The 247,450-nt window shown below is 65.4% G+C and overlaps 25 protein-coding genes across 50 annotated transcripts; 19 read left to right on the top strand and 6 right to left on the bottom strand.

Moving 5' to 3' along the window:
* Positions 1-3,414: 3,414 nt before the first annotated feature.
* Positions 3,415-6,328, top strand: LOC308183926 (dynactin subunit 2-like; the record flags this gene model as incomplete). Its single annotated transcript, XM_080570507.1, has 10 exons — positions 3,415-3,432; positions 3,848-3,904; positions 4,399-4,497; positions 4,580-4,759; positions 4,838-4,876; positions 5,176-5,253; positions 5,428-5,499; positions 5,614-5,716; positions 5,821-5,912; positions 5,999-6,328. The coding sequence occupies 10 exons, from the start codon at positions 3,415-3,417 to the stop codon at positions 6,083-6,085; spliced, it is 825 nt and encodes a 274-aa protein (XP_080426633.1). The 3' UTR covers positions 6,086-6,328.
* Positions 6,329-27,781: 21,453 nt separating this feature from the next.
* Positions 27,782-32,702, top strand: LOC308183951 (dynactin subunit 2-like; the record flags this gene model as incomplete). Its single annotated transcript, XM_080570559.1, has 12 exons — positions 27,782-27,841; positions 29,826-29,882; positions 30,375-30,473; positions 30,556-30,716; positions 30,830-30,977; positions 31,062-31,127; positions 31,206-31,244; positions 31,543-31,620; positions 31,798-31,869; positions 31,984-32,086; positions 32,191-32,282; positions 32,369-32,702. 12 exons carry the CDS (start codon positions 27,782-27,784, stop codon positions 32,453-32,455), a joined length of 1,062 nt encoding a protein of 353 aa, XP_080426685.1. The 3' UTR covers positions 32,456-32,702.
* A 26,413-nt stretch (positions 32,703-59,115) lies between these two features.
* LOC308183960 (dynactin subunit 2-like) lies at positions 59,116-61,316 on the top strand (the record flags this gene model as incomplete). Its single annotated transcript, XM_080570572.1, has 9 exons — positions 59,116-59,259; positions 59,342-59,502; positions 59,616-59,763; positions 59,848-59,913; positions 59,992-60,030; positions 60,330-60,407; positions 60,454-60,706; positions 60,811-60,902; positions 60,989-61,316. Coding segments are annotated over 9 exons (1,068 nt in total), but the record flags the coding sequence as incomplete, so codon positions are not given.
* A 9,149-nt stretch (positions 61,317-70,465) lies between these two features.
* Positions 70,466-74,048, top strand: LOC308184030 (tubulin alpha-1A chain). The gene is made up of 4 exons (XM_080570699.1): positions 70,466-70,657; positions 71,854-72,076; positions 72,159-72,307; positions 72,891-74,048. Exons 1-4 carry the CDS (start codon positions 70,655-70,657, stop codon positions 73,869-73,871), a joined length of 1,356 nt encoding a protein of 451 aa, XP_080426825.1. The 5' UTR covers positions 70,466-70,654; the 3' UTR covers positions 73,872-74,048.
* Positions 74,049-76,429: 2,381 nt separating this feature from the next.
* LOC308184031 (tubulin alpha-1B chain) lies at positions 76,430-80,629 on the top strand. Its single transcript, XM_080570700.1, has 4 exons — positions 76,430-76,636; positions 78,209-78,431; positions 78,516-78,664; positions 79,447-80,629. Exons 1-4 carry the CDS (start codon positions 76,634-76,636, stop codon positions 80,425-80,427), a joined length of 1,356 nt encoding a protein of 451 aa, XP_080426826.1. The 5' UTR covers positions 76,430-76,633; the 3' UTR covers positions 80,428-80,629.
* A 776-nt stretch (positions 80,630-81,405) lies between these two features.
* On the top strand, positions 81,406-87,365 carry LMBR1L (limb development membrane protein 1 like). 3 transcript variants are annotated; one of them, XM_080570709.1, is made up of 17 exons: positions 81,406-81,707; positions 83,504-83,588; positions 83,851-83,887; positions 84,054-84,193; positions 84,282-84,385; positions 84,460-84,586; positions 84,708-84,786; positions 84,890-84,954; positions 85,081-85,156; positions 85,276-85,359; positions 85,465-85,564; positions 85,664-85,741; positions 85,835-85,908; positions 85,995-86,085; positions 86,302-86,368; positions 86,457-86,618; positions 86,702-87,365. In XM_080570709.1, the coding sequence occupies exons 1-17, from the start codon at positions 81,636-81,638 to the stop codon at positions 86,758-86,760; spliced, it is 1,500 nt and encodes a 499-aa protein (XP_080426835.1). In that variant the 5' UTR covers positions 81,406-81,635; the 3' UTR covers positions 86,761-87,365. The 3 variants fall into 3 exon arrangements, with proteins under 3 accessions (XP_080426835.1, XP_080426837.1, XP_080426836.1); XM_080570710.1 differs by having other exon boundaries at positions 81,408-81,707; positions 84,708-84,776; positions 85,488-85,564; positions 86,702-87,358; XM_080570711.1 differs by lacking the exon at positions 86,702-87,365 and having other exon boundaries at positions 85,488-85,564; positions 86,457-86,611.
* Positions 87,366-88,826: 1,461 nt separating this feature from the next.
* Positions 88,827-93,457, top strand: DHH (desert hedgehog signaling molecule). Its single transcript, XM_080570712.1, has 3 exons — positions 88,827-89,581; positions 91,050-91,313; positions 91,953-93,457. The coding sequence occupies exons 1-3, from the start codon at positions 89,272-89,274 to the stop codon at positions 92,618-92,620; spliced, it is 1,242 nt and encodes a 413-aa protein (XP_080426838.1). The 5' UTR covers positions 88,827-89,271; the 3' UTR covers positions 92,621-93,457.
* A 1,613-nt stretch (positions 93,458-95,070) lies between these two features.
* KMT2D (lysine methyltransferase 2D) lies at positions 95,071-122,398 on the top strand. Of its 4 annotated transcripts, none has more exons than XM_080570701.1 (55): positions 95,071-95,205; positions 97,078-97,160; positions 97,294-97,420; positions 97,520-97,749; positions 97,891-97,997; positions 98,120-98,282; positions 98,425-98,590; positions 98,684-98,798; positions 98,882-99,048; positions 99,192-100,108; positions 100,278-100,412; positions 100,499-101,325; positions 101,547-101,660; positions 102,083-102,193; positions 102,275-102,379; positions 102,578-102,759; positions 102,841-103,005; positions 103,321-103,430; positions 103,536-103,580; positions 103,671-103,886; positions 103,965-104,108; positions 104,198-104,314; positions 104,500-104,624; positions 104,768-104,957; positions 105,214-105,288; positions 105,560-105,664; positions 105,781-106,005; positions 106,268-106,352; positions 106,470-106,714; positions 106,868-106,941; positions 107,027-107,077; positions 107,233-108,945; positions 109,203-109,376; positions 109,460-109,608; positions 109,814-111,870; positions 112,033-112,156; positions 112,247-112,334; positions 112,525-112,591; positions 112,711-112,943; positions 113,033-115,990; positions 116,079-116,222; positions 116,301-116,465; positions 116,559-116,715; positions 116,807-116,888; positions 116,988-117,163; positions 117,586-117,734; positions 117,837-117,972; positions 118,075-118,214; positions 118,571-119,741; positions 119,892-120,028; positions 120,184-120,314; positions 120,423-120,708; positions 120,804-120,877; positions 120,991-121,099; positions 121,200-122,398. In XM_080570701.1, the coding sequence occupies exons 2-55, from the start codon at positions 97,112-97,114 to the stop codon at positions 121,290-121,292; spliced, it is 16,200 nt and encodes a 5,399-aa protein (XP_080426827.1). In that variant the 5' UTR covers positions 95,071-95,205; positions 97,078-97,111; the 3' UTR covers positions 121,293-122,398. The 4 variants fall into 4 exon arrangements, with proteins under 4 accessions (XP_080426827.1, XP_080426829.1, XP_080426830.1 ...); XM_080570703.1 differs by having other exon boundaries at positions 105,781-105,963; XM_080570702.1 differs by lacking the exon at positions 95,071-95,205 and adding an exon at positions 95,346-95,715.
* A 919-nt stretch (positions 122,399-123,317) lies between these two features.
* On the top strand, positions 123,318-127,117 carry PRKAG1 (protein kinase AMP-activated non-catalytic subunit gamma 1). Of its 3 annotated transcripts, none has more exons than XR_013942559.1 (12): positions 123,330-123,426; positions 123,642-123,702; positions 124,429-124,532; positions 124,682-124,763; positions 124,849-124,907; positions 125,012-125,057; positions 125,177-125,231; positions 125,317-125,443; positions 125,695-125,978; positions 126,100-126,137; positions 126,241-126,387; positions 126,484-127,117. XR_013942559.1 is itself a non-coding variant. In XM_080570715.1 (12 exons), exons 1-12 carry the CDS (start codon positions 123,421-123,423, stop codon positions 126,586-126,588), a joined length of 996 nt encoding a protein of 331 aa, XP_080426841.1. In that variant the 5' UTR covers positions 123,330-123,420; the 3' UTR covers positions 126,589-127,117. The 3 variants fall into 3 exon arrangements, 2 of the variants coding, with proteins under 2 accessions (XP_080426842.1, XP_080426841.1); XM_080570715.1 differs by having other exon boundaries at positions 125,813-125,978; XM_080570716.1 differs by lacking the exon at positions 123,642-123,702 and having other exon boundaries at positions 123,318-123,426; positions 125,813-125,978.
* A 138-nt stretch (positions 127,118-127,255) lies between these two features.
* DDN (dendrin) lies at positions 127,256-129,350 on the top strand. 2 transcript variants are annotated; one of them, XM_080570713.1, is made up of 3 exons: positions 127,256-127,559; positions 128,110-128,184; positions 128,279-129,350. In XM_080570713.1, exons 1-3 carry the CDS (start codon positions 127,459-127,461, stop codon positions 129,339-129,341), a joined length of 1,239 nt encoding a protein of 412 aa, XP_080426839.1. In that variant the 5' UTR covers positions 127,256-127,458; the 3' UTR covers positions 129,342-129,350. The 2 variants fall into 2 exon arrangements, with proteins under 2 accessions (XP_080426839.1, XP_080426840.1); XM_080570714.1 differs by having other exon boundaries at positions 127,256-128,184.
* A 4,421-nt stretch (positions 129,351-133,771) lies between these two features.
* On the bottom strand, positions 133,772-136,940 carry WNT1 (Wnt family member 1). 4 transcript variants are annotated; one of them, XM_080570708.1, is made up of 4 exons: positions 136,685-136,940; positions 136,121-136,374; positions 135,675-135,940; positions 134,491-135,416 (listed from the first exon to the last, which is right to left on the bottom strand). In XM_080570708.1, the coding sequence occupies exons 1-4, from the start codon at positions 136,783-136,785 to the stop codon at positions 134,928-134,930; spliced, it is 1,110 nt and encodes a 369-aa protein (XP_080426834.1). In that variant the 5' UTR covers positions 136,786-136,940; the 3' UTR covers positions 134,491-134,927. The 4 variants fall into 4 exon arrangements, with proteins under 4 accessions (XP_080426832.1, XP_080426831.1, XP_080426833.1 ...); XM_080570706.1 differs by having other exon boundaries at positions 133,772-135,940; XM_080570707.1 differs by having other exon boundaries at positions 133,792-135,416; positions 135,675-136,374.
* Positions 136,941-140,201: 3,261 nt separating this feature from the next.
* On the top strand, positions 140,202-143,596 carry ARF3 (ARF GTPase 3). Its single transcript, XM_080570526.1, has 5 exons — positions 140,202-140,319; positions 141,373-141,555; positions 141,697-141,807; positions 141,925-142,049; positions 142,514-143,596. Exons 2-5 carry the CDS (start codon positions 141,408-141,410, stop codon positions 142,673-142,675), a joined length of 546 nt encoding a protein of 181 aa, XP_080426652.1. The 5' UTR covers positions 140,202-140,319; positions 141,373-141,407; the 3' UTR covers positions 142,676-143,596.
* A 1,612-nt stretch (positions 143,597-145,208) lies between these two features.
* On the top strand, positions 145,209-147,071 carry FKBP11 (FKBP prolyl isomerase 11). 3 transcript variants are annotated; one of them, XM_080570720.1, is made up of 6 exons: positions 145,209-145,393; positions 145,824-145,889; positions 146,357-146,444; positions 146,518-146,551; positions 146,677-146,747; positions 146,833-147,071. In XM_080570720.1, exons 1-6 carry the CDS (start codon positions 145,280-145,282, stop codon positions 147,048-147,050), a joined length of 591 nt encoding a protein of 196 aa, XP_080426846.1. In that variant the 5' UTR covers positions 145,209-145,279; the 3' UTR covers positions 147,051-147,071. The 3 variants fall into 3 exon arrangements, with proteins under 3 accessions (XP_080426846.1, XP_080426847.1, XP_080426848.1); XM_080570721.1 differs by lacking the exon at positions 145,824-145,889; XM_080570722.1 differs by lacking the exons at positions 145,209-145,393; positions 145,824-145,889 and adding an exon at positions 145,983-146,006.
* A 47-nt stretch (positions 147,072-147,118) lies between these two features.
* Positions 147,119-149,370, bottom strand: DRC2 (dynein regulatory complex subunit 2). Of its 2 annotated transcripts, XM_080570718.1 has the most exons (8): positions 149,236-149,370; positions 148,988-149,157; positions 148,690-148,828; positions 148,365-148,562; positions 148,069-148,287; positions 147,809-147,961; positions 147,628-147,678; positions 147,119-147,457 (listed from the first exon to the last, which is right to left on the bottom strand). In XM_080570718.1, the coding sequence occupies exons 2-8, from the start codon at positions 149,146-149,148 to the stop codon at positions 147,299-147,301; spliced, it is 1,080 nt and encodes a 359-aa protein (XP_080426844.1). In that variant the 5' UTR covers positions 149,149-149,157; positions 149,236-149,370; the 3' UTR covers positions 147,119-147,298. The 2 variants fall into 2 exon arrangements, with proteins under 2 accessions (XP_080426844.1, XP_080426843.1); XM_080570717.1 differs by having other exon boundaries at positions 147,222-147,678.
* An 882-nt stretch (positions 149,371-150,252) lies between these two features.
* RND1 (Rho family GTPase 1) lies at positions 150,253-153,035 on the top strand. The gene is made up of 5 exons (XM_080570719.1): positions 150,253-150,434; positions 150,554-150,641; positions 151,799-151,908; positions 152,044-152,178; positions 152,262-153,035. The coding sequence occupies exons 1-5, from the start codon at positions 150,315-150,317 to the stop codon at positions 152,505-152,507; spliced, it is 699 nt and encodes a 232-aa protein (XP_080426845.1). The 5' UTR covers positions 150,253-150,314; the 3' UTR covers positions 152,508-153,035.
* A 2,919-nt stretch (positions 153,036-155,954) lies between these two features.
* On the top strand, positions 155,955-161,637 carry DDX23 (DEAD-box helicase 23). 3 transcript variants are annotated; one of them, XM_080570726.1, is made up of 17 exons: positions 155,955-156,140; positions 156,708-156,919; positions 157,043-157,141; positions 157,299-157,395; positions 157,503-157,568; positions 157,698-157,836; positions 157,949-158,082; positions 158,170-158,282; positions 158,378-158,521; positions 158,674-158,899; positions 159,053-159,198; positions 159,306-159,483; positions 159,598-159,840; positions 160,015-160,166; positions 160,319-160,427; positions 160,745-160,919; positions 161,023-161,637. In XM_080570726.1, exons 2-17 carry the CDS (start codon positions 156,708-156,710, stop codon positions 161,244-161,246), a joined length of 2,457 nt encoding a protein of 818 aa, XP_080426852.1. In that variant the 5' UTR covers positions 155,955-156,140; the 3' UTR covers positions 161,247-161,637. The 3 variants fall into 3 exon arrangements, with proteins under 3 accessions (XP_080426852.1, XP_080426851.1, XP_080426853.1); XM_080570725.1 differs by lacking the exon at positions 155,955-156,140 and adding an exon at positions 156,270-156,427; XM_080570727.1 differs by lacking the exon at positions 155,955-156,140 and adding an exon at positions 156,270-156,427 and having other exon boundaries at positions 157,952-158,082.
* A 221-nt stretch (positions 161,638-161,858) lies between these two features.
* Positions 161,859-168,815, bottom strand: CACNB3 (calcium voltage-gated channel auxiliary subunit beta 3). Its single transcript, XM_080570732.1, is given in 16 exon segments — positions 161,859-163,219; positions 163,323-163,472; positions 163,578-163,673; positions 163,773-163,924; positions 164,025-164,134; positions 164,225-164,283; positions 164,468-164,548; positions 164,932-164,951; positions 165,039-165,103; positions 165,195-165,310; positions 165,398-165,520; positions 165,604-165,726; positions 168,325-168,417; positions 168,593-168,696; positions 168,699-168,755; positions 168,758-168,815. Coding segments are annotated over 16 exon segments (1,716 nt in total). The 5' UTR covers positions 168,801-168,815; the 3' UTR covers positions 161,859-162,895.
* A 1,108-nt stretch (positions 168,816-169,923) lies between these two features.
* ADCY6 (adenylate cyclase 6) lies at positions 169,924-181,667 on the top strand. 2 transcript variants are annotated; one of them, XM_080570723.1, is made up of 22 exons: positions 169,924-169,945; positions 171,818-172,661; positions 174,007-174,156; positions 174,273-174,394; positions 174,499-174,610; positions 174,700-174,827; positions 175,329-175,487; positions 175,590-175,731; positions 175,807-175,935; positions 176,400-176,425; positions 176,528-176,675; positions 176,950-177,047; positions 177,134-177,221; positions 177,299-177,415; positions 177,510-177,668; positions 178,467-178,642; positions 178,725-178,754; positions 179,259-179,388; positions 179,484-179,747; positions 180,053-180,257; positions 180,664-180,788; positions 180,875-181,667. In XM_080570723.1, exons 2-22 carry the CDS (start codon positions 171,819-171,821, stop codon positions 181,001-181,003), a joined length of 3,480 nt encoding a protein of 1,159 aa, XP_080426849.1. In that variant the 5' UTR covers positions 169,924-169,945; position 171,818; the 3' UTR covers positions 181,004-181,667. The 2 variants fall into 2 exon arrangements, with proteins under 2 accessions (XP_080426849.1, XP_080426850.1); XM_080570724.1 differs by lacking the exon at positions 169,924-169,945 and adding an exon at positions 170,889-171,035 and having other exon boundaries at positions 180,875-181,666.
* A 163-nt stretch (positions 181,668-181,830) lies between these two features.
* Positions 181,831-192,471, top strand: CCNT1 (cyclin T1). Of its 2 annotated transcripts, XM_080570728.1 has the most exons (9): positions 181,848-182,086; positions 183,098-183,179; positions 183,480-183,608; positions 184,489-184,549; positions 185,856-185,918; positions 186,218-186,263; positions 189,142-189,305; positions 189,649-189,719; positions 190,083-192,471. In XM_080570728.1, the coding sequence occupies exons 1-9, from the start codon at positions 181,911-181,913 to the stop codon at positions 191,490-191,492; spliced, it is 2,202 nt and encodes a 733-aa protein (XP_080426854.1). In that variant the 5' UTR covers positions 181,848-181,910; the 3' UTR covers positions 191,493-192,471. The 2 variants fall into 2 exon arrangements, 1 of the variants encoding a protein (XP_080426854.1); XR_013942560.1 differs by lacking the exon at positions 189,142-189,305 and having other exon boundaries at positions 181,831-182,086.
* Positions 192,472-193,050: 579 nt separating this feature from the next.
* On the top strand, positions 193,051-204,502 carry KANSL2 (KAT8 regulatory NSL complex subunit 2). 4 transcript variants are annotated; one of them, XR_013942561.1, is made up of 11 exons: positions 193,051-193,126; positions 194,156-194,414; positions 195,330-195,508; positions 196,061-196,175; positions 196,591-196,758; positions 197,864-198,026; positions 198,740-198,836; positions 201,140-201,393; positions 201,476-202,705; positions 203,021-203,245; positions 204,021-204,502. XR_013942561.1 is itself a non-coding variant. In XM_080570729.1 (10 exons), exons 2-10 carry the CDS (start codon positions 194,164-194,166, stop codon positions 204,120-204,122), a joined length of 1,554 nt encoding a protein of 517 aa, XP_080426855.1. In that variant the 5' UTR covers positions 193,052-193,126; positions 194,156-194,163; the 3' UTR covers positions 204,123-204,502. The 4 variants fall into 4 exon arrangements, 3 of the variants coding, with proteins under 3 accessions (XP_080426857.1, XP_080426855.1, XP_080426856.1); XM_080570729.1 differs by lacking the exon at positions 201,476-202,705 and having other exon boundaries at positions 193,052-193,126; XM_080570730.1 differs by lacking the exons at positions 193,051-193,126; positions 201,476-202,705 and having other exon boundaries at positions 194,037-194,414.
* A 351-nt stretch (positions 204,503-204,853) lies between these two features.
* On the top strand, positions 204,854-213,040 carry NCKAP5L (NCK associated protein 5 like). The gene is given in 13 exon segments (XM_080570733.1): positions 204,854-205,004; positions 207,661-207,898; positions 208,202-208,270; positions 208,385-208,423; positions 208,513-208,632; positions 208,742-208,855; positions 209,274-211,132; positions 211,536-211,698; positions 211,794-211,872; positions 211,970-212,205; positions 212,207-212,264; positions 212,437-212,570; positions 212,686-213,040. Coding segments are annotated over 12 exon segments (3,210 nt in total). The 5' UTR covers positions 204,854-205,004; positions 207,661-207,796; the 3' UTR covers positions 212,923-213,040.
* A 429-nt stretch (positions 213,041-213,469) lies between these two features.
* On the bottom strand, positions 213,470-217,535 carry TMBIM6 (transmembrane BAX inhibitor motif containing 6). Of its 3 annotated transcripts, none has more exons than XM_080570736.1 (10): positions 217,428-217,535; positions 215,816-215,918; positions 215,599-215,707; positions 215,372-215,492; positions 215,146-215,194; positions 214,965-215,062; positions 214,796-214,875; positions 214,545-214,645; positions 214,374-214,446; positions 213,470-214,241 (listed from the first exon to the last, which is right to left on the bottom strand). In XM_080570736.1, the coding sequence occupies exons 1-10, from the start codon at positions 217,495-217,497 to the stop codon at positions 214,218-214,220; spliced, it is 828 nt and encodes a 275-aa protein (XP_080426862.1). In that variant the 5' UTR covers positions 217,498-217,535; the 3' UTR covers positions 213,470-214,217. The 3 variants fall into 3 exon arrangements, with proteins under 3 accessions (XP_080426862.1, XP_080426864.1, XP_080426863.1); XM_080570738.1 differs by lacking the exon at positions 217,428-217,535 and adding an exon at positions 217,183-217,375; XM_080570737.1 differs by lacking the exon at positions 217,428-217,535 and adding an exon at positions 215,991-216,249.
* A 464-nt stretch (positions 217,536-217,999) lies between these two features.
* On the top strand, positions 218,000-231,244 carry FMNL3 (formin like 3). 2 transcript variants are annotated; one of them, XM_080570734.1, is made up of 28 exons: positions 218,000-218,278; positions 221,162-221,245; positions 221,327-221,407; positions 221,497-221,573; positions 222,666-222,749; positions 222,974-223,126; positions 223,916-224,024; positions 224,103-224,179; positions 224,258-224,351; positions 224,555-224,629; positions 224,744-224,854; positions 224,937-225,086; positions 225,205-225,306; positions 225,414-225,660; positions 225,775-225,843; positions 226,265-226,389; positions 226,485-226,687; positions 226,812-227,046; positions 227,137-227,205; positions 227,335-227,415; positions 227,504-227,633; positions 227,720-227,880; positions 228,757-228,858; positions 228,949-229,038; positions 229,132-229,243; positions 229,371-229,469; positions 230,576-230,610; positions 230,697-231,244. In XM_080570734.1, the coding sequence occupies exons 1-26, from the start codon at positions 218,111-218,113 to the stop codon at positions 229,460-229,462; spliced, it is 3,081 nt and encodes a 1,026-aa protein (XP_080426860.1). In that variant the 5' UTR covers positions 218,000-218,110; the 3' UTR covers positions 229,463-229,469; positions 230,576-230,610; positions 230,697-231,244. The 2 variants fall into 2 exon arrangements, with proteins under 2 accessions (XP_080426860.1, XP_080426861.1); XM_080570735.1 differs by lacking the exon at positions 222,974-223,126 and having other exon boundaries at positions 218,001-218,278.
* A 1,785-nt stretch (positions 231,245-233,029) lies between these two features.
* Positions 233,030-235,684, bottom strand: ATG101 (autophagy related 101). Of its 2 annotated transcripts, none has more exons than XM_080570740.1 (3): positions 235,542-235,684; positions 234,656-234,925; positions 233,030-233,737 (listed from the first exon to the last, which is right to left on the bottom strand). In XM_080570740.1, exons 2-3 carry the CDS (start codon positions 234,905-234,907, stop codon positions 233,333-233,335), a joined length of 657 nt encoding a protein of 218 aa, XP_080426866.1. In that variant the 5' UTR covers positions 234,908-234,925; positions 235,542-235,684; the 3' UTR covers positions 233,030-233,332. The 2 variants fall into 2 exon arrangements, with proteins under 2 accessions (XP_080426866.1, XP_080426865.1); XM_080570739.1 differs by having other exon boundaries at positions 234,656-234,922; positions 235,542-235,672.
* A 2,459-nt stretch (positions 235,685-238,143) lies between these two features.
* On the bottom strand, positions 238,144-243,569 carry NR4A1 (nuclear receptor subfamily 4 group A member 1). Its single transcript, XM_080570762.1, has 7 exons — positions 243,375-243,569; positions 240,081-240,847; positions 239,671-239,800; positions 239,427-239,578; positions 239,131-239,333; positions 238,867-239,045; positions 238,144-238,780 (listed from the first exon to the last, which is right to left on the bottom strand). The coding sequence occupies exons 2-7, from the start codon at positions 240,843-240,845 to the stop codon at positions 238,530-238,532; spliced, it is 1,680 nt and encodes a 559-aa protein (XP_080426888.1). The 5' UTR covers positions 240,846-240,847; positions 243,375-243,569; the 3' UTR covers positions 238,144-238,529.
* Between the last annotated feature and the right edge of the window lie 3,881 nt (positions 243,570-247,450).

The following is a 247,450-nucleotide window of genomic DNA, read 5'->3' on the forward strand; positions in this document are numbered from 1 at the left end:
AGGTTGTCTTCCTTAGAATCAGACTTTTCAGCATTATAAATGTTAACTAAATTAGTACCCCTACAATCACCAATATAATTATTGTCTCCAGTAAGGACTTAACCCAATTACTAATATTCCATCCACTAAAAATGTTATCCAACCAGCTTGTTGTCATATCTTTCTCTTCCTGCTCTGCATCTTGTTCCACTCAAGCCAGTTGTTCTATGACATGTTCTACATCAATAGTCACATTTGAAATGTGGATGCAGCAATGATCAAGATGATCTTTTAGAAATCCGCATACTCCATGTTCCTTTAATAACAGTGTATCTAATGCCAATCGATTTTGTAGCACCATTTTAGTTGTAGCTTGTAGTTGGATATTAAGGTCTCTAAAGCCTTCTTTCGTGGCTCTCGCGAGCCTACTCACTTGTCCTGTAAGTTTATAAATCATTTCCCTATTTCGATAAGTAGCTACCTGTGCAAATAGAGATTCTAACGCCCAACTGAATTTTACTCCACCCGAGGGTTCATGCCATATATCTTCATCTGCCCCTTCTTCTAAACTTCTTTTTGCCCTACTAATTTGTAGGGTTTCCAACTTTCCCTTAAAAGGAGACTTTTTCCATATTGGACACAGTGTGGGGAGGGAGTCCTAGAGTTATTGCTTTTACTTCCCCATCTATCGGCAGGTGTGTAGTCCAAGTTCCATCACTGGCTGCCCATACAAATTGTCCTGGACTTATGAATGGCTCTATAGCTACAATCCACTGCGACTTGACTAGCCTGGCTATTTCTTTCCGAATTGTACTTAATTCCTCGGCAAGCACATCCTGTCCTAAGAGCTATCAATACCGGAAGTAAGTGCTCGATATCTTCATTATTACTGTCGCAAGTATATTTCTTCTCACAAGTCCACCAAGCTACCTTTGTTGACTCTTGTCTACCACTACTATCAACCCGGCTTACTGTATAAAACTGATCAGTTCCATTCTGCTTTCCCTGCCATTTGATACACCATGATGTATTCCCTCCATACTGGAATTTCTGCAATAAACTTACTGTCCAATCACTATCCCACTCTTTCATTCCTTTTGGCTCATTTTTCTCTTGACATTCCCAAACAATCTTTTCTCTAGGCCCTTCTACTATACGTAGTTCATCGTAATGATACCGTCCCACATTCTTAAATCTGCGTATCGTTACGAATTGGTAGTTCTTTTCACATTCAGACCTTGATGTTGGGGGGGCTCAGTTTCCTATAGTATTGTGTAACATTTATCCTCTCTAAAACTTTCACTTCTTTACATTGAATTGTTTCATTTCCTTTTACTTGGGGCAGTGGGGAGGTTATTATACCCCACTCAAGCGGGCCCCCTGTTGCTTTTGGAATGGGCATACAAGCAGTAATTCTATCAGTTCCTTTCACTGTGGCAAAATCTTTAATCAATCCTACCAGTAAATTCTCTGATGGTTGCCTGTGTGGGATCTGTACCACTTGTGTCCGTGGTGCCTGGCCCTCTCTTTTTCTTCTAGATCCTTTTCGGTGGGCTACCAATATTCCTTTATCCAATTTCGGATATACCAATATTTCTCTTATCCCGTAATCTATTTTCATGTGTTACCATGCACCGGTAGTTTCCTTTGTTGACTTTAGTAACACTAAACAGGGTTAGGGTGGTAGCTCCTCTCAGTTGTTGGCCCAATTGTAGGGTTTTACTTACGTACGCCTTCCCTTTCCACCCAGCCTTCAATCCTGTATTGTCCTCGGTTGTGTTTACGTATATTTCCTGGCTCTGTCCGGAGTCATTTATTTTTTCCCAGACCACCTGTAGAGAGCTAATTGTTATTGGTTTATCGTTGTGCATTCCACATTCCAAAGTAACATTTTCTCCTTTGAATATTTCCTCTTTCTTATAGTTTTCTGGTATTTCTAGGAACTCAATTACAAGGTATTTACACAAAACAATTACTGTTATCGTTACTGCTCTTAAGAACCCCGACATTGTATGGTTATACGCGCCTCATCTGTAGTTTTGTATCATCTCCGATTGCTCGCACTGACCAAAATTCGGGAACCTTTTTCACCCGAGTATAATGAATCCAAGCACCCACCCCTTCGACCTTTGCAGCTGTAAAAGTAGTCAATAATACTTGATAAGGTCCGGCCCACCGTTCTCTCAGGGGTTCTTCATTCCAGTTTTTAATGTACACTCGGTCACCTGGCTGAATGTCGTGGACAGGATTTTCCAGTGACAACGGTCGGTTCCACACCAGAACACTTTGAAGTTGAGCTGAAGTTTTGCCAAGAGACAATACATAATTATAAACATCCTGGCTCCCTGTTATATGCATATTAGGATTTGGTTCTGGGGATTGATAAGGCTTTCCATACGTAATCTCGTATGAGCTTACTGACATTCCACTCCTTGGCTTTATCCTTATTCTCAGTAAAGCTATAGGCAAAGCTTGTGGCCATTGTACTTTGGCTTCCTGGCAGATTTTACTGATCTGTCCCTTTAGAGTCTGGTTCATCCTTTCTACCTGTCCACTAGATTGGGGTCTCCATGCAGTATGTAAATTCCAAGAAATTCCTAAGAGCCGGCTTACGTCTTTAACCACAGATGCAACAAAGTGGGGTCCCCTATCCGAGGATATTCCTAATGGTACCCCAAATCTCAGAATGATTTCCCGCAGTAACCATTTTGCTGTCTCTTTAGCTTGATTGGTGCGACAGGGAAGGGCTTCTGGCCATCCGGAAAAGGTGTCAACCCCTACTAACAAATACCTATATCCCCTGGTCCTAGGTAACTCTACAAAAATCAGCTTGCCAGTAATCTCCTGGTTCTATTCCTACTCTAACTCTTCCCATCTCAGCATGTTTTCTTGCTACTGCATTATTTTTCAGACAAATCTCACACTTTGACATTACTGATTTTGCCATTGTTAACATATGTGTCGAGACAATGCTACGTTTTAAAAATGTTACCATTGCCTCTGCACCCCAGTGACAGTCATTATGTCTTGTCTGAAGTATTTCTCGCATCACCAAGGGGGGTATTACTACCTGGCCCGTAGCGGTTACATACCATCCATCAGAGTTCTTTCGGGCCTTTAGGAGATTTGCTAATTTCTCATCCTCTGGCGAATATCTTGGTTTCTTGGGAAGATTAAGACGAGTGGGGCCTACCTTGAGTGGTACCAAAGCCATTACATTCCACACCTCCCGAGCAATTTGTCAAGCTGCTCGATCTGCCAGCCGATTCCCTTCTGATATTTTCGAGGTTCCTCCTTGATGGGCTTTACAGTGCATAATAGCCACTTGTTTTGGTTTTGTACCGCGTTTATCAAATTTAACACCTCCTCTTGATATCTTATATTGGCCCCTTGTGAGGACAACAGCCCTCTTTCTTTCCATAATGCTCCATGAACATGGTCTACTCCAAAAGCGTACTTTGAATCTGTCCAAATATTTACCATCTTTCCTTTACTCAGTTCCAGTGCTCGAGTTAGGGCTATCAGTTCCGCTCGCTGTGCTGATGTTTCAGGTGGTAAAGGTTTTGCTTCGATTACTGTCTTCAGGGTTGTTACTGCATACCCTGCATATCGTGTTCCATTCTCCACAAAACTACTACTGTTAGCTTTCATGAAGACACATAATCCACAAAGTGATTATATGAAGGTGCTTTATTAGGCGCCGGAAGTTAGGGGCATGCCTGCCCAAATCTAACTTCGTCTGATTTGTTCTCTTAGTTCTCTTTTATCTCCTAAGATACTACATATGCATTAGGTTTCACAACTCATCTATGCATATTCATTTCCTAGCTCCACCTAGCCTCGCTTCATATGCTAATTATCTTATCAGTCCTTCTGCGCTTGCCTACTACTCTCTGGTGGTCGTCTGGGTGGTCGTCGGGATGAAGTAAGATGTCTTCATCAGAGTTTTAACCTTTTTAACCTTTCCTTCTCACGCATGCTCTCTGAGCCCTCGGTCTCAGTCCAAACCGCAAGGTTGGTTTGATCCAGTTCCCAGGGTCCAAGAAGCCCCAGTTATCTAGATGTCTTGCAAATGGAGCATTCTTTTAATCCTCCTTACTCCTCCTCATGAATCGGTGCATTCTCTCACGCTACCCTTGCACATATATTTTGTATCTTCCAAGCGCAGCCCCGGAACAGTACATCGCAAATGTAACATATTAAGCAATATTGTATTATTTCATCTTCTATTACTAACAGAGGGACTCAGCTACTTGGTTTTTCTGGTCAATTCCTTTCCTTGCACAGGCACGGGTACCGCCGAGGGGAGTTGGGTCCCGGTGTCCCAGCACTGCCAGATCCCTGCTGCCGTGGGCAGGCCCCGAGTCCCCGTGACACCCCTCTCCTTTCCCTCTCCCCTCCCCTTTCATCTCTCTGCAGCACGGTGAGGGCGTTGGTGCCAAAGAGACTCCTCAGCAGCGGTACCAGCGGCTGCAGCACGAGGTGCAGGAGCTGGTCCGGGAGGTGGAGCAGATCCAGGTGAGCACCACCCCTGCCGTTTGGCACCTGCGGGCAGATCGTCCCCGGGGGCTGACACTGCTGCCTGTCCCCCCCTGCACAGAGCGCGGTGAAGGAGTCGGCGGCCGAGGAGGAGCTGACGCCCATGGCCTTGGCCAGGCAGGTGGAGGGCCTGAAGCAGCAGCTGGTCTCCAGCCCTCGTTTCCCTCGTTTCCAGATTGCGGAGCTGGAGAAGCGGCTGGCACAGCTGGAGGCGATGGTGCGGTACGAGCCTGACAGCCAGGTAAGGAGCCAGGAGCTCCAGCCCTGCCACTCCCCTGCCCTCCATCCTGCCCCACTGATGTGATTTTCCTCCCCACAGAACCCGCTGTTGGTCGGGCTGAAGGGGACCAGCCTCGTGGTGAGTCCTAGAATCCTAGAATAGCCTGAGTTGGAAGGGACCCATGAAGACCCTTGGGTCGAACTCCTGGCTCCACACTAAGAATTAAACCATAAATCTGAGAGCATTGTCCAAATGCTTCTCAAACACCAGCAGGATTGAGGCCATGACCCCCTGCTTGGGGAGCCTGCTCCGCTGCTCGACCACCCTCTCAGCGAAGATTTTCTGTCCTAATACCCAGCCTGAACTTCCCCTGGTGCAGCTTTAAGCCGTTCCCTCATGCCCAGGCACCCCCTACACACCCTGTTCTCCTTCCCCAGGAGACCGTGCAGATCCTCCAAGCCAAAGTGAACATCCTGGACGTGGCTGTGCTGGACCAAGTGGAGGCCCGGCTGCAGGTGAGGGGAGACGGAGGGAGGTGGGGATGAGTCCCGCAGCCCCCAGCCAGCACTGGGCCCGCTGGCCCCACCAGAGGATGGCATGGGGCCATGGGAGGGCACCCGCAGAGGCTATGAAATTGGGGTGGACCCTGCTGGATTTGGGGTGTCACATCTGCTTCCCCCCCTCCGCAGAGCGTCCTGGCGAAGGTGAACGAAATCGCCAAGCACAAGGCCGTTGTGCAAGACGCTGACACCCAGAGCAAGGTAAGAGCAGCAGGGAGGGCCCCCCAAAGCAACCACAGCATGGGGGGCTTATGCGGAATCGCCCTGCAGACTGTTCTTATGCCCTCCTTTCTTGCTTTCCGCCCCTTGCCCCAGATCCACCAGGTCTATGAGATGATGCAGCGCTGGGACCCCGTGGCCAGCAGCCTGCCCGATGTAGTGCAGCGACTGCTGACCCTCAGGGACCTGCACGAGCAAGGTGAGGGGCAAGGAATGGGGATGCTGGGGACAGTGGCGTGGCGTGACAAGGGAGATACTGGGGTCTGGGGGCCCTCCAGTGCTGAGTTTTCACCTCCTTCCCAGCCACACAGTTTGGGCAGGTCCTTGTGCACCTGGACACCACGCAGCAGGAGATAGCTGGTGCTCTCAAGGACAACACCGTGCTGCTGGCAGAGGTGAGTCTCAGCAGCATGTGCTGGGGTGGGAGGGGTCCCCATCCTGTCCGCCCTGCTCAATCCCTTCCCCACTGACCGCCCTGCAGGTCCAGAAGACGATGAAGGAAAACCTGGCCATTGTAGAGGACAACTTTGCTGACATAGAAGCCCGCATCAAGCGGCTGCAAAAGTGAGAGCACCCTGGAGCACCTCCCTGAGCATCTGCATTCCCCCCACCCCCCGACATTGTGATCCCCTGGGAATCACTCCCTCTGCCTGCAAGTAGCAGTCCCTGTTTGTGTATAGCTGGCCGTGCTCCCCTGCGCAGAACGGGGCTGTGGAGGGGCCCTTCCCAGCCCCCCATTAGCACCCAGGGGTGGGTCACTGCTCCCCCAACCTGGATTTACCCCAATAAATGTCCTGGTTCAAAGCGTGTCCGTGCTGGCCTCTCCTTCGGGCTGCGGGACACGAGCAGGGCCCAGCTGGGCTGTTTGAAATGCAGCTTCTACTGCGCATGCAAGCCCTCCAAGCACCCCCAGCGTAGCTCCAGCTACACTTTTCTTACGCTTTTTTTTAGTTTAAAACCATTAGCCCTTGTCCTACCAGTGAAGAAATATTTCTCCTCAACACCTGCAGTACGTCGAAGACATCGTCGTGTGGGGCAACACAGGAGAGGATGCTTTTGAGAAAGGGGAGAAAATAATACAGCTTTGGACGGCTGCTTTCGTCCTGTTAAACAGAGTAAGGTGAAAGGATGGGCGCTGGAAATGCATTTTTTTAGGCATAAATTGGCAAGATGGATGTCATCAGGTCCCCATGGATGCGATCCATGGGGATCCAAGAAGCTGTGGACTTGCCAGCTAGCAAATGCTAACGGCTGTATAATGCCTGCATGGGTTAACAACCCTTCACCTCCCTCCTCTGCGCCCCTTGAGCTGAGGCTGTCGGGGTGTGTCCGGGCGGGGACATACCATATAAGGTCATATGGCGTCATCCCTCCTTTATGACGTCATCCCTCCTTTATGACGTCATCACCCGGACACTATATAAGGCCGCGCTCGCCCAGGCCGGGCCAGTGGCAGAGGCGACCTCTGCTGCTGCGCGGTGCTGGGAGCCGGTGTCTGCTGAGGGCTCAGAGGCTGCTGTCCCTCAGAGGCCCAGGCCGCGCGATCGCTGGTGGCTATTGCTGGCAGCGTTTGGCGAAACCGTCGATTTCGCATTCCTTAAGCCATGATCCGGGGTGGCGTGGGCCAGGGGCCTGTGGCGCGTGGTCGCCCCTTGCCCCGTCGGGGCCCAGCGCGACCCCCCAGCAGGCCTGTGCAGCAGGAGGAGCACAGGCAGGAGCTGGAGGCGCTGCGGGCCCAGCTGGAGGCGCTGCGGGCCCAGCTGGAGGCAGTGCGGGCCCAGCTGGAGGCCAAGCGTCTCCGCTCCCAGGAGCTGCAGCGCCGCTTTGCTGATGAAGCCCGTGAGATGAAGAAGAGGGCAGAGGAGCAGCGGCAGCTCCTGGCCAAGCAGCTACGCTCCAAATGCGAGCAGGAGCGGGCGCGGGAGCTGCAGCGGCTGTGGGAGCAGCTCCAGAAGCAGCAGGCAGCGGAGATCCGTCAGCTGCTGTGTGAGGGGAACACCAAGTGGTGCCAGGCTCAGCAGCTGCTCCAGCAGCAGTGGGACGAGGCCGTCCGCCAGGTGCGGGACCTGCAGCGGCAGCTGTTCAAGGTGCCCGTGAACCGTGGCCGGAGCGGCGGCAGCGAGGCCCGCGGCAAGCAGCAGGACGTCAACAGGCAGCTCTGCTGGCGGGCAGATAGCAAGCAGGCCGCCCAAATCCTGGACCTCCAGGAGAAGCTGCAGCTGCGGAGGAAACTCCCCTCTCAGTACATCCCGGAGAAGGCTGAGGGGGGGGCGCCTGCCTCCCACAACGGGGACAGGGCCGCGGCCCAGCACCGCCTGCAGAGTCTCCTGGGCACAGGAGCCACCAGGCCCGGCTCTTCGAAGAGCTCCGGTGCATCTGGTGCTGGTGGTGGAGAAGGGCAGCGGACAACCTGCTCGAGCTCAGAAGACGCTCACCTGCGGGGTGAAGGGCAGAGCAGCAGGAAATCTGTCAGAGACATTGGGGTTCAGGTCCCAGAGCAGCAAGAGGCCTGTCCACCTGGCAGCGGAGACAGCCCGTTCCTGGAGCAGCAGAAAGCGCAGCTGCAGAATGCCCTGAAGGACCTGGCCAGGCAATGGATGGTCCTTCAAGAGGAGACCTGCTTCCTGAAGAACGAGAGCTCCCTGGTGGAAGCGAGGGAGAAGGCGGGGAGGCTCAAGCAGGAGCTTGGTATGCTGGGCCTCCTTACCAAGAATCTGACAGAAAAAACCAGGAAGCTGAAAGAGCTTGCTGCAAAGTCTGGAAAGACTGCTGCAAAGACGGAGCAGGTCGACCAGCAGCAGAGAGGGCAATTGGAAACCGAGGCTGGGAAAAAACTTCAGCTGCAAAAGAAACTGGATCAGGAACGTTCAAGGCTGAAGAACAGGTACGAGGAGCTGAAAGTGTGTCTGACAGAGATGAGAAATGAAAAAGCCAGACGCGCGCAGGAAACTTCTCAGCTCCGCAGGCAGAAGGAGAGGATAGAGGAGATTCAATCTGAAAACGCTGCTCTGAAGCAGAAACTCGTGCAAGCGACAGAGCAGCGAAATGCTGCCGTTGGAGCAGCCAAACGTCTTCAAACGCTCCTGAAGGATCTCGACTGCAAATTGAAAGCCATGAGTCAACCGGCAGAAAGGACGCAACAACAGCAGCAGGACCACGAGGAAACAAAGCTAATGCTGCAGAAAAAAGAAGAGGAAGTTAAGCATTGGCAGAGGGCTTGGGCAGAGCTCAGAAGGACACGTGAGGAAGAGCTGCAAGCCTCTCGAGTGCAGCTGAGAGAATCAGAGCAGCAGTATCAGCACCAATGTCAACAATGTGAGCTGCTCTCTCAGCAACTTGAGCAAGAGAAAAGAAAAAAATCCAGCCCTATCGTCTCAGAACTACCCCAGGCAAGGACACCTCCCACAGCACAGGCCTATGCAGAGCAGTCCCATGACCTCTGCAGCCATGAAGACAGCTCTGATGCTTCTGAGAAGGCAGCCAAAATCCTGGGATTCTACACAAGCAGCTCGGCATCTGATGCCACACGCGACGGTCCTGGGTGCTGCACTGTTTCAGATGAGGGCTCTGTAGGTGGGAACGGAGAGTCAGGAGCAGAGCATGTGTCCTTGGTCCCGCAGTCCCTGGGACAAGAATCACCAAAACTTCAAAGACTTGTAGCTCAACAGGGCCACCATCCTGTTGAGGGTCCTAATGAGCGCCCCGAAGCAGAGCTTCCTCATGCTCGGGGAGAATACGTTCACGTCTCTGGAGACGTGGACGAGCATGGCGGGTCTGTGAGGGCGCGGAAGCCTGTCAGAAGACGACTTTTCTCCCCTACTTCGACAGAAGTTTCAGACAGCAGCCAGGTGACAAGTTCAGAGCTATGTTATCCCCTGCAAGACAGTGATATCGAAATAAGTTCTTGCAGCAGAAGGGGAAGGAAGAAACAGAGACAGAATAAATCTTTTTGACCAAGGAATTTGTGTCTGTGTGGTGGTTTTACTTGGGTGGGCGGTCGAGTTCCACCTCAGCCGCTCTCTCACTCCCCCTCCTCAAAGAGAAAGGGGGAGAAAATACGACACAAAGGGCTCAAGGGTTGAGATAAGGAGGGGGAGATCGCTCAAAAATTATCGTGACAGGTAAAACAGACTCAGAGTGGGGAGAGAGTAAGATTTATTGCCTATTGCTAACAAGGTAGGGAAGTGAGAAACAAAGGAAAGAAACCAAAAACACCTTCCCCCCACCCCCCACACTAACATGAAACTGGGCCTCCATACACGTCGTGGTTGGTGGGGAGACGGACATTTCCCTAACGAGAGCTCCCCCCTTCTCCCTCCCCTTCCATGGCTTTTATTGCTGAGCGTTACGTGGTCATATGGACTATCCCTTTGGTCTTTTGGGGTCAGCTGCCCCGGCGATGCCCCCTCCGCACCTCTTGCCCATGGTGGTGGGCAAGCCACTGGATTTGGGGCTGGGGGGTGGCAGAGGGAGGGCGCTGTGGGAGTCCTGGTGCTGTGCCAGCGCCGCTCAGCAGTAGACAAAACACATCGGTGCAATAGCAAGTCAGTTGTAGCCTAGCTACAAGTACAGAGCACAGCGCTGTATGGGCTGCTGCGGGGAAGGCTGAGGCCATCCCAGGCAGAGGCAGCCCACCAAACCCACCGTGGTGGGGACGGGATGACCAGGCAGGGTCTAGAGGGGTGGCTGGATCCCAACCGAAACAGTCGCCCGGGGGCTGGGAAGGATGGGGAAGGTGCTGGGTGGTGCGGTGGGAGCTCCTACGCTCACCCACCTCGGAGGAGCTCGGAGGGACGGTGGCGTCGGGGGGAGTCCTGCCGGGCCCCTCGCAGGGACCCCCCGCCCAAAGACCCCGGCCACGCAAGTCCACGAGCAGGGAGGTGAAGGTGGAGGGGTTCAGAGGGGGTCACCCACGGCCTCGCACCCCGGGACGGCGGCAACCCACGGGTGCAGCCTTTGCGTGCCCGGAGCACCGGGGCAGAGCCGGCGGCACAGCAGCTCCGGAGCCAGCCCCGGCGCTGGTTCCTGGAGTGGGAACCGAGCTTCAAAGGGCTCGGGGCAGCCGCATCGGTCCGCCCCCACCCATGCCAGCTGCCCACGGGTGTCCCGGGCTCCTCGCATGACCGCAGCACGGCCGGGCTCGGCACCGGGCTTGGCACCAGGCTCGGCACCGGGCTGCCGCCGGCTTTGCCCGGGCAGAGCAGGGCGGAACGCGGGGGCTGCCCCCACGCATGACTCCCGGCCCCCTGTGGGGGCAGCTCCCAGCGCCGGGGAAGAGGGGCCCCGCACCCCACGGGGGGTGCTCTCCGGGTGGGCTCCCCCCTACCTGGGGACCCCAGGGAGCGCGGTCTCGGGGGATGGGGGGCGGACCCAGGCCCCACGCGTGACCACCGCCCCCGGGGGACGGGAGCCCTACGGATGGGGACAGCCCACGGGGACCGGACCCATGCGGGGGTCGCTGCCTCAGCCCCCCCTGCAGCGGGGGCGCCTCCCACGGCCCCTGCACCCACGCGGGACCCCGGCCCCCCTCGAGCCCCAGCCCCACGTGCTACGGGGAGCCCCCGTACCTGGATTTACCCCAGGAAATGTCCTGGTTCAAAGCGTGTCCGTGCTGGCCTCTCCTGCGGGAGGTGGCCGGTAGCGGGGCAGGCGCGCTCTGCCGCGGAGCGGGGGATCGAGGCGGGCAGGGCTTTTCTGCGGCGTCGAGGCCACCCGAAGCAGCTGAGGGAGCCGCTGGGACCCGGCAGCCATCGCGAGGGAGGCTGACGAGGCGTCGGCGGAGCCAGCAGCGTCCCCTCCCCGGCCTCCCTCACGACGGGGAGGGAGCGGGGCGAGGCGCGGCCGTTGGCGCGGGCAGGTTGCGCTTGGGCAGGGCAGAACGTTCCGCCGCGCTCCCGGGAACAGCTCAGCTACCGGCCGCCTACCTACGGGTAAACCGCCACAGTCATCACGAGGCGGAGAGCTCTTTTCAGACGCTCTGCGGCCGCCCAGACTGAGCGCCCGCTCGAACACGCGGCGCTTCAGGCCTCCGGGTGCCCGCAGGGCCTGGGCCTGTTGCCGCCCTCCGAGGGCGGCGGAGACGCCGTGAGCATGAGGTGCGGGGGCCATGGGAGGCACCCCCGCTGTGGGGGGGGGCTGAGGCAGCTGCTCCAGCAGCAGCGGGACGAGGCCGCCCGCCAGGCGTGGGACCTGCAGCGGCAGCTGCTCAAGGTGCCGGCGAACCTCGGTGCTGGTGAGTGTGAGGTCCAGCCCAGCGCCTCTCCTTGTGGGCTCTCCTTACCCCTTGGCTGAGGAAGCTGCCATCAGCACACCCCAGGACCCTCCTGGATCACTGATGTCTGGCGGTGTTATCCCTCCAGCAGACAGATGGGGGTTGAAGTCCCCTGGGAGGACCGGGCCCTGCAAACATGACGTTTCTCCTACCTATCTGTAGAGGTGTTAGCGTTCATGAAGACACATAATCCACAAAGTGATTATATGAAGGTGCTTTATTAGGCGCCGGAAGTTAGGGGCATGCCCGCCCAAATCTAACTTCGTCTGATTTGTTCTCTCAGTTCTCCTTTATCTCCTAAGATATTACATATTCTATACATATATACATATATACATATCACTTGCCGAGGCGATGGGCTCCGGGGCAGATGCGTTCTGCAGGAGAGCGGGGGATCGGGACAGGCAGGGCTTTTTTTCCGACATCGAGGCCGCTCGAGGGAGCCGCCAGGACCCGGCAGCCTCCGCGAGGGAGGCTGACGAGGCGTAGGCGGAGCCAGCAGCGCCCCCTCCCCGGCCGTTCAAAAGCAGCCCCTAGGGAGCGCGAGCGACCAGGAACGCAGCGACCAAGGCGGGCAAACAGGGCGGGGCACGTCAGAAGGGTGGGCGCGGCAGTTTGCGCGGCAGTGCGCGCAGGCAGGGCGAGCAGGGAGGGCGGACAGGGCAGAGTTTCCCCCCGCCCATAAGAACAACACCTTTAACGGCTGTCGACTGCTAGCTGGGCTGCGATGGTCTTCACCAGGCAGAGCGCTCTCTCTAGAGAGTCTGTGGCCACCCAGACTGACCGCCTGCTCAACAATGCGGCAGTTCAGGTCTCTGGGTGCAGGGACTGTCTGAGCCTGTTGCTGCCATCTGAGGGAGGCAGAGGCACCGTGTGTGTGAGGTGCGAGCAGGTGGATGACCTGGTCCGCCTGGTGGCAGAACTCAAAGAGGAGGTGGAGAGGTTGAGGGCTATTAGGGAGCGTGAGCGGGAGATAGACTGGTGGAGCGACTCCCTGCAGGGCCTGAAGGAGAGGTAGCAGGGTGAGACACCCCAAATAGGGATGGACCCCCTGCCCTGTTGCTGTCGGGCAGAGGGAGGGGACCTAGAAGTTGAGGAGGGATGGAGACAGGTCCCTGCTCGACCTCTCAGGCAACGCCCCCCCCTACCGGCCCCACCTTCCCAGGTGCCCTTACGTAACAGATTTGAGGCCCTGGAGCTTGAGAGACCGGTGGGTGAGGACGAGGTAGAAAGTCTACCCAGGAGGATGCCTAGGGTGAGGAAGCCGACTCCACGCCTCAAGACTGCCTCCACCAAGAAAGACAGAAGGGTGATCGTAGTAGGCGACTCCCTTCTCAGGGGAACAGAGGGCCCTATTTGTCGACCTGACCCTACCCGTAGGGAAGTCTGCTGCCTCCCTGGGGCCAGGGTCAGGGATGTTGCCAGGAAGCTTCCCAACCTGGTTTGCCCCTCTGACTACTACCCTCTTTTGATAGTCCAGGCTGGCAGTGATGATATTGATGAGAGAAGCCTGAAGGCTATCAAACGGGACTTTAGGGGACTGGGATGGTTAGTGGATGGAGCGGGAGTACAGGTGGTGTTTTCGTCTATCCCTGCAGTAGCAGGGAGGGGTACCGAGAGGACACGGAAAGCCCACCTGATTAACACGTGGCTCAGAGGCTGGTGCCAACACAGAAATGTTGGGTTTTTTGACCATGGGGCGCTTTACTCGGCACCCGGCCTGATGGCCGCAGACGGGTCCCTATCTCTAAGGGGAAAACGGATCCTAGCCCAGGAGCCGGCAGGGCTTGTTGAGAGGGCTTTAAACTGGGAAAGAAGGGGGATGGGGCTGAAAGAAGGCTTGTTGGAGCTGTGCCAGGGGGAACAATGGCAAAGCCGGGGAAGAAGGCAATGGCCCGACTGAAGTGCATCTACACTAATGCACACAGCATGGGTAACAAACAGGAGGAGCTGGAAGCCATCGTGCAGCGGGAAGGCTATGACTTGGTTGCCATCACGGAAACGTGGTGGGACCACTCTCATGACTGGAGTGCTGCAATGTCTGGCTATAGGCTCTTCAGAAGGGACAGGCAGCACAGAAGGGGTGGTGGTGTGGCTCTCTATATTAGAGAGTGTTTTGACGTTGAGGAACTCGAGGCTGGGAATGATAAGGTTGAGTCCCTATGGGTTAGGATCAGAGGGAAGGCCAACAAGGCAAGCATCCTGGTGGGGTTCTGTTATAGACCACCGAACCAGGATGAGGAGACTGATGAGGAGTTCTACAGGCAGCTGGCAGAAAACGCAAAATCGTCAGCGCTTGTTCTCGTGGGGGACTTCAACTTGCCAGACATATCCTGGAAGCACAACACAGCCCAGAGAAAGCAGTCTAGGAGGTTTCTGGAGAGCGTGGAAGATAGCTTCCTGACGCAGCTGGTTAGAGAGCCTACCAGGGGAGGTGCCCCACTAGACCTTCTGTTCACAAACAGTGACGGACTGGTGGGAGATGTGGTGGTCGAGAGCTGTCTTGGGCAGAGTGACCACGAAATGGTTCAGTTCTCTATTCTTGGCGAAGTCAGGAAGGGGACCAGTAAAACCGCTGTCTTGGACGTCCGGAGGGCTGACTTTGAGCTGTTCGGGACACTGGTTGGCAGAGTCCCTTGGGAGGAGGCTCTGAAGGGCAAAGGAGTCCAGGAAGGCTGGGCACTCCTCAAGAAGGAAATCTTAATGGCTCAGGAGCGGTCTGTCCCCCCGTGCCCAAAGACGAGCCGACACGGAACTAGACCGGCCTGGCTGAGCAGAGAGTTCTGGCTCGAGCTTAGGAGAAAAAGGAGGGTTTATAATCTTTGGAAAAGAGGGCGGGCTACTCAAGAGGACTATAAGGATGTTGCGAGGCTGTGCAGGGACAAAATTAGAAAGGCCAAAGCTCATCTGGAGCTCAATCTGGCTACTGCCGTTAAAGATAACAAAAAACGTTTTTACAAATACATCAACACAAAAAGGAGGACTAAGGAGAATCTCCATCCTTTACTGGATGCGGGGGGAAACTTAGTTACAAAAGATGAGGAAAAGGCTGAGGTGCTCAATGCTTTCTTTGCCTCAGTCTTTAGCGGCAAGACCGGTTGTTCTCTGGATACCTGGTACCATGAGCTGGTGGAAGGGGATGGGGAGCAGGATGTAGCCCTCGCTATCCATGAGGAAATGGTTGGCGACCTGCTACAACACTTGGATGTACACAAGTCGATGGGGCCGGATGGGATCCACCCGAGGGTACTGAGCGAACTGGCGGAGGAGCTGTCCAAGCCGCTTTCCATTATTTGTCGGCAGTCCTGGCTATCAGGGGAGGTCCCAGTCGACTGGCGGCTAGCAAACGTGACGCCCATCTACAAGAAGGGCCGGAGGGTAGACCCGGGGAACTATAGGCCTGTTAGCTTGACCTCAGTGCCAGGGAAGCTCATGGAGCAGATTATCTTGAGTGTCATCACGCGGCACTTGCAGGGCAACCAGGCGATCAGGCCCAGTCAGCATGGGTTTATGAAAGGTAGGTCCTGCCTGACGAACCTGATCTCCTTCTATGACCAAGTGACGCGCTTGGTGGATGAGGGGAAGGCTGTGGATGTGATCTACCTTGACTTCAGTAAGGCTTTTGACACCGTCTCCCACAACATTCTCCTCAAGAAACTGGCTGCTCGTGGCTTGGACTGGCGTACGCTTTGTTGGGTTAAAAACTGGCTGGATGGCCGGGCCCAAAGAGTTGTGGTGAATGGAGCCAAATCCAGTTGGAGGCCGGTTACTAGTGGAGTCCCCCAGGGCTCAGTGCTGGGGCCGGTCCTCTTTAATATCTTTATCGATGACCTGGATGAGGGGATTGAGTGCACCCTCAGTAAGTTTGCAGATGACACCAAGTTAGGTGCGTGTGTCGATCTGCTCGAGGGAAGGAAGGCTCTGCAGGAGGATCTGGATAGGCTGGACCGATGGGCTGAGGTCAACTGCATGAAGTTCAACAAGGCCAAGTGCCGGCTCCTGCATCTGGGGCGTAACAACCCCAAGCAGCGCTACAGGCTGGGAGATGAGTGGTTGGAAAGCTGCCTGGCGGAGAGGGACCAGGGAGTACTGGTTGATAGGCAGCTGAATATGAGCCAGCAGTGTGCTCAGGTGGCCAAGAAGGCCAACAGCATCCTGGCTTGCATAAGAAGCAGTGTGGCCAGCAGGTCTAAGGAGGTGATTGTCCCCCTGTACTCGGCTCTGGTGAGGCCGCACCTCGAGTACTGTGTTCAGTTTTGGGCCCCTCGTTACAAGAAGGACACGGAGGTGCTCGAGAGAGTCCAGAGAAGGGCGACGAAGCTGGTGAGGGGTCTGGAGAACAAGTCTTACGAGGAGCGGCTGAGGGAGCTGGGGTTGTTTAGCCTGGAGAAGAGGAGGCTCAGGGGAGACCTCATCGCTCTCTATAGGTACCTTAAAGGAGGCTGTAGAGAGGTGGGGGTTGGTCTATTCTCCCACGTGCCTGGTGACAGGACGAGGGGCAATGGGCTAAAGTTGCGCCAGGGGAGGTTTAGGTTGGATGTTAGGAAGAACTTCTTTACTGAAAGGGTTGTTAGGCATTGGAATGGACTGCCCATTCCAATGGAGGTGGTTGAGTCACCATCCCTGGAGGTCTTTAAAAGACGTTTAGATGTAGCCCTTAGTGAGATGGTTTAGTGGAGGACTTGTTAGTGTTAGGGCTGAGGTTGGACTAGATGATCTTGGAGGTCTCTTCCAACCTAGACGATTCTGTGATATGCATTAGGTTTCACAACTCATCTATGCATATTCATTTCCTAGCTCCGCCTAGCCTCGCTTCGTATGCTAATTATCTTATCAGTCCTTCTGCGCTTGCGTATCACTCTCTGGTGGTCGTCCGGGTGGTCGTCAGGATGAGGTAAGATGTCTTCATCAGAGTTGAACTTTTTAACCTTTCCTTCTCACGCATGCTCTCTGAGCCCTCGGTCTCAGTCCAAACCGCAAGGTTGGTTTGATCCAGTTCCCAGGGTCCAAGAAGCCCCAGTTATCTAGATGTCTTGCAAATGGAGCATTCTTTTAATCCTCCTTACTCCTCCTCATGAATCGGTGCATTCTCTCACGCTACCCTTGCACATATATTTTGTATCTTCCAAGCGCAGCCCCGGAACAGTACATCGCAAATGTAACATATTAAGCAATATTGTATTATTTCATCTTCTATTACTAACATTTCCCCCCTTTGAAAGTATTTCACTCCTTTCGAGGAGGGCAAATGCTTTCACTAACTAACTAAAATGTTTTACACTCAGTGCTCACCAATAACATATTCAAGGAAAATTACAACATTACGCATCAAGAAAATTACAAAGATTAGGATTGTCACAACATTTCATAAGTCCACCACTTCTGCTTTATGTTACATTCGCTCTTCTGGTTGGGTTCACTTGATCTGGAACCGATTTTGTCTATTCGGTTTTCATTCCATTTCGCCTCCTGGGTTCCTCAGATTCTTTCTCTGAAATCCGAAGTCGTTATATGCCGGTGGAGGGTATTGCGGATGTGGTTCCATATGCCGAGCAATGGTTTGCATCACTGTCCAATTCCAGGTTGTCTTCCTTAGAATCAGACTTTTCAGCATTATAAATGTTAACTAAATTAGTACCCCTACAATCACCAATATAATTATCGTCTCCAGTAAGGACTTAACCCAATTACTAATATTCCATCCACTAAAAATGTTATCCAACCAGCTTGTTGTCATATCTTTCTCTTCCTGCTCTGCATCTTGTTCCACTCAAGCCAGTTGTTCTATGACATGTTCTACATCAATAGTCACATTTGAAATGTGGATGCAGCAATGATCAAGATGATCTTTTAGAAATCCGCATACTCCATGTTCCTTTAATAACAGTGTATCTAATGCCAATCGATTTTGTAGCACCATTTTAGTTGTAGCTTGTAGTTGGATATTAAGGTCTCTAAAGCCTTCTTTCGTGGCTCTCGCGAGCCTACTCACTTGTCCTGTAAGTTTATAAATCATTTCCCTATTTCGATAAGTAGCTACCTGTGCAAATAGAGATTCTAACGCCCAACTGAATTTTACTCCACCCGAGGGTTCATGCCATATATCTTCATCTGCCCCTTCTTCTAAACTTCTTTTTGCCCTACTAATTTGTAGGGTTTCCAACTTTCCCTTAAAAGGAGACTTTTTCCATATTGGACACAGTGTGGGGAGGGAGTCCTAGAGTTATTGCTTTTACTTCCCCATCTATCGGCAGGTGTGTAGTCCAAGTTCCATCACTGGCTGTTTGTACTTTGTACTTTGGCTTCCTGGCAGATTTTACTGATCTGTCCCTTTAGAGTCTGGTTCATCCTTTCTACCTGTCCACTAGATTGGGGTCTCCATGCAGTATGTAAATTCCAAGAAATTCCTAAGAGCCGGCTTACGTCTTTAACCACAGATGCAACAAAGTGGGGTCCCCTATCCGAGGATATTCCTAATGGTACCCCAAATCTCAGAATGATTTCCCGCAGTAACCATTTTGCTGTCTCTTTAGCTTGATTGGTGCGACAGGGAAGGGCTTCTGGCCATCCGGAAAAGGTGTCAACCCCTACTAACAAATACCTATATCCCCTGGTCCTAGGTAACTCTACAAAAATCAGCTTGCCAGTAATCTCCTGGTTCTATTCCTACTCTAACTCTTCCCATCTCAGCATGTTTTCTTGCTACTGGATTATTTTTCAGACAAATCTCACACTTTGACGTTACTGATGTTGCCATTGTTAACATATGTGTCGAGACAATGCTACGTTTTAAAAATGTTACCATTGCCTCTGCACCCCAGTGACAGTCATTATGTCTTGTCTGAAGTATTTCTCGCATCACCAAGAGGGGTGTTACTACCTGGCCCGTAGCGGTTACATACCATCCATCAGAGTTCTTTCGGGCCTTTAGGAGATTTGCTAATTTCTCATCCTCTGGCGAATATCTTGGTTCCTTGGGAAGATTAAGACGAGTGGGGCCTACCTTGAGTGGTACCAAAGCCATTACATTCCACACCTCCCGAGCAATTTGTCGAGCTGCTCGATCTGCCAGCCGATTCCCTTCTGATATTTTCGAGGTTCCTCCTTGATGGGCTTTACAGTGCATAATAGCCACTTGTTTTGGTTTTTGTACCGCGTTTATCAAATTTAACACCTCCTCTTGATATCTTATATTGGCCCCTTGTGAGGACAACAGCCCTCTTTCTTTCCATAATGCTCCATGAACATGGTCTACTCCAAAAGCGTACTTTGAATCTGTCCAAATATTTACCATCTTTCCTTTACTCAGTTCCAGTGCTCGAGTTAGGGCTATCAGTTCCGCTCGCTGTGCTGATGTTTCAGGTGGTAAAGGTTTTGCTTCGATTACTGTCTTCAGGGTTGTTACTGCATACCCTGCATATCGTGTTCCATTCTCCACAAAACTACTACCATCAGTAAAAAGTTCCCAGTCATACCTTTCAAGGGGTACACCCTTCAAATCCTCGTGGCTGGCATGGGTATGCTCGATTATTTCCACACATTTGTGTTCCAACGGTCCTTCTTCTGGAACAGTTCCTAGAAATACTGCTGGATTTAACAGGTTAGTTGTTTTCAAGGTTACGTCATCTTGTTCAGTTAGTATTGCCTGATATTTCATCATTCGGCTGGGTGATAACCAGTGGCCCCCCTTTTGTTCTAAAACAGTTGTTACCATATGTGGTACAAAAACTTCAATACGTTTTCCCAAGGTAAGTTTCCTTGCTTCCTGGATTAAGAGAACTGTTGCCGCTACTGCCCGCAAACATGAGGGCCATCCTGCACTTACAGCATCCAGTTGCTTAGAAATGTATCCCACAGGTCTTTTCCAGCTTCCCAGTCGCTGGGTTAGTACCCCTAGTGCTAGTCGTTGTCTTTCATGTACAAATAACTGGAAATCTTTTGATAAATCTGGTAGGCCCAAAGCTGGTGACTTCATTAGGGCGTCTTTAAGTTTCTTGAAAGCTTCTTTCTGTATTTTTCCCCAAATAAAATCCTGTGCCTTCTGAGCTTCATAAAGGGGCTTAGCTATGAGTCCATAATCCATTATCCATAATCTGCACCAGCCAGCCATTCCTAAGAAGGCCCTTAGCTCATGGAGATTTTGAGGTTCCGGGATGGTGCATATAGCTTTTATCCTATTGACACCCAGACTTCTTTGTCCCTGGGAAATCTCACACCCCAAATATGTTACAGTTGAGCAAACTATTTGTGCTTTTTTCCTTTGAAACCTTATAACCACCCGTTCCTAACTGATTTAAAATTTCGATGGTTGTTTGGGTGCAGAGCGACTCATTCTCTGTGGCAATCAAACTATCATCTACATATTGTAACAACAAATACTGACTTCTGGGTACCTGTATTTGTCCTTGCGTTGTCCAGATTTCCAGGTCCTTGGCCAGCTGGCTTCCAAAGAGGGTCGGGCTATTCTTGAAGCCTTGTGGGAGTCTTGTCCAAGTTAATTGTGTCTTTCGTCCACTCTGAGGATTTTCCCATTCGAAGGCAAATAATTTTCTACTATCTTTATCAAGAGGTATGCAAAAGAAGGCGTCCTTTAAATCTATCACAGTAAACCATTTATATTTCTCTCTCACAGATGTTAACAATGTGTAAGGATTAGCCACTACCGGCTGAATGTCCTTTGTTATTTCATTTATTGCTCTAAGATCTTGTACCAATCTATATTTGCCATTCCGCTTCTTTACTGGAAAAGTTGGAGTATTGTATTCCGATTTACATTCTTCCAAAATCTGATAGTTGAGAAATTTGTCAATAATTTTCACTATCCCCTGCCTAGCTTCTATCTTAAGTGGATATTGTTTGATTCAAACAGGTTTGGCTCTTTCCTTTAATTCCACCTTTACCAGTTGTGCCAGTTTCGACTTCCCTGGTACGTCTGTTTCCCGTACTGTTGCTCTAACTGCATTTTCTACTTCTCTTGGAATATTAACAAAGGGTTTATCTTTGGTCATTAGGATTTGGCCTACTTTGGACTCAGGTACCTTCATTATTAATTCTCCATCCTCAAAGGTTATTGTTGCATCTAATTTAGCTAATAGATCTCGTCCCAAGAGTGGAATCGGGCATTCTGGTACATACAAAAATTCATGGGTTAGTTCCTTACCCCCAAAACGCAAATCAAGGGGTTGTAAGAATGGCCGTTCCTCCTCCTTCCCTGTGGCTCCAATTATTGTAGTTGTCTTAGTTCCTAATCGTGCTTTTAAACTATTTAACACTGAATATGTTGCTCCTATTACATTTACAGACTAATTAACACAGAGAAAGAAGCTCCTGTAACCAACAACAACAAAAAAATTCAAGCTTCTCTCTTCGTTTCCTAGCTTTATTTCAACTAGTGGACCTGCTAGGGTAGATGCCCCAGGTCCCCATCATTTCTGACTGTTGTAAGTTTATCCTGCAGCCTAAGACAAATTCTTTCTGATATCAGGGGCTGATTGCCCTAGAAAGAGGCTAGCCAATTGCCTCTGTTTGTTTTCTGAAGCCAGGTCCAAATTTTCTGTCTTTTTTTTTTTTTTTTTCCCCCATTGCATTTCAAAGTTGGTCCAGAAATTCAAAAATTCTTCTTTTTCTTTTTTTTTTTCTTTTGGTTTTCTTTTGGACCTTCTTGGAACAGATTCTCAATTCCCAATTTAACCAGATTTTGGTATTTACATAATTTCCAGGGTGGTAAGGGTCTCGGGGCGGGGGGGGGGGGGGGGGGGGGCGTGTCGGTCAGGGGAATGCAATGGTTGAAAGTTCCCTGAGCGGTCCCATTGGCAATCTGAGCTCACACACGAACTCAGGTTGTTTTAAGAGTTAGCTGCTTTTCTGTTTCCATGACAACTCTCTGGGACCCATCATGGTCCCTCTGCCCCAGAGGGCTCACACCCGTGATTTTGAGATCTCAGCCTCGGGTTGAGGCGGAACTATTAACGTTCCTACGTCCTCTTCCCCTGCTCATTCAACTTCAAACAGCTCTGTTAGATACTACATGCCACACAACCTTTAACACCTTCAACAACCCTTTTAACACTTCCTTTATCTTCCTCTAGCCTGTACTTTTCTAATGCCAACACCAAAGGCTCAGTCAGGGGCCAACTTAATTCCATACCTTTTCCCTCCAAGATGCTGAAACAACATATCAGTATACAACATTTCATCCTATTTTCCTTCTCTCCTCAAGAACAACATTAATTGCAAGACACTGTTACAGTCGATTGATCCATAAAGTGGCCATTTAGTTTGATCCATAAAGTGGCCATTTAGTTTATATAGTGGCCACAATTGATTGCAATACTTAGTGGAAGTCCTCTTGCTTTCCGCACCCCCCCCCACTCCCCGTTCGGACAATATCCTTGCAGTGTGCCAATGTACACCCAAGGAGGCTTTCTTTAAAATGTCTTTGTTTTGGATATTACCCATTTCCTTGATTTCCCATTCCCTTTTATTTATTTATATTAATTACTGTCCCTTGTTTCAATTTCCATGCAAAACTTTTTATTGCAGGTTTTTACTATCTTTTCCTAATCTTTGTGGGAATAGAAATGTTGTTTTTGCAGTGTTACGTTGTTTAGAAGGAAGGAATGTGGTATTGAGATATGCTTACAGTGATAAGAAAGCTCAGCAGGTGACCTCGTAAAATGCAGACAACCAGCCTCCTTAGAGCAATCAGGTGAAAATCACTGTGTTAAGTCAAGCCAGATAAGGGGAGAAAACATTACCATCTCCAAAACAGGCCGGCAACTGAAGGCCAGGCATTGTCTGTGAAGCATCAGATAGATTGTGAACCTGGATTACCCACTCCAGTGGGGAAACAGGGGAGGGTCCTGTCATCAAAAAGTATATAAACTGGGTTTTGGAACTAGTAGGTGCGCTCTCCTGCTTGTGGGGTGCCCGCCATTGCAATCGCGAATAAATTACTACTTCACTGAGATCCTCGCCTGAGCCTAAGTTATTGGCTACGGAGTGTTTCTCACAATTTGGGGGCTCGTCCAGGATCCAGTCACCTACTGGGGAGCCCCACCGCCGCAGCAGCAGGAAGGCATGCCCCGCTGATTTCAGCCGTCCTGTGCATCGACGGTGGCGGTTCTGCGGAGAGCTGACAGAGGGCCCGAGGCTGATGAAAGAGGCAGGATCCGTGAAGGAGTGGGGAAAGGAAGAAGGTAGGCACTCCGGGTTTTAAGAATTGATCCGGTAACTCTGTGCACAGACCAAGGTAAGAAATATTAAGTATTGCCTCGGGGGTCGGGTGAGACTCTGTGTGATGTGTGATTGAGACGTACTTTTGTACGAAGCGAGTGTGGAGTCCTGATCCGCGGTTCCGTAGCTCCGCGAGGGGCGAGGCCAGAGACGGACGAAGCGTGAGATAAGGGAGAGAAAGGAAGAGTCTCGGGAAATGCGGTGTATGGTAAGCCCTTGCACAGGGAAGTGCTTGGCAATACACCAGGGAAATTTGGTGTGCGGTAAGCCTCGCACGGGGGAGTGCTTGGCAGTACACCAGGGAAATTTGGTGTGCGGTAATCCTTGCACGGGGAAGTGCTCGGAAGTACACCAGGGAATCTGGTAAACTCATAGGTGTGCGGTAGCCCTTGCACAGGGAAGTGCTTGGCAGTACACCCCCATTTTCCTGAATAGGAAAAATGGGAAATATGAGTTCCAGGGGACAGGGAGATATCCCTGGGGGAGTGCCTACCGAAAGTTCTTCCTGAAGAATTGTAAGAAATTGGAAAAATAATCTCAAAATTGGAGGAGATGGTAATAAATAAATAAATAAATAAATATGGTTAAATATTGTGTATTAGTCTGGACAAAAGAACCAATTAAGGAAACAGCAGTATTTTGGCCAAAATACGGGCCTGATGAAAATTCAGGCTTGAAATTTATGTGTAAACAATAAGATTCCTTTTTTTTTGGAGGAGGAGCCAAGTTATGCTCCCTATAATCCTAATATTGCACCGGTGGCAGCAGCAGTCGCTCCAGGAAAGGAGACAGGGACTGCAGTTAACACTGTCCCTAGAGAAGAGCGTACTCTAGGCTCTGGCAAGAATTAAAACAAGGTAGAAGAGGTACTGAGAATTTTGCCTTCCCTGATACTAACAGTACTAACACTAACTGTGTATCCTCTTAAGTGAACTTCCCCCCCTCCTTACCAGCAGAGAGGTTAGGAGTTTCCTAGGACCTAACTTATACTCTTGGGGAGGGGCAATTATGTATATAAATATGTTGTTTACAGGGAAAGAAATGGGAATGGGAACGATCAGGAGGAGAGCTGCTATACAAAAATGGGAAGGAACTCATCCTCCAGGACCAGGGGTAATACTGGCAGGGCAGAAATAACCACTTGCTGATCCTGGCTGGAAGAATAATAGTGTGCAACACAGAAATCATATGAGAGACTTGGGGTCAGAATGAGAAAGTACTTGGGGATGAATCCTGAGGACCCGGTATCCCAAGGGCTCTTGAAAGTTCATTTTGTGATTGAAGCCTGGCAAGATGCACAGAAAATGCTCCAGAAGGTGGGGGGGATGTAGTGAACAGTCACTGGGGGGCCCTCCTGCGGGAGGCCCTGAAGGTATGTGTCAGGAGGGGAGATGAGAAGGAAAAGCAGAGAGTGAAACTAATGGTATTGACAGTGTAGCAGGTAGTCAGGCAGAGGGTTGGAGAAAGAGGAAGAAAATCTTCAGGGGGAGTCAGTCAGGGCCAGGATGGAAAGGAGAGGAAGAGAGATGAAGGAATGGCAGGCAAGGAAAGCTACCCGTGTTGCGGCCTGAATCTTAGCAGGGACAGGCTTTGATGGGATGTTTTAAGTGTGGGCAGGCTGGCCACTTCAGGTAGGAATATCCGGAGTGGAAGAAGGAGGAGAGAAGGAAAATGGGATGAGGGAGAAAGGTATGGAATTAAGTTGGCCAATGACTGAGACTTTGGTGAAAGTACAGGCTGAAGAAAGATAAGAAGAAGTGTTAAAAAGGGTTATTGAAGGTGTTAAAGGTGTGGTATGTAATGTTTGACAGAGCTGTTCTTTGAATGAGTTGGGAAAGTTGAATGAGCAGGGAAAGAGGATGTAGGCATTATCTAAGTAACAGTCTAGAAGTTTTGGTATATTTGCTGTGGTGTTTGGTCAGTTTCCCAAGTATTGAGAAGGGGGGGGGGGGGACGGGGGGGGGCAGCCTGCTCCACCAGGGGCCTCTCCACAGGCCACAGGGGGCTTCGGCTCCGGCGCCTGGAGCGCCTCCACCCCCTCCGTCTGTGCTGACTTTGGTGTCTGCGGGGAGGTTTCTCGCTCCTCGCTCTCCCAGCTGCTGTTGAGCAGCAGGTTTTTGTTTGTTCGTTTGTTTGTTTTCGTGGATGTGCTCTCACAGAGGCACGGACTGTGTTGCTCATGGCTTGGCTCTGGGCAGCGGTGGGCCCCTCTGGGGCCGGATGAAATTGTCCCTTATCTGCTACGGGGAGGTTTCTGGATTCTCCACGTGGGGGGCTGCCACTGCAGCCCCCCCCAAACCTTGCCATCAAACCCAATACACTTGGGCAGCTAGGTCATTACTGGTCTGTAAAGTATCAGGGATTAAATTAACTAATGAAACCCTAAAAAGTGATGGGGGTAGAAGGGGCTGGGATAACAGTGCCACCTTTGGGGGGTACCAAGCTGAGACTAGGGGATAAAATGATCTCTGGGCAATTATTGTATGCACCCAAGGCAGGGACTAACTCGTTGGGAAGGGATTTGGTGATGAAACTGGGCATTCAAATAGTAAATTGTTAGACTGGAATAACAGTGTTATTAATGGAGTGCTCTCAGGCCCTGAGAGCAAAGATATCTTCACCTCTGACTGGAAAGACTCTGAAGTGGGGGCGGAAGCAACAATACATATGGACAGTTTTACCTCAGGGGCTTACAGGGCCACCGATTTATTCGGGCAAAGTTCTAGAACAGATTTTGGAGCAACTCCAACCTCCCAAGGAGGAATTACTGTTACAAAATGTGGATGATCGTTTATTGTCAGGACAGGAGAAAACAGTTGTGAAGGGAGCTGCTAACAAGCTATTCAACTTTCTGGGAAAGCAGGGCTTGGGAGTATTGAAAAATAAATTACTATACGTAGAAAGAGAAGTCAGGTATTTAAAGCATCTAATGTCTGAGGGAAAACGGAGAATAAATCCAGAGAGGATTCAGGGAATTGTTGAAAAATAAGAAGGAACTAAAACGTTTTAAGAGAGATTTCTTTAAGGAATCAGGAGCCACGAAGTCTGAGGGAAAATGGATACTCCCTGATGGGAGAGAAATGCTGAATAAAGCACCAATGAGGCAAATATGATGTTTTACATCAAGAGAGTCATTGGGAGATGCAAGCAATGTGTGATGTTGTGCTAAGAAAGTATGTCTGTGTAGGAATATACACTTTAGTGAAGCAAATATGCAGAGGATGTACCATATGTCAAAAGGCAAATGAAAAGGTCATTTGTAACTCACCTAGAGGGGGACGGGAGCCAGGGATTCGACCTTTCCAAAGTAGACAGGTAGACTTTACTGAGTTACCTACAGCAGGGAGATTTAAGTACTTGTTTGTCCTAATTGACCACGTGACTGGATGTGTGTAAGCTTTCCCCTCCGTATCTGCCACTGCAAACATGGTGGCTAAGGTATCACTGGAGCAAATAGTCCCTAGATATGGGATAGCTGAAAACATTGATTCAGATCAAGGAACTAATTTCACTTCACCAGTACTGCAAGGGTCAATGCGGGCCTTAGAGAGTGGGATTTTCACACCCCCTGGCACCCCTCCTCTTCTGGGAAGGTAAAGCGAATGAACCAGACATTAAAGAAGCAATTAACTAAGTTAGTGTTAGAAACCCAATTTCCTTGGGTAAAATGCTTACCTTTAGCACTCCTACAGGTTCAAACAGCACCAAGAAATGATATAGGAATTTCACCGTATGAGATGCTGTTCAGATTACCCTATCTGGGCAGAAGGGATGAGATACCACAATTCGAAACAAGAAAGTTTTCTTAAGAACTGTATTCTGGGGTTGTCCTCTTCTTTGTCATCTCTCAGGACCCGTGGGAAATTGGGTCCTGATTCAGACCTGGAAAGGATCAACTCTGGCCTGAATGGGAAGGACACTTCCAAGTACTACTAACCACTGAAACAGCCATAGGAACTGCAGAAAAAGGTTGGACTCACTATACTCGAGTGAAGGCATCCGTCGACCCTAGTACCTGGGAAGCTGTTCCTACAGAAGACTTGTTGGAAGCTGAAATCGAAGAGACAAATCTCATAGCGGACTCTGAGCGGGATAAGAGCTTGCAATTGTAAACTAACCTTTTATTTTCAGAGGTAACTAATGAGTGTGACTTGTGATTGACAGAAAGGACAGACCTATAGTGAATTGAAGTGTTCCCAAGGGGGGGTTGTTATAGTAGTAGTGTATATCTTATTCTTTGTATTGGTAATTATTTAGAAACCTAAGGTTTAAAAATAATGACAGGGAAAAATCAATTATTAATTTTGTTTTTAGTGATTGTAGGCCTCAGAGAAAGCCTTGGTCAATTGGCAACTTGGAAAAGGCATGATCAGATAATAGTAAGATGGGATACCCCGTAGAAATATGGGTGAATGTGACAGAGGGTTATGTACCACAATCTGTCATGTTTGATGCTTGTGAGGTGTTAGCTTGTGGAGATTTAAATGCCCAATGACAACTGAGCAGAGAGAACAAATAACTGGGAGAGGCCCAACAGCCAGATTGAGAATAGCTGTATGGAAACAATCCTCTATTGCCATCTGAGAAAGGGAGAAACTCAAGGAGAAAACAGGAGAGAAAACAGGAGGCCCTCTTTGAAATGCGGCAGTTCAAACATTTGAGTGAAACAGGGTATGGGGATGTGAATGCCTGGATAGAATGGGTCAAATATACTGTCCAGAGTCTCAACCATAGCAATTGCTATGCTTGTGCCTCGGGATGACCGATTGCCCAGATCGTGCCCTGCCCATTGAGGTGGACCAAGGATTCCCAGGGAATGTGATGTATGATTGCATTGTACCAAGAAAAGACTGCCTGGGGAAATGAGGCCTGTAAGTCTCTCTCTTTGCTATTCCCTTCCTTGCATGATAGCAATATCAGGGCTCCCCCTGTATTCTCCACAGCTATAGGTAACCATACAGCTTGCCTCTCACGGCAGGGTGTGAGTGCTACCTGGCATCTGGGAGAATTTGCCTTGTGCACGAGGACCTTGAATGCTACCGAGGACTTGATGGGAAACTATTCAAGACTCGAGATCCCCAGGGCAGATCTCTGGTGGTACTGTGGAGGGAAGATCTTACGGTCCATCCTACCATCTAACTGGGGAGGCACTTGTGCACTTGTTCAATTAGCTATACCCTTCACCCTGGCATTTGAAAGAGAAACATCACAAATACCCAGAAGAAGTAAAAGAAGCTTAGGAGTATCATTTGATGATAGAGTATACATAGATTCTATAGGGGTGCCTAGAGGAGTTCCTGATGAACATAAAGCCAGGAATCAAATTGCTGCAGGGTTTGAGTCACTGTTCTGGTGGGTAACAATTAATAAAAATGCGGATTGGATTAATTATATCTATTATAATCAGCAGAGATTCATAAACTATACAAGAGATGCGATAAGAGGAATCGCTGAACAACTAGATGCCACCAGCAAAATGGCTTGGGAAAACAGAATAGCATTAGATATGATTCTTGCGGAGAAAGGTGGTGTGTGCGTAATGCTGGGCAACCGTTGTTGTACTTTTATCCCTAACAATACTGCCCCGGATGGCACAGTAACTAGAGCATTGCAAGGGCTTACCACCCTTGCCAATGAATTGGCAGAAAACTCAGGAGCAGACACTTCCATCACAGGATGGTTGGAATCTTGGTTTGGTAAGTGGAAAGGGATGGTAGTGTCCATATTTACATCCTTGATTGTAGTAGCAGGAGTTTTGACAGCCATTGGTTGTTGCATTATCCCCTGTGTAAGGGGACTTGTCCAGCGGTTAATTGAAACTGCACTTTTGAAACAAATGACCATGGATCCACCACCCTACTCAGATAAGATGATGATATTAGAGGAAATGGAAAGCAAAGAAAGTGAAGAAGAGGAAGATATCTACCAACTTACACCTTAGAGAAAAATTTTGCAAAAATCAACAAATTATAAAAAGAGAAAAGGGGGGAATTGTGGGAATAGAAATGTTGTTTTTGCAGTGTTACGTTGTTTAGAAGGAAGGAATGTGGTATTGAGATATGCTTACAGCGATAAGAAAGCTCAGCAGGTGACCTCGTAAAATGCAGACAACCAGCCTCCTTAGAGCAATCAGGTGAAAATCACTGTGTTAAGTCAAGCCAGATAAGGGGAGAAAACATTACCATCTCCAAAACAGGCCGGCAACTGAAGGCCAGGCATTGTCTGTGAAGCATCAGATAGATTGTGAACCTGGATTACCCACTCCAGTGGGGAAACAGGGGAGGGTCCTGTCATCAAAAAGTATATAAACTGGGTTTTGGAACTAGTAGGTGCGCTCTCCTGCTTGTGGGGCGTCCGCCATTGCAATCGCGAATAAATTACTACTTCACTGAGATCCTCGCCTGAGCCTAAGTTATTGGCTACGGAGTGTTTCTCACAATTGGTACGTTGTGAGCAGCGGGGGTCGGTCGCGGCCGATGGCTCCCCGAGAAACTCCTCGGTGCCGGCTGGAGCGTGATCAGTTCGTGAGCCACCTCAGCAGTGCCCACGTGGTCCCATCTGGGTCGCCAAAATGTTAGCGCTCATGAAGACACATAATCCACAAAGTGATTATATGAAGGTGCTTTATTAGGCGCCGGAAGTTAGGGGCATGCCTGCCCAAATCTAACTTCGTCTGATTTGTTCTCTTGGTTCTCTTTTATCTCCTAAGATATTACATATGCATTAGGTTTCACAACTCATCTATGCATATTCATTTCCTAGCTCCGCCTAGCCTCGCTTCATATGCTAATCATCTTATCAGTCCTTCTGCGCTTGCCTACTACTCTCTGGTGGTCGTCCGGGTGGTCGTCGGGATGAGGTAAGATGTCTTCATCAGAGTTGAACTTTTTAACCTTTCCTTCTCACGCATGCTCTCTGAGCCCTCGGTCTCAGTCCAAACCGCAAGGTTGGTTTGATCCAGTTCCCAGGGTCCAAGAAGCCCCAGTTATCTAGATGTCTTGCAAATGGAGCATTCTTTTAATCCTCCTTACTCCTCCTCATGAAACGGTGCATTCTCTCACGCTACCCTTGCACATATATTTTGTATCTTCCAAGCGCAGCCCCGGAACAGTACATCGCAAATGTAACATATTAAGCAATATTGTATTATTTCATCTTCTATTACTAACAGAGGGACTCAGCTACTTGGTTTTTCTGGTCGATTCCTTTCCTTGCACAGGCACGGGTACCGCCGAGGGGAGTTGGGTCCCGGTGTCCCAGCACTGCCAGATCCCTGGTGCCGTGGGCAGGCCCCGAGCCCTCGTGACACCCCTCTCCTTTCCCTCTCCCCTCAACTTTCATCTCTCTGCAGCACGGTGAGGGCGTTGGTGCCAAAGAGACTCCTCAGCAGCGGTACCAGCGGCTGCAGCACGAGGTGCAGGAGCTGGTCCGGGAGGTGGAGCAGATCCAGGTGAGCACCACCCCTGCCGTTTGGCACCTGCGGGCAGATCGTCCCCGGGGGCTGACACTGCTGCCTGTCCCCCCCTGCACAGAGCGCGGTGAAGGAGTCGGCGGCCGAGGAGGAGCTGACGCCCATGGCCTTGGCCAGGCAGGTGGAGGGCCTGAAGCAGCAGCTGGTCTCCAGCCACCTGGAGAAGCTGCTGGGCCCTGCCGCAGCCATCGACTTCGCAGACCCCGAAGGCGCGCTGGCCAAGTGAGTGTGGGCTCGTGGCCGCAGCTTGGGAAGCGGGGGGCAGCAGGGGGAGGATGCCAGCATCCCCGCGAGGCGGTACCAGGGCAGCGTGCCCACCTTTTCCCCTCGCCCAGGCGCCTGTTGCAGCAGCTGCAGGTGGCGAAGTGCAAGAAGGCAGTGGCAGGGAAGAGCCCCGCCAAGGCGCCAGCCCCCACCGGGGACACGCTCACTTTTGAGCTGTACTGGAGGCCAGAGCAGGATCAGTTCTCCCAGGCTGCCAAGTTGAGCGTGCAGAGGGGGAGTCACAGCGTTTGACCCCAAAATGGGCTGTCCTGCCCTCTCAGCCCTCGCTTCCCTCGTTTCCAGATTGCGGAGCTGGAGAAGCGGCTGGCACAGCTGGAGGCGATGGTGCGGTACGAGCCTGACAGCCAGGTAAGGAGCCAGGAGCTCCAGCCCTGCCACTCCCCTGCCCTCCATCATGCCCCACTGATGTGATTTTCCTCCCCACAGAACCCGCTGTTGGTCGGGCTGAAGGGGACCAGCCTCGTGGTGAGTCCTAGAATCCTAGAATAGCCTGAGTTGGAAGGGACCCATGAAGACCCTTGGGTCGAACTCCTGGCTCCACACTAAGAATTAAACCATAAATCTGAGAGCGTTGTCCAAATGCTTCTCGAACACCAGCAGGATTGAGGCCATGACCCCCTGCTTGGGAGCCTGCTCCGCTGCTCGACCACCCTCTCAGCGAAGATTTTCTGTCCTAATACCCAGCCTGAACTTCCCCTGGTGCAGCTTTAAGCCGTTCCCTCATGCCCAGGCACCCCCTACACACCCTGTTCTCCTTCCCCAGGAGACCGTGCAGATCCTCCAAGCCAAAGTGAACATCCTGGACGTGGCTGTGCTGGACCAAGTGGAGGCCCGGCTGCAGGTGAGGGCCTGAGGCGGAGGGAGGTGGGGATGAGTCCCGCAGCCCCCAGCCAGCACTGGGCCCGCTGGCCCCACCAGAGGATGGCATGGGGCCATGGGAGGGCACCTGCAGAGGCTATGAAATTGGGGTGGACCCTGCTGGATTTGGGGTGTCACATCTGCTTCCCCCCCTCCGCAGAGCGTCCTGGCGAAGGTGAACGAAATCGCCAAGCACAAGGCCGTTGTGCAAGACGCTGACACCCAGAGCAAGGTAAGAGCAGCAGGGAGGGTCCCCCAAAGCAACCACAGCATGGGGGGCTTATACGGAATCGCCCTGCAGACTGTGCTTACGCCCTCCTTTCTTGCTTTCCGCCCCTTGCCCCAGATCCACCAGGTCTATGAGATGATGCAGCGCTGGGACCCCGTGGCCAGCAGCCTGCCCGATGTAGTGCAGCGACTGCTGACCCTCAGGGACCTGCACGAGCAAGGTGAGGGGCAAGGAATGGGGATGCTGGGGACAGTGGCGTGGCGTGACAAGGGAGATACTGGGGTCTGGGGGCCCTCCAGTGCTGAGTTTTCACCTCCTTCCCAGCCACACAGTTTGGGCAGGTCCTTGTGCACCTGGACACCACGCAGCAGGAGATAGCTGGTGCTCTCAAGGACAACACCGTGCTGCTGGCAGAGGTGAGTCTCAGCAGCATGTGCTGGGGTGGGAGGGGTCCCCATCCTGTCCGCCCTGCTCAATCCCTTCCCCACTGACCCCCCTGCAGGTCCAGAAGACGATGAAGGAAAACCTGGCCATTGTAGAGGACAACTTTGCTGACATAGAAGCCCGCATCAAGCGGCTGCAAAAGTGAGAGCACCCTGGAGCACCTCCCTGAGCATCTGCATTTCCCCCCCCCCCCCCCCCCCCCCCGACATTGTGATCCCCTGGGAATCACTCCCTCTGCCTGCAAGTAGCAGTCCCTGTTTGTGTATAGCTGGCCGTGCTCCCCTGCGCAGAACGGGGCTGTGGAGGGGCCCTTCCCAGCCCCCCATTAGCACCCAGGGGTGGGTCACTGCTCCCCCAACCTGGATTTACCCCAATAAATGTCCTGGTTCAAAGCGCGTCCGTGCTGGCCTCTCCTTCGGGCTGCGGGACACGAGCAGGGCCCAGCTGGGCTCTTTGAAATGCAGCTTCTACTGCGCATGCAAGCCCTCCAAGCACGCCCAGCGTAGCTCCAGCTACACTTTTCTTACGCTTTTTTTTAGTTTAAAACCATTAGCCCTTGTCCTACCAGTGAAGAAATATTTCTCCTCAACACCTGCAGTACGTCGAAGACATCGTCGTGTGGGGCAACACAGGAGAGGATGCTTTTGAGAAAGGGGAGAAAATAATACAGCTTTGGACGGCTGCTTTCGTCCTGTTAAACAGAGTAAGGTGAAAGGATGGGCGCTGGAAATGCATTTTTTTAGGCATAAATTGGCAAGATGGATGTCATCAGGTCCCCATGGATGCGATCCATGGGGATCCAAGAAGCTGTGGACTTGCCAGCTAGCAAATGCTAACGGCTGTATAATGCCTGCATGGGTTAACAACCCTTCACCTCCCTCCTCTGCGCCCCTTGAGCTGAGGCTGTCGGGGTGTGTCCGGGCGGGGACATACCATATAAGGTCATATGGCGTCATCCCTCCTTTATGACGTCATCCCTCCTTTATGACGTCATCACCCGGACACTATATAAGGCCGCGCTCGCCCAGGCCGGGCCAGTGGCAGAGGCGACCTCTGCTGCTGCGCGGTGCTGGGAGCCGGTGTCTGCTGAGGGCTCAGAGGCTGCTGTCCCTCAGAGGCCCAGGCCGCGCGATCGCTGGTGGCTATTGCTGGCAGCGTTTGGCGAAACCGTCGATTTCGCATTCCTTAAGCCATGATCCGGGGTGGCGTGGGCCAGGGGCCTGTGGCGCGTGGTCGCCCCTTGCCCCGTCGGGGCCCAGCGCGACCCCCCAGCAGGCCTGTGCAGCAGGAGGAGCACAGGCAGGAGCTGGAGGCGCTGCGGGCCCAGCTGGAGGCGCTGCGGGCCCAGCTGGAGGCAGTGCGGGCCCAGCTGGAGGCCAAGCGTCTCCGCTCCCAGGAGCTGCAGCGCCGCTTTGCTGATGAAGCCCGTGAGATGAAGAAGAGGGCAGAGGAGCAGCGGCAGCTCCTGGCCAAGCAGCTACGCTCCAAATGCGAGCAGGAGCGGGCGCGGGAGCTGCAGCGGCTGTGGGAGCAGATCCAGGAGCAGCAGGCAGCGGAGATCCGTCAGCTGCTGTGTGAGGAGAACACCAAGTGGTGCCAGGCTCAGCAGCTGCTCCAGCAGCAGTGGGACGAGGCCGTCCGCCAGGTGCGGGACCTGCAGCGGCATCTGTTCAAGGTGCCCGTGAACCGTGGCCGGAGCGGCGGCAGCGAGGCCCGCGGCAAGCAGCAGGACGTCAACAGGCAGCTCTGCTGGCGGGCAGATAGCAAGCAGGCCGCCCAAATCCTGGACCTCCAGGAGAAGCTGCAGCTGCGGAGGAAACTCCCCTCTCAGTACATCCCGGAGAAGGCTGAGGGGGGGGCGCCTGCCTCCCACAACGGGGACAGGGCCGCGGCCCAGCACCGCCTGCAGAGTCTCCTGGGCACAGGAGCCACCAGGCCCGGCTCTTCGAAGAGCTCCGGTGCATCTGGTGCTGGTGGTGGAGAAGGGCAGCGGACAACCTGCTCGAGCTCAGAAGACGCTCACCTGCGGGGTGAAGGGCAGAGCAGCAGGAAATCTGTCAGAGACATTGGGGTTCAGGTCCCAGAGCAGCAAGAGGCCTGTCCACCTGGCAGCGGAGACAGCCCGTTCCTGGAGCAGCAGAAAGCGCAGCTGCAGAATGCCCTGAAGGACCTGGCCAGGCAATGGATGGTCCTTCAAGAGGAGACCTGCTTCCTGAAGAACGAGAGCTCCCTGGTGGAAGCGAGGGAGAAGGCGGGGAGGCTCAAGCAGGAGCTTGGTATGCTGGGCCTCCTTACCAAGAATCTGACAGAAAAAAACAGGAAGCTGAAAGAGCTTGCTGCAAAGTCTGGAAAGACTGCTGCAAAGACGGAGCAGGTCGACCAGCAGCAGAGAGGGCAATTGGAAACCGAGGCTGGGAAAAAACTTCAGCTGCAAAAGAAACTGGATCAGGAACGTTCAAGGCTGAAGAACAGGTACGAGGAGCTGAAAGTGTGTCTGACAGAGATGAGAAATGAAAAAGCCAGACGCGCGCAGGAAACTTCTCAGCTCCGCAGGCAGAAGGAGAGGATAGAGGAGATTCAATCTGAAAACGCTGCTCTGAAGCAGAAACTCGTGCAAGCGACAGAGCAGCGAAATGCTGCCGTTGGAGCAGCCAAACGTCTTCAAACGCTCCTGAAGGATCTCGATTGCAAATTGAAAGCCATGAATCAACCGGCAGAAAGGACGCAACAACAGCAGCAGGACCACGAGGAAACAAAGCTAATGCTGCAGAAAAAAGAAGAGGAAGTTAAGCATTGGCAGAGGGCTTGGGCAGAGCTCAGAAGGACACGTGAGGAAGAGCTGCAAGCCTCTCGAGTGCAGCTGAGAGAATCAGAGCAGCAGTATCAGCACCAATGTCAACAATGGGAGCTGCTCTCTCAGCAACTTGAGCAAGAGAAAAGAAAAAAATCCAGCCCTATCGTCTCAGAACTACCCCAGGCAATGACACCTCCCACAGCACAGGCCTATGCAGAGCAGTCCCATGACCTCTGCAGCCATGAAGACAGCTCTGATGCTTCTGAGAAGGCAGCCAAAGTCCTGGGATTCTACACAAGCAGCTCGGCATCTGATGCCACACGCGACGGTCCTGGGTGCTGCACTGTTTCAGATGAGGGCTCTGTAGGTGGGAACGGAGAGTCAGGAGCAGAGCATGTGTCCTTCGTCCCGCAGTCCCTGGGACAAGAATCACCAAAACTTCAAAGACTTGTAGCTCAACAGGGCCACCATCCTGTTGAGGGTCCTAATGAGCGCCCCGAAGCAGAGCTTCCTCATGCTCGGGGAGAATACGTTCACGTCTCTGGAGACGTGGACGAGCATGGCGGGTCTGTGAGGGAGCGGAAGCCTGTCAGAAGACGACTTTTCTCCCCTACTTCGACAGAAGTTTCAGACAGCAGCCAGGTGACAAGTTCAGAGCTATGTTATCCCCTGCAAGACAGTGATATCGAAATAAGTTCTTGCAGCAGAAGGGGAAGGAAGAAACAGAGACAGAATAAATCTTTTTGACCAAGGAATTTGTGTCTGTGTGGTGGTTTTACTTGGGTGGGCGGTCGAGTTCCACCTCAGCCGCTCTCTCACTCCCCCTCCTCAAAGAGAAAGGGGGAGAAAATACGACACAAAGGGCTCAAGGGTTGAGATAAGGAGGGGGAGATCGCTCAAAAATTATCGTGACGGGTAAAACAGACTCAGAGTGGGGAGAGAGTAAGATTTATTGCCTATTGCTAACAAGGTAGGGAAGTGAGAAACAAAGGAAAGAAACCAAAAACACCTTCCCCCCACCCCCCACACTAACATGAAACTGGGCCTCCATACACGTCGTGGTTGGTGGGGAGACGGACATTTCCCTAACGAGAGCTCCCCCCTTCTCCCTCCCCTTCCATGGCTTTTATTGCTGAGCGTTACGTGGTCATATGGACTATCCCTTTGGTCTTTTGGGGTCAGCCGCCCCGGCGATGCCCCCTCCGCACCTCTTGCCCATGGTGGTGGGCAAGCCACTGGATTTGGGGCTGGGGGATGGCAGAGGGAGGGCGCTGTGGGAGTCCTGGTGCTGTGCCAGCGCCGCTCAGCAGTAGACAAAACACATCGGTGCAATAGCAAGTCAGTTGTAGCCTAGCTACAAGTACAGAGCACAGCGCTGTATGGGCTGCTGCGGGGAAGGCTGAGGCCATCCCAGGCAGAGGCAGCCCACCAAACCCACCGTGGTGGGGACGGGATGACCAGGCAGGGTCTAGAGGGGTGGCTGGATCCCAACCGAAACAGTCGCCCGGGGGCTGGGAAGGATGGGGAAGGTGCTGGGTGGTGCGGTGGGAGCTCCTACGCTCACCCACCTCGGAGGAGCTCGGAGGGACGGTGGCGTCGGGGGGAGTCCTGCCGGGCCCCTCGCAGGGACCACCCGCCCAAAGACCCCGGCCACGCAAGTCCACGAGCAGGGAGGTGAAGGTGGAGGGGTTCAGAGGGGGTCACCCACGGCCTCGCACCCCGGGACATACCATATAAGGTCATATGGCGTCATCCCTCCTTTATGACGTCATCCCTCCTTTATGACGCCATCACCCGGACACTATATAAGGCCGCGCTCGCCCAGGCCGGGCCAGTGGCAGAGGCGACCTCTGCTGCTGCGCGGTGCTGGGAGCCGGTGTCTGCTGAGGGCTCAGAGGCTGCTGTCCCTCAGAGGCCCAGGCCGCGCGATCGCTGGTGGCTATTGCTGGCAGCGTTTGGCGAAACCGTCGATTTCGCATTCCTTAAGCCATGATCCGGGGTGGCGTGGGCCAGGGGCCTGTGGCGCGTGGTCGCCCCTTGCCCCGTCGGGGCCCAGCGCGACCCCCCAGCAGGCCTGTGCAGCAGGAGGAGCACAGGCAGGAGCTGGAGGCGCTGCGGGCCCAGCTGGAGGCGCTGCGGGCCCAGCTGGAGGCAGTGCGGGCCCAGCTGGAGGCCAAGCGTCTCCGCTCCCAGGAGCTGCAGCGCCGCTTTGCTGATGAAGCCCGTGAGATGAAGAAGAGGGCAGAGGAGCAGCGGCAGCTCCTGGCCAAGCAGCTACGCTCCAAATGCGAGCAGGAGCGGGCGCGGGAGCTGCAGCGGCTGTGGGAGCAGCTCCAGAAGCAGCAGGCAGCGGAGATCCGTCAGCTGCTGTGTGAGGGGAACACCAAGTGGTGCCAGGCTCAGCAGCTGCTCCAGCAGCAGTGGGACGAGGCCGTCCGCCAGGTGCGGGACCTGCAGCGGCAGCTGTTCAAGGTGCCCGTGAACCGTGGCCGGAGCGGCGGCAGCGAGGCCCGCGGCAAGCAGCAGGACGTCAACAGGCAGCTCTGCTGGCGGGCAGATAGCAAGCAGGCCGCCCAAATCCTGGACCTCCAGGAGAAGCTGCAGCTGCGGAGGAAACTCCCCTCTCAGTACATCCCGGAGAAGGCTGAGGGGGGGGCGCCTGCCTCCCACAACGGGGACAGGGCCGCGGCCCAGCACCGCCTGCAGAGTCTCCTGGGCACAGGAGCCACCAGGCCCGGCTCTTCGAAGAGCTCCGGTGCATCTGGTGCTGGTGGTGGAGAAGGGCAGCGGACAACCTGCTCGAGCTCAGAAGACGCTCACCTGCGGGGTGAAGGGCAGAGCAGCAGGAAATCTGTCAGAGACATTGGGGTTCAGGTCCCAGAGCAGCAAGAGGCCTGTCCACCTGGCAGCGGAGACAGCCCGTTCCTGGAGCAGCAGAAAGCGCAGCTGCAGAATGCCCTGAAGGACCTGGCCAGGCAATGGATGGTCCTTCAAGAGGAGACCTGCTTCCTGAAGAACGAGAGCTCCCTGGTGGAAGCGAGGGAGAAGGCGGGGAGGCTCAAGCAGGAGCTTGGTATGCTGGGCCTCCTTACCAAGAATCTGACAGAAAAAACCAGGAAGCTGAAAGAGCTTGCTGCAAAGTCTGGAAAGACTGCTGCAAAGACGGAGCAGGTCGACCAGCAGCAGAGAGGGCAATTGGAAACCGAGGCTGGGAAAAAACTTCAGCTGCAAAAGAAACTGGATCAGGAACGTTCAAGGCTGAAGAACAGGTACGAGGAGCTGAAAGTGTGTCTGACAGAGATGAGAAATGAAAAAGCCAGACGCGCGCAGGAAACTTCTCAGCTCCGCAGGCAGAAGGAGAGGATAGAGGAGATTCAATCTGAAAACGCTGCTCTGAAGCAGAAACTCGTGCAAGCGACAGAGCAGCGAAATGCTGCCGTTGGAGCAGCCAAACGTCTTCAAACGCTCCTGAAGGATCTCGATTGCAAATTGAAAGCCATGAGTCAACCGGCAGAAAGAACGCAACAACAGCAGCAGGACCACGAGGAAACAAAGCTAATGCTGCAGAAAAAAGAAGAGGAAGTTAAGCATTGGCAGAGGGCTTGGGCAGAGCTCAGAAGGACACGTGAGGAAGAGCTGCAAGCCTCTCGAGTGCAGCTGAGAGAATCAGAGCAGCAGTATCAGCACCAATGTCAACAATGTGAGCTGCTCTCTCAGCAACTTGAGCAAGAGAAAAGAAAAAAATCCAGCCCTATCGTCTCAGAACTACCCCAGGCAATGACACCTCCCACAGCACAGGCCTATGCAGAGCAGTCCCATGACCTCTGCAGCCATGAAGACAGCTCTGATGCTTCTGAGAAGGCAGCCAAAATCCTGGGATTCTACACAAGCAGCTCGGCATCTGATGCCACACGCGACGGTCCTGGGTGCTGCACTGTTTCAGATGAGGGCTCTGTAGGTGGGAACGGAGAGTCAGGAGCAGAGCATGTGTCCTTCGTCCCGCAGTCCCTGGGACAAGAATCACCAAAACTTCAAAGACTTGTAGCTCAACAGGGCCACCATCCTGTTGAGGGTCCTAATGAGCGCCCCGAAGCAGAGCTTCCTCATGCTCGGGGAGAATACGTTCACGTCTCTGGAGACGTGGACGAGCATGGCGGGTCTGTGAGGGAGCGGAAGCCTGTCAGAAGACGACTTTTCTCCCCTACTTCGACAGAAGTTTCAGACAGCAGCCAGGTGACAAGTTCAGAGCTATGTTATCCCCTGCAAGACAGTGATATCGAAATAAGTTCTTGCAGCAGAAGGGGAAGGAAGAAACAGAGACAGAATAAATCTTTTTGACCAAGGAATTTGTGTCTGTGTGGTGGTTTTACTTGGGTGGGCGGTCGAGTTCCACCTCAGCCGCTCTCTCACTCCCCCTCCTCAAAGAGAAAGGGGGAGAAAATACGACACAAAGGGCTCAAGGGTTGAGATAAGGAGGGGGAGATCGCTCAAAAATTATCGTGACGGGTAAAACAGACTCAGAGTGGGGAGAGAGTAAGATTTATTGCCTATTGCTAACAAGGTAGGGAAGTGAGAAACAAAGGAAAGAAACCAAAAACACCTTCCCCCCACCCCCCACACTAACATGAAACTGGGCCTCCATACACGTCGTGGTTGGTGGGGAGACGGACATTTCCCTAACGAGAGCTCCCCCCTTCTCCCTCCCCTTCCATGGCTTTTATTGCTGAGCGTTACGTGGTCATATGGACTATCCCTTTGGTCTTTTGGGGTCAGCCGCCCCGGCGATGCCCCCTCCGCACCTCTTGCCCATGGTGGTGGGCAAGCCACTGGATTTGGGGCTGGGGGGTGGCAGAGGGAGGGCGCTGCGGGAGTCCTGGTGCTGTGCCAGCGCCGCTCAGCAGTAGACAAAACACATCGGTGCAATAGCAAGTCAGTTGTAGCCTAGCTACAAGTACAGAGCACAGCGCTGTATGGGCTGCTGTGGGGAAGGCTGAGGCCATCCCAGGCAGAGGCAGCCCACCAAACCCACCGTGGTGGGGACGGGATGACCAGGCAGGGTCTAGAGGGGTGGCTGGATCCCAACCGAAACAGTCGCCCGGGGGCTGGGAAGGATGGGGAAGGTGCTGGGTGGTGCGGTGGGAGCTCCTACGCTCACCCACCTCGGAGGAGCTCGGAGGGACGGTGGCGTCGGGGGGAGTCCTGCCGGGCCCCTCGCAGGGACCACCCGCCCAAAGACCCCGGCCACGCAAGTCCACGAGCAGGGAGGTGAAGGTGGAGGGGTTCAGAGGGGGTCACCCACGGCCTCGCACCCCGGGACGGCGGCAACCCACGGGTGCAGCCTTTGCGTGCCCGGAGCACCGGGGCAGAGCCGGCGGCACAGCAGCTCCGGAGCCAGCCCCGGCGCCGGTTCCTGGAGTGGGAACCGAGCTTCAAAGGGCTTGGGGGAGCCGCATCGGTCCGCCCCCACCCATGCCAGCTGCCCACGGGTGTCCCGGGCTCCTCGCATGACCGCAGCACGGCCGGGCTCGGCACCGGGCTCGGCACCAGGCTCGGCACCGGGCTGCCGCCGGCTTTGCCCGGTGCAGAGCAGGGCGGAACGCGGGGGCTGCCCCCACGCATGACTCCCGGCCCCCTGTGGGGGCAGCTCCCAGCGCCGGGGAAGAGGGGCCCCGCACCCCACGGGGGGTGCTCTCCGGGTGGGCTCCCCCCTACCTGGGGACCCCAGGGAGCGCGGTCTCGGGGGATGGGGGGCGGGCCCAGGCCCCACGCGTGACCACCGCCCCCCGTGGGACGGGAGCCCTACGGATGGGGACAGCCCACGGGGACCGGACCCATGCGGGGGTCGCTGCCTCAGCCCCCCCTGCAGCGGGGGCGCCTCCCACGGCCCCTGCACCCACGCGGGACCCCGGCCCCCCTCGAGCCCCAGCCCCACGCGCTACGGGGAGCCCCCGTACCTGGATTTACCCCAGGAAATGTCCTGGTTCAAAGCGTGTCCGTGCTGGCCTCTCCTGCGGGAGGTGGCCGGTAGCGGGGCAGGCGCGCTCTGCCGCGGAGCGGGGGATCGAGGCGGGCAGGGCTTTTCTGCGGCGTCGAGGCCACCCGAAGCAGCCGAGGGAGCCGCTGGGACCCGGCAGCCATCGCGAGGGAGGCTGACGAGGCGTCGGCGGAGCCGGCAGCGTCCCCTCCCGGGCCTCCCTCGCGACGGGGAGGGAGCGGGGCGAGGCGCGGCCGTTGGCGCGGGCAGGTTGCGCTCGGGCAGGGCAGAGCGTTCCGCCGCGCTCCCGGGAACAGCTCAGCTACCGGCCGCCTACCTACGGGTAAACCGCCACAGTCATCACGAGGCGGAGAGCTCTTTTCAGACGCTCTGCGGCCGCCCAGACTGAGCGCCCGCTCGAACACGTGGCGCTTCAGGCCTCCGGGTGCCCGCAGGGCCTGGGCCTGTTGCCGCCCTCCGAGGGCGGCGGAGACGCCGTGAGCGTGAGGTGCGGGGGCCATGGGAGGCACCCCCGCTGTGGGGGGGGGCTGAGGCAGCTGCTCTAGCAGCAGCGGGACGAGGCCGCCCGCCAGGCGTGGGACCTGCAGCGGCAGCTGCTCAAGGTGCCGGCGAACCTCGGTGCTGGTGAGTGTGAGGTCCAGCCCAGCCCAGATGGGGGTTGAAGTCCCCTGAGAGGACCGGGCCCTGCAAACGTGATGTTTCTCCTACCTATCTGTAGAGGTGTTAGCGTTCATGAAGACACATAATCCACAAAGTGATTATATGAAGGTGCTTTATTAGGCGCCGGAAGTTAGGGGCATGCCTGCCCAAATCTAAATTCGTCTGATTTGTTCTCTCAGTTCTCCTTTATCTCCTAAGATATTACATATTCTATACATATATACATATATACATATCACTTGCCGAGGCGATGGGCTCCGGGGCAGATGCGTTCTGCAGGAGAGCGGGGGATCGGGACAGGCAGGGCTTTTTTTCCGACATCGAGGCCGCTCGAGGGAGCCGCCAGGACCCGGCAGCCTCCGCGAGGGAGGCTGACGAGGCGTAGGCGGAGCCAGCAGCGCCCCCTCCCCGGCCGTTCAAAAGCAGCCCCTAGGGAGCGCGAGCGACCAGGAACGCAGCGACCAAGGCGGGCAAACAGGGCGGGGCACGTCAGAAGGGTGGGCGCGGCAGTTTGCGCGGCAGTGCGCGCAGGCAGGGCGAGCAGGGAGGGCGGACAGGGCAGAGTTTCCCCCCGCCCATAAGAACAACACCTTTAACGGCTGTCGACTGCTAGCTGGGCTGCGATGGTCTTCACCAGGCAGAGCGCTCTCTCTAGAGAGTCTGTGGCCACCCAGACTGACCACCTGCTCAACAATGCGGCAGTTCAGGTCTCTGGGTGCAGGGACTGCCTGAGCCTGTTGCTGCCATCTGAGGGAGGCAGAGGCACCGTGTGTGTGAGGTGCGAGCAGGTGGATGACCTGGTCCGCCTGGTGGCAGAACTCAAAGAGGAGGTGGAGAGGTTGAGGGCTATTAGGGAGCGGGAGCGGGAGATAGACTGGTGGAGCGACTCCCTGCAGGGCCTGAAGGAGAGGTAGCAGGGTGAGACACCCCAAATAGGGATGGACCCCCTGCCCTGTTGCTGTCGGGCAGAGGGAGGGGACCTAGAAGTTGAGGAGGGATGGAGACAGGTCCCTGCTCGACCTCTCAGGCAACGCCCCCCCCTACCGGCCCCACCTTCCCAGGTGCCCTTACGTAACAGATTTGAGGCCCTGGAGCTTGAGAGACCGGTGGGTGAGGACGAGGTAGAAAGTCTACCCAGGAGGATGCCTAGGGCGAGGAAGCCGACTCCACGCCTCAAGACTGCCTCCACCAAGAAAGACAGAAGGGTGATCGTAGTAGGCGACTCCCTTCTCAGGGGAACAGAGGGCCCTATTTGTCGACCTGACCCTACCCGTAGGGAAGTCTGCTGCCTCCCTGGGGCCAGGGTCAGGGATGTTGCCAGGAAGCTTCCCAACCTGGTTCGCCCCTCTGACTGCTACCCTCTTTTGACAGTCCAGGCTGGCAGTGATGATATTGATGAGAGAAGCCTGAAGGCTATCAAACGGGACTTTAGGGGACTGGGATGGTTAGTGGATGGAGCGGGAGTACAGGTGGTGTTTTCGTCTATCCCTGCAGTAGCAGGGAGGGGTACCGAGAGGACACGGAAAGCCCACCTGATTAACACGTGGCTCAGAGGCTGGTGCCAACACAGAAATGTTGGGTTTTTTGACCATGGGGCGCTTTACTCGGCACCCGGCCTGATGGCCGCAGACGGGTCCCTATCTCTAAGGGGAAAACGGATCCTAGCCCAGGAGCCGGCAGGGCTCGTTGAGAGGGCTTTAAACTAGGAAAGAAGGGGGATGGGGCTGAAAGAAGGCTTGTTGGAGCTGTGCCGGGGGGAACAATGGCAAAGCCGGGGAAGAAGGCAATGGCCCGACTGAAGTGCATCTACACTAATGCACACAGCATGGGTAACAAACAGGAGGAGCTGGAAGCCATCGTGCAGCGGGAAGGCTATGACTTGGTTGCCATCACGGAAACGTGGTGGGACCACTCTCGTGACTGGAGTGCTGCAATGTCTGGCTATAGGCTCTTCAGAAGGGACAGGCAGCACAGAAGGGGTGGTGGTGTGGCTCTCTATATTAGAGAGTGTTTTGACGTTGAGGAACTCGAGGCTGGGAATGATAAGGTTGAGTCCCTATGGGTTAGGATCAGAGGGAAGGCCAACAAGGCAAGCATCCTGGTGGGGGTCTGTTATAGACCACCGAACCAGGATGAGGAGACCGATGAGGAGTTCTACAGGCAGCTGGCAGAAGCCACAAAATCGTCAGCGCTTGTTCTCGTGGGGGACTTCAACTTGCCAGACATATCCTGGAAGCACAACACAGCCCAGAGAAAGCAGTCTAGGAGGTTTCTGGAGAGCGTGGAAGATAGCTTCCTGACGCAGCTGGTTAGAGAGCCTACCAGGGGAGGTGCCCCGCTAGACCTTCTGTTCACAAACAGTGACGGACTGGTGGGAGATGTGGTGGTCGAGAGCTGTCTTGGGCAGAGTGACCACGAAATGGTTCAGTTCTCTATTCTTGGCGAAGTCAGGAAGGGGACCAGTAAAACCGCTGTCTTGGACGTCCGGAGGGCTGACTTTGAGCTGTTCGGGACACTGGTTGGCAGAGTCCCTTGGGAGGAGGCTCTGAAGGGCAAAGGAGTCCAGGAAGGCTGGGCACTCCTCAAGAAGGAAATCTTAATGGCTCAGGAGCGGTCTGTCCCCCCGTGCCCAAAGACGAGCCGACACGGAACTAGACCGGCCTGGCTGAGCAGAGAGTTCTGGCTCGAGCTTAGGAGAAAAAGGAGGGTTTATAATCTTTGGAAAAGAGGGCGGGCTACTCAAGAGGACTATAAGGATGTTGCGAGGCTGTGCAGGGACAAAATTAGAAAGGCCAAAGCTCATCTGGAGCTCAATCTGGCTACTGCCGTTAAAGATAACAAAAAACGTTTTTACAAATACATCAACACAAAAAGGAGGACTAAGGAGAATCTCCATCCTTTACTGGATGCGGGGGGAAACTTAGTTACAAAAGATGAGGAAAAGGCTGAGGTGCTCAATGCTTTCTTTGCCTCAGTCTTTAGCGGCAAGACCGGTTGTTCTCTGGATACCTGGTACCATGAGCTGGTGGAAGGGGATGGGGAGCAGGATGTAGCCCTCGCTATCCATGAGGAAATGGTTGGCGACCTGCTACAACACTTGGATGTATGCAAGTCAATGGGGCCGGATGGGATCCACCCGAGGGTACTGAGCGAACTGGCGGAGGAGCTGGCCAAGCCGCTTTCCATTATTTATTGGCAGTCCTGGCTATCAGGGGAGGTCCCAGTCGACTGGCGGCTAGCAAACGTGACGCCCATCTACAAGAAGGGCCGGAGGGTAGACCCGGGGAACTATAGGCCTGTTAGCTTGACCTCAGTGCCAGGGAAGCTCATGGAGCAGATTATCTTGAGTGTCATCACGTGGCACTTGCAGGGCAACCAGGCGATCAGGCCCAGTCAGCATGGGTTTATGAAAGGTAGGTCCTGCCTGACGAACCTGATCTCCTTCTATGACCAAGTGACGCGCTTGGTGGATGAGGGGAAGGCTGTGGATGTGATCTACCTTGACTTCAGTAAGGCTTTTGACACCGTCTCCCACAACATTCTCCTCAAGAAACTGGCTGCTCGTGGCTTGGACTGGCGTACGCTTTGTTGGGTTAAAAACTGGCTGGATGGCCAGGCCCAAAGAGTTGTGGTGAATGGAGCCAAATCCAGTTGGAGGCCGGTTACTAGTGGAGTCCCCCAGGGCTCAGTGCTGGGGCCGGTCCTCTTTAATATCTTTATCGATGACTGGATGAGGGGATCGAGTGCACCCTCAGTAAGTTTGCAGATGACACCAGGTTAGGTGCGTGTGTCGATCTGCTCGAGGGAAGGAAGGCTCTGCAGGAGGATCTGGATAGGCTGGACCGATGGGCTGAGGTCAACTGCATGAAGTTCAACAAGGCCAAGTGCCGGCTCCTGCATCTGGGGCGTAACAACCCCAAGCAGCGCTACAGGCTGGGAGATGAGTGGTTGGAAAGCTGCCTGGCGGAGAGGGACCAGGGAGTACTGGTTGATAGACAGCTGAATATGAGCCAGCAGTGTGCTCAGGTGGCCAAGAAGGCCAACAGCATCCTGGCTTGCATAAGAAGCAGTGTGGCCAGCAGGTCTAAGGAGGTGATTGTCCCCCTGTACTCGGCTCTGGTGAGGCCGCACCTCGAGTACTGTGTTCAGTTTTGGGCCCCTCGTTACAAGAAGGACACGGAGGTGCTCGAGAGAGTCCAGAGAAGGGCGACGAAGCTGGTGAGGGGTCTGGAGAACAAGTCTTACGAGGAGCGGCTGAGGGAGCTGGGGTGGTTTAGCCTGGAGAAGAGGAGGCTCAGGGGAGACCTCATCGCTCTCTATAGGTACCTTAAAGGAGGCTGTAGAGAGGTGGGGGTTGGTCTATTCTCCCACGTGCCTGGTGACAGGACGAGGGGCAATGGGCTAAAGTTGCGCCAGGGGAGGTTTAGGTTGGATGTTAGGAAGAACTTCTTTACTGAAAGGAATGGACTGCCCATTCCAATGGAGGTGGTTGAGTCACCATCCCTGGAGGTCTTTAAAAGACGTTTAGATGTAGCCCTTAGTGAGATGGTTTAGTGGAGGACTTGTTAGTGTTAGGGCTGAGGTTGGACTAGATGATCTTGGAGGTCTCTTCCAACCTAGACGATTCTGTGATATGCATTAGGTTTCACAACTCATCTATGCATATTCATTTCCTAGCTCCGCCTAGCCTCGCTTCATATGCTAATTATCTTATCAGTCCTTCTGCGCTTGCGTATCACTCTCTGGTGGTCGTCCGGGTGGTCGTCGGGATGAGGTAAGATGTCTTCATCAGAGTTGAACTTTTTAACCTTTCCTTCTCACGCACGCTCTCTGAGCCCTTGGTCTCAGTCCAAATCGCAAGGTTGGTTTGATCCAGTTCCCAGGGTCCAAGAAGCCCCAGTTATCTAGATGTCTTGCAAATGGAGCATTCTTTTAATCCTCCTTACTCCTCCTCATGAATGGGTGCATTCTCTCATGCTACCCTTGCACATATATTTTGTATCTTCCAAGCGAAGCCCCGGAACAGTACATCGCAAATGTAACATATTAAGCAATATTGTATTATTTCATCTTCTATTACTAACATTTCCCCCCTTTGAAAGTATTTCACTCCTTTCGAGGAGGGCAAATGCTTTCACTAACTAACTGTTTTACACTCAGTGCTCACCAATAACATATTCAAGGAAAATTACAACATTACGCATCAAGAAAATTACAAAGATTAGGATTGTCACAACATTTCATAAGTCCACCACTTCTGCTTTATGTTACATTCGCTCTTCTGGTTGGGTTCACTTGATCTGGAACCGATTTTGTCTATTCGGTTTTCATTCCATTTCGCCTCCTGGGTTCCTCAGATTCTTTCTCTGAAATCCGAAGTCGTTATATGCCGGTGGAGGGTATTGCGGATGTGGTTCCATATGCCGAGCAATGGTTTGCATCACTGTCCAATTCCAGGTTGTCTTCCTTAGGATCAGACTTTTCAGCATTATAAATGTTAACTAAATTAGTACCCCTACAATCACCAATATAATTATCGTCTCCAGTAAGGACTTAACCCAATTACTAATATTCCATCCACTAAAAATGTTATCCAACCAGCTTGTTGTCATATCTTTCTCTTCCTGCTCTGCATCTTGTTCCACTCAAGCCAGTTGTTCTATGACATGTTCTACATCAATAGTCACATTTGAAATGTGGATGCAGCAATGATCAAGATGATCTTTTAGAAATCCGCATACTCCATGTTCCTTTAATAACAGTGTATCTAATGCCAATTGATTTTGTAGCACCATTTTAGTTGTAGCTTGTAGTTGGATATTAAGGTCTCTAAAGCCTTCTTTCGTGGCTCTCGCGAGCCTACTCACTTGTCCTGTAAGTTTATAAATCATTTCCCTATTTCGATAAGTAGCTACCTGTGCAAATAGAGATTCTAACGCCCAACTGAATTTTACTCCACCCGAGGGTTCATGCCATATATCTTCATCTGCCCCTTCTTCTAAACTTCTTTTTGCCCTACTAATTTGTAGGGTTTCCAACTTTCCCTTAAAAGGAGACTTTTTCCATATTGGACACAGTGTGGGGAGGGAGTCCTAGAGTTATTGCTTTTACTTCCCCATCTATCGGCAGGTGTGTAGTCCAAGTTCCATCACTGGCTGCCCGTACAAATTGTCCTGGACTTATGTATGGCACTATAGCTACAATCCACTGCGACTTGACTAGCCTGGTTATTTCTTTCCGAATTGTACTTAATTCCTCGGCAAGCACATCCTGTCCTAAGAGCTATCAATACCGCAAGTAAGTGCTCGATATCTTCATTACTACTGTCGCAAGTATATTTCTTCTCACAAGTCCACCAAGCTACCTTTGTTGACTCTTGTCTACCACTACTATCAACCCGGCTTACTGTATAAAACTGATCAGTTCCATTCTGCTTTCCCTGCCATTTAATACACCATGATGTATTCCCTCCATACTGGAATTTCTGCAATAAACTTACTGTCCAATCACTATCCCACTCTTTCATTCCTTTTGGCTCATTTTTCTCTTGACATTCCCAAACAATCTTTTCTCTAGGCCCTTCTACTATACGTAGTTCATCGTAATGATACCGTCCCACATTCTTAAATCTGCGTATCGTTACGAATTGGTAGTTCTTTTCACATTCAGACCTTGATGTTGGGGGGGCTCAGTTTCCTATAGTATTGTGTAACATTTATCCTCTCTAAAACTTTCACTTCTTTACATTGAATTGTTTCATTTCCTTTTACTTGGGGCAGTGGGGAGGTTATTATACCCCACTCAAGCGGGCCCCCTGTTGCTTTTGGAATGGGCATACAAGCAGTAATTCTATCAGTTCCTTTCACTGTGGCAAAATCTTTAATCAATCCTACCAGTAAATTCTCTGATGGTTGCCTGTGTGGGATCTGTACCACTTGTGTCCGTGGTGCCTGGCCCTCTCTTTTTCTTCTAGATCCTTTTCGGTGGGCTACCAATATTCCTTTATCCAATTTCGGATATACCAATATTTCTCTTATCCCGTAATCTATTTTCATGTGTTACCATGCACCGGTAGTTTCCTTTGTTGACTTTAGTAACACTAAACAGGGTTAGGGTGGTAGCTCCTCTCAGTTGTTGGCCCAATTGTAGGGTTTTACTTACGTACGCCTTCCCTTTCCACCCAGCCTTCAATCCTGTATTGTCCTCGGTTGTGTCTACGTATATTTCCTGGCTCTGTCCGGAGTCATTTATTTTTTCCCAGACCACCTGTAGAGAGCTAATTGTTATTGGTTTATCGTCGTGCATTCCACATTCCAAAGTAACATTTTCTCCTTTGAATATTTCCTCTTTCTTATAGTTTTCTGGTATTTCTAGGAACTCAATTACAAGGTATTTACACAAAACAATTACTGTTATCGTTACTGCTCTTAAGAACCCCGACATTGTATGGTTATACGCGCCTCATCTGTAGTTTTGTATCATCTCCGATTGCTCGCACTGACCAAAATTCGGGAACCTTTTTCACCCGAGTATAATGAATCCAAGCACCCACCCCTTCGACCTTTGCAGCTGTAAAAGTAGTCAATAATACTTGATAAGGTCCGGCCCACCATTCTCTCAGGGGTTCTTCATTCCAGTTTTTAATGTACACTCGGTCACCTGGCTGAATGTCGTGGACAGGATTTTCCAGTGACAACGGTCGGTTCCACACCAGAACACTTTGAAGTTGAGCTGAAGTTTTGCCAAGAGACAATACATAATTATAAACATCCTGGCTCCCTGTTATATGCATATTAGGATTTGATTCTGGGGATTGATAAGGCTTTTCATACGTAATCTCGTATGAGCTTACTGACATTCCACTCCTTGTCTTTATCCTTATTCTCAGTAAAGTTATAGGCAAAGCTTGTGGCCATTGTACTTTGGCTTCCTGGCAGATTTTACTGATCTGTCCCTTTAGAGTCTGGTTCATCCTTTCTACCTGTCCACTAGATTGGGGTCTCCATGCAGTATGTAAATTCCAAGAAATTCCTAAGAGCCGGCTTACGTCTTTAACCACAGATGCAACAAAGTGGGGTCCCCTATCCGAGGATATTCCTAATGGTACCCCAAATCTCAGAATGATTTCCCGCAGTAACCATTTTGCTGTCTCTTTAGCTTGATTGGTGCGACAGGGAAGGGCTTCTGGCCATCCGGAAAAGGTGTCAACCCCTACTAACAAATACCTATATCCCCTGGTCCTAGGTAATTCTACAAAAATCAGCTTGCCAGTAATCTCCTGGTTCTATTCCTACTCTAACTCTTCCCATCTCAGCATGTTTTCTTGCTACTGCATTATTTTTCAGACAAATCTCACACTTTGACGTTACTGATGTTGCCATTGTTAACATATGTGTCGAGACAATGCTACGTTTTAAAAATGTTACCATTGCCTCTGCACCCCAGTGACAGTCATTATGTCTTGTCTGAAGTATTTCTCGCATCACCAAGGGGGGTGTTACTACCTGGCCCGTAGCGGTTACATACCATCCATCAGAGTTCTTTCGGGCCTTTAGGAGATTTGCTAATTTCTCATCCTCTGGCGAATATCTTGGTTTCTTGGGGAGATTAAGACGAGTGGGGCCTACCTTGAGTGGTACCAAAGCCATTACATTCCACACCTCCCGAGCAATTTGTCGAGCTGCTCGATCTGCCAGCCGATTCCCTTCTGATATTTTCGAGGTTCCTCCTTGATGGGCTTTACAGTGCATAATAGCCACTTGTTTTGGTTTTTGTACCGCGTTTATCAAATTTAACACCTCCTCTTGATATCTTATATTGGCCCCTTGTGAGGACAACAGCCCTCTTTCTTTCCATAATGCTCCATGAACCTGGTCTACTCCAAAAGCGTACTTTGAATCTGTCCAAATATTTACCATCTTTCCTTTACTCAGTTCCAGTGCTCGAGTTAGGGCTATCAGTTCCGCTCGCTGTGCTGATGTTTCAGGTGGTAAAGGTTTTGCTTCGATTACTGTCTTCAGGGTTGTTACTGCATACCCTGCATATCGTGTTCCATTCTCCACAAAACTACTACCATCAGTAAAAAGTTCCCAGTCATACCTTTCAAGGGGTACACCCTTCAAATCCTCGCGGCTGGCATGGGTATGCTCGATTATTTCCACACATATGTGTTCCAACGGTCCTTCTTCTGGAACAGTTCCTAGAAATACTGCTGGATTTAACAGGTTAGTTGTTTTCAAGGTTACGTCACCTTGTTCAGTTAGTATTGCCTGATATTTCATCATTCGGCTGGGTGATAACCAGTGGCCCCCCTTTTGTTCTAAAACAGTTGTTACCATATGTGGTACAAAAACTTCAATACGTTTTCCCAAGGTAAGTTTCCTTGCTTCCTGGATTAAGAGAACTGTTGCCGCTACTGCCCGCAAACATGAGGGCCATCCTGCACTTACAGCATCCAGTTGCTTAGAAATGTATCCCACAGGTCTTTTCCAGCTTCCCAGTCGCTGGGTTAGTACCCCTAGTGCTAGTCGTTGTCTTTCATGTACAAATAACTGGAAATCTTTTGATAAATCTGGTAGGCCCAAAGCTGGTGACTTCATTAGGGCGTCTTTAAGTTTCTTGAAAGCTTCTTTCTGTATTTTTCCCCAAATAAAATCCTGTGCCTTCTGAGCTTCATAAAGGGGCTTAGCTATGAGTCCATAATCCATTATCCATAATCTGCACCAGCCAGCCATTCCTAAGAAGGCCCTTAGCTCATGGAGATTTTGAGGTTCCGGGATGGTGCATATAGCTTTTATCCTATTGACACCCAGACTTCTTTGTCCCTGGGAAATCTCACACCCCAAATATGTTACAGTTGAGCAAACTATTTGTGCTTTTTTCCTTTGAAACCTTATAACCACCCGTTCCTAACTGATTTAAAATTTCGATGGTTGTTTGGGTGCAGAGCGACTCATTCTCTGTGGCAATCAAACTATCATCTACATATTGTAACAACAAATACTGACTTCTGGGTACCTGTATTTGTCCTTGCGTTGTCCAGATTTCCAGGTCCTTGGCCAGCTGGCTTCCAAAGAGGGTCGGGCTATTCTTGAAGCCTTGTGGGAGTCTTGTCCAAGTTAATTGTGTCTTTCGTCCACTCTGAGGATTTTCCCATTCGAAGGCAAATAATTTTCTACTATCTTTATCAAGAGGTATGCAAAAGAAGGCGTCCTTTAAATCTATCACAGTAAACCATTTATATTTCTCTCTCACAGATGTTAACAATGTGTAAGGATTAGCCACTACCGGGTGAATGTCCTTTGTTATTTCATTTATTGCTCTAAGATCTTGTACCAATCTATATTTGCCATTCCGCTTCTTTACTGGAAAAATTGGAGTATTGTATTCCGATTTACATTCTTCCAGAATCTGATAGTTGAGAAATTTGTCAATAATTTTCACTATCCCCTGCCTAGCTTCTATCTTAAGTGGATATTGTTTGATTCAAACAGGTTTGGCTCTTTCCTTTAATTCCACCTTTACCAGTTGTGCCAGTTTCGACTTCCCTGGTACGTCTGTTTCCCGTACTGTTGCTCTAACTGCATTTTCTACTTCTCTTGGAATATTAACAAAGGGTTTATCTTTGGTCATTAGGATTTGGCCTACTTTGGACTCAGGTACCTTCATTATTAATTCTCCATCCTCAAAGGTTATTGTTGCATCTAATTTAGCTGATAGATCTCGTCCCAAGAGTGGAATCGGGCATTCTGGTACATACAAAAATTCATGGGTTAGTTCCTTACCCCCAAAACGCAAATCAAGGGGTTGTAAGAATGGCCGTTCCTCCTCCTTCCCTGTGGCTCCAGTTATTGTAGTTGTCTTAGTTCCTAATCGTCCTTTTAAACTATTTAACACTGAATATGTTGCTCCTATTACATTTACAGACTAATTAACACAGAGAAAGAAGCTCCTGTAACCAACAACAACAAAAAAATTCAAGCTTCTCTCTTCGTTTCCTAGCTTTATTTCAACTAGTGGACCTGCTAGGGTAGATGCCCCAGGTCCCCGTCATTTCTGACTGTTGTAAGTTTATCCTGCAGCCTAAGACAAATTCCTTCTGATATCAGGGGCTGATTGCCCTAGAAAGAGGCTAGCCAATTGCCTCTGTTTGTTTTCTGAAGCCAGGTCCAAATTTTCTGTCTTTTTTTTTTTTTTTTTTTTTCCCATTGCATTTCAAAGTTGGTCCAGAAATTCAAAAATTCCATAGGGTTTTCTTTTGGACCTTCTTGGAACAGATTCTCAATTCCCAATTTAACCAGATTTTGGTATTTACATAATTTCCAGGGTGGTAAGGGTCTCGGGGCGGGGGGGGGGGGGGGTGTCGATCAGGGGAATGCAATGGTTGAAAGTTCCCTGAGCGGTCCCATTGGCAATCTGAGCTCACACAGGAACTCAGGTTGTTTTAAGAGTTAGCTGCTTTTCTGTTTCCATGACAACTCTCTGGGACCCATCATGGTCCCTCTGCCCCAGAGGGCTCACACCCGTGATTTTGAGATCTCAGCCTCGGGTTGAGGCGGAACTATTAACGTTCCTACGTCCTCTTCCCCTGCTCATTCAACTTCAAACAGCTCTGTTAGATACTACATGCCACACAACCTTTAACACCTTCAACAACCCTTTTAACACTTCCTTTATCTTCCTCTAGCCTGTACTTTTCTAATGCCAACACCAAAGGCTCAGTCAGGGGCCAACTTAATTCCATACCTTTTCCCTCCAAGATGCTGAAACAACATATCAGTATGCAACATTTCATCCTATTTTCCTTCTCTCCTCAAGAACAACATTAATTGCAAGACACTGTTACAGTCGATTGATCCATAAAGTGGCCATTTAGTTTGATCCATAAAGTGGCCATTTAGTTTATATAGTGGCCACAATTGATTGCAATACTTAGTGGAAGTCCTCTTGCTTTCCGCACCCCCCCCACTCCCCGTTCGGACAATATCCTTGCAGTGTGCCAATGTACACCCAAGGAGGCTTTCTTTAAAATGTCTTTGTTTTGGATATTACCCATTTCCTTGATTTCCCATTCCCTTTTATTTATTTATATTAATTACTGTCCCTTGTTTCAATTTCCATGCAAAACTTTTCATTGCAGGTTTTTACTATCTTTTCCTAATCTTTGTGGGAATAGAAATGTTGTTTTTGCAGTGTTACGTTGTTTAGAAGGAAGGAATGTGGTATTGAGATGTGCTTACAGCGATAAGAAAGCTCAGCAGGTGACCTCGTAAAATGCAGACAACCAGCCTCCTTAGAGCAATCAGGTGAAAATCACTGTGTTAAGTCAAGCCAGATAAGGGGAGAAAACATTACCATCTCCAAAACAGGCCGGCAACTGAAGGCCAGGCATTGTCTGTGAAGCATCAGATAGATTGTGAACCTGGATTACCCACTCCAGTGGGGAAACAGGGGAGGGCCCTGTCATCAAAAAGTATATAAACTGTGTTTTGGAACTAGTAGGTGCGCTCTCCTGCTTGTGGGGCGCCCGCCATTGCAATCGCGAATAAATTACTACTTCACTGAGATCCTCGCCTGAGCCTAAGTTATTGGCTACGGAGTGTTTCTCACAATTTGGGGCTCGTCCGGGAGCCAGTCACCTACCGGGGAGCCCCACCGCCGCAGCAGCAGGAAGGCATGCCCCGCTGATTTCAGCGGTCCTGTGCATCGACGGTGGCGGTTCTGCGGAGAGCTGACAGAGGGCCCGAGACTGATTAAAGAGGCAGGATCTGTGAAGGAGTGGGGAAAAGGAAGAAGGTAGGCACTCCGGGTTTTAAGAATTGATCCGGTAACTCTGTGCAGAGACCAAGGTAAGAAATATTAAGCATTGCCTCGGGGGTCGGGTGAGACTCTGTGTGATGTGTGATTGAGACGTACTTTTGTACGAAGCGAGTGTGGGGTCCTGATCCGCGGTTCCGTAGCTCCGCGAGGGGCGCGGCCAGAGACGGACGAAGCGTGAGATAAGGGAGAGAAAGGAAGAGTCTCGGGAAATTTGGTGTATGGTAAGCCCTTGCACAGGGAAGTGCTTGGCAATACACCAGGGAAATTTGGTGTGCGGTAAGCCTCGCACAGGGAAGTGCTTGGCAGTACACCAGGGAAATTTGGTGTACAGTAATCCTTGCACGGGGAAGTGCTTGGCAGTACACCCCCATTTTCCTGAATAGGAAAAATGGGAAATATGAGTTCCAGGGGACAGGGAGATATCCCTGGGGGAGTGCCTACCGAAAGTTCTTCCTGAAGAATTGTAAGAAATTGGAAAAATAATCTCAAAATTGGAGGAGATGGTAATAAATAAATAAATAAATAAATATGGTTAAATATTGTGTATTAGTCTGGACAAAAGAACCAATTAAGGAAACAGCAGTATTTTGGCCAAAATACGGGCCTGATGAAAATTCAGGCTTGAAATTTATGTGTAAACAATAAGATTCCCTTTTTTTTGGAGGAGGAGCCAAGTTATGCTCCCTATAATCCTAATATTGCACCGGTGGCAGCAGCAGTCGCTCCAGGAAAGGAGACAGGGACTGCAATTAACACTGTCCCTAGAGAAGAGCGTACTCTAGGCTCTGGCAAGAATTAAAACAAGGTAGAAGAGGTACTGAGAATTTTGCCTTCCCTGATACTAACAGTACTAACACTAACTGTGTATCCTCTTAAGTGAACTTCCCCCCCTCCTTACCAGCAGAGAGGTTAGGAGTTTCCTAGGACCTAACTTATACTCTTGGGGAGGGGAAATTATGTATATAAATATGTTGTTTACAGGGAAAGAAATGGGAATGGGAACGATCAGGAGGAGAGCTGCTATACAAAAATGGGAAAGGACTCATCCTCCAGGACCAGGGGTAATACCGGCAGGGCAGAAATAACCACTTGCCGATCCTGGCTGGAAGAATAATAGTGTGCAACACAGAAATCATATGAGAGACTTGGGGTCAGAATGAGAAAGTACTTGGGGATGAATCCTGAGGACCCGGTATCCCAAGGGCTCTTGAAAGTTCATTTTGTGATTGAAGCCTGGCAAGATGCACAGAAAATGCTCCAGAAGGTGGGGGGGATGTAGTGAACAGTCACTGGGGGGCCCTCCTGCGGGAGGCCCTGAAGGTATGTGTCAGGAGGGGAGATGAGAAGGAAAAGCAGAGAGTGAAACTAATGGTATTGACAGTGTAGCAGGTAGTCAGGCAGAGGGTTGGAGAAAGAGGAAGAAAATCTTCAGGGGGAGTCAGTCAGGGCCAGGATGGAAAGGAGAGGAAGAGAGATGAAGGAATGGCAGGCAAGGAAAGCTACCCGTGTTGCGGCCTGAATCTTAGCAGGGACAGGCTTTGATGGGATGTTTTAAGTGTGGGCAGGCTGGCCACTTCAGGTAGGAATATCCGGAGTGGAAGAAGGAGGAGAGAAGGAAAATGGGATGAGGGAGAAAGGTATGGAATTAAGTTGGCCAATGACTGAGACTTTGGTGAAAGTACAGGCTGGAGAAAGACAAGAAGAAGTGTTAAAAAGGGTTATTGAAGGTGTTAAAGGTGTGGTATGTAATGTTTGACAGAGCTGTTCTTTGAATGAGTTGGGAAAGTTGAATGAGCAGGGAAAGAGGATGTAGGCATTATCTAAGTAACAGTCTAGAAGTTTTGGTATATTTGCTGTGGTGTTTGGTCAGTTTCCCAAGTATTGAGAAGGGGGGGGACGGGGGACGGGGGGGGCAGCCTGCTCCACCAGGGGCCTCTCCACAGGCCACAGGGGGCTTCGGCTCCGGCGCCTGGAGCGCCTCCACCCCCTCCTTCTGTGCTGACTTTGGTGTCTGCGGGGAGGTTTCTCACTCCTCGCTCTCCCAGCTGCTGTTGAGCAGCAGGTTTTTGTTTGTTCGTTTGTTTGTTTTCGTGGATGTGCTCTCACAGAGGCACGGACTGTGTTGCTCATGGCTTGGCTCTGGGCAGCGGTGGGCCCCTCTGGGGCCGGATGAAGTTGTCCCTTATCTGCTACGGGGAGGTTTCTGGATTCTCCACGTGGGGGGCTGCCACTGCAGCCCCCCCCAAACCTTGCCATCAAACCCAATACACTTGGGCAGCTAGGTCATTGCTGGCCTGTAAAGTATCAGGGTTTAAATTAACTAATGAAACCCTAAAAAGTGATGGGGGTAGAAGGGGCTGGGATAACAGTGCCACCTTTGGGGGGTACCAAGCTGAGACTAGGGGATAAAATGATCACTGGGCAATTATTGTATGTACCCAAGGCAGGGACTAACTCGTTGGGAAGGGATTTGGTGATGAAACTGGGCATTCAAATAGTAAATTGTTAGACTGGAATAACAGTGGTATTAATGGAGTGCTCTCAGGCCCTGAGAGCAAAGATATATTCACCTCTGACTGGAAAGACTCTGAAGTGGGGGCGGAAGCAACAATACATATGGACAGTTTTACCTCAGGGGCTTACAGGGCCACCGATTTATTCGGGCAAAGTTCTAGAACAGATTTTGGAGCAACTCCAACCTCCCAAGGAGGAATTACTGTTACAAAATGTGGATGATCGTTTATTGTCAGGACAGGAGAAAACAGTTGTGAAGGGAGCTGCTAACAAGCTATTCAACTTTCTGGGAAAGCAGGGCTTGGGAGTATTGAAAAATAAATTACTATACGTAGAAAGAGAAGTCAGGTATTTAAAGCATCTAATGTCTGAGGGAAAACGGAGAATAAATCCAGAGAGGATTCAGGGAATTGTTGAAAAATAAGAAGGAACTAAAATGTTTTAAGAGAGATTTCTTTAAGGAATCAGGAGCCACGAAGTCTGAGGGAAAATGGATACTCCCTGATGGGAGAGAAATGCTGAATAAAGCACCAATGAGGCAAATATGATGTTTTACATCAAGAGAGTCATTGGGAGATGCAAGCAATGTGTGATGTTGTGCTAAGAAAGTATGTCTGTGTAGGAATATACACTTTAGTGAAGCAAATATGCAGAGGATGTACCATATGTCAAAAGGCAAATGAAAAGGTCATTTGTAACTCACCTAGAGGGGGACGGGAGCCAGGGATTCGACCTTTCCAAAGTAGACAGGTAGACTTTACTGAGTTACCTACAGCAGGGAGATTTAAGTACTTGTTTGTCCTAATTGACCACGTGACTGGATGGGTGTAAGCTTTCCCCTCCGTATCTGCCACTGCAAACATGGTGGCTAAGGTATCACTGGAGCAAATAGTCCCTAGATATGGGATAGCTGAAAACATTGATTCAGATCAAGGAACTAATTTCACTTCACAAGTACTGCAAGGGTCAATGCGGGCCTTAGAGAGTGGGATTTTCACACCCCCTGGCACCCCTCCTCTTCTGGGAAGGTAAAGCGAATGAACCAGACATTAAAGAAGCAATTAACTAAGTTAGTGTTAGAAACCCAATTTCCTTGGGTAAAATGCTTACCTTTAGCACTCCTACAGGTTCAAACAGCACCAAGAAATGATATAGGAATTTCACTGTATGAGATGCTGTTTGGATTACCCTATCTGGGCAGAAAGGATGAGATACCACAATTCGAAACGAGAAAGTTTTCTTAAGAACTGTATTCTGGGGTTGTCCTCTTCTTTGTCATCTCTCAGGACCCATGGGAAATTGGGTCCTGATTCAGACCTGGAAAGGATCAACTCTGGCCTGAATGTTAGACCTGAATCTAACTTCGTCTTAGACCTGAATCTAACTTCGTCTGATTTGTTCTCTTAGTTCTCTTTTATCTCCTAAGATATTACATATGCATTAGGTTTCACAACTCGTCTATGCATATTCATTTCCTAGCTCCGCCTAGCCTTGCTTCATATGCTAATCATCTTATCAGTCCTTCTGCGCTTGCCTACTACTCTCTGGTGGTCGTCCGGGTGGTCGTCGGGATGAGGTAAGATGTCTTCATCAGAGTTGAACTTTTTAACCTTTCCTTCTCACGCATGCTCTCTGAGCCCTCGGTCTCAGTCCAAACCGCAAGGTTGGTTTGATCCAGTTCCCAGGGTCCAAGAAGCCCCAGTTATCTAGATGTCTTGCAAATGGAGCATTCTTTTAATCCTCCTTACTCCTCCTCATGAATCGGTGCATTCTCTCATGCTACCCTTGCACATATATTTTGTATCTTCCAAGCGCAGCCCCGGAACAGTACATCGCAAATGTAACATATTAAGCAATATTGTATTATTTCATCTTCTATTACTAACAGAGGGACTCAGCTACTTGGTTTTTCTGGTCGATTCCTTTCCTTGCACAGGCACGGGTACCGCCCAGGGGAGTTGGGTCCCGGTGTCCCAGCACTGCCAGATCCCTGGTGCCGTGGGCAGGCCCCGAGCCCCCGTGACACCCCTCTCCTTTCCCTCTCCCCTCCCCTTTCATCTCTCTGCAGCACGGTGAGGGCGTTGGTGCCAAAGAGACTCCTCAGCAGCGGTACCAGCGGCTGCAGCACGAGGTGCAGGAGCTGGTCCGGGAGGTGGAGCAGATCCAGGTGAGCACCACCCCTGCCGTTTGGCACCTGCGGGCAGATCGTCCCCGGGGGCTGACACTGCTGCCTGTCCCCCCCTGCACAGAGCGCGGTGAAGGAGTCGGCGGCCGAGGAGGAGCTGACGCCCATGGCCTTGGCCAGGCAGGTGGAGGGCCTGAAGCAGCAGCTGGTCTCCAGCCACCTGGAGAAGCTGCTGGGCCCTGCCGCAGCCATCGACTTCGCAGACCCCGAAGGCGCGCTGGCCAAGTGAGTGTGGGCTCGTGGCCGCAGCTTGGGAAGCGGGGGGCAGCAGGGGGAGGATGCCAGCATCCCCGCGAGGCGGTACCAGGGCAGCGTGCCCACCTTTTCCCCTCGCCCAGGCGCCTGTTGCAGCAGCTGCAGGTGGCGAAGTGCAAGAAGGCAGCGGCAGGGAAGAGCCCCGCCAAGGCGCCAGCCCCCACCGGAGACACGCTCACCTTTGAGCTGTACTGGAGGCCAGAGCAGGACCAGTTCTCCCAGGCTGCCAAGGTGAGCGTGAGGAGGGGGAGTCACAGTGTTTGACCCCAAAATGGGCTGTCCTGCCCTCTCAGCTCTCGTTTCCCTCGTTTCCAGATTGCGGAGCTGGAGAAGCGGCTGGCACAGCTGGAGGCGATGGTGCGGTACGAGCCTGACAGCCAGGTAAGGAGCCAGGAGCTCCAGCCCTGCCGCTCCCCTGCCCTCCATCCTGCCCCACTGATGTGATTTTCCTCCCCACAGAACCCGCTGTTGGTCGGGCTGAAGGGGACCAGCCTCGTGGTGAGTCCTAGAATCCTAGAATAGCCTGAGTTGGAAGGGACCCATGAAGACCCTTGGGTCGAACTCCTGGCTCCACACTAAGAATTAAACCATAAATCTGAGAGCGTTGTCCAAATGCTTCTCAAACACCAGCAGGCTTGAGGCCATGACCCCCTGCTTGGGGAGCCTGCTCCAGTGCTCGACCACCCTCTCAGTGAAGATTTTCTGTCCTAATACCCAGCCTGAACTTCCCCTGGTGCAGCTTTAAGCCGTTCCCTCATGCCCAGGCACCCCATACACACCCTGTTCTCTTTCCCCAGGAGACCGTGCAGATCCTCCAAGCCAAAGTGAACACCCTGGATGTGGCTGTGCTGGACCAAGTGGAGGCCCGGCTGCAGGTGAGGGGAGATGGAGGGAGGTGGGGATGAGTCCCGCAGCCCCCAGCCAGCACTGGGCCCGCTGGCCCCACCAGAGGATGGCATGGGGCCATGGGAGGGCACCCGCAGAGGCTATGAAATTGGGGTGGACCCTGCTGGATTTGGGGTGTCACATCCCCTTACGCCCTCCTTTCTTGCTTTCCGCCCCTTGCCCCAGATCCACCAGGTCTATGAGATGATGCAGCGCTGGGACCCCGTGGCCAGCAGCCTGCCCGATGTAGTGCAGCGACTGCTGACCCTCAGGGACCCGCACGAGCAAGGTGAGGGGCAAGGAATGGGGATGCTGGGGACAGTGGCGTGGCGTGACAAGGGAGATACTGGGGTCTGGGGGCCCTCCAGTGCTGAGTTTTCACCTCCTTCCCAGCCACACAGTTTGGGCAGGTCCTTGTGCACCTGGACACCACGCAGCAGGAGATAGCTGGTGCTCTCAAGGACAACACCGTGCTGCTGGCAGAGGTGAGTCTCAGCAGCATGTGCTGGGGTGGGAGGGGTCCCCATCCTGTCCGCCCTGCTCAATCCCTTCCCCACTGACCCCCCTGCAGGTCCAGAAGACGATGAAGGAAAACCTGGCCATTGTAGAGGACAACTTTGCTGACATAGAAGCCCGCATCAAGCGGCTGCAAAAGTGAGAGCACCCTGGAGCACCTCCCTGAGCATCTGCATTCCCCCCCCCCCCCCCGACATTGTGATCCCCTGGGAATCACTCCCTCTGCCTGCAAGTAGCAGTCCCTGTTTGTGTATAGCTGGCCGTGCTCCCCTGCGCAGAACGGGGCTGTGGAGGGGCCCTTCCCAGCCCCCCATTAGCACCCAGGGGTGGGTCACTGCTCCCCCAACCTGGATTTACCCCAATAAATGTCCTGGTTCAAAGCGTGTCCGTGCTGGCCTCTCCTTCGGGCTGCGGGACACGAGCAGGGCCCAGCTGGGCTGTTTGAAATGCAGCTTCTACTGCGCATGCAAGCCCTCCAAGCACCCCCAGCGTAGCTCCAGCTACACTTTTCTTACGCTTTTTTTTAGTTTAAAACCATTAGCCCTTGTCCTACCAGTGAAGAAATATTTCTCCTCAACACCTGCAGTACGTTGAAGACATCGTCGTGTGGGGCAACACAGGAGAGGATGCTTTTGAGAAAGGGGAGAAAATAATACAGCTTTGGACGGCTGCTTTCGTCCTGTTAAACAGAGTAAGGTGAAAGGATGGGCGCTGGAAATGCATTTTTTTAGGCATAAATTGGCAAGATGGATGTCATCAGGTCCCCATGGATGCGATCCATGGGGATCCAAGAAGCTGTGGACTTGCCAGCTAGCAAATGCTAACGGCTGTATAATGCCTGCATGGGTTAACAACCCTTCACCTCCCTCCTCTGCGCCCCTTGAGCTGAGGCTGTCGGGGTGTGTCCGGGCGGGGACATACCATATAAGGTCATATGGCGTCATCCCTCCTTTATGACGTCATCCCTCCTTTATGACGTCATCACCCGGACACTATATAAGGCCGCGCTCGCCCAGGCCGGGCCAGTGGCAGAGGCGACCTCTGCTGCTGCGCGGTGCTGGGAGCCGGTGTCTGCTGAGGGCTCAGAGGCTGCTGTCCCTCAGAGGCCCAGGCCGCGCGATCGCTGGTGGCTATTGCTGGCAGCGTTTGGCGAAACCGTCGATTTCGCATTCCTTAAGCCATGATCCGGGGTGGCGTGGGCCAGGGGCCTGTGGCGCGTGGTCGCCCCTTGCCCCGTCGGGGCCCAGCGCGACCCCCCAGCAGGCCTGTGCAGCAGGAGGAGCACAGGCAGGAGCTGGAGGCGCTGCGGGCCCAGCTGGAGGCGCTGCGGGCCCAGCTGGAGGCAGTGCGGGCCCAGCTGGAGGCCAAGCGTCTCCGCTCCCAGGAGCTGCAGCGCCGCTTTGCTGATGAAGCCCGTGAGATGAAGAAGAGGGCAGAGGAGCAGCGGCAGCTCCTGGCCAAGCAGCTACGCTCCAAATGCGAGCAGGAGCGGGCGCGGGAGCTGCAGCGGCTGTGGGAGCAGATCCAGGAGCAGCAGGCAGCGGAGATCCGTCAGCTGCTGTGTGAGGGGAACACCAAGTGGTGCCAGGCTCAGCAGCTGCTCCAGCAGCAGTGGGACGAGGCCGTCCGCCAGGTGCGGGACCTGCAGCGGCAGCTGTTCAAGGTGCCCGTGAACCGTGGCCGGAGCGGCGGCAGCGAGGCCCGCGGCAAGCAGCAGGACGTCAACAGGCAGCTCTGCTGGCGGGCAGATAGCAAGCAGGCCGCCCAAATCCTGGACCTCCAGGAGAAGCTGCAGCTGCGGAGGAAACTCCCCTCTCAGTACATCCCGGAGAAGGCTGAGGGGGGGGGCGCCTGCCTCCCACAACGGGGACAGGGCCGCGGCCCAGCACCGCCTGCAGAGTCTCCTGGGCACAGGAGCCACCAGGCCCGGCTCTTCGAAGAGCTCCGGTGCATCTGGTGCTGGTGGTGGAGAAGGGCAGCGGACAACCTGCTCGAGCTCAGAAGACGCTCACCTGCGGGGTGAAGGGCAGAGCAGCAGGAAATCTGTCAGAGACATTGGGGTTCAGGTCCCAGAGCAGCAAGAGGCCTGTCCACCTGGCAGCGGAGACAGCCCGTTCCTGGAGCAGCAGAAAGCGCAGCTGCAGAATGCCCTGAAGGACCTGGCCAGGCAATGGATGGTCCTTCAAGAGGAGACCTGCTTCCTGAAGAACGAGAGCTCCCTGGTGGAAGCGAGGGAGAAGGCGGGGAGGCTCAAGCAGGAGCTTGGTATGCTGGGCCTCCTTACCAAGAATCTGACAGAAAAAACCAGGAAGCTGAAAGAGCTTGCTGCAAAGTCTGGAAAGACTGCTGCAAAGACGGAGCAGGTCGACCAGCAGCAGAGAGGGCAATTGGAAACCGAGGCTGGGAAAAAACTTCAGCTGCAAAAGAAACTGGATCAGGAACGTTCAAGGCTGAAGAACAGGTACGAGGAGCTGAAAGTGTGTCTGACAGAGATGAGAAATGAAAAAGCCAGACGCGCGCAGGAAACTTCTCAGCTCCGCAGGCAGAAGGAGAGGATAGAGGAGATTCAATCTGAAAACGCTGCTCTGAAGCAGAAACTCGTGCAAGCGACAGAGCAGCGAAATGCTGCCGTTGGAGCAGCCAAACGTCTTCAAACGCTCCTGAAGGATCTCGATTGCAAATTGAAAGCCATGAGTCAACCGGCAGAAAGGACGCAACAACAGCAGCAGGACCACGAGGAAACAAAGCTAATGCTGCAGAAAAAAGAAGAGGAAGTTAAGCATTGGCAGAGGGCTTGGGCAGAGCTCAGAAGGACACGTGAGGAAGAGCTGCAAGCCTCTCGAGTGCAGCTGAGAGAATCAGAGCAGCAGTATCAGCACCAATGTCAACAATGGGAGCTGCTCTCTCAGCAACTTGAGCAAGAGAAAAGAAAAAAATCCAGCCCTATCGTCTCAGAACTACCCCAGGCAATGACACCTCCCACAGCACAGGCCTATGCAGAGCAGTCCCATGACCTCTGCAGCCATGAAGACAGCTCTGATGCTTCTGAGAAGGCAGCCAAAATCCTGGGATTCTACACAAGCAGCTCGGCATCTGATGCCACACGCGACGGTCCTGGGTGCTGCACTGTTTCAGATGAGGGCTCTGTAGGTGGGAACGGAGAGTCAGGAGCAGAGCATGTGTCCTTCGTCCCGCAGTCCCTGGGACAAGAATCACCAAAACTTCAAAGACTTGTAGCTCAACAGGGCCACCATCCTGTTGAGGGTCCTAATGAGCGCCCCGAAGCAGAGCTTCCTCATGCTCGGGGAGAATACGTTCACGTCTCTGGAGACGTGGACGAGCATGGCGGGTCTGTGAGGGAGCGGAAGCCTGTCAGAAGACGACTTTTCTCCTCTACTTCGACAGAAGTTTCAGACAGCAGCCAGGTGACAAGTTCAGAGCTGTTATCCCCTGCAAGACAGTGATATCGAAATAAGTTCTTGCAGCAGAAGGGGAAGGAAGAAACAGAGACAGAATAAATCTTTTTGACCAAGGAATTTGTGTCTGTGTGGTGGTTTTACTTGGGTGGGCGGTCGAGTTCCACCTCAGCCGCTCTCTCACTCCCCCTCCTCAAAGAGAAAGGGGGAGAAAATACGACACAAAGGGCTCAAGGGTTGAGATAAGGAGGGGGAGATCGCTCAAAAATTATCGTGACGGGTAAAACAGACTCAGAGTGGGGAGAGAGTAAGATTTATTGCCTATTGCTAACAAGGTAGGGAAGTGAGAAACAAAGGAAAGAAACCAAAAACACCTTCCCCCCACCCCCCACACTAACATGAAACTGGGCCTCCATACACGTCGTGGTTGGTGGGGAGACGGACATTTCCCTAAGGAGAGCTCCCCCCTTCTCCCTCCCCTTCCATGGCTTTTATTGCTGAGCGTTACGTGGTCATATGGACTATCCCTTTGGTCTTTTGGGGTCAGCCGCCCCGGCGATGCCCCCTCCGCACCTCTTGCCCATGGTGGTGGGCAAGCCACTGGATTTGGGGCTGGGGGGTGGCAGAGGGAGGGTGCTGTGCCAGCGCCGCTCAGCAGTAGACAAAACACATCGGTGCAATAGCAAGTCAGTTGTAGCCTAGCTACAAGTACAGAGCACAGCGCTGTATGGGCTGCTGTGGGGAAGGCTGAGGCCATCCCAGGCAGAGGCAGCCCACCAAACCCACCGTGGTGGGGACGGGATGACCAGGCAGGGTCTAGAGGGGTGGCTGGATCCCAACCGAAACAGTCGCCCGGGGGCTGGGAAGGATGGGGAAGGTGCTGGGTGGTGCGGTGGGAGCTCCTACGCTCACCCACCTCGGAGGAGCTCGGAGGGACGGTGGCGTCGGGGGGAGTCCTGCCGGGCCCCTCGCAGGGACCACCCGCCCAAAGACCCCGGCCACGCAAGTCCACGAGCAGGGAGGTGAAGGTGGAGGGGTTCAGAGGGGGTCACCCACGGCCTCGCACCCCGGGACGGCGGCAACCCACGGGTGCAGCCTTTGCGTGCCCGGAGCACCGGGGCAGAGCCGGCGGCACAGCAGCTCCGGAGCCAGCCCCGGCGCCGGTTCCTGGAGTGGGAACCGAGCTTCAAAGGGCTCGGGGCAGCCGCATCGGTCCGCCCCCACCCATGCCAGCTGCCCACGGGTGTCCCGGGCTCCTCGCATGACCGCAGCACGGCCGGGCTCGGCACCGGGCTCGGCACCAGGCTCGGCACCGGGCTGCCGCCGGCTTTGCCCGGGCAGAGCAGGGCGGAACGCGGGGGCTGCCCCCACGCATGACTCCCGGCCCCCTGTGGGGGCAGCTCCCAGCGCCGGGGAAGAGGGGCCCCGCACCCCACGGGGGGTGCTCTCCGGGTGGGCTCCCCCCTACCTGGGGACCCCAGGGAGCGCGGTCTCGGGGGATGGGGGGCGGACCCAGGCCCCACGCGTGACCACCGCCCCCCGTGGGACGGGAGCCCTACGGATGGGGACAGCCCACGGGGACCGGACCCGTGCGGGGGTCGCTGCCTCAGCCCCCCCTGCAGCGGGGGCGCCTCCCACGGCCCCTGCACCCACGCGGGACCCCGGCCCCCCTCGAGCCCCAGCCCCACGCGCTACGGGGAGCCCCCGTACCTGGATTTACCCCAGGAAATGTCCTGGTTCAAAGCGTGTCCGTGCTGGCCTCTCCTGCGGGAGGTGGCCGGTAGCGGGGCAGGCGCGCTCTGCCGCGGAGCGGGGGATCGAGGCGGGCAGGGCTTTTCTGCGGCGTCGAGGCCACCCGAAGCAGCCGAGGGAGCCGCTGGGACCCGGCAGCCATCGCGAGGGAGGCTGACGAGGCGTCGGCGGAGCCGGCAGCGTCCCCTCCCGGGCCTCCCTCGCGACGGGGAGGGAGCGGGGCGAGGCGCGGCCGTTGGCGCGGGCAGGTTGCGCTCGGGCAGGGCAGAGCGTTCCGCCGCGCTCCCGGGAACAGCTCAGCTACCGGCCGCCTACCTACGGGTAAACCGCCACAGTCATCACGAGGCGGAGAGCTCTTTTCAGACGCTCTGCGGCTGCCCAGACTGAGCGCCCGCTCGAACACGCGGCGCTTCAGGCCTCCGGGTGCCCGCAGGGCCTGGGCCTGTTGCCGCCCTCCGAGGGCGGCGGAGACGCCGTGTGCGTGAGGTGCGGGGGCCATGGGAGGCGCCCCCGCTGTGGGGGGGGGCTGAGGCAGCTGCTCCAGCAGCAGCGGGACGAGGCCGCCCGCCAGGCGTGGGACCTGCAGCGGCAGCTGCTCAAGGTGCCGGCGAACCTCGGCCGGAGCGGCGGCAGCGAGGCCCGCGGCGAGCGTCGGGGGGGGCGGGGCACGGCAGGCCCCGCTCCGCGCCCCCCCCGCTGCCTGCTGGAAAGTCGGGGGGGGGGGGGTGCGTGGGCGGTGACGTCATCGGGTAGAATTGGGGGGAGGGACCCGGAGGGGACCCCCGGTAGCGGGCGGGCGGCTCCGGGGCGCCCCCAGCCCCGGCCTCCGCCGCAGCGGCCCCGCGGCCCGGGGATGGGCCGGGGGCTGTCGGCTCCGCCGCCCCGCCCCTGCGGGAAGCCCCTCGGGGCCCCGCCGCGCCGCCTCCCGGCCGCCGCCGCCGCCTTTTTTTCCGCTGCCAGCCCCTCGCGGGGCCGTTCCCGTGGGGCGGGGGGGGGGGACCCGACGTTTCCACCCCCCGCGCCCAGCCCCGCAGCATCCCGGCGTCTGGCCCTGAGTGCGGGGTCAAGTTCCCAGGGGCCGGGGATGCTGCAGCCCCCCCCGTCCCCCCCCCCGGGCTGGGTTTTGCAGGGGGGTCACGGCCTCGTGTCACCTCCCCCCGGAGAAGGGCCCCCTGCCCCATGCAGAGGGGATTCGGGATGTCCCCCCCCGCCCCGGGGAGGGTCATGAGAGCTGCGAGACCCTGCCAGGCCCCCACCCCCCCCAAGAACCCCTGTGTCACCCCCACCCCAAGGCTGTGCCCGGCCCCCCCCCCGCGCAGCACCATGCACCTGGTGCCCCCTGCCCTCCCCGGTGTCCCCCCCACACACATCCTTGGTGCTGTCTCCCGCATGGGGCCGGAGCACCCAGTGCCCCCCATGATGCCCACCCCTCGACACCAGCACCACCGGAGCCCCCTGAGATGGGAACCCCCATGGGGATGTGCCTGCTGCGGCATCACCACCCTGGCCCTCCCAGCTCCCCCCCCAGCTCCCCCCCAGCAGCCGCCTCCCCACGCCTTTATCCCAGGCTTTGCCGCAATGCGGTGCTGCGGCTCCAGCCCCCTCCCCACGCCCACCAGACACAGCCCCCGCTGCAGCCCCGCAGCCCCCCCTGTCTCCCGCCCCCCCCCCCGAGCTCTGCCCCCATGCCCCTTTCCTCCTCCCCCCCCCCCCCAGGGTCCTTTCTGTTGTGGCTCCCTTGGGGGCTTTGTAGTGGCAGCAGTGCTGGCGGGGGGGCACGGAGCACCTTGGTTGTGGGGACACACTGTGCCCCCCCCATGGGGATGAGGTCCCCAGCAGCTCCGGAGGGGACGAGGCCCCCCACACCCAGCCCTTTGAAGGGGGACACTGGGTGGGGGGCAGCCTGGGTGCTCCCACCTCCGCCATGCCCCCGCCACCCCAGGGCCGCATCCTGCACCCAGGCGGGGAGCAGCCGTCTCAGCGAACCCGTCACATCGATGCTCAGGGGACAGACAGACGGACAGACAGAGCCGGCGGGGGCTGGCGGCACGGGGGGGGGCACACAGAGCTGGAAACCTCGGCCGGCCCCGAGCCAGCGCTGGAGCGCTGCACTGAGGGGAGCTGGGCTGGGCACTGAGGGGGGGCTGGCTCATGGGACCCCCATGGGGACCCCCAGATGTGGAGGGGGGGCAAATTCGGGCGGGCTGGGGGCTCCGGGGGGGTCTCATGGCCTCTGTGCTCGGTCATGCCTGGGCTGCAAACACGGCGGGGGCCCAGCAACCGTCACCAGGAGCTGCCGCGCTGCTACCAACAGTCAACAGAGCACAGGCGGCCAGGGGGAAAGCTGGGAGCTGGGGGGGGGCTGGGAGCTGGGGGGGGCCTGAGAGCTGGGGGGGGCCCTGAGAGCTGGGGGGGGGGGCTGGGAACTGAGGGGGCAGCAGGCAGTGGGGCCAGCCCCCTCCTTACCCCTCAATCAGTGCACACTGGGGCTGGGTGTTGGGTCCAGGGCTGGTGGCTCCCCCATGCCATGGGGGGGGATAATGGAATGGCTTGCCCCCCCCACACACACGCAACAAGGGGAGGGGGGAAGCAGTGGGGGGGCCAGGGATGGCTTCACCCCCCCCTGCAGCACAGCACTGGGGGATTTGGGGCCCCAGCCCTGCCAGCCCCCCCCCCCCCCAGCCCCGCAAGGTGATGGATGTTGGGGGGGGGGGGTCCCGAGGGGGGTCCCAGCCCGTGTCCTAGCCACCGGTCTCCGAGCAACCCCGCCACCAGGGCCAGTTGCCTAGCGGCAGTGACAAGTGGCCTCCCATACCTAATGATGGGAAGGGTCTGGGAAGGGGACATCCCCCCCCCCCCGGCACCCGGAGCCCCTCGCCCTTCACCCTGCATCGCCTGGGGGGGCCGAGCCACCCAGCGTCCCGCTGAAGCCCCCCCCGCCCACGGCTTGGAGGCACAGAAGGGCAGCCTCCCCCCCCAGCCTGGAGCTGCTGTGGGGCTCCAGCCACGTTTCCCATCGGGGGGGGGGGGCAGGACCCCCCCATGGAGCACCAAACACCCATGCACAGCCCGGGGGGAACCTAATCGGGGGGAGCACAGCCTGGCCGGGGCTGCAGCAGCCTTTGTTCCGGTGGGCGATGCCCAAATTGCGGCTCCTCTTTGTCTGCAGCCTCATATTCTGGGGGGGGGAGGGGGTGAGCCCCAGCCCCTCCCTGCTCCTTGCCCTTGTTTAGCAGCACCCCAAAAACACGGGGGGGGAGGGGGCAGAGCATGAGGGTGGCGGGGACGTGGGAACAGGGACCTGGAGCTGCCCCAAAATCCACATAATGTGGGAAATGCAGAGAAAAAAATGTGATTTTTCAGCGCGGGGGGGGGGGGGGGCGATGCTGGCAGCTCCACCTGCAGCAGCTGGGGCCAGCCCTGGGGGACGACCCCCGGCACCCCCCGTACCCCACCCCGGCCACTGCAGGGACCGCTGGGGCTGGGGAGGGGGGGCAGTGGCACGGCGGGGGGGGGCTGCAGCAGACGGCGGGGGGGGCTCAGGGCGGCGAGCGGCCGATGTCCCCGCTGTGCCCCCGCCACCAGCTGCCGCACAGCGGCTGCCACTTGGTGCCGGGGCCATTCCCGGGGGGGGGGGGGGGTTGGAAGCAGAGTCTGGGAACGGCCCCAGGACCCCCCCCCCCGGTGGGCCCCCGGGGGGTGGCACACAAATAGGCGGCTGGAAGGGAGCGGGGCCGGGCACGGGGCCATGGCGGCACCGGGGGCCAAGACGTGGCTGGGAACCAGGGCACCGGGGCACGGCCAGGCACGGGGACAGGGATGTGACTGGGGATGGGGACAGGGACACGGCCGGGATGGGGACAGGGATGTGACTGGGGATGGGGACAGGGACACGGCCGGGATGGGGACAGGGACACGGCCAGGCACGGGGACAGGGATGTGACTGGGGATGGGGACAGGGACACGGCCGGGATGGGGACAGGGATGTGGCTGGGGATGGGGACAGGGACACCCCAGGGCTGAGGACAGAGACGTAGCCGGGGCTGGGGCCAGCACCATAGCTGGGCACCAGGGCCCGGGGGCAGCCGGCTGGTGACACCGGACCGGGCACCGGGGACAAGACCGGGGACATGGCCGGGATCAGGGCACGGCAGAGAATGCCCCCCCCCCTCGGGGCAGGGCCGGGCGCACGACCGGGGCACGGCGGGACGGGACCGGGACAGGGCCGGGGGGCAGCGGCGCGACGAGCCGTGCTGTGCCCCCCTCGTCCCCCCCTTGTCCCCCTCCCGTCCCCGCACCCGCCGCAGCCCTCGGCCCCCCCCGCCCCGCCCGGCTTTGTCTGCGGCTCGGGGGGGGGGGGGGGGGCATTACCTCATCCCCGCGCCGCCAATGGCCGCCGCCGCCACCGCCCCCCCCGGCCCGCCCCGGCGCCCCTCCGGTCCCCCCGCCCCGGCCCTATAAAGCCCCGCGCCCAGCCACCGGCGCCGCCGCGCCTCTTACATCGACCGCCTCAGCGTCGTGCTGTGAGAAAGCCCCGGAGCCGAGCAGCCGCCATGGTGAGCGCGGGGGGGGGCACCGGGCCGGAGCGTGGGGGGGGGGGGGCACCGGGGCCAGGATCGGGATCGGCCCGGGCCGTGCGAGCCCCCGCCGGGGATCCCCGCGCCGCCGTCGCCGCCTTTGTTCCCGGTCCCCCCCCCCCCCCGCGGCCGGCGGAGCTGCCGAGCCCGTAATGAGCTCGCCGCGGCAGGATGAGGCCCCCCCCCGGTGCTGAGCCCGTTCAGGGCGCGGTCGCCGTTAACCGGGAGCAGGATCGGGGCCCTTTGTCCGGTGCTGAGCCCCCCATGGGTGTGGCTCCCGTTAAACGGGGTGGGATGGGACCCCCCTGGCTCCCGTTAAACGGGGCAGGGTGAGGCCCCCCCCCCGGTGCTGAGCCCGCACCGGGCGTGGCTGCGGTTAAATGAGGCAGGATGGGATCCCCGGGTCCCGTTAAAGGGAGCAGGAGGGGGCTCCCGGTGCTGAGCCCCCCATGGGTGTGGCTCCTGGCGAATCCTCCACAACAGGACCCCCCCGTCTGGTGCTGAGCCTGCAATGGGTGTGGCCCCAGTCCAACAGGGCAGGATGGGGCCTTCGGTGCTGAGCCCCCACTGGGTGTAGCTCCTCTTAAATTGGGCCCCTGGGTGCTGGGCATTGGGGGCAGGATGGGGTCCCCTGTCCTGCGCTGGGCGTGGCCCTGGCTCAGTGAGGACCCCACCGGGCAGGATAAGCCCCTGGTGCTGAGCCCTCAGCCCACACTGGCTGTTGCTGTGTCCCTACGGGGTGGGTAGGGCAGGATGTGACCCTTGGGGCTCCCATCTCCCACTGGGTGTGGTCACGGCCCCAGAGGGCAGGATGGTGCTGAGCCCCCGGCACACAACAGGCACTGTCACGGTGGCTCAACAGGCTCAGTCTGCGGGCAGAGCAGGATGGGCCCCCCCTGGTGCTGAGCACTGGGTGTGGCCCTGGTGCAGGGCCCCCTGCAGCCCCCAGAACAATAGGATGGGCCTGGGCAGGATCTGTCCCCTAGCATGGGCTGGCCCCATCCTGCCCTGGCCAGCTCAGCACCAGCCCCTCCTGGGGGCAGCATCTGGGGGGGGAACCTGGGCTGGGGCTGCAGCTGGGGGGGGGGGGGGGTGGATTGGACATGAGCAGGGTGGGGTGGGGGGGCCTTGGCCAAGCCACGGGGGGTGACGCAGTGCCACGAATGTCCCCGCAGCGCGAGTGCATCTCCATCCACGTGGGCCAAGCGGGCGTGCAGATCGGCAATGCCTGCTGGGAGCTGTACTGCCTGGAGCACGGCATCCAGCCCGACGGGCAGATGCCCAGCGACAAGACCATCGGCGGGGGGGACGACTCCTTCAACACCTTCTTCAGCGAGACGGGGGCCGGCAAGCACGTGCCCCGGGCCGTCTTCGTGGACCTGGAGCCCACGGTGATCGGTGAGCGCGGGGAGCCGGGATGGGGGGCGGTGGGTGCCGAGGGGGTGCCCGGTGCTAACGGGGTGCTCGGGCTGTCCCGCAGACGAGGTGCGCACGGGGACGTACCGGCAGCTCTTCCACCCCGAGCAGCTGATCACGGGCAAGGAGGATGCGGCCAACAACTATGCGCGGGGGCACTACACCATCGGCAAGGAGATCATCGACCTGGTGCTCGACCGCATCCGCAAGCTGGTAGGGCCAGTGGGGGCTGCGCGGGGGGCTCCAGTGGGTGGTGAGATGAGGACGGAGGCTCCGGTTCTCGGTCTCGCCCTTCCGGCTGGACTAGCCAGGCTGGGTTTAGACTTAATATATTAATTAATGGTAATCCTGCTCTGCAGCAGCCGCCATTGGCTGGCGGCGGGACGTGGCGCGGCTGGGGCGTTGGAGCTGCTCCACAGCGCCGCGTCCCCAGGCGCCCGGCGGTGCTGAGCTGTGCAATTCCTTCTTTGTTCTTCCTCGGCTCTGGCTGCGGCCGGATCCAGCTGTGCTCAGTGGTGTTGGGAGCCCCAGGGGCTGTGTGGGGGCGGCAGCAGAGCCATGGGCTGAGCCCCCCCCCCCCCCCCCCCAGCCCTGCCTCTGGGGACAGAGGGGCTTCCCTGGGGGGATTCACGCTCAGAGCATTTCCAACAGCAGGAGTCACCCCATCCTGGTGGCTTCTGCTCTGCTGCTGGAAATCCCCCAAATGTCATCGTGCGAGGACATGAGAGGAAGGAGCGAGCTCTGCTGCTGCTGCCCAGCTTAATCATGGCCCCGCAACCCCTGTCTCTCCCTCCAGGCTGACCAGTGCACGGGGCTGCAGGGCTTCCTGGTCTTCCACAGCTTCGGGGGCGGCACCGGCTCTGGCTTCACCTCCCTGCTCATGGAGCGCCTCTCGGTCGACTACGGCAAGAAGTCCAAGCTGGAGTTCTCCATCTACCCGGCCCCGCAGGTCTCCACGGCCGTGGTGGAGCCCTACAACTCCATCCTCACCACCCACACCACGCTGGAGCACTCCGACTGCGCCTTCATGGTGGACAACGAGGCCATCTACGACATCTGCCGCAGGAACCTGGACATCGAGAGGCCCACCTACACCAACCTCAACAGGTTGATAGGCCAGATCGTGTCCTCCATCACTGCCTCCCTGCGGTTCGACGGGGCCCTGAATGTTGACCTGACCGAGTTCCAGACCAACCTGGTGCCGTACCCGCGCATCCACTTCCCCCTGGCCACCTATGCCCCCGTCATCTCGGCCGAGAAGGCTTACCACGAGCAGCTCTCGGTGGCCGAGATCACCAACGCCTGCTTCGAGCCGGCCAACCAGATGGTGAAGTGCGACCCGCGGCACGGCAAGTACATGGCGTGCTGCCTGCTGTACCGCGGGGACGTGGTGCCCAAGGATGTCAACGCCGCCATTGCCACCATCAAGACCAAGCGCACCATCCAGTTTGTGGACTGGTGCCCGACTGGTTTCAAGGTGGGCATCAACTACCAGCCTCCCACGGTGGTGCCCGGGGGGGACCTGGCCAAGGTGCAGCGCGCCGTCTGCATGCTGAGCAACACCACGGCCATCGCCGAGGCCTGGGCCCGCCTGGACCACAAGTTCGACCTGATGTACGCCAAGCGTGCCTTTGTGCACTGGTACGTGGGCGAGGGCATGGAGGAGGGGGAGTTCTCGGAGGCCAGGGAGGACATGGCCGCCCTGGAGAAGGATTACGAGGAGGTGGGGGTGGACTCGGTGGAAGGGGAGGGAGAGGAGGAAGGGGAGGAGTATTAAACCTTCACAACGGTGCTGCTCATACAGGGAACAAAAGTAGTGGAAGACCCCCCGGCGGGTCTGTAGCAGTGGGTGCGCCGCTGTCTGTGCTGTTAAATGGTCTGTGAAATGGAGAAGTCTGTTACGGACCCACCCGTCCTCTCCCGTGGGTCTGAATAAAAAGCATTCCCTGTCCTAGGGTCTGTGTCTGGTGTCTTTCCTCCGTGCCGCGGTGCACCGCTGTCACCCCTGTGCCGGGGCTGCCCCAAACCCCCTGCCCATGGGGGTGCTCCTGGGGGCAGGCTGAGCCCAGCACCCTGCAGCCCCGGCTCCCCCCTTTTGGGGCTCAGCCCCAGGAGGCAGCTCCGTGCCCTCCCCGCTGCTCCCCAACCTCCCCCACCATGAGACGGGGAAGGGAGACGTGCCCAAGCTGGAGATAAAGCCGGGTCACGGCGCAAAGCAGGCGCTGCGGGGGCGAGCGGAGCAGAACAAGGCGCTCATTCAGCGCTTCCCAGCAGCACGCGGCTGCTTCCAGGCGGGCAGAGCACAGCGTGCCCGGCTTGGGGGGGTGAACACCACGGCCCTGAGCATCCCCCTCCTTTCCCCTGCTTTTATGGCCGAGCAGGAGCTGGTGGGGGATGGGATATTATGGGATATCCCCCTGGGCTGTGGCATCAGCACCCAGCTGTGTCCCCTTTTGCTGGGTCTGGTGGGGACGGAGCTCGTCCTCCCTGCGGTGCTGTGCTCTCGGGGTGAGAGCAGCGTTGGTGCAGCACCCACAGTCCCCCCCCAAACCCATAGGCTGGGGAGGGGGCAGTGGCAGCGCCCTGACTCAAAGCCCCCCGAAGGGCTGCTCCCTGCTGCGTGTCCCACAGCAATACAAGGCGGGTAAAGAGAAGGGGGGGCTCTCCTCACAGAAATATCTGTGCCCCCCCAAGCCCTGCTTCCTGAGCCATGGCTGAAAATCGCTCCCGGGGGGGGGAGCACTGAAGAATTTTCTCCTTTTGCTCCCGTGCGGCCTCTGTTTACTTCTCCTTGCATTAAACCGCTCCAAGCCCGGAGTTTGTCTTTATTCTTTTTTTTTTTACATCGGATTTTCTACCCCCCCCCGCGCCCTTTGAGAGCAGCCTGGCGGAGCTGAGCTGCCCGGGGGGGTCGAGCCCCTCCTCCCCCGGGGCTGTGTGAGCAGCAGCGGAGTCCTTGAGGGCAAAAATCCCCCGCGCAGCATCCGAGGGGCCGCTGCGGAGCAAAGGGACGTGGTGCCCCCCCCCCCCCCCCGCCTGCTGCTGGGCTGCGGTGTGCCCCCCCTTTCATGTGTCCCCGCCCCCCTTCATGTCCCTCTGCAGTGTGGCCGGGGCTGGCGGCAGCAGCCTGCTGGGGGGGGGGCACTACTGGGGGCTCCCTGCCACCCCCCGAGGCTGGCAGAAGCCCGTGGGTGCCCTGGGGGGGGGACGACACGGGTGGGGGGGGCACCAGGGCTGAGCTGTTTTGCTCCCCGAGGGGCTCAGTGCTCCCCCCCCCGCCCCCCCGTGTCCCAAATTCCCTCCGTTGGGGTGAGGCGCTGCGGGGGGGGGGGGGGGGGCATGCAGCTGCAGCCCCCGGCCCTGCGTGGGCGTGTTCCCCCCGCCCCCCCATTACCCCCCGGACCCCCACCACCACCACCCACCCTGCCCCCCCCCCGCCCCCCCCCGCCCCCCCCATGCTCCTGCCTCCCAGCAGGGGGAAATAGCGAAGGGGAAGCTGAAGGCGATGCGAAACTCGAGGGGGGGGGGGGAAGGGCGTGCCGCAGTGCCGAGGGGGGGCACCCCAGCCCCTGGACCCCCCCCCGTGCTCCCCCCTCCCCAAATCCGCCATTTCCCACCCCCGCCTGCCGGCGGCCATGCGGCAGCGCCACGTCAGCGCTGCAATGCGGCCTCTCCGGTGCTCGGGGGGGGGGGGGCAACGGAGACGGGGGGGGTACATAGGTGGGGGGGGGGCGGTGGAGCACCGACCCGTTGAGCTCCGGCTTAGCGCGAACAAATAGCGCCGGGGATTAGGGGGGGGCCGGGGGGAGGGCTGGCAGCTTCCATGCTGGGGGAGGGGAGTGCGGGGGGGGTAAAAGGTTTTGGCTGGGGATATGCGGGGGGGGGGCAGGCGCAGAGGGCAGGTCCCATGGGGGGGGGGGCGCTGGGGGCGGCGGGGAGGGAGGGCGGAGGTACAGATGGGGCCGGGGGCCCCCTGGGGGGCGGGGGGGGCAGGCAGGGGAAGCCGATTAAAGGCTCTGGGGCTGTTGGGGGGGGGGAGCAGGCAGCACGTGCCGCGGGCACCCCCCCGCCCCCCCCCCCAGCACTGTCGCAGTTTTCCTCTGCAGCAAAACCGCACCGGGGCGGGCGGGGACTGGCGGGGGGGGGGACGGCAACGGCCACGGTACCCCCCCCACCACACAGCGGGCAAGGACAGAGCTGGGGGGGGGGGCTTCCAGGGGCTCTGCAGCCCCTCACCCCGGCCCCCCCCCCCCTCCATAAGCCCCCCTCGGGGGCTGCACCCCCACGGCTGGGGGGGGGGGGGGGGGGGGCAAAGCGTCCGCCCTGGAGCGGGGGGGGGGGGGAAGGTGGAGCGCGCCACGCGGCGCAGCCAATCAGCGCTGCGGTTGGCTCGGATGGACGGGTTCGCCGGCCAATAGGGGGGCGTTGCGCGGGCGAGGCCCACCCCCGGGTGCTGTATAAGAGGGCGGCCTTGGGGGGGCCGCAGCCCGGTACTTGCGTCGACTCCTTGGTGGTCGGGACGAGTAACAGCCTGCAGCCATGGTACGGGGGGGGGGGGGCACACAGGGCTGGGGGGGGTCGGGAGTGGGGGGAACGCGGGGCTGGGGCTGGGGGAGGAGGGCGGGGGCTGGGGCTGGGGGACGCGGGTTGGGGGGGCTCTGGGTAAAGTAGGAGATGGGGGGGGCAGCGGAGGGACACAGCAGGGGTTGGGGGAAAGGGGAGCCGCCCTCGGGGTGGGGGAGAAGGGGGGGTAATGTAGGAGGTGGGGGGGAAGGGGAAGGGCTGGGGGGGCAGGGGAAGGGCTGGGGGAGGCAGAGCAGGGTCTGGGGGGGAGCAGAGGAAGGTCTGGGGGGGTAGGAGAAGGGCTGGGGGAGGCAGAGCAGGGACTGGGGGGGCATAAGTGGGACCTGGGAGGGCAGAGGAGGGGTTGGGGTCTCGATCAGGGGTCGGGGGGGGGGGGGGGGGGGCAGAACAGGGGGTGGGGGTGCTGCCCGTGCCTGGAGGACCCCTCTGGGAGCAGCACGCGGTGCCAGCCCCCCCTTACCTCCCTCCAATCGCCGGGTGGGGGCGGGGCGCCGGCTCCTTTTTGGCGCCCAGCCCCGACCGTTACCGTTCCCGCGCGCGGGAAGGCGCGGGTGCACTCCTCCCCCCCCCCCAGCACCCATTCCTTTGGGGGGCCCATCCCCCCCAAATCCCATGCTGAGCCCCCCAGCACCGCTAAGGGGGCCCCACATTCTCCCCTTTGTCCCAGTTTGCTCCTTACACCCAGTCGAGTCCAAGCCGAATGAGCCCCCGTGGGGCTAATCCTGCCCAGGGGCTGCTGGGGGGGGTCTCCTGTGGTCTCCCCACCACTAAAACCTGGGCTTAGCTCCCCCAGGGCGGGCGCCATCTGCCCTGCCGGGGTGGGAGGAATGTGCTGGAACAGGTGGTGCCGCACTGGGTGCGGCTGGGAATGTGCTGGAGCAGGGTGGGGGGGGGCAAGGGGGGAGGACTGGGATAGCTGGACCCCCCCCCCCAGCTGGGTGCTGGCGGCATCTGCTCTCCACGGTGGTTTTGGGCCATGCGGTGGCTCGGTGTGTTGTCCCCACCGCCCGCAGCGCCGCGGTCACATCCGTGCTGCTGCGCTGCCTGCTTCCTCCTCGTCGTCATCCTCCTCCTCGCCCGGCCTCGCCCTTCCTGCACCGCGAGGCTGCGAAATGGCCTCCCCGGCCTGCCGGGTGCAAGGTCACGCATGGCTCAGAAGCAGGATGGAGCCCGATGCCGGGCAGCACAGGGACTTGAGGGGTCCTGGGGTGCTGTGCTGGGGCTCGGCTGGGAAATGGTGGCTCTGGTCTGTCCCCAAGCACAAGTGTGTGCCCCCCCCCAGCTCGCCACCCTGCTGGTTTGGGGCTTGGCCACACACAGCTCAGCCAGAGGGCTGAGATGGCGACGAGCCTTCTATGCCCTTTGGAGCTCGGGCACAAAATGGTTGCCCCGTGGTGACGCTCTCCTGCCCCAGCCCGTGCCGGGTGGCACCGCCACGCTGCTGGTCCCAGCCCAGACAGGATTTGTGCCCCCTGCCTGCGCTGCTGGGGCTGCGCTGGTGACCGCTCTGTCCCCGCTCCGTCCCTGCAGCGCGAGTGCATCTCCATCCACGTGGGCCAAGCGGGCGTGCAGATCGGCAATGCCTGCTGGGAGCTGTACTGCCTGGAGCACGGCATCCAGCCCGACGGGCAGATGCCCAGCGACAAGACCATCGGCGGGGGGGACGACTCCTTCAACACCTTCTTCAGCGAGACGGGGGCCGGCAAGCATGTGCCCCGGGCCGTCTTCGTGGACCTGGAGCCCACGGTGATCGGTGAGCGCGGGGAGCCGGGGTGGGGGGCGGTGGGTGCCGAGGGGGGTGCCCGGTGCTAACAGGGTGCGTGGTGCTGTCCCGCAGACGAGGTGCGCACGGGGACGTACCGGCAGCTCTTCCACCCCGAGCAGCTGATCACGGGCAAGGAGGATGCGGCCAACAACTACGCGCGGGGGCACTACACCATCGGCAAGGAGATCATCGACCTGGTGCTCGACCGCATCCGCAAGCTGGTGGGTACAAAGCCTCGGGGGTGCCTGCACCGCCGCAGCCTTTGGGGAAGGGGTGAGCCCCTACGGGCACCCGGGGGAGAGCGAGGAGCTGGGCTGTGCCCCGGGGTCCTGGTGCATTTAACCCCTCCTGGGTTCTCCCAGCACCAGCTGATGGCTCGTGGTAGTGCCGGTGCTTGTGCGGTCCTGAGTCCTCTGTGCTCAGGTGCTGCAGATGTGCTGCTGCTGCCAGCCCTGGACTTGGCCCTGGGGGTGGCCGTGGCAGGGAGTGCAACGGCCGCCTTCTGCCCTTGGGGAACTTCACTTTCGTTCTTGGTTGGGTCGTGCGAGGCTTCCCCTTGACACGGACTCTGATCCTACTTTACTGACCGCTCGCCAGCAGTCGGAGCTGAGGGTTTAACTTCCATGGGGGCAGCTCGTGCCTGCCCTCTGTACACGGAGAGCGATGGTGATGTTGGCTGCTGCAAGGCTCCTGCCCAGGCAGCGCCTCCAGGGAATTCTGGCCCCAGGCACCTCAATGTGCTCTGTAAAGCACAGCCCCAGGCAGGCGTGCAAGTTGTGCTGGGCACGGGGCTGGCTCCTGTGTGTCCCCAGGGTCCTTTGCCCAGGCAGACCCTGCCAGCACATGCAACCCCTGCTTGTGTTCCTGATCCGAGATGCCTCAAAGGCTTGAGATAGCAGGGCTGAACACTTCCCTTCCTGGACAAATCAGGAGCAGCTTGAAGTCAGAAAAACTGATACTTATGTCTCGCCTTCTCTTCTTTTTCTCTCCCCCCCCCCCCCAGGCTGACCAGTGCACGGGGCTGCAGGGCTTCCTGGTCTTCCACAGCTTCGGGGGCGGCACCGGCTCCGGCTTCACCTCCCTGCTCATGGAGCGCCTCTCGGTCGACTACGGCAAGAAGTCCAAGCTGGAGTTCTCCATCTACCCGGCCCCGCAGGTCTCCACGGCCGTGGTGGAGCCCTACAACTCCATCCTCACCACCCACACCACGCTGGAGCACTCCGACTGCGCCTTCATGGTGGACAACGAGGCCATCTACGACATCTGCCGCAGGAACCTGGACATCGAGAGGCCCACCTACACCAACCTCAACCGCCTCATCAGCCAGATCGTGTCTTCCATCACTGCCTCCCTGCGGTTCGACGGGGCCCTGAATGTTGACCTGACCGAGTTCCAGACCAACCTGGTGCCGTACCCGCGCATCCACTTCCCCCTGGCCACCTACGCCCCCGTCATCTCGGCCGAGAAGGCTTACCACGAGCAGCTGTCGGTGGCTGAGATCACCAACGCCTGCTTCGAGCCGGCCAACCAGATGGTGAAGTGCGACCCGCGGCACGGCAAGTACATGGCGTGCTGCCTGCTGTACCGCGGGGACGTGGTGCCCAAGGATGTCAACGCCGCCATCGCCACCATCAAGACCAAGCGCAGCATCCAGTTCGTAGACTGGTGCCCGACTGGTTTCAAGGTGGGCATCAACTACCAGCCTCCCACGGTGGTGCCCGGGGGGGACCTGGCCAAGGTGCAGCGCGCCGTCTGCATGCTGAGCAACACCACGGCCATCGCCGAGGCCTGGGCCCGCCTGGACCACAAGTTCGACCTGATGTACGCCAAGCGTGCCTTTGTGCACTGGTACGTGGGCGAGGGCATGGAGGAGGGGGAGTTCTCGGAGGCCAGGGAGGACATGGCCGCCCTGGAGAAGGATTACGAGGAGGTGGGGGTGGACTCGGTGGAAGGGGAGGGAGAGGAGGAAGGGGAGGAATACTAAAGGCTGGGTTCCTTCTGTCGCTGTAGCATGTCCACAAAGTGTCAGCTTCAAACACTTCAGCTTTCTTGTGTACCAGGTGTGGGTCTGGGCACCGGCCCTGGCTAGAAGGATGCGCTGCTCTGGCTAGGCGCTCACTCCAATGTGATCCTGTCTGTTTTCCATGTGTCTGCACCATGTCTGTGAATAAAAGGCTTTAAGAAAAGCTGCCTCTGTGTTGGATACAAGTGCTCTGGTTCAGGCCCTGTGGCTGGCCGGCCCCAGCCCCGTGGGAACACGCTGTCCCCATTGTCCTTGCCCAATGAGACGGCTGCGGGGGGGGGGGGGTGCTCCTGCTGGAGCTGGCTCTGACTTCCCCTGCCGGGGGGGGGGGGGGGGGGGGGCGCGTTTCCCCCTCCCTTGGGTTTAGAGGGTGAGGGGCGCTGGTTCTGCTGCTCGGGGGGCCTTGGGGGAGCTGCTGGGGGCCAAACCCCTACTGGGGGTGGGTGGAGGGGGGGCTGTTCCCTCGCACGGGGGCCTCCCAGCAGATCCTGTGCTTCCCCCTGTCCTCGCCGGGGTTTGGATATGGGCGGATTAACCCGCGGATTAGCCCAGGAGAGCTGGCCGGGGGATCAGCCCCGGCCCCCGCGGTAATCCCGGCTTCCTGCTTTCGGGGGGAGGGGGGAGTCCGGCGGGGCCGTGGGAGCGGCGGCTGGGAACGTGGCGGCGCCTCCAGCCAATGGGGGCCGCCCGCGCAGCCCTTGGCCAATGAGCGGCGCCTCATTCAAAGCCGGCAGCCAATAGGGGATGCGGGGGGCGGGGCCGGGCGGGGGGGCGGGGCCTCGTCTCGCCTCCTGGTGCTGCGGGCGGCCCCGCACGGCTCGGCCCGGCCCGGCCCTGCGCTGTGTCCGGATCCGGCTCGGCTCGGCTCGGCTCGGCTCTGCGCTTTGGCCTGCCCCGGCTCGGCTCGGCCCGGCCCGGCCCGGCCCTGCCCTGTGGCCGGATCCGGCCCGGCCCGGCTCGGCCCGGCTCGGCTCGGCTCGGCTCGGCTCGGCTCTGCGCTTTGGCCTGCCCCGGCTCGGCTCGGCTCGGCTCGGCTCGGCTCTGCGCTGTGGCCTGGCTCGGCTCGGCCCGGCCCTGCGCTGTGTCCGGATCCGGCCCGGCTCTGCCCTGCGCTTTGTCCTGCCCCGGCTCGGCTCGGCTCGGCTCGGCTCGGCCATGCTGGCCGCCCCATGGCCCCTGTGGAGCACGACGCCCTGGCCGTGCGGGAGCAGCTTTTCCACGAACGGGTCCGCGAATGCATCGTGAGTGCGGGGCGCGGGCGGCGGGGAGGGGGCGTCCTGCGGGGCCGGGGTCCCGCTGGGGGGGGGGGGAGGGGGGCGCTGGGACCCTGCATCCCCCCCCGGGGGCAGCTCCGGAGCCCGGCCGCCGCCGGGGCTGTGCCCCACGCCCGGTCCTTATCGGTGCCACAGCCGCGCCGTGCAGCCGTGCGCCCCGCAGATAGCCCGGCCCGGCTCGGCTCGGCCCGGGGAGCGCGGGGAGCCTGTCCCAGGCAGAGCGGGGCCCCTCGGCCCGGCAGGAGCCGCCCCCTGCCTCTGAGCACAGCCAGGGCCCGCTACGGTCTCCCCTCCCAAAGGGGGGGGGGGGGGTCCATGGGGTGCAAGGGGGCCAGGATGTGGTCCCTGGTCCTGGCCTTCCCCTGTAGCTCTGGGGTCCTGCAGTGCCCCAGCACCTCCCATGCCCCTGGGGAGCCCCCAGCCATGGGGGAGGGCTGTGGGGGCCCAGTGCTGGGCTGGCGGAGCAGCATCAGAGTTGTGCCAGACTCGGGCCAGGTGCCCCTGTCCCTGCCCCAGGGTGCTCAGCACCAATGAGAGCGGACAGGGGCCCTGCAGAGCTCCCCAGGTCTGGGGGCACCGTGGAGGGGAGCAGCTGGGGCTGCTGCTCTGGTCCTGGCTCTGCCGGCTGCAGCACCCCCTGCCACGGGTCAGGGATGTGGGGGCACCCACGTGTCCTGGCCCTGGCATCTCCCAAGGGTCCCTGGGATGCTGCGTGCGGGGTGGCCAGAGCCGAGCATTACTGCTCCGGAGCTCCCCAGGCCTCCACCCCGCTGAGCTGCCTCTGCCCCGGGAACTCCTGGCTCAGCACAGCCAGCGTGGAGCTCGCTCGACCTTTCAGACTTTCCGAGCCACGTTGTGGAGCTCTGCCTCACTCCTGCCCTGTGGTTGCGTCAGCGCTGCTGGGGAGCCCTCGCCCTACGCTGGGATGGAGCAGGGACACCGCTCCCCTACCCGGCCTGTCCCGGGCCTCCTTGTGGGGCCTCCTCGCGAGGCCCCTTTCTTGCACGCTTTCTGGGTGCAGGTGTTTGGGGTCCCTTGGCCAAGCAGAGCTTTCCACTTTGGGATGCAGCCCATGGGCAGAAGGAGGCTCACAGCTTGTGGCGCTTCCCTGGATGAAAGCAGAGGCTGGAGACCACCCGCGGGGGGCTCCAGGGGCTCCCTGCCACCCCACTGGGCATCCCCCCACCCCTGGGACTCCCAGCCAAGCCTCTGGCAGGAGGGAGGTGCCGCTCCACTCCGCCCGTGCCAAGGCGGTAGATTCGGGCGACCTTTCCCTGTTTCGCCGCGTACCCGCAGGGATGAAAGGTCGCTGTGTTCCTCGAACATCGCCTGCTCTGGCTGGGCCTCGGCGTGCTGGCGGGGGCGGGAGGGATGGACAGACCCTGCAGCTGGCCTTGGTGCCTGGCCCAAAGCTGCTCCCACAGCCCCGCTGGGTGCTGGTGCCAGCAGGATGAGGGCTGCGGGGCTGGGGGTCCCAGCTGCCCGCAACTCTGCTGGTGCGGGCTGCCCCAGAGTTGTTGCCTGTGTTTGCCCCCCGCTCCCAACCCCTGTGGGACCTCCTGGCAGCTCGCGAGCACCCAGTGGGTGAACCCTGGGTGCAGCCCCTGTGTGTGGGTAGGGCCGAGCACACGTGTGGGGTGAGTGAACAGGGCCAGGACTGGAAAAACAAATAGGGTGGAGCTGACAGGTCCCGGTGGCAGAGCCCAGGGTGGGAGCGCTGCCCTCTGGGTCCACCAGCGCTGCCCACGCTGCTCTGCCCACAGATCTGCGCCCTGCTCTTTGCCAGCCTCTACATCCTCTGCCACTTCATCATAACCCACTTCAAGAAGCAGACGGACTTCGCGGCAGGTAGGGGCGGGGGGCAGCCAAACCGAGCCTCCCCCGAGATGCTCCTCCGCTGCTTTCTGCCTCCCTCAGCAGCCCCAGTCCCACCACAGCCCACATTCCTGGGGCATCCTTCTCTGTGGGGCATCTCCCGGGGCTGCCACAGGAGGGGAGCAGAGCCCCAGCTCCCTCGGGAGCGCTGCCAGGCTTTGCAGCTCCGTTTGGGGGGGGGGGCGGGCGGGGGGGGAAAAGCAGGGAGCCATCCTGGTGGTTTGTTCCTCCGCAGTTCACGATGACGAGGACGCTGCTGTCAACAGGATTGCGTAAGTTCCTCCCCTGTCCTGCTCCTGCTCAGCCACTTCCCTCTCCCTGCCCGGCTGGGACACGGCGTTCCCCAGCTCCATGGGGGCCAGTGACCCCCCTGGGGGGTTTGTGGCCGGGCTGTGACATCCACGCAGGGGCTGGAATCAACACTCCTCCCTCCCGCAGGCTGGGGATGTGCACCTTCACCCTGGCCGTGGCGCTGGGTGCCGTGCTCCTTCTCCCCTTCTCCATCATCAGCAACGAGGTGCTGCTCTCCTTCCCCCACAACTACTACATCCAGTGGCTGAACGGGTCCCTCATCCACGGTGGGTGCGCGTGGGGTGGCCCCGGGGTGCCCAGGGCTGCAGGTTGGGGCTGCCCCACCGGGAGCTCACCCTATTCTGTCCCTCCCAGGCCTCTGGAACTTGGTCTTCCTCTTCTCCAACATGTCCCTTGTCTTCCTCATGCCCTTTGCATACTTCTTCACCGAGTCGGAGGGCTTTGCGGGGTCCAAGAAGGTACGTGGCCCCATGGGGCCTGTCCCCAACCCTGTGTCCCTCTCCCTGGCTTGCTGCTGATCCCGTTCCCTCAGGGCATCATGGCCAGGGTGTACGAGACGTCGGTGGTGCTGCTGCTGCTGACGCTGCTGGTGCTGGGCATGGTCTGGGTGGCCTCTGCCATCGTCGGCAACAACGCGGCCAGTCGCCAGTCCCTCTACGGTGGGTGCTGCCAGGGCTCAGGGTTCTGGGCTGGTGGGGCAGGATGGGGCCCCTGGTGCTGAAAGGGGCAGGAGGAGGGCTGCCCTGGGGGCCTGCTGCATCCTGCCCCCTGTCTCCGCAGACCTCTGGGAGTACTACCTGCCCTACCTCTACTCCTGCATCTCGCTCTTTGGCGTGCTGCTCCTGCTGCGTAAGTCAGGGTACTGTGGGGACGCTCCCTGGCATGGTGGGGCAGCTCAGGACCCTTCTGGTGGCCCAGGGAGGAGTAGGGTGCTGGGGCTCACCCTCTCCTCCTACCCGCAGTGTGCACCCCCTTTGGCCTCTCCACCATGTTCACCGTCACGGGGAAGCTGCTGGTGAAACCCCGGGTAAGGTGCCCCCCCCGTGAGGCCCTGCCTAGGGTCTTGGTGTCCCCGAGCCGCGAGGCTGCCTGGGCCCCTAGCTCCCGGGGTGCCACCCGTGTCCCCTGCTCACGGCTCCTGGCCCGTCCCCAGCTCCTGGAAGACCTGGACGAGCAGCTGAGCTGCACGAGGTTCGAGGAAGCCGCCGTGTCCCGCAGGATCACGTCCGGTGGGTGCCCAGCGCAGGCGCTGGCTGGGGAGGTGCCTTGGGGTGCCCAGGGGACCCCAATCCCTCAGCACGTGGGGAGCCCTCGGCCCCCGCGAGCCCCTCGGTGTCTCCCCCTGCAGGCAAAGCTTCCTGCTGGCTGAACCTGAACGTGGGGCTGCTGCGGGAGCAGCTCCTCGCCATCCAGAGCAAAAGGCGGAAGCTGGGTAAGGAGCTGGGGCGACCGGAGCTGGGCACTGGGAGCACTGGGAGCACTGGTTCTCTGGGAGCCTGCACCCTGTGGTGAGAGGGACGGGGGTGCCGTGGGGCAGGGGCCGTAACGTCCTCCCCGCAGAGCTGCGGCACCGAGCGTCGCCCTGGCAGAGGAACCTGGGCTACCCCCTGGCCATGCTGGGCCTCCTGGCGCTGACAGTAAGTGTCCCTGGCCGGGTCCCCATCTTGTCCCTGTCCCCCTGCGTGTCGCAGGGCCCCACAGACGCCCTGACTCCCTCCTCCTCCTCCTCTTCCCAGGGGATCTCGGTGCTCATCGTCTGCTTCCACGTCCTGGAACTGTTGCTGGACGATGCCGCGATGCCACGGGGTATCCAGGTACCTGGGGGGGGGGGGGGGGGGGGAGGACAGGGGACAGCGAGGAGCCCCATCTGCCGGGCTCGTTCCCACAAAGTGCCTCCTGCCCCGCAGGATGCGCCCCTGGGCCAGGTCTCCTTCTCCATCTTCGGCACCTTTGGAGCTGCCCTGCAGGTCATCCTCATCTTGTATCCTTCACACGGGCACCGGTGGCTGTCCCCTGCGCTGTCCCCTGCGCTGTCCCCTCTGTCCTCTCCTTAACGCCCCCTCGCAGCTACCTGATGCTCTCCTCCGTCGTGGGCTTCTACAGCTCCCCCCTCTTCACCCGGCTGCTCCCCGAGAGGCAGGACACCCCCCTCACCAAGGTGAGAGCCGCCCCCCCAGGCTGGGGGTCCCCCAGGTGATGCGTGGCTGTGCCCGTGTCCTTGTGCGCTGTGCGGCATCCCCACACGAGGGCACCGCGCGTCCCGCCGGCTCCCCCTGCCTCCAGCACAGCCCCGGCTGCTGCGGGGCCCCGGGAGCAGGCTCAGGACCGTGGGGCTGTGCCGTGGCTCCTTCAAATGCTCCTTCTTCCCCCGCAGATCATCGGGAACTGCGTGTCCTTGCTGGTGCTCAGCTCTGCCCTGCCCGTCTTCTCCAGGACGCTGGGTGAGCTGCGGTGGGGCTGGGGCTGGGGCAGCCCCCCGGGGCCGGCGTGCCCTGACCCCCCCCCCCCCCCCCCCCCCACCTCGTGCAGGGATCACCCGCTTTGACCTCCTGGGGGATTTTGGCCGCTTCAACTGGCTGGGGAACTTCTACATCGTCTTCCTCTACAACATGGGCTTTGCGGCGCTCACCACGCTGTGCCTGGTGAAGAAGGTGACCTGGGCCGTGCAGGAGGAGCTGCTCCGCGCCTTTGGTGAGGACGGGGACACTGGGGACACGGGACAAGGCGCTGGGGCCGTCCCCTGCCTGCCTCTCACCCTCTCCCTCTGCACCCAGGTCTGCACAAGCTGCCGCTGCCCGTGCCGCGCTCCCGGCCCCTGGGCGAGCGCTGCTAGGGCTGGGGGCACGAGGCTGTCCCCTCCCCACCCCGAGGACGGCTGCAGCGCTGGTCCCGATGCCGCCGGGTGCGTCAGGGATGCTGGAGCCCCCCAGGAGGAGCTGAGCCTCCAGGAGGGGGCCTGGCTGGGCCCCCCCCCCCCAGTCCTATCTCAGCCTGTTGCGCTACTGAGCCTTGGCCTTGAGCCGTGCCCCCGTCAGGGGACTGCAGCTCCCGGGGCTGTGCTGGCTGCAGCCCCCCCACTCCTTTACATACCTCGTGGGGCCGGGCCCTTTGCCCCCCCCCAGTGCTGCTCTCTTGGAGTTTGTGTGGTTTTCAATGTCTCCCCCCTCCCCAGGCATCCCGCTAACACTTAACGGCGGGGCCCCGTGCTCCTCTGCCCCCCCGTCACCCCGCACCCCATCCCCCTGTTGCTCTGGGGGCTGCCAGGGGGCGCTGGTTGACCCCCCCCCCCCCAAGAAGGAGCAGGGCTGGGGCAGGGCCCCCCCAGGAGCTGTGTGATGAGTTGGTCAGGTCTCTGTTACCAGTTATTTGTTCGGAGCAATAAACAAACTCTGTTTTTTTTTTAATATATAGAAAATTTTCAAGCTGCATGATTTGGTTCCACCTTAGGGCAGGGCTTGGGGGGGGGCTTGGGCAGGGATTAGAGTTCCTATGGGGGGGGCTCTGCTCCTGCCTTCTCCCTGGGGGCCGTAATTAACCCTCTTCCTGGCCGTGGCTAACGAGCCCGCTCCAGGAAGGGCCGAAGGTGAGGGCTGCTCCTGGCCCCAGTTCCTGGTGCTGATAGCCCCAGTCTGAAATGGGGGGGGGGGGGGGCAGCACCAGGGGGCTTTGGGGTGTGGGAAGGGGGGGGGCTGAGCTGCTCTGAGCCCATCTGCCCCCACCACAGGGGCCTGGGGGGGCTCCGGCCCCTCTGTGGCCCAGGGAGGGGGGGCTCACGGAAGCTGCCCAGGAACAGGCCCCCCACCCATCCTGCCCGGGCTGGGGCTGCGCCAGGCTGCCCCCCCCTCCCCGTGCATAGGGGGGCCATCGCCCCCCCCATCCCCACCCCGAGCCAGGGCTGAGCAGGAAGCGCAGGAAACCGGGTTTATATAGAAGGAAATGAGGCCATCGGTGCCCGCGATTTCCCTGCGCCCTGCTCCCATCCCGGTCACCCTGGGCTGGCACGGGGGCTGCAGGGGGGGCTGCGGGGGGGCTGGCGGCCGGGCCCCCCCCCTCCGCTCCCAGCCTGCCGCTGCCTCCTGCCCTCGCCGGGCTCCTTGGCACCCTCGGGTGCCTCCTCGTCGTGGCTGGGGGTGCTCTTGGGGAGGGGGGCACGGGCGGCTCCTTGGGGTGCCGGGAGGGGGGGGGACACCCGGGGCTCGGAGGGGCCGTCCTGGGCAGCGCGGCCCCGGCGGGGGCGGCCCCGGGGGATGTGGCCGCCGCTGCCGCCGCTCCCGGGGGCCGGGCTCCGAGGCGGGGCCGGAGGGACCCGGCGGCGCTGCCCAGTGCCGGAGCCGAGCGGGTGCAGGTGGGGGGCACCCGGCCGGGGCCGCCCGACACGGCCCGGGGCGGCTGCGGGCAGCCCGGTACCGGGGGCAGCGCCAGGAGCGGGTACCGGTACCGGGGGCGGCAGCAAACGGGGGAGAAGTGGGGAGAGCCAGGAATTGGGGCACGGTACCGGCGGCTCGGCCAGGGGGTGGAGGAGCTGCCGGTACCGGCGGGGCAGCCGTAGGATAACGGGCGGCTCCGGTGCCAGGGGGCAGCGGCGGGAGAAACGGTCCCGGGAGCGGGGCGCGGTGCCGGGGAAGGGGGGGACCCGGGTCCCGGAGGGCACTGACAGGCGAGGGGAGCGGGGCCGGCACCGGACGCGCGGCGGCGAGATAAGGAAAAAGGGGAAAGGGGGGGGGGGGGTCCCGGTACCGGAGCGCGGGTGCCGGAGAAGTGAGGGGGGCCGGTACCGGAACGCAGGACCCAGACGAGGTGGGGGGGGGCCGGAATCGGGGCACGGTGCCAGGAGCGGGGAGAGGTCCCGGTGCCGGGGCGGTGCCAAGAGCGGGGCGGCCGGGGCCGGGGACCGAGCCAGTGCCAGGAGCGCGGTGCCTGGGGGCCGGTTCCCGGTTCCCGGTGCCCGTCCCGGGGCCGCAGCGGTAGGAGGAGGGGGGCTTTCCCCGGCGAGGACCCCCCCCGGGAGCAGGGTGCAGCGCCAGGAGAGGGGGTGCCGGGTCCGTGGGCGCGGGTGGGAAACGCGCCGGTGCCCGGGCGCTCCGAGTGGGTGGTGGCGGCCCCCGGGGGGGGGTGCGTGGGGGGGGGGGGTGTCACTGGTCCCGGGTGGCCGCGGGTCCCGGAGCGGCGACGGGCCCGTGGGTGTGAGAAGGAAACGCCGCCGACCCGCCCCTGGCACCGGGAGCCGCTAAAAGCCCCGGGGCCGCCGCGCCGGTGCCATGCCCGCCCCGGCCGCCCGTGCCCCCCGGTGACTGAAGCGGGGGGCCGCGGAGGCAGCGGGGCCCGGCGGAGCTCGGCGGCCGGGATGCCCCGGTGCAGCCGCTTCGCCCTCGGCCTCCTCGGCCTCGCCGCTTTCCTGCTGGCCTCTCCGGTGCTGGGCTGCGGCCCGGGCCGGGGCCCGGTGGGCCGGCGGCGGTTCGGGCGGCGGCAGCTCTCGCCGCTGCTCTACAAGCAGTTCGTGCCCAACGTGCCCGAGCAGACGCTGGGGGCGAGCGGGAAGGCGGAGGGCAAAGTGCTGCGGGGCTCGGAGCGCTTCAGGGAGCTGGTGCCCAACTACAACCCCGACATCATCTTCAAGGACGAGGAGAACACGGGGGCGGACCGGCTCATGACCGAGGGTGGGGGCTGCGCCCGGGATCCTCCGGCCGCGCTCCCGGGGGCGCGGGGGTGGCTGGGAGGGGGGCGGGAGGGAGCGCCCCGACCGGTCCCCGGTGGCCCCGACCGTCCCCCGGCGGCTCCGACCCTCCCGGGGCGCGGGGTCCCCTCCCCGGCTTCTCCCGGAGCTTCCCCCCGGGCCCCGGTACCGGTGGCACCGGGTGGGACGCTGAGGACCCCGCGGCGGGGATTAACGGGGAGGGGGCGTCGGGGGGCGGCCGGGGGGATCCCGGGGCTGCCGCTCCCGGCTCGCGGGGCCGCCCTTGCCCGGCCCCGGGGCGGGCCAACGGGGAGGGGGCGGCCCCGGTAGACGTCTCCCGGGGGTCCGGGGCTGCGGCTCGTCCCGCCGGGATGCTCGCCGTTGCCATGGCGAAGGGCGGCTCCGCGGTCGCCATGGCGACGGGGGATGCTGCGAGTGGTCCAGGCAGCGCCGCGGCTCCCTCGGACCGGGGGCGGCGGGGGCGGCGGGGCCGGGGCGGGCGGAGCCCGGCGGGGCCGCGGGCACGGAGCCGGCCCGGGGGTGCGGGCGGCTGAAAGGGGCCTTTGTGGCCGTGCCGGCATTCCCGGGGCCTGAGGTCAGAGCCGGGCTGGAAGGCGCCTATTGTCGCCGGGCCGGGCCGGGCCGGGCCGGGCGCATTCCTGCCCCCCCGCCGCATGCCGGGCCCCCCCCCCGGGCCGGGCAGCCCCGGGACCGGGGCCCCGCACTCCCGCCCCCCGCGGTCCCACCGCTCCCGGGAGCGGCTTTGTTGCACGGGGAACCGGGGGGGCACCGGGGCACGGAGGGACGCCGCGACCTCGCCGGCTGCTGGGGCGGACGGGAGCGGGCTCCGGCCCCTGCGCCCCTCATCGGCACCCGCCCGAGCCCCCCCCGCTGCCCCCCTCGGCTCGTGGGACCCCCCCCCCCCCGCTGTGCCCCTGCAGAGCCCTGTTCTCTGCAGCGTGGGAGCTGCACGCATCCTGCCCTGCTCTGGCAGGCGCTGAGCCCCCCCACGGTGCCGCTATGGGATGTGAGGCTGGTTCTGGTCGGCTGCACCCCCCCCCGGCTCTGCCCCGTGCCCACCCCCGGTCGGGTTAATTAATCACAGCCATGGCCAAGGGGAAGGTGACACCCGGCACCGTCCCGTGCCCTTTCCGCCCGACTGCCCGGGCTCCACCGCAGGACCCCGGGGCACGTTAACCTTCAACCTGCACCATTTCGGGGGGGGGGGAGGGGAACAGCTGTGGCCCCTCTGCAGGCTGGGGGGGGGGGGCTCTATCTGCCCCCCCAGCCAGCAGCCCCTTCGGGATGGCCCCTTCCAAACCCCCACAGCCCCCCAGTGTCCGTCTGTCTGTCTGCGCACAGGACGCCCCAGGTAGGGGCTGCGGGTGCCACGGCGGGGGCTGGTGCTGACCCCGGTGCTCGTTCCCCCCCCCCCCCCCCCCAAATCCAGCGCTGCAAAGAGCGGGTGAACTCGTTAGCCATCGCGGTGATGAACATGTGGCCGGGGGTGAAGCTGCGGGTGACGGAGGGCTGGGACGAGGACGGGCACCACCTCCCCGACTCGCTGCACTACGAGGGCCGGGCGCTGGACATCACCACCTCCGACCGCGACCGCCACAAGTACGGCATGCTGGCGCGCCTGGCCGTGGAGGCCGGCTTCGACTGGGTCTACTACGAGTCCAAGGCGCACATCCACGTCTCTGTCAAAGCAGGTACGGCGCAGCGGGGCTGGCGGGGGGCTGCCTTCCCCGTGAGCACCCCGGTCTGTGGCCCCCCAACACCCTCTGCTCCCCCTCTTCCATCCCAGAGCGGCATGGGGTGTAGCCCCTGGCCTGTCTCAGCTCCCCGCAGCCACCAGCTTGGCAAAAATCATATTCAGCCCCGTCCCCCCCCCCCCCCAAAGTGGCACAGATGGAGCCGTCCCCAGGGCTCGCCTCCCGTGCGGGCACAGAGCATGGCGGGGGGGGTTTAAGACACTTTGGATGTGGCCCCCCCGGTCCTGCGGCCGCTCCGGCCAGCAGCCCTGGTCCAGGCCAGAAGTGACAATCGACAGAAAGTGAAAGTGGCCGTAAATGTCACCGTCCGCAGCGGCAGGGCCAGGCGGAACAAAGGGCATCAGTGCGGGCCGGACAAAGGGGCCCTGCAGCGCCCGCTCAGCCCGGGCCAGGGATCCTGCTCACAGGAACCATGAGGGGCAGGGGGGGGCTTCGGAAAATGTCCGCTTTGTTTTGGGGGGTGGGGGGGGGTGGTTCGGGTCCGGTTGGAGCGGCTCTGCTCGGGGCCCTTTCCCCTCCACCGCTCCCCCCCAGGTGGCCGCGGGGACCCACCGGTGGCGTTCTCCACCTGCCCAGATAACTCCCTGGCCGTGCGCACCGGCGGCTGCTTCCCGGGCCACGCGACGGTGACGCTGAAGAGCGGCGAGCGCCGGGGCTTGGCCGACCTCCGCCGGGGCGACTGGGTGCTGGGCGCGGAGCCCGGCGGGCGCCTGGTGCCCACCGAGGTGCTGCTCTTCCTCCACCGCGACCTGGGCCAACGCGCCTCCTTCGTGGCCATCGAGACGGCCAGCCCGGCGCGCCGGCTGCTCCTCACCCCGTCCCACCTCGTCTTCGCCGCCCGCGGGACCACCAACGGCTCGGCCGCCTTCCTGCCCGTCTTCGCCCGCCGCCTGCGGCCGGGGGACGCGGTGCTGGCCCAGGGGGCTGGCGGGCAGGGGCTGCGCCCCGCGCGTGTGCTGAGGGTCTCGCGGGAGGAAGGCGTGGGGGTCTTCGCCCCCCTCACCTCCCACGGGACCCTGCTGGTCAACGGGGTGCTGGCATCCTGCTACGCCGTCCTGGAGAGCCACCGCTGGGCCCACCGCGCCTTCGCCCCCCTCCGCCTCTTCCACGGGCTCCTCTCGCTGCTGCCCGCCCGTGCCGAGGGGGGCAACGGGACGGCACCGGAGGCGGGCGTGCACTGGTACTCGCACCTGCTCTACCGCCTGGCCTGGGGGGTGCTGGGCCACGAGGCTGCGCAGGCGTAGGGCCCCCCCCCCCCCCCAGCCTGCAGGGCTCACGCCTCACGCCGGAGCACCGGGACCAGCGCCAGACCCCTCGCCCATGGGTGCCAAGGAGGAGGTGTGGGGGCACCCCCGGCCCCGCGGGGAGGTTGGGTGCCCCTCGGCTGGGCGCTGCTTGGGGTGAAGGGGGGGGGACATGTTGCGGGGAGCAGGGCTCAGCCCCCTCCTGTGTCCTGGGAGCCACCCCGCAGTGCTGCTTGGGGGGGGGGTCGGGTGGTCCCCGCAGCCCAGCCCCCCCCACCCGTGTGCTCCCCCCGTATTTATTGCTTTATTAACCGCTGTGCCTGGGGACTGCGGCACTGCCCGTCGAGCTGAGCGGTGTCCCCGTCACCTGCGGTGTCCCCATCACCCACGGTGTCCCCATCACCCCTGGTGCGCCCATCACCTGCGGTGTCCCCCGTCACCCACCATGTCCCCATCGCCCCTGGTGTCCCCGTCACCTATGGCGTCCCCCTCACCCGCAGTGTCCCCATCACCCGTGGTGTGCCCATCACCCGCAGTGTGCTCATCACCCGCAGCGTCCCCGTCCCCTGCGGTGTCCCCGTCCCCGCACCGCTCGGGGCTGCAGGGAAGGGAGGGGGCCCAGCTCTAACCCGCGCTAACCGCTAACCCGCCCTGCTTGAGAGTTTTATTTTTCTATTTATAAAGGTAATATAAACGTCCTCCGGCCAGCCCCCCCCCCCCCCCACCCCAGTCGGGGCAGGGGGGGCGAGCGTGCTTTTAACCACTTCTGTCCAAAAAAAAAAAAAAAAAGAATAATACTATTTAATTGTTTTCGTAAATAAAGAGAAATCTATGGCCCTTGCGGAGCTGTGCCTTGAGGGGGGGGGGGGGGGGCTGGGGGGGTCCCCGGGGCCGGGCAGGGCCGGGGGAGGGGGGGGGGCGAGAGGTGGGCGCCCTCCCGCGTGTCCCCCGCAGGTGTGCGCCAACCACGTGGCCGAGCCGCTCTCGGCCTTTTCATGAATGGAGCCGCTGCCGCCAAGGCGCCTGCGCGCGCGCCGCGCCCCGCCCACCCGCCGCCCGCCGGCCAATGGGAGCGCCGAGCGGGCGGTGTTGTGGTCACGCGGCGCGGGAGCGTAGTGGCGGCGGCCACGCCCCCTCCCCCCGGCGCGGCGGGCCGTTTATTGCGCTGTGTGCCGCGCCCGCCCGCGCCGCTTTTCCCTCCCCACGCGTGGCGTGGCGGGGGTCGTGCCCCCGGCCCGGTACCGCCGGGTGCTCCTCGGGGGCTGCCGCGCCGTGGGTCGGGCCGGAGGGGGAGGGGAGTGGGGGGAGCGTGGGGCTCGGCCCAGGGCTCCCACGCGTGGCGCGGCGTGGGGTTGCCCCCCCGAGAGTGGTTACCGGCGGCGTGGGGCCCCGCTCAGCCCTCCCCCCCCCCTCCCGGACCGTGTCCCCCCGCAGGGGTGCTGTGGGTGCAGCGTCCCTTTCTCGGGGGGGGGGGGAGGGATCCTTCTCCCACCCCCACGCGTGGGGGCGGTGGCGGGGACCCCCCCCAGGCCGAACCTCGCGGGTCGTGGAGGGGAAGTTAGCGGAGCGCCACGAGCCCACGGGGGAGGGGGGGGGGGCGCACGGGGCGGGGGGGCTGCCCAGCCTGGGGATCGCCCCTACCTGGGGACACGCGTGACAAGGATGGACGCGGCCCTGCGCATCGGCACCCACGGCGGAGCCCCCCCCGGATGGCGGGGCTGGGGGGGGGGGGCTGCACCCTGGGGTCCCTGCAGGTCGCTGGGGGGGGGGGGGGGGGCAGCACCCTGGGGGGCCGGGGCTGGGGGAGGGTCCCCGAGGTTGGGGTGAGCGGGGGTGGGCTGGGGGCCGCGCTCCCTGCCCGGCTAATTGCCGCTGATTGCCCAATTAGAGCCGGGGGAGGGCAGGAACCGGGGTACGGGGAGGGCGCCCCACGAGCGGGGCCGGGACGAGACCGGCTGCACACCGCCGTGGGGGTACGGGGGGGGGGGGGGGGGTCTCTCTCCGGTGCCGCGCTGGTCCCACGGCCACGCGTGACCCGTGACGGAGCCTGCCCCGCGCACCCACCCGCGGCGGCCCCCGGGAGAACCGGGAGCGGGGCCGGGAACGGAACCGGGAGCTGAACCGGGACCCCCCGGTACCGCCCTGCCCCCCCTCCAGGTACTGGAGCCCCCCCCCCCCCCCCCGCCCACGTGCGCGCCTCGCGCCCGCTCCGGCACCGCGGGGGTTAACGCGCGCGGAGGGATCCCTCCCGGCAGCAGCGTGCACTGCGGCCCGCGCCGGCCCTCCCCCGTGCCGCAGCGCCGCGCCCTCCGCGCTCCGTCTCCCTCCGCCCGAGCCCCCGCCGACAAAGTAGTGCGGGCGCGGCGGCGGCGGCGCCCCCCCCCCCCCGGCCTTTTCCTTCTCCGTTCCCCCCCCCCCTCCTCCCCTCCCTCCCCGGCCGCGGCCCCGACGAGCGGAGCTGCGGCGGCCCCGGTGCGGCGGGCGGGCGAGCGGCGGGACCTACTTTCCTCTGGAAATGGCCGCACCGGGGAGCGCCTCCCGCCCCCGCTGCCCGGGCCCCGGCGGCGGCGTAGGGGCGGCCGCGGGTAAGGAGCGGCGGGGGCGGCACCGGGGACGGCCCCCCCCACACCCCGTTCACCCCCCCTCCCTCCTCCTCCTCCCCCCCTTCCCCTCCCGGCGGGGCCCCGCGTTTTCCGCTCCCGTTTTCCGCTTTCCCCCTTTCCCCCCCCGGAAGGAAAAAGTCTCCGCCGCTCGCACCGGGCCCCCCCCCCCCCGCCGCTCCGTTACCGGCCCGGGGCCTCGCCTCCGCCTCACCGAGCCGGGAGCCTCCGGGCTCGTCGGGCACCGGACGGGCGGCGGAGGGGCCTTCCCCGGTGGCGGGGCCCCGGGAGCGAGGCCCCCGGGGCTCCCCTTTGTGTCCGGGGCGGCCCCGCCGGTGGGGGGGGGGGCCGGGGGCCGCCGCCGCCGCTCCCCCCCAACCCCCTCGCCCCCCCCCTCCCCGGTCCCCGGGGCAGGCCCCCGGTGATGCCCGGGGCTCGAAGCGCCGCCGGTTCGCGGGGGGAGGGCCGCCGCCGAGCCGCCGCCTGAGCGCGCAGGTACGGCCCGGGGTAGGCCGCGGCGGGGCCCGGGGCCTGGCGCCACCGGGGCGGCCTGGGCCGGCTTCAGGCTGGGCCCCGGTGGCACCGGGGGAGGTGGTGGTGGTGGTAGTGGGGGGGGGGCACCGGGAGGGGGAAGGGGGGTGAACGGGGGGGGGGGGGGCGCAACGCGCTGCCCCCCCCCCCCCCACCGGACCGGATCCGTGGCCCCGGTGCACGCCGGGGCCCTTCCGGGGAGCGCGCGGCCCCCCCACACACACCGGGGGTACCGGGAACCGGGATTTGGGGACGGGGGGGGTGCGGGGCCAACCCCCCCCCCCGCCGCCGCTAGCACCCGGTGGAGCCCCCCCCCAAAAAAAAAACCGGGCCCTCGGTGCGCAGCCGCGGTGGGGCCCGACCGGGAAGGGGGGGGGGGGGGGGGGCGGTTCTCCGGTTCCCCGGTGGGGAGCCGCGGGGGGGGGTCGGTGCCCCCCCGTTATGGAGCTGGGGGGGTCGGTTCCCGACCGTGCCCCCCCCCGGTGCCCGGGGGTCGTGCTCCCGGTGCGCGGCTGGGTGCGAGCGGAGCCCCCGGGGGGGTCCCGGGGGGGGGTTGGGGGGCACGTGGGAAATCCTCCCCCCGGGGGGGGGGGGGGGGGGGGCACGGCCCTGGCCCCCCCCCCGCCCCACCGCGTGTCTCGTCCTCGTGGTCCTGGGGGGGCTCAGCCGGATCGGTGCCCCCCCCCCCCCGGGGAAACTGAGGCACGGGGTGGGTGGTTGGGGGGGGGGGGGGGTCCGGTCTTGGCGTCCTCCCGTTACCGCTGTGCCCCCCCCGCCCTGTCCCCATGTCCCCCCCCCCCCCCCTTGGTTTTAACGTGGGCACCGGGGGGGCTTTGCCTGGTGGAGCCGATGGGTCTGTGGGGGGGGGCTTGGGGGGGTTCCCTGGGGGGTTCTGCTGCCCCCTGCACCCCGGGGGGGGGGCGACGTGGGGGTTGCCCCCCCCCCCCCGGATTTAATTGGGATCCACGTGGCCTCGGCGGAGGGGAATGCGCTGCCCCAGATACCCGGGGCTGCCCCACTCGCCCCCCCCCCCCCGACCTGGGCATCACTGCGGCATGTCCCGGAGGGGGGGGGGACACCTGGGGGGGCTCACGGTGATGGGGGGGGAGCGGGCTGTGGGGTGCAGGGTCTTAGAGACCCCCCCCGGGGAAGGGGAACCTGGTTATGGGGAGCAACGCTCGGTGCTGGGCCGAGCCCCTTTGCACGTGCTTTGGGGCGGGGGGGGGGTGGGTTGCTCTGAGGGGCTGGGGGGGGGGCAGGCAAAGGGCTGGGGGGGGGCACGCGAAGGGCACCGTAGTCCCGCTCACGGCTCTCGCACCCTCGCAGCCGCGCGCCTCTCCGGAGGGACGCAGGAGGCAGGATGGACGAACAGAAAGCGACCGGCGAGGACAAGGACGCGGACGCGCCAGGTGAGCGAGGGGCAGGGTGCTTTTTTTGCGGGGGGGGGGGGGGGGGGGGGGGGGCTGGTGCTTTCTGACCCCCCCCCCACCCAGGACGTGGGTGCTCGTCCCAACCGGCTGCTGACCCCCGCGTTCCCCGCAGCCGACGCGCCCGCGCCCTCGGAGGAGATGGGCAGCGCCGAGGGGGACCCCCTGAAACCCCCCGAAGGAGCCTCCGCGGGGCCGGGGCTGGAGAGCGCGGACACAAGGGGACCTCCGCAGGCCGGCAGGTGAGGACTGGGGGGGGGGGCTCAGGGGCAGCGTGGAGCCTTTGGGGGGGGGGGGGGGGGCGCTTCTGCACGTCCCCGACGCCCTCTGCCCCCTCGCAGCACGCCAGCCCGCCGCTGCGCCCTCTGCAACTGTGGGGACTGGAGCCTGCACGGGCAGCGGGAGCTGCAGCGCTTCGAGCCCGAGCCCGACTGGCCCGAGCGCCTGGGGGGGCTCGAGCCCCCTGAGGGTCCTGGCGAAGCCCCCCGGGAGCCGGAGCCAGCGGGCGATGACCTGGCGCAGGTTGGGTTCTCCGAGCGAGTGTCTGCGGCGCAGCTCTTCGAGCCGACGGGTGAGTGGGGGTCCCGTGGGGGTTCCCCATCCCGTGGGGGTCCCGTGGCCCCCTGGGGGTCCCAATCCCGTGGGGGTCCCGTGGCCCCCTGGGGGTCCCAGTCCCATGGGGGTCCCGGTCCCTGACGCCCCCTCCCCGCAGGGCACTGCTGGGTTCACCGCTGGTGCGCAGCCTGGTCCGCCGGCGTGGAGCGTGCCGCGGCGGGGCTGGCTGGCGTGGGCAGAACTGTTTTCTCAGGGATCTCACAGGTGAGCGGCTCCCGGGGAGGGAGCAGGGGATACGGGGGGCAGGGGGGCAGCGCTCCCCCCCCCCCCCCCCCCCCCCCAACCTCATCCCCAGCCTTGACCCCACCGGGCCGCTCCCCTTCCAGAAATGTGAACACTGTCGGCGGAGGGGGGCCACCATCCCGTGCTGGGCGGCCGGCTGCCCCCGGCTCTACCACTTCCCCTGCGCCGCCGCCAGCGGCTCCTTCCAGTCCATGAAGACTTTTCGACTCCTGTGTCCCGAGCACGTGGCCGAGGCAGCGCAGATGGGTGCGTGCGGGCTGGGGTCGCCGGCCTGGCTGCTGGGTCCTGCTCCCGAGGGGGCACGGAAGCAGAACCGGGCCTCGGGGCTGGCTGGGAGGGGGGGTTCTGCCAGCGGTGGGGGCCCTGACGCCCCTCTCTCCGTGCGCAGAGGATGCCCGCTGCGTGGTGTGCGACGGGCTGGGCGACGCGCGGGACCTGCTCTTCTGCACCAGCTGCGGGCAGCACTACCACGGCGCCTGCCTGGACATCGCGCTCACGCCCCGCACGCGCTCGGGCTGGCAGTGCCCCGAGTGCAAAGTGTGCCAAACCTGCAGGTGAGCCCGGCTCCCCGCCAGCCGCCAGGGGCACGCGGGAGGACGGGGCGCTCACGGTTTTTCTCCCCCCCCCCCCCACCCCGTGCCCCGCAGGCAGCCCGGCGAGGACTCCATGATGCTGGTGTGCGAGGCGTGCGACAAGGGCTACCACACCTTCTGCATGGAGCCGGCCATCGAGGGCGTCCCCGCCGACTCCTGGAAGTGCAAGGTGCGCCCCCCGCTGCCCCCCCTTTCTTTAGGGGGCTTTGGGGGTGCCTGCCCCAGCTTTGACGCGCCTCTGCCCTCCCCCAGAGCTGCAGGGTGTGCTCGGACTGTGGCCGGCGCCCGCCGGAGCTCGACCCCGGCTGCCAGTGGCACCGGAGCTACTCGGTGTGCGAGGGCTGCCAGCAGCGGCGCGGCACGGAGGGAGCCTGCGGGGCGCGGGGACGAGCCCCCCCACCGGACCCCGCGGCCCAGGCGTGAGTTGGGATGCACTGGGGGGGGTGTGTGTGGGGGGGGGAGCAGCTGGGTGCCCCCCTTGGCAAAAACGGGGAGCTGCTGGGATGGGAGGACCCTGGGGTGGCTGCAGCCCCGCTCCCCTCACCGGGTGCCCCCCATCCAGGCTGGTGGCCCCCGATCGCAGCGAGCTGGAGGAGGTGCCCGTGCCCCCAGCCGAGCCTGAGCCTGCGGGGAGCAACGAGGAGCCGCAGCCGGGGGGGGACGCTGAGGTGGCACCCCCAGGCCACGACAAGTCTCCCCCCGATGAGCCACCTCTTGAGAAGAGGCCCCCTGAAGAGCTGCCCCCCGACGAGCCACCCCTCGAGAAGGTGCCCCCCGAAGAGCTGCCCCTCGAGAAGGTGCCCCCCGATGAGCCACCGCCCCCCGAAGAGCTGCCCCTCCAGAATTCACCCCCTAAAGAGCTGCCCCTCGAGAAGCCGCCCCCCGAAGAGCTGCCCCTCGATGTGCACCCCCCGGAGGAGCCGCCTCCTTGCGTGCTGCCCCCCGACGAGCCCCCACCTGACGAACTGCCCCTCGAGAGATCGCCCCTTGACGAGGCGCCCCCCGACGAGATGCCCCCCACCGAGATGCCCCTCGCCGTGCCACCGCTGAAGGAGCTGCCCCTCGACAAACCTCTGCTTGACATCTCGCCCCCTAACGAGCTGCCCCTGGACAAATCGCCCCTCGACGAGCCACCCCTCGACGAGCCTTCCCCCATTGAGCTGCCCCCCAGTGAGCAGCCCCCCAGTGAGCAGCCCCCCGACAAACCACCCATTGATGAGCAGCCCCCCGAGGAGCCACCGCTGGACGAGCTGCCCCCCAGCGAGCAGCCCCCCGAGGAGCTGCCCCTCGACGAGCAGCCCCCTGAGGAGCCGCCCCGCAGCGAGCAGCCCGTTGATGAGCCGCCCCCTAACGAACCAGCCCTCGATGAGCTGCTCCCCGACAAGCCTCTCCTCGATGAGCTACCCCCCCCGGAAGACCTACGCCCTGCCGAGCCGCTCCCCAGCGAGCTGTCCCCCGAGGAAGACCCCAAGCCACCAGGTGAATGGGGACCCCTGCGTCCGTCCCGTTTCCCGGGCCCGTGGGGGTCTCACGCCTGGGCCTCTCCCTCAGCCCGTTGCATGTCCGTCTGCTTTGCTGCCCCGCTGGGGGCGCAGGGGGCGAGGGGACCCCTGTGGCCCCCCTCCTTGACCCCTGCCCCCTCCCGCAGGTCTCCTCCCCGAGGTGGCAGTGGCAGAGGAAGCGCCTGCCCTGGCCCCGGAGGTGCCCTCCGAAGAGGAGATGGAGCTGGAGCCCGAGCCCTTGCTGCTCCCCGAGACCGCACCTCCGCCCCCTGCTCCCCCAGGTGGGTCTGGGGACACGGAGCTCATGGGGGGGGGGGGGGTGTCTGTACTGCAGGCTGTGTCACTGTCCCCTCCTCTGTACCCCCAGATCTCTGTGCTGTGTCACCCGCTCGCCCCCCAGCCCCCTCGCCCCACGCCAAGGAGGATGAGGTGCCCGAACCCCCCAGCAGCCCCGGCACTGCCATGGACACGGAGCCCCCTGGCTCCCCGCCGCCCCCCCTGGGCTCCCCCGCCTGCACCCCGGCCCCCGCCGAGCCCCCCGAGGACGAGGAGATGGAGACAGGCGGTGGTGAGGGGGGGTCACCGAGCAGCCCCCCTGGAGATGGCCCCCACATCAGCCCAGCCCCAGAACTGGGGCCCTTCCCGGGCCTGCCTGAGGAAGAGGAGGAAGAGGAAGAAGAAGCGCCGAGACTGGAGCGGGAGGGCACCAGCGGCAGCTCCCCGCCGCTGAGCGAGGAGGACGGGCTGGAGGAAGGCCGGGCGGGGGGGGACCCTGAATCCAAGGGGTCCCCCCTGCTCCTGGAGCCGGAGGAGTTGGGCCCCGAGACCCCCATGGAAGTGTGCCCAGCTGGGGAGAAGCTGCTGGAGCGTGGCGACGAGGGGGGCCCCGAGCCCCCCGCCCTGCGCCCCCGGCCCGATATCCTCAACGAGATCTCCAACCTGAGCCAGGGGGACACGAGCAGCAGCTTCCCCGGCTCGGAGCCGCTGCTGGGCTCGCCGGACCCTGAAGGCGGGGGCTCGCTGTCCCTCGAGCTGGGGCTGGCCTCGGCCGACGCCAGCCTGCAGAAGGAGGACGCCGGGTCGCTGCCGCTGGGCGCCGAGACTGACGACTCGCTGCTCTTCGAGCCGGCCGCCAAAGGGGATGGGGACAAGAGCCGGCGGCGCAGCTCCCCGGGGCGCTCCCGTGTCAAGCAGGTACAGAGGGGGGGGACCCCACCCCACCGCCCCACCCCGCTGGGGCCGTGCCCCCCTTCCCCGGGCTGCCCTGAGTAGGCGAGGGCCGCGTGCGCGCGATGGGGTGGGACGGGGGCCGTGCCCCTCTGCTGCCTCTGCCCCAGCTGGGACACGCGTGGGGGGGGAGTCTGGCCGGGTCGCCCCCAGCTTGCCGTAACCCCCCCCTCTCCCCTTGGCCCTAGGGTCGCAGCAGCAGCTTCCCCGGGCGGAGGCGCCCCCGAGGTGGGTCCCACGGGGGCCGGGGCCGGGGCCGTGCACGCCTGAAGTCGACCACCTCGTCCGTTGACACCCTAGCAGTAAGGCTGGGCTGGGGGCAGAGGCGGGGGGCCCCGGGGGTGTCCCCGAGCTGCTAGGTGGCAGGGCTGAGAGCCGAGAGTCCCCTCCGTCCCCATCCCCAGCACCCCAATCCCTTGGAAAGGCTCGGGAGCCCTTGGGCCGACGGGCGGGCAGGGGTCCCGGGGGAGGCCTGGGGGGTCTGCCTGGGGCAGCGCTGCGGGGCTGGGGGCTTCACCCCACCGGGGTAGGGCTGGTGCGGAGCTGGCTGCCGGGGAGGGGCTGGCTTGCAGGCGGGGGGCTGCTGCTCTCGGATGTTCCCGCGCGCCCCGGTTTAGCACCAGGCTGTGGCCAGCGCTCCCCAAGCCGTGTGGCAAGCGGGGGGGGCCCTGGCCCTGAGCCCCCAGCTTTGCCCCTTGCCCTGAGCCCCCCGCTCTACCCGCAGCTCGCCGACGTGGAGAGCTCGCCCAGCAAGGAGGAAGACGAGGACGACGACGACACGATGCAGAACACGGTCGTTCTCTTCTCCAACACCGACAAGTTTGTGCTCATGCAGGTAACCGGCGTGCTGCGGGACGGGTGGGACGGGCGCCTGTCGTCCCCCCCCCCGGCTCCTCTCACGGCCCCCCTCCTGCAGGACATGTGCGTGGTGTGCGGCAGCTTCGGGCGCGGGGCCGAGGGTCACCTCCTGGCCTGCTCCCAGTGTTCCCAGTGCTACCACCCCTACTGCGTCAACAGCAAGGTGAGGAGGGCTGTGTCCCCCCCATGCTAGGCTGTGCCCCTTGGGGGGCTCAGGCTGGGAGCTTCGGGGCGTGGGGTGGTGCTGGGCACGTCCCCGTGGATGTGTTGCCACATGCTTTGGGGCGTCCCCTGTGGCCGTGCCACCCCCGGGACCCCTGTGGCTGTGCCGAGGCTCACGTGGCCGCCCTGCCGCCCCCAGATCACGAAGGTGATGCTGCTGAAGGGCTGGCGCTGCGTGGAGTGCATCGTCTGCGAGGTGTGCGGCAAAGCCTCCGACCCCTCCCGGCTCCTGCTCTGCGACGACTGCGACATCAGCTACCACACGTACTGCCTGGACCCGCCGCTGCAGACCGTGCCCAAGGGGGGCTGGAAGTGCAAATGGTGCGTGGGGGGCCCTGGGGAGCCCTGTGGGGGTGGCGAGGGGCCAGTGCTGAGCCCTCTGCTCTGCCTCCCCCCCCCCAGGTGCGTGTGCTGCGTGCAGTGCGGGGCGGCTTCCCCCGGCTTCCACTGCGAGTGGCAGAACAACTACACGCACTGCGCGCCCTGCGCCAGCCTCGTCGTCTGCCCCTTCTGCCGCGAGAAGTACGTGGAGGACGACCTGCTCATCCAGTGCCGGCACTGCGATCGGTGAGCCCCAGGGCTTGGGGGGGGGGGATGCAGCCCCCTCGGTCGCCGCACGCACTGAGGGCTTGCGGTGGCGCTGGGGTTCCGTGTGCCTCTGCCGAGCTTCGGTGCCGCGCAGGAGGTTTGGGATCTCTGAGCGTCCAGCAGCGTTGCTGGGGTCTCACCCCAAAGATTTCTGCCTACTTTGGGGGTGTTTTCAAGTTCTGCACGGGGTAGCAGCCCTGCTCAGGAACGTATCGACAGGGGCAGCTTGGGGTGTTGTGGATCTGGTGTTTTGTGGGGGGACCGGGGCACGTGATGGGTCCCCGCTCTCCGCAGGTGGCTGCACGCGGCGTGCGACAGCCTCTTCACGGAGGAAGAGGTGGAGCAGGCGGCAGATGAAGGCTTCGACTGCAGCGCCTGCCAGCCCTACGTGGTCAAACCAGCCGGTGAGCACCCGGGGAGGGGGACCCCGTGAGGTTTGGGGTCCTCCGTGAGATTTGGGGGCTGTGGGGCAGCACAGCCTCACCTCTGCGCCTGCTTTTCCCCTGCAGTGCCCGCACCTCCCTCGGAGATCTCCGCGAAGGCCAAGGAGCCAGGTACGTGTGGTGCTGTGCTCGGTGCTGCCGGCTTCCCGGGGACCTTCCCGGTGCCGGTCACGCACCCAGTGCCCGTTTCTGTCCCCGCAGAGCCCCAGTATTTCCGCTTCGAGGGCGTGTGGCTGACGGAGACGGGCATGGCGGTGCTGCGCAACCTCTCCATGTCGCCCCTGCACAAGCGGCGGCAGCGCAAGGCGCGCCTGGGCGCCCTGAACGGGGAGGGGGGGCTGGAGGGGGGAGACCCCCTGGGCCCCGATGACAAGAAGGACGGCGACCTGGACGCCGATGAGCTGCTCAAGGCTGAAGGTGTGTTTTTGGGGAGGGGGTGAGCCGGGAAAGGGGGCTGCTGAGGGGGCCCCGCTAACGCCGCTCCCCTTTTGGCAGTGGGGGTCGAGCACATGGAGTGCGAGATCAAACTGGAGGCGCTGGCCAGCCCTGACCGGGACGTGGGGGCTGACGCGGATTCGGGGAAGGGGCTGGAGGACCCGGACGAGTGCAAGAAGAGGAAGCGCAAACCCTACCGGCCGGGTGAGTGCTGCCCACGGCTGCTGCCCACGCGGCCGGGCTGCCCTGGAGCTGCCGTGACCACCCCCCACCTCCTGCTCTGCTCCCCCCAGGCATCGGCGGCTTCATGGTGCGACAGCGCAAGTCCCACACCCGCCTGAAGAAGGTCCCGGCGGTGCTGGCTGAAGTGGGGCGCGAGGGGCTGAGCGCCGAGGGGCACCCGGAGGACGGTAGGGACCCGCAGAGCCCCTTCCCCTTGTCCCCCTGCCACCTGGGTGTCCTCAGGGGACGGAGAGGGACAGGAGGGGTGCGCCCAGGGGTGCGGCGATGGAGCCGTGCTCGAGCCCTTCATTGCAGCACGAGGACAGCCCCGAGCTCATTCACGGAGAGGAATTAACGGGGCTGCCGTTTGTAGGGACTCCTGGGGACCTCCCTGCGGAGGGTGGCCTGGATCCGGGCTCGGCAGAGGGGGACGAGAAGAAGAAGCGCCGGGGGAGGAAGAAGAGCAAGCTGGAGGACATGTTCCCCCCGTACCTGCAGGTGGGATGGCGAGGGGACGGGGATGGGGATGAAGGACGGGGGGGGGACATACCGTGCTGGGTGGGGTGGAGGTGAGGGGATCGCAGCAGGCAGAGGGGACACAGTGGCACCGACTTCTCTTCCTCCTCCTCCTCCTTGGCCAGGAGGCGTTTTTTGGGAAGGCGCTGATGGACCTGAGCAGGAAGGCGCTGCTGGCGGCGGGCGGCGTGGGGGACGGCGCAGCGCGCCCCTCCCTAGGCCAGGGAGCCCCCCGGCACAAGGGGGACCCCAGCGTGGCCGGGGCGCTGCAGGGAGCCCCCCCCGACAGGAGGGACCCCCCCACACACCCCCGAGGTGAGCAGGGAGCAGTGGGAGTCCCAGCCCTGGTGGCGGGGATGTTATTAGGGGGGGATCACTGGGGTACAGGGACCCGCTGTGGGCACTGGGGGGGCGTCGGGGGACAGCGAGGTGTGGGTCGGGGGGCACCGGGGAGGGACCGGGGGACAACAAGGTGTGGGTCGGGGGGCAGCAAGGGGGTCAGGGGACACCGGGGGGGTTGCCCCCCCTCCTAGCCAGGCAGCCCGGCCCTGCTGAGCCTGGTGCTTGGCAGGGGACGACAGCACCGACGGCAGCGCCACAGCCCCCGATGACGATGGCAAGGACGACACAAAGGCCGAGGACCTGGGTGAGCCCTGGGACCCCCCTGGGACCCCTTCACCCCCGGTCAGGGCTCGTTAGGAGCCTCCGGAGGCCTTCGAGGGGCGGCCTAGAGCTCTAGGCAGGGCGGAAAGTAGTGCCCCTGGGTGGGGTGGCGCTCTGCGTGCCCTGGAGATCTGGGGGTTGCTGTCTGCGCAATGGGGCTGGGGGCTGGGGGGGTGTTGTGGGGGCCTGGAGGGGTCCTGGGGGGGGCGTCCCAGACTGGCCACTGAGGGCATCACGCTCACTGCTCCCTGCAGGGACCGACGACCCCAAGAACTCCCCAGATCCCGGGGACGCCGAGAAGCCAGCCACCCCCGGGGAGGGCGCGCTGAGCTCCGACCTCGACAAGATCCCCACGGAAGGTGAGGGTCCCCCAGGGTCCCCCCGTCACCGCTGGGGGGCAGGGGGCCAGGACGCCCCCCCCGTTCCTTCCCCAGCTCCCGGCGGTGGGGCTCAGCTCCCCCTTGTCCTCCTGCAGAGCTGCCCAAGATGGAGAGCAAGGACGTGCAGCAGCTCTTCAAGGACGTGCTGGGCTCCGCCGAGCGCGCCGAGCAGCCCCTGAACTGCGTGGCGCCGGGGATGGAGGCCGGGGGCGCGGGGCAGGACCCCAGCCGGGCGCAGCGGCCGTTCCTGCCGGGAGACCTCCAGCTGCCGGGGCAGGGTGGGTGGAAGCAGCAGAGCCCCGAGCCCCGGGGAAGTCCCGGTGGGTGCAGGAGGGGGGCAGTTCCCTCCCTTTGCCTTGGGAAAGCTGCCGTGCCGCGTCTTCCTCCCCGCTTTCTTCCCTGAACGGGAGCAGTGGCTGTGGCCCAGCAAGGGCTCAGGCTTCTGGGTCTTCCTTGTTGCGCTGGGAATGAACGCGAAAGCTTTTGGGGGGCGCGTGGGGGGAGTCTTGTACTGCTAAAGGCTGATCAAGTGGGCTCGAGGCTGTGCTCTGCCCGCTGCGTGACCGTCTCCTTCTCTCGCAGGGAGTGTTTCTCTGGGCTCGCTCTCTGGTGCTGTCTCCTTGGAGTCATATTCGGGAGTCTGCCAGTCCCCGTTCCTCGATAACCGGTGAGTGGGTGGCTGGGGGGGGGGGCTGAGGTTGACTCCTCAAGCACAACTTGAATGCCCAGGGGCTCCCTTCTCCCCGTGCCCTGCCTGCCCGTGACACCCTGTCCCCCCCCGCAGGGAGCGGAGCGGCTTCTTCAGCCCGGATCACTGCGAACCCGAGAGCCCCTGGGCCAGCAGCTCGGCCACCACCACCCCCTCGACCCCCACGACACCCACGACGGAGGGCGAGGGCGACGGGCTGTCCTACAACCAGCGCAGCCTGCAGCGCTGGGAGAAGGACGAGGAGCTCGGCGAGCTCTCCACCATCTCCCCCGTGCTCTACGCCAACATGAACTTCCCCAACCTCAAGCAGGATTATCCAGGTAGGGCTCTGGGAGGGGCTTTGGGGGCTGGGGGGAGGGCGGACGGAGTTGCTGCCTGGATAAGGGGGATCCCCCCAGGGTTCTGGGTGGGCTCGTCGGGCTAACGCTGACTTTTTCCTCCTCTCGTACCCTCTGCTGCTACCGGACTCCCAGACTGGTCGAGCCGCTGCAAGCAGATCATGAAGCTCTGGAGGAAGGTCCCTGCCACGGACAAAGCCCCCTATTTGGTGAGTGCCAGGGGGCAGCGGGGTGGGTGGGGGGCACGGGGGGCTCCCCGGGGCTGCGAGTCAGCTGCCTTCGTGTTTTTGTTAGCAAAAGGCCAAAGATAACCGGGCGGCTCATCGCATCAACAAGGTGCAGAAGGTACGTGCTGGGGCGAGAGGTGCCCGGCGGCCCTGTCCTAGCCCTGGGGGGGGACCTGGCGCCCCCCCTCCTGCCCCGTTAGCCCCTTCCCCAGCCCGCAGGGAGGGTCGGCGTGCTGCGTCCCCACGGCCCTGACGGCCGGGCTCTCTCTGCAGCAGGCCGAGAGCCAGATCAACAAGCAGACCAAAGGGGAGGGACTGCGCAAGCCGGAGAGGCCCTCGCTGCACCTGCGGATCCCGGTGCCGCCGGGGACACAGCCCGTCTACATCGGCAGCCCCCCCGCCACGGGCGAGGGCTTCCTGAAGCCCCCGTCGGGGGCCGCCGGGGGGCCGGAATCGCCCAGCGAGCTCTTCCTCAAGCTCCCCCCCCAGTCCCCTGCCCAAGTGCCTTCGCACGACCCCTACGGTGCAGCGCCCGCCTACGCGCTGGAGCCCCGCTTCCCTTCGCCCCTGGGCCAGAGCCCCACGGCGGGCGCTGCCTTCCAGCCCTTCCCCGCTCAGCCCCTCGCCGCTCCCCGCACTCTCCCTGGCTCCCAGCCCCCCGACTTCCACCCCACGCCCCCCGGTACCCCCCGGCACCAGCCCGGCACCCCCGACCCCTTCCTAAAGCCCCGGTGCCCCTCCTTGGACAACCTCTCGGTGCCGGGGAGCCCCAGCGCCCGCCCTCCCGAGGCCCTGCTCTCGCCCCTGCCTTTCGGGGAGCAGAAGAAGGGCCTGGAGGTAAAGAAGGAGGAGGGAGGGGGGAGCCTGGGGGTCTGCTCGCCCGGCTACGCGCCCACCATGGGCTACGGGGACTCCCCGGGCGGCCCCCACCTCTCCGCCGCGGAGCTGAAGGCGGCCGACGTCTTCAAAGCCCCCATGACCCCGCGGGTTTCTCAGGTAGAGCCGCAGAGCCCGGGGCTGGGGCACCGACCCCCCGACCCCCATCCCTTGGCCCCCTCGCCCCCCAGCCACCCCGACCTCTACCGCCAGTCGCCCTACCCCGACCCCTACGCGCAGCCCCCGCTGACGCCCCGGCCGCAGCCCCCTCCCGAGGCCTGCTGCGCCCTCCCGCCGCGCTCCCTGCCCTCGGAGCCCTTCTCCCGCGTCCCCGCCAGCCCCCAGTCCCAGTCCAGCTCCCAGTCCCCCCTCACGCCCCGGCCGCTCTCCAACGAAGCCTTCTGCCAGTCGCCCGTCACCCCCCGCTTCCAGTCCCCGGACCCTTACTCCCAGCCCCCCTCTCGGCCCCAGTCCCGGGACCCCTTCACCCCCCTGCACAAACCGCCCCGGCCCCAAATGCCGGAGCCGGGCTTCAAGTCGGTGCCCCTCTCGCACAGCCCGGCGGCCGGCGGGGGCTTTGGGACCACCCCAGCGGGTGAGCCCCACGCCAAGGTGCCGGGTGGGCAGCAGCAGCAGCCCCCCTTCGCCCGTTCCCCCGGCGCCAGCGTCTTCCCGGGCAGCCAGCCCCCCATGCGCTTCACCTTCCCCCCGGCCGTCTCGGAGCCGCTCAAGGGTTCCCCGTCCCACCAGCCCCACGGGATCAACAGCCATTTTGTCCCCGGCAAGCCCCAGAGCTCAGCCTACGCCTCGTCCCCCGGTTTCCACCAGGCCGGCAGCCCCCTGGGGCCGGGCGCCGGGGCTGCCGACACCACCTACAGCCTCTCGCCCCTCCGGCCGCCCTCGGTGCTGCCCCAGCAGCCCCCAGCGCCCCCCCAGCAGCCGGACGCCGCCATCGCCTTCCTGCCCCGAGCCGCCCTGGGGGCTGACAAGAGGGAGGAGGCGGCTGCGGGGCTCACGGCGCCCCCAAACCGGGACCTGGCCGAGCTGCCCGGTGGCCAGGACGGGGCCATGGCCACCGTGAGCCAGTCGGAGCTGGAGAAGCAGAGGCAGGTGAGGGCTCGCCAGGGGGTCGCGTGGGATCCGGCTGGGTTTGGGATGGGCTGCGAGGGAGGAACGTGGGGCATCGCGGTTGGTAATGGGATCGAAGAGAGCCCAGCTCCACGTTTGTTAGCCCTCCAGAGCTGCAAAGGGAGCACAGGCGCCGGGGTGGGGGCAGCAGCCAAAGGTCTGTTGGTTTGTCCCCATCTCGGGGCCAGTGGGGTCTTGCTCTACGCCTGTGCTTGCTCCTAACGCTCCGCTTCCCCCAGCGCCAGCGGCTCCGCGAGCTGCTCATCCGCCAGCAGATCCAGCGCAACAGCCTGCGGCAGGAGAAGGAGAGCGCGGCGGCCGCTGCCACCCCCTCGCCCGCGGGCTGGGCCCCCGAGGCCGGCAGCCAGAGCTTTGAGCTGAGCCGCGGCATGGCCGCCTACCAGCCGGCACAGGTAGGGGGGCACGGGGACACGGCTCGGCTCGGGGTTCGGGATAAACCGATGGCCGGGGTGACGCTTGTGCCCTTTTCTTTTAGGATAAGGGTCTTTTGGGGTCGCTGGCCACCGCGGCTGGCAGCGGGAAGCTGCCCGGCTCGGTCATGGTGCAGGCGGCGTTCGGGCAGGACGAGCGGCTCTCCCGGCCCCCGCCGGCTGCCACCCCGGCTGCCCTGGACATCAATGGGAGGTGAGCACCCCGCACGCGGGTCAGAAACGAGCAGGACGAGGGCCGTGTGCCCCCCCAGCTCACGGGACTTGTTCCGGAGGGATGGGGTAGCTGCACATCCGCAGGATGCGGCTGGAGGGGATCGGGACGCTGCGGGGTGCCCCGTGCACGGTGGGTCGGGGTCGGGGCAGTGCTGAGCTGCCCCTGACACCGCGGTGTCTTGCAGGGCGGCAGTGGGGCCCCCCCAGGCCTTTTACCCTCGCGGGGTCTTCCCGGCGCCGTCCCCGCAGCAGCACCTGTGGCAGCAGCAGCAGCAGCAGGCAGCCGCGGCCCTGCGGCTCCCCGTCACCTCCCGCTTCGCCCCCCCAGCCGCCGGCACCCCCGTGGGCAGCCTGGGCGCCCGCCTGCCAACTCCTCCCGAGCCGGTGCCCGCTTCGCCCGGCACCCTGGGCGCACCCTTCATCGAGCTGCGGCACAACGTGCAGAAGGGGCCTGGGGGGGTCGTGGGCTCCCCCTTCGCTCCCCAGGCTCCCCGGCCTCGCTTTTTCCTGCCCGGGGAGGAGGGCACCCCGCAGCCCCTCTGCGCCCCCGCCATGCCCATGCAGGCGCTCCCTGCCCCGGCGCTGCAGCCCCAGAAGATGCCGGTGCCCCTGCCGCCCGCCTCGCCGCAAGGCACCGAGATGAGCAACAGCCACCACCAGCTGCACGCCAAGGCGGTGCCCCCCGTGCCGCTGCCCACCCCCAGCCTGGAGCTGCAGCACGTCCCCCCACGCCCGCTCTCCTCCAGCTCTGCCCTGCGCCCCGAGGGCCCCAAGGAAGGCCCCGCACCAGCTCCGGCCCCGGGCAAGAGCCAGCTGAGCCTGGAGGGCGGACGGCTGCCCTGCGAGGTGCCGGTGGAGCCCGATTTGGACGACGACTTCGGCTCCCACAAGGACCTGGAAGACGACGACGATTTGGCAAATCTGAGCCTGGATCCGGACGTGGCCAAAGGGGACGATGACTTGGGCAACCTGGACAGCCTGGAGACGGCGGACCCCCACCTGGACGACCTGCTGAACGGCGACGAGTTCGACCTGCTGGCCTACACCGACCCCGAGCTGGACACGGGTGACAAGAAGGACATCTTCAACGAGCACCTGCGCCTGGTTGAGTCAGCCAACGAGAAGGCCGAGCGCGAAGCCCAGCTCAAGACGGAGCCGGCGGGACCCAGCTTGAAGCTCCCTGATCCTGGCGACGGCAAAGACGCGGCCCCATCAGCGGAGAACCAGGAGGTGCCCAAGGAAGGGCTGGTGCCGGGGGTGGGCTTGGGGCCCGCTCCCTGCCCGCCTGGCACCGCGCTGGCACCTGAGCCAGCCTTCAAGGCGCAGGGTTTGGAGACGAAGGCGCTGCCCACCGACGTCAAGCCCAAGCTGGAGGAAGGCTGCCTGAAGACATCGCCCTGCCAGTTCACCGCCGGTGGCCCCGAGCGGCTCCCAGTCCCCGTCAAGTCGGAGGCCCTGCAGGGCACGGATAAGATCTCTGCCTCTTTGGGGCTGACCCTCAAGCCCGGCCAGACCCTGCTGAGCCCCGGCGCCGGCCCTGCTCGCCTCGGCTTGACTCATTTCCCAAACAGCGGCTCTGTGCTGGAGAAGGACCCTTATGCTGGCCCTGGTCGCGGGCTGGCCCCTGCCCAGCTGGGCAGCCAGAGCAACCCTTTGCTGGAAAAGTTTGAGCTCGACAGCAGGGCGCTGGGCTTGGGCAGCACCCGGCACTCGCCAGCCGATGACCTGGATAAAATGGAGAGCTCGCTGGTGGCCAGCGAGCTGCCGCTGCTTATCGAGGACCTGCTGGAGCACGAGAAGAAGGAGCTGCAGAAGAAGCAGCAGATGTCAGCCCACCTGCCCCGGGGCACCCCACACCTCCCAGCCCCAGGGCACCCCATGCTGCACGCGGCGGCGGCCGGGCAGCCCCTGGAGGCGCAGCCGCCCCGCCTGGGCACCCCGCAGGCCCCCCTCCAGCTGGGGCTGGTGACCAGGCCGCAGCTGATGCCGCCACAGCCCCCCCGGCTCGGCACTCCCCAGCAAGGCCCGGCGCTGGCCCCCCACATGGGCATGGCCCCGGGGCAGCCCCACGTCCTGGCAGCCCCCCACGGCGTGCAGGTGGCCCTGGCGCAGCCGCAGCAGAGCCAGCAGCAGGTGCTCGTGCAGAAGCCGATGGCCGGGGTGCAGCCGCCCTCCCTGGGCCTGAAGCCCCCCCAGCTCGTCATGCAGCAGCAGTTGGCCAACAGCTTCTTCCCAGACACAGGTAGGGGCATCGCCTTCACTGCAGCCTGAATCCGGCCCCGGCAGCTGCGTGGGGCCGTCCCGGAGGCAGCCGGGGCGGTTGGCTTGTCTTTTTGGGGCGTGGGGCTCTCGTGGGTTGGGGACGTGGTGCGGCAAAGGGTGAATTTCTTCCCAATTCTTGCAGACCTGGATAAGTTTGCTGCCGAGGACATCATGGACCCCATTGCCAAGGCGAAAATGGTGGCGCTGAAGGGCATCAAGAAGGTGATGGCCCAGGGCAGCATCGGGGTGGCCCCAGGCATGAACAGGTAACGGAAGGGGCATGGCGGGCAGAGGGCATGGGGTGGGTGAGGGCGCATCGGCCTCGGCTCATCCCTTCTCCCTGCGCCTCCCCAAAGGCAACAGGTTTCCCTGCTGGCTCAGCGGCTCTCGGGAGGCCCGGCCGTGTCGGAGATGCAGAACCACATGCTGGCGGGAAGCGGGCAGGTGAGCAGGGGGCACAGGGGGACGGGTCCCCCCCCAGGACTGCCTGGCTGTGAGGGGTAGGGTCCCTGCTGGGCAGGAGCTGCACCGGCCAGCAGCTTCATGGTCCCCTGGGGAGCTGTGGGGAGGAGACAGGGACACCGAGGAGGGGGCACAGCACGGCACACGTCACCAATGCTCCCCTCTGTGCCAGGAACGGAGCGGCACCGACCCAACGCAGGCTCGCCCCAACCCCCCCACCTTCGCACAAGGCGTCATCAGTGAGTACCAAAACGGCACGGAGAGGGGGCAAGGCCTCGTCCTGCCCGCACGGGCTGGGCTGAGCTGGGCTCCGGAGCTGGGGACCCTGCTGAGCCGAGCCCTCTCCCCGCTCCCGCAGACGAGGCCGACCAGCGGCAGTACGAGGAGTGGCTCTTCCACACGCAGCAGCTCCTGCAGATGCAGCTGAAGGTGCTGGAGGAGCAGATCGGGGCGCACCGCAAGTCGCGCAAGGCGCTCTGCGCCAAGCAGCGCACCGCCAAGAAGGCCGGCCGGGAGTTCCCTGAGGCCGACGCCGAGAAGCTGAAGCTGGTTACGGAGCAGCAGAGCAAGATCCAGAAGCAGCTGGACCAGGTAGGGTTACGCGGGCGGGTGGGCGGGCTCCCCGTCTTTTTGGGGGGTGCCCCGGTGCTAACGCCCCCCTGTCCCCCCCCCCCCCGCAGGTGCGGAAGCAGCAGAAGGAGCACACCAACCTCATGGCCGAGTACCGCAACAAGCAGCAGCAGCACCAGCACCAAGCCTCGGCCGTCATGGCCCTGAGCCCTTCGCAGAGCCCCCGCCTCATGTCCAAGCTCCCCGGGCAGCTCCTCTCGGCGCACGGCGTCCAGCAGCCGCCGGGGGCTGTGGTGGGTGCCCAAGGCCTTGGCCAGCAGCCGGGGCAGCCCGGGGGGCTGCGCCTGCCCCAGGGCGGCGTGTCCATGGCCGTGCAGCAGGGCCTGTCCTTCATGGGCCAGCAGGCAGTGGGGAACGCCCCCGTGCCCGGCACCTCCAACGCTTTCTTCCCCGGGAACCCTGCGCTCCGCGGGCTGGCCGCCGACAGCCGTCTGATGCAGGAGAGGCAGCTTCAGAGGATGCAGCTGGCCCAGAAACTGCAGCAGCAGCAGAATATGCTGGGGCAGGTGTCCCTGCAGCAGCAGCAACAGGGCGTCATGGGACAGGCGTCCATGCAGCAGTCGGGTGTGATGGGGCAGGCGTCGATGCAGCAAGCGGGCGTCATGGCACAGGCGTCGATGCAGCAAGCGGGTGTGATGGGACAGGCGTCGATGCAGCAGCCGGGCGTCATGGGGCAGGTGTCGATGCAGCAAGCAGGTGTCATGGGACAGGCTTCAATGCAGCCACAGGGCATCATGGCCCAGACTTCAATGCAGCAGCCCGGTGTCATGGCACAGACACCGATGCAGCAGCCGGGTGTCATGGGACAAGCTTCGATGCAGCAGCCGGGTGTCATGGGACAAACTCCGATGCAACAGCCGAGTGTCATGGGACAAGCCTCCATGCAGCAGCCGGGTGTCATGGGACAAGCTTCGATGCAGCAGCCCGGTGTCATGGCCCAGACTTCGATGCAGCAGCCCGGTGTCATGGGACAAGCCTCGATGCAGCAGCCGGGCGTCATGGCCCAGACCTCGATGCAGCAGCCGGGCGTCATGGGACAAGGCTCGATGCCCGCAGCCATGGTAGGGCAGCAGCAGGCGGCAGCAGCCCCGCAGCCGGGGGCCGTGGGGCAGCCCATGGTGCCGAAGCAGCCGGCGGTGATGGGCAGCCAGCAGAGCCTGCTGGTGCAGCAGCTCTCGCCCCAGCAGCAGCAGCAGCAGCCGGGCTTGCTGGGCCACGCGCCGGGGCTGCAGCACCAGGCGGTGCTGGGCCACCCCGCGCCCCAGCGCCAGGTCCTTCTTGCCCAGCACCAGCAGCGGGTGCTGGGGTCGCCCCAGCTGGCGCCGCAGCCTCCGGGGATGCTGGGGCACCGCCTCGTGCTCTCCCAGCAGCTGGGGCAGGCGCGGGCGCTGCTGGCCCCGCAGCAGCAGAACTCGGCAGCCGCCCAGCCGGGCCTCCTGGGGTTGGGCCAGGGGCAGCCCCCCATCCAGCACTTTCAGCAGCATGGGGCGATGGGCCAGGCTCCCTCCGTGCTGCACCTGAGTCAGGGAATGCAGCCGGCCCCCGTGGTCCTGGCTGCCAAGGACCAGCCCGGAGGAGCGGATGGCAGCGCCCTGCCCGCTGAGGGCAACGAGAGCGGGGGGCAGCTGCACGGAGGGGGCCCTCAGGAGCAGCAGCAGGGAGCCCTCAACCCCCCAGGGCTTGGGGGGCCGGAGCCCCAAGCCCCTAAGCACCAGGCTGAGCTGGGGCAAGGTCAGCAGCTCCTCTTGGGCTCCCCGCAGCCGGGTGTCCTGGGCTCCCTGCCTGCCCAACCGGGGCTGCGGGCGGCTACTGCACCGGGCCCCTTGTTAGCCCCACCGCAGAGCCCCGGGGCCCCGCGCCCCGAGCTGTCCCAGCTGCACGGGGACACCGCTGGGGCTGCGGAGCCGCAGACAGGCTGCGGGACGGGCAAGGTGCCGGCAGGCTCATTGCAGGGCCAGCCGCAGCCCCCGCGGCTCCAGAGCCCCGGGCAGCCCAAAGCAGGGCCAGCGCCACAGCCGGGGGCCACTGCCACCACCGCGCTGTCCCCAGGCCTCCTGGGGCAGGTGCCGGGGCCGGTGATGGGCCAGATCCGGGCTCAGCTCCAGGGTGTCCTGGCGAAAAACCCGCAGCTGCGGCACCTCACGCCCCAGCAGCAGCAGCAGCTCCAGGCCCTCCTGGTGCAGCGGCACCAGCAGAGCCTGCTGCAGCAGAGCCAGGCGCTCCGGCAGCCCGGCCCCTTCCCCGGGCAGGCCCCGGAGCACAGCCCCCAGGCTCGCCAGCCGCCTCCCCGCCCGCTGGGACCCCTCTTCCAGGCCCGGCCGGGTGCCCCAGCAGAGGAGCAGGGTGCGGGCGGGCAGGCACGGGGGCAGCCCCCCACCGGCACCCCTCAGCAGCCCCTGGCTGAGCTGGTGCAGGCAGCCCTGGCTGCTCGTGGCCCCCAGCCTGGCCTCGTCCGGCTCCCCACACCGCCGGCCCCCTCGCCCCTGGGCACAGGCTGCATCCCCCAGCACCTGGCCAGCCCCGAGCAGAGTCCCCAAGAGCCAAAGAAGATGTCACCGGGGGTCCCGGCCTCGGTCCCCAGCCCGGCGGAGCAGGGGCTAGCACCCGATGTGGCGCGTGGCCCCTGGGACCCCGAGGCACCCGGTGCCGACCCGGCTGACCCCGGTGAGACCCACGTCAACGGGGCTGTGCCGGCGGGCGAGCCCCCCCAGGTGTCAGTGAAGCAGGAGCCGAAGGAGGAGGCGGCAGCGGCGGCAGCGGTGCAAGGCGAGCTGGAGGGGGATGAGGCAGCCAGGCTGGAGGCCAACGGGGAGCCCGGGGCTGCCCAAGCCAGCAGCCCGCTGGTGCCGGGTGGCCGCTCCGAGGCCGGTCACCTCCTGCTGCAGAAGCTGCTGAGGGCCAAGAACGTGCAGCTCTCGGCGCAGTGCCCGGGCGAGCTCAACGGGCACGCTGAGGGCCGGGGCGCCGGGATGGAGCCGCGGCCGCAGTCGGTGCTGCTGGGCCGGGAGGTGAGCAGGGTGCCGCGGGATGGGGCCGGGCACAGAGAGCCCCCGGGGTTGCGCTCAGCACGGCTCCCGTTCCTTTTTTCCTCCCCAGGACCCCTCCATCGCCCGCAAACCAGCAGCCACCAAACCCAAGCGGGTGCAGAAGGGGAACGAGCGGGTCCCGGCCTCCCGCAAGAAGCTGCGCAAGGACGAGGGGCTGCGGCCCGGCGAGGCGCTGATGAAGCAGCTCAAACAGGTACGGAGAGGGGGGCCGGGGCTGCGGCGTGGGGCTGTCCCCGTCCTCATCCCCCCCCGCTCACTGCTCTGTCCCCAGGAGCTCTCGCTGCTGCCGCTGACGGAGCCGACCATCACGGCCAACTTCAGCCTCTTCGCGCCCTTCGGCAGCAGCCCCATCAACGGCAAGAGCCAGCTGCGGGGCGCCTTCGGCAGCGCCGTGCTGGACAGCGTGCCCGACTACTACTCCCAGCTGCTCACCAAGGTGAGGGGGGGAGGCTGCAGCCGTGTCCCCTGCCCTGATCTGGGGGCCCTGGGGCGCTGCAGCGTGCTCACGCCCCGCTGTCCCCCTCCCCAGAACAACCTCAGCAACCCACCCACGCCGCCCTCCTCGCTGCCCCCCACGCCGCCCCCCTCCGTGCAGCAGAAGATGGTGAACGGCGTCACGGCCCCCGAGGAGCTGGGCGAGCAGCCCAAGGATGCCGACCCGGCCCGCGAGCCCCATGGCCAGAAAGGTGAGCCTGGACGGTGCTGGGTGGCATGCCCCCACCCCTGCCGCCTTGGGGGACCCCCAACCCCGGTGACACTCGTCCCTTCCCCGCGCAGACACGTCGGCTGTGGAGGTGAAGAGCCTGGACCTGCTGGCGGCTCTGCCCACCCCCCCGCACAACCAAACCGAGGATGTTAGGTGAGCTGCTGGCCTCGGGGACCCCCTGCCCTGGGGTGGGGGGGTGACGCCGGCCGCTTGGCCAGCACCAGCACGGCTGTGACGCCTTCGTCCCCGCAGGATGGAGAGCGACGACGAGAGCGACTCCCCCGACAGCATCGTCCCGGCCTCGTCCCCTGAGAGCGTGCTGGGCGAGGAGCTGCTCCGCTTCCCCCTGCTCAGCGAGGCCAAGCCGGAGCTGGAGGAGCGCGTGCTGTCCCCCATCATCCCCATCATCCCCCGCGCCAGCATCCCAGGTGGGCTCGGGGGGGCACGGGGGGGGCACAGGCCTGGAATATGCAAGGCAAGGCAGGAGGGGGGCGGGCGGGCACGTAGATCAGTGAGGAAGGGGGCTCTGGGGCACGTGGACCGGGTGGGGGGAGTTCATTTGGATTAAGTGGGAGTAAGGGAGGGCAGGGGGGTCTGCAGGGGGGGGCGCAGATCGGGTGGGAGGGTGTCTGTGGGGCGTAGGGACCTGTAGGAGGGGAGATAGAGATGGGTAGGGCAAGGTGGGGCAGGAGAAGGGTCCTTGGGGAGGGGTCCATGGGGTGCTCTCCCAGCTGCTCCCTGCACCCATGGGTGCTGGATGCTCTCTGCCCCTGTCGCCGTACCCTGCTCTCTGTCGCCTGGGCGGTCGGGTGGGGCCCGCGCAGCTCTGAACCCCCTCTCCCCACACCAGTGTTCCCTGACACGAAGCCCTACGAGGCCGCGGAGCCTTTCGGGGCACCTCCGGGGAAGGTGGGGGCAGCCGGCCTGGGCGCCCCGTGGGAGAAGGGCAAGAGCAGCGAGGTCTCCGTCATGCTGACCGTGTCTGCGGCAGCCGCCAAGGTGAGCGAGGGGACGAGGCCGGCAAGATACCGGGGGCACCGTCGGTGTCCCCGTGCGGTGACAGCCAGGGCCGCGGACCCATCACGTCCCTCTTCCATCCAGAACCTCAACGGGGTGATGCTGGCCATGGCCGAGCTGCTGAGCGTGAAGATCCCCAGCTCCTACGAGGTGCTGTTCCCGGACGGCCCCATGCGAGCGGCCGTGGTCGAGGCTAAGAAGGTGGAGGTGGATGTGGCCGGTGAGCGTCCGCCTTGTCCCTCGTCACCACGGGTCCCTTGTCCCCAGGCCGGGCGCCCGGTGTCCCCGTGCTGGACGCCCCGTGACAGGCTGTCTGTCACAGGGATGCTGGGGGGCAAAGAGAAGGTGGCGCTGGCCGGGAAGGTGCCGGAGAGCAGCTCGGAGTGGCTGAAGCAGTTCGATGCGGTGCTGCCCGGGTACAGCCTCAAGGGCGAGCTGGATCTCCTGACGCTGCTCAGACAGGTCAGCGGGGCCTGGGGTCCCTTGGGGGGGGCTCTGCGGCCATGAGAGAGGAGTAGGGGGGGTCTCCGTGGGGATGTGGCCGTGGGAAAAGGGTTTTGGGGTGCCTGCAAGGCTACGTGGGGGCACTGGAGGGGGAGCCCTTTGGGACCGAGGTGTGTGTGGGGGTGCCTGGAGGACTGAGGTCTGCCCGTGGAGAGGTGCTGAGGCCCTTGTGGGACCGTGTCACCCCAGGGTCCCGTGGAAAGGGTTGGGGAGGTCCTTGCAGGTCTGGGAACGCGATGGGTTGCTGCAGGGACCCCCCCACTGCGATGCATGGGGGAGATAGGGGGGGTCTGACAGCGTCCCCCGTGCCTCAGGAGAGCCCCGTGCCCGAGAAGACCCTGCACCACGGCTACGTCAACAACGTCTCCAACCTGGACGTGCGGCAGCTCTCCGTCATGCCCCAGGAGCCCTCGCCCCCCTTGTCCCCCTCCGTCCCCTCCCCATCCAGCCCCGCCGAGGCCGCCAGAGTCCCCGACCCCGAGGCTGCCCACGAGGCGGCCCCGGCACCCCCGTCGCCACTGCCCCCCGCCCCCTCGCCAGCCCCCGGGGAAGAGGGGGCCGCGGCCCCCCACTCGCCGCCCCGCTTCAAGCCGCGCTCGCGGCCGCCGGAGGACGGGGACGAAGCCCGGCCGCGGCTGAAGAAGTGGAAGGGGGTGCGGTGGAAACGGCTGCGCTTCCTGGTCACCATCCAGAAAGGGGGGGCCAAGCGGGACGGCGACAAGGAGATCGCGGAGTTCATTGACAAGCTGGGCACCACGCTGCGCCCCGAGAAGGTGCCGCGGGACCTGCGCAAGTGCTGCTTCTGCCACGAGGAGGGCGACGGGGCGACGGACGGGCCGGCCCGCCTGCTCAACCTCGACCTTGACCTCTGGGTCCACCTGAACTGCGCCCTGTGGTCCACGGAGGTCTACGAGACGCAGGGGGGGGCCCTGATCAACGTGGAGGTGGCCCTGCACCGCGGGCTGCTCACCAAGTGCTCCCTGTGCCAGAAAACTGGCGCCACCAACAGCTGCAACCGCATCCGCTGCCCCAGCGTCTACCACTTCGCCTGCGCCATCCGCGCCAAGTGCATGTTCTTCAAGGACAAGACGATGCTGTGCCCGCTGCACAAGCTGAAGGGCCCCTGCGAGCAGGAGCTGAGCACCTTCACCGTCTTCCGGCGCGTCTACATCGAGCGGGACGAGGTGAAGCAGATCGCCAGCATCATCCAGCGGGGCGAGCGGCTCCACATGTTCCGCGTGGGCGGGCTGGTCTTCCACGCCATCGGGCAGCTCCTGCCGCACCAGATGGCCGACTTCCACAGCGTCACGGCCCTCTACCCCGTGGGCTACGAGGCCACGCGCATCTACTGGAGCCTGCGGACCAACAACCGCCGCTGCTGCTACCGCTGCACCATCTGCGAGAACAACGGCCGCCCCGAGTTCGTCGTGCAGGTCATCGAGCAGGGCCTGGAGGATCTGGTCTTCTCCGACTCTTCGCCGCAGGGTGAGCACCATGGGGAGATGCTGGTGCTGCCTTCCTCCTCCCCAGAGCTGCGGTTGAGCCTCCGGCTGCTTTGGGAAGGGGGGAACGGGGTAAAAAGCGTCCTCGAGCTGCGGGTCCGTGGCTCAGTCCCCGCTCTTTTTCCCTTGGCAGCCGTCTGGAACCGGATCATCGAGCCGGTGGCGATGATGAGGAAGGAGGCCGACATGCTGCGGCTCTTCCCCGAGTACCTGAAGGGCGAGGAGCTCTTCGGCCTTACGGTGCACGCGGTGCTGCGCATCGCCGAGTCGGTAGGTCCCAGGGCTGGGCCGGGGGGCTTTGGGGTGGGGGGGTGTTTCCCCTCTGCAGCCCCCTCGAGAAAGGACCGGCGGCCGTGCCGGTGGGGCTGGGGGTGGCCGTGGTGCTGCCGCTCAACCCCCGGCCCCTCGGCTCCCTCCTTCGGCAGCTGCCCGGCGTGGAGAGCTGCCAGAACTACCTGTTCCGCTACGGGCGCCATCCGCTCATGGAGCTGCCGCTGATGATCAACCCCACCGGCTGCGCCCGCGCCGAGCCCAAGATCCTCACCCACTACAAGCGGTGAGCGGGGCGCCGAGGGCTGGGGCCCGTGGGAGAGCCGGGATCCCCCGGGGCACCCCCTCGGCTCTGACACCCTCCCACTGTGTCCCCCCCCTGCTCCTTTGGCAGGCCCCACACCCTGAACAGCACAAGCATGTCCAAGGCCTACCAGAGCACGTTCACGGGCGAGACCAACACGCCCTACAGCAAGCAGTTCGTGCACTCCAAGTCCTCCCAGTACCGGCGCCTGAAGACGGAGTGGAAGAACAACGTCTACCTGGCGCGGTCCCGCATCCAGGGCCTGGGGCTCTACGCCGCCAAGGACATCGAGAAGCACACCATGGTCATCGAGTACATCGGCACCATCATCCGCAACGAGGTGGCCAACCGGCGCGAGAAGATCTACGAGGAGCAGGTGGGGGCCCTGGGGGGGTTTTGGGGGGCCGTGGGGGGGTTGTGGGAGGCTTGGGGCAGCAGTCCCACACCTTCTATCCCCCCCTCCCCCCTTAGAACCGCGGCATCTACATGTTCCGCATCAACAACGAGCACGTCATTGACGCCACGCTGACGGGGGGCCCGGCCAGGTGAGCGTGGGGCCATGCCCCCCACCCCCAACCCTTCCGCTGAGGACCCCTGGTGCCTCCCCCCCCCCAGCTCGGTGCTGATGCCGCCGTGCCCCCCTCCCACCCCCCCCCAGGTACATCAACCACTCGTGCGCCCCCAACTGCGTGGCCGAAGTCGTGACCTTCGACAAGGAGGACAAGATCATCATCATCTCCAGCCGGCGCATCCCCAAGGGGGAGGAGGTCAGGCGGGGGGCACGGGGCGGCCGGGGTTGGGGGGGGGTGGAGAGGGGGGGTTTTGGGGCGCGGGGCCGTGCCGTGCGTGACTCCCTGCTCCCCCCAGCTCACCTACGACTACCAGTTCGACTTCGAGGACGATCAGCACAAGATCCCCTGCCACTGCGGAGCCTGGAACTGCCGAAAGTGGATGAACTAGCTGCGAGAGAACGGGGGGCCGGGGGTGGCTCGGAGCCCTCTCGGGGACGCGCCGGTGTCCCCCAAGGGCCCTCCGCCGGGGACGGGGCCCCGGGGCCACGGAGGTGCCAGGGCGGTTGATGGCGGCCACCGGGGCACGGAGGCCGCCGGCCCGGCCCGAGCGGGGACAGACGGACGGACGGACGGACTGGCAACTCAGGGTTTTCTTTGCTTCGTCCTTCGAGGAAGGGGGGGGGGGCCCGGCGAGCCTCCCCTTCCCCCCCCCCCAAAAAAAACCAACCCCCCCCCTCACTCCCCCGCCCGCCTCCCTCGTGGCGGGGGGAGCCACGGAGGTGGGGGGGGGGGGGGGAGCAGGAGCGGTCCCAGCGGAGCCGGAGCGAGTTGGGAGCCGCCGGCCTGGATTTTTAGAAACAAACCTTAATAATATTTGCTCGCTAATTACCAAGGTAACACAGACTCCTTGAGCTCGACAATCCGGGCTCTGCCCCGTCGTGCGCCGGCGGCGGCCAGAGCTCGCCTCGGTTCCTTTTTTTTGTTTTGTTTTGTTTTGTTTTTCTTTTTTTTTCTTTTTTCTTTTTTTTTTTTTTTTGCTCTCTTCTTCTTTTTGTGCGTCTCGGACGAGCCCCGGAGCGAGCGGAGCGACGCGGGAGGAAAAGGCGCGCGCGCGGCGAGGGCCCCCGCCAGACACAAGGAGCTTCTGCACCCAAACCTACCTCATTTCAAGTGTTAGATTTTTCGTTGTTTTTAAATGTGAGCCCCCCACCCCCCCCCAACACCCCTACCCCCCCCCCCCAGCCTCCCACGGGGGGCGGCCGTGCCCCAGCGCCTCCGGTTGCCCCCCCCCTTGGGATGTGCCCCCCCCCATTTCTCCTCTCCCCCCCCCCTTCTCCCCATCCCCTCTGTGGCTGCAGAACGCCCCTGGCGGGGGGGGGAGTCCCCTGGGGGAGGCGGAGGGGGGGGGGACGCGGGGCACCCCTGCCCTCATGTGTGTCCCCCCCAGCCGTGCGATGTGCCAAGGTGCAAGGTTGGGGGGGCTGAGGGGGGGGGAACAGGGGATGGGGGGGCACTGGCCCTGCTCCCCCCAAAGCTGGGGGTGGGGGGGGCAAAGGGGATCGCCCCCCCCCCTCGCCCTCCGCGCCCACCGCTGGGGCTCCGCTGTTGGCACGGGGGGGGGGGGGGGGAAGGTTATTTATCTATTTATACCTTATATTGTATATACTAGATGGGGGGGGAGGGGGGGCTCTTTGTGCTCTGCTGGGCTGAGATTGGGGTTGCAGGGGTGCACGGGGGCGGGGGGGGGCCACGGCATTTGGAACCCCCCCCAGCTCCGAGGGGGGGGCTCGGAGCTTCCCCCCAGGCAAGGGCGGCCTCGGGGAGCGGAGCAGCGAGTGGGCATTACGCAGCGGCCCCCGGCCCTGGCACCCCGGGGGGGCCCCTGGCTGTGCCCCCCCTTCCCCCCCAGCACCCCGGGGCGGTCTCTGGCTGTGCCCCCCCCCCTCCTCCTCCTGGCCCCCAGTGGGGCACGGGGGGGCCGCACGGCTCATGGGGAGCCAGGATCTTTTAACGCACAAACACGCGGCGAGGGGGGGGTCCGGGGGGGCCGGTACCGGGGGGGGGGGGCGGGGGGGGCCTCCCTTTACCGGGGGGGTGGGGGGGGGGACCGTGGCCGGTGCAGGGGGGGGGGCCAGGCAGGGCCGGGGCGCTCTTGAAAGCTGCTTCCGCAACTCGTCAAAAGCTGCAAAAGGTTTTAAGGTATAAAAAAAAAATAATAATAATTAAAAATTATTAAAAAAAATAATAAAATAAAAATAAAAACGACCAAACCCACCCGATTTGGGGCGGGGGGGGCGGGCGGGGGGGGGAAACCCCGTTTCTACGACACCCCCCGGCTCTTGTTTTAAATAAAGCGCGTGAGAGGCCGGCCCGGGCCCTGCTGTGACCGGGGGGGGCCCCGGTTCTCCCCCCCCCCCGGTTCTCCCCCCCCCTCGGTGACCCGGCGGGAGGGGGAAAGGTCGCCGCGCGGGCAGGGCGCGCTTCCGGTCACGTGGGCAGTGCTGGCGGAAGACGCCGCCGAGAACCGGGCGGAAGTGGGGCAGCGGGACGGGACCGGACGGGACCGAGCGGGGGCCATGGAGGTGGGGGCGGCACCGGGGTCGGACCGGGACCGGGAGCAGCGGGGCGGGGGGGGGAGCTGCTGGGACCGGGGAGGGGCTGGTGGGCACCGGGGGGGGGCTGGCGGGACCCGGGGGAGGGCGGGGGCCCGGTAACGGGAGCGGGGGTAACGGGAGCGGCGGTAACGGGAGCGGGGCCGCGCCCGGCCCGGCCCGGCCCGGCCCTTGTCGGTCCGCAGGATCCCGGCCCCGGCCCGGCCGCGGGGAGCCCGGCGGAGCAGAGCCCCTCGGGGCTGGAAGGTGACGCCGCGGCTGGCCCCGGGGCCTTGTGCTGGGCTCGGGGAAGGGGTCCCGGGGGGCGGGGGGGGGTCCGGGGCTCCTGGGGTTTGGGGGGGGCCCGGTGTTGGGGCGTCCTCTTGTTGGGGTGTCCTCTTGTTAGGGTGTCCCGGTGTTGGGGCGTCCTCTTGTTGGGGTGTCCCGGTGTTGGGGTGTCTCATGTTTTGGGGTGTCCCGGTGTTGGGGTTTCTCCTGTGTTGGGGTGTCCCATGTTTTGGGGAGCCTTGTGTTTTGGGGTGTCCCGGTGTTGGGGTGTCCCATGTTTTGGGGTGTCCTGGTTGGGGTGTCCTGTGATTGGGTTTTCTCATGTTTTGGGGTGTCCTCATCTTGGGGTGTCCTGGTGTTGGGCTGTCCTCTTGTCGGGGTTTCTCATGTTTTGGGGTGTCCCAGTGTTGGGGTGTTCCAGTGCTGGGGTGTCTCATGTTTTGGGGTGTACTGGTGTTGGGGTTTTCTCATGTTTTGGGGTGTCTTGTTTTAGGGGTGTCTCACGTTTTGGGGTGTCCTGTTATTGGGTTTTCTCGCGTGTTGGGGTGTCCCGGTGTTGGGGTGTCCTGGTGTTGGAGTTTCTTGTGTTTTGGGGTGTCCCAACGTTGGGGTGTCCTGCTGTTGGGGCGTCTTATGTTTTGGGGCACCTAGTGTTTTGGGGTGTCTCCTTGCTGCCGGCACGTGCCTCACGCTGCCGGTCCCCAGGGGAGCCTTGCCGCGGCGCCTACACCGCCTTCATGAAGTCCCACCGCTGCTACGACCTCATCCCCACCAGCTCCAAGCTCGTCGTCTTCGACACTTCCCTGCAGGTGAGCCGTGGGGGGAGGTTTGGGGGCGGCCGATGGGTTTGGGGTTCTTTCTCTGCCCCCCTGGTAAGGTTTTACAAGCCGGAGTGGCGGGACTGGGCTGCCTGAGGGTGCCCCGTGCCCCCCCCCCCCCCGTGACGCTCCCACGGCAGGTGAAGAAGGCTTTCTTCGCGCTGGTCACCAACGGCGTGCGGGCTGCCCCGCTGTGGGACAGCAAGAAGCAGAGTTTTGTGGGTGAGCGAGCGGGACGGGGGCCTCGCGGGGCAGCGGGGGGGGATGGGGGGCCAGCAGGGCCCCGCTCACCCCTCCTGCCCCCCAGGCATGCTGACCATCACCGACTTCATCAACATCCTGCACCGCTACTACAAGTCGCCCATGGTAGGGACGACGCGGGGCTCCGTCCCCGCAGCTCCCCGGGGACCCGGGGTCTGGCTCCAGCCCGTGGGGTCGGGGTTAACCCTGGGTTTTCTGCCGGGGCCCAGGTGCAGATCTACGAGCTGGAGGAGCACAAGATAGAGACGTGGAGAGGTGAGGGGGGCTGCCCCCGGCTGCCTTCCCGCCCCCCGGACCTGCCTGGGGCACCCCAAACCCCGTGGCTCTGCGTCCCAGGGCGCCGCTGGCCCCCTCAGCGCCTCCTCTCCCCCCAGAAGTCTACCTGCAGGACTCCTTCAAGCCGCTGGTCTGCATCTCCCCCAACGCCAGGTACCCCCCTGCGGCGGGGAGGGGGCTCAGCTCGCGGCGGCCTTGGGCGCAAAGCCACTTCCCCGTCCTCCTCCTGCCCCCGCAGCCTCTTCGACGCCGTCTCCTCCCTGATCCGCAACAAGATCCACCGCCTGCCCGTCATCGACCCCGACTCGGGGAACACGCTCTACATCCTCACCCACAAGCGCATCCTCAAGTTCCTCAAACTCTTCGTAAGTCCCAGCCTTGCCCCGCACGGTGGCGGCGGCGGTGGCGTAGAGCCAGGCGCCGGCTGCGCCGGGTACCGCAGGCTCCAGGAGGCCGAGGTGGGTGCAGGTCCGGTGCCCTGCGGCAGGTACCAGAGGTACCAGAGGTACTCCCTGGGCTGCCACGGGCACCCCGCCGCCCCTGCTAGTGCCAACGCTGCGACGTGTCCGCCCGGGCGCCGCGCTCCGCACCCAGCGCTCTCTGCTTTCGCTCCTAGGACCGCAGCCCAGGCCCCCCGCGAGCCGGGGCAGCCGGAGCCGGCAGCACCGCGGGGCCTGGGGCGCGCCGGGCCGAGCCAGCGTCAGCACTGTCCCCCCTCCCCGTCCCCCCTGCAGATAGCGGAGGTCCCCAAGCCCGAGTTCATGGCCAAGACGCTGGAGGAGCTGCGGATCGGCACCTACGACAACATCGCCGTGGTGCGGACCAGCACCCCCATCTACGTGGCGCTGGGCATCTTCGTTCAGCACCGCGTGTCCGCCCTGCCGGTCGTCGATGATTCGGGTGAGGACGGGGCGCGGCACACGCTGGCTGTCCCTAAACATCACCTTGGGGTCTGCGCCGTCCCCCAGCCCACGGGACCAGCCCTGAGCACGCCTCTCACAGCCCCTTCTCTCCCTCGTAGGGCGGGTGGTGGACATCTACTCCAAGTTCGACGTTATCGTGAGTGCTGGGGGGGGCAGAAAAGCTGGGGAGAGGCTGGGCTTGAGGTGTGGGGGGGCCGTGCGGGGCCCGGCTGCATCCCCAGCACCTCTCCCTGCCCCAGAACCTGGCGGCCGAGAAGACATACAACAACCTGGACGTGACGGTGACGCGGGCGCTGCAGCACCGCTCCCACTACTTCGAGGGCGTCCTCAAGTGTTACAAGCACGAGACGCTGGAAACCATCATCAATCGCCTGGTGGAGGCCGAGGTAAACCCTTCCCCCCCTCCCCCCCGGGCACCTGCTTGGGGCAGGTGGGGCCCGGGGGTCCCCGTGCCAACCTCAGCCCCTCCGTGTCCCCCCCAGGTGCACCGGCTGGTGGTGGTGGACGAGAGCGACGTGGTCAAGGGCATCATCTCTCTCTCAGACATCCTGCAAGCCCTGGTTCTCCCAGAGGGCTCCGAGCCCTGACGTGGTGGCGGGGGGGTGGGACTCAGCCTGTCTCGGTGCCCCTGCCCTCCTTTCCTGCCCCCCCCCAGGCTTTTGGGGAAGGCTGGGGGGGTCCCCACTCACCAGCAGCATCCAGCAATAACAACCAACATGGGGCTCCCCGGGCAGGGAGAGCCCCTGGCTCCCCCCGGAGCCTCGCCGTGCGCCCTGAGCCCACGTTGGCCGTGCCGGGGGGGGGGGTGCTAGGTCAGCCCCCAGCCCCCCCGGGGGTGCTCCCCACAGGGCACCGAGCCCGGCTGGGAAAGGGCTGCGTGGAGCCAGGCTGGGATCAGCCGCCTGCGGGCTGGGGCTGTTCCGCGAGCGGCTCCCGGACCCTCGTCACCCCGCCCGCGGGGATTTGTCCCGTTCTGTTTTAATTGTTCTGTTTTAATTGTCCCCACTCGGCTCCGTCCGGCCCAGGGCTGTCCCCAGGCCCCTCACTGCTGCGTCTTCACCTGCCACCGCCTCGTGTGCGGGGGGAACCCGCGAATAAACACCGACCTGGCACCAACCCGGCCTCGTTGTGGGCTCTATGGGGTCACCGGGGAAGGGGGTTCAGCCCCTCCCCGGGCTCGGGGGAATCTGCTGAGCTCACCCAGACCCTAAATCCCTGTTTGTTCCGCCCGTGGCTTTTCTAAAAGGCCGGGATTGGGGACGGGACGGGGACCGGGCAAGCTGCGGGGACCCTCCCGGCGCTGAACAAGGGGGGAGCCGGGACTGAGGAAAGGCAGCGGAGTCCGGCAGGGGTCTGGGACCCCCGGGGGACCCCGCAAGGCGTGTGGGGGGGTCACCGGCCACCCCAACGCCAGGGTCTGCCGTCCGTGCTGCCTGGGGGAGGCGCGAGGCTTGGCCATGCTGAGCGCGGCACATTCCCGGCTGGGGGGGAGGCCGAGCGCAGCCCCTGCCACCGCCAGCTCCGGGGTCCGGCGCGGGGTCCGGCGCAGCGCTACGAGGTGAGGGCCGCGGCGGGGGCTGGGGGGGGGCCAGGGGAGCCGAGTGCCGTACCGGGGGCTGGTGCCGGTGCCGGTGCCGTTGCCATGCCGCCGCCGGAGGGTTGCTAAGCTCCGCTCCGAGCCCGCGTGGGCTGCAGCGCTCGGTGCCAAACCCGGCAATCGCCTCGCGTTGTCGCAGGGGGGGAAGGGATCCCGGGGGGGTGTGGGGGACACGTTTGGCCCCCCCCCCCGGGACAGCCGGCGACACCGGGGCCCCCGCAGCGTGGCGGGGCCGTGCCCCTCATCCCCCCGGCCTGGCGGTGCCACCGGGTGGCTCGGGGGTCCCGGGGGGTGCACGTGCGGCAGTGGCTGCGCCTGTGCGGGCGGGCGCGTGTCTCCGCCGAGGCTCCACCGAACCGGCAGCGCCGGGCCCCCCCCTGGCCCCCCAGCACCGGGAGCCTCTGGTCCCCCGGGCCATGCTGGGTGGCCCGGAACGGGGCGCGGGGCGCCTGCGGATCTGCGAGCGGACCAAGCTGCTGCTGGTGGAGATCAACACGGTCTCGTGTTGCAGCCCGGCCGCCGGCATGGCCGCGGGGTGCCGGCCCGCGTCCCCCTGGACCTACCGGAGCTTCGCTGGGGAGTACGCGTGAGTAGGGCCGGCGGGGTTGGGGGAGGTGGGCTCCGTCCCGTGCCCCCAGCCCCTGTGCGGGGCGCCCTTCACGCCCCTCTCTGTCTTGCAGGTACCTGGAGAAGCGCTTGGTGGCGGAGCTGGCCCCCCCTTGGCCCCCCGTGCCCCGCGGTTGCCCCGCCGCCACCCCCTGCCCGCCACAGGACTTCACCTACCGGCCCCCCCCAGGCCACGAGACCCGGCCCTGGGCTCCCCCAGCCCGCTGTACCCCCGAGGGGTCAGGGTGCAGCTCCCCCCGGGGCCGGCACCCACCAGCCCCCCCCCGCAACCCGGTGCCGGAGGGCAAGCTGGGCCCCCCCAGCTACGAGACCCACATGCGGCGGATGCAGGCGGCCCATGTGCGCCGGGGGGGGCCGCCCCCCTACATCTCGCCCCCCGCCTACGACGCACCCCACCGCACCCTTCAGCCCCGGCCACGCAGCAGCCCCTGGGGGCCGCGCAGCCCCCCGCCGGCACCGAGGGGCCATGGGGCTGTGCTGGGGGGCTGGAGCCACACGCTGCCCCGGGCAGCCACCGAGGTTGGGTCCCGGCGGCCCCGCGGGCTGCAGACCCCCCCTGGAGGAGTGGGACCCCCCCGGCACAGCCAGACGTTGCCCCGTGCGGCAGCTAGCCGGGAGAGGGTCCCGGGGCGCAGCGGAGGACGGCGGGGGCCGGGGGGACACGTCCTCATCGATGCCACCCGCGTGGTGGTCCGAGCCCAGTACGTGCCCCCCCCGCAGCGGCAGCAGGTCCGGTACTCCGGGGGGAGCCCTGGGCCCGCCGCCCCCCCGGGCAGTCCCCCTGCTCCCCCCGAGACCCGCACCCCTCCCGCAGCACCCTCGCCCCCCCGCCAGCAGCCGTGCAGCCCCCGGGGCCCCAAGCAGAGCCCGGGGCCAGGCGGGGGGCCCCGGGGGCGCCCCCCCCCGCGGCGGCCGGCGCTGTACGCCCAGGCGCTGCGGGAGGCCGTGTCCCGCATCCGGCGGCACACGGCGCCCGACTCCGACTCGGAGGCCGAGGGGGGGTCCGGGGGGAGCCGGCGGTGGCCGTGCCGCGACGCCCTCGCCTACAGCAGCAGCAGCAGCAGCCTGGAGAGCACCGGGGCCCCCCCGGGAGCCGCCAGCCCCACCCGGGCCTGAGGGGCGGGGCCTGAAAGGGCGTGGTTCGCTGGGGGCGGAGCTTGGGAGGGTGTGGTCGGGCTGGGGGCGTGGCCTGGCGGGGTGTGGTCCCTCTGGGGGCGGGGCTTGGGCACGGTTCTGGCGGGCTGGGGGTGGCGCCGACCCCAATAAAGGCTGTGGGATCCCGCTGCTGTGCCTCTGCCCCTTGCGTGCGTGGAGATGGGGGGGCTTGGCCCCAAAGTGGGGGGATCTAGCCCCAAAAACGGTCCCAAACTTGGGGGGGGGACACACCTGGCCCCAAACGTGCCCTCCACAGGTGTCCCCCCCACCCTTCCCTGTACACGCGGCTCTGTGCCTCCTTCCCTAGCGAGGACCTGGGATCCCCCCCGTGGCCCCCCAGCACCGGGGGACCCCCCGCAGCCTCTCGAAGCGTCACGGCCCCCCCCCGGCCCCCTCCTCCCTGGGTCCCCCGTAATGAGTAGGTGCCTGTGCCGGGGCGGCCCTCGGGCTGGCCCGTGGCCGCGGGACTGACGTCAGGGCCAGGGGGGGGACCCCGGGTGAGTCACCCGGGGGGGACCGTTCCCCCCCCAGGACGGCCGCCACCTCTTAGTCACGCTGCGGGGGGGGGGAGGATCCCCGTGGCCAGAGGAAACCGCACAAATAACGTGTCCAATTTGCACGTTATTTAAAAACCGGCTCCTCCTCCGCCCCCCTGCGCGACCCTGTCATTATCCTGGTGACACCGGCCCGGAGGTCACGGCGCGGGGCAGCCGCCACTGCGGGGGACCCAGGCGCCCGGGGGGGGTGGGGGGCGCTGCACACGGGGCTGTCCCAGGCCACGTCACCCCCGCACTGGCACAGGGCCCCGAGGTGGCCAGCATGGCTGGGGGGGGGTCCCGCACACGGCCCAGCACGGCTCGGCATGGCTCAGGATGGCACAATTTGGCTTAACAAAGCTTGGCGACAGCCTGGTGTCGCTTGGCACAGCCTGGCACGGCTTGGCACGGCTTGGCACGGCTTGGCACGGCTGGCACAGCTCAGCAGCCTGGCACAGCTTGTCGCAGCCTGGCGCAGTTCAGCACAGCCTGGCACGGCTTGGCACGGCTTGGCACAGCCTGGCAGGGCTCAACGCAGCTCAGCACAGCCCGGTGCAGTTTGGCACAGCCTGGCATGGCCCAGAACTGCCTGGCACAGCCTGGCACAGCCTGGCACAGCTCGGCGCAGCCCGGCACAGCTCAGCACAGCCTGGCACAGCTTGGCACAGCCCGGCACAGCTCGGCACAGCCTGGCACAGCCTGGCACAGCTTGGCACAGCTCAGCACAGCCTGGCACAGCTCAGCACAGCCTGGCACAGCTCAGCGCAGCCCGGCACAGCCTGGCACAGCCTGGCACAGCTCAGCACAGCCTGTGCAGCCCGGCCAGGCCTGGTACCCCTTGGCACGGCCCATCTCGGCTGTGCCCGCGACCCCCCGTGTCCCACGGCCCTTCCCGTGCACGCCACTGCCCGGACCCTTCCCGTCCCCCCCGAGGAAAGGAGCCGCTGCTTCGGGCCCCCCCCCCCAGGCCCCGCGCGCCGTCCCCCCGCCGCCGGCAGATGTCGCATCGCAGCCAGTGACGGGCGGGACCGGGGGGGACAAATGGGGGGGCACCGGGGGTCCCGGCCCAAGCACAGGGGATGACGCGAGGGGACCGGCGGGACCCCGCCCTTGGCATCGCAGTGGCGGTGCCGCCCCAGCCAGGACCCCCAGGGACAGACGAGACCACGCATGAGTGACCCCCAGGGAGCCGTGTCCCACGCGTGCGCTGGTCCCAGCGATGTCCCCAGGCAGCTGTGACCCCCCCCCGGCTGGTGCTGGCCCTGCCATGACCCACGCGTGACCGCCGTGTGCCTGCGGTGCCGGTCATGCTGGGGCTCACGTAGCCACGCGGTGGCTGTGCCACGACACACGCGTGCTGGCTGTGGCCCTGCGGAGCGGTGGCCTGCACGTGTGCGCGGTGCTGGCCGTGCCGTTGGCCACGTGTGGTGTTGGCTGTGCCCCGGATAGGTGTGCCCCACATGTGCCCACGGTGCCAGCCGTGTCCCTGGCATGCAGCGGCCATAAGGTCCCAGCAGTGACCCCAAGGTGTGGTGGCCATGGTGCCAGCCCCATCACCGATGCGTGGTAGCTGCGGTGCCAGCCCTGTCCCCAGTGCATGGTGGCTGCGCTGCCAGCCCTGTCCCTGGTGCATGGTGGCCGCGGTGCCAGCCCCGTCCCCGGTGCACGGTGGCCGCGGTGCTAGCCCTGTCCCCAGTGCACAGTGGCCGCGGTGCCAGCCCTGTCCCCAGTGAGCGGTGGCCACGGTGCCGGCTCTCCCAGGCCGTGCGGAGGAGCTGGCGGGAGGGGGGGTGCGGTGAATGCGGCATTGTTGCGCGGGGTTGGAGTCACAGATAATTACCTCAATTAGTTACAATGGAAGAGTAATAAATACAGGCTTAGCGGCTCCTACCCCACTGCGGCTTCTCAGATTAATCCAGCCCGGGCGAGCGGAGCTGAAAGGAGTGATGGACAATTCATTAAACTCACCGAATGCCGCACAAGGCACCCGTGAAGGCCGGCGTTAGCCCCCGGCGGCTCCGGCTTTGTCCCTAATTGTTCGTCTCGGGCATTGGTCACCTATCGGGGAGTGGGTGACGGCGACGGTCCCCCCGGGGCTGGCATGCCCGGGGATTAGAGGCCAGCCCTGCCACGGTTGCTGGGCGCGCTGGCCCCGCGCCGGAGGAATGCAGTGGATGGGGGGGGGGGGCGGCCGGACAAGCCGGGTGCTGGCGGGGCGCGGGCGCGAGCACCCGGGGCGAGGGGGAGCTGGGACGGGGCTGCGGGGCTGCCACGGGCTCATGGGATGGGGTGGGGATGTTCCCGCAGTGGGCAGTGCCACCGGGCAGTGAGCTGTCCCTCTGTCCTGAACCTCTGGGCATGGCTCTGTCCCTCTGTCCTGCATCTCTTGGGGCTGTCCTTGTCCTGTCCTGCACCTCTGGCCACAGTCCTCTGTCCCGTAACTCTGGGCACAGCCCTGTCCCTCTGTCCTACATCTCTTGGGACTGTCTCTGTCCCTCTGTCCTGAACCTCTGGGCACGGCTCTGTCCCTCCGTCCCACATCTCTTGGGACTGTCCCCGTCCTTCTGTGTCCTTCCTGCGCATCTGACCACTGTCCTCTCCCTCCGTCCTTCACCTCCCGGCACAGCCCCGTCCCTCTGTCCTGCACCTCTCGGTTCCGTCCCCGTCCCTCTGTCCTGCACCTCTGGGCACACCCTTACGCCTGCTGCACCCCGTCCCCGCGGGCCCCCGCCAGCGGCAGGCCCGGCTTGCGGCTGCCACCCAGATGTTGCCCGGCTTCCCAGATGTGACGGGCAGCCCGAGGCGGGGCCGCCCTTTCCCCGCGCCGGCCCCGGCGCTGCGACGGGAGCTATTTCCAGCACCCGGGTGTATTTGTTCAAGCCGGGGAGGTCTGCACCCTGCAGCCGGGCGCCCGCCCCGCGCCTGGGGTGCCCCTGCCTGCCTGGGGGTCGCGGCTGCCCAAGGTGCCCGGCGGTCACCGGCGCGCAGGAAAAGCTGAGTAACAGAGGTGACTTATAAGAATGTCATTATCTATATTCCTGACTCGCTACCACAGGAAAACAGGCTATTTTCATGCCCTGTGCGTGTGCAGAATTTAGCAGGCAGATAACTCCCGGCAGGCGGGAGATGCTCGGAGGGTTATTTCGGGCTGTGTTCCTTTCCAGTCCTTTTTTTCTCGCATTTCTTTATTTTATTTTACCACGCCAGGCAGTGTTTTTACCTTGGCACGGACAGCGGGGCCCCTGGGGTTTTTTCCCCCCCGCCTCCCTTCGGTCTAAACATCAACTTTTCCACTATCGGCCCTGGGGGATATTTCTGGCCGCGGAGTCAGCCCACAGCCTTTGATGCGCACTCCCCGGGGCCCCGCGAGGTTCCCGGCTTCAGCCCCCGGGCAGCCGGGGCTGCGGGAACCCTCCCGGGGGCTGCCACTGGCAGGGCCGGGGGTCCCCAAGCAGGGGCAGGTCCCAGCCCCCTCCCCAGGGGCTGGATTTTGCGGGGGCCCTGCGGTTTCCCCGATGCCGGAATTAACTGGGGACAGGGTTTGCAGCCCAGCACTTCGCCCTGCCCTGTTGGGTAGCGCGAGGTTACGGTCCCAACGGGTACGGGGTCCTGTGTGGTTGGGAGGTGCCCAAGCCACGTGGAGCTGTGTCCCGGGGGGATACTCATCCTGGGGGGGCACCTGTCCCAGTGGGAAACCCGTCCTGGGGCGTGCTCTTCCTGGTGGATGCTCATCCTGAGGGTATGCCCACCCCCCCGGGATGCTTATCCCCGGGGAAAACTGATCCCAAGGGGATTTCCCCCCGGTCAGATGCCTGTTCTGGGGGGGGAGGGGGGGGAAGCCTGTCCCAGGGGGATGCCCGCCCCACTGGATCCCATCCCAGGGGGACGCACACCCCACAGGATGCCTGTCCCAGCAGGGTACCCGTGCCTCTCGGTACCTGCCAGCCACGGAGCCGCGCCCCACCTTTGCCACCTCTTTTCCCACTCCAGCTGCAGCCAAGCCCCACGCAGGGCTGTGGGACTGCGTGTGGGGCCGGTGGCCGGTGCCGACCCCCACAGTCCCGGCCCCAGTAACCTCCGTGCCCTCCCCGGCCCCCCTCCTCCCCCGGAGCCGAGGGGAGCCGTCAGCCCCGGCCAGGAGCGGTGATGGACGATGCTCATTCCCTGTCTGCCGTCTTGTACCTCCCGTGGCCGCTCCCGCCGCCCGGCCCCGGCGGCACCAGCCCCGGCGGCCCGGCAAATTCCAGCGCCGGGGATGCTGCAGCCCAGGTGCCATGGTGATGGGCGCCACGGCCGTGGGGATGGGCGCCACGGCCACGGCAGGGACAGCCGGGATGGAGACGGGGCACGGCGGGAGAAAGAAAAGGGGAGGGTGTCCCTCCCTCTCCAACACTCGGGGAGGGCAGAAAGAAGGGGAACGCGGGACGGACGGACGGACAGGCAGAGGGGCCGATGGACAGGGTGGTGGAGGATGAGGAGGGGGGTGAGTGGATGGGGTAGAAGAGGGCAGCAGGGCCAGGCTGGCCAGCGGGGCGGTTTGTGGGACATTGCTCCTCAAACAGCTGCTCCCCTCCCACCCTGGATCCCCTGAAAGAAAATGGGGCAGGACTGATAAAAATATATCCTTTATTCTTCTCTAGAGGCTATCAGTGACACCTGTAACAAAGCATTATTATTATTATTATTAATTATTATTATCTGTAATTATAAAAAACAGGGCCTGGGGCCAGCGAAGCACAGGGCGAGTGGGGAGCCCCGGCATCAAACCGTCCACAATAAATATTTTATTTACAGCGAGAAGGAAACCCCGCGGAGCCAGCAGGGGCCAGGGGCAGCCGTGACCACGCGTGGCGCTGAACCCCCAGGTTGGCTGCGGCCGCCCTGCTCGGGGGGGGGGGGGGGGGGGGGGGGTCCCGGGGCGCAGCCACACGCCCGCCCGTGGGCGCCTTCCATCCAAGCGGGCACCCGTCATGGGGGGCGGCACAGACCCCCTCCGGGGCGGCACGGGGGCTCACAGGCACTCATGCAGCACCTGGGTGTTGGTGCAGTTCAGGCAGCTGACGTGGCAGCACCAGTGGAAGGTGCAGTTGCAGCGCTCGGTGACGCGCTGGGTCCGCGTGCGGTACCCGCGCCCGCAGCACAGCAGCTCGCACCCGTCCAGCCCCGGCGAGGAGCTGTTGCAGAAGCGCCCGGCCGTGCCCGCCGTCCCCATCTTCCCGCTGTAGGTGCAGAAGTTGGGCGACTTCTCGAAGTAGACGAGGTCGTGGGGCGAGGGCGGCTTGTGCGCCGGGTTCTCGGGCTCCAGGTGGTGCAGCTCCACCCGCGAGGCCCGGTTGCTGCCCTTGTTGCCGTAGATGACCCGCGAGGCGCCATCGAAGCGGTCCTTGAGGACGTCTCCCACGGCGCGGAAGGTGGGCAGCCGCATCCAGCACGTGCGCACGGTGCACGAGCCCGACATGCCGTGGCACTTGCACTCCTGGCGCATCTCGGAGAAGACTGTCTGCAGGGAGGGGGGCAGCACAGGGTGCTGTGAGCAGCCTGCGCCCCCCACCGTGGGACCACCGTGCTCCCACAGCCACAGGGACCCCGCAGCATCTGGCCCCACAGTATCAGGCGATGTCGAGCCCACCCAAAACCAGCTGGGAAACACCCCTCCGGTGGTTTCCAACCCAGGCAGGGGGATGAGCTGGGGGGGTCTCCACAGCCATGCCCAGCCCCAACTCCCCCCAGGACTGCCCGAGGCCCCCGGTGCCCTCACCATGCGCCCGGCCTCGTTGTTGTGCAGGTTCATGAGGAAGCGCAGGTCGCGGCCCTTCTCGCTGGAGTCCACAAACTCCCTCCCGAAGAGCCGCCCGAAGTCAATGTTGTCGCTGCAGCCACCCCAGTGCCAGTCGGGCCCCCCGGGGCCACGGCGCCGATAATCGCAGGTGCACGACTCGATGGAGCCCTCCGAGCAGGAGCGGGCCACCGAGTGTGTCACGCCGGCGCTGGTGATGGCGAAGATGAACGCCGTCTCCCGGCAGCCTGCGGAGGGGAGCGGGACCTCAGGGGCTGCGGGGACCCCCAGCGCCCCCCAGCCCCAGCAGTGCCCTGCCGGGGGCAGGCGGGTGGGAGACGGTTGAACCCATGGGGAACCTGTTGAGCAGTCCCACGCAGGGAGATGCGGGGAGCCCCCCGCCGCCTCCCGCCGCCCCGCAGGCTCACCCCGGTTGACGATTTTGCCGAAGATGTTGGGGCCCTGGGAGGTGGGGCAGTTCCAGCGGCGGTTGCGGAACTGCCACTTGCACTCCTTGATGGCGGTCTGGAGGCCGGAGCTGACGCTGTGCAGGATGCCGGGGTTCTGGCGGATCAGCTTGCGCTGCTTGCGGCTCAGCAGCTGCAGGCTGGGGTCCAGCACCAGCTGCACGTTCTTGGAGTCCGTCAGCAGGTTGGTGGAGGAGGCCACGTTGATGATGCCCCTGCGGCACACGCGGGGCTCACGGCGGGGCTCACGGCACCCCGCTCCCTGCCGCCACCGGGGCACCTCCTCCGAGGGCAGCCCCTCCGCTCCCTGCCGCACACCGGGGGCTCGGTGCCGCCGTTCCCACCCGCCGGGGCAGCGCGGGGGTCGCGGCTCTGACCCCCCGACGAAGCCGGGCGCTGCCCCCCAGCCGGGCGCACCTGCACTCCGCAGCCCTGGGGCGTGCGAGCCGGGACAGCGGCGGGGCCGCCCGGTGCCGGTGCCGGTGCCAGCCCCGTTCCCTTCCCGGTCCCGGTGCGGGCACTCACCACCATCGCCCGCTGTTGTTCACCGCCAGCGTGTTGGAGAGGGAGGAAAACGCCAGCGCCCAGAGCGTGCGGAGGGCCAGCAGCAGCGCGGCGGCTCGCATGGCTCCGGCGGCCGCGGGAGGCCCCGGCAGAGTGCGCGGGCGAGCGGCCGCCGGGGTATTTATGGTGCCGCGGAGCCCCCGGCCCGGCCGCTACATCCACGCGTGTTTCCGGACGCGCGGGGCGCGGGCAGGGCGGGCGGCTCCGCCGAGGGCGGCCGCGGGGGGCCACGGGCAGCGCCGACCGGGCGGCACCGGCACCGGGGCCGGTGCCCGGGGCCCGGGGCGCGCGGCGTCGGGCGGCCCGTGCGCGGTGCCCGGTGCCCGGTGCCGGTGCTCGGCGGCTCCCCGGGGAGGCGGCGCGGCGCGGCTCGGCTCGGCTCGGCGGGTGCGCAGCGCTCAGCACCCGGGAGCATCTTCCAGCCCCTTCCCTCTTATAGGGGCGGCGCGCAGGGTCCCCATGGGCCGGTCCCGCGTCCTCGCCCTAACAATGGGGAGCGGCGGAGCCGCGGCACCTCTTATGGGGCGGCCGGAGCGGCGGCGCCGGGCCTGTCCGTCACGGCCCGGATTAGCCCGGCGGGTGGCTGCGTCCCGGCCCGCCGCCGCCCGGCCCCGTGCCGACAGCGTGGCCGGGCCCCCCCGCCCCCCCCCCGGCTGCCCCTGAACGCCCCCCGCCCGGCTCCGCGCTCCCGCTGCACCGGCACCGGCGGGGGGAACGAGGAACGGCGGCCCGGGGCGTCCGGGGCAGCTCCGAGCGCAAGGGGGGAGCAGAGTCCCGGGACAACCCGGGACAGCTCCCGGCGCACGGAGGGAGCGGGGGCCCGGGTTAGCCCGGGATTTCCTGGGCCGGCCCCGGGCACACGGGGGAGTGGAGTGCCGTGCCGGGAATTCCCGGGACAGCTCCGAACGCCCGAGGAGAGCGGAGACCCGGGACAGCCCGGGACAGCCCCGGACAGCCCGGGACAGCCCCGGACACATGGGGACAGCAGAGACCCTGGGCAGCTCGGGTCAGCCCGGGGCACACGGGGAGAGCAGAGACCCGGGACAGCCCGGGACAGCCCGAGGACGCCGGCCCGGGACCCCCGATATTTTTGCTGTGGGGGACGCGGGGCCGGGACTGCGCCGGGGCCGCTCCGGTGTCCGTGGAGCCCTCTCCCGGTCCGTCCCCGGAGCTGTCCCGGACACGGACCCCGTCCCCCGGGAACACGGCCGTGGGCACCCAGGGTGTCTGCACCCCCCGTGGGGGCGGCCCGGCCCCGCACGTCGGGGGCCAGAGGAAGGAGCAGGGGACGGAGGGACACGGGGCGAGGGGAGGCTGGGGGGGGGGGGGGCGTGGGGGGCGGCGTGGCGTGCCCGTGGGCGCCCGGCCGGTGCCGCTCCGTGGCTCTGGCAGGGCCAAGGCGCTGTCCCCGCTGTCCCCCACCCGGGGGCGGTGGCGAATCCCCCCGGGGCCGGAGCGGGGGGGCTGCGCTGAGCCGCTCTGGGAGCCCCTTTTGTGGAGGGGGGGTGCGGGGGGGCAGGGGGGGGCGGTTAATCCCCCCGGCCGCGGTTTCCCCGGACCAGTCATGCGGAGGGCTGGATTAGCCCCGCTCGGCCCGTCACGGCCCGCACCCCTCTGACACTTCCAATTAAAGCCCGGACAAAGCCTGGGGCCGCGGGCGGGGACCCCCCCGACCCCCCCCCCCCCATTGCACCCCAGCCGGGGGTGCCGGCCCCCTCCCTCCCTCCTCGTCTCCATCCCCCTCCCCGGGCCCGGAGGGGCTGCCCCGGCGCTGCGGGAGCTCCCGGTACCCGCTCCCACCGCCGCCCCCTGCCCCCCTATCTCCGGTCCCCCTCCGGGTACCGGGGACCCCCCCCGCAGCGCAAACGCCACCCCACCTCCCCCCGCTGCCCCGTCCCGCCGGCTCCCCCGGTGCAGGTGCCCCCGGTCGGGCGGCGGCCGGGCCAAGCGGTGGGCGCGCCCTCGGGCCGCCGCCCCGTCGGGGCTCCCGGGGGCTGAGGTCAGCGGCCGCGGGGAGGCCCCGGGGCGCGGCCGGGAGGGCCCTGCCCGGGGCCGTGCCACCAACGGCGGGGCCCGACCCCCCCCCCTCCCCATCCCCGTTACACCGGGGGGGGCTGCTCTGGCGGTCCCCACTGCCCCCCCCCCCCCCCAAGCACCCCCCGGCCCCGTACTGTCCCCGGTTCCCCCCGCACCCTCTGTCCTCTCCCTTTCCCCGTTCCCGGCCCCCCCCCTCGATGTCCCCGCTCGTCACCCCCCCGCTCTCCCGGGGCTCCCCCCTCTGCCTCCCCCCAGCCGGTGGTACCGGGGGGCGGTGCTCGGGACCCCCGCCCCCTCCCGGGGCGTTGTCGGGAACCCGGCAGTGCGGGGCGGCTCCTGCAGCCGTCGGGGCTCCCGGTGCTCCCGGTGCTCCCGCTGCTCCCGGTGTCCCGGCCTTACCTGCCTCAGCGGAGGGGAGCCGGGGCCCGGGCTGGGAAGGAGCCGCGCATCCGGTCCCGTCCCGTCCCGTCATTCCCGTCCCATCCCGTCCCGTCCCGTCCCGTCCATCCCGTCCCGTCCCGTTCGGTCCCATCCCGTCCCGTCCCGTCCATCCCGTCCCGTCCCGTCCCGTCCATCCCGTCCCGTCCATCCCGTCCAGTCCCGTCCCGTCCCGTCCCGTCCCGTCCATCCCGTCCAGTCCCGTCCCGTCCATCCCGTCCCGTCCCGTCCCGTCCCGTCCCGTCCATCCCGTCCCGTCCATCCCGTCCAGTCCCGTCCCGTCCAGTCGCGTCCCGTCCATCCCGTCCAGTCCCGTCCCGTCCCGTCCATCCCGTCCCGTCCAGTCCCGTCTCGTCCATCCCGTCCAGTCCCGTCCCATCCTGTCCCGTCCATCCCGTCCGGTCCCGTCCCGTTCGGTCCCGTCCCCTCCGCCCGGTCCCGTCCCGTCCGTCCCGTCCCGTCCATCCCGTCCCGTCCATCCCGTCCCGTCCCGTCCCGTCCCGTCCCGTCCCGTCCCATCCCGTCCCGTCCCGTCCCGTCCATCCCGTCCCGTCCCGTCCCGTCCCGTCCCGTCCCGTCCATCCCGTCCGGTCCCGTCCCGTTCGGTCCCGTCCCCTCCGCCCGGTCCCGTCCCGTCCGTCCCGTCCCGTCCGTCCCGTCCAGTCCGGTCCCGGGACGGGACTTTACCGGTGCCCGGTAGCACCGGGACGCCCCCGCCAGCACCGGCCACGCGGGGAGCGGCTCCAACCCCCCCCCCGGTGCACTCCCCAGGGCCCCCCCTCCCGTGCACCCGAGACCCCCCCACCTCGACGCCCCCCCCCCCGGCACCGACGGCCCCCCCCGGCCCCCCCCCCTCCCCGACGTGCCCCCCCCCATCGATACAAGCCCCCCCCCCGCGCTGCTGCATCCGCTGCCATGGAAACGGCCGGCGGCCCGCGCCCCCCCCCCGCGCCCCCGGGCCGGTGTTGGGGGGGGGGGATTAAAAAAAAAAAACGGGGGGGGGGGAACCGGGAGCTCTCGCGAGATCGGCGCGCTCGGGCCTCCGCTTCCGGCGGCGGGAGCGGTGCAGAGTCAGCTGCGGGCGGGGGCGCCACCGGCACCGGCACCGGCACCGGCTCCAGGTGCGGGGCTCGGCGGGGGGGGGGCGCGGCGGGGCTGCTCCCGTCCCCCCCGTGGGAGGGGGAGGGGACGGGCGCTGCCCGCAGCGTGGGAGGAAGAGGAGGAGGAGGAGGAGGAGGAGGATGGAGGGGGCGGGGGGGGGGCGCCGTGCACCGGTGGGCGCAGTGCGGGGGGGGGGATGCAAAGTGCATTGGGGGGGGGGCATCGCGGCGGGGGGGGCGATGCGGTGCCCGGGGAGGGGCGCGGTGGGGGGGGGGGGGGTCGTGAGGAGCGCTCGGGGGGGTGCAGCACGGGGGGGGGGGCACGGCGCGGGGGTGGGGGGGATGCGGCGGGGGGGGGCGCAGCGTTTTAGGGCCGCGTTGCGGTTCGGTGGGGGGGGGAATGCGCTGGGGGGGGAGCGGGGGGCGGTGCGTTGGAGGGGCGCAACGCGAGGTGGGGGGGGAGCGACCCCACACACACACACACACGGCGGGGGGGCGGCAGGGCCTGGGGGGGGAGGCGGGGGGGGCGCGGGGCGGGGGTCGGTGCCGCGGGGGTGTGCAGGGGGTGGCGCGGGGACCCCCCCCCCGGGGGTGGGGAGAAGCAGCGGCGAGGGGGGGGGCTGGGGCTGGGGGCGGCTCCACCGGCGGGGGGGGGGGGGGGCAGGGGGGGCCGGCTGGGCCCCCCCCTACCTGCTTCAGGGCGGCTGCGGGGCTGGGCGGTGCACGTGAGGGGGGGGGGCGTGGGGGACCCCCCCCCCATAATTTGGGCAGGGAGCCAGCCCCGTGCCTCAGTTCCCCTCCATGGGGTGCCCTGGCTTGGCCCTGCTGTAGGAGGGGGGGGCAAACCCCCAGCATAGCCCCCCCCCCCCAAAAAGAAAGAAACTGCGCACGGACAACCCCAATGGGCTGCACGGCCCCAGGGGGGCCCTGGCACTGGCCCCCACCCTAAGCCCCGCAGCACAACCCGCCTCTACCCGGGACGTAGGGCCCAAAGCAGCCCCCCCCCCTGCCCCAGGGCCTTGCGGGGGGGGGGGGGGGCACCCCTGTCCCCAGCGCTCGCCCTGTGCCCCGCAGGATTCGGCCTCGCCGTCAGCAGCGCCGCCGTCACCATGGGCAACATCTTCGGGAACCTGCTGAAGAGCCTGATCGGGAAGAAGGAGATGCGGATCCTGATGGTGGGGCTGGACGCCGCCGGCAAGACCACCATCCTCTACAAGCTGAAGCTGGGCGAGATCGTCACCACCATCCCCACCATCGGTGGGCACGGGGAGGGGGGGGAGGCACGGAGCCGGGGCACCTCCCCACCAGGGCTGCCTCAGTTTCCCCCAGCTGGGATCCCCCCGGGGCCGGCGGTGTCGGCGCGTGCTGTAAGTTTCCGTCCTGTGTTGCTCCCCGCAGGGTTCAACGTGGAGACGGTGGAGTACAAGAACATCAGCTTCACCGTGTGGGACGTGGGTGGGCAGGATAAGATCCGGCCCCTCTGGCGGCACTACTTCCAAAACACCCAGGGTAGGTCCCCGCGGGGCTCGCGGGGCCGTGGGGGGCGCACGGAAAGCGGGGGCTGTCCCGGGGCCGGCCGCATCCTGCGCTCCCAGCACCGCCGGGGTGTCTTGGTCTTGCCCCCAGGGCTGATCTTCGTGGTGGACAGCAATGACCGGGAGCGGGTGAACGAGGCGCGGGAGGAGCTGATGCGGATGCTGGCGGAGGACGAGCTGCGGGACGCCGTGCTCCTCGTCTTCGCCAACAAGCAGGTGGGGCTGGGACCATCCCCGGGGCGGCGGGGACGGTGTCCGGGTCCCCGTGGCAGGACCGTGCCCACCCCTGTGGCGTTGGGGCTGGTGCCCAGCGACGCCCGTGGCAGGACCGTGCCCGTCCCCGAGACGTCGGGGCCGGTCTTTTAGCAGCCCCCGTGCAGCGGATCCGTGCCCATCCCCTCGGTATCAGGGCGGGTGGCCGTGAGCTCCCGTGGCAGGATCGTGCCTGTCCCCACGGCATCGGGGTCTCCGTTTAACAGCCCCCCCCGTGGCAAATCCATGCCCAGCGTCTCAGCACCGGCGTCTCAGGACCGGTCTCAGGACCGGCGTTGAACGAGCTGGCTGGAAATTGTGCCCATCCCCGTGGCGTTGGGGCTAGCAGCGGCGGCCACGCAGCCATCATGGGGGGGTGTGTGACCCCACCCCTCCCTCAATCCCCCCCCCGCTCGTCTCTGCCCTAGGACCTGCCCAACGCCATGAACGCGGCGGAGATCACGGACAAGCTGGGGCTGCACTCCCTGCGCCACCGTAACTGGTACATCCAGGCCACCTGTGCCACCAGCGGGGACGGGCTCTACGAGGGCCTCGACTGGCTCGCCAACCAGCTCAAGAATAAGAAGTGAGCGGGCGGCCGCCGGCCCCGGCCCCCCCCCCCCGGCCCCCCGCACGCCCCCCCGGCCCCCCCCCGGGGCCCTGCCAGGCCCCCCCGGCCGGCCGGGGCCACCCCCTCCCCGCGCCCCCGGCCGCCCCCTCCCCGCCCCGGTTGGGTTTTGCTTTCTTCTGGCACCGGTTGCTGTGGGGTTTTGCCTCTTTCTCTGGGGTCTTCTCGGTTCCCCTCGGATCTCGTGTGTGCGTGCGTGGAAATATATCTATATATAAAGTATCTGGGGGGCCGGGGGCCCCCCCCCGGGGCCGGGGGCAGAGCCCTGGGGAGGGGGACAGGGAAGGGGCCCACGCAGGGTCGGGGGCGTGCTGGGGCGCCTCGTTCCCATCCCCCTCCCCGTGCATGTCCCCGTCCCCCATCCCCTTCCTGTGGACCAAATGCGGGGACCCCCAGGGCAGGCGTGGGGGCAGCGGGGCCTCGGGGGGCCTTTGGGACCACCCCCACCCCCCAGGCCTTCTCCCAGCCCCGTGTGTCCCCCCCCGGGGGTCCCACACGTCCCCAGCCCCCCGATGTCACTTCGAGGCAGGTCTCCTCCCCGTGGCGCGACCCCCGGGGTGTGTGGGGGGGGGGAACGGGGCGGCCGGGCCCCTCGCGGTCCCCGCGGCTGTGCCCTCTCCCCTGGCCACCTGCACCCCAACCCCATGCCAGCATAGTGATTGTATGTCCCTGCCCCTCACGGACGGACGGACGGACGGACGGCCCCGTACTGTAGCCCCCCCTCCCCGGCACTGTATTTATACCCCTGGTCTGTGCTTGGTGTGACGTGTCGCTGCGGCTCTGCCCCGTCCGGGGACGTGTGTACTTGCCTTCCCCCCCCCCCACGCCTGAGACGCTGGGTGACCCCTGGCCCCCCCCTTGGATATTAAACATGTTTTATGTAGCGCTGCCCCACGGCTCTTCTTCCGCAGCCCCCATGGTACCGGGGGGGGGAAAGGGGGGATGGACGTCTGGTCCTGGGGAGGGGGACGGTGATGGACAGCCCTGGGCTGGTTTTAATTAGAAAGAGCTTAGCGGGGCGAGGGGGGCTGGTGGGGGGGCGGGGAGGGGATCCCCCCCTTCCCAGGCCCATCTTTAAGGGAATAGGGGATGAAACGGTAAATCCCATTAGCGTTAATCCTGGCTGGGGTGTGGGGACGGTGCCAGCACTGGGCTGGGTGCGAGCGGGGCTGCGCCCCCCGGTGTCCCCCCCCCTTTGGGCCAGGGGCGCCTCGGAGTCTTCTTTGCTGCCAACGCCGCTGTCCTCGTCCCCATGTCCCCTTGAGTTTGGGGGCTGTCACCACCCCGGTGTGGATGGCACAGAGCTGTGCTGTGGCTTCCCTGGACGCCAGGGCTCCTCCGGCATGGGGGCCGGAGCTATAGGGCCGGGGTCCCCGGTGGGATGGGATGTGGTGGGGGCGTGGGCAGCCAGCACCCGCAGCCCGGAGCCAGCACCGGCGCGTTCCCACCGGCCGTGCCGACGGCTTTGTCTGACGAAGGCCAGCCCCGCGCTGACCCCCCGGCCCTAATCCCATTAGCTCCCGGCCCCCGAGCCGCCAGCCCGGCTTCGCCACCTCTCGGCAACCGGGGCTGGTATGTGGGTGCCCCGGCGGGGCCGGCGTGCCGATGCCGTCGCCCGGGAGCTGCACCGGGGCCTACGCCGGCACCGCTGCCAGTGGGGCCGCTGACACCAGAATGGGGCAGTGGGGCCGGGCTGCCCTGGGCATGCATGTGCCCCCCCCCCAAATACTAGCGTTGCCCCCCCGAGAGGGGCTGCCCTTGCTAACCAGGCCCACCGGGACCCCCCTGTGTTGGAGCTGCCCCGCTCGTGTGCCCCTTGCCCGGGGCTGGTGTCCCCCGGGCACGGGGACGTGAGGACATTTGGGTGGGGGCCAGCTCAGCCCCGAGCTGCCCTCCTGGCTCCCCCAGGACCACCGGTGGGGTTTTTTTTGGGGGGGTCCCGCACGCCCGGTGCGTGCTATGGGGGTGCTGGGGGGGCCGCGTGTGTGTGCAGCCGGAGGGATGCTTCGTGTGCCGGGAGGGGTGCTGAGCCCCCGGGGGGAGGGGGGGGGGGGGGACACCGGGGGGGTGCTGTGTGCCGGTTTCTCCAGGCTTTGCTGCCGCCTGCTGGCACCGGGGCCGTACGGCGCCGGGACACCGGGACTGCACCTCCCCGACCACCAGCCGGTGACCGGAGCGCCCCCCCCCCCCCCCCCCGAGCAGGGACGGACGGGTGTCCCCTGGTGCTGCCGGGGTGGGGGGGGACACAGGCCCAGGGGCTCCCCCGGGGGCTCGGGGCTGCCCCCCGCCCCCCCCGCCGCCGGCTGCGCGGCCCCGGGAACGCGCACCGGAACGGGACCGCCCCGACGGGCACCCCCGGTCCCGGGACTCGACGGGCACCCCCGGTCCCGGGGGCTCCCCGAGGGTTCATCCCCGGTCCGGGCTCGGGGCAGCCCCGGTGTCGACCGCGGGGGCGGGGCCGCGGGGCCGGGAGGCGGCGCCCCGCGGGTCCTGGGAGTGCCCGGGGCCGGGCGGGGCGGTCCCGGTACCTCCGCCGCCGCCGCCGCCGCCGCCGCCAGCCCCGGCCATGCCGCCCCCCGCCGCGCTGCTGCTGCTCGCCCTGCTCCTGCCCTCCGCCGCCGCCGCCGCCACCGAGAGCGAAACCGAAAGCGGAGCCCGGGGGCTGCGCCTGGAGACGCTCGTGAGCACCGGAGGGAACCGGGCACCGACCGGAGGGAACCGGGGCCGCGTGGGCACCGGGGACACCGGGCGGTCCCGGTTGCACGGGGGAGCTGGGGCACGGGGAGGGACCGGGGGCACGGGGAAGGACCGGGGGCACCGGGCGGGGGTGGGGGGTGGGGGGAGAACGGGAGGTTACGGGGCGGGGGGGTTGGGGGTTAACGGGAACACCGGGGCGGGGGGAGACCGGGGACACCGGGGAGCCGCGTCCGCGCCACCGGGTGGGCACGGGGGGTAGTCCCGGCTGCGCGGAGCTCCCGGGGGCTCCCGGGGCACGTGGGACTGAGCGGGTCCCGGGGCGGGGGGGGGTGTCCCGTGGAGCCGGGGCCGCGCGGGGGGGACTTGGGGGGGGGTCATGGCCCCACCGCCCCGTGACCCCCCCCCCGGTGCAGGTGGCGCCCCCCGAGGGCTGCACGGAGCTGTCGGCGCTGGGGGACACGGTGCACATCCACTACACGGTGCGGGCGGCGAGGAACACGTCAGCACTGCGCTCCGGCGGGGGGGGGGCGGGCCGGGGGGCGGCACCGGGGAGGCTCCGGCACCGGCACCGGGATGGGCACCGGGACTGCCGCGGGGTGGGCTTGGAGTGGGAACGGGGCTGGCACCGGGACCAGCACGGGGGGAGCATCGAGGTGGCACCGGGAGGCACCGGGAGCCACGTGGGGACTGCCCTGGGTAGCCCCGGTGCTGGCACCGGGACCAGTGTGGGGGTGTCCCTGGGGGGCACGGGGTCCAGTATGGGGGCGGCACCGGGGTCAGCCCCGGTTGTAGCATGGGGGCGGCACTGGGGGGCTCAGGGCAGCGGCAGCGGGGCAGGGCCGGGGACGGCCCCGGAGCAACACCGGGACCCGCGTGGGGACAGCCCCGGGGCAGAGCCCCCGCTGCCACCCCCACGGTGACCGTCCCTGTGTCCGTGCGTCCGCAGGGCAGCCTGGAGGACGGCCGGATCATCGACACCTCGCTGAGCCGCGACCCGCTGCAGGTGGAGCTGGGCAAGCGCCAAGTGATCCCTGGTGAGTGTTCGGCTGGGGGGGGGATAAAAATGGGGTGTGGGGTCCCGCTCACCCCCCCGCCTTCTCCTCGCAGGCCTGGAGCAGAGTCTGCTGGACATGTGTGTGGGGTAAGGCCGGTGGCGGGGCGAGGGCGGTGTCCCCAGCCCTGTCCCCTCCACCGCGGTGCCACCGCCGGGGTTTGGAAGCGGGCCTGGCCCCGCGGGCTGACGCCGACGGCTTCTCGCCGGGGCAGGGAGAAGCGGAGAGCCATCATCCCCCCGCACCTGGCGTACGGCAAGCGGGGCTCCCCGCCGACCATCCCCGGTAAGCGCAGCCCCCGCGGGGATCCCGCAGCCCCCCCCAGCTGCGGTCCCCAGCCCCCCTAAGGCGCTGCTGCCCCTCTCTCCAGGCGACGCGGTGCTGCGGTTCGAGGTGGAGCTGGTGGGCCTGTCGCGGGCCAGCTACTGGCAGAAGGTGGTGAACGAGGTCCTGCCGCTGCTGTGCCTCGGGCTGGTCCCGGCGCTGCTGGGGCTCATCGGGTACCACCTCTACCGCAAGGCCAGCAGCCCCAAGCTCTCCAAGAAGAAGCTGAAGGAGGAGAAGAAGAACAAAGCCAAAAAGAAATAAAGCCTCCCCTCGGTAGCCGCAGCTGCTCTGCGCCTGCTCTGTCTGCCTCCGAGGGCTGGGGGGGGGGATAAGAGCAGAGAGAGGGGGCTCAGCGCCCCCAGCTTGGCGCTCCCTGCCTGCCCTGGGACGTGGTCCAGCCGAGGAGCAGAAGATTCGGAGCCAAGAGGGCAGTGGCAGGACCAACCAAGCTCCGTGGGACCAGAAATAAGACGCAGAACACATTTTGGGCACAGTTTGGCTCTTTTATGTCAGCTCCACGGTGCCCCTGAGCACCAGGCGCCCCGGTCTGCAGGACAAGGCTCAGCTCCAGCCGGTGCCATCAGAGCTGGGGATGGGGCCCGGGGAGGCGTCGCCCCCAGGGAGGCTGCAGGGGGGGTGCAGCGCCCTGATGCCGACGTGCGCAGGCCCTGGGGACGCGGCTCTTATGCTTGACGGCCAGCAGCGGGTTGGGCCTGCTGAGCACCTCGGGGCTGACGGAGAGCCCCTCCAGGTACTGCTGGAGCAGCCCCCGCAGCTGCTGGTTCTTGCGGCTCACGGCCGCCAGCTGCTGCGCCAGCGCCCGCTCCTCCAGCCTCACCTTGTTGAAGCGCTGCCAGAAGCGCTCCAGCCCCACGTAGTCCTGCAGGGCCTGGGAGAGAGGCAGGGAGAGAAGGGCAGGGGTCCCGGACCTGCCCGTGAGCGAGCCAGGCCGCCCCCAAGGGACCTCTGTCCCTCGTCCCCACCCCGCAGGGCCTCGGAGCCCAGCACGGCCTCCTCACCTGGGCCAGAGGCTCTGCGGGCTTCTCCTTGAGAACCCTGTCGGCGTCGAAAAGCTCCCCCTCTGCCAGCGAGGACAGGTAGAACGGCAGCACCTTCTCCGCCTCCGTCTCCAGCCTGCGGCCCATCTCGGCCAGCCGCAGGATGCGCTCTGCCTGCGAGGAGGAAGGAGAGAGAGGAGGCAGGGAGCGGGGACGGCTGTGCCCCAGGCTCCCTGGCACGCTGCGGGGGCAGGGGGCAGCGGGGACAGCCCCAGCCTCACCTTCCCCACAGCTTGCGCCACTGCCTTCAGGGTGGCTTCGCTCTGCGCCGTGAGCCTGGCCAGGCTGCCGTGGACCTTGGCCCAGGCTTGGTTCATCTGGCTCTTGAGCTCCTGGAGCTGCCCGAGCGCAGCCTCCTTCTCCTCCCGCGCGTGCCGGTTCTGCTCCTCGTTCTCCCGGAGCCGAGCCGCGAGCCGAGCCCTGGTGGCCGCCACCAGATCCTAGAGGCAGAGAAGCTGTGAGCAGGACAGGACAGGCTGTCCCTGCTCCTGGCGCCCCACCCGCACTTTGCCACCACCTGGAGTTTCTGTAGCTTCTTTGCCTGCATCTCGATCTCCCTGCAGCTCTTCGCGTCCTTCTGCTTCAGCCCCTCGAAGGTGATTTTCCAGTGCTCGGTGGCCTCAGTGTAGCTCTGTATGGCGGCATGGAACTGCTCCCAGAGCCCCTCCATCTTCCCACCCAGCTGCAGGCGGCTGTACTGCTTCTCCTGCAGGCTCTGGGGGGAGAGCGGTGGGTTCCCCTCAGCTGCCCGGGCCCCACTGTGTGCTCCCCAGCCCTAAAAGCCTCCTCAGCAGAGCCAGCTACTCGATGGGACGCTGAAGAGCCCAGCCGGTTCCCCGTACCTTGCTCTTTATGTCGTCCCGGGCGCTCTGGAAATTCGTCGTGGCCTCGTGGTCGTCCCTGGCGTAGTTCTGCTCCAGGGCCAGCACCACGTCCTGCAGGTAGCGGATTTCGTCTTCGTGCTGCTCCAGGATGGCCCTCCTGGGGAAATCGCCGGGGAGCTGCTGAGAGCAGCACGGGACAGAGGCGGGGACGTGCCAAGAGAAGCCGCAGCCGTCCGGATCGGGCCGGGAGCGGGCTCAGCACCAGGGCAGGCCACCCGACGGGTTCCGCCGCCGTCCCCCTCCCCATCCTCGCTACCTCTCTGTCTCAAATTCGGCCTTCAGGACCTGCAGCTGGGCATGGAACCCCTCCTCCAGGCAGGCCAGGCGGCTGCGCTGAAGCTGCAGCAGGCGGTCCACGTTGCGCAGGTGGCTGCCGAGCGCCCGGGCGTGCTGCGCTTCCGCCTCCTCCACGTCCATGACCAGGGACTGCAGCGGGGGGGGTCACGCTGGGGCTCCCGGCATGGCCCCCTCCCCCCCCCCCCCGCCCACCAGCCTCTCGCTAACCTTGATGACGCTGTCCTTGCAGTCCAGCACCCGCGCGAAGGCCTGGCTCAGGACGGCAATGTCCTCGCGCAGCTCCTTCTCCTTGACCTCCCGCAGCGCCGCCCGCCACTGGGCGGTGAGCTTGTGGAGGCTCAGGGCGCTGCTGCGCTCCTCCTTGGCCAGCTTGTCCTGCGCGGGGGCTGTGAGCCGCAGACCCCCCCCCCGGAACCCCTCCTCCTCCTGGGACTCCCTGTGGACCCCCCCTGCCCCGGGATCCTCCCTGGGATCCCCTCTGGAACCACCCGAGACCCCCCCTGGCACTCCCCACCCCGGGACCCCCCTCGGGACCCCGCCTGGAACCCCCCGGGACCCCCCCGAGACACCCCCTGAGACTCCCCCCAGGACCCCCCGGAACCTGCCTGGATCCCTCCGAGACCCCCCCGGACTCCCCCCGGGCCTCCCCCGGGACCCCCCCAGAACCCCCTTCCCCCCCCCCTCCCCCAGAGTCCGCTGGGACCCTCTGGACCCTCCCCGGGACCCCCCGGATCCCCCCGGATCACCCGGGACCCCCCCCTGGATCCTCCGAGACCCCCCTCAAGGCCCCCCCCTCCCCACCTTCAGGAACCTGGCGAGCAGCTCCCCCCTCGCCTTGGCCGCCTCCTCCTCGGCCAGCGCCTGGCTGTGCAGCAGCAGGAGCCGGTCCTCCGCCGCCACCGGCGTGGTGCCCCCCCCCACCCCCCACCCCGCCGTCGTCCCGGTACCGGCTGCGACCTCCCAACACCCCAACGTCCCGCCGCCGGCGTCTCAACGGTCTCCTAGCAACCGCCACTTCCTGTCCGGCCCGGCCCCACTTCCGGGAGCGGGCGGAAGAGCGCCCCCTAGTTCGGAGGAGCGCCCTCGCAGCCCAAGGGGCGCGGCCACGCTGCCCGCCGACGCTTCGCTATTGGCCGGGGTACCGGGCGCCTCCACAGCGATTGGCTAGCGGGAGCAGCCGTGGGCGGGGCGCGGCGGGCGGCGGGATATATAAGGGCGCTGCGGCGGCTGGGCGCGGGGTTGGCGGGCGGGCGGAAGGGTAGGGTGTCGGTTCGGCTGCCGCCGCCATGCGGGAGCGGAGGCCGCCGGCAGCAGCACCGGCTCGGTGCAAGCTGGTGCTGGTGGGCGACGTACAGTGCGGCAAAACGGCCATGCTGCAGGTGCTGGCTAAGGACTGCTACCCCGAGGTGAGCCCGCACCGCTTACCGGGCACCGCTTACCGGGCACCGCTTACCGGGCACCGCTTACCGGGCACCGCTTACCGGGCACCGCTTACCGGGCGCTGACTCTCCCGGTGCTGTTGCAGACGTACGTGCCCACCGTGTTCGAGAACTACACGGCGTGCCTGGTCAGCGAGGAGCAGCGGGTGGAGCTGAGCCTCTGGGACACCTCCGGTACCGGGAGGGGGCCGTCATGTACCGGGGGGGGGGATAAATGCTCCTCCGGTACCGGGGAGCTGGGGCGCAGCGCGAGGCTGTGCGGTACCGGGGCGGGGGCAGCTCCGGCCCCGGGGGAGGCATTTGGGGAGGGGGGGGGAAAGGCGATTTGGGGGCTGCGGGGGGGCCCGGTGGAGCCCTGCATGGCTTGGGGGGGCTGCAAATGGGAGCTTGGGGGGGCCGCAGAAGGGGCTGCGGCAGAGGCAGCCCCGCAGTGGGGATGCTGCGGTTGGGGGGGGGTTGGCTGGGGGGTGCCCTAATTCTTGGGGCTAAGGGAGTTGGGGGGGGGTCCCCCGGGGGCTGGCTCGGTGGGAGGGCACGGACATGGGCAGGGGGAAAGGCAGGGCTGGATCCTGTTCTGGAGGGTGCTGAGCACCCATCCGACCCCCCCCTCCAGGTCCAGACCCCCCCACACATCATCCCTGGGGGAACGGGGGGGAGAATAACGGTGCGTCCCAGCATCGCCCTCCCCCTGGGCATCCCCAAAGAGTCCGGGGGGGGGGGGGGGCACAGGGCAGCCCTGCCCTGGTGCTGCAGTGTCCCCCCCCCCCCCGGTTGAAGGGGGGGGTCCCCACCACCCGCCATCCCTGCGTTGCCATGGCGATGCGCTGGCGCAGCCTCTTTGCTATTCCGCGCACGGAGCGTCTGGGCTGCAAAACCCCTCCGAGGCCTTTTGGGGTCGGGCTGGGGGGGGGGCACACGGGGGGGGCACCCCGGCCTCCCCCATGTCCCAAGGGAGCACCCTGCCACCCCTGCAGCCCCATCCCCCTGCTGTCCCCCGCATGGTGCCGGTGGCCTTGGCTCCCCAGGGACCCCGTGGGGGTGGCAGCCGCCCCCCCCCCCCCCCCCCCGGTCCTGGCTGCCCCCCCCACCCCCACCCCCGGCTGCTGCAGGGCCGTTATATAAATGCCGCGGGATCCGTTTGCTGCTGCCTCGTTAGGGGTGCTGGAGACTTCGGTAGGGTGTCCGAAGGGGGGAGCACTGGTGGCATTTTTTTTGGGGGGGGGGAACCCTCTAGGACTGCATGTGTCCCCCCTCCAGCTGCCCTATGCCCGGGGGTCCTGGCCCCTTGGGGGTGGGGGTGGCAGTGCAGTGACACCCCCTTCTCCTCCCAGGTTCCCCCTACTATGACAATGTGCGTCCCCTCTGCTACAGCGACTCGGACGCCGTCCTGCTCTGCTTCGACATCAGCCGCCCCGAAACCCTGGACAGCGCATCCAAGAAGGTGGGGGGGGGGGGGGAGGCACCTGGTCCCCGTACGTGCGTTCTTCCTCCCCTTCCCCGTGGCCCAGAAAATTGGGGGGGTGGCATTTTGGGGACCCCAGGGTTCCCTCAACTGATGCCAGCTTCGTGCCCGCAGTGGAAGACGGAGATCCTGGATTACTGCCCCACCACGCGGGTGCTGCTCATCGGCTGCAAGACAGACCTGCGGACGGACCTGAGCACGCTGATGGAGCTCTCCCATCAGAAGCAGGCACCCATCTCCTACGAGCAGGTCGGGGGGGGGGGGCGCTGGGATGGGGGTCCGGAGGGGGGTTTTGGGGTGCTGTGCTGGCCTGACACTGTGTTGTGCTGCAGGGCTGTGCCATGGCCAGGCAGCTGGGAGCCGAGAGCTACCTGGAGTGCTCGGCCTTCACCTCGGAGAAGAGCGTCCACAGCATCTTCCGGACCGTGTCCGGCATCTGCCTCAGCAAAGCCCCCCCGCAGCCCCCCAAAAGCCCCGCGCGCAGCCTCTCCAAGAGACTCCTGCACCTGCCCAGCCGCTCCGAGCTCATCTCCTCCGCCTTCAAGAAGGAGAAGGCAAAAAGCTGCTCCGTCATGTGAGGGGGGGGGAGGATAGGGATGCCTTTCCCCCCCCCCTCCGCCAAGCCCCCAGTTCCTGGGACAGGCTGGGGGCCAGATGGGGCTGCGGTGCCCCCCCCCCCCCCCCCCCGCAAGGAGGATGGGGTTCTCGCTGCCCTCCCATCACACCGCTTCCCCCACCAGTGCGTGCTGGGGCCCGGGGCTGGGGGGCAGCCCCCCCGGAGCTGCCGTGTGTGTGTTGGGGGGGGGGGGGACAACACCTGGGGAGGGACCTTGCTCGGTGGCTGCTCCCGAGCCCCCGGCCCAGCGGGATTCATCCACGGACTCATCCTTTTTCTTTGAATGCCCAGTTGGTGTCCGGCTCTGCCCCATCCCTCATCTGCTGCTTGGCCCCGGGATGCCTCGGGGTGGCCCCCCCCCTCCAAGCCCCGGTGGGGAGCGGGGCTCCGGGGAGGGGGCGGCTGTTTTATAGACTGTCTCTTGGGGTGACTCTGTTCAATGTTCAGTGTTATTAAAAAGCTTATTTATTATTGGAAAAATATAACAACTACCCATGTGCAGCAGGTGCCTGGTGCTGTGTTTGGGGGGGGGGGGGGGGGTTCAGCCCTGGCACTCCCCAGGGCAGGGTCCTTCCTGGGGTGCCACACCTCACGGTGCCAGCAGGGAAAGGTGACGTGATGCCAGCAGCTGGCTGCGCTGTCACCTGTGGGTGGTGGTGTAGTGTGACCTGGGGTAAAGTCCCTGGGGTGGGGTGGGAGTCCTGGAGCTGTGTGCCCCCCCCGGGGGTGGGCTAGGGCTCTGCCTGCGTGCTGTGGGGGCAGCCTCGGGTACCCCATAAGGGTCCCTACGGGGGTCTCCTGCTGCCCCCAGCCCCTCCTGGCTGTACCTGGTTCCCCAGCAAGGGGACAGCTTGGGGATGGGGAGGTGATGGTGGGGGGGTAATTGTAGGGGAAGGGGTTTGGGGGACAGATGCTCTGCTAGTTGTGGGGCTCTTGCATGGAGCAGTGGGGTGTTGGGGGGGTGTCTCGCAACTGAAGGAGTCGCAGCAGCGGCTTTGTGGGATTCTATAATACCAAAGGACACGGAGGCTTTTTTTCTTTATTTTTTTTCCCTTATTATAAATCATTACTACTAAAACCAGTATTTAGTTATGATTATTTACTTGTAGCAGCGGGTTCCCAGCCCAGCACACATCCTGCTCTGTCTGGGTCTTCTGCCACCACCGGGAAGGCGTGTAAAGTCCCGCGTTCGTAAAAAGCCACCCAACAGTTCGGCCTTCCTGCCCAGGGGTTAGACGCGTGGTGCTTATTACGTCGCCCTGTGGCGATGGCTGCGTAGAAAGTTAAAATATTAAATTTTTAAGGTGAAAGTGTCTGGGGAGCAAGGCGTGCCGTGGTGCAGGCGCCTGCCCGCTGCGGCAGGAGGCTCTTGGAGGCAGCTGAGCTGCAAAGCCGGAGGCTCCCCGGCGCTGAGCCGCTCGTCACCAGCTTTGCCAGGAGTCATTGCGCTGTTGGCAGCCAGCACCGCAGGTTGGAAGAACAATGGAATTTTATTAGGCCTGTTTGGCTTAATCGGATTGTCCAGAAGAGATTGAGATCTATACATGCATATATGTTGTCAGGTCTGCGTATTCCCCTGTTATTATTAGTGCTTGGCCAGCCGTTACTCTGTAGAGTACGGTGTGTAGGACCAGGATGAGTGAAATTACAGTATCTTTGGTAATTAAAAATTAAAAATTAATTTAAAATGGTAATTAAAATGGTAATTAAAAATTTAAAAATTAAATTTGGTAATTAAAAATATTAACAACTCAATCTAAGGTTCCAGAATTCCAGACCGTCAAAAACATCATCACTTGTAATTGCTGATTCATTATTACAGGTCCACGAGGTTTCTAGGTCAGAATCGTCACAAGCTCCTGTTCTGGTGTTACATTTTAATTGAAACCGTGCTTGGGTTCGATTGTAACGCAAAGCATAATTATGATCGCTTGTAATCCCCGCACAGGTTGAAGTTGAGCCCTGGGGCACCCTAATGAGCTACAGGGTCTCTGTCACACAAATGTGCTTTAAAAGGTTGTCAATAATTTGTGGGACTGGGGCTCGGTGTGCCAGATTTGGCCGGCACCAAGGTGTTCAGGGGCCAGGTTCTGCCAAACCCCTGAATTCTGCCTCCAGTGACTGAGGGTGCTGTAAGCAATACCGACCATCTCGTTTGTTATCTGCTTAAGAAATTGTAATTGTGAGTTGAATAACACAATCGCTATTCCAACCCTGTAATAAGGGAGCGAGTGTTATGGCAGTTGCTAAATATGACCCTATTTAAGATGGCATCTTATATAACGATTTGGTCCTGTAACGTATGCATGGTAAAAGCCAATCTCTCTTGATCCTTAAGCTGTAACCGCATCACAGAAAACATCTTTTATGCCCAGAGCAGTCATCCACAGAGGGACTGCTTCCTCTGTAGTGGAAACAGGACCTGAGGACCTGCGATGGCTGGGATTCAGCACCTCGGGATCCAGGGCTGCACCCCGGCTGCGATCACGCACCACCAGGCACTGGGTGCCGTCAGGCTCAGGGCGAGTTTCACGGGAATTAGTTTTCTGAATAAAACCCTCATGTTTTAAATCCGAAACAACAGCGGCTACACCCAGGGAAGGAAGCTTCAGGGCTCAATCGATACCGGACGAGTCCCGACCCTCCTGGGGTGGTTTAGGGGCGGCCTGAGCAGACGGCAGCAGAGCCCTTGCTCGGTGCCTCACCCACAGGGACTGCGGGGGCCCGAACCAGAGGGTTTGGCGACGGAGGGCTTGGGATTTTGCTCTCCCTGCCTCACAGCACAAAGCTGTGGCCTCACGGCCTCCCTGAACCAGGGGCAGCGGCACCCCGGGGTGCCGGCCTCTTCGTCCTCCTTGCAGTGGGGGCAGCAGCACCCCAGGGTGCCGGCCGCTGCCCCCCCCCAGCACCCAGAGCTCGGCCTTCAGCTCCATGCCTCTGTCCCGTGCCCTCCCTGGTGCTCAGCACCAACGCTGAGGCTCCCCTGCCCGTGAGAAGGGACCGCGTTCACCAGTTCCCACCAGTGCTATGTGAGACTTTTATTAAGTGGTAAAATAATCAATGTGAGGCTTTTATTAAGTGGTAAAATAATCAATGTGAGCCTTTTACTAAGTGATAAAACAATCAATGTGAGACTTATATTAAGTGATAAAATAGCCAATGTGAGACTTTGATTAATTAACTGATAAAATAATCAATGTGAGGCTTTTATTAATTGATAAAATAATCAATGTGAGGCTTTTATTAATTAATTGATAAAATAATAAATGTGAGACTTTTATTAGTTGATAAAACAATCAATGTAAGACTTATTAATTGATAAAACAATGTGAGACTTTTATTAAGTGATAATGCGAGACTTTTACTAAGTGATAAAACAATCAATGTGAGACATATTAAGTGATAAAATAGCCAATGTGAGACTTCGATTAATCAATTGATAAAATAATCAATGTGAGGCTTTTATTAATTGATAAAACAATCAATTGGATGGATTCGGGCTGCTTAGGAAGGGCCGCTGGGGGATCCCTGGGCCAGCGCAGGGCCGGACTAGGCCCGAGGGCACCCCGGGAGCCCCGGTCCCACCGGAGCCCAGGCGAGTGCCCCGCTCCCGTGTGCCGGGGTCCCCGCGCCACGCCGGGCGCTCCCCGGGGGGGTCTCGTCGGCCCCCGCCCGGTGCCGGCCTCCCTCAGAACACCGGGCCCAAAGCCGACGGGAACGGGGAGGCCCCGGGGGCTGCTGGGAGTTGTAGTCCCTTTGCGGGGGGTTTGCTGCGTGGGCTGCTGGGAGTTGCAGTCCCCGGGACTCGCCTTCCCGGCGTGCCCCGCGGCGCCCGGCGGCTATGGCGGCGGTGGCTGCGCGGCGGAGTTGAGGCCTGCGGCGGTGAGACGGGGCCGGGGCTGGTGGAGGGGGGAGCGGGACCCGCAGGAAGACCCCGGGGATCCTCCCGGGACCGGGGGAGGGCCTGCAGGGCCCTGCCGCTGCCTCCCCCCGAGCTGGGCTCGCAGGCAGGGCCCGGCCCCCTTGTGCCCTCCCCGGTCCCCGGTGCCGTCCCCTGTTCCGGTCTCCCCCCCCCGGCCCCCGGTTGTCCCCCCGACCCCCGGTTCTGCCCGGTGCCCCCCCCCCCCCCCCCGGCGGTCCCCGCTGAGCCCCCATCCCGCAGATGGCTGGAGAACTGGCGGACAAGAAGGACCGGGACGCGTCGCCCGTCAAGGAGGAGAGGAAACGCTCCCGTTCCCCGGACAGGGACCGCGACCGGGACCGCGACCGGGACCGCAAGGGGTCCCCCGGCAAGGACAGGAAGCGGCACCGGTCCCGGGATAGGAGGCGAGGCAGCCGCTCCCGCTCCCGGTCCCGCTCCAAGTCGGTAGATAGGTGAGCCCCGCGGGCCTCTTGGCGAGCCGTTCTCCCCCCCCTGGGGGCCCGTGGAAGCCCCGGGAGGAGCTGAGGAGGTGGACGCGGGGGCCGCACCGTCACCGTCCCCGTCCCCTTCCGCAGGGACCGCCGGCACAAAGACCGAGATCGCGACCGGGGCAAGAAGGACCGGGACCGGGAGAAGGATGGGCACCGGCGGGACAAGGACAGGAAGAGATCCAGGTGAGCATCCTCTCATCTCGGGGTGGCTGCGGCCCCGCTTTGCTGCAGTGTGGCAGCGTCCCGGGCTCTGCTCGGGGGGGATTCCCCGCGTCGGAGGGGTCGGGGTGGGCCCGGGGCTGTGTTCGGTGCCTAATTTTCCCCCTGTTTTGCTGGGAAGCTTGTCCCCAAGCAGGGGCAAGGACTCGAAGTCCCGGAAGGAGCGGGACTCGCGGAAAGCGGAGGAAGAGGAGGAGAATGCGCTGAAGAAGGAGAAGGTGAGGAATGGGGTCTCGGTTCGCAGCTCCTGCAGCGCTCAGGGTGCCTCTGCTGAACCAAACGCCCCCCCCTGGGGGCTGTTAACGGTCTGGCCCCACGTTGGCAGGCCCAGCCCCTGTCCTTGGAGGAGCTGCTGGCGAAGAAGAAAGCTGAAGAGGAGGCAGAAGCTAAGGTAGGAGGGGGAGTCCTCCCTTCCTGCAGAGTCCCGGCCGTGGCAGCTGTGCCAGGCCGGGTGGCTGGAGTGGGGCGTTGTGTCCTGGGGTGGCCGGGCCAGGTTTGAGCCTTCTTTTTCCTGCCGCAGCCCAAGTTCCTGTCCAAGGCAGAGCGGGAGGCAGAGGCTTTGCGGCGGCGGCAGCAGGAGGTGGAGGAGCGGCAGCGGCTGCTGGAGGAGGAGAGGAAGAAAAGGAAGCAGTTCCAGGAAATGGGGAGGAAGATGCTAGGTAAGGTGTCGTCCCTGCCTGGGTGTGAGGGGCTGTGGTGGGACCCCCCGGAGCCTCCCAGCCTCGCTGTGGGGTGCTGGGGCTCTTCTGAGGTCCTTCCCCTGCTCCCCAGAAGACCCCCAGGAGCGTGAGCGCAGGGAGCGCCGGGAGCGCATGGAGCGGGAGACCAACGGCACGGAGGACGAGGAGGGCAGGCAGAAGATTCGGGAGGAGAAAGACAAGAGCAAAGAGCTCCACGCCATCAAGGTGCTGCTGGGGGCCGGCCTCGGGGGCACCGGGGGGGGGGGCTGGAACGCTTGGGCTCCTGCCCTGCTGATGCTCTGCTGCCCGCAGGAGCGCTACCTGGGAGGGGTGAAGAAGCGGAGGCGCACCCGACACCTGAATGACCGCAAGTTTGTCTTTGAGTGGGATGCATCAGAGGACACGTCCATTGACTACAACCCGCTGTGAGGGCCTGGGGGTGCCCTGGGGGGGTGCTGGGGTGCCCTGGGGGGTGCTGGGCAGCCCCAGCCCTCCCGCTGACGCTCCTGCCCTACCCTAGGTACAAGGAACGGCACCAAGTGCAGCTGCTGGGCCGGGGATTCATCGCGGGGATCGACCTGAAGCAGCAGAAAAGGGAGCAGTCGCGTTTCTACGGGGACCTGATGGAAAAGAGGCGAACGCTGGAGGAGAAGGAGCAAGAGGAGTGAGTGCGCTTAGCTGGGGGGGAGAAGCTGGGAGGGCGCAGAGCTAGGGGGTGGCACCGGGCTGCAGCGTGTCCTCTTACAGGTGGAGGGACAAATCCCGTGTCCCCAGAGGCGTGGGGTGAACCCTGTCCCCTTCCTCACCCCCACTCAGGGCCAGGCTGCGGAAGCTGCGGAAGAAGGAGGCCAAGCAGCGCTGGGATGACCGCCACTGGTCCCAGAAGAAGCTGGACGAGATGACAGACAGGGACTGGCGCATTTTCCGTGAGGACTACAGCATCACCACCAAAGGGGGCAAGATCCCCAACCCCATCCGCTCCTGGAAGGACTCATCCCTCCCCCCCCACATCCTGGAGGTCATCGACAAGTGCGGCTACAAGGTGGGCACGGGGAGCAGGGGCTGCTGCTGGCAGACCCAGGCGGCCCTCGTGGGGAGCTGGCTCTAGGGATCGGTGCTCCTGGCTCTTTTTTTTTTGGGGGTGATCCGTGCGAGGGGGAAGTTCTGCTCCCAAACCCGCCTCTCTCCTCGCCAGGAGCCCACCCCGATCCAGCGCCAGGCGATCCCCATCGGCCTGCAGAACCGCGACATCATCGGCGTGGCTGAGACGGGCAGCGGCAAAACGGCCGCTTTCCTCATCCCCCTGCTCGTCTGGATCACGACCCTGCCCAAAATCGACCGGTAAGTGGGACGGGGCCCGGGGACGAGGTGGGACGGGGCACGGGGACGCTGCGGAGAGGGGCAGTGCATCCCCATGGGCGACGTGGCCGTATCCTTCCCGCTTGCAGGATCGAGGAGTCGGACCAGGGTCCCTACGCCATCATCTTGGCCCCTACTCGAGAGCTGGCCCAGCAGATCGAGGAGGAAACCATCAAGTTCGGGAAGCCGCTGGGCATCCGCACGGTGGCCGTGATCGGAGGAATCTCCCGCGAGGACCAAGGCTTCCGGCTGCGCATGGGCTGCGAGGTGAGGGTCAGGAAGCCCTGGAGGGCCCTGCGGTGGAGTCTTGGGGGCACCGCCAGCCCCCCAGTAGGGGCCAGGTCCCGACCGGGCTGCAGCCGTCAACCCTCTCTCCCCCAGATCGTCATCGCCACGCCGGGGCGTCTCATTGACGTGCTGGAGAACCGCTACCTGGTGCTGAGCCGCTGCACCTACGTGGTGCTGGACGAGGCGGACCGCATGATCGATATGGGCTTCGAGCCCGACGTGCAGAAGATCCTGGAGCACATGCCCGTCACCAACCAAAAACCCGACACGGACGAGGCCGAGGACCCCGAGAAGATGCTGGCGAACTTCGAGTCGGGGAAGCACAAGTACAGGCAGGTGGGTGCGGGCAGGAGCCCGGGGCAGAATTTGGGGGTGCTGCCTCCAGGCTGGGGGGGGGGGGGGCGCGTAGGGGAGAAGGGACAATTTTGGGGCTTTGGGGAACAGGACGAGAGAGCGGGGGCCGCGTTCCCACCCCGAGGGGCCGCTGCTCACTGCTCCCTTCCCTCGCAGACCGTCATGTTCACGGCCACCATGCCGCCGGCGGTGGAGCGCCTGGCCCGCAGCTACCTCCGCCGTCCGGCTGTGGTCTACATCGGCTCCGCCGGCAAGCCGCACGAGCGGGTGGAGCAGAAGGTCTTCCTCATGTCGGAGTCGGAGAAGAGGTGCGGAGAGGAGGGGTCTCAGGGTGGGCGGGGGCGTTTGGGGGCGAGGGAGCTCCGTGGGGGGGCAGGGGGGTGCGACCCTGGAGAACGGAATGGCTCCCGCGGGGCACTGCGGCTTCTCCCCTCTTGCCTAACTCTCCTCCTCCCAACAGGAAGAAGCTGTTAGCCATTCTGGAGCAGGGCTTCGACCCGCCCATTATCATTTTTGTCAACCAGAAGAAGGGCTGCGATGTGCTGGCGAAGTCGCTGGAGAAGATGGGGGTGAGTGTGGGCCGGAGCCTCGCGCTGCGGCAGCCGTTTGGCCTCCCAGAGTCTGTCTCTCTCTCTCTCTCTCTCTCTCTCCATCCCTCAACCAGAAGCTTTTGCACTTTGCGGTGCTGCCCCCAGGCCCCACAGGTCCCAGTAATTTGTCCTGGGGCCAAATCGTCACAGGGATTTGATCCGTCCTGTCCTTGGTGTCACCGTGTGGTCCTCCACGCCGTGGCAGAGCCATGGGAGCGCGGAGACCCCCACGGCTCCCCTCCGGTCCGCCCAGGCTCCATTTCCCCCCCCCCGCTGACCCCCCTCTCGTCCTGCAGTACAACGCCTGCACCCTGCACGGCGGCAAAGGCCAGGAGCAGCGAGAGTTCGCCCTCTCCAACCTGAAGGCTGGGGCCAAGGACATCCTGGTGGCCACGGACGTGGCCGGCCGCGGTATCGACATCCATGACGTCTCCATGGTTGTCAACTACGACATGGCCAAGAACATCGAGGGTGAGTCGGGGGCCTGGGTTTGGCTAGGACAGTTAATTTTTTTGGGGGGGAATGGGGGTGCACAGGGTGGGGTGGCCCTGCCTGACTCCCCCGCCCCCTGCAGATTACATCCACCGCATCGGGCGGACGGGCCGCGCGGGGAAGAGCGGCGTGGCCATCACCTTCCTCACCAAGGAGGACTCCACCGTCTTCTACGACCTGAAGCAGGCCATCCTGGAGAGCCCCGTGTCCTCCTGCCCCCCCGAGCTGGCCAACCACCCCGACGCCCAGCACAAGCCTGGCACCATCCTCACCAAGAAGAGGCGGGAGGAGACCATCTTCGCCTGAGGCCCCGGGGACGGCGTCCGCCTCTCGGCCACCGCTCTGGGGACAGGAGGACCACCGAGGGCTGCCGGGACTTTGCTGGCTGCTCCTTCCCCCGAGCCCCTGGCCCCAGTGCAGCCAGGACTGCTGACAGCAGGGACTGGGGCCGGGACTGCCCCGAAACGGCCCCTGTGTGCTCCCGGTCCCTCTCCCTGCGTTCACCGGGGACTCGTGGAGCTGCCGGAGGCTGTTTGGGGGCAGGTTCCTCCCTGCCCCCCTGCTGCCCGGGCAGGGCCGGGGCGGGGTTCCTTGTGCTGATTTGTAGGCAGGGCTGTCCCTGGAGCTGTGTCCCTTTCATCCCTTTTTTAGCTAAAACTCCAAGCTGCAGGAATAAACCTGCAGCAGCCTTGCCAGACGTCGCCTCCCCGTGCTGTCCGTTCCTGTGGCGCCGCCTCGTGTCCCTGGGTGGCAGCTTCCTGCGCCCTCCGGCGCTCCCGGGGGTGCTCGGAGCTGGCAGCGCCCCTAAATCAAGAGCCTTTGAGCCCCGGGTCCTGTCCCTCACCCAGCCCCGGCGCCTGCAGTCGTGGTGCTGCAGCTTTCCCCCTTCCCCAGCCGCCAGAAAACCGGACACCGCTGCCTCCGAGCACGCTCGTGTTTCTGAAACAAGTTACAGGGAAATCAGTGCTTTCTACAAAAAGAAATTATAACAAATCTGTGGCTCCCACCCTTTCCCCTCTGCCAGCTGGGGACGGCTCCCTGCGAAGGGCCCCGGGGCGACCGGGACCCTCCGCGGAGCAGCCGCCGGCCGAGGGCCGTGGGCGCTGTATTTACAGGACTGCGGTGACGTGCAGGGACAGGGGCGGTGGGGACGGGGCAGCGAGCGCGGGCGTGGGGCAGCTGCCCTTTGGGGGGGGTCCAGCAGCGCCACGCGGGGTCCGTCTGTCCCCCTCTGTCCCCCTCTGTCCCCCTGTCCCCGGGGGAGGAAGCGGTTTGGCTACTGTGAACGGGGCAGGGGGAGATCGGTGCAGAGCAAAGCAACTGGTGCGGCCCCCTCCTCCTGGGGGGGTCCCATGCAGGGGCAGGGGAGGGGGGGACAGGCCAGGCCCCGGGGGGGGGGGGAAGGTGAGCACTGTCCCCTACATCTTCAGGGCAGCGGGATGGGGGGATGCTGCTTGAAACTGTGCCCCCACCCCTTTTACCGGGCCCACGCGTCCTTTTGGGGGGGGGCCACCCTCTGCTGATGGCGGCTGCCCTGCGGGGAATGACACAGCCTGCGATGCCGGGGGCGGGGGCAGGTGGGGAAACTGAGGCAGGGGGAAGGCATGTGGCTGCTCTCGGGTCACCTGGAGTCAGGGAGTGGGTTTTTTTTTCTTTTTTTTTTTTGGGGGGGTGGGGGGGGCCCTGGCATCCTGGCCGCCGGCCCCCTCCTGTGCTTATTATGGCTGAAGACGTGCCCGGGGCCAGGCGCCGGGAAGCTGCCGCTGCGGAGGAGTTCCCCGAGAGAGGGAGATTGTCTGAGCACCCCCAGCGCGGGGCTGGGGGGGGTGCGAAGGGACGGCGGGGACCTGGCCGCCAGGCCCCGGGGAAAAAAGGGTTTTTTGGGGGGGGGGGGGCCGGTTCCCAGCCGCTCCCCCCCCCCTCTTCCCCCTTTCCCTCCCCCTCGCCCACCCGCCCTAGTAGCTGTCCTTGGCCCAGGGCCGGCTGCGCTGCCAGTTCCTGTCGTGGTCGCGCTCGGGCGGGCGCTCCAGCAGGCGCTCCTGCGCGGCGGGGCCGGGGGGGCCGTGCAGCCCGCTGTTGTGGTGCCGGTGGGGCTGGTAGAGGTCGGGGTAAGGCTCCCCGTACTCCTCCTCCTCCTCTTCCTCCTCCAGGTGCCGGGAGCCGCGCTGCGAGGAGGCTGCCCAGGGTTTGGGCGAGGGCTCGCTGGCCTCGTCCGAGGGCATCAGGCTGTCGTGCTCCAGCGGCGAGTGCTCGCCCCGCTCCCCCAGCAGCTGCTGGCTCTGGGGGGGGGGGCAGAGACGGGGCTGGGGGGGGGCTGCCCCTTTCCTTTTGCCCCCCCCCTAGGGGGTGTCTGAAGGGGGTAGGGGGTTGGTTTGCGGGTACCTGCAGGCCCGGGAGGGTGGTGGGCGAGGGCACGGCGTGCGGGGCGTGCGGCGGGTGGTGCGTGGCGCGCCAGTACACCTCCAGGTACTCGGCCAGGTGCTCGCAGGCGTCCTCCAGCTGGTTCTCATCCAGGATCACGTCGAAGAGCTCCTGGGGGGGGGTGTGGCCGGGAGGGGGGGGTCAGGGATGGCGTGGGGAGCCCCCCCACAGGGAATTTCCCAGGTGTTGGGGGGGGACGGGGACGTGCGGGCTCACCGGGGGGCACTGCACCAGCTTGTCGGCTGCCATCATCTGCACGTTGAGGTGCTTCACCTGGGACTTGCCGCGGGACTTGATGAGCCGCTGCAGGACCTGGGGAGGAGAAAGGGGGGGGGAGAGGAGGGTGACGGCATCGTGGGGGCAGCCCCCCCCCGGAGCCCCAGCCCCCCCCAGGAGCCCCAGCCCCCTCACCTTGGGGGAGGACACCTTGACGTAGACGATGATGGGCGCCAGCGAGGTCTTGGCCAGCTGGGCCGGGTGGTTGATGGTGTCGGCGTCCAGCACCACCAGCTGCAGGGACTTGGCCAGCTCGAAGATGCGCTCGATCTCGCTCTGCACCTCAGCTTGGGGGGGGGGGGGGACACGACAGAGGGGACCTTTCAGGCCAAGGCAGCCCCACGGGAGACCCCCCCCCAATGCCCCAGGGTGAGCCCAGCCCCTCACCGATGCTGGATCGAGTGGTGGAGCGCTCCAGGATGGCCTGCTTGCCCAGGTTGTTGAGGATGGAGCGCTTGGCCAGGGAGAGGTCGGCCGTGATGTGGGTGATGGAGATCCTGGGGGGGGCAGAGGTAGTGGTGGGGGCCCTGCTCCGCCCGCGTGCGGGAAGGGGAAGGGGATGGGGGCGTCCGGGAGGGGGGCATCACCTGCCGTCAAATCTGTGCTTGAGGAAGTCGAAGAGGGCTTTCTGCATCATGTCGGTGACCTGCGGCGGGGCGGCCGCGCGGTGAGCTGGCGGCAGATGGCAGCGGCGGGGAGGTGGCAGCCGCGCGGCGCCCCGCCGGCAGCCCCGGCCCTGCCATCTGCCTGCCACCGGCATGGCACGGGCATGGGGGAGATGGGGAGGGTGGACGGGATGGGGCAGGACCCCCCCCACCCCCCCCAAATACCTCGTATCCTTTCAGCGAGGGCCCCACCAGCACCACGGGCCGCATGGAGGGGACCACGTCGTAGGGTGGGATGTGCTGCGTCTGGGGGGGGGGGCATGGGGATGGGTCAATGCTCTGTGATCCCACCCCCGGGGGGATTTCAGTGAACCTGGGTGTCCTGACCGCCCCCCAGCCCCAAAACCCTCCCACCCCCAGGGGGATTTCAGTGAACCTGGGTGCCCTGACCGCCCCCCAGCCCCAAAACCCTCCCACCCCCAGGGGGATTTCAGTGAACCTGGGTGCCCTGACCGCCCCCCAGCCCCAAAACCCTCCCACCCCCGGGGGGATTTCAGTGAACCTGGGTGTCCTGACCGCCCCCCAGCCCCAAAACCAGCTGGGGAGAGGGGTGACGTTTCCCCCCCACACCACCCAACTGTGCCTGCGGCCCCCTCCCTATCTCCCCCAGCCACGTCCTGGGGCCTCACCTGCTTCTGCTTCTGCTTGGCTTGGGGGGAGGGAAAAAAAACAGAGGTTGGTGACAGCGCCGTGGACCCCCCCCCGCCCCCCCGCCCCGTCCCCGACCTTCCCTTACCTAAGGAAGGGGGAGGTGATCGCCGGTTCCCGCTGTCGCCGAGGCCCAAGGTGTTGCCAGCTCTCCTGGGGCAGACGGGAGGTGAGTGAGTGCCGGGGTGCCCGGGGGGGGGGCAAGGTGCCGGGGGGGGGGGGGGGTGGGGGGGCCGCTCCCTACCTGGCTTTCTGCTCCTGTTTGAGCCTCATGGCTTCCAGGCGCTGGGGGCTGGGGATGAAGGCGATGTCCCCCCCCTCCTTCACTAGGCGCCCGATCCACCAGTCATTGCTGTATTTCTGGGCAAGAGAAGAGTTGGGGAATGGGTTGGGGGTCCCTGGTCCTGTTCCCCCCCCCCCTCCAGACCCCCCCGTACCCCACCTCACCTCCTTGATGTGCAGGAAATCTTTGGCTTCGAAGTTGATGGCGGCTCCCTGCACCGGGCACTCCTCGTCCAGCGCCCCGCAGTAGCTGACATTGGTGCGCACGGCGAACGCGACCGGCTTGTGCTGGGGAAGAAATGGGGCTCAGTGCTTCCCCCCCCCAAAAATACCAACCCCCCCAGGTGAAGGCTGTGCCCCCTGCCCCGTACCTTGGCCCTCTCGAGCTGCTGCTGGGCCTGGCTCTCCACCTCGCGCCGGGCGCTCTCGCGATCCTCCTCGAGGGACACGTCGGAGTCCAGGGACGGGCGGCTGGTGTACGAGTCGGCCGAGCCCTGCGGGACGGCGCCGAGTGCCGGGGGGCTGCGGGGGCCCCCCCACGAACGGCTGGGGGCGTCCACGTTTCCCCCCCCCCCCCCTCCCCGGCAGGACCAGCCTGGAAAAGGGGACCCCGGTCCCCCCCATCCCACTTTTGGTGCCCCCACTGTCACCAAACCGGGTGCCCGTGCGTGGCATTGGGCAGGCTCCGCGTGCTGGGGGGGGGGCAGGGGGAAACCTGCAGCCCCCCCCCCCGGCATGGGATGCAGGGCCAGGCTGGGGGCAGTGGGACCCTGTCCTGTCCCCCCCCCCCCAACCACGATGTGGCCCTGCCCAGGTCCCCCCCAGCCCCGTGCCCCATCCCCAGCCCTGGGGTACCCAGGTGCGGGGCCTCGGTGCGGCCCCCCCCGGCTCCCCCCCCCCCCCGCCGGCAATTAGCGGCTGCCTGCTGCGCCCGGAACAGGCGCAGAAGCTGCAGTGAAATATTTATAGGTGCCTGGATGTGGCTGAGCCCCCCCCCGGCCCCCCCCCCCCGAGGCGCTCCAGGCCCCGGCGAGCTGAGCTCAGCAACGTGGCGGCACCGTCCCCCCCCACGCCCCCCACCCTGCGCATCTCGGCTTCGCTCATCCCCGGGGGGGTGGTGTTAGAGCCCCCCCCCCAACACAAGCAATATGGCTTTCCCAGCATGGCCCCCCCCCAACATGGCCTCCCCAGCACGCCTCCCCCCCCCCCAGCATCTCACCAGCCCCCCGCCAGCATCCCCAGCACCACGTCTCCACCACCGCCCCCCCCCCCCCATGCAGCCCCTCGGGGGGGGGTCCGCGGCCACGGGGGGGCTGGGGGGGGGGGCACCTGCTGGGGACGGGGCAAAGGGGGGGGGGGGAAGCGGCGAGGAACAAAGGGCTTGGGGGGGGGGGCGACACAACCCCCCCCGGCACCGGGCACAGTCCCCCCGCACCGGGCACGGCCCCCCCGCCGCGCACGGCTCCCCCCCGTACACACACCGCGATCACGGTCCGCCCCCCCCCCGTACCCCCCCCCCCCGGTACCGGGCCGGTACCTCGTTGAGCAGGAAGGTAGCGCTGGAGTCAGAAAACGACATAGACGGGGCGAGCCGAGCCGTGCCGCCCGCGCCCCCCCCCCGCCCTCCCGCCCGCCCTCCCGGTTACCGGCACCGGCTCCGGTTCCGGCTGCGGCTCGGGCTCGCCTGGCCCTGCCCGCTCCGCTCCGCTCCGCTCCGCTCCGCCGCCCCTCCCCGCCCCTCCCCGCCCCCGCCTCCCGCCGCCCCCCCCGGGGCTCCCGGAGCTCGGGGCCGCCCCCGCCGGACCGGGATGGGGGCGATGGCGGGGGACCGGGGGGCGGCTCCCTATTCCCCGGGGGGGGGGCTTCGGCCCCTCTCCGGTGTGCCCCCCTCCGAGGGGGGGGGGGCTACACTCGCCGCCGGGGGTCCCGAGCGGCCCCGGTGCTGAACACCGGGACGGGGCCCCGGGGGTACACTGCGGGGGGGGGGGGGGGGGTCCCGGGGCAGCAGCGGCGGGGCCGCGCCGGTTCCCCCGGAGCCCTCGGCCGGTGGTACCGGGGGGGGCGGTGGCGGTGCGGGGGGGTGGGGGGGCCGTGGGTACCTCCATGCTCCGGTGCGGCGGCGGCGGCCCCCGTCCTGCCCCGAGCCGGCAGCAGCCCCGTCTGCGGGGCGAGCCCTGCGGCGGGGCCGGAGCCGCTCCCGCCCCCCCGCCGCGCCCCCCCCCGCCCCCGAGGAGGGGGGCAGCTGCGGCTCCCGGGGGACCGGGCCGGCCCGCCCCGTTACCGCGCGGCGGGACGGGTACCGGCGGCACCGGGCCGGCCCGAACCGCGGAGCCCCCGGGCGAGGGGGGGGGCCGGGGTCGGTCCCGGGGGCACCGGTACCGGCCCCGGGGCAGCGGCGGGGCCGGGCCGGGCCCTCTCCGAGGTGCTGAAGGCACCGCGCTGGGTTCGGGGATGGGGCGTACCGGGGGCTCCGGGGGGTACCGGGGGGGCCAAGAGGCACCCTGCGGGGGTAACCGGGTGCTCCGGCCTCCCTGCGCCCCCCCCCCCGGCCGTCCCGCACCCCCCATCCCCTCGCCGGTGCTCCCCGGTACCCCGGGCGGGGGGGGAGGGGGGGGGCTCGGTACCGGGGCGAGCCGCAAAGGGAGCGGGGAGGCGGCCCGGGACAGGCTGACGGAGCGGGAGGGGGCGGCCCGGGGACACCCCCCGGTAACCCGCCGCTGCCTCAGTTTCCCCGGTGCCGCCCCCCCCCCCGCGCCGCAGTGCCGGTGCCCGCCGGGGCCGGCCCGGCCCTGACGCAGCACTCGCTATTTTTAGCCGCTGCGATGCCACCGGAGCCCGGTCCCGGTGCCCTGCTCCGGTCCCGGGGGGGATGAGGCTGAGCACCGGCCGGCCGGGTCCCCGCCATACCGGGGGCGAGGTTGTTTTTTTGGGGGGGGGGACACAAAGGGGAACCGGGCGCTCCCTCGGCCCGTGCCTCACTGCGGAGCCGCAGCGCCGCCGCCCCCGAGAGCGAGCCGGGGAGGGGGGGGGGGGAACGGGGCTGGCGGGGCTGCCCCGCCCCGGTGCCGGTGCCGGTGCCGGTGCCCGCTCACCTGCCTGCGGAGGATGCTGGAGGTGGTGTCGGACGAGGTGCTGCCGTCCGAGCGCTTGAAGCGGCTCTTGCGCTTCGGCAGCCTCCGGGGGCTCTGCGGGGGGGGGGGGGGAACGGGGGGGGAGAGCGGCGGGGGGCGGCCGGTGAGCACCGGGAGGCACGGCCCCCGCCGCTGCGGCGTTACCGGCAGCACCCCCCTCCCCCCCCCAGCCGAACCGAGCCGAACCGAACCGGGCCCTGGAGGGCCGGGAAGGCTCCGGCTCGCTCACCTGGAAGGAACCGGGAGCGGCGGGCTGCGGCGGGGCGGACATCCCCGGCGGCACCCCCCGGGATCCCGGCGGGGCCGCCCCGCACCGGACCGCGGCGCTCCGCCGGGAAGGGCCGCGCCGCCGCCGCCGCCGCCTCGCTCCGCATCACACGGGGCCGCCGGGGCGTCCCGGTCGTCCCCGCCCCCCGCCTGCCCGCCCCCGCGCCCATCCCCGTGGCGTCCGGCTGCGCCCCCGGAGCTGGGCAGCCACCGGGCGGCGGCGGGGGGGGGCACCGGGCACGGCTCCTCCCCGCAGTCCCCGGTGCTGCCAGGCCCCGCGGCCGCCGCCGTGCCCACGCGTGGCCGGTGTCCGGCCCCCCCCTTCCCTCCGGGGGGTTCTGTCCCCATATCCCCGCGTGGGGCCGTGCCCAGGGCTTGGGGTGCTCACACCGAGCCCCCCCCCCCCCCCGGGTGTCCCCCCGGGGCTGGCCCGATCCTGCCCGGCCCCGCGGTGCTGCGGCACCGCTGCAAAGCGGCCCTCGATCGATGGAGGCGTCGCCGGGGCTGCTGCGGCCCCCGGGGGGGTGAGGGGTGGGGTGGGAGGGAGGGACGGAGGGAGGGGGGCAGCGGGGCGGGGACCGGCCCGAGCGGTCCCGGGGCGGTCAGGATGCGGCCCGGGGAGGAGCAGAGTGGGCAGGGGCAGGGCCCGGGGAGCTCCGGCATGGCCGGGGTCTGGCCTGGGAAGTGCCAGCAGGGTCAGGATGCGGCCCGGGGAGCCCCGGCAAAGGTCAGGATCCGGCCCGGGGAGCCCCAGCAGGGTCAGGATCCAGCCTGGGGAGCCCCAGCAGGGTCAGGATCCAACCCAGGGGTCCCCAGCAGGGTCAGGATCCGCCTTGGGGAGCCCTAGCAGGGTCAGGATCCGGCCCTGGGATCCCCAGCAGGGTCAGGATCCAGCCCGGGGATCCCCAGCAGGGTCAGGATCCGGCCCTGGGATCCCCAGCAGGGTCAGGATCCAGCCCGGGGATCCCCAGCAGGGTCAGGATCCGCCTTGGGGAGCCCTGGCAGGGTCAGGATCCGGCCCGGGGAGCCCCAGCAGGGTCAGGATCCGGCCCTGGGATCCCCAGCAGGGTCAGGATTGGGTCCGGTGCAGGATGGTGCCTCTGGGTGCCGACACCCGAGGAGGGTGCGATGCGGCCTCCCTGGGACCAGGGCCCCCCCCAGGACCCCTGGGTACCCTCAGCCCTGGCCCTGTGCCGGGTGCTGGTGGCCCCACGGGGACACGGGTGGCACTGCCACCCCCCCCTTCCCCCCCCCCCCCCCGCCCGGCGGCACTTCCTCACGGGGCCGCGGGGACACGGGGCCGGCGGCGGCGCTGGTAATTAATGATTAATCTGCGTTCCCCGGGGCCCAGCGCTGCTGCGGGGGGAGGGAAATGGGGGGGGCCCTGCCGTTAAGGGGGGGTGCACGACCCTTTCCTGGCCTCCGGGATAACGGGGGGGGGGGGAGGGCGCCAGGAGGCCCGGGGCTGGACCCCTCCTGGGGCTGCGGGTGCCCCAGGGCCTGATCCGTGCCCCCCTGGGGTTGGGGGGGGGGGGCAGTAGGGGGGGTGCCCTGCGCCCACAGGTGCTGGTGGGGGCGTGTGTGCACTAACGGGGGGGGCACGAACGAAGGGGTGTGCAAAGGGGTGTGTGCGTGCAGGGGGTGCGTGCAGGGGGGTGCGTGTGCGAGGGGGCGCGCATGCTGGGGAGGAGTACAGGGTGCGTGGGGGGGGATGCGTGTGCAAGGGGGGGGGCTGTCTGCGTGTGCAAGGCGCCGCGCGACGGGCGCGCGTAAAAGGGGGCGAGCGCGCGTGCAAGGGTGCACGAGCGCGTGCGTGCGCGTGCAAGGGGGTGCGGGGATGCGCGCGGGGGGGGGTGCGTGTGTGTGAGCGAGGGGCTGAGTGTGCAAGGGGCACGCACCGGGGGGGGGGGCTCTGTGTGTGTGTGTGTGTGTGCGTGTGCGGGGCCACGGCTGCGCGTGTCCCCGTTGTCCCCGCCATGTCGGTGCAGGCCGGCGGCGCGTGTGGCCGTGTCTGCGCGGCCCCGGGGGTACCGGGCCGCCCGTGCCCGCGCGCGCGCCCGCCGCCCCCGCGCGCCGCCCGCGCCTCCCCCGCCGCACCGGGCCGTACCGGGCCGTACCGGGCCGTACCGGGCCGCCGCCTCTGCGCCTTTAAGACCGCCGGCCGGGAGCGCCCGGGAGCGGATCCGGCCGGGGGGGCGGGCACCGGCCGGGGCGGGCCGGGACCGCGACCGGGGCCGCGACCGGGGCCGGCACCGGGGGCCCGGCCTGGGCGCGGGATGGGGCGGCGGGGGCGCAGCGCGGCCGCCGTGTAGGAACGGGCGGCGGCGGCGGGGCCGGACCGGAGCCGGACCGGGGCCGGACCGGGGCGCGGGGCCCCTCGGGCGGCGGCGGCGGCGGACGCGGAGGTGAGCGGGGCCGGACCGGGCGCACGGGGCGCGGCGACCGGGGCGGGGGGACCCCGGGGTACCGGGGCGGGCACCCGGGGCGGCGGCGGCGGAGACAGTGCCCGGGGCCGGGGCGCGCCCGGTGCGGCGGAGCAAGGGCCCCGGGGCAGCGGGGGCTGCGCGGCCCCGGGGGCGCGGGGCGGTGCTCGGGGCCCCGGGAGGTGCCCGGGCCGGTGCAGCGGGGGCTCCTCGGGGCTCCCCGGGGCGGCGCCGGGAGGGCGCTGGCGGGGCCCGGGGCGTCCCGGGGTGCGGCGGCCGGGCCCGGCGGGGGTCCCCGAGGCCGTGCCCGGTGCAGGGGAGGAGGGAGGCGGCCGCCGCCTCCGGGGCCCGGCCCTTCCCGGCGGCCGTTCCCTTTCGCTGCGCACCCCGGGGCTGGGACCGGCTGCCACATCCCGGGCTGGGCCCCGGTGCCCCGGGGAGCCGCTTGGCCGCCGTTCAAGACAAACAGGGCCGGGACGCCCGGGGACGGTTCCAGTTTCGCCGCAGGTCGCTGCGCCAGGGAGGCCGCGGCGGGGCCCAGCCTCGGCACCCGCCACCGGGCACCTGCTGCCGGCACCGGCACGGGCACAGCACCCGTGGGGCTGGACGGAGAACCGGTGCCCCGGTGCCGTGGGCTTCGGCTCCCCGGGGAGGGACGGGTTGGGATGGAGGGGGCCGCTCGGCACCGCCCAGAGGTAGCGGTCGGGGGTCCCGGAGGCAGCGGGACCCTGGGTTGGGTGCTGACCCCCGGCCGCTGCCCGCAGCATGTCGTGGTTCAGCGGCATCCTGGTGCCCAAGGTGGACGAGCGGAAGACGGCATGGGGGGAGCGCAACGGCAAGAAGGGCAAGCGCCCGCGCGCCGCCCTCTGCGGCCCCCGCTACATGAGCTGCCTGCAGGACCCTGAGATGGAACGGGGCGCGGGGCCCCCCCGGGCCGCCCCGGGGCTGCGCTGCACCTGGCAGGAGGACCACTATGGCAAGAAGGGGCCGGCGGGGGACCCGGGGCTCAAATCGGGGGACCTGGGCTTGGAGGACAGCGAGGCCAAGGCGCCCAAGGGGGCCGGGGGCCGCGGCGAGCGGCTGTCGGCCGGCGAGTGCTGGCGGCGTTTGCTGCAGGTCTTCCGCTCCAAGCGCTTCCAGTCGGCCAAGCTGGAGCGGCTCTACCAGCGCTACTTCTTCCAGATGAACCAGAGCAGCCTGACGGTGCTGATGGGGGTGCTGGTGCTGGTCTGCGGGGTGATGCTGCTCTTCCACTGCCTGCCCGGCGCCCCGCACGTGCCGGCAGCCGCCTCGCTGGCGGGCGCCACGGGGCTCTTCCTGCTCCTGATGGTGCTGTGCAGCCGCAGCGCCTTCCCCCAGGACTACATGTGGGTGGTGAGCTACGTGGTGCTGGGGCTGCTGGCCGGGGTGCAGGCGCTGGGCACGGTGGCCGCGGCGCCCCGCAGCGCGGCCGAGGGCGTCTGGTGGAGCGTCTTCTTCATCTACATCACCTACACCCTGCTGCCCGTGCGGATGCGGGCGGCCGTGCTGGCCGGCGCGCTGCTCTCCGCCCTGCACCTCGCCATCGCCTGGCACCGCAACGCCGCCGACCCCTTCCTCTGGAAGCAGGTAGGACCCTCTCGGGATGGGGGGGGGTGGGCTGCTGGCGGCGTGGGGCTGGGGCAGTACTTGGGGGGGGGGGACACGGACCCCTCGGTTGTCCCCCAGTTCTGTCGGAGTCTCCCCCTCATTGCAAAATTGGCTTTTCTGCCCCTTCCGCCTCTGTGCGTGGAAAGTTCTGGATGCCCGGGGTGGGGGGGGAGGTTTTGGGGGGAAGGGTGTCTGTGGGTGCTGCTGGCGGCATGGCTGGGGTCGCCCCCTCCTCCCCGCCGCAGCCCCGCGCCGGGGGCGCCGCGGCCCCTTGTCCCGCTGGGGCCGCGCACAAACCCTCCATTGTGGGCCGTGCCGGGGCGGGGGCACCCACAAAGCCCCCGTTGTGGGGCTGGCGGAAACCCCCCGGGGGAAGGCACGGGGCCAGAGAGCTTGGGGCGGGGGGGGGGGCTCCCATGGGGGTCCCCAAAGTGGGCACCGTCCCCCATTCTGCCCCCCCAGGGCCAAGGGCACGAAGGGGGGGCACGGGGGCTGTGTTGGCCCTGGGGCTGTTTGTTCCCAGGCCCTGGCTGTGTTCCCCCCCCCCCCCCCAGCTCGGGGCTGTCACCCTCGCCCTGCCTGGCCGGGGCGGGGGCCACGTGCCGTCCCCGTGGGGCCGGGGCAGGGAAGCGCGATGCTGGAGGCGAGGGCCGAGCCAATTAGGGTCAGGGGGCACGGGAGGGGACATCCCCCCCCCCCCACACCACCACCACCACCCCCCTTGCAATGAGATGACCCCGCATGGCAGGCAGCGGGGATGGGATGCGGTGGGAGCCCCCCCCCCCCCCAGCCTGCCCCAGCCCTATAAATAGCCCTGGCCCTGGTCCCAGGGGATGGGGACGGGGAGGGGGGAAACCGCAGCGCTCCCGCTGCAGCCATCTCCGCTTCCCGGCCCTCCCCCGGCTTCCTCCGCTTCCCGAGGGCCCGCGGGGCCTGGCTGCAGCCCCGTGCCCCCCCCCCCCCCCAACCTGCCCTGGGTCCCTGCACCCCCAGGTCCCCCCCGTCCCCTGGTCCCCTGTGTTCCCCTTGCACCGGATTCCCCTGGTTCCCCACATTCTCCTCGCCCCATGTCCCTGTACCACACCCCCCCCCACCCCGGGCTGTGTTTTCCCCCATCTCCAGCTGCCCTCTGTCCCCCTGCCCCGTGTCCCCCTCACCCCCCTGCCTTGAACCCCCACGTCCCCCTTTGCAGCCCCTCCCTGGTCCTATTGGCAGCTCCCCCCGCGCTCTAGAGCCGGGGTTTTGGGGGGGGGGGGGGTACGGAGCTGGTGGTGTGGATCTCGGGGGTCCTCGGTGGCCGCGCTGAGCCCGCCGCTGTCCCCAGCTGAGCGCCAACGCCCTGATCTTCCTGTGCACCAACGTGGTGGGGGTCTGCACCCACTACCCCGCCGAGGTCTCGCAGCGCCAGGCCTTCCAGGAGACCCGCGGCTACATCCAGGCGCGGCTGCACCTCCAGCGGGAGAACCGGCAGCAGGTGGGGGACGCCAGGAGGGCCTGGGGGGTGGGAGTGGGGGGTCCCGGGGACAACGGGGACCCCGGGGCGGCGGTGGAGGGGGGACCCGGCGGCTGACGGGGTGGTGCTGGGCGCAGGAGCGCCTGCTGCTCTCGGTGCTGCCCCAGCACGTGGCCATGGAGATGAAGGAGGACATCAACACCAAGAAGGAGGACATGATGTTCCACAAGATCTACATCCAGAAGCACGACAACGTCAGGTACCGCGGGGTGGGGGGTGAGGTTTTGGGGGGGGGGGATGTCTGGGGCGGTGTCCCCCCCCCCCCCCAGAGCCACTTCCAGCCCGTGCCCTTCCTCCCGGCAGCATCCTCTTCGCGGACATCGAGGGCTTCACCAGCCTGGCGTCGCAGTGCACGGCCCAGGAGCTGGTGATGACGCTCAACGAGCTCTTCGCGCGCTTCGACAAGCTGGCGGCGGTGAGCGGTGAGCCGGGGTAGGGGGTTTGGGGGTCCGGACCCCCCCGTCCTGACCTGCCCGGCCTCTCTGCCGTGTGTCCCCCCCCCAGGAGAACCACTGCCTGCGCATCAAGATCCTGGGGGACTGCTACTACTGCGTGTCGGGGCTGCCGGAGGCGCGCGGGGACCACGCGCACTGCTGCGTGGAGATGGGGGTCGACATGATCGAGGCCATCTCGTGAGTGGGGTGGGCACGGCCCCGGTGCCGCCGGAGTCCCAAGGGGGGGCTCTGCGCTTGTCCCTAGTGCCAGTGTGTCCCTGGTGCCACCTCAACCCCACCGAGACCACGCGTGTCCCCAGGGTTGGCATGTCCCTGGTGCCACTGAGACCCCAGGGGGCCGTGCCCATCGCTGGTGCTGGCACGTCCCCAGCGCCGCCGGAGTCCCAAGGGGGGTTCTGCGCTTGTCCCTAGTGCCAGTGTGTCCCCGGTGCCACCGCAACCCCACCGAGACCACGCGTGTCCCCAAAGCTGGCACGTCCCCGGTGCCACCACGAGCCCCGGTGCGTGTCCCCAGCCGGGTTTTACGCACGTCCCCGGTGCTGGCACGACCCTGGCTGCTTGGACACGAACGTCCCCGGTGCCCGCGCGTGGTCACGACCGGGCCGCGCGTGTCCCCGGCGCACGGCACCCACGGGGCCAGTGGCCGCCGGGTGACGCGGTGCCGGTGGCCGTCCGCAGGCTGGTACGCGAGGTGACGGGGGTGAACGTCAACATGCGCGTGGGCATCCACAGCGGGCGCGTGCACTGCGGGGTCCTGGGGCTGCGCAAGTGGCAGTTCGACGTCTGGTCCAACGACGTGACGCTGGCCAACCACATGGAGGCGGGCGGCAAAGCCGGGTGAGCTGGGCGAGCGGGGCTGGGGGGGTCCAGGGTTATGGGGGGGGTGCCGGTGGCAGCAGGGCTCAGCGCCTTTCCCCCCCCCGTCCTGGACCCCCGCAGGCGCATCCACATCACCTGGGCCACGCTGCAGTACCTGAACGGGGACTACGAGGTGGAGCCGGGCCACGGCGGCGAGCGCAACGCCTACCTCAAGGAGCACAACATCGAGACCTTTCTCATCGTGGGCTGCAGCCAGAAGCGCGTGAGTCAGGGGGACGGGGACGGGGGGTGTGGGGGGGCCGGGGGCTGCCCCGCTCACGGCCTCGTTGCCCCGCAGAAGGAGGAGAAAGCCATCCTGGCCAAGCTGCAGCGCGCTCGGGCCAACTCGACGGAGGGGCTGGTGCCGCGCTGGGTGCCCGAGCGCTCCTTCTCCCGCACCAAGGACTCCAAGGCCTTCCGGCAGATGGTGAGCAGCCCCCGGGGGGGCCGAGGGGGGGGCACTGGGTGTGGGACCCTCCCCCTGTGGCCGTATCAGCCCCGTGACACCTTCCTGTGGCTTCCCCATCTGTGCCCGCAGCACTTCCCTGCTTCCTCCTCCTGGCCACAGCCGGGATTCCCTGAGTGTCCCCCTCCCCCCCCCCCCCATCCTCACTGGGGTCAGGACCCCCTCACCCTGCCCTTACGGACCCTTGGGACCCCCCCTAATCTTTTCCAGGCTTTGGGGACCCTTGGGGATGTTCCCAGGCCTTGTCACTCATGTGACTCTGTCCCCTGTTCTTGCTGGTGCTGGTGACTTTGGGGATGCCCCACAGCCCCCCCAGGGTCACCCCTGGGGTCTTTCCCCCATCCTCACCAGCCCTGGGACCCCCCCCGCCCCAAGTCCCTGCCAATGCCCCTGATGCCCCCCGCACCTCCCTTGTGTCTCCCCAGGGCATCGATGACTCCAGCAAGGACAAGTAAGTGCCCCCATACCTCAGCGCTCAGCGTTCTGGGAAGGGGGCTGAGCCGGGGGGGGGGGGGCACGAGGAGCCTTGACCCCCCCCCGCCCCGTGCCCCAGCCGCGGTGCCCAGGAGGCCCTCAACCCCGAGGACGAGGTGGACGAGTTCCTGAGCCGGGCCATCGACGCGCGCAGCATCGACCAGCTCCGCAAGGACCACGTCAAGAAGTTCCTGCTCACCTTCCAGACGCCCGATCTGGAGAAGAAGGTGGGGACCCCGTGTCCCCCCCCTTTGTCCCCCCCCCTCCATCCCCTTTATCCTAGCCCTATTGTCACCTTTGTCCCCTCCATCTCAGCCCATCCCATCTCACCTCCGTCCCCTTGAGTCACCTTTGTCCTGGCCCCATGGTCCCCTCCATCCCAGCCTAGGGTCCCCTGGCCCCCCTCCATCCTTTTGGGGGCCCCCCTCTGTCCTTTTGGGCCCCCCCCTGTCCCCTTCTGTCCCCCCCCCCCATCCTGGCTCACCTTGCTCCTCCCCGCAGTACTCCAAGAAGGTGGACGACCGCTTCGGCGGCTACGTGGCCTGCACCCTGCTCGTCTTCTGCTTCATCTGCTGCCTCCAGTTTTTGGTGTTTCCCCCGTGAGTGCCGCAGCCCCGGTGCCCCCGGTGTCCCCCCCGCCCCCCCCCAGCCCCCCGCTGCCGCTCACGGCCGCCTCTCTCTGCAGCTCCCCGCTGATGCTCGGCGTCTACGTCAGCATCTTCGTCCTCCTCTCCGCCATCCTCTTTGTCTGCGCCGTCTACTCCTGCGTTGCTGTGAGTAGGGGGCGGGTGGGCAGCTTATGGGGGGGGCTCGGTGGTGCCTGACCGGGGTCTTTTTCCTCCCCCCCCAGCTCTTCCCTGCCGCCCTGCAGCGTCTCTCCCGGGCCATCGTCCGCTCCCGCGCCCGCAGCACCGCCATCGCCGTCTTCACCGTCCTCCTCGTCTTCGTCGCCGCCTTCGTCAACATGGTGGGGGTGCGGGGATGGGGCTCGGGGATGGGGGACACGCCGGGGGGGGGGCTCGGGGCTCACCCCCTGCCTTCCCCCCGCCACCCCTTCCCAGTTCGCCTGCAGCCGGGTTCCCCTGCGGGACTGCGCCGCCCGCGAGCTCAACATCACCCCCGCGGCGGTGGGGCCCTGCCAGCTCCGTGCCCTCAACCTCTCGCTGGGGGCCCCCCCGGGGCCGTGCCGCCCCCACGGGCTGGCCTGCGACTTCCCTGAGGTGAGCAGTTGTGGGGTGCTGGGATGGGGACCCCCTGGGCATGGGGTCCTGCTGGGGTGCTGGTGTAGGGCTGCCAGCGTGGGCCCTCGACGGTGCAGGGTGCCGGTGTGGGGGTCCCGAAGTTGTAGGGTCCCCAAGGGTGCTGGCATGGGGTTCCTGAGGGTGTAGGGCGCTGGCACGGGTCCCTGTGGGTGCAAAGTCCTGGGGGTGTGTTGGTAGGGGGGGGCTGACTGAGTAGGGCACCCCCACAGGGTCCTTGCTGTGTCCCAAGGGTGCCAGCACAGGGGTGCAGGATGTCACCGTGAGGTCCCCAAGGGTGCTGGCACGCTGTCCCTGAGGGTGCAGGGTGTCACCGTGCTGTCCCGGTGTCCCCAAGGGTGCGGAATGTCAGCGCAGGTCCCTGCGGGCGCAATATCCTGCGTTGGTGCTGGTATGGGGTCCCTAAAGGTGCCGTGTCCCCAGGGGTGCTAGCATGGGGTCCTTGAGGTTATAGGGCGCTGGCATCAGCCCCTATGGGTGCGAGGTCCTGCACGGTGCTGGCACGGGGTCCCCACGGGTGCCATGTCCCCAGGGGTGCTAGCACGGCGTCCTTGAGGTTATAGGGTGCTGGCATCAGCCCCTATGGGTGCGAGGTCCTGCACGGTGCTGGCATGGACTCCGCATGCATGCAGGGTGCTGGCACGGGGTCCCCACAGGTGCCAGGTCCCTGCAGGCGTGGGGTGACACCGGGGAGGGGGTGGGGGTGCCCACGGGTGCCGCCGCAGCCCCGTGCACCCCCCGCCTGTCCCCCCCCCGCAGTACTTCACCTACAGCGTGCTGCTCAGCCTGCTGGCCTGCTCCGTCTTCCTGCACATCAGCAGCATCGGGAAGCTGCTGCTCATGGTGGCCATTGAGGCCACCTACCTGGTGCTGGTGGAGGGGCCCCAGGCCGCCCTCTTCGACAACGCCGACCTGCTGGTGGTGGCCAACGCGCTGTGAGTGCCCTCCCCGTCCCCCCGGCCTGGGGTCCCCCCCGCCTGGGGTCCCCACCCCGCTGACCCTCTGTCCTCCCTGCAGGCCCTTCTTCAACGTGACCCAGGGCGAATGGTGAGGGGGGAACTGGGACCAGTGGGGTGCTGGGAGAGGAGGGGAGCGGGGAGGCAGCGGGAGGGACCCTTGGGGGGCTGTGCTGGGAGGGAGGGAGCGTCCCTTGGGGGTCTCCGTGTGTCCCTTGGGGGTCTCCGTGTGTCCCATGGGGGTCTCCACATGGCATGGGGGCAGCTTTGGGGCTCTGGGCACGTCTTTTGGGGGTTACTGGGGGGTTTGGGACCTTCTTCGGGCTTTGGGTTCACCTTTGGGGGATGCCTTGGATCTGGTTACATCTTTAGGGGGTGCATTTTGGGATGTGGGTGCATTTGGGGGGGGGGGTGGGTCTGGGTGCATCACTAGGGTCCAGTTGCGGTACAGCCTTGGGGTCCCCGGGGTGGGCACGGACCCATCACCGTGGCCGTGTCCCCATCACCGTGGCGGGGCCCAGAGGCTGTACCCCCAACGCCCCCCGGGGGTCACGGTGTGCTCAGCCTGGTGGGGGGGGGGGGGGTCCGCCCGCAGCCCAGCGGAGGGGAAGGTGGCCCTGCGGTACGTCACCCCCGTCGTCCTGGCCGTCTTCGCGCTGGCGCTGTACCTGCACGCGCAGCAGGTCGAGTCCACCGCCCGCCTCGACTTCCTCTGGAAGCTGCAGGTAGCGAGAGGGGGGGGGGGCGCGGGGCCGGGTGCGGGGACCCCCCCCGCTCCGTATCCCCCCCCAACGTGGCTCCAAGGGCTCGCGCGACGCAGGCGACGGGCGAGAAGGAGGAGATGGAGGAGCTGCAGGCCTACAACCGGCGGCTGCTGCACAACATCCTGCCCAAGGACGTGGCGGCCCATTTCCTGGCCCGCGAGCGGCGCAACGACGAGCTCTACTACCAGTCGTGCGAGTGCGTGGCCGTCATGTTCGCCTCCATCAGCAACTTCTCCGAGTTCTACGTCGAGCTGGAGGCCAACAACGAGGGCGTCGAGTGCCTGCGGCTGCTCAACGAGATCATCGCCGACTTCGATGAGGTGACCGCGGGGCGCCGCGGAGGCCACGGGGGGGATGCGGGAGGTCGAACCCCATGGGGATGAGGTGTGGGGGGACCCTTGGGGACGCTTGGAGACCCTTGGGAATCTTTGGAGACCCTTGGGGACCCGTGGAGACCTGTGGGGATCCATGGGGACCCATGGGGCCGGGGGAGGCCGTGGAGCAGCGCACGAAGGAGGATGAGGAGCACAGGGCCGGGGCACGTGGACACCAGGGAGAGGTGGCGGAGCGGTGCGGGTGCTCGGGGCGGGGGGGCACAAAGCCGGTGCTGTCCCCCCCCTCCCAGATCATCAGCGAGCAGAAGTACCGGCAGCTGGAGAAGATCAAGACCATCGGCAGCACCTACATGGCGGCCTCGGGCCTCAACGCCGCCACCTACGACCGCGAGGGCCGCAGCCACATCGCGGCGCTGGCCGACTACGCCATGCACCTGATGGAGCAGATGAAGTACATCAACGAGCACTCCTTCAACAACTTCCAGATGAAGATCGGTGAGCAGGTCCCCCCATTTTCTTGCCCCCCCTTCCCTTTTGACCCCCCCTTCCCTTTCCCTTTCCCTTTCCCTTTTTTGACCCTTTCCCTTTCCCCCTCTTTTTGCCCCCCCTTTCCCTTTCCCCTTTTTACCCCCCTTCACTTTCCCCCTCTTTTCGCCCCCCCTTTCCCTTTCCCCTTTTTACCCCCCCTTCACTTTACCCCTCTTTTTGCCCCCCCTTTCCCCTTTTTGTCCCCCCCGTCCCTTCACCCACCCCTTTGCAGCTCTTCACCCCTTCCTCCACCTTCGCACTCCCCCTCGCACCACCCCAAGCCCCCCCCCCCAATATCCCAGGGGTGGTGTGTGTGTGTCTGTGTGTGTGTGTGTGTGTGGGGTCCGTGACACTCTGCCCCCCCCCCCCCCAGGCCTGAACATGGGCCCGGTGGTGGCGGGGGTGATCGGGGCGCGCAAGCCGCAGTACGACATCTGGGGCAACACCGTCAACGTCTCCAGCCGCATGGACAGCACCGGCGTCCCCGACCGCATCCAGGTGGGCTGGGGACCGGGGGGAGTGTGGGGGGGGGCCTTTTCCAGCCCCCCCCCCCCCCCCCCGCTCACCTTATTGCCCCCCCCCAGGTGACCACGGACCTCTACCAGGTGCTGGCGGCCAAGGGCTACTCGCTGGAGTGCCGGGGGCTGGTGAAGGTCAAGGGCAAGGGGGAGATGACCACCTACTTCCTCAACGCCGGCCCTGGGGGCAGTTAGGGGGCCCCCCCCGGCCCCCCCCCTACTCCCCCCCCCAGCCTGCTCCAGGCTCAGGCAAAAAAAAAAAAAAAAGAGGAATCCCCCCCCAAAAAAAAGGTTAAAGGAGGGAAAAGCCAAAAGGGAGGAAAAAAGGGAGAAATTGGGGGGGGGGGGGCGGCTGTGATCTGCCACTCCCCCCCCCAACCCCAGGCGCTGTGATTTGGGGGCTGGGGGCTGCCCCCCCCCCCGAATAGGGGGCTTGGGGCTGCCCCCCCGCAATGGGGGGGGTTAATGGGGGGGTTGGGGGGGGCAAGGTGCAGCCTTTCTGAAATTTCCCCCCCCCCAGTGCCAAAGAGGGGGGGTGGGAACCCCCATCTTGCCCTCCCACCCCCCCATGGTCTGGGGGGTCCCAGGGGGGTTTAGAGGGGTCCCAGCCCCCCCCCCGTGCCCTCCCCTGAGCCCCGGGGGGGGGGGCACGCTCTGCGGGGGGAGGGGCGGCCCCCCCCACACCTTTTAATGCAAAAAACCGACTGAAGTGACTTTTTTTTTTCTTTATTTTCCTTTTATTTTTGTTTTTTTAAGCAGCTGGGGGGGGGGGGGGGCGGCTCAGCCCCTTTTACCCCCCCCCCCCACCGCGGTACGGCCCCCTCCCCCCCCCCTCCTGTACAGATAAATTATATAAACGCACTTTGATACGAGCCGTGCCGTGCCCTTGGGGTCAGGGGTTAAGGGGCGGGGGTCAAGGGTCACCGGTTTGGGGGGGGGGGCGCGGGGGGGGGCATCGGGACCGGGACCACCCCCCCAGCCCCTTCCGGCACCGCGTTTGTGCGCATGCGCCGCGCTCCCCCCCCCATACCGTTTTGCGCCGGTGACGCAAGCGCGTTGTGACGTCCGTGCGTGCGTGCGTGCGTGCGCGCGCGGATCCGCCATGGAGGCCTCGGCGGGCGGCGGGGCCGGCGGCGCGGCGGGGCGGCGCTGGTACTTCAGCCGCGAGCAGCTGGAGCGCAGCCCCTCGCGCCGCGCCGGCCTCGACCCCGACAAGGAGCTCTCGTACCGGCAGCAGGCGGCCAACCTGCTGCAGGACATGGGGCAGCGCCTCAACGTGTATCCGGGCCGCGCTAGGCCGCGCCGGGCCCTGCGCTTGAGGGAGCCGCCGTTGACGGGGCCTGGGCTGGGGGGGGGAGGGGACGGGGACGGTTGGGGGCAGCGGGGAGCGGGGGAGAGACGGGTCCGGGAGCGGGGAGGGGGGGTGCTGGGGAGAGCTGGGTCCGGAGCGGGGGGAAGCCGGGCCCGGGAGCTGGGGGGAGCCGGGGGGGAGCGGGAGAGCCGGGCCCTGGGGGGGAGCCGGGCCCAGAAATGGGGGAGCCGGAGCTGGGGAGAGCCCGGAGCCGGGCCGGGAGCAGGGAGAGCCGTTGGGAGCCGGGCCCCGAGTGGGGAGGGCCGTTGGGAGCCGGGCCCCGAGTGGGGAGAGCCGTTGGGAGCCGAGGGGAGCTGGGGGGGACCGGGGGGAGCCGGGAGAGCCTGGTCCCGGAGAGAGGGGAGCCGGCCCCGGGGGCTGGGGGGAGCTGAAGGGAGCCGGGCCCGGAGCGGGGAGAAGCTGAGGGGAGCTGGGCCCGGGGAGGAGGAAGCTGGGCTTGAAGAGGGGGGAGCCGGCCCCGGAGCAGGGAAAGCCGGGCCAGGAGCAGGGGGATCCGGAGCCGGGAGAGCCTGGACCCAGTGAGGAGGGAGATGGGCTCGGAGTGGGGAGAGCTGGGGGGAGCTGAGGGCAAGCCGGGCCCGGGAGTGGGGAGAGCTGAAGGTGGGAGAGCCTGGCCCCAGAGAGCCCGGGCTTGGGAGCTGGGGAGAGCCAGGGGGAGCAGCCCCGGAGAGGGGGGAGCGTGATTTCAGAGTGGGGGGTGCAAGGCCTGGTTCTGGGGGCAGCGGGAGCTCAGGGAGCCGGTTCCGGCCATGGGGAGCGCTGGGCCCAACCGTTGGGGGGAACCAGGCTCAGATGCAGGGGAGCCGGGTCCATGTTGGCGGCGGGGCCTCGGGGAGGGAGCTGGGCCCGGCCTGGCGCTTTGGGGCCAGAGGTTGTTCCCCGGGGGGGGTCGTGCGTTTCCTTAGCCCCGCCACCAGCTCGCAGCTCACCATCAACACAGCCATCGTGTACATGCACCGCTTCTACATGGTGCAGTCCTTCACCCAGTTCCACAGGAACGTAAGTGCCATGGGGGCTCCGGGGGCCCCTGGCTCTGCTCCTGCTGCCAGGAGGGGATGGGGGGAGGTGGGGGGGGGGCACAGTTACGTGGTGGGACCTGCCCCGGGGAGGGGGCTTCGTAGCTGCTGTGAGGCACTGGGGATGCGTTGTCCTCCTGGTGACATTTAGGCTTGTGCAGGCTTTATTTACCAAAATTAAATAATTATTTTTTTAAAAAACAAATTAAGACAAATATTCATCTAGTTTATGTGCTCTGATTTAAAGCTTTATAGCTTAAAGAGAGTTAATTTTCTTCTACAGTCGGTGGCACCGGCGGCTCTGTTCCTTGCAGCCAAGGTGGAGGAGCAGCCCCATAAGCTGGAGCACGTCATCAAGGTAGCTCACGCCTGCCTGCATCCTCAGGAGCCTCCTCCGGACACCAGGAGCGAGGTAAGCGTTGAGGTCGGAGAGCTATGCCCTGGTGCGAGGGGCAGAGGCGCGGGGAACGGGAGCGGTGTAAAGCGTGCTGCGCCCTGAGCCGCATGGCTGCAGCTCCTCCTCAAATCGGGTTCCGACGCAGCCGCTCCGTAAGCGCGCGGCTGCGCCCTGGGACGGGCAGCGACAGCTTTCCAGTTCTGCTCTGACGCTGCAGAGAGCTTTTGGGCTGCTTCTGTAGAGCAGGAGGCTCTCCTTCCCCGCTCTGTGGCGACCTCTCTCCCCTTCTCCTCTTCTGCCCTGCTGTGTAACGGTGCCTGCGTTAAAAGGAGGGCGCAGCTGCTGGGACTGGCTGCAGCGCCCGGCAGGGCAGAGGGTGGCGTCTGCAGCTGGGGCTGCTCCGTCCCCACGCCTTTAGCGGTGGGTTTGGTAGAAACGTTGCCAAATTTCTCCAGACAGCCCGTCTTCACCTGAAACCGAGCAGCCAACCCTGCGGGAAAGGGGAAGCTTTATCCGGGGAAGCTTTAGGACAAAAGCCGCCTCCTCTCCCGTGCTGCCCGCGTAGCCATGTGAGGGACCGGGACCGAGAGGGCCTGGATCCCGTAGCTCGAGCGCTGGCAGGGCAGCGGGTCCGCCCGGCGCTCTGCTTTTCTCCCTTCCGGCAGGGAATCCGTGCCCGTTCCCCCCGCGCGGGTGGGCGTAAAGGTTTCCCCCCGCGCGGGTGGGCGTAAAGGTTTCCCCCCGCGCGGGTGGGCGTAAAGGTTTCCCCCCGCGCGGGTGGGCGTAAAGGTTTCCCCTTGCTCTTTTTGCCTCCCTGAGAGAAGGGCGTTAGAAATGTGCGTGCTTTACGTGGAGTGCCTCGTCGCGAGTAACCTGCCTGTCCTCTCAACCCCAGGCTTACCTGCAACAAGCCCAAGACCTGGTCATTCTAGAGAGCATAATACTGCAGACCCTGGGTAAGTTTTTCAAAGCGGGCGGGCGGCCACGTGAATCCCGGACCCAGGAGCGTTCCGCACAGTCTGCTCCACAGCTGGAGGGCAGATCTCCAGCTGGCCAGTGGCAGAACAAGAGCCCGGGCAACAAACTCTGCTCTCACCCCCTCTGCTCGTGTTTTCCTTTTTAACCTCAGCATTTCCAGGTGTAACTCGCGTCAGGTTCAGTGCTCGGAGAAACTGAGGTGTGGAAGTGTGCCTCGTCTCTTTTTTTCCCCCCACAACAGTTTTTGTACCGCTCGGACACTGGTCGCTGTGCTCCGTTGCGCTGTTGAGCTCGATAAAGCTCCAGTCCCGTGGCTGGGAGGTGGCTAACCGAGCTGGGGTTGGAGGTTAACGTGATCAGGTCGCTGTTTTATTCCCCTCCCAGAAAGCAGAAGCTGGAGCCCGCGCTCAGGGCTGTGACTCCTGGACCCAGCGCCCTGCTCCTTTCAAACACGTCCTGTTACCGTTTTTTTTTTCCTAACATCTCTTTTACCGCAGAGGCAGTTTGTGTGCAGCCCCCCAAAACGCTCAGCGTGCCGTTGTTATTTCTGACTCGCTTCAGAGTAAATCCCGCTGATCCCCACCTTACGAGGGGGTGGGAGGAGGCAGGTGCGTGCGGGGGCTGCACGTGTTGGCCTGCTGAGGCAGGGGGTGAGCGGTGATCCGAGCTCTGCTCACTTCTCCCCTTGCATTTTTCTAACTTCCCAGCTCATCTAGAATATTCTGGACTATTCCGCATGGCAAGAACCGAGTCTGTTGCACATGTGGACCGATGGGATTTTTTTTTTTTCCTTTTCTTTAAACCATAATGCACAAACTGAATGGGAAACCGAAGCGGGGATTAAGTTCCACTGACTCCAGGGCTGCAGGCTCCTTCAAAGGGAAAACGTCTGCTTCCTCTTAGCTTTTTGGGTGACAGAAATTCCTTTGAGCAGATGCCATTGTCTTCTCCTTCCTCCCAGCTGCTCCAAGAGGCTTTGTCTTGCTATTTTAAAAATACTTCATAGTTGTTTTGTTTTCAGCGAGGTCTTTCAAGCGCAGAAGCCACTTAGCTGCTCGGATGGAGGCCTGGCAGCAGCAGTGACCTTCGGGTTTTTGTGCCTGGAGGTCTCGAGTCTTCGGGATAAAGGAAAATGGGTTCCTCTGTCCCTGCCTGCCTCTGGGCAGGGGCTGTGGGAGGGAAGGGGAGCAAGCCTTGTCCCCCGGCAGCAGGAGACCCGCGGTTCGTAGATCTGTCGGGGTCTGCTGCTCGTTACCTGACGGCCCTGTATCTGTCTTCTTCCAGGCTTTGAGATCACGATCGACCACCCCCATACCCACGTGGTGAAGTGCACTCAGCTCGTGCGAGGTGAGAGGCGTCGCGTGCTCGCGGCCCGCTGCTGCAGGAGAGCTTGCCCGCAGTCGGTCTCCTCCATAACCGCAGGCGGCATCAAAACAGAGCCAGTTGTAAGCGGCTGTGGCTCTGCTGAGCCACCCAGAGCTCTCTGGGTACTTTTAAAGCCTTCCCGAGACGTGGCTTGAGTCGATCCGACTGCTGGGGGATTGTTTTGCACGTGGTGGCAAGAGACCGGTGGTTTTTAAAGTAAAACGTGGTAGTGTTTGTCGGAAGCCCGGGCTAACTCCCTCCTTTTTGCTTTTCTCTTCCAGCCAGCAAGGACTTGGCGCAAACTTCCTATTTCATGGCTACCAACAGGTTATTATTTTACAATTACTTAATTCCTATTTGGCAAAGGGCCTTACCTGGAGGAGATAAGCCACCGGTGACCCCTGGGGCATTGCTTAGCCAGTGAGCAACCAGGGACTGCTGGGTTTGGTTCAGAGACAGCAGGAAACCTTTCTCTTGCTAGCTTCTGACCAAAACCAGCTGCAAAATCGGCCGTATAAGCGAGGCAGATGGGCTGTTGTAGAACCTCACTGCTTTATTTTCACAGGGTTAGACACTTGTCGAAAGTTCCAAAAAGAAAAACAGGCATAGGGTGGATTTGAAGCAAATGCAAATGGTTTTGCTTGCTTAGTACCTAGGTGTCAGAGAGGGAGTTCTCGCAGGACTAGGTGCTGTGCGAATTCTGAAAACATGCGATCTGTACCCCCAGAGAAAGCTGATTTTGAGGTAAAGGGAGAGAAACAGGAGCTGGACACCGGCATGAAGGGTTTCAGGAGAAAAGCACAGCCTTGTCCGGCCTGAATGGCCGCGCTGGCAGGCCAGGAAGCGCTGTCTGCAGGTGGAGTTTGGGAAATTAAACAGAGTCCCTAGGGTTTTTTTTCACCTTGAGAGGTCCGGGTAGTTCTATCAGGTACCACCTGGATCTTCACTGCGAGGCCGGTGGCAGTCCTCGTGTTGGGACGTCCATCTTTTTATTTTATTTTTTTTTTTAATTTTGTTTTCTGGATTACCAGTTTCAGGCAAATCACGGCGTTGGTGTTTGGAACAGGCCAAGTTGTGGCAACGGAAAATGTTGTGTTTCTGGGAAAGAGCTGGCAGAAATGACGTGAGAAAAAGCTGGGTTAGGTGTCGGTTCTGCCTCGGGCTGCCCCACCTGCTGCCTAGAGAGGGATGGGGCTTCGCTGTTCGTAAAACACCGCACAAGGAGTACGTAGCCGGGGCTAAAACAGCAGGAATCTGTCCCAAACTATTTTCTGGGTTTAGGCGGAGGGTGGCAAAGGATTACGACCTTCCTGTCGTGGTGGAGCAGCGCCCGGCAGCACGCCGCTAGCGCAGGGAAGCAGCAGAGCGGAGAACACCTGGGTGTTGCTGCTCACCTCCGTGGCTCCAAAGGGCACTGTGTGGGTTTCCTTCCTACGCTGGTTAAGGGGAAGGCGGTGGTAGCGCTACGTGGGGAAATAACCTCCCTGAGACGGGTTTTTATCCCTGCAGCGATAATTGCAAAACCAAGAAATGAGGAGTTTGGGTTAGACTTGAAAGAAATCCAGGCAGAAAGTAAGAAACGCGGCCAGGCGGTCCCAATTTTGCCCTGACGTGATGCCTCGAAACACCCGATTGGGGTGTTTGAGCAATAAAGTAAATACATCAGGCGTAGCTACAAATGTTTAACATTTCATTCTTCCTGGCATCGTCGTAGGGCAGAGTTGAGGCTCTTGGTGCACCTGGGCTTCACTTCTTAGGCACGCTGCTTGAAGGATTTTTTTTCTCGCTCTGAATTTTCCGGGTTTGACTTCTTGGCGTGTGGATAAATGCGATACCCACGAAACGATTTCATGCTTTTTTTTGGCCGTTGATGCCTGGCTCTGTGTCTCCACATTGCGTTGGTAGAAAAACCTTTTAAGTAACCCGTGCGCGGCGAAGAGATGGGGCTGCTGGTACCCCGCAGCCGCATGGGGGTGCTCAGCAGCACGGTTTTGAAGGGGCTGGTTCACAGGTGTGGCAGCGGGGCTGCTCCTGCGCTCTGCCGTGGCTTTTAAGGCTTGGCGGAGCGGGCGTTCGTGCAGCTGGAGAGGAAGGTTGGGGGGCTGATGCACCCCAGTTCTCAAAGCGCGCTGTCGGCTCGAGCTCCCCGTTGCGATTTCCGAGCTCTTCGGTGCTACCCAGACCTCCCGTCCCAGCTCTGACGTCTGAGCAAATCCATTTACCGCTGGAAACGCTTGACGTGTGGCCAGGCTCCCTTTTATAGACGCTCCTGAGTCGCTGCAGAGCAGCTCTGGAGGGGAGGGAGGGCAGGGCCTGGCGATGGCAGGAGCTCCGTGAGCCCCTTCGCTTACGACAGGCTTCGTGGCTGCGGTGTCAGTGCTTTTTGTGAAGCTCCCTGGGGCAAGACCGGACCCTCCCCAAAAGCGCGGAGTGGCCAGCTGGAGGAGGCGCGCGTGCAGCTAGCAGGGAGGTGACTTCTAGCACTCGCTTTTAACGGAGGGATGTCAGACGGGTTCGTGAAGAGCACGGCGGCTTTCGTACCAAACGGGCCGAATCCTGCCTGCGGCTCAGGTTCAGGGTGAAGGGGGTTCGGGGTGAGATCGGATTTGAAACGCAGCCGGTGCGGATCTCTGCAAATTGGGCTTGTAACTGCAAAACAGACGTGGGCCTTAAGGAGTTTGGTGCTTTTGGTAAACTCCCCTGACGCAAATGTGCGATCGCTCCCCTCGGAGAGACAGAAGGGGATGAGCGCAGATCCTAGGAGCTTCTGCGCTCGACCTGTAGGTTCTCGGAGCGGTACCGATGCCCTTTGCCAGTGGCGTTGCCTTCCCAGGAGCTGCACTAGGACTTTTTTTTTTTTTTTTTTTTACCTCGGGCTGAGCAGAGCCAGCAGCAGAGGTCGGGGCGGGCAGGTACCCCAGCTGCTCCCTCGGAGGAGGGCACGAGCGGGCCGGCAGCGTGCCTCGCTGCGGAGCCTCGAGCTGCCAGAGGTGCCCGGAGCGGAGCGGGGAAGGCAGGAGCAGCCTGGCAGAGTGGGACGGAGACGCCTGTAACCGTAGGGTCGCGCTGGGGGAGGAACGGCAGGGACTTCCCCACCACGTCCACCTCTCCCGCAGCGTCTCTCCAGTTGGGCGATTGTGTGTGCTGAGGTTCAGGCTTGGGAGTTCATGGCTTTCTGTTTCTCTCTCCCTGCTGGTGACGTCAGCCTGCACCTGACCACCTTCAGCCTGCAGTACACCCCTCCCGTTGTGGCCTGCGTCTGTATCCACCTGGCTTGTAAATGGTCCAACTGGGAGATCCCAGTCTCCACGGACGGGAAGCACTGGTGGGAATACGTTGATGGCACTGTAACTCTGGAGCTCTTAGATGGTAAGTTTTGGAGCAAGGTCCCCCAAAGGCTCTTGTATTATCTTGGCATCTCTGTTCCTGCCATTCAAACACGGCCACTGGCCGGTTCATGGACTCAAGGGCTTCTGGTTTTGCCAAAGTTTCCAGTGCAGCAGCTGCTATGGTACAACAGAGATGGCAAAAGGCGCACAGTGAGATGAGTTAACCTGTGGTCAGTGGTTCTAGCTGTCAGTATTTCCCCTCCCGGAGTAGCTCCATCTCATCGGTAGCTCCATTCATCAGTAAGTAGGGGGTTGCCCTGATGGACTTAGGGCTTTCCTGCCCGTCTCTGACCATCTTGCCTGGCTTTGTGTCTCCTCTGCAGAACTGACTCATGAATTCCTGCAGATCCTCGAGAAAACTCCCAACCGGCTCAAACGCATCCGGAACTGGCGGGTAAGAGTCTGCTTTGGGGCCGCTTGCAGGAGAACGCGGGCCCTGATGTTTCTGTGCGCTGTGAGGCGTCTCCAGCATGACAGTGCCAGGCAGCGTCTGAAGGGCGTGTGTGGGGGTCAGACTGGACACCGTGGGTCTGGAAAACGTTCCTTCGGCACTCGAGTGCCTCGTTTCTGAATTAACTCTGTAGAAACCTTGGCCTTTCAGCTGCTCTAGCAGCTCCGTGCCCAACAGATGGGCATTTCTCCATGAGGAGAGAGAGAGGGGGGGCAAAGTGGGTGTCTGTCAGCCAGCAGGAAAGCTGCTGCTCGCGTCCTTTCTGTGACAGCCCGAGGTAAATAACCGCTCGCTGCTTTTATTCAGGCCTCTCAGGCAGCCCGGAAGTCGAAGGCCGACGACCACAGCGAAGACAAGAGCCTGTCGGAGCAGACCATCCTCAACATGATTTCAAGGAACAACAGCTCGGACATGAACATCGCCGGCCTGATGAGCATGTCGACGTCCTCGACGGCCGGCGCGGGGCCGTCCCTGCCGGCCTCAACCGATTCCCCCCGCGAGCAGAGCGGCGCGGAGGCGTCGCAGCCGGAGCACTGGCTGTCCCAGCACCCTCCCCCCAAGCTGGAAGCCGGCCAGGGCCACAGGACTAGCGAAAGCTCCTCGGCCGCCGAGCACCCTCCGCAGCAAGATGGCGCTGCTTATCAGAAGCAGAGCGGCAAGAACGCCCCGTCAGCCAAGGTGTCGCTCAAGGAGTACCGCGCCAAGCACGCCGAGGAGCTGGCGGCGCAGAAGCGGCAGCTGGAGAACATGGAGGCCAACGTGAGGTCGCAGTACGCCTACGCCGCGCAGAATCTCCTGGTCCAGCAGCAGCGGGAAAGGGAGGTCCAGCAGGACAGCAACCCCTCGCCCATCATCCTGAAAATCCCCATCGGCTCGGAGAACCCCGAGCGCCCTCCCGGCCCCGAAAAGAGTGACAAAGCCTCGGCTCTGAAGCTGAGGCTCCCGGTGGCGGGTGGAGGCGGCGAGAGGCCGCTCCCCTCCAAGCAGGAGGAGATCAAAATGCGCATCAAGGTGCCGAGCGCCGCGGACAGGCCCGGCTCCCTGGACGAGAGCGGCGCCAAGAGCCGGGAGCACAAGGAGAAGCACAAGGGCCACTCCTCCAACCACCACCACCACCACCACAACCATCACTCTCACAAACACTTGCACCCCCAGCTCGCCGCTGGCCCCAGCGGCGTGGTCAACAAGCGGCCGGGAGACTCTAAGCACGTCGGCCCGCCCAGCACCGTGCCCCACAAAACCTACGGCCTCTTCGGCTCTTCCTCCCGCAAGAGGCCCCTGCCGGAGGAGGCGGCGGCGGCGGGCGCGGCGCACGAGCACCAGCCCAAAGTCAGCAAAAGCTCCAAGGGCTCCGGGGCGCAGTTCCCCTATCCTCACCTCCCGGGCCACGGCTCGGAGGCCGGCGGCCTCCCTTTGCCCCCGGCTACCAAAACCCGGGGTCCCCACGGCAAATCGGACAAGGGGCCCGCGGGGGCCAACGGGCACAACGCCAGCCAGGCCAGTGACTACCAGGATACGGTCAACATGCTGCACTCGCTGCTGAGCGCCCAGGGCATGCAGCCCACCCAGCCCCCCGCCTTCGACTTCCACGCCTACGGCGAGCTCTTGAACCCCCCCCGGGCAGCCGCCGGCTCCCGAGCCGCTAACACAGACAGACCCCGGCCCCCGCCGCTGCCCTCAGAACCGCCCCCCCCGCTGCCTCCCCTCCCCAAATAATTCCTTTTTACTACTGAGTTGGGACGAACCGACCTGCCTGCCCCGGCTCCCCCACCCCGACCCGGGCCGCCCCTGCGGTGGAGGGAAAGGGCTGTTTGCGTTCTCCGCTGCCTCCCCGAGAACTGTTTTATTCGAACTGTTCCTATTTACCGCGAGGAGTCGTCGAAGCTGTGAAAGGACAAAAACCCCTTTCTCTTCCTCGCTCCCTCCCTCGCCGACTTCCAGGTTAGCAGCGGGGGCCGGCCCTGCTGGAACTGAAGCCCCCCCCCTCTCTGGGGAACACGGACTGCGTGGGGGGGCCCTGGGGGGGGCATTATTTAAAACACGTTGCAGAAAAACCCGAGATGTTTTACAAATAATTTAAGCAGTAACTTATATCTTTTAGCGTTCTTGTTCCTTTTTAAGTTTTGTGATGCTGGCAGGTGCCGCGGGGGGACCCTGGCAGGGTTTGGGGCTGCTCGCGTGGCTTTGCGCGGCTCCGCTCGAGCTGATGGTGACAGGAAGTGGGTCGAGGAGCTTTTTGGGGTCAGAACGGAGGAAAACGGTGCGTGGGGAGGGTAAGGGGCCACCGGGCTGGGCAGGTGGCGTGCGCCAAAGGCTCTTGGGGTGCTCCCGGCCTTGGGGTGCTCCCGGTGGTGGTGGAGAGGGGCCGGCGTGGAGTGAGGGTGCTGGGCCGGGTGCTGAGCCCCGGTGTCTGCAGAAGGTGATGCAAAGCCCCAAGCCCGCTCTGGGTGCGGGAGCGAGGTGCTGGTGCTGTGACCGCAGCCGGGACGCGGGCAGGGCTGGAGGGGGGCGCGGGGCAGCTCCGGGGCGAGGGGACGGACAGACCCTGCCTGCGCCGGAGCTCCTCCCGCCCCCCTAAACCCTAAATCTTTGGCCGAGGGCACCCGCCTTTGGGTCTAATGTTTTGGAAAAGCCGAACTTGTTTTGTTCTTCAGCCTCTCACTTTTCCAGACTTCAATAAACGTTATCGTCTCCACCCGCGGTCTGCGAGGCTCTTTGTCTACGCTGAGCTCCGCGCCTTCCTCCGATTTCCGCCAACCCTGGGGGTAGACCCCTGGAGTTTTTGGGGTCAGTTCCCCCGTTTTGGGATCCCGCATTAGGGTCGGTTCCCACCTTCTGGCCAACCCGGGGGTAAATCCCTGGAGTTTTTAGGGTCGGTCCCCACATTTTGGCCAACCTGGGGGTAAACCCCCGGAGTTTTTGGGGCCGTTTCTGTGCTTTGGGCTCATCCCTCCTTTTCCCTGCTCCTTTTGGAGCCTGGGCTGGGAGCCCCCAGCTCCCGGGGGGGGGCTTTGGGCATCTCCTGGGGGCTTTGGGGGCGTCGAGGCTTTGCCGGGGGGGGCTTTGGGGTGCTGGGTTTTGCCCCTACGATTTCGGGACCGGCTCCGAGCCAGGCGCGCTCCCGCCGCCACCGGGGGGCTCTGCCCCAGCCCCGGCCACGTGCAGGCGCGGCCACGTGGCGGCTGCCCCTCACGTGCCCCCTCCCCGGGGCGCGGCCTTATGCTTGAGTGACAGCGAGCTCGGCCAACCGCGCACCGCGGGATGGCGGCAGGGCGGGCCAATGAGGAGGGGCGTATGAGGGGGGGGCGGGCTGTGCGGGCAGGCGGCGGGGAGGCCGCGGCAGCAGCGAGGTAAGATGGCGGCGGCGCCGCCCGCCCGCTCGGGACCGGCGGGGCCCTTCCCTGCCGGCCCCGCCGCGCTCCCCCGAGGCTCCTCCGGCCCCTCGCGCCCCTCCGCCGCTCTCCGCTCCGCCGCCGGCGCCGGGATGCGCTGGGGGGAGGGAGCGCCCCTCACGCTCGCCGCCCGCGGACAAAATGGCGGCGGCCGGGGCCGGCAGGGCGGCGGCAGGGCGCATGCGCGGGGCCGGCGTGGGGAGGGCGGCGGAGCACGTGGGGGGGGGGGCGCCGGGGCCGGGGCCGGGGCCGGGGGGGGCGAGGGGGTCCTGGGGGGGTCGAGGGGGTCCTGGGGGGGTCGAGAGGTGCTGGGGGGGGCGGGGGTCCTGGGGCGGCCAGGGGGTGCTGGGGGGGTTCGAGGGGTGCTCCGGGGGGGGTGGGGGGGGGGGGGGGGGGGTCGAGGGGGTGCTGGGGGGGCGGCCAGGGGGTCCTGGGGGGTCGAGGGGTGCTGGGGGGGGGGGCGAGGGGGTGCCTGGGGGGGGTCAGACAGCCCCCGGGAGGGCGTTGTGCGGGGTGCTATGGGGTAGGGGGATGGAGGTGTCCCCCGGGGACCCCCGTTTCTGCCTCCCCCTGGGGGACCCCCGTTTCCCCTCCCCCGGGACTCAAGTTTCCTTCCCCGGACCCCCGTTTCCCCCCCCCCAGGGACCTCCGTGTCCTCCCCCGGGACTTGTTTCCCCCCCCTCGGGGACCCCTGTGTTCCCCACCTGCGGACCGATATTCCCCCCTGGAGGACCCCCGTTTCCTCGCTGGGGGCCCCCCTTTTTTCCCTGGGGACCCATTTCACCCTGTCAGGGACTCCCGTTTCCTCCCCCAGGCCCCCGTTCCCCTCCACCACCCTACCCGGGGACCCTCCACTGTAGGAGCTGCTTTGTCCCCCCCCCCGTGTCCCAGCAGGACGAGGAGTTGCGTTCGGACGCCCTGGCAGGCGTCAGCCGGGGCCGCACGGTTTATTTCATTCCTTCTGATTCCTTTGCCCACCTCCGGCAGCTGTTGGCATGAACAGAATTCGGATCCACGTCTTGCCGTCGAGCCGAGGCCGCCTCACGCCCGTGCCGCGGCCCCAGGAGCCTCTGGCATGTGCCTTCACCCACCGGCAGTGCTCGCAGCCGCGCCTGGAGGGCCAGGAGTTCTGCATCAAGCACATCCTGGAGGACAGGAGCGCCCCTTTCAAGCAGTGCAGCTACGTCTCCGCCAAGAACGGAAAACGGTGCCCGAACGCTGCGCCCAAACCGGAGAAGAAGGATGGGTGAGTCCCGCTGGTTCTCTGCTCCCGCATCAAGTTGAATTAAAACGGGTGGGGGAAGGTTTTTCACGTACAGCACGGGCGTTGCAGGGCCTTTTTATTCAGCTGATGCGTTGAAGTTAACCTCAGGCAAGTTATTGAAGCGCTTCTGAGCTCGAAGAAGACCCCACAAGTGCTGGAGACTTCATGCGGAGCCTTCCTGCTCCCGGCGGGCTGCCGGGCTGCTGCCCTCGGCCCTCCCAAGGTGGCTGCGCCCAGGCCCTTTGTCAGAGCTGTCCTTGCACCCACATGCACCTGAGCTGAGCCCAGCAAATTCGAGTTGGAGCCTGTCCTTACGGCTCATCCTCAGCGCGTGTGCTCTGGTTGTGTTTGATTTGGAGTTGTTGTTGGTGCATGTGGGACGTTCCAGCTGCTGTGGCTGGAAGGACCTCGAACATTATCACACCCAGCCAGCACGTCGGGGGGGTACAGTTTCGCTCCTCGGTGCATCGAGCTGCGTTTCATCCTCAGAGGTTACCAAGAACAGTGGTAGTCTTGATTCTGCCCTTGGTCCCTCTGCGATAAAAAAGCTCCGTCCGCTTTGGCCAGCGTGAAAAGTCCAGTGTGAACGCTTGGAAGCAGAATAGCTCGCCTCAGCGGCTTGAAGTAAAAAAGCTCTTTTCTCTCTCTGCTCCCGCGCCCTGCGGCTGCCAGCTCTGGAGCCAGGGGCGGTGTTTGAGCGGTGCTGTGTGGTCCGCGAGCCACCTGGGGCTCTCTGGCATTTCCCTGCTCTACCTGCAGCCAGGGGCGGGTGGTTTTGTTCCACTGGTGAGAGCGGGGCGCGCTTCGGGCGCCGGGGAACGTTTCTCAGTGTCTCACTTGTTCGTTTTGCTGGCCGAGGGCTCGGAGTGGTAACGAGCTCGTGATTTATTCCCGCAGCGTGTCGTTCTGCGCGGAGCACGCCCGTCGGAACACGCTGGCGCTCCAAGCTCAGATGAAGAAGTCCAACCCCGGACCTGTGAGCGAGACGCTCCTCTGCCAGCTCAGTTCGTACGCCAAAACAGAGCTGGGCTCCCAGACTGCGGAGAGCAGCCGCAGCGAAGCCAGCCGCATCCTGGGTAAGCACTGAAAGCAAAAACCACGACCCGGTGCTCTCCTCTCTGGGGAGAAGCGCTGAGGGTAGGACTCGTTAAACCCAGCAAAGCAAAGATCCCAGGGATCCACGGGTACGAGACCGCGTTCTGCAGCCCCTGGCGCCTCTTGCGTGCTGCTGACTGTGGGCAAGTCACGCCACCCAGAGTCGCACCAGCCCCAAATCCTGCAGGTCCCCTTCCCCTGCAGCTGCAGGGCAGAAACCCCAGCTAGCTTCCCTCTGCGCTGCCTGGTGCCTGTCAAACACCGGCGCTGAGCTCCCTGACTTGCGGGGTCGCTCGGTGGGCGCCATCCAGCAGTTTGTGGCCCCCTGCCGGGTGGGGGTTGTTTCGCCCGCACCCGCTTGGTGCGTTTCTTCTCGTTCCACGTCCCTGCTGGCGAGGAAGAGCCCCTCGTGGCACGAAGCAGAGCAAATTCACCTTCAGGGGGCTGCGGAGCCGAGCACCTCCGGTGCCTGGCCGTGCTCGAGCGCGAGCCGCGGGGCCGTGCCCTGTCTCTTAGTGCCCCTCGTTCCTCAGATGAGGACAGCTGGAGCGATGGCGAGCAGGATCCTATCACCGTGGAGCAGACGTGGCGAGGGGACCCGGACAGCGAGGCTGACAGCATCGATAGCGACCAAGAGGATCCCTTGAAGTGAGTGGGTGGCTCCTGCCCGGTGACGCGTGCGGCGTGCGGAGCGTTAGCTCGGGGTGATACTGGGAAGCAGCCGTTGCGTTAACGAGGTGACGTTATTAACGGCGCTGCGCTGGGACTTGGTTCCGTGGTGAGTTTCTGGGTGTGGATGCTTGCCAAGGCTTGGGCCTGGCGGTTCTGGGAAGCCTTTGATGCCGATCTCCTCCTTCAGTCTGGAGCGGGCCCCGTGAGCAGCAGTCTCGGGGCGATCTCTTAATTTAAATTAGGAACAAAAATCGGTATTTCTGCTTGTCACCCGCTGATCTAACTCGGCCCTGCTCAGGCAGCGTTTCTGATAACGTCTGCGTCATGCGGCGAGGGGAACAGCCCCGGGGGGCCTTACAAACCATAGCCTGGTTTTGCGGGTGCTTTCCAGGCATGCTGGCGTGTACACAGCCGAGGAGGTGGCGCTGATCATGCGCGAGAAGCTGATCCGCCTGCAGTCCCTGTACATCGACCAGTTCAAGCGGCTCCAGCACCTTCTGAAGGAGAAGAAGCGACGATTCCTGCACAGCCGCAAGGGCGAGCACGAAGCCATAGGCAAGTACCGGTGCAGGCAGTCACTGGTGCGTATCCTTCCGTCCGAGGGCACCGGGCTTCTCTAAAACACACAGAACTCTACATTTAAAAGATGTTTTTTTAAAAAAAAAGAGGGGCAGAGAGGGTATTTCTGTGGCTGGCCCCATGCCTGGAGATCAGTATCGTTTGGGTTAGAGAGGTTGCCGGGTTTCTTTGCTCTTCAAAGATTGCGCTGTTGCCAGGAAATGAGACTACAAAGTTAATTCAGAGACAAAAGTTCTTTTTTTGTATGGGATTTCCTGTTTTTGGTCTTATAAACAAAAAAATTTATTCATCTGCAGGCTCCTGTCTGCAGCGGCAAAGGTTTCTTTCGGTAGCTGCACCGGTGCTGCCGTAATGACGTAGTCCTCCTTAGCACGGATGCAGCTTTTTTTTTTTTTACAAAAGCCCTGCTGCCTCGCTTGGATTTCTCACTGAAAACGCTCTCGGAGGCAGGGGCTGGTGGCTGAGCAGAGGCAGGCCCATGTTACAGAACTGGCCGAAAGTTTACAGCGCAAAGAACGCTTCCCGAGCGTGGCCTTAGAATAGCTCATCTCGGAAAATGGCACGATGCAGCTCGCTCCCGAGTAAAAATAACTGGAAGTTTGGTACATGACAATTTTGTAGGGCTCGTTTTAGCAAGCCAGAGATGCAGATCCTGACCGCTGCCTTGTAATTACAGCTGGGAGTGCTTACGGGAAGCTTCCAGAACTTGCACGGGAGCGAGCTGAAATTCGAAAAATTTCTATTCTGCCCCTAGAAATCACAATCAACTTTGGCCAAATTATTTTAAAAGACGGTTAAAAATAGTCAGCCCGAGAACTCCTCGCGGGCGCGGGGCGATCGGGATGAGTTTCGGGATGGCGTCTGCTTTGTCATCCTCTTGTGTAACCCAGAGATGTGCTTCCTGTTTACACGCGCAGCGCTCCCCGCTCGTTCCTCCGCTGCGTTGGCTCCCGTCGCCAGTCAGCTGCCGGAGCAATCGAGGGCCGATTTCGGCTCTCGGTACCCAAAAAACGAAATGGAAAGAGCGTGGCGGCTGGGCGGCGTGGTGTTTTTGCTGACTCCCTCCCTCGCTCCCCGCCAGGCAGCAGCCTCCTGACGGGCCCCGAGGGGCTCATGGCCAAGGAGCGCGAGAACCTGAAGCGCCTCAAGTGCCTGCGGCGCTACCGGCAGCGCTACGGCGTGGAGGCCCTGCTGCACCGGCAGCTGAAGGAGCGCAGGATGCTGGCAACCGACGGCGCTGCCCAGCAGGTACGTCCGGCAGCTCAGGGCCTGCCTGGGGCTTCGGCTTCCCCTGGAGGCTGCGTCTCGCCCTCTTGGTCCCCTCTGCCCCTCGTGAGGCTCTTCCTGCAAAGAGGAAAGCGTCGGTCCTGCCTGGCCCCCTGCAGCGTCCGCACGTTGACTAAAACGTTGCGGGTTCGCGGAGGCGTTTTAAAACAGGCACCAAAACTACACAGAAGTTGCAGTGTGGGGGTGCAGAATTTTCCCTTTTGGAAAGGGGGTGCTCAGTGGCTTCCACTGCTGGAAAATGCGTGGAAAATGTTCCTTGGCATGGCGGTGACATGCGGACTCCTCCCAGACCTGTGGGGACCCGAATGCGGGCCCCCTGCATCGTACACGAACCTAAATTTGAAGCTGTTGGCAGCCATTTCTCTATAACCGTTGTAAAATTTAAAGCCTGCCCTTAACTGGCTTCTGCAAGTCAGGAGATAAGTCGGAGAAAACCCGTTCTTCTCTGCGACAAGCTGGTGAGGTGAGGCTCTTTCGATGGAAGCCCAGACTTGCCGCGTTATCTCAGCCCTGTCTCGACAAAAGCATGAATAGGAAGGAGATAACGAGGATCCGCCGTAGTTAGGAGGGTTTAATCTTGGCGCGTGTTGAAAGCGGGCTGCGGGCGTTGCGTGGCCGAGGGGGGGTTCTCTGGAAAGCCAGCGGAGCTCTGAGCTGTTCTCCTGGACTTGCAGGCGCACACCACCCGCTCCAGCCAGCGGTGCCTGGCCTTCGTGGATGATGTCCGATGCTCCAACCCGTCTCTCCCGATGACCAGGCACTGCCTTACTCGTATCCTTTGATCTCAGGCCCGGCTGCCAGCGGTTCGATCCTCCTTTTTTTTTTTTTTTCTTTCCTCTTTGGCCCTAAGTCAAAGCCATCGGTTTGCTGTAGCCGTCGGTTTCAAGCAGGAGCCCAGAGGAATTTTCTTCCCGTGGTACGCTGGCTGTTCCAGAGCATCTCAAGGGTGCGGCCAGTTCACTTGGAAGGGACAAGGGAACCTCGCGAAGCCCGAGGCAGGCCCCGAGCTGGCTGCCGGCTGCGTTAAGGGAGGACGGAAGCAGGTCCGCGCTCTGTAAATCCCTGCTCCCGCCTTAAGCTGCGGGTGCTGGGTCCCAGCAGCCGTCGGAGCGGGGTGCGCCGAGCTCTCGGTGCGAGAGGTGGGTGTAGGGAGGGACGTCTGACCGCTGCAGCACTGCTCGGGGCAGGATTTGAAGGAAGGAATAGATTCGGCCTGGCTGGGACTGCCGTCGTCCAGCCTGGGGCTTGGTCTCCAACTCCTCGGAAGGCTCACGCCTGCGGGAAGAGCCTCAGCGTTTCCAGGGCCAGCGCCGCCGTTCCCCCGGGGACCCACGAGCCAGTTGAGTACCTCGTGTGGCAGTGGGACGGGGCGGACGCGGCCAGGAGCAGCTCGGGGCCGTGCTCGCAGCTGCTGTGAGTCAGGAGCAGCCCCGGATCCCGGAGCGGGGCTGGCGGGCAGGGGAGGATGAGCTTTGGGTTTGTTTTCTTCCTGGAGCTGGCAGATTCTCCTCGAGCTCTGCGCAGGGAGCAGCCCGGGGAGCAGGAAGCTGCCATTGTTTCTCTCTAGTGGCCGTATACTTGGAAATAAAGGCAGGATAAATACCTACAAAGCGCTTTGAGCAAGTTGCTGTTTGCAGCTGGCTTGCTTGGAGCAGGGCAGGGAGTGGAAAAAACGCGGTTTTATTTCCTCGTGTCTGAGCCGTCAGCCGACTTTGGCTGCCACAAACAAGCCCTTTACTTCGGGTAGCCCTGCCGAGCCGATAACATCTGCAGCCCGCTCTGCTTTGTGCGTTGTCGGGAGGCTCTCGGGCTTTGTTTTTTTCAGGAGCTCGACCGTTTGTGACAAGGTGTTAAGGGGAGCGGACCAGCTGGGTTGTCGGGCTCCAGGTGGAGCTCGGGGCTTCGTCGGCTTGGCAGCCCATGCTTTTTGGCTACCGGGAGAGCGAGCGCTTGAGCTGGAGTCATTCAGAGAGATTAAAATCTGGTCTCCCCACCCTGCTGCTCCTGCGGAGACGCTTTCCTCACCCTCGAGTGCCTGCTAGGTCTGGCTCCTCGGGGCTGAGCTCCGCACCGCTAGGGCCGGCACCGGTCAGGGGCTCTGCAGCGTGAGAGGTGAGGGGGGGAGAGGACAAACCTGGATGAAACCTAGTCAGCTCGGGGCACGGGGTTAAACTCGGCGCCTCTCGCCAGCACGTGTGGGGTTGGAAGATGGTTTTCCCTCTCCCAGCCCGCGTTGTGTGAAGGGAACTTGTCAGACGTTGAGGATGGCCCGCCGGCCGTTCGGGTGGGTTTGTTGTCGAGGTGCCCAACCCGAAAGCCTTGCTCCGCGCTCGAGACCTGCTGTGGCGCCCAGCACGGGTTGTCACCGGGTGAAGAGACCGGGACGCGCTCCCAGGGGTGGGGGGAAGGCCGTCCGTGCAGCCCCTCGGGCCGCCTGCCGTGCTCTGTTGTCCCGCGGGGTTCTTGCGCTGGGCGAGGACGGGGTTTGGGCTCCTGCTGCTGCTGGTGGAATCGCTCTGCGAGCGCAAACGCAGTCGGAGCAAAGTCTCTGTTTGTGATTAAAGGCAGGAAATCCCATTTACACCTCTGGCAGGAATAGGTTTCCCACTGGGAAGGAAAATGCAGTGGGAAGATAGAAATACCGGAACTAAACTCCTGGCTGTGGAAGCAGCATTGTGCGCGCTGCTGTCCCCGCTGCCTGCTGGATGGGGAAGCGCGTGCAGATGCCTTTTAAATGGACGTCTGCAAATAAAAGTAAGCCCGGGCATGTGTAATATCTTCCATCTGAGGATCTGCGAGTGCTTTACGGCGATCCAGCTAAGCCTTCCAGCCCCCCCCCCCCCCCGGGAGGCCGTAGCCGTTGGCCCCGTTTTCCATCACGTAAGTAACGTGGCCCACGCCGCTGGGCACTCGGGGCGCAGCTCTGGAGCCTGGGCTTTGACCTTGCAGAATTGTAGGGTTTTTAACGTTAATCTGGAGGGTGGGAGGATGCGTGGGGAGCACTTAAAGCTTTATAGTCTTTGTAGAGCTTGCGTGCTGTAACGCGCAGGTTTCCCTTGACCGCATCTTGCCAGACATCTGTCAGGACGCTAACCAGACTCTGTTCAAGCCGTGTCAAGGCTCGGAGGAGGTGCCGTGCAACAAGCCCGTTCCCGTGAGCCTCTCCGAGGAGCCCTGCTGCCCGCTCCACCTCCGCCTGCCCCCGCAGATGTACGTACCCGAGCAGGTGCTCTCTGTCCCCGAGGAGCTGGAAGCGGCCCCCACAGACCTGTACCTGAGCGCTGCTGAGCTCCAGCCGACGGAGAGCTTGCCCCTGGAGTTCAGCGACGTAAGTCGGAGCAGTTGTGCAGCGTGCTCTAGGCGAGCGAGGGGTCCTGCAGGAAACCTTCCCCGAAATTTGCTGCTTTCAGGACGTGCTACGAAGCCAGGCTGAGCCGCTCGAGGAGCGGGCTGCGGTGCAGCAGGCCCCAGCGCTCCCGGTGCAGAGCATCGCAGAAAGCCGCTGCCTCCCCAGCACCCGTAACAGAATCATTTTTGTTCTTGCTGGCTCGGAGAAGAACAGCCTCTTGAAAAATGAGCAGAAGTGCAAAGGGTTTGGGAGGTGCTTGTTTCAGTAGGGTTTGAAACAGCATAGTTGGCGACTGCTCCTTTGGAAGGGCTGTGCTCTTGTTTAAATCAGTATTTAGCTTTTTTTTTAAAAAAAAAAAACAAAAACAGATTCCGCCCCCCCCTTCTCGCCCATGAGGAATACGCGAGGGTTTTAATCCCCCAGATTATTCCGATGCCCCGCATGGATGTTAAGCCTCTGCGCTTAAAATCCTTTGCAATTTGCTTAACCAAAAATCCCGTGGTCATTTGGAGCCGCTCCTGCGCATGAAGCGTCGCTTGCTTTTATCTGTGGGTGTCCCCGAGATCTCGGGCGCCTCCATCGGAGGGCAGACCTGACGGTTTGCTGACAGCGAGGGGTTCGTCGGGGGCCGCGGGCCGGCGCACGGGCCGCGTGGCGCTGCCGTGGGGCCGAGGCGGGCCTGGCACCGCCGAGGTCGGCAGCGCTGCCCCGGCTTCGGCGGGCGTTGGAGCGGCGCCCGGCTCCTTCCTGTGGGGCCGAGCGCTCGCGAGGCAGAGCCAGAGCGCGGCGGTGTGAACGCGGCCTTTGTGGGAGAGGGTTTTTTTTTTTCTCAGGGCAGAAAGGAGAAACGGAGCCGTTCTTCTCCCCCAGCCCGGCCCCTGAGAGGGCTCCCCTTTTGGGTGGTGCGGGCAGGAGCCCAGAAACCCAGCCCCGTCCCCTGGAGGACGCGTTTGCCCAGTCTTAGAAGCAGCCCTGTGGGCGCGGGTACCCCCCCCCGTGTGCTGCTTGAACAGGGGGGCGTGGGGCTGCCCGCTGGGGGGCTGCACCGAGGGCTTTACCCCAGAGCTTCTGGCTTGGATGCCCCTCGAGAGCCCCCTGTCCTCGGCTCAGGCTGGGAGCTGTGGCTGCGGGGGGCGTCCCGCGTCACGGCAGCCTGGCCAAGTGCCGTTAGGAGTCGTGGGCATCCCGCCCTGACGTTGGACGCCCTCCGAAGCCAACCCGTCCTTTAAAAAGAGCCTTGCGGGACCCCCCTGCCTCCCGCAGGAGGGTTAGCGGCGCGCTGAGGGCAGCGGTGAGGAGTAAGGCAGAGGCTGCATATCCCGGGGGTCTCCGTTGGGGGAAGCAAAGAGGCTTCTGCTGAGCTTTGGTAGGGGGACGAAAGCTTTGGGTGTCCCGGGGAGGTCGGAGCCCCTTGGGCACGTCCCCCCGCCTCCCACCTCTGCAGCGGGAGGGCAGCACGCTGCTCTCCTCCCGTGCCTCTGAAGCCACGCCACGGCCCTCGGCCTGCTCGCGCCCCGCGGAGGAGCGAGGGGCCGCCAGGAGGGCTGCGAACCCCGTGGGGGGCTCCTCCTGCTGATGGGGCCGCTCTGCCTGTGCTCTCTCCTAGGACCTGGACGTGGTGGGTGACGGCATGCAGTGTCCCCCGTCCCCTCTGCTCTTCGATCCCTCCGTGGCCCTCGACCAGTCCATCAGAGACGTGGCCGAGGCCCCCATAGACATCCTGGCCCTGGAGGAGCCGGCCCCAGCGGGCGGCCCGGCGCAGGCGGCGCCGCCGGACAGAGGGAGCTCGGCTGCCCATGGCTTCCCCGCCGCCGCCGAGCCTCCTGCGCAGGTAGAGCCGGAGCTGCTGCTCCTGGGGGGGCTTTCAGCCCGAGCACGGCTCCTGCTGCAGGCAAAACTGTGTCCCCCGGGGCCGTGCCCGAGCCCGGGCTGTGCCGTCGCAGTCCCTGCGTGCCCGCGGTGGCCGCTGTCCCCCCGCGGCAGCCCCCGTGGCGTGCCCACGCTCCAGGTGGCGTCGCCGCCGTGGAGCCTGTCCCCGGGGAGCCGGGGGCTGCTCTGTGTGGGGACATCTCAGCTGCAGCCTGGGGACGGGGTCAGGGGCTTGACGCCCTTGTGGGAGCCCCCCCCTTTTTTTTTTTCCCCCCCGTGTGGGGATTTGGAGGGCAGCAGTTGCCTTCTGTGCAAAAAGGGCTTGGCCTTTGATCGCGTTCCCTTCACCCTGCTCTCACCGGGGTGGTTTTGTCACTTGGGTGCTTGCCGTGGGGGTGGTGGGGAGGCAGCCTCAGCTGCCCCGTCCCCGCTCTGCTGCCCCCCCCTTGGCCGATGCCCCCCGCAGCCCTCCTCCCCGCCCTGGGAGCTGAGCGCAGAGGCAGGGGATCCCTCCCCAGGCCCTGAACGAAAGCCGCCGGTTTGCCGTAGCCGCTGGCTTCAAGCAGGAGCCCAGAGGAAAACGGCTCCTGGTCTGTTGGCGTTCCTGGCCCCGTGGGGCGACCAATTCGTACGGGAGCGACACGGGGCTCGGCCTCCCCTCACCCCTACCCCCCCCCGCCCCCCCCCCGCGTCCCCCCCACACCCGTCCCACTGATTTATTTTTCTCTCCTGGACAGAGCCTCCTGCGCCCAGGGCCCCCGGACGAGAGGCGGCCGGAGGAGACCCCGACCCGCGGCGCGGCCACCAACGGGAACCCGGAGCTGGCCTCCGGGAGCTGAGCCGGGAGCGAGCGAGCGGCTTCCCCGCGGTCACGGAGCCCCCCCCCGGGCACCCCCAGCTCGCCCAGCGCCGGGCTCAGCACCACCGGCAGCGGCTCCGAGCAACGGGAGGGGGGGCTGCGGACCCCCCTGCGTGGGGGCACCCCTGGCAGGGTGGTGGGGGGCGAGGGAGAGCCACCCCCCCGTGGCGAGGTGGAAGCCGGAGGGGTCCTGGGGGGGGGATTTGGTGGGGAAGGGGGGGACGGAGCTGGGCGTGGGCACCGGGGGTGCAGCGGGGTCGGTGCCGGGCTGCCCCCGCATCCCCCGTGTGCCTTTAGGGGCGGGGAAGGGGCTCCCCTCCTGCGGGTGACCCCCCCTCAATAAAGACCTCGGACCTGGTCCCCAAGCGTGTCCCCGGGTCGTGCTGCGGGGGTGGGGGGGCGAAGGGAGGGGGGAGGCTACGGGGCCGAGCCGGTGCCCACGGCTGTCCCGGGGGGTGGGAAGGGGGTGGGCGACCCCCCCGGTGCTACCGCAGCCCCGGCAAGCTCCGCAGCCGCCGAACCGGGGCTCTGCACCCCCCCCAAACACACACACACACACCGGGGCCAGCGGCGGGGGGGGGGGGGCGGGGGGGGGGTGGGGGGTGGGCGGCACCGGGACGTGCTTGGGGCGAGCTCGGCCGTGACCGGGGGTTGCGGCGGCGGCTCCGGGACCCCCCCCCCCCCCCCCCGCCCGCCCCCGGTCGCGGATTGGCGGCGGCGGGGGCGCAGGGCGGGGCCGGCCCGGTGGAGCTGTGACGTCACCGCCGCCGCCGCCGGGCCAGCCCCGGTCCCGGCCCCGGTCCCCGTCCCGAGCCCGGTCCCGGCCATGCCGTCCCGTTCCGCCGCCCCGCCGTAGCCCCCGGTGAGTCCGCGGCGGGTTTGGGGCAGGAGGAGGAGGGGGAGGGGGGAGCGGAGCCGCCGCCGCCGTTACCGGCGGCTCCCCGGGGAAGTTGGGCCGCAGCTCGGGGGCACCGGGGAGGGGGGAGCCGCCGGGCCGGGCTCTGCGCGCAGCCCTGGGGCAACCGGGCCCCGGCAGGAGGAGGCGCGGGGCGGCCCGACCTGCCCCCCCCCCCCACCTCGGGATGTCCCCGCGGCGTCCCGGCCACCCCGGTGCGTCCCCGGTGCGTCCCCGGTGCATCCTGGCTGTCCCCTGTGCGTGCCTCCTCCGCCCCCGGTGTGTCCCCGCCGTCCCCGGTGTGTCCCCGCCGTCCCCTGCCCGTTGTTCCCAGGTGTCCCCGAGGTGTCCCCACCGCGTCCCCCCGTCCCCTGCCACATCCAGGCTCTCCCCGCTGTGTCCCCCGCTGTCCCCCATCCCACCCGCGTGTCCCCGCTCCATCCTGGCCGTCCCCTCCGTGTCCCCGCTGTCCCCGGTGCCTCCTGGCTCTCCCTGCCGTGTCCCCAACGTGTCCCCAGCGCGTCCCAGCTGTCCTCGCTGTGCCCCTGCTCCCCTCAGGCTGCTTCTCCAGCGCATCCCGCTTGTCCCCGGTGCGTCCCGGCCGTCCCTGGGGTGTCCTCGCTGTCCCTGCTGCGTCCCAGCTGTCCCCAGCGCATCCTGGCTGCCCCAAACGGAGCCCGGCCCCTGCAGCACGGTGGGGCTGGGGACGCTTAGGGCTGCCACCCCGTGTCCCCAAATCTGCGGTGGTGGCGGTGACGTGGGGCAGGCCGAGGCCACCCTGTGGGACAGCGCGGTGGCTGGGGACAGTTCCCTGCCGTCCTCGTGTCCCTGCAGCCGAGCGCTTTGGGCACGTGCTGCGTCCCCGGTGGCTGCTGTCCCTCGGACCAGGGTGACAAGGGGCCCGGTGGGACTGGGGAGGGCGAGCCGGGCTCCGAGCACCCCCGGCCCTGCTGCAGCCACGTCCCCGTCCCCTTCTGCTGCCCCAGCACCGTCCCCACTCCACGTCCCCGTGCCGGGGAGGGAACGGCTGCAGTGGCGAGGCCTGGGGGGGCTGCGGGTGGCTCTTCCCCTCCAGACAGAGCCTCACTTCCCCCCCGTGACGCAGCCGGAGCCGCTGGCCCCGGGGCCGCTTCCTGCGCCGGGGGCTGAGAAGGGGCCGGGGGACGCCACGTGCCGCCCAGGGGACCCCGGGGTTGCAGAGGGACAGGGACGGCACGGGGACGGCACAGGGACGGCACGGGGACAGCACGTGCGAGGTGCGGCTGCGCGGTGGGGCGCAGGGCGCGTGGCCGGGGTCCCGCAGCGCCTTGTGGTGGGGAGGGGGCTCGGGAGAACGTCCCGCGGCCTCTCCGCGCCTGTCCCTGCTGCGCCACGGGACACGGGCGCGCTTCGGTCGGCGGTGCCGCTCTCGTGGCGCAGGGCGGAAGGCGGCGGGGTTCGCACCGGGCTTCTCGGCTGCTCCCGCCCTCGGCCTGGCCGGCGACGGCGGGGTCCGGGGCGGCCTCGTGGGGTCCCTGCGGGGGCTGAGGTGCTGCGAGAGCCACGCGCACCCTGAGCTCGCCTGCTTCCCAGCGGCTCCTTCCCGTCCCGGCTGGTGGCGAGCCTCTGGCTCGAATCCTTTGCGGGGTGGCCACACGGCCCCTCACCCGCCAGCACCCCAAAAGCCTCCCTCTTACCCTCTCTGGTCTTCCCAGTGCCGGCCCCGCAGCCAAACGGCGCCAAGGCCCCGGGTGAGCCCTGGGTGAGCCCCGGTCCTCGCCGGGCTCACGGGTTGGGGGGGTCCCGACCCCCTCCTGCCCACAGCCTGGCCGAGGGTCCTGCCCCCCAAAAAACGGAGCCGGGTGCCCTGCGGGACCCCGCTCCGTGGGGTGCTGGGGGGCTCCGAGCCCCCCTCTGGGGGGGATTCCCGGTGCCCCCCGGGCTCTCCCTGCCGGGGGGTGCTCGGTGCCCCGGCGGGGGGGGGCCCTCGGGCGGTGCTGCCCGGTTCGTGCCCGGTTCCCCGGTGCTCCCCGCCCGGGGCCGCGGGGCCGGAGCTGGCGGAGCCGCGCACCGGGGGCGGCGGCGGCGGCGGCCCCGGCTCCTCCCCGGCCGCGGTGGGAAGGCGGAGCCGGGCCGCCGCCGCCTCCCAACAATAGCGCGGCCGGGCCGGGCCGGGATGGAACCGGGAGCGCCGCCGGGACCGGCCCCGGGGCTGCGGGGAGCGGAGACGGGCGGAGCCGCCGGGAGCTGCGGGCTGTGAGTGTGCGGGGCTCGGATCCCGGGGCTCGGTTCCCGGTTCCCGGGGCTCGGTTCTCGGTTCCCGGTTCCCGGGGCCGGGCCGTGTTCTGCCACGCATGGAGCGGCCCCGGGGCGAGCAGCGCGGGGAGGCACCGGCACCACCGGGGGGGAACGGGGGGGGAGCCCCGGTGCAACCGGGCTGCCCAGCCCCGGGGGGGGCCCCCTCTGCACCCTGGGGCTCTCTGAACCCCCCGGTGCCAGCCCCGGGCTCCGTACCCACCGTGGCGACCCGGTGCTGGCCCGGGGGTGCCGTGCGTGGCGATGCCGGTGCCAGCCCCGGTGTTCCCCGAAGGCACCGGAACCCCGGTGTTCCCCCCCCCCATCTCAGCCCCGGTGTCCCCCCCAGGTGACGCTGCAGAGGGACAAGGCTGGGGACGTCTGCGCTGTCCTGGCCGGACCCCAGCGAGGTGAGGGGGGTCTGGGCCTGGCAGCGCCCCGGGCGGGGGGACGCCGGCCTCGGCTGCGTCCCCTCGCAGGCAGCGATGTCGGAGAGCGCGGCCGAGGCGCAGGGAGACGAGAGCCCCGCGGCACGCAGCGAGACGGGCACCAGCCATGAGCTCCTGCAGCGGCTGCGGGAGCTGGAGGTACGGGGGGGAGCGGGGAGCGGGGCCACCGGGCAGCTCCAGCCGGTGCCAGCGCGCAGCCGGTGCCACCATCCGTCCACAGCTGGTGCCACGGAGCCAGCAGCCCTGGGGACATGGTGGAGACAGCTCCCACCTTCTCACGGTGCCACCACTCCTGGGCTGGGGCAGTTGGGGACAGCCCTTTTTTGCAGCCCCCACAGCCCACCAGGCAGAGGAGGGTTCCCTCGGTGCCACGGGGGGGGGTCACCAAGAGCCCAGGCCCCTCGGCAGCGTCCCCTGAACCTGTCCCCTCTCTGTCCCCAGGCGGAGAACTCAGCCTTGGCCCAGGCCAACGAGAACCAGCGGGAGACCTACGAGCGCTGCCTGGATGAGGTACTGGGGACACCGGGGCTCGGCGGGGGTCACACGCGTGTGCCAGGGCACGGGGCTGCGTGTGCCCTCCGCAGCCCCCCCCGCCACCCCCCAAGATCCTCTCTTCTTCCCCAGGTCGCCAACCACGTGGTGCAGGCACTGCTCAACCAGAAGGTGGGTGTCTGGGGGGTGTCCGTGGGGCTGGGGGGGGGGCCCAGGGGGAGCCGGGGTGACGCTGCCATCGTTGTGCCCCCCCCCTCCAGGACCTGCGTGAGGAGTGCATCAAGCTGAAGAAGCGCGTCTTTGACCTGGAGCGCCAGAACCAGGCGCTGAGCGACCTCTTCCAGCAGAAGCTGCAGCTCTCGGCCGGATCCCTGCCCCAGGTGCCGTGGGGGGGGGTCCGTGTTAATGCTGGGGGTGGGCTGTGGGGGGGTGGGCGTGGGGCAGAACCCCCCCCCCCAGCCACGTAACCTGGTGCTGCCTCCCCTCCAGCTGCCGCTGCACCCGGTGCCGGTGTCCCTGGATGCTCCGGGCAGCCCCCAGCTGGGCTCCACCGAGCAGCCCCCCGCCTTGCTGCCCCCCGGCTGCTGTGCCCCCCCAGCAGAGGTGGGTACCGGTGCCTCCAACCCCCCCCCGCATGCCTTGTCCCCATCCCCGTGCCCGTAGCATTGCCCTTTCCAGGCCTGGGGTGTCCCCAAGGCCACGATGAGCCCTCTGCGAGCCCGCGGCACCCCCATCCCTGAGCCCCCTGCCCTGGGGATGGGGGCTGCCCGTGGTGTCCCCGTCCCCATGCCTGTGGTGTCCCCTTCTCCGGGTCCACAGCATCCCCTGCTCCTCCTGTGATGTCCCCAGCTCCCACCCCCTTTGTCTGCGGTGTCCCTGTCCCTGGTTCTGTTGCATCCCTGTCCCCAGCCCCTCCACCCCTGGGTGTCCCCAAGCCCGTGGCATCCCCCTAGCCCATCTCCACCACTCGGGATCCCAGCACCGGGCACCCACAGGGTGACAGTGCCCTGTCCCCCCGCAGGCCACCCCGGTGGGACCCTCGGGCAGCCCCGTGCTCAGCCCTGGCGCCCCCTCCCTGGACGCCCTCTCCCCCTTCTTCAAGAAGAAAGCGCAGATCCTGGAGGTGTTGCGCAAGCTGGAGGAGACGGACCCGCTGCTGGGACCCCCCTCGGGTCCCCCCCACGCCCAGGGGCCCCCCGACTCCCCCTGCTCCCCCGAACCCCGGGCTGGGGCCGATGCACCGGGCTGGGCCCCCTGCCCGCTGCGGGGCCTGGGGGCGGCTGCGGGGTGGCGGGGGGCCGAGGGCAGCCCCTGTTCGTCGCCGGAGGAGGCCGCCCCGCCGCGGGGGGCTCTGCTCAGCGCCTTGGCCGAGCGGCTGCTGCGGGGGGACGGGGGGTGCTGCCGCCTCAACGGCGAGGCTCCGGGCCCCCCCCAGCAGCGTGGCGGTGGCCCCGAGCACCCCGCTTTCCTGGGGCTGTACGCCCCGTGTGAGGAGAGCCCCGAGGGCGGCTTTGCCCCGCTTTCCCCCCGCCTGGGGCTGCCTTCACCCGGGGCGGGGGGGGCGCCCCCCTTGACCTCCCCTTCCAAGGTGCTCAAGGCGCTGAAGCTGCCGGGCCCCCCCGGGGCGCTGCGCCTCAGCCCCCAGCTCGCCCGCGCCTCCAAGATCCCCTGCCGCAGCAGCAACCCCGAGGCCTCGCCGGTGCTCAGCCGCCGCGCGTCCCCCGACGCCCCCCCAGAGCTGGGCTCCCCCGAGCCCCCGGGTTTCCCCCTGCCTCACGCTTACGAGGCAGCCGAGCCGCCCCTGGGGCCGCTGCCGGCGGCACCCCCCGCCGGTGGGGAGAGGGCAGCCGCGTCCCCCCCGAGCCCCCGCCGTGGTGCTGGGGGCTCGGCCCCCTCCCGCCGCCCTGGCAAGAAGCCCCCCGAGCCGGGCTACCTGCCCTTCAAGGAGCGCCTGGCTGCCCTGGGCAAGCTGCGGGGCACCGACAGCCGTGAGCCCCCCGGTCCTGGGCGGCCAGAGAGGGGCCACGGTGCTGAGCCGCGGCCCCCGGCCCGGGGGTGTTTGGGGGGCAGCCTGAAGCACCCCGAGCCGGCGCACGGCACGGAGCCCCTGGCACGGTGCTACTCCTCCGGCTCCATGGGCGAGCACGGCAAAGTGGGGGGCAAGGGGCGCCCCCCCGGTGGCAGGACCCCGCCGCGCGCCCCCCCGCCGCCTCCCGCCAAGGCTGCCCGCAGCCCCCACGGCAGCCCCACCAAGCTGCCCACCAAGGCGGCCGGCAAAACCGGGGGGCCCCGGGGCGAGGAGCCCAAGGCGGCTCCGGCGGCGGCGGCGGCAGCGGGGGCCGCCAAGGCAGCCGGGGGTCCCCGCAAGGCACCGCCTGGCCCCGAAGCCCTTGGCGCGGGGTCCGCGGCGGGCGCTGCCGGGCATTCGGCCATCGAGGAGAAGGTGATGAAGGGCATCGAGGAGAACGTGCTGCGGCTGCAGGGCCAGGAGCGGGCGCCGGTGGCGGAGGTCAAGGTCAAGCCGGCCGGAGGCTTGGCCAGCTGGTTCGGGCTGCGGCGCAGCAAGCTGCCGGCGCTCAGCCGCCGCGCCGAGGGCGCCCGGGGCCGGGAATGGTCCGGGGCACCGGCACCCCTGCGGCGCGAGGTGAAGCTGGCCGCCCGCAAACTGGAGGCCGAGAGCCTCAACATCTCCAAGCTGATGGAGAAGGCGGAGGACCTGCGCAAGGCGCTGCAGGAGGAGCAGGCCTTCCTCCACGGGCTGGCGTTGGACAAGGGACGGCCCCGGGCCCGCGGTCCCAGTGCTGAGCGCAGCCCCGGGCAGCTCCAGGTGATGTACCAGGAGGTGACGGCCGAGAACTTCATGCAGCAGCTGCTCAACAGGTCAGGGGTGGCCCCGAGGCCAACGGGGAGCTGGGGACACCGCGGGCTTGGGGACACTACGGGCTTGGGGACACCACGGGCTTGACACCGTGGGCGTGGGGACACCGCGGGCTTGCGGACACCATGGAGGGAGGGAGAAGGAGGTGATGGGGTTGGGGACGCAGTTGGGTCGGGAACGGGGACAGCGTGGGCAAAGGGGCTGGGGACACCACGGGAGGAGTGGGGGGATGGCACACAGCCGGAGCTGGGGACACCGCGGGCTTGGGGGCACTGTGGGTCCCCTCCGTGATGCTGCTCTGGGGGGGCAGCTGCTTGGGTGCCCCCAGCACTGGCTGGGTGCTGAGCGTGGTGGGGGTGTGTGGGGGGGTCCCCAACTTCCCTCCCGATGCTACCGTGTCCCCAGGGTGGACGGGAAGGACGTGTCCTACGAGAGCCGCCTGGAGCACAAGCGGGACCTGTGTGACTTCCAGCGGGTCTCCCCTGATGCCAAAGACCCCCGGCTCTGCCGGCCGCCCCGGAACGGGATCGTGGGCCACCTGCGGGGCTGCCAGGAGCCCCCGGACAAGGTTGGGACCCCCCCCGTGCCCCCAGTCCCCACCCCTCACCTATCCATCCGAGCTCCCTGGAGGCCACGGCCGCTCACCCTCCTCTCCTGCCGCAGGTGCCCGACGTGGGGCTGCGGGACGAGCTGCCGTCGGACGAGAGCTTGTCCGAACTGGGGACGTCGCAGCACTTCGCGGGTGAGCGGCCATCTCGGGGGGTGGGGTGGGGGGGGTCCCATGGGGGTTTTTGGGGCTTACCCCCCCAGCCCTCACGCCTCCGCTTGTCCCCCCGCAGCGTGCGGGTCGCTGACGCGGACACTGGACAGCGGCATCGGGACCTTCCCGCCCCCGGATTATGGGGGGGCCCCCGCTAAAAGCACCCCGAAACCCCGCGGGCGCCCGGAGCCGCTGCCCGGCGCCGCGCCGGCGCGGCCGGCGGCCCTCACCAAAGTGCCGCGCAAGGCTCGCACGCTGGAGCGGGAGGTGCCCAGCGTGGAGGAGCTGCTGGTGCCCGGCAAGCACCGCAGCGCGGCCCCTGCCCGTGCCACCGCCCCCCCCCAGCGCTCACAGCCACCGGGGCTGTCCCCAAGGTGCGTGTCCCTCCGTGTCACCCGGGCAGGGGGTGGCCATGCGACGCCCCGCTGGCGGCGCAAGGTGCGCCCCAGTGCAGTGGGGGGGGGGGGGTGTCTCATGGGTGGGAGGGGGGGGTTGTGACCTTGCTGGTATTGACACCCCCCCCCCCCCCCCCAATTTTCCCTGCAGACGCCGATGCCGAGAAGCCGCGGCGCGTCCAGCAGAGCAAGAACTGGACCTTCCCCAACGCCAAAGCCTGCGGCGCCACCGACCCCTTCCTCTGCCCCCCCGGGGGGCTGGAGGGGCTGCACCGGCCTGCGCTGGTAAGGGGGGGGGGGGGAGCTGTGGTTGTAAGGATGTAAATAGTGGGGGGGGGGGGGGGCATGGTGAGCCCTGCTCATTGCTCTGCTCATTATCCCCCCCCCCCCAACTCCACAGGCACCCGCGTGCAGCCCGGCTGGGCACCGTGGGGCATCCCCGGAGGCCCCCCCGCCGCTGCCCCCCGCGCTCAGCGCCTGCAGCAGCCGCACGCCCAGCGCCTCGGACGTGGGGGACGAGGGCAGCACCGAGGCCCGGTCGCGGGACGCCGGCTGCGGCCCCCCCGGGATGGAGCACTCGGAGTCGCTCAGCGACTCGCTCTACGACAGCCTCTCCTCCTGCGGCAGCCAGGGCTGAGACCCCCCCCCCCCCCCCCCCAAACCCCTTCCACGGGTCCATCCTGTTCCCATCCCCCCCCCCCCCCCAATCCCCGGGTCACACTCGCACATCTTCCACCCCTCATCCCCCCCACCCCGTGCAACGTTGCACAAGTGGGGGGCAGCAGGGGAGGGAAAGCGGGGCCCAACCTGGGGGTGCTGCCCCTGCCGGGGGGGGGGGGGGGGGGGGGGGTCCCAGGGCCCCATGTCCCCCCCCTGAAGCTGCGTGCCCGGGCCCCGTGCCCCTGCCCAGCTCTCTCTGATGGTGCTATTGCAGTGTACAGCCCCCGCTGCCGGGTTTTTAACTCAATAAAGCCCCCCCCCCCCGTTTTATTTATATATATTCTCCTGAAGCCGCTGTCGTCTCTCAGCCTTGAGCCCCCCCCCCCAAACTCACGGTGCCCCCCCCCCCCCCCCCCGGCCCCCTCCCGCCCGCCGCAGGCAGGGTCCAGCCACACACGGCAGCGGGGGTCAAGTCTGAGCGTTTTATTGACTTCATCCCGGTGTACAAAGTAAGACTATGGCGATTTTTTTTTTATTTTATTATTATTTTTTTTTTAATAGAGCTCTGAATCGAAACACCTTCGTCTTCACAGTCCGAGTGCGCGGCAGCGGGGGGGCTGCGCGCGGGCGGGGAGAGGAGGGGGGGGGAATTACGGTCAGCGCTGGGGCAGACCTGCTGGGCGGCTGGCGGCTGGGTTCTTTTCCGTTGTATTTCTTGGCACTGGTGCTGAAGGAGAGGCTCCTCCGGCCTGGCAGGCACGGGGGGGGGGTTTGGCTTCAGGTGCCCAGCCCCGCAGGGCAGCTGGGGGGGGTGGTGGTGTCCCTCCGCCCCCCCACCGTCGTGGGGAGGGGGCCCGCAGCCACCTTTTGGGGCAGGGGATAACGCCCCCCGGGTCTGTGCACGAGGGCTTGGCGGGGATGTGGTGCCTGCGGGGTCGGGGGGTGGGAGAAACCCCTAACGAAAGCTCCCGGCTCTGGGATAACCCTGACGGACCCCGGGCTGCGGAGCCAGCAGCTGCTGGCCGCCATCCCGGGCTGCGGGGGAGCCAAACTCCAGCAGGATCTGCAAAAATCAGCTGGTTGGTAATCAAAGGAAAAGCTAAACGAGAGGAAAAAAAAAAACCAAAAAAACCCACAAGGTGCGAAAGCTTCCGGGCTGCTTTTCATCGGCAGCAAGCACGAACCCCTTTAATGAATCGGAGGAGGGATGGGGACAGGGGGGTGGAAAGGGGGAGCGGGGCGGGGACGGCTCCACCTCCACGTGGAGCGGCTTCACTTCTTCTCCTTCTTCTTGTTCTGCGAGGGGAGAGGCAGGCGGTCACTGCTGGGGCTGTCACTGCTGGGGCTGCGGCCCCCGTCCCCCCCTGGGCTGCTCAGCCCCGTGTGTCCCCCCCCAGCCCCCGGACGGGCCCGGGGAGCAGCACCCACCTCGGTCATGCCCAGGATCATCAGGAGCTCGCGGAAGATGTTGACGAAGTCGAGGAAGAGATCCACGCAGTGCCTGTGGGGACGGAGCGGGGCTTTTAGGGGTGAGGGGGGGGGCCTGGCCCACCCCACCCCATCCCACCCCCCCTCCCGCAGCCCGGCTGCGGCGCCCACCAGATGTAATCCTTGTCGCCGCTCTCCGCCTTCTCGATGATGAGCTGCGTGTCGAAGAGCACGAAGCCGCACATCAGCATCAGCCCCAGGTAGAGGTTGGCCTGGTTGGGGGGGAGAAAGGCGTGTTAGACGGGGAGCTTCCCGGTGGGACCCCGTCCTGGGGGGGGGGGGGGGGGGGCTGTGTCTGCACTCTGGGGGGGTTCTGGAGCTGGCTCCGGGCCCAGGGAAGGCCGGCGCGAGGCCGCGCTCACCGTGAAGAGCCAGGCGGAGCCCACGAACGCGTTAACCACGGAGGAGAGGAGCATCAGGGTGAGGCCGGAGAGCAGGAAACCTGCCGAGAGCGGGCAGCGAGTGAGGCCCCCGGCCCCGTGGGGGGGCCACCCCCGGCCCCATGTGGGCCTCCCTCCCCCCCCCCCTCACCTCCCAGGTAGAGGAAGCTGCGGCGCCGGGCGTAGAGGGCGCTGAGCGAGAAGCAGGCGAAGACGGTGGCGGTGCCCAGGAAGGCGGTGGGGATGATGCTAGGGGAGAGAGGCGGGGGGGTGAGCAGGGCCCCCGGGACACCGGGGGGGGGGCAGGGGTTCGGTGGGGGGGCTGCGCCTACCCGGGGTTGATGGCGATGCACATTTGCAGGAGGGGCCCCAGGTTGATGCCTGGAAGGAGAGAGAGCCGGCGTTACTGTTTGGGGTCTCTCCTCACCCCCCCCCCTGGTTTCCGACCACAGGGGGAGGCAGCAGGGCGACTTTGGGGCCACCCAATCCTCTCATGTGTGTGTCCCCCCCCTCCCCACAGCTCCTCAAATTTGGGGGGGTGTGGGGGGGGGCACATACCCGTCAGGAAGGCGAAGCCGGCCAGCATCCCCAGGCGCTTCTGCTCCGTCTCCCTGCTGTGGGGGGTGGCCGTCAGCCAGATCATCAGCCCCAGGGAGCCCAGGCCGGTCAGCAGGCTGAACTGCGGGGCGAGACGGACACCGGGGTTGGCAGGGATGGGGGGGGGCTCGTGTCACCCCGCCCTCCCGGGGGGGGGTGCTGCCCCCCGCCCCAGTGCCCCCCCTCACCTGGAAGAGGTGGGTCACCACGTTGATGTAGGCCCCCACGGCGGCCACCAGCATGCAGAGGGCGAAGCTGGCGTAGACCCTCTTCAGGTGCTCCTGGGTGGAGGCCGAGCTGCGGACGAGGGGGGGGGTCGGGGGGGGTGAGGCTGGTTCGGGGGTGGGGGACGGGACGGGACGATCTGTGTGGCCCCCCCCACCCCCCCGCCCGCGTGCTACTCACATGTGGGAGAACTTGAAGAGGGCATCGAAATTGATGTTGCGCTCGAAGACGTTCATGGTGCCAGCTGGGAGCAGACTCACTGGCAGCTTCGCAGAGGTGCAGGCTGGAAGGAGGGAGGCGAGTTTCAGGCTGGATCCTGCCCCCCCCCTCCACCTCCCCCCCCAAAAAAACCCACCCTGCTCTCTGCAACCCCCCCCCCCGATGCTCTCCCCGGTGCCGGAGGAGCCGCGAGCTGCTGCGTGGCTGCCACGCTCTCTACTGGGGGGGGGGGGGGGGGAGCCGCGTGGGGCTTCCCCCCCCCAGCTGGTGCAAGCGTTGCAGGCTGTTGCGAGACCGGGGCTGCCCCGGGAGAGGCCTCGAGCCCCGGGGGGAGCGCTCCCGGCAGCTGGAAAGCGGCTTTGCGCTGGGCCCCCATTAGCGGCCCTAATGCTGTCCCCAGCCGAGGGCCCCAGCGGCGCCCAGGGCTCCCCGCGGGGCCTCCCCCGGCTCGGCGGCTCCCATCCGCCTCCTGTTTACTCTGGCGCGGGCGAAAGCGAAACCGGCCCCGGGGTGGGGGGGGCACGGGCAGCCGGTCCCCGAGGGGTGCAGGGGGACCGGGAAGGCCCGGGGGCTCTCCCCCGCACCCGGTGCCTTTCTCCGGGGCTCCACCGAGGCCCCGGTGCTCCTGGCGGGGGGGACGAGGTGCTCCCCGCTGCCCCGGGGCGGTTCGGCCCCAGCACCAGGACAGGGAAACCAAGGCGGGTGCCACCGGGAGGGGGGGGGGGCACAAGCACGGGCTCCTCCCCGCACCACCGGGCAGAACCGGAGACTGCCACCCTGCCCGGGACTACGTGAGACGGGGCACGGGGCAGGGCCGGCTCCTCCCGGGCTCCCCGAAACGGCACCGGGAGGGGAGACGGGGGGGGGTGGGGGGACCGGTTCTGAGCGCCGGTGCCGGGATCAGAGGGCGGCAGCTGGATGCACTCGGCGATGCCAGCTCGGGCCGGGCGACCTTTACCCGGTGCCCGCCCCGGCGCCACCGCTGCCCGGGGCCCAGGGGCTGCCGCCCCGGGGGGGCCGCTGGGGGAGCCCCCCCCACACCCAGAGGGGAGGCCCCGGGGGGGATCCTCTCGGCACGGGCCGGGCTCAGAGCGGCCCGGTCCCTGGTCCTGGCCCCGGTCACGATCCCGATCCCGGTCCTGGCCCCGGTCCCGGTCCCCGTCCACGATCCCGGTCCCGATCCTGGTCCCCGCCCCCGGTCCCCGGCCCCGACTCCGGTGCCCGGTCCACGATCCCGGTCCAAGGCCCCGGTTCCGATCCCGATTCTCGGTCCCGTTCCCCGCCCCCGATTCCGGTCCCTGATCCCGGCCCCGGCCCCGGTCCCCGACCCCTGGTCCCAGTCCCGGTTCCGATCCCGGTCCCGGTTCCCGGCCCCGCCGCCTCTGGGCCCGGTGCGAGGGGGCGGCCCCGGCCCCCCCGGGAATGCCTCGGGGGGGGTTGGCGCTGCCCAGGCCGGGCCCCCCCGGCCCTGTGGGGGGGATCCGGGGGTCCCCCGCGTCCCGCAGCCGCCGCGGGGGCTCCCGGGGCCGTTAACGGGGCCTGGTCCCAGCCCCCCCCCCCCCGCGGCCCTCACCTGCGCCGCGCTCCGCCGTCCGTGCCAGGCCTCGAACGCTCCCCACTGCGCCCCGCCCCCCGCCCCCCATTGGCTGTCCCCTCTCCAAGGCCCGCCCTCCGCCTCTCCCCATTGGCCCGCCGCCCGCCGCTCAAGGAGGGGCGGTGCGGGGGGGAGGTGGGGAGAGACGCTGCCGAAGCCTATTGGTCGGCGGCCGCGCCCGAGCGCCGCCATTGGCTGCGCTTCGTCCCGCCCCCGCGCGGAGCCGCGGGGCTCGTTGGGCGAGGCCGGGCCAATGGGCGCCGCCCGCTTGCTTGCTGCTCTTCGGCGCCCCCTGGCGGCGGCGGCGGCAGACTGCAGGCGTGATGGGGGCGTGGCTTGACGGGGAGGAGGCGTGGCCTTGTGGGTGGGGGCGTGGCCTGGCGGAGGGGGCGTGGCCTGGAGGGGTACGAGTGTGGTTGAGCGAAGGGGGCGTGGCCTGGCGGGATGTGGGCGTGGCCTGGCGGAGCATGGGTGTGGTGTGGCGGAGGGGGCGTGGCCTGTGGGACGGGGGCGTGGCCTAACGGGAGGGGGCGGGGCCTGGCGGGCGGGGCGGGCACGGGAGGCGGCGGCGGGCGGCGGGCGGACGGCACGGGCCGGGCCGGGCTGGGCCGGGCCGGGCCGGGCAGGGCAGGGCAGAGCCTCCCCGCCGCCCCGGGCCGGGGATGGGGAACGTGGAGAGCGCGGACGGGGAGCCGCTGCCCCGGGGCCCGGGAGTGGCGGTCACCGCCGCCGCCTCCGCCGCCGCCTCCCCCCCCGGGGGGCTGCTGGCCCCCGGTAAGATGCCGATGCCGGAGCCGTGCGAGCTGGAGGAGCGCTTCGCCATGGTGCTGGTGAGCCCCGATCCCCGCCGTCTGACCCCCCCCCCCCCCCAGCGGTCCCGGGGCGCCCCCGCCCGCTTCCTCCCGGTGCCCCCCTCCGGTCCCGGGGCTCCCCCCCCACCCCCGTCCCGGTCCTGCCGCTCCGTCCCGGTGCTCCCCGTCACCCCCCTTCTGCCGCCCGCTGCTCCCCGCATGGACGCGCCCCGGCGCCTGGCTCCGGGCAGCCGCGGGCGGGACGGAGCCGCCGGGGAGCTCCCGCCGCCGCCACCGGAGCCCGGTAGGAGCAGCCGGGCTGGGCCGGCGGCGGCAGCGGCCCCGGAGGGGGTGGGCAGCGGCTGCGGCTCCGAGGGGGGACAGCCCCGGGGGAACCCCGGCCCGGGACGGCCCCTCGGGGGTGACGCCTCTCCCGGGGCACCGGGGGCGGGGGGGGGGGGCGGCCTTCTACCCCCGCCCCGTGCCGGGAATTTCTGCGGGAAAGCCCCGTGGGGACGGTGGAACCCCGGCAGTTCGCAGTCCCAAGGGGTTTGGGGTCCCCAAAGGTTTGAGGTCCCTGGGGGTTCGGGGTCCCCAGAGGTTCGGGGTCCCCAGAGGTGTGGGGTCCCCGGGGGTGCCATGCCCTACGTGGCTCCCCGGCCTTGGAAGTCCTCCGGTGGCCACCGGGGCCGTGCCGGTGGCGGTGACCGGCTCAAGGTGTGGTGTCCCCCTGCCCCCGGCTCCCCGCTGTCCCTGTGCCCTGGCACCGTGCCGTGGCCGTGCCGTATCCCCGCGGCGTGGCCCCGGTTTGGCGGTGCCAGCGGATAACGGGGGGTGTGGGCCACCGCGGGCCACCAGTGCCATCGTCCTGCGCGGTGGGGTGGCCCCACAGTTGGGGGTTTGGGGCTACCTGCGCCAAGGTGGCCCCGGAAACGGTACCGGGGATTTGTCCCCAGTGGAGCGGGTGGCTTCGGGGACACCGTGGCCGCGTGACAACCGGGGCGCGTGTCCCCGGTGTCTGGCTCTGTCCCCGTGTCCCCAAAGGCCATCGCATCCCCGGGCACGGCGGTGGCCGCAGCGAACGGAAGCCGCGGCGGGCAGGAAATGCCGAGCACGGCCCCGTGGGGCTCTGGGCTGCGGCAGCTGGGGCTGGGGGACACTGGGGGGGGGGACAACTGGGAACGGGGCCGTCCCCCCAGCTCCCGGTGGCACACGGTGCTGGGGTTCGTGGCTCAGCGCAGCACCCTTGGGGCTGATGCTGTGGCTGGTCCCTAAGGGGCTGGGGGGGGGACGCATCCTGCCGGGTGCATGGGGATGGCACCGGGGTCCCCGTTGGCACTGGGGTGGGGGCACGGCCGTAGGGGCTTCACCCGTGGCTCCCGCGGTGCCATCGTGCCCGTGCCGCCGTAGCTGCTGCTTGACGTCCTCCTGCTGCCGTTGGGAGGGAAATATTTCACCGTGCGATGGGGCGGCAGCACCGGGGCCCAGCACCGGGCAGGATCCGGCCCTTTTGCCATCCCCAGGTGTCCCCCAGACAGCCCCCGGGTGGGCTCTGTCCCCACGCAACCCCTGTCCCCAGTTCATCCCCATCCTGGGGGGGGCTCCGTCCCTGTCCCCGGGGGGCTCCATCCCAGCTCAGCCGTGGGGGGGGGGGATCTTTGGGGGGTGGGGGGTGAAGGAAGTGCCCCGGCCGGGAGCGGCCCCGCTCCCACCACAAAGGCAGGAAGCGGAGCAGCGGGAACGGCGGCGAAGGCGCTCGCGCTTCAAAGCCCCCGCAGCCCCCAGCCGGGCCCCCGGCCCCTCCTCGGCTCTGTCCCAGGGGGTCCCCTTGCCCGGGGAGGGCGCAGGGCCGGGGGGGGCCGGGTGTGAGGCGCTGCGGGGGCGTCGGGCTGGGCCCTGCAATTTTGCAGGCGGCGGCGGTAGCAAAACAAGAGTGGCCCCGTGGGGAGGGAGGCACCGGCCCCGTTCCCGTCCCGTCTCGCCAAGGGCACGTTTGGGGGCGCCGGGGTCCCCGTCCCCATCCCCGTGGTGCTGTCCCCTGCTCCCGTGGGGCTGTCCCAGGGGTGCTCAGCCTCGCCCAGGCTCTGCTCCTGTTTCCTGCAGCTCCGCGGGGCCGGGAAGGGATAATTTTAGCTGCCACGGGGCGGGTGGAGTGCTGGCACCTCCCTGCTGTGGTGGCGGCTGGATTCGGCTAACGGCCCTGCCCGCCAGCCACCTTGGCTCGGTGGCAGCACCCAAGGGGGGTGGCAGCACCCAAAAGGATGGCAGCACCCAACGGGGGTGGCAGCACCCAACAGGGGTGGCAGCACCCAACAGAACGGCACCTGCGGCCATCCGGCACCCCCGGCGCCCATCGTTTCCACCGTGGCACCTCGTTTTTCCCAGCTCGTCCTTGCCGGTACCGGCGCCACGGGCCACATCCTGCACCAGTGGGTCCCCAGGTCCCTCTCGGCACCCGGGAAAGCCCAGGCCCTGCCGTGCCCGGCGCCGCGGTCGGCGCAGCGGAGGCTGCGGTTTGCCAGCGCGGAAGCAGGCGCAGACAGGAAGCTTCACGGTGGTGCTGGGGAGATTTGGGGCTGTGGCAGCGCCCGGTGCTGCCCGCCTGCCTGGCACGTGTCCCCATGTCCCCGTGTCCCCGTGTCACCGTGTCCCCGTGCCACGCTCGTGTCCCCATGCCCCAGCACTATGCACCACGGTGCGCCCTGGCCATGCCATGGGGCCAGGTGCCGCGGGGCCACTGCGGGAATGCCGTGGGCTCGTGGGTGGCACAAGTCTGTCACCAACAAAAGCCACGTTGTGGGGCTGGTGGCCCCGGGTGCCACAGGTCCTGCGTGGCTCAGGCTGGGAGCAACGTCCCCGCGGCGTCCCCTTTGTCCCCACCGTGGGATGCGGTGGCATGACGAGCCCCCGCTGTGTCCCCAGAGCTCCATGAACCTGCCCCCGGACAAAGCCCGGCTCCTGCGGCAGTACGACAACGAGAAGAAGTGGGACCTCATCTGTGACCAGGTGAGGGGCCGGGGGGGGGCTGCGGGGCCGGGGGGGCTGCGGGGCCGTGCCAGCGTCTCCATCTGCCCTGTCCCTCCCCAGGAGCGGTTCCAGGTGAAGAGCCCCCCCCACGCCTACATCCAGAAGCTGCAGAGCTTCTTGGACCCCGGAGTCACGCGGAAGGTGAGGGGCTGGGGGCTGCGGGGGGGGGGCGGCAGGGGGGCGAAGCGAGGTGGGGTGGCGGCACGGCTCAGGGCTTGCTCTGCCCGCAGAAGTTCAGGAGGAGGGTGCAGGAGTCGACCAAGGTCCTGCGCGAGCTGGAGATCAGCCTGAGGACGAACCACATCGGGTGAGCGCGGGGTGCAAGGAAGGGTGTTTTTTTGGGAGGGGGGGTCCTGGGTGGGGTGAGAGCGCAGGGTGCTGGGGGGCACGGGGCGCTGCAGCTGCAGGGGAAGTCGGAGCCGGTGCAGGAACTGGGCTGGTTCCTGCTCGGCCGTGCCGCGGGCCGGGGCTGCCAGCGGGCAGGTCCCAGGGGCGGATGCCGGGACGGATGGGACGGCGCTGACGCCCTGCGCGAAGCAGCGCGGCCAAATCCTGCCCGGCTCCTCCCCGTGGCCGGGGGGGGGCTCAGCGCCCACCCCACGGCACACCAGCCCCGCACGGGAGCTCCGGGGACGGGCGAAGCCAGGCTGGCCGCGGGGCTGGGGACCGGAGGACGATGGGGACGTCCGCGTCCGTGCCCGCGTGCTCGGGGGGGTTGGCGCACGTGCCGGGTTGCGCCCCCGTGGCGGCCCCAAAGCGGCTGTGGGATTCGGCTCTCCCCACCCGCGGCCTGAAAATAGCAGCAGCCTCAGACAGGAAACGCGCTGGGGCGAGGGGCTGGGGCCGGCAGGAAATAGGCGGCCGCGCGGCCCCGGCTGCTCCAGCTGCGGCCTGACTCACCGCCCGCGGCACGCGGCGTGGGGACGCGCGGGGCTGTGGGGCCGTGCACCAGCCCCCCCACCACCATCAGCACGCACGGGTCCTGTGCGCTGCCCCGTGTCCTCGTGCACCTCTGCCCACGCGCACCCCATGCACGCCCTGTGCGCGCTAGCCCCCGGCACACGCCCCCCACGCACACACACGCGTGCCCCCGGTGCTCTCCATCCCTGCCGGGCTCCCTGTGCCGTGCCCGAGCCTTGTCCCGGTGCTGAGCACCAGGCTGTGGGCTCGGTTTCCCGCCCGGTGCTGAGCCCTCCCCTCCCTGCAGCCGGCAGATAACGCCCCAGCGGCGCTGGCGTGGGTGATAGCGGGGGGCTGCGACCGCCGTCGGTGCTGGGGAGCCCCCCCCGACCCCCTCGGCGTTGCAGCAGTGCTGGCGGGGGTGGTCCCTGTGGGCTGGGGGCACGGTTTCAGGGCGTCCCCAGCTCCCCCGGGCTCTGACCGCTGTGTGCGGCCGCAGGTGGGTGCGCGAGTTCCTCAACGATGAGAACAAGGGGCTGGACGTGCTGGTGAACTACCTGTCCTTCGCTCAGTGCGCCGTCATGTGAGTAGGGGGGGCTCAGCGTCGCCCCGCGGTGCGGAGGGGCCGGGTGCCCGCTGAGGTTCCTTGCTGCGGGCTGGCGCTTAGCCCTGTCCCCGGGGGTGCGGGGTGCTCAGCCCCCTCCTCGCCCCGCTGCTGCCGCGCTGCCTCCGCTTCAGCGCTTGCTCCGGTGGCTGTGCCGCTCCGCGCCAAAGCCGGGCCCCCCTTCTCGCGCGTGTCCCACCCAGGTTTGATTTTGAGGGCCTGGAAGGTGGCGAGGACGGCGCGCTGGAGAAGCTGAGAGCCTGGAGCAGATCCATTGAGGATCTGCAGCACCCCAGTGCCCTGCCTGCCCCCTTTGCCAGCAGCCTGGCCCGCTCCGCCCGCCAGACCGCCCTACGGTACGTACCCGCCGGGCTGGCCAGCTGCAGGGGTGCGTGCCCAGCACCCTGTGCCGAGCCCCGCGCCGTCCTGCCCACGGTGCCTGCTGCACGCTCAGTGCCCCCCGTGCCACGTGCTGCCCCTCCGCCGTGGTGCGCGCCGTGCCGTGCCCGCCCCGCGTGCTGCAGCCACCGCCCTGTGCTGCACCTTGAGCGCCCGCCTGTGCCGTGCCCTGCGTGTGCCGCGGTGCCTGCGCCCCGCGCCGCGCTGTGACCCCTCGTGCTGCAGCATGTGCCGTGCCCTGCCCGCCCGCAGCGGCACGGCGCCGGCTGTCCCCGTCCTGCCCGCGGTGCGTGGCCCCCGTCGGCGGCACCCCGACCCCCTGCTCTGCTGCGGCCGTGCTGTCTCTCCTCTCCTCTCGCTCTCGCTCTGCCCCGGGTAACGTGCCCGTGTCTCTGCCCGCAGGGCCGGGCTGCTCGCCTCTCTGGCTGCGCTCTCTCTCTCTGTCCTCTGCGCCCGCCTCGCCGCTCGCCGGGTAAGTACGGGCAGCACTTTGCTCCGTGCCTCCACCGGCCTCTGTCCCTCTCGCGCTCCGGCCACTTCTCTCTGTCTCTGCCCCTCCGAAAACCCCGCGGTCCCCTCGCCGTCCCCACCGTGGTCCCGTCCCCACCTCCCGCGCGTGGCCCTGGGCACCGCCGGGTGCTCCGGGACGCAGCTGGCAGTGGGGTCGGCTCCTGCTTGCGGCGCGGCACCGGCAGCGCCAGGGTCCCCGCTCACCGTTGCTGTGTCCCGTCCCGTCCCCCCCCCAGCTACGGGACGCTGCCGAGCCGCAAGGCGCTGAAGAACTCGCGCCTGGTGAGCCAGAAGGACGACGTCCACCTCTGCATCATGTGCCTGCGGGCCATCATGAACTACCAGGTACGGGTGCCCCTGGGGGGATGCCGCCGCCGCCACCCACGCCGGCACCGCTGAGGCATCCCCGCTCCCTCCCCGCAGTACGGCTTCAACCTGGTCATGTCCCATCCCCACGCCGTCAACGAGATCGCCCTGAGCCTCAACAACAAGAACCCCAGGTAAGGGTTGGGGCTGCCCCGGGCAGGCGCAGGGGTCCCCTGCTGCCGGCTGGGGACGATGGCTCTGCCGTGCCCCAGGACCAAGGCGCTGGTGCTGGAGCTGCTGGCGGCCGTGTGCCTGGTGAGGGGCGGCCACGAGATCATCCTGTCGGCCTTCGACAACTTCAAGGAGGTGAGGGCAGAGCTGGGAGAGGGCAGGCTGGGCGGGGGACGAGCAGGAAGAGCGGGGACATCGGCGCCGAGCTGGGATGGGAGCGCCAGGACCCGGGGAATGGAGAGACTGGGAAGACGAGGACCGGGCTGGGTTTGGGAGACTGGAACCAGCCAGGCTGGGGGACCGTGGCCGTGCTAAGTCCCCCCTCCACCGCCGCTCAGGTGTGCAAGGAGAAGCACCGCTTCGAGCGACTCATGGACTACTTCCGCAACGAGGACAGCAGCATCGACTTCATGGTACGGTGCCCGGCCCCGGGACCTCGCCGGGGCTGGGGGGGGAGAAAAGGGGGGCCAGGAGGAAGGGTCGGGGGCTCCCAGCCCCGCTGACGCAGCCCTGCCTGCATGTCTCAGGTGGCCTGCATGCAGTTCATCAACATCGTGGTGCACTCCGTGGAGGACATGAACTTCCGCGTGCACCTCCAGTACGAGTTTACCAAGCTGGGGCTTGAGGAGTTCCTACAGGTACTGGGGGGGGCGGGGGGGGTCTGGGGTCTGGGGGCCCCCCCGAGGAGTCCCCGGCCCTGACGCCGTCCCCTGCCCGCAGAAGTCGAGGCACACGGAGAGCGAGAAGCTGCAGGTGCAGATCCAGGCGTACCTGGACAACGTCTTTGATGTCGGGGGGCTGCTGGAGGATGCCGAGACCAAGAACGTGGCGCTGGAGAAGGTGGAGGAGCTGGAGGAGCACCTGTCCCACGTACGTCAGCGACACGGGGTGCCCTAGGGGGGGCCGGCTTTGTGCCTGGGGGGGGGGCGGGTTGGAGACGGCCACGGGGGAGATCCCCTGGGCCACGGCTGTGTCCCCCCCCTCGCAGCTGACGGAGAAGCTGCTGGACCTGGAGAACGAGAACATGATGCGGGTGGCGGAGCTGGAGAAGCAGCTGCTGCAGCGGGAGAAGGAGCTGGAGGTGGTCAAGGTGCGTGGGGGCTGCAGGGCTGGGGGTGGGGGGCGGAAAAAAGAGGGGAAGGGTCCAGACCTCCCCCCCCCGGACCCCGACTGACGTTGCCCCCCCCCCCCCCCCAGGAGACCTACGAGCACACGAGCCACCAGGTGCACACGCTGCGGCGGATGATCAAGGAGAAGGACGAGGCTTTCCGGCGGCGCTACGGCTCCGAGCCGCCCCCCGTCCTGGGCGCCGAGCCCCCCCCCCAGTCCGAGCCCCAAGCTCTGGATGAGGCCCCGAGGGTCCCCATCCTGCCTCCCCTGGAGGCTGCGCCCCCCCCGCCGCCCCCGCCGCCCCCCCTGCCGCCCCCTGCGCCCCCGCTGCCAGGTGAGGATGGGGGGGAGCTGGGATATCCCCGAAATTGGGGTGTCCCTGGGGCTGGGGACCCCAAATGGGGACAGCCACCCTGGGGCGTGGTGTCACCCTCTCGTCCCACTGCAGACAAGTGCCCGCCGGCCCCGCCGCTGCCCGGGGCTTCGCCCTCCATCGCCCTCACCGTTGGGCTCTCGGGTAGGTGGGGAGGGACCAGGGGTCGGGGACGGGGAGGGTGAATGGGGACAAGGACAAGGGAGGGTTCAGGGACCATGGAGATGGGGATGGAGGGTGCAGGGACCGTGGGGACAAGGACAAGGAGGGTGCAGGGACCATGGGGACAAGGACAAGGAGGGTGCAGGGACCATGGGGACAAGGACAGGGAGGGTGCAGGGAGTGGGGACATGGGCAGCGTGGCTGGAGATGGTGACGGGTTGCACAGACCAGGCGTGCAACAGCCATGGGAAGGGTGCAGGCACCGTGGCAATGGGGTCGGGTGGCCCAGGGCAAGGGGGCAGCGTGGGGACTGCTTCTCCAGGGCTGGGTGGCTCAGGGTGGGCTCGGGATGCGTCCCCCCGCCCCGGGGGAGGCTGAGCTGGCTCCTGCTTGCCCCCGGCAGCCATCCGGATCAAGAAGCCCATCAAGACCAAATTCCGGCTGCCCGTCTTCAACTGGACGGCGCTGAAGCCCAACCAGATCAGCGGGACGGTGTTCAGCGAGCTGGACGACGAGCGGGTGCTGGAGGTGAGCGCGGGGCCGCAGCGGCTTGGAGGGGATCGGGGTGGTGGTGGGGGGATGCTGGTGGCACCGCTGAGCCCCCCGAAACCTCCCCCTCCCAGGACCTCGACCTGGAGCGTTTCGAAGAGCTCTTCAAGACCAAGGCGCAGGGCCCGGCGCTCGACCTGGTCTGCGCCAAGAACAAGGCATCGCACAAAGCCGCCAGCAAGGTGACGCTGCTGGAGGCCAACCGGGCCAAGAACCTGGCCATCACCCTGCGCAAGGCCGGCCGCGGCGCCGAGGAGATCTGCAGGGCCATCCACACGTACGGGCGGCGGGGCCGCGACGGGGGGGCTGGGGAGGGGTCCGGTCTCAGCACCACGGGGCCAAATGCTTGGGGGGGGAGGCTCGGGCGAGGCGTCCGGGTCCCGACGGCACGGTTGGGGCAGGTTCGACCTGGCGACGCTGCCGGTGGACTTCGTGGAGTGCCTGATGCGGTTCCTGCCCACGGAGGCGGAGGTGAAGGCGCTGCGGCAGTACGAGCGGGAGCGCAAGCCGCTGGAGGAGCTGGCGGACGAGGACCGCTTCATGCTGCAGTTCAGCAAGGTGGAGCGGCTGCCCCAGCGCATGGCCATCATGGCCTTCCTGGGCAACTTCGCTGAGAACCTGCAGATGCTGACACCGGTACGGAGCCGGGGAGGGTGCCGGGAGGGGTCCCGCCACGGCCCTGCGCCCCGCTGAGCCCCCCCCCTGCCTCGTCCCGTCCCCCTGCAGCAGCTCAATGCCATCATCGCGGCCTCGGCCTCCGTCAAGTCCTCCCAGAAGCTGAAGCACATGTTGGAGGTGGGCACAGGGAGGGGGCCCTCGCCCTCCGTCCTCGCCGTAGCTGGATGTGAGGGTCCCATTTGGGGCATGGGGGCTCCTCCCTGACCCCCCCCCCCCCCCCCAATCACCTGTGCTTCACCCCTGCAGATCATCTTGGCTTTGGGCAACTACATGAACAGCAGCAAACGCGGCGCTGTCTACGGCTTCAAGCTGCAGAGCCTGGACTTGGTGAGCAGCCCCTACCCTGGGGCTGTGCGGGGTGTGGGGGCGTCCCCTTTTACACCCCGTAACCCCCCCCCGCCACGTGCCCCCACAGCTCCTGGACACCAAGTCCACGGACAGGAAGATGACGCTGCTGCACTTCATCGCGCTGACGGTGCGGGAGAAGTACCCCGAGCTGGCCACCTTCTGGCAGGAGCTGCACTTCGTGGAGAAGGCAGCCGCAGGTGCCCCCCCTCGTGTCCCCCCCTACCCCACCTCCAACCGCCTGCCGTGGCCTCGGGGCCACCCTGACCCGTCCCTGTCCCTGCAGTGTCCCTGGAGAACGTGCTGCTGGACGTGAAGGAGCTGGGCCGGGGCATGGAGCTGCTGCGCCGGGAGTGTGGGCTGCACGAGAACGGCGTCCTGCGGGCGTTCCTGGCCGCCAGCGAGGGCAAGCTGGAGCGGCTGCAGAAGGACGCGCGGACAGCCGAGGTGGGGGGGGCGCCGAGCCGCTTCGCGCGGCCCTCGTGCACGCCTTGGCACGCGTGCAGTGCCCTGCGTGCTCCTCGGGTGTGCACCGCTTTGCGTGCCCCCCTCCCGTGTGTGCCTTGTCACATGCACCTTGCTCCGCGTCCCCTGCTCCGAAACGCCCTCCCGCACCCCTTGGCATGCTCGCCTCGCTCTGCAGGCCCATGTGTGGGCCTTGCTCTGCACGCCCCGCTCTGCTTTGCACTTGTGTGTGCCCCTCGTGCACGCCTCGCCTTGCGCTTGCCTTGCTTGGCACGCTCCCCGTGCACGGCCCGGCACCTGCCTCGCTCTGCGTGCTCCCCGTGAACATCTCGCCGTGCACACACACCTTGCCTTGCACACCCCTCGTGCATGCCTGGCTTTGCATGCCCCTTGTGCATGCCTGGCTGTGCACACTCCTCGTGCACACCTGGCTTTGCACGCTCTCTGTGCACGCCTGGCTTTGCATGCCCCTTGTGCATGCCTGGCTTTGCACACTCCTTGTGCATGCCTGGCTTTGCACGCTCTCTGTGCACGCCTGGCTTTGCATGCCCCTTGTGCATGCCTGGCTTTGCACACTGCTTGTGCATGCCTGGCTTTGCACGCTCTCTGTGCACACCTGGCTTTGCATGCCCCTTGTGCATGCCTGGCTTTGCACACTCCTTGTGCATGCCTGGCTTTGCACGCTCTCTGTGCACGCCTGGCTGTGCACATCCCTTGTGCACGCCTGGCTTTGCACGCTCTCCGTGCACGCCTGGCTTTGCATGCCCCTTGTGCACACCTGGCTTTGCACGCCCGTTGCACACCTCTGGGGAGCCGCGGGGCGCGCAGCCCGTCGCTCACCGCCCGTCCCCGTGCCAGGACGCCTACAACACGGTGGTGCGGTATTTCGGCGAGAGCCCCAAGACCACCCCCCCGTCTGTGTTCTTCCCCGTCTTTGTCCGCTTCATCCGCTCCTACAAGGTACGGGGGGGGGCCAGGAGGGGCCGGAGGGGGGGGGGGGGGGGGTCTTGAGGCGGGCAGGCTCCTGGTGCCACCCCCTCGCCCCGGCAGGACGCGGAGCAGGAGAACGAGACGAGGAAGAAGCAGGAGGAGGTGATGCGGGAGAAGATGCTGGCGCAGGAGGCGAAGAAGCAGGAGAAGGTGAGCGCGGCCGGGCCAGGGGCTGGGGGGGGGGGGGGGGGGGTGTCTCTGATGTGTGGGGGGGGGTCTCTGATGTTGGGGGGGCCCTCGCAGCGCAACAAGTGGCAGCAGCAGGAGCTGATCGCGGAGCTGCGGCGGCGCCAGGCTAAGGACCACCGCCCCGTCTACGAGGGCAAGGACGGCACCATCGAGGACATCATCACCGGTACGGCCCCCCCCACGTCCCCCCAGCCCCTCTGGCCTCCTCACGCAGGGGGCTGACTTTGTCTCTGTCACCCCCCCCCCCGACCTGTGCCCCCCTCCTCGGCCCCGTGCCCCCCGCCCCCCCGCAGCGCTGAAGAGCGTCCCCTTCACGGCCCGCACCGCCAAGCGGGGCTCGCGCTTCTTCTGCGACCCGTCCCACCACGACGAGTCCAGCTGTTAGCCCCCAGGTACGGCCGTGCATGCCCGGCCCCCCCCCGAGCCCCGCATGTCCCCCCCCCGAGTCCTGCATGCCCCCCCCGAAGCCCCGCATGCCCCCTTCCCCACCCTCTCCCTGCACGCGGTCGCCCCGGGGGGCTCCGTCGGAGCGGGGCTGGGTCTCAGCACGGGGGCTGGGTGCAAGGCAGGGTCCTGGTACGGGGTCCTGGTACAGGGCACAGCACCAGATCCCGGCACAGGGTCCCGGTGGGACACCGGATCCCGGCGCAGGGTCCCCAGTACGAAGCTGGGTCCTGGCGCCACGGCCTGGCACAGGATCCCGGAGCGGTGCTGGATCCCAATTTGGAAACCTGGTTAGAGGATCGGGCCGCGATGCCAGATCCCAGCACGGGATCGTGCTCTCAGGCTCGGTCCCACCCCCGTGAGCTAACGTAGGGTCTGGCTGCAGGGCTGGGTTGCAGCAGGGGATCCCAGCGTGCTGCCGGGTCCCAGCAGCGGATCCTAGGGCACTACAGGATCCCAGCAGCAGATCCCAGGGCAGTGGGATCCCAGTGCATTACAAGCTCCCAGCATGGGATCCCAGGGCACTACAGGATCCCAGTGTGCGGCCAGGTCCCAGCATGGGATCCCAGGGCACTACAGGATCCCAGCGCGATGCCAGATCCCAGGGCAGTACGGGATCCCAGCAGCAGATCCCAGGGCAGTGGGATCCTAGCGCATTGCCAGCTCCCAGCATGGGATCGCAGGGTAGTACAGGATCCCAGTGTGCGGCCAGGTCCCAGCATGGGATCCCAGGGCAGTAGGGGATCCCAGCGCGATGCCAGGCCCCAGGGCAGTACGGGATCCCAGCAGCGGATCCCAGTGCCGCACTGGTTCCCAGTTCAAGGCCGGGCTCCCAGCACGGCCAGCCCTGCCCGATCCCAGCACAGGATCCCCGTGCCATACTGGATCCCAAGGCGGGGACCCGCAGCAGCGCTGGGTCCTGGCACATGGGGCAGCCCTTGGGGTGCTGTGCCCCCCCCGGGGATGGTGCCCCCCCCCCCCCCATGACACTGGGGCTGCCCCCCCCCGGTGCCGGGGCTGCCCCTGATGCTCTGTTCTCTCCCCCCCCCCCCAGCCCGGAGGCGCCGGATCCGCCTGTAGCGCACGAGGGTAAGGACCTGGCACCGGGGGGGGGGGGGGGCACAGCGGCCCTCTTGCCCCCATCACCCCCCCATCACCTCGCTCTGCCCCCCCAGGTCCCGCCGGACGCCTCCATCCTGCCCCTGGTGCCACTTGGATGGGGGGGGACATCCCGGTGCCACCGTCCTCGCTTGGGGTCGGGGGCAGCAGCCCCCTCCTTGTCCCCCCCCCGTGCCTGGGGGCTCGCCCCCCCCCCCCCCCAAAGCCCAGCAGAGGCCAAATCCTGCTCCCGGTGCTGGGGGTGGTGGAGGGGGTACCGGGGGGGGGGGGGCTGCGGGGGCCGAGGGTCCCCATCCCCAGGCCCTCATCTCCCTGGAGCCACTGGGACCACTGGGGGGGGGGCGGGGGGTGGGGGCGCCCCCCCCCCCCAATGCTCGTCACTTTGACCACTGATGAACACTAATTGCCAAAAAAAAACCACCAAAAAAAAAAAATCAAACACAAAAAGGGACCAAAGCCAGGCTGGGGGGGTTGGGGGGGGCGGGGGGGGACAGGATGATGCCTCCCCTGCCCTGTCGCCCCCCCCCCCCGCCCCGTCCCCATCCCCGCCCCCATCCCTGTGACTTTTTGTACATGTGAAATATACGCAGGAGTCTTTTATGCAGATGGTGTCTTTTTTTTTGGGGGGGGGGGGGCGTCCTGGGTGTGCCCCCCCCCCCCCAATCCCACTACTTGTAGCAGGGGGTCCTGTGTCCTCATGGGGAGGGATCGGGGCCCTAAAAAGTGTTTTTTTTTTGGGGGGGGGGTGTTATTAAAAGCATGGGATTAGGGTTTTTTTTTTTTATTATTTTTTTTTGGGGGGGGGGCGGAATTCTGCAAATTCTTGCAAAATTCTGGAATTGGAGCAAAGGGGCAGAGCAAAGTGGGGCTGGGGGGGGGGGGGGGGGGGGCAGGATGCGGCCCTGGCATCTCTCCTGGGGGGGGGACACGGAGGGGTGGGGAGGGGCAGGACGTGGCCCTCACCCCCCCTCCGCCCCCGTTACTTGAACCTCGTTCCCCCCCCCGAGCTGCAGCCCAGGGATTAGCCCTAAAACGGGGCAGCATAATAATAAAAAAAAAAAGAGAAACTTTCCCCTAATCCTCTCGGTGGGATTACCAACCCCACCCGTGGCTGGACCCAGACACACCCAGGGCCCCCCCCCCCCCCCCCCCCCCCCTTTTTTTGCCTTTTTAACCCATACAAACCCCAAAGCCGCAGCCCCTGCCGCCGTCCTGCTCCATCCCTGCGGGCCTTCCACGGTGCTGTCCGTCCGTCCGTCCGTCCGTCCGTCGGGCTCGGGGCAGCTGGAGGGGTTTGGGGGGGTGGTGTTGGGGGGGCACTTGCTACGCCCCCTCCGTGCTGCCTTCGGCCTCGCGGGACGGGCGCCGCTGGCGGGCCGGGGGCGCCGCCAGGCTCTCGGCCTGCAGCAGCAGGTTGCGGCCCAAGAAGAGGAGCCCGAAGGCGACGGTGAGGCAGAGGACGAGGGCGACGGCGATTTGGGCGACCTCGGCCCCCGGCGCGTCCCAGCGGGTGCTGGCCTGCGCCCGGGTGGCGTTCATCTCCTCCTCCTCCTCCTCCTCCTCCTCGTCCCCGCAGCCGAGTGCGGGCGCGCGGGGCGGTGGCGGGTTGGCAGCAGCCGGGGAGGGTTTAAGTGATGTCAGGGCCCGTCTTAGCCGCCTGCACAGCTCCGTGCCCAGAAGGTAATACCCTGCGGGAACCCGTCCCTGGGGTGGGGGGGCAGGTGACGTTGTCCCCCCCACCGTGAGGCTGGTGGAGGGGCGCAGGGTCCTACAAAAAGGGGAGCACCCCGTCCTCGCTCCTGGAAGAGGCCTCATTTTGCTTTTAGGGTATGAGAAGAGACTCATAGGGCATCCTAGAGGAAACTGGGGGGGGCACTGGGAGGCTTTCCAGGGGAGCTGGAGGGCACTGGGGGGCCCTGGGAGCCCTGCAGAGGATCTCGAGTGCAGAAGACCACAGGAGGCCTCCAGTGTGAGCAAGAGTGCACTAGAGAGCCCTGTAAGACCTCCAGAGGCATCTAGAGTCCTGGAAGAGGCCTTATTTTGCTTTTAGGGTTTAAGAGGAGACTCTTAGGGCACCCTAGAGTGCCCTGGGAGGCCTTGAGGGCATCCTAGGGGAAACTGGGGGTCACTGGGAGGCTTTCTGGGGGAGTTGGAGGGCACTGGGGGGGGGGGGGGGGGCCCTGGGAGACCTGCGTAGGATCTCGCGTGCAGGCAGTAAGAAGCGTGGCCGCAGGGGCTCAGCCCAGACCAGGGGGCGCAGCACCCATCTTAGGACCCCCCCACCCTCAAGGGGACACACCGGGGGTCTCCCAGCTCAGCCTCGGTGCCTGTTTCCTCCCCACCCTGGGGATGTTGGCCCACCAGCAGCCAGGACACGACGGGACTCCCCAGGAAAGGAAAATGCTTTATTTTCACCCCGGGGGAAGGCAAGATGTAGAGCAGGATCCCCAGCGCCAAGGCGGTGCCGTGACGAGCAGCAGCCACCCTTCTGCCTCGCAGCCACCCAGCTGGTTCTCCGGGACGAGCGAGCTTTCGTGGCCAGCACCCCACAGGACACTTGCCCCAAACCAGCAGCAACCCACAATTAAAGGCAGGGCCGAGCCCAGCTCCTCGCGGAAGCTTTTCAAGAGGTGGAGAGGAGGGAGACGCCTTCCCCGAGAGCCGCTCCCAAAGGGGGACCAGGGCCCGTGCCCTACAGAGCCAGCGTGTCTTTGATGAGCCGCCGCATGGTGGTGGTGACCGAGGTGCCCAGGGAGTCCGTGATCTGGTAGGAGATCTTGTACAGGTAGGGCTGCACATCCTTCAGGCTGGTGTCAAAGACGTTGTCCACCTCGGACTGGGTGGGCATCTTGGGCAGGTACTCGTGGCGGTTCATCACCTCCACGATGTTGATGATCTTCTCGCAGAGCTTCTCGCCCACCTTCTCGCGGCAGATCTGCCGCTCCTGCTCGTTGGCCAGGTTCACCACGTTCACCTTGATGGTCCACAGCTCCCAGGGGATGCACTCGTCTGAGAAGGGCCAGCGCGACTTCTTCTTCTGGTAGAACTCCAGCGAGATCTGCCCCATCCCGTCACTGCCCGAGCTGCGCAGCGCATCCTGCCAAGACAATGCACCCTCCTTAGTGGGGGGGCGGGACACAAACCCCGGCTGCCCCCCCAGTCCCGGGGCCAGCTGGGCTGTTAACTTTCCCTGTACCGGCCCACGTAGGGCCGTGCTCTGCACTTGGAGCTACAAGAGCAGCGGTGTCACCCCGGGGTTGTGTCTGGTGCTGAGCAGGGCTGGCGCAGCGTCAGGTCTCTCCCTCACCCCCCCAGGGGGTGGGCAAAAAAGGGAGGAAGGGACATCCCCAGGGCAGCTGCCCTGAACCAACCAAGGGGGGATATTCCACGCCGTCTGAGGTCACGCTCAGCAATAAAAGGTGGGAAAAGGAAGACGAGGGGAGGGGTGGGCTCTCGTTGGGAAAACCTCTGTCCTCCTCCCGAACGCCGGCTGCGTGCGTTGAGGCCCTGCTGCAAGGAGCGGTCAAGCATCGCTCATTTGCGGGAAGCAGAGAGTAATTTCTTTCCTCTGCACTTCCACACAGCCTTTATTTTGGTTTTGTTTTTTTCCCTTTCCCCCTCCCTCTTTTTTCTCTTTAGTCAAATTGTTTCATTAATAACAATCTTTCCCTGACAATTATTATTTTTTCCCCTTCAATCAAGTCATCCTTATCTCAACCCACAAGTCATTTTTTCCTTTACTTCTCCCCCTCCTCTTCTAAGGAGGGGGAGCGAGAATGCGGCGGCGGCAGTGTCCGGCTGCCCAGCACGGTGAAACCACCGCACCCCCAGGGAGCCAGGAGGCTCCGAGTGCTCACCCCCAGCTGCAGCCGGGGCTGAGCGGAGCTGCTCAGGAGGGAGCCGGCCTCGACCTTCCCTTTGCAGCCGAGCCAACGGCCCGGAGGTGCCCGGAGGTTTTTAACGTGCTGCCTTCAGCCCCGCTGCCTCGTCCCCGCGGCGGGGGGGGGCTCCTTGCCTTGAACTCCCCGACCGCCTTGCGGAGGGCCCGGTCGAGCTCCTCGGAGGAGACGCGGACATAGGCGAAGTCGATGAAGTCGCAGTCGACGTCCTGGGTGCCGACGGTGCCGATGGAGTAGGTGCCCTCCTTCTTGTAGTGGAACTTGCCGGTGCTGCGGTGCAGCAGCACGGTGTGCAGCACGGCCAGCGCCGCCTCCTCCACCTGCCGGCCCTCCACCGACACCTCCAGCACCTCGGCGCGGCAGTTCATGGCGGGGGGCGGCCGCTGCTGCCGGGATGGGGCCGTTATGGGGTGGGGGGGCACCGGGTCCCGGCTACCGGATCCCCTCCCGTAGCCCCCCCCGCACCCCCAAAGGGCCCCGGTCCCCAGTCCCGGATCCCGGCCCTGACTCTGGTTCCCGGCACCCGGTTCCCGGCCCTGACCTCGGTTCCCGACCCCGGTTCCCGGTCCCCGGCCCCGACCCCTGTCCCCAGTTCCCGACCCTGACCCCGACTCCGGTTCCCGGTCCCCAACTCCCGACTCCGGTTCCCGGTCCCCTGCCCTGGTCCCCGGTCCCGAACCCCGGCCCCAACTACAGTTTCCGGCCCCGGTTCCCTGTCCCCGATCCCGATCCCAGTCCCGGTTCCTGGTCCCTGGCCCCGGTTCCCTGTCCCCGGTTCCCGGACCCCGATCCCGGCCCCGGTTCCCGGTCCCCGGTCCCCGGTCCCCAGTCCCCGGCCCCAACCCCGGTCCCCGGTCCCCAGTCCCCGGCCCCAACCCCGGTCCCCGGTCCCCGGTCCCCCGTCCCGACCCCGGCCCCGACCGCCGGTTCCCGACCCCAGTCCCGGTCCCAGCCCCGACCCTGGTCCCCGGCTGCGGCCCCCGGTTCCCGACCCGCGCTCACCGCCCGGCCCCGGCCCCGGCTCCGGCTCCGGCCCCCGGCCCCGGCCCGGTCCCCGCTCACCGCCCGGCCCCGAGCATCTGACGGGGCGGCGGGGGGGGCGGTTGGGAGCGGGCCAGCCCATCCGCTTTTGGGGGAGAGCCGGGACGTCACCTCCAGAGGCGGCGGCGCTTTCCCCCGTCCAAGCCGCATTTACCGACCCTGACGCTTTTTTTACGCTTATTTCTGCCTCCTCCGCAGCCATCCCCGGCCGCGGGGCGCTGCACGAGCACAGCCCCCGGTACCGGGCGGGGATTGCCGCCCCCCCCCCCCCCGCCGCCGCCCGTTTGGTTCGTTCCCAGGCAGGACACCATAGAGTTGGCCTCCCGCGGCGCAGAGCGGCTCACTGCTTCCTCGGGGCGCTGCCCAGCCCACAGCGCCCCCTGGTGGGGGGGGGGGGGGGGGCGGCCCCGCGGAGGGAGCGCACCGGGCCGGTGACCCCCGGTGACCCCCGGTGACCGCCCGGTGACCCCCGGTGACCCCGCAGTGTCGCGCCCCTGGGCGCGGGGACACGAGAACAGGGGTGCGAGGAGACAGAGGGCGTGGGGACGTGAATGGGGACGGGGGATACGGGGGGACACGGGGACACAGGGACATGGGGACAGCTGAACACAGGGGATGGGGGATGTGGAGACACGGGGACGGATGGATACAAGGGACAGGGGGACATGGGGACAGATGGATCTGAAGGACAGGAGGACATGGGGATGGATGGATACAAGGGACGGGGGACATGGGGACAGATGGATTTGAAGGACAGGGGGACATGGGGATGGAGGGACCCGAATGACAGGGGGACATGGGGATGGATGGATCTGAAGGACAGGGGGATATGGGGACATGGGGACAGTTGGATATGAAGGACAGGGGGACACGGGGACATGGGGACAGATGGATATGAAGGACAGGGGGACACGGGGACATGGGGACAGATGGATCTGAAGGACAGGGGGACACGGGGACATGGGGTACAGGGACACGGCAGACAGGTACCTGGGGGTTTGGGGTGCTGGCATGGCACCGCGCTGTGTCCCCTGTCCCGTCCCACCAGCAGGATGCCCACACCTCCAGGGGACACAGCAGGGAGGGACGTGGCCGTGGCACACGTCCCGACACGCGTGTCTTTGCCACGCGGGGCTGGGCACACGCCAGGACACACGTGTCTGCGCCGGGCAGCCCGGGTGAGCCGTGCAGCCCGAGCCAGCCCCGGGGCTATTTTTACCCAGCCCTGCTGGCACCGTCGGCCCCGGCCCTCCCGCAGCAGCCCCTGCCAAGGAGACGGGGAAGGCAACGAGGTGGGCAGCGGCCTCGCTGCCAGCTCCATGGCACGGCACGGCACGGCACGGCCACCCCTGCCCCATGGCCTGGTCGTTCCTGCCCCACGGCATGGCAATTCTGTCCCGAGGAAAAGCAGAGCAGCTCGAGCCCCACAGCCAGAGGGGTGCCGTGCCGTGCCGTGCCACGCCGTGCCGGCAGCCCATGCCGTGCCCACCCCGGACCCCCGTTCCCGTTGTCTGCAGCTTTCCTATCTCCCCCCAGCCACCCCCCGCCCCCTGCCCGCGGCCCCACCACTGGGCTCAGCGCTGCCCATTGTGTGCGGGGTGGGTGCTGTGGGCGTGGGGGGACAGAGGGCGCCTTGTTGTGCGCCGCCGCGGCCCCCCCGGGCCCCGCCGCCTCAATGCGCCCCTTGTTCTGCGCTGGCCCTTGGTGTCCCCAGGAACATTGCTGCGGGGGCGGGCTGTCCCCAGCAGGAGGAAGGGGATGGTGCCAACCTGGTGTCCCCCCCCTGCTGTCCCCTTGCACCAGGACTCCCCCCCATTCCTGTCTCCCTGCAATGGGACACTCACCCCATCCTGTCCCCACTGTCCCCCTGTACTGGGACACCCACCCCAACCCTTTTCCCACTGTCCCCATGCGCCAGGACCCCCACCCCATCCCTGTCCCCCTGCAATGGGACACCCACCCCATCCCTGTCCCCCTGCAATGGGGCACCCACCCTCATCCTGTCCCCACTGTCCCCATGCACCAGGACACCCCCCCATCCCCGACCCCATGCACCCTCCTCCCTCCATAACCCCCAAGTGCGGCTGCAAGACCCTGGCTGGGAGCGAGACCCCCCCCCCCCCCCCCCCCCACCCCCCCGGTGTCCTGCCCCCTGAACGTCCCCTCCTGGCAGCGTCCCCGGAGCCCCGTCCCTGCACCCCGGCAGGCTGGGGGCTGGCGGTCACGCTTCCCGGGTTATTTTGGGGAGGATAAATCAGGCGGGCGACAGGTGCGGGGCCGCGGCAGCCGCCGCCACGGGGGTGAGTGACGGTTCAAGGGCAGCGGGGCCGCGGCGTGGGCAACGTGTGGCCGCGGAGCCCCGGCTGTCCCCGCCGCCGACACCGGAGCCGCCGCTGCCTGCACCCCGTCCGGGCTCACAGAGCGGCAGCGGGCAGCGCTCGTCCGAATTTCAATATATTAAATATAGAATATATTACTTGGGGGGTGGGGGAGAGAGGGTGAAAGAGCCCTGGGGGGGGGGGAGGGGGGCGTGCACAAATATAAATGTGGGGTGTGGGTGCCGTCGGTTTGTACGTACAAGTTTATATACAGAAAAAGGCCAAAAGAAACGAAGAAAAAAAATAAAATAAGGGGAGCAGGCGGAGGCTGGGGGGGTCCGGTGGGCGCCGGCCTGAAGCCCCCTCCCTGCACCCCCTGCTATGTACAGGATCCGGCCTCTCGGTATTTACAACGCGGGCGTTTGTACAGGGAGGAGGGAGCACCGCGCCGGCTGGCCTTACGCTGCCGGCGCCGTGAAGGCACATGGGGGGGGACCCGGGCGTCCCCAAGGGGACCCGGCCATCCCCAGGGGGACCCGGGCAATCCCCGGGGCCGGGGTGGGCTGTTGGGGGGGGGGGGGTGGGGGGGGCAGAGCGTGAGCCAGGGGCTGGTGGCAGCCCCTGGAGGCGCTCAGAAGGGCAGCGTGTCCATGAAGATCTTGTCGACGATGGGCGGCGGCGGCACCAGGTCCTCCAGCTTCAGGTAGAAGATGCGCTGCAGCCCCTGGGTGCAGAGGGTGCGCAGCTCGGGCAGCTTGCCCAGCAGCTTGGAGAGGCAGCCGGGGCGGCCCGGCTCGCCCGCCGCCACGTGGTCCTTGAGGCAGCCCACGATGCGGTTCTGCAGCTCCTCCACCCGTTTCGGCTCCTTCAGCCCGTGGCGATCTGCGCAGGCAGGGACGAGGCGTGAGGGCCGCGGGGGGGACGCCCGTGGCGGGGGGGGGGAGGGCACGACCCCCGTCCCGCCTCACCTGTGATGATGACGAGGGCGGCGAGGCAGGAGAAGGAGGGCACGTCCACGCTCATGCGGTGCAGGCTCTGGGAGAACTCGAGGATGGCGTCGATCCACTCGCCGAAGCCCCGCACGCACTGCAGCCGGTGCAGCACCACGCCGTTGCAGAAGATGAGCTTGCCTTCCTCCGGCCTGGAGCTGCGGGCACAGCCTCAGCGTCACCCCCCCAAACCCCGGCACGGCCCCGAGCGTCCCCGCCGCCCCGCACCGTGCCACGGCTCACCGGTACGCCAGGCGCAGGATGAAGAGCTCCAGGAAGGCCGACTCCAGCAGCAGGTCCTGGTCCTCCTTGGGCAGCTCGGCGAAGCCCTGGATCTTCTCAGCCCACTTGCGGATGACGTCCATGGAGCCGGTGAGGAGGTCGTAGAACTGCTGCACGTCCACCGAGTCCTCCTTCTCGAACTGGCACGGCGCCGCCTCCTGGAACTGCCGGGACGACGGGATGGGGACGCGGGGTGGTCAGGATCAGGCCCCGGGGAGAGCTCGCGGTGGCACGGGGTGGCACCGGCCCGGCCCTACCTTGGAGTAGTCGAGCTTGGTGGCGCTGGGGACGGAGTCGATGTGTGCCCGCACCAGGGAGGTGATGAGGCTGACGGGGGACGCGTCCGGAGGCTGCTTGGGCTTGGAGGGCAGGCGGCCACGGCGACCCTTCAGGCTGTCGGTCCGGACCACTGCGGGCAGCAGGACGTGCAATGAGCGCTGGCGTCCTCAGCTGGGGACTGGGGGGGTCCCCCCAGCTGTGCCCGCCTAACCCCCCCGGTACCTTCTTTGACCATGCCCACGGCCAGGCACTTCTGGAAGCGGCAGAACTGGCAGCGGTTCCTCCGCCTCTTGTCCACGGGGCAGTCCTTGTTGGCCAGGCAGATGTACTTGGCGTTCTTCTGCACCGTGCGCTGCGGGCGGGGAAGGAGCGAGCGAGCTCAGCCCGGGGCGCGGAGCCACCGAACAAAAGCCCTTCTGTCCTCTGCCGCCCGCTCCGGCCTCGCATCCGGCTCCAAAGCTGCGGGGGGGGGGGCCCCGCTGTGCCACCGGGACATTGGGGTTGGGGACACCAGGGCTAGGGCCGCTCTCCCTGCCCCGTCCCTCTCAGGGCGACCCGCGCCCGGGGATGCAACGCAGCGTTCTCCCGCTGCTGCAAGGCGCGGTAGGGATATCCCTCGCGGCGTTTCTTACCTTGAAGAAACCCTTGCAACCCTCGCAGGTGCGCACGCCGTAGTGCTGGCAGGAGGCGTTGTCCCCGCAGACGGCGCAGCGTCCCTCGCCCGCCCCGGGGCTGCGCGTCTTGGCGGGGGCCAGCGTGGGCCCCTCCAGCAGTGGCGAGGCGGGGGCCAGAGGCAGCCCGGAGAAAGCCCCGGGGGAGCCCTGGGGCAGTGCGAAGGCGTCCGTGTCCAGCAGGCGCGGGTCCTTCAGGGGCCCGGGGGAGCCACCGGGGCTGGGGGCCGGGGGCCCGAAGGCGAAGAAGGGGGGCTGCGCCGCGCCGCCCTTTGCTGGCTCGGCCCAAGGCCGCCCGCCCTCGTAGCTCGGCGGCGGTGAGTACGCCCCGAAGGAGCCCTCCCAGCCTGGCATCTGGGGCGCCTGGAAGCCCGGCGTGGCCGGCGAGGGGACGGAACAGGGGCTGCCGTAACAGTCCGAACCGCTGGAGGAGAGGGTCTCCTCGGGCTGCCCGAAGGCGCCGGGGTAGCAGCCGTACACCTGGAAGTCCTCCAGCTTGAAGGCGGCGGGCTGGCTGCTGGCCGGCAGCTGGTAGAGGAAGGCGTCGAACTCCCCGGCGTAGCTCTCCATGAAGGTGCTGAAGCTGGGCAGGGCGGGAGCGGCCGCCAGGTCGGCACCGGCCACCTCCATGGGGAAGCGGCCGCCGTCGGGGCTCAGCAGCTCGGTGGGGCAGCGCTCACAGGGGCCAGCGCCGGCCGTGCCATACTGCGCCTGGATGCAGGGCATCTCTGCGGGGAGAGCGGGGCGTCAGCGGGGACCCTGCTGCTGCGGGGACCCTGCTGCTGCGGGGACCCTGCTGCTGCACCCACCCTGCTGCCCGCACCCACCCTGCTGCCCCGGGGACCCTGTGCCAAGGGATGGAGAGGGGTGAGAGCCACGGCGCTGGGCTTGGTGCATGCCAAGGCATCCCCCTCGCAAGCCCAGGGCCCTGTGGCAGCCGCTGTTGTCCCCAGGAAAGGTCACGCCGCAGCCAATGGGAGCAAAGGACATTCCCCAAAACGCTGGGTTAGCAAAGCCGACGAAAGGGAAGGAGGGAGGAATGCGGCCGGCGGATTCCCAAGCTCCGGTCTGGCTGAGGGAAGCCGGTCTTTAGGCCGGGGGGGGCTGAAGCTGGCCCTGAGACGAGGCTAAGCCAGGGCGCTCGGCTCCCCCGGGAGCCGTTTTGGAGCTCAGTGGAACGGCGAACGCGGCCCAGGGCAGGCTGCAGCCGGAGCCGCTGCATGGGGGCAAGGAGCCCCCAGCATGGAAGGCACAGGTGGCCGGATCCAGCCCCGCGGCCGCGGAGACACGTAACAGGAGTCTCAGGTCCAGCTGAAAGCCAAGACAGTGGTGACCCTCATGGCAAGACGATAATGTAATTCATCTCGCAGACCTTTAAAGGTCACACCGCGCCTGGCACCGAGGCCGCGGGCCGGAGCCCCGGCACAGCGCGGTGCCAGTTTGCCCGATGGCCACCCCCAGCCAAGTCCCTGCAGCTCTCGCGCTGCGCTGTCCAGAAAGCTGACACCCACCCGGGGAACTGGTTAAAAATACCCTGCGTGGGCCCGGCCCTGCTACCCCCTTGGTGGCACCGGCCCCAGCCTGCTCCCGGTGCCCCCGTGCCATGGTGGGGTTTGTCCCCATCTGTCGGGGCAGAGGGGGATCGTGGCTGGCGTGCCACACAGACACAAAGTGTCCCCCGCCGAGCGCCACCTCCCCCTGCGGGCTGGCTGTCCCGTGCTCCCAAAATAGAGCCTTCGGCCTCCTGGGACCAAGCCACACTGGGATTTACCGGGCAGACATGCGTGCCCCCCCCCCCCCCCCCCCCCCCCCCGTGGCACCTTTCCACCAACGGGGCCAGGCCAACGTAGGGAAGCGCAAAGAGCTCCCACGGTGCAGATTTTTCTGAGGGGCCGGTGAACGCCGGCTGCCTCCTGCAGGGCACGATGCCGGGGGCACGGCGGGGGCCGCGGCGGCTCTGCCAGCAGCTTGGTGCCACGCAAATCCCGGCTGCAAATTGCTGCCCACCCGCTGCTCCATGCAAACCTCCAGCCCGTTCCTACAAACCCCGCACAGGTTTCGTCCAGCGGCAGCGGGCAGCGCTTGGCGCAGTTGCCGCTTCCTCTCCTTTTGCCTATTCAAACGCTCGTGCCTTTGCCTGCCCGCGGCGTTTGGGGTCCCCAGCACGAAATCCCCCGGGGACCAGGCGCAGTCGGCGCCCAGATTTCTGCAGCAGCCCCCGCAGCTCGAGGCAGTGAGCGCTGCCCGGGCATTAATTGCAGGTTCCTCGCTGGGGAGCGCGGGAAGCTGCCCAGAGCCCTGCCCGGAGCCCGCTGCCGACGCAGGCTGGTGGCAGCCCCTGGCACCGGGCCCTGGGCTGCGGGCGGGCGAGAGCAGCTGGCGGCGCAGGGGGGAGCGCTGCCCACCTCCCCCCGGCACCTGCTGCCTTCTGCCACCGTGCAGCCGCTGCCAGGCCCCTCACGGTGCTGCCTGCGCCGTGCCACCGGGAAGGCAGCGCCGGGGCTGGGGCTTTGCCCCCCCCCCCCCCCCCACCCCCGGCTGCAGGCAGAGGCGGGGGGCGCGGGGAGCAGCCGTGCCCCGGCCCCGCGGTGCTGCCCGGTGCGGCCGGGGGCAGCCCCGAGAACCGCGGTCCCGCCGCTGCCCGGCTCCCCCCCGCAGAGCCGCACGGAGCGCCCCGGGGCAGCTGAGCCCCGGCTCTCCCCGGTGCCACCGGAGCTCCCCAACCCCGCGCACCGTGCACGGAGCCCGGCTGCCCCGGTGCCGGCGGGACCCCCTCGCTCCGTCTGCCCGCGCCGCCGCTGGCTTCCAGCGCTCCCCGGTGCTGCCGGGGCAGCCTCCGTCGCCGCTCTCCCCGGTGACACCGGGACTGCCCGTGCCGGGGATCCCGCACGCCACCCGCTCCCTTTCCCCGACTCCCCCCGGCGTCACCACCGGGCCGCCCCCTCTCCACGCTCCTTGCTCGGCGCTGCCCTGACCCCGTTACCCGCGGTGCTACCGGGGCTCTCCATCCTCCGGCGCCCCCGGCACCCCCGCTCCCCGCGCACCTTACCGGGCGCGTACCTCCCGACCCCGCGCCCCCCTCGCCCCCCGTCCCACCGGGACGCCCCCCCCGCTGCCCCCGGGCCACCCCAACCCCCCGCACCTCGCAGAGCGCGCACCGCCCCCGTTCCCCACCGGGGACTCCTCCATCCCGGTCCCTCCACCCCCCCACCCCCCACCCCCGGGGGCATCCTCCCGGTTCCTCCCGACCCGTACCCGGGTGCCGGGGCGCGGCGCTCCGGTCCCGTTCACGCCGCCGCCGCTGCCGGTGGCTCCGCCGGGCTCGGGCCCCGGCCACTACTTTCTCTTAAGCGCTCGGTGACGCGCGGGGCGGTGCGCGGGCCCGTGACGCACGGCGGCACCGTAGAAGGAGCGGGGGGGGCGGTTCCGGCGGGGGCGCGGCCGTGACGCACGCGGGGTTCCATTGACGCAACCTCGGCGCCCGCGCTAAAAATACCCCAGCGCGGCCCCGGCTAAAAATAGCCCGGGCGCCCCCCGCTTCCCTCCCCTCCCCCCCCCCCTCCCCCCCCATCCCTTTCCCTCTCCGGGGCTCCCGGGCCCGCCGCCCGTGCGCCCGGTGCCGGTATTCCCCGTGGCGTCCCGGTGCGGTAGCCCGGTGCCGGTGTCTTGCCGGTGCCGGTACGCCCGGTGCCCTCCCGGTGTCGGCGTCCCCGGTGCCTCCCGCCGTCGGTAGCTCCGGTGCCGGTGGCCCCAGTGCCCTCCTGGGGTCGGTAGCCGCGATGCCGGTGGGCGCCGGTGTCTTCGGTGCCATCCCGGTGCCGACTTTCCCGTGCCCTCCCGGTGCCAGCGCCCCTGGTTCCCTCCCGGTGCCGGTAGATCCCGTGCCCTCCCGGTGCCGGTAGTTCCCGTGCCCTCCCAGTGCCGGTACCCCCGGTGTCCTCCCCAGAGCCCCGGCATCCAGAGAAGCTCCCGGGGCCGCGGGCACCGGGAGGACCCCGGGCAGCTCCGGCCGTGCGGGACCCGGTTACCGGCGGGGGCGGCGGGGCAACAGCGAGCTCTACCCCGGTGCCACCCAGCGCTCGGGGCACCCCCGGTCCGGTCACCTCCCTCCTCCCGTCCCTGGAAGCCAGGAGCGGGGCTTTCGGCGCCGCCGGTCCCCGCTCCTGGACGCACCGGTGCCGGTTCCGATGGTTCCCCTATTTTTAACGCGGGCCCCGGTGCTCGCAGGTGACCGAGAGCCGCGCAGCCGGGACGGGCTCGGCGGCGCCTTCGTGCCGAGCCGCTGTCGGCCGGCCCGGGCCGAGCGGGGCCGCGGGGGACCCGGGACAACCGGGGGGGGAACGAACCGGCGTGTGGAGGGGGGGGCACCCTACAACCGGGGGGGGGCTGCGGGTCCCACTCCCACCGGGGCCGGGCTCGGGTTAGGATTAGGGTTAGGATTAGGGTTAGGGTTAGGGTTAGCGGCCTCCCCGGTGCCCCGAACCGCGGGGGGGGCCACCCCGAGGGCTCTGCGGGAGCCCCCCCTTGGGGACCCCCTTTCTCGGCCGCTCCCCCCCCCCACCCCCCCCGGCCGCTCTGCCCGCGGGGAGACCCTGGCCGGGCCGATGGAAACAGCGGCGGCTGCTGGCGGCCGCCCAGCACCGCCCGGCCGGGAGAACCGCTTCGGGCCGGGGAGATGAGCTCAGCCCCCGCGGGACCGGGGGGGGGGGGGGGGCCCGGGGCGGGGCGGGGCGGGGCGAGACCCCCGGTGCCCCCCGGCTGCTGCCCCCCACCAGCCCTGGCAAGGAGCCCCCCGGTAGCGCCCTCGGCAATGCCGGCCTGCTGCAGTGCCGCCCGGTAGTGCCCCCCCCCGAGTCTGAGCCCCCCCGTTGGTGTCCCTCCCCCCCCCCCGCCCAGTCCGAGCCCCCCCCGTTAGTGCCCCCCCCCCCCCGTTCAATGCCCCCTCCGCTCAACGCCAGCCTTCTGTCCGGTGGCACTACCGCTGCCCCCCGGTAGTGGCACCCCCGGTAGTGCCCCCCCCCAACCCAGCACGAAGGGGCCCCCCCGGGGGGCGTCTTCGGGACCCCACCGCCGGCTCTGGGTCCCCGCCCGGGCCTCCCAAGGAGCGCCGAGGGGCGAGACCCAGGACCGGGGGGGCCCGGGGACACCGGCAGGGGGTGTTGGGGGGGGGGGGCAGAGCTACCGGGGGACTCGAGGGGAACGGGGGAACGGGCCGGGGGCCGGGCGCTGCCGCCGCCCCCTCCGCGCCTCCCGTTACCTCGCCCCGTCCCGGTCCCGGTCCCGGCTCCCGGCGCCGCCGCCGCGCGCCACCCGCCCCGAGCTGGGGCCCCGTGACGTCATGCCCGCCGCTGACGTCACGGAATCCCGGCGGCAGCACCGGTGCCGCCCCCGCGGGGATTCCCCCGGGCAGGGTCGGCCCCGGCGCTCGGCGGGACCCACCGGGGCCCCGCACCCCGCGGCCGGAGCGGGGGCAAAACCGGTGCCGGGCCGGGGATCACGGCCAGGCCCCGGGGAACCGGAGCCGTCGGGGGCCCGGAGCAGCACGGCTGCTGCAGCCCCTCGGTGCCCACGAAGCCGGCCCGGGACGCTCGGCCGGCAGCCCCCGCACCGGGATTAGCTGTACCCGCAGCGCCCGCCGCCCCGCTCCGGGGGAGGACGCGCTCACCCCGTAATCCCGTAATCCCGGCGGCACGGCGAGGCACGGCCGAGGGGCCCTGGAGGACAACAGGGCAGCCGTGGGGATGTGGCGGCCACCCCGTGCCATCGGGCACCCTGTGACATCGGGCACCCCATGCAATCCATCCCCCTGTGCCATCACCCTGTGCCGTCACCCCGTGCCATCGGGCACCCCGTGCAGTCTGTGTCCCTGTGCCATCACCCTGTGCCGTCACCCCGTGCCATCGGGCACCCCATGCAGTCTGTGTCCCTGTGCCGTCACCCTGTGCTGTCACCCTGTGCCATCCGTCACCCCATGCCATCGGGCACCCCGTGCCATCGGGCACCCCATGCAATCTGTGTCCCTGTGCCATCACCCTGTGCCATCCGTCACCCCGTGCCATCGGGCACCCCGTGCCATCGGGCACCCCATGCAATCTGTGTCCCTGTGCCATCACCCTGTGCCATCCGTCACCCCGTGCCATCCAGCACCCCAGTGCCGTCAGTCACCCCGTGCCATCGGGCACCCTATGCAGTCTGTCTCCCTGTGTCATCACCCCGTGCCATCCGTCACCCCACGCCATCTGTCACCCCGTGCCATCCATCACCCGGTGCCATCCAGCACCCGGTGCCATCCGTCACCCCGCGCTGCTGCACCCACAGCCCGGCTGCCACGTTTTGGCCAGGAGCACGGGGTGGGGGATTTTTGGGCTGCCCACGGGCTGCCGCTGGCTCCCTCCATTTGTCCGTAAGGAGAGGCTGCAGCGGGGCGTTCCCAGGCTGTACCCCCCCCCCCCAACCATGTCTCGGTGCCACGCGTGACCCCACAGCCCACGGGGACGGTGCCCAGCCCGTGCCCACCAGCTCCTGCCCAGCCCAGGCACGTGGAGCTCCAGGTTGGGGCTAAAAAAAGCCCCCGCGTGGCGCGGCAGCTGCTGGGGGAGGGAGGTCCCGTGACGGGGACGGGGTGCCCTGACCCTGGCAGCACGCGCGCGGGCGGCCCCGTGAGCCGCACCATAAATGTCCACGCACGGAGTCCTCCTGGAGCTGGGACAAGGCAGGAGAGCGGTGGGGAACTTGGGTTGGGGGGGGGGCGGCCAGGCACACCCCCGGGCGGTGCGCACGTGGTGTGCAGCACACACACACACACACACGTGTGTGCACAGGCGTCAGGCGTGCGCACACACACACACACACACACCAGGCATGCACATGCAGCCCCCCCGTCCCTCTCATCCCCCAAAGCCCCTGGGCAGTGCCCGGGTGCCAAGCCCCGGCTGGACACCCTCGTGCCCCCCCCCCCCCCCCAGCACCAAATTGGCTGGCCAGGGAGGGGCACGAGGCGATGGGGAAACTGAGGCACAGAGCGGGACCCTCCCCGTTCGCCTGCAGCACACGTCGGGGGGGCTCTCGGTGCACACGGGGCAGGCAAGGCCCCCCCCTCGTGCAAAGACTCCCCCAGCTGCACCCCAAAAAAAATCGCCCCAGTTTTTTGATGCTCTTGTGGGCTGGCGCTGGGTGCCTGGGGCATGCCGGCAGCAGGTCCCGGAGCACCCACGGGTGCTGCTGAAACGGCTGAGGGGGGCTCAGGGCACAGCACCTGGGGGCTTGGGGGGCAATGGGGCAGGGATAAGGCGTGGGGGACCCCGGTGCCCATCCCGTTCCCCCCCCGGGCA

The sequence above is a fragment of the Anser brachyrhynchus genome (genome assembly GCF_964034855.1).
Source record: "Anser brachyrhynchus genome assembly, chromosome: 29".
NCBI lineage: Eukaryota > Metazoa > Chordata > Aves > Anseriformes > Anatidae > Anser > Anser brachyrhynchus.

Coding starts and splice junctions, on each gene's coding strand:
- LOC308184030 (XM_080570699.1), top strand. Junction 72,077..72,158: donor CCTGGAGCCCACGGTGATCG/GTGAGCGCGGGG, acceptor GCTGTCCCGCAG/ACGAGGTGCGCACGGGGACG. Junction 72,308..72,890: donor TCGACCGCATCCGCAAGCTG/GTAGGGCCAGTG, acceptor CTCTCCCTCCAG/GCTGACCAGTGCACGGGGCT.
- LOC308184031 (XM_080570700.1), top strand. Junction 78,432..78,515: donor CCTGGAGCCCACGGTGATCG/GTGAGCGCGGGG, acceptor GCTGTCCCGCAG/ACGAGGTGCGCACGGGGACG. Junction 78,665..79,446: donor TCGACCGCATCCGCAAGCTG/GTGGGTACAAAG, acceptor CCCCCCCCCCAG/GCTGACCAGTGCACGGGGCT.
- LMBR1L (XM_080570709.1), top strand. CDS start 81,636: ATGGCCCCTGTGGAGCACGACGCCCTGGCCGTGCGGGAGCAGCTTTTC. Junction 84,386..84,459: donor GCTTTGCGGGGTCCAAGAAG/GTACGTGGCCCC, acceptor CCGTTCCCTCAG/GGCATCATGGCCAGGGTGTA. Junction 85,157..85,275: donor GTCCCGCAGGATCACGTCCG/GTGGGTGCCCAG, acceptor CTCCCCCTGCAG/GCAAAGCTTCCTGCTGGCTG.
- DHH (XM_080570712.1), top strand. CDS start 89,272: ATGCCCCGGTGCAGCCGCTTCGCCCTCGGCCTCCTCGGCCTCGCCGCT. Junction 89,582..91,049: donor GGCGGACCGGCTCATGACCG/AGGGTGGGGGCT, acceptor CCCCCCAAATCC/AGCGCTGCAAAGAGCGGGTG. Junction 91,314..91,952: donor CCACGTCTCTGTCAAAGCAG/GTACGGCGCAGC, acceptor CCACCTGCCCAG/ATAACTCCCTGGCCGTGCGC.
- KMT2D (XM_080570701.1), top strand. CDS start 97,112: ATGGACGAACAGAAAGCGACCGGCGAGGACAAGGACGCGGACGCGCCA. Junction 97,421..97,519: donor GGACCTCCGCAGGCCGGCAG/GTGAGGACTGGG, acceptor GCCCCCTCGCAG/CACGCCAGCCCGCCGCTGCG. Junction 116,889..116,987: donor AACCAAACCGAGGATGTTAG/GTGAGCTGCTGG, acceptor TCGTCCCCGCAG/GATGGAGAGCGACGACGAGA.
- PRKAG1 (XM_080570715.1), top strand. Junction 124,908..125,011: donor GCTACTACAAGTCGCCCATG/GTAGGGACGACG, acceptor GCCGGGGCCCAG/GTGCAGATCTACGAGCTGGA. Junction 125,058..125,176: donor CAAGATAGAGACGTGGAGAG/GTGAGGGGGGCT, acceptor CTCTCCCCCCAG/AAGTCTACCTGCAGGACTCC.
- DDN (XM_080570713.1), top strand. CDS start 127,459: ATGCTGAGCGCGGCACATTCCCGGCTGGGGGGGAGGCCGAGCGCAGCC. Junction 127,560..128,109: donor GTCCGGCGCAGCGCTACGAG/GTGAGGGCCGCG, acceptor CTCGTGTTGCAG/CCCGGCCGCCGGCATGGCCG. Junction 128,185..128,278: donor AGCTTCGCTGGGGAGTACGC/GTGAGTAGGGCC, acceptor TCTGTCTTGCAG/GTACCTGGAGAAGCGCTTGG.
- WNT1 (XM_080570705.1), bottom strand. CDS start 136,785: ATGCGAGCCGCCGCGCTGCTGCTGGCCCTCCGCACGCTCTGGGCGCTG. Junction 136,375..136,684: donor AACAACAGCGGGCGATGGTG/GTGAGTGCCCGC, acceptor CGTGTGCCGCAG/GGGCATCATCAACGTGGCCT.
- ARF3 (XM_080570526.1), top strand. CDS start 141,408: ATGGGCAACATCTTCGGGAACCTGCTGAAGAGCCTGATCGGGAAGAAG. Junction 141,556..141,696: donor CACCACCATCCCCACCATCG/GTGGGCACGGGG, acceptor TGCTCCCCGCAG/GGTTCAACGTGGAGACGGTG. Junction 142,050..142,513: donor TCGTCTTCGCCAACAAGCAG/GTGGGGCTGGGA, acceptor TCTCTGCCCTAG/GACCTGCCCAACGCCATGAA.
- FKBP11 (XM_080570720.1), top strand. CDS start 145,280: ATGCCGCCCCCCGCCGCGCTGCTGCTGCTCGCCCTGCTCCTGCCCTCC. Junction 145,394..145,823: donor GGCTGCGCCTGGAGACGCTC/GTGAGCACCGGA, acceptor CCCCCGGTGCAG/GTGGCGCCCCCCGAGGGCTG. Junction 145,890..146,356: donor CGGTGCACATCCACTACACG/GTGCGGGCGGCG, acceptor GTGCGTCCGCAG/GGCAGCCTGGAGGACGGCCG.
- DRC2 (XM_080570717.1), bottom strand. CDS start 149,148: ATGGACGTGGAGGAGGCGGAAGCGCAGCACGCCCGGGCGCTCGGCAGC. Junction 148,829..148,987: donor GCCGAATTTGAGACAGAGAG/GTAGCGAGGATG, acceptor CGATTTCCCCAG/GAGGGCCATCCTGGAGCAGC. Junction 148,288..148,364: donor AGAAGCTACAGAAACTCCAG/GTGGTGGCAAAG, acceptor CTCTGCCTCTAG/GATCTGGTGGCGGCCACCAG.
- RND1 (XM_080570719.1), top strand. CDS start 150,315: ATGCGGGAGCGGAGGCCGCCGGCAGCAGCACCGGCTCGGTGCAAGCTG. Junction 151,909..152,043: donor TGGACAGCGCATCCAAGAAG/GTGGGGGGGGGG, acceptor TCGTGCCCGCAG/TGGAAGACGGAGATCCTGGA. Junction 152,179..152,261: donor CACCCATCTCCTACGAGCAG/GTCGGGGGGGGG, acceptor GTTGTGCTGCAG/GGCTGTGCCATGGCCAGGCA.
- DDX23 (XM_080570726.1), top strand. CDS start 156,708: ATGGCTGGAGAACTGGCGGACAAGAAGGACCGGGACGCGTCGCCCGTC. Junction 158,283..158,377: donor TCCATTGACTACAACCCGCT/GTGAGGGCCTGG, acceptor GCCCTACCCTAG/GTACAAGGAACGGCACCAAG. Junction 160,428..160,744: donor AGTCGCTGGAGAAGATGGGG/GTGAGTGTGGGC, acceptor CTCGTCCTGCAG/TACAACGCCTGCACCCTGCA.
- ADCY6 (XM_080570723.1), top strand. CDS start 171,819: ATGTCGTGGTTCAGCGGCATCCTGGTGCCCAAGGTGGACGAGCGGAAG. Junction 174,395..174,498: donor CAGAAGCACGACAACGTCAG/GTACCGCGGGGT, acceptor TCCTCCCGGCAG/CATCCTCTTCGCGGACATCG. Junction 178,643..178,724: donor CTGGTGGTGGCCAACGCGCT/GTGAGTGCCCTC, acceptor TCCTCCCTGCAG/GCCCTTCTTCAACGTGACCC.
- CCNT1 (XM_080570728.1), top strand. CDS start 181,911: ATGGAGGCCTCGGCGGGCGGCGGGGCCGGCGGCGCGGCGGGGCGGCGC. Junction 182,087..183,097: donor ATGGGGCAGCGCCTCAACGT/GTATCCGGGCCG, acceptor CCCCGCCACCAG/CTCGCAGCTCACCATCAACA. Junction 183,609..184,488: donor CTCCGGACACCAGGAGCGAG/GTAAGCGTTGAG, acceptor TCTCAACCCCAG/GCTTACCTGCAACAAGCCCA.
- KANSL2 (XM_080570729.1), top strand. CDS start 194,164: ATGAACAGAATTCGGATCCACGTCTTGCCGTCGAGCCGAGGCCGCCTC. Junction 196,176..196,590: donor GACCAAGAGGATCCCTTGAA/GTGAGTGGGTGG, acceptor GGTGCTTTCCAG/GCATGCTGGCGTGTACACAG. Junction 201,394..203,020: donor TGCCCCTGGAGTTCAGCGAC/GTAAGTCGGAGC, acceptor GCTCTCTCCTAG/GACCTGGACGTGGTGGGTGA.
- TMBIM6 (XM_080570736.1), bottom strand. CDS start 217,497: ATGGGGGGCGGGGGGCGGGGCGCAGTGGGGAGCGTTCGAGGCCTGGCA. Junction 215,919..217,427: donor GACGGCGGAGCGCGGCGCAG/GTGAGGGCCGCG, acceptor CCCTCCTTCCAG/CCTGCACCTCTGCGAAGCTG. Junction 215,195..215,371: donor CGGCTTCGCCTTCCTGACGG/GTATGTGCCCCC, acceptor CTCTCCTTCCAG/GCATCAACCTGGGGCCCCTC.
- FMNL3 (XM_080570734.1), top strand. CDS start 218,111: ATGGGGAACGTGGAGAGCGCGGACGGGGAGCCGCTGCCCCGGGGCCCG. Junction 224,180..224,257: donor CTCAACAACAAGAACCCCAG/GTAAGGGTTGGG, acceptor GCCGTGCCCCAG/GACCAAGGCGCTGGTGCTGG. Junction 229,039..229,131: donor AGGCGAAGAAGCAGGAGAAG/GTGAGCGCGGCC, acceptor GGGCCCTCGCAG/CGCAACAAGTGGCAGCAGCA.
- ATG101 (XM_080570740.1), bottom strand. CDS start 234,907: ATGAACTGCCGCGCCGAGGTGCTGGAGGTGTCGGTGGAGGGCCGGCAG. Junction 233,738..234,655: donor AGGCGGTCGGGGAGTTCAAG/GCAAGGAGCCCC, acceptor TTGTCTTGGCAG/GATGCGCTGCGCAGCTCGGG.
- NR4A1 (XM_080570762.1), bottom strand. CDS start 240,845: ATGCCCTGCATCCAGGCGCAGTATGGCACGGCCGGCGCTGGCCCCTGT. Junction 239,579..239,670: donor CGTGGGCATGGTCAAAGAAG/GTACCGGGGGGG, acceptor TGCTGCCCGCAG/TGGTCCGGACCGACAGCCTG. Junction 239,046..239,130: donor ATCCTGCGCCTGGCGTACCG/GTGAGCCGTGGC, acceptor CTGTGCCCGCAG/CTCCAGGCCGGAGGAAGGCA.